Genomic DNA, 261733 nt, shown 5'->3' on the forward strand with positions numbered 1-261733 from the left:
TCAGTCGTAGGGTTGCATGGTTTTTACAGATAAGTGCAATATTACAAAAAATTGTTTTATTATGCTTGTGTGTGACAGTAAATTTCTGAAAAGAAAAGCCAAACCAATTATATGATCGTCACCTCAGATTTAAAGTCGAAATCAAAACATTTAAGGAAACTAACAGGTAAATAAACTGTTATTTTCACTTTGATACACAAATTAAATATTTTGGATTGTAAGGTTACAAACCTTCAAAAAATATTTTAGTATGAGATTCATCTGCATCTTAGTGTGGTACCTCGTCTGCAATATGGCAAACAAAAGTGTCCTGCAGAGGATGGAGAGTGGCGCTTAAAAGATTCTGCATTTTATGTTTATATTTAAATTTATGTGAAAAAGATAAGGAAATTTATACTTGATTGATAATTTATTTGTTGTAACAATTCTTTGCAATACATCATACCGTTTGAAAGCCTTTCCCCTTAAATGGTGCCACATTTTTAAGAAAAATGCATTGTTGGATGAGCAGTAGAGTTGATGAAGTGGGTTACACCCTTGACCAATTTGCCAAATCCTGTGTCCTCCTGCATGTCATACAGCTTGACTATTGTTTGGCGCCATTTATTGCATTGTATAAGTGAAGTTTGAAGAAATAAGACATTTGGCCAATTTATCAAACAATGGCCAAAAGTTGTGCAAAGCCACAACAGCATTACACAACGTCCTCATGCTGGTTGCCAGCTTTGTCACACACTGCCGGGGGATGGCATCCCATTCCTCAACCAACATTTGCGGCAAGTCAGTCATTGTGTTGGTCAGCCTGCCCAACCTGGTCCCACAAGGGTTCAGTGGGGTTGAGGTCAGAAAAGCAGACAGGCCATTTCATCCACATCACTCCCAAAGCGTGGAGTAATCTTTCCACATTTACATTGCTTCCAGTGATGACAAGCCTTGTTTTCCAGATGAAGGAGATTCAACCCCGAACCAGCGCCACCAAAAGCTGTTTGGCATTGGCAGAAAAGATTTGGCAAATATTTCCTGGGCCCAACCCACATACTCAACTCCGCTGCTCAACTCACAAATGCATTTTCCTTACAAATGTGGTAAACTTTAAGTGGAAATAAACAGCATTTTCTACAATAAAGATTTATTGTGAAGAAGCATTGTTATAACAAAGAAATACTTTTTGTTGTGTAATCTTTGGATTGTTTCTTACACTAATCTGTTAAAAATCCAAAAGCAGTGCTTATATCTAATTTTGTTATCATTTGGCACTGTATGATGTTTTTTTGTATTACACAGCATTGTGTTGTAGTTTCTGATGTACCAAAGATAAATCCCAGTAGTGAGTCATCACCCTGAAATAAAAAACGGTGAAATTATGTGGCAGTGGCATAAAGCTCTGCATGCTGCATGTAGTTTCGTCTTCAGAAAAGATGTTGCCAATAGGAGGTTTATGTGGGTGGTCTCCAGGCTTACATTACTGCTGATCCAATCCCTTTTTGGGTAAATATCATCACCATGAAACAAAAAAATACTTCACTTCTACATAGATGATTGGATCTACCTATCTAGAATGATTTGGATCAAGCGGAAGTTTTTGTCATTGGTTCTGGGCATTTATAGGTGATCAGCTGACAAGTTCTGTAAGAGACTGGGTTTACATTTATTGTCTATGAAATGGGTCTCAATTATTACTGGTGTCCTTTTCAAGCCTACTGCACAATAAAATAAAAAAATAGGGCAAATAAGACATATTTAAGGCAAATATTTTGCCTACAATATGTATAAACTGTAAACATGTTAAGCTTTGGGTTTTGCCAAGGTTCTGCTGTTTGAATTTAAAGAGATGCATGGAATAAGAAAAACTAATAAACAGGTAATAGCAACGGCAACAATGCAATTACTTGATATGATCACAATGAAGGGTTTGGAGATATAACGACAAATAAACAAATAATTAATAAATATCACTCAGATGGACATAAGACTGTTTTTTTGTTTGTTTTTTGAGTGTTTGATATAGCACTGTAGCTTTTTGTAAGTTTTTTGTCATCTGTACTCTATGCATATATTGAAATCTTGTCTTCGGTGCTGTGTTCATGTTCATTCTACATGACTTCATGAATTTTGACTTTTGTGTAGGACTGGTAATGGCAAAAAAATTGTGCGTTGTGTAATATTTATTTAAAAAGAATAGATTTCATGTTGTCTTTTTTGGTATAAATGGTTAAACGGGCAGTTAGTATAGCGACACCCAAAGGCTGTGTGGCTGTGCTGCAGATATACTGCACACTTACTAAAGTTACAGGTGTTACTCTGGTTAGGCCATTTCAACCACAGCCTATTATGAGTGTTTTTATTTTTTTCTTAGAGCCAGCTTTATAACAAATAGAGGTCATACATTGGTGATTTATTTCTATTTTTGGAGAAATTGTACGGCGTCTGGGAACTTACATGGGGGGAAAAATACATAGCATGCACACAAAATACTAATTCGTTCCCACGAAATACTAATTTGTGCCCACGAAGTACTGATTCGTTCCCACGAAGTAGGCATCAAGTGACCTGTGTTGTAGGAGATGTGTAACTCATAAGTGATGGAACTCAGTGTATGGTGGCTGTGTAAACGTGTATGTGTGCATACGTGGGGTGGCGATGTGTGGTTGTGTGTTTTGGTAGTATGCACGACGGTGGCCTGAGAGGAAGTTCAGCTGGCCACGGCACATTTAACATGTAATCAGTGTGCAGTACAGTTATTAAAAACTTCAGCAATCCGGTCCCTTCATTAGTATAGAAGTTTCACACCCTCGTGACACACAAGTACAGGGAGTTAACCCCTAAGTAAACAACCATTTTGGCCCTTGAGGAAGCATCTTCCCTCTGTATCCCGACCACGGTCAGGAAACGGAAGCAGGAAGAGTTAACACCTGGCGCTCAATATTCTATTTAAATGCCTCTCACTAATGAGAATTTCTTGCGATGCCAGGCTTTTTACAATCTCTTTGTAGCTCCTCCCCAGCCTAAAATAAAACTTGACCAGACTATCCCTGTCCATCAAGTTGTTGTTTTGTTCCTCCGTATGTTTGAGAAAGTGCGCTGTTTTAGTATTTCGAGGGCATGTTATACCTACAGGGGTTGGACAATTAAACTGAAACATCTGTCATTTTAGTGTGGGAGGTTTCATGGCTAAATTGGACCAGCCTGGTAGCCAGTCTTCATTGATTGCACATTGCACCAGTAAGAGCAGAGTGTGAAGGTTCAATTAGCAGGGTAAGAGCACAGTTTTGCTCAAAATATTGAAATGCACACATCATTATGGGTGACATACCAGAGTTCAAAAGAGGACAAATTGTTGGTGCAAGGAATGCAAATCTTGGGCTGTGGACAATGTGAAACATGTATTGTTCTCTGATGAGTCCACCTTTACTGTTTTCCCCACATCCGGGAGAGTTACGGTGTGAAGAAGCCCCAACGAAGCGTACCACCCAGACTGTTGCATGCCCAGAGTGAAGCAAGGGGGTGGACCAGTGATGGTTAGGGCTGCTATATCATGGCATTCCCTTGGCCCAATACTTGTGTTATATGGGCACGTCACTGCCAAGGACTACCGAACCATTCTTGAAGACCATTTGCATCCAATGGTTCAAACATTGTATCCTGAAGGCGGTGCCGTGTATCATGATGACAATGCACCAATACACACAGCAAGACTGGTGAAAGATTGGTTTGATGAACATGAAAGTGAAGTTGAACATCTCCCATGGCCTGCACAGTCACCAGATCTAAATATTATTGAGCCACTTTGGGGTGTTTTGGAGGAGCGAGTCAGGAAACGTTTTCCTTCACCAGTATCACGTAATGACCTGGCCGCTATCCTGCAAGTCCTGCCACTGTGCAGGACTTGTATATGTCATTCCCAAGACAAATTGACGCTGTATTGGCCGCAAAAGGAGGCCCTACACCATACTAATAAATTATTGTGGTCTAAAACCAGGTGTTTCAGTTTCATTGTCCAACCCCTGTATGTTGTGGGCATAAATTTGTATTTAGTGGGGATTAATTATTATTTTGTGCGCACTCTATTAATATTTTTTCCCTATGTCAGTTCCCAGGCGCTGTAAAATTGTGTTATTGTCCATTTTAATATTAGTTTCTGTCTTGTGTCAACGTTTTTCCTCACAAATTCCTTGTTTGAGATTGGTTGCAGAAGTTGAATCTTGGATCTGGGAATTACATCACATTCAAGTTGAATTAATTCTGAGAATTGTTTTTTGCTACTAACTTCTAGTAGGATTTTGAACTAATAACAAGTTTTTACATTTAGTGGATTCAAACACTAAAGCAGGGGTATCAACATTTTTTTGTCACATGGGCCAAAATCAGGTAGGGCTACAAAAAAAAATTCTTAAAAACAAAAATGTTCTTATTATTTTTAGTAACTTTTGCTTTCTCAAGGTTATTATTTTTGTGTAAAATGGATCTGTAAAGCGTAGCTCCTAAACATGAAGAAGGTTTGTATTAAAAGGAAGGCATACACATTTTTGGGGGTTGATATGAATCATATCTATGTTTAAATTTGAGTTTACTTAGCAACAAGAAAGGGATATGGGTCACTATTATCTTTTTTTTTTTTTTGCTTTATTTAGCCAAGTTTAATAAATGTTTTTTTTTTATTAGTCATTGGATGTCACTGCAAAAGCTAAAAACACAGTAAATAAAATACAAATACTTTACGCTATACAGAAGATTTTACATATTGTGAAAATTTTAATTTGTCTGCACCTCAATTCAAGAGATTTGCATCAATATGAATTTCACCCTAGTGTATCTACCGTGGGTGGACCAAATTTTTGCAGATGTTGCACTGTGGTTTTGGGCCAGGCAAAATCATTCTGTGGGCTGCAAATGGCCCCCAGGCCACACTCTTGAACCAACTACCATGTAGAGGTTGTACAGCTCTATTTGCGCCACAGTTTTAGTGAAATTCAAACTGATAAGCTTAGAAATACTTTATACCTACAATGTCTTGGATATCTCTAACTTTCCTAATTTGAATGTACGACTACAGGTGTTCTTGTTCCATTTGAAACTGGAAACCAGTCAAATTGGACTTCCAAATACAAATACAAGGCACCAATAATCTCTAATATCAACTGATCTAGTAATAATAACTAATTAGAAATCTACTGTAATTTTGAATTCTATTGAAAAGGTTAGCTACTGTGCATCATAATCCTGGTGCAAATATGTCACTTTATAGGGGATTTAAAAAAAGAGTGGGAAAGATTCATGTGAATCCTGGGAAAAATATGCATGTAGTGTTCATATGCAACTGTGAATAACAGTTCCTTATCACGCTTTATCTGCAGGATTTCTTTTGATAATACTCAATATTAGTCAGACAAAATAACCAAGCTGGCTTTTTCTTGTCTCATTTATATAGGTCACCGCTACAGCATCCACATTTAGCAATGCTTTAGAATTAAATTAAGCAATCAAACCCCACAACTGAAGTTTAAGGAAATAAATTACTTGACTAATTTCTCTAAAAGAAACTTGAGATACGTGAAGTGCCTTGAGAAAGTATTTATACCCCTTGAACTTCTTCACAATTTTTCATGGTTCAACCACAAAAAACAAACAAACAAAAAAAACTTATTGAGATTTTATGTGATAGACCAACACAAAGTGGCATGTAAACATAAAGTGGAAGAAAATGACACCAATAAAAATATTTTTACACTGATACCCCTAAATAAAGTCCAGTGCAACCACTTGGGGTAGGAATACTTTTTCAAGGCGCAGAGTATCATTGGGATTTGTGTGTTTTAGAGAAATGCACTAAAGTTAAACTGCCTCTTATGCTTTCGAGGGGCAGCAAAAAAGAGATGGAGCCACACGTTCCAAACATACAGTGTCAATACAGTTAAAAAAAGTAAAGAGTAAAAAGATGAGGGAAAACAGCAACTTTCTCATTTTTCCTCAGCCTTTCTGTGTTCAGCTAAGGGATAGGGATGCTACTGTGCTTTCCTACATGTGTGCATGATTCATAGGAGAAAAGGATGGGGACTTATACAAAGGAGGAGAAAATACAGAAACATCACTTTTTTTCTTTAAAATTGTCCATCTAACTTAAAAACATCCACAATAAGAAGATTTTTTTTAATATATTATCATCTTTGTTATTAGTTCACTCCTGTCCAGCATCCCTTTCATCTATTTTTCCCTTGAGAAGGATGAAGAAAAAGTTTGAACAAGGTGGAGAAGAAAATCTTTTCTGTAAGTGCGAGGAGGATTAGTTGCTCATATTTTTGCTTTTAATTTCCAAAGGTCCAGACATAAATATCTAAAATTGACCTTGAGCCCTTTTTTGTCATTTAAGAGGAGCAGCTCTTTATATAAAATCTTATTAAGGGCAGTGTTCTCTTTGAAAGACGGGCTGTTAAAACCTCCTCCGAGTTGAACCAAAACAACAAAGATCTCTAAGGAGGACTGGTTTTACAGTCTTCTGACAGTCCTTGGAGGTTTGTTCCTCTTGCCTGGCTTCCTCACATGTCGTAGTCAGTCATGGAGGAGTTCTTGGAGACAATTGGGAGATTTGAAGACCTCTGGAACGTCGCTGTCTAGTTTGCAGATCACTTTATAGATGGCCTTCTTCCACGATGGGTCTGCGTCCTTTCCGGCCACAATGGCATTGAAGAATTCGCGAAGCGTCACCTGGGCCACCTCCAGAAATCGATCGGGAACCTGACAGAAGATGGAGGAATGTGTGAATACACAAGTAAGCAGCAAACCCAGAACAAGTTACAACTGTTTAATGCAAATCTTTTCTTATTAGAATTCTTGACAACGTTTAAGCTAAAGCAATAGCAAGGTTTTAAGATAGAAGTCTTTCTTCTAAAAAAAATATAAAGATCTGGTTGAAATATCCCAAAACCTTGGAGAATGTATAAGAGTCTGATAAAACTAAACTTGACATTCTGGGCAACCACTCCTAAAGGTATGTTTGGCACAAAAACAAACGTCAAGCATCACCAAAAAGAACATGGGGTGGCGGCATCACGCTAAGGGGTTGCTTTGCTTCAGAGGGAGCTGGGGTTTGTTTGATGGTGAATTAAATTTCCGAACAATTCCACATTCATAATCATCAGCCACAGTCCAGAACAAAATCAGACAAAAATGTCTGTTGTTCCAGAACTGATTTGTTTGCGTTTGAGTTGAACTGTAAGGGATAAATATCACACAATATCTCAAAATGTTTTAAAGTGATTAATCTTAGATTCTTCTTGGTGCGGGGCTGCACGGTGGTGCTGGGTTCAACTCCCAGCCAGAGGTCTTTCTGAATGGAGTTTGCATGTTCTCCCCGTGCATGCATGGGTTCTCACCGGGTACTCTGGCTTCCTCCCACAGTCCAAAGACATGCCTGTTAGGTTAATTTGTCTCTCTAAATTGCCCTTAGGTGTGTGCATGGTTGTTTATGTGTTGCCCTGCGATGGACTGGCGACCTGTCCAGGGTGTACCCTGGCTCTCACCTGTAGACTGCTGGAGATAGGCACCAGCTTCCCCGCGGCCCACTATGGAATAAGCGGTAGAAAATGACTGACTGACTCTTCTTGGTGTCATGTATTTAAACCCGGCATTTTATGTGTGTATAGAATTTTAAGAGCCAATGATATTTAAGACCATTGCACGAAATAATCAAATCGCACATTGGCATTCTTTCTACTAAAACCAACCTTCTGACTAACATCCATGTTGGAAACAAAGGTTGTTAGCATCCCCTTAATGGACACATTTGTCACATCTTTGGGCCACTGTGCCCCCAAACTCCAGGCAGTTCAACTTCATGCAAATCCACAATGTGACTCCTTAATGCTGTCCATGAGGCCTCGTCTGTATCTGTTGACGTTTACTCACTGCCCGATCCCTAAAAACTAATTGTAAGATTATGGCTTTACTTGTGATACCATTTCTGGTTTATGGTTCCCATTGAATTGCTTAGATGCTGTCACCCACATTTCTTTCAGGGTGTTTCTTTGGAAGATTTATTTGTCTATATGCATTTATTGGCTTGACGAGTTATGAAATGACTGAAAATCTTAATGTATTTCTTCCGAGCCAACATAGACTTTCACACTTCCTTTGTATCCACAATACATTTTCATGTATCTGGATTATAATTTTTTGTTGGGCTATGTGAAATGAACATTAAGATTTCTTAAAAAAGGGAGAAAGTCACATTTTAGATATCTGCAATGACAAAATAGATGTTTAAATTTAATGTTCAAATAATTTTATTATTGCTGGTCACTCTCTTATTTATTGATGCCAAAAATCGCTTTAAAACTAGTCCTATAAAGACTGCTTAATATTGTGGGGTTCTCTTATTTTTTTTAAATGATCTAATATCTAGTATACTTCTGAATATCTAAAATGACGTGTTTAACTTGAAACAATTGGACAATACTAAATGTCTAAAATGTGACTCAACCCTTTGCAAAACGTATGTCAGTCAGTCAATCAGTCATTTCCTATCGCTTCTTCCATAGTGGGTCGTGGGGAAGCTGGTGCCTATCTCCAGCAGTTTATGGGCGAGAGGCGGGGAGGCAAAACGTATGTGTCAAAGCTAACTAGAATGTTTATTCTGGATAGGAAAAGTATATTTTGAAATCTGAAAAAGTAAGATCACAAGGCTGGATGTGAGGTGTCCAACATAAAATCTGGAAGATTCCAAAGCAAACGGAAATAATTTCTTTATAGAATTTGTATTGGGACAATCAAATAGGAGCCAGAGGGGGGACCTGTCCAGACTGCGACCACAGCTTTGGACACGCAGGCATAACTAGAACCCATAAGCATCAAAGTAAATATCTGGTCTGTTGCTGAATACTTAAGCGTAAAAGGAAATGTTCTGGTACAAATGGTTTCTTTCATTTCTTGGGAGTTTGTGAATGGCTTGAATAGTAAATGAAGGTCAAATTAAAAGCCCTAAAAAGATGAATGTTTGGCAAAATCTTTTCAAGAAAAGCTGACTGACAGACTGCAAATTCTATTTCTTTATTTATTTGTCTGCTTGGTTGGTAAATTCAATGAAAGACATCTTCCCTAGCATTGTTGATTAGATGGGTTTATTAAAAGGTAACCTATGAATAAACAAATCCATGCAAATGCATACTAAAAGGAATATATAAGTGTTAAGAAAAGAGATAGTATGCTCTTAGAGAACTGTGTGACTGAAAACGCTCCAGGGTTAAAGGTGTGTTTTGTTTCAGGTGTCTTTATATTACTATTCCTGTAACCAAGTTCTACTTCAGAACTTCCCTTAAATGAACTTCTTCTTTCTGTCCAGCTTCAGGCTGTATGTGTTGGTGCTGTCAGAGGTCCTTATGCACACACAAACTCCCTCATAACGACGAGCGACAGCAGATGAAGCGCACAGTTAGCGACCACGGCAGGTGAACATCTGTCTGGGATCTGTCACCGTCTCTGTTTGTGTGTTTTAACACTGTGTTTGGCAGAACAATAGAACACACCCACCACCCTTTCTCCCAGGGGCAAGATTGTCCAAAGGCACTAAACAACCTGACTATGATTTCCTATCTTTTTTCTTCTGCTGCTCTTTTTTTTGCATGTAGATGCAGACACACACACATACACTGCTGACTCTTCCAGACTAAATACAACGACCTATACACCTTGACAAACTCATACACACACATGTAGAGGACAGTGGAGAGTAACCCCGTCACGCGTGGCAGGACATGCCAAGGTTAGCCGCCACCAGAACGGATGAATCACTCCACGCACACGCACACACCGGTTAAATGATTCCCCGGACTCTCATATACTCCCTCTACCCCAACCTACCCTTCCTCTCTTTTTAGCTGTCCCCCCGAGACCACTGTTATTTCAATGAGGCTCTCTGTCATTGTCTTACTGCGGACGCTTCTGTATAAACACACAACACACATGCTCTGGAAGCAACTTTCAGGTGATATCTACAATGCTGGCTTGAAGTTTGCATACAGCATCTCCTTGAAGTTTTTTTTACAGCAACATTTTGCATTATTTGAGTTCTGTGGAAGTGTTTGCAGTGATAACCTTATAATCTTCATATGGTTATCACTGCAAACACTTTTTCAGCTTGTTGATGGCAGTTTTCAGTTGTTCTCTAATCTAGAGGTTTTAGATTATTTTCCCATGGTCCCTCCGCTGTTTGCATTGGTGTGTAATATCACAGAGCTATGTTGGTTATCATGTTTCTTAAACCTTTACAACCTGATATAAGAAATAGTTGTCAGAACAGGTATCATAACCCAGAAAAATACAATATATTCATGCATTTTCCATTTTCTAAAGAATATTTACAACATATTTACAAACATATTCACTCACTAGATGAGGTTTTTAGAATTTTTGTAAAAGAAGTAGGTCTCATAAATACCAGTAACCAGAAATTATAGTTTTTTGGAGTTAAAGAATCAAATCTGAATTATTTGTAACTAGCAATCTCTCCCCACATTAGTGCATGATAACAGCATAACGATGGTGTAACACAGCCAAACACCTCCTGTTATGAATCTTCAACTGAAAGTGCATTTTCCAAGAATCATTTTGCTGACGATATGCTGATTTATACAATCTCCTTCAATACTGAGGTTTAACAAATAAGTCACTTTGATATGCACTAATTACCCATATGAATTATATATTACCCATACATGGAGCCCAGAGAATGGTTCATTTCTTTCTCTATTCAATAAAATTCCCAAATGGTGCCCCATTTGTAAGGAAAATTAATTTGTGGGTTGGGCAATGGAGGTGAGAAAAAAAAAAAACTCACCAAATCCTCTCTGCCAATGTCAAACAGGTTTAGGGGGAGGCAGTGTGATGATGTGGGGCCTAACTGGTGGCCCAGGTAGCATTTATATATGGGGCCCATATATGGTTAAGAAAATGGACCCCATAGGAAATTGTCCTTGGGTTATAAAAGGGCATCATACTAATTACCTATGTAAGCCTGATGCAGGACATCCCTGAGTAGAAAGGGACCCATGTGGGTCTTAGATGAATTGCTGAATTTGAACCCATTTGAGACCCAGCTAAGGCACGTTTAGTTTGCCCAACTAGTCTTGCTGACATGGGATGTATTCAGCCAACCCGACTAGATTCCATATACGAAGCCCATTGAGTGTCCAGGCCCAATAAGTTCTCAATCAGCTAAAGCAAGAATCTTATGGGACCCATATAGGTACACATGTGGGAGCTGTAGCAGCTTCTCACTTTGTACCATTTGTATGTTTCCAGGTCCTTTAAATGCACTGTCCTCACTTATAAGATCTTACAACACGGCAACATTAGTACCCTGAATAAAGATTAAAATAATTAAATAATCTTTTGACCGTCAACCCAAAGCTGGTGCGTCAAAAACATTCTTGTAATCTTTTAAAGGCAGCAGCGTACTAAAAAAGCTCCAAAGTCAAGATGCTATTTAATGGTTGCTGTGAAACTGCCCATTGGGACAAATAAAAGTTGAAACCTGAGCTTGATCTTAAAAATAAATATGCCTATGAGACAACCTTTTCCTCCTAGCACACACACCCTTCATCCTTTAACTTCTCAGATTTCAGAACAACACAAATCAAGTCTTTAATTTTTTTTATCCCCTCACAGGCCTTTTTGTACAATTCTTTTTGTTTTTTAGAAGATGAAAGATGATGCCCTTGCATCATCACCATCAGTGTGTTTGAATTGCAGCTTCATCTGCTCATGTTTTCCAAACCTTTCATGGTGACGTGTTTCAAATTGCTGAAGCAAGAAGACCAAAAGGACAACGCTGACTCGAACAGAGAGGTAGGGAAACACAAGCTGGAAAGATGAGGTTAAGCAGGCAGGATATTGAGTGTCCAGGTTGGGTGTCGGCTCAACCAGACGAGTGCACACAGACTCTCATAAACGCACACTTGGATTCCAGATGCCCAGATTTGTCCAACCGTTGTAAATCAGTCCAATAAAGAGATCTAAATTAGGCCATCATCAATACAGATGGGCCTGTTCTCCCTGTGTGTGTGTGTGTGTGTGTGTGTGTGTGTGTGCGTGTGTGTGTGTGTGTGTGTGTGTGTGTGTGTGCGATTAACTCCTGGCCAGGATCTTGATAAAGTGTCTAGTTGCCAGGAGAGAGACACAAGGAGGGAGGAATTGGGAAAGTGGGGAAGAAAAAGGAAGATAAAGATGAAGAAAGACACTTTGTTTCCAGTAAACATATTTTGCATGATTGCTCCAGTTTGCTGGGTAAATATTGGATGAGGGAAGGCTCAATTACTCTGTCTTCACACAAACAAACACATACACACACACAAGAAGGACAAGAGCCTGTAAATCTTTAAATCGCTGTTTAACAAAGAAGCCTACCAAGACTTTTCTGCATTCTTTTTTTGCGCTTATGTTCCATATGTTGGGACATTTAGCCATCCAATCAGTTTTTTAAAAATTTTATTTTAAAGAGATTTTCAGAAATAACTGTTGTTACTTGAACAGTAACAATGGCACTGAGAGAAAAAGCACCACCTGAAGAGATAAAGAGATACAAAGGAAACGTGGAAAAAACAGAACCTGAACAATGCTGCACTTGGCAACAGTGACGTCTTCTTCACTGATTTAGTATATATTTTATTCTCCGACAAAGCAGGTCAGAAGCACGAAAAGGCCAGGGTTGGACTAAAAATATTTTACAATAAAGAAGGGTCCTTCATAAGTAGGTTACTTCGTTACCAAAGCTCATGTTTAAAGAGTACTGGAAATTTTTGTCACAGAGGCACTGATGATCAGAAACTTAACTTAGGGTGTTTTCACACCGAGGTGTTTGGTCTGTTTTAAAACCAACCCTGATTTGTTTCCTCCCTTCGTTGTCATATGAGGAGATGTGAACAGATCAATCGCACTAGGGTAAGGACCAAAACATCTGTACCGAGAACGTTTGGAGTAGGTAGTCTTAGTATTGTTTCGACCAATTTTTAGAGTGGATCCTTTATGGTGTGAACGTGATCGGACCTTGATCCGACACAACTACAAAGAGTTCACCGCAAACTTAAACCAAGCCAGAACAAACTACTAAAGAAGGGCCACAAGTCTTTTTCATAAAGCATAGACCCCTACGCAACTTTCAAGACATCAAAATAATTCAGTATACTTCTCAAATGGTTTTGCCTGGAATTCCATCATTTATTTCCATCCATCCATCCATCCATCCATGCATCAATCCATCCATCCATCCTTATTAGTCTTAAGGACTAATAAGTCCTTAAGACTAATTGATTTTGAAATTTGGAATTCTGACATGAAAAACTGGGAACCTTGTATAACATAATCCTAATGTTCACTCTTCGCTCCATCTTTCTTTTCCACCTTAAATCTCCTCCTTTCTCCACCTTAATTCATAACCTCTTTATGCCCATCATTTCTCAGCTTCCTTATTACATAAAACACGAAAGAGACAGAAATCTCTGTGCAAACACTATGTTTGAATTTGTATATTGGAGACCTGTTTTACTCTGCTTCAATTTCCTGATTATAGGCTTCACCTTGCTTGTCCATTTCAAACATCTTTTCTCGTCTTTGCTGCTCTTTTTATTTTTTGAGAAAGGGCACTTGAGAGAATTCTTTTCTTCTCGCTACCCATTCAATGGCTCTGCGGCCTTGAGGTCTGCTCTGCTGTTGGTCAGCTGAGTATTTCTCCATCATGGAGACAATACTGGAACTCTTTCATGTGCTGCTCCATCGTGGACTGTCAAATGCTGGATCTCTAGATCCGTGTGTGTTTGTGTGTGCGTTTGGGACAAAGTGAACGTGTCATTTCTGTGCCAGCACACAAGCATCTGTTTCCTTTTTCCTTTCTCTATCTTTCTTCTGCTCTTGCTGCTATCAGACCTGGCTTTAGTCACACTCAACCTGGCAGGAAAATACACAAAAACAACCAGAGGAAACTAGAGTGCACTGTTCCTAGTTGGACTCTGTAGTGTTAAAGCAACAAATAAATCCAAACCAAATTTGTTTTGCCATTTTGTTTTGCTTACACACATCATGTACATGTGGTTGGATATGTCTACTCCGATAAGACCTTGTCAACTTCCCTTTAAAATTCCTGAAAATCTATTTTATAGGATATTCTTTGCTAATTAATGGCTTCTAAATATGTTTCTATCTGGCCATCATTAAGAACATAGAACTAGTTTAGATAATTCAATGTCCAAACACAATATACACAGTGCCTATGCAGGGTGGAAAATTCTGGAATGTGTGAAATATAACCAAAAATGAATAATTGGAAAAAGACAACAAAGTAAAGAAATTGTTTTGCCAAACTGTATTTCCTATTGCATTGTCAGCCTTTTCTTCCTTCCTGCCTTCCCTACGTCCATCCTACCTTCTTTTATGTTCAACAACTTTGCCATCCATCCATCCATCAATCCATCCATCCATTCATCCATCCATCCATCCAATTCTTGTTAGTTCCATATTTAAAGCCTGAAACCTCCAACATATTCCTGTCTGAATGTTTAGAAAGTTAAATATAAAGCAATGAGGGCCGGCATAAGATCTATAACTTTTCATATGTTTGTAATCTATGTCACCTTTCCCCCTGCAAAGCAGGCAACTCAGATGTGTCCCTGTATTTTCCTGCTCTACAATATGCACATAAATAACAGAGGCTACAACAATCTGATAATTGACACAGTCACCCATATCTGCAGCCATCAGACAACAGCCATTACAAAGTACAGGAGGAAGAAATGCTGTATGACAACCAGCTGTGGCTGCACAGATACAGTGGGATAAAGTATCAGCTGTTTAAGTAGATTTTCAAAACATGTTATCTATAGGAAGAAGACTAGAAGCTCCTCCAGGACATGAGCAATATGTTTCCTTTCTCAGCTGATCTGTTGTCAGTCAGTCACTGATCTCACTGTCACCAGGACAGTTACACTAAAGTTTCTTTGTTCAGACTGCATGTGACTGAAGGAAGGGTCTGCGTCCTCAGATTGCGTCCCTGTCTGTCCTCGCTATCTCATCAGTGAGCGTTTCTTAACTTTCTGCATCTCCGTGTCTCTCTGCGGGACTCCACTGAAACGTGTGCTGCGTTTCCTTGGATTTGCCCTCTTTGCTTCCTTCTGTGTGCGTTTATGTGTGTCACCCACAGAGCACAATGGCCCGGGTCATCTGACCAAGAGGCTGCAGACCACTAGTATCACATGATGGAGGCTGAAGGCCGTTTCTTTGTTAGCAGCCCTATTGTTAAAGCTAAGGAGACAGCTGGGACAGGGAAAAGGGAATCACTGCGTGCCCAAGACGAGCACACGCCTTCGTATGCCGCCACCCCCTCCTCGTGACTCCAATCAGGCTCGGTGACAAAGATGATGCCTCGGTCTTCTCAGCTGGAATACTAACACACGCATTCACACCCACACACATACTGCAAGCAGATAGCTATAATTATAGTGACAGAAATTGGCAGGTGGTATTGTCTGCAGCATACCATAAGGGGAAGGATACTTGCTCATTTTGCATTCGATCTTCATTTTATTGACTGACAGCAGAGTCAAAAGGGTGTTAATGTAAATTATAGGCTGGTGATTACTGGAAAACAGGTCACAATACAGGCAGATTCCTCGAAACAAGAACATCTACACTTACTTCTGTCAGGCTGTTTTAGTAATTCTATTGTTTATTTAGTGGCCTAGGTCTCCTCTCTGGCTTTAACTTGCACTGGATAGGCATCAGTTTTACCGAAAGTAGTGACTGCTAAAATAGGACTTATGAAAAGTGTTGCTTTTTCTGTGCTTAGAAGCATATGTTAGTGTATCCAAAGTTACCACCAGCTCAAAGATTGAGGAAAAAACATAACTAACTTTAATTACTTTCTTTTTTTAATGCAATTCAGATTTTAATTTAAAATGTAACTTTTTTAATGCAGAGGGAAATCCATCGTTCAAACTTTATCTTTAAATTTGCTTGACTCAAGTTTTGTTTTAACTAATGCTTTCTGCTAAGTCACACATATACAGTACAAGTGTTAATCATTTATTTCTATCAATCAACAAAATGCAGTGAATGAACAAAAGAGAAATCTAAATCAAATCAATATTTGGTGTGACCACCCTTTGCCTTTAAAACAGCATCAATGCTTCTAGGTAGACTTGCACACAAGTTTTTGAAGAAACCCGGCTGGTAGGTTGTTCCAAACATCTTGGAGAACTAACCAGAGATGTTCTGTAGATGTAGCCTTTCAATCATCCTTCTGTCTCTTCATGTAATCCCAGACACACTTGATGATGTTAAGATCAGGGCTCTGTGGGGGCCATACCATCACTTCCAATAAGTCTTGTTCTTCTTTACGCTGAAGACAGTTCATGACCTTGGCTGTATGTTTGGGTTCGCTCACTTAGCATTTTGTAAACTGATAAAAATAAACAATCATTTATATTTCTGAAAGCATTCTTTTTTTACAGCATTTTTTCCACACCTGCCTAAAACCTTTGCACAGTAACATAAATTGTTTCTTTTCAACTTCTTTATGCACCACTGTCAATTAGAGAATTAAATTTTTTAATTTTAAGGGGAACTTTAAAAGAAGAAACTAAATAATTAACTAAATTATTGACTTACTAAATGCCAACTAACAACTATTAAACAGCAACCAACCAACAAACAACCAACTGCTAATGATAGTTAATGGCCAACAAACATCTAATAACACTTAATGACGAGCTGGCAAAAAACCAACAACTAATAGATAAGACCAAACATTTAACAACCAACTAAAAACTGCTAATAAGGAAACATATTTGTAAAGTGCAGTGTTGGTGTTTCAGTGTCAGGATTGTCCGCTAAAATGACCTAATCTGAGATTCTATAAAATCCTTTTAGTAGTTGCACTTTTCAATCCTATGTATTTTGCACACAAACAGCAATAGAGTTGTTACTGATTGCTGTGATTGTTGTTTGAGCCTTATGAATAATGCTTACACACAAAAAAACTTGACTTGTGTTAAAAAGGGATGACTACCTGAGAATCACTGCTGTAGTGGAAACCGCATACTGATGACGACATTAAGACATTCGTGCACACCTGCCTGTTTTAACTGTTTCTTGTGAATCTAGATTTTAAATCCTAAACTTACTGCTTCAATTTATAAAACTGAAATCATAAAAGCTGCTTCATTTCACATAATTCAGTTCTCAAAAGGGAAACTTGCTTGCTTGAAATGATAAAAGTTTGCAGACAAATAAAAAAGTTAATTATTTGTGGAAAGTATAAATTAAACTGTGTAAGGAGATCAGAGATCGAGACAAAGGGTACAGGCTGAAACAAAGCAGGATGGGGCTTTATAGACTTTGAGGTTCACCTTCTTTCAAAAGGCTGATCTATTGCTTCAAGTGTGGACACACTTGTGCCGGTGTGCCTTCTGGGTAGGTTATGACTAAAAGAGGTGAGGACAGCAGACGCAGAGGGAACAAGCAGACAAGCTTGAGAGCAAATGCATGAAATAGACCAAACAGTGTAGTCTCAAAGTTCAGCACTGAGTATATCTTCTGTTTCTTTGAGAGGAACCCCACTTTCACAATCGATTCCTGGGGGTTGAGTTTAACCTGCTTCTCAGGGAGCTTAAATAAAATGAAGTGGAAAAAAGATGAGTGAATGGATGAATAACGAGCGAAAAAGGATGACAAAGACTCTAAAACGGCGAAGAAAGACATGAGGAGTTCAGCCTTTCATGAAGAGTAAAGCTTATGAAAGCAGATAGCTCTGAAATGCGAGTGTGTGACCACTCTATGGCCTCCAGGTGTGTGTATGTTTGCGTGTGTAGCTCCAAGTCAAAGGGCAGATTTTGGTTGTAACCACACCCGCCCTTCGAGGGAGAGAATATCTGTGCTTTCAGATGAACACAACTGGGTATCTGTGTGTGTCGACGAAAGTGTGTATGTGTAAGTGTGTGAGGCGCAGCTGTGCCGTCATTTGGTGCTGACAGAGCCAGCGAGGATCCTTGAACTGGAAAGATGAGAACGTCCTCTAGAAGGCTTCATAAAAATGTTTCATTGTCCCTGCTGACCCGGCACACACAACGGAATATGACGGCCTGGATTGTTACACTGCACGTTTACAGCATGTGGGAATGTGGCATTCCTAACCGTCGGAATGGTGTGTTTAACTCTAGGCAATCTGTTTGAAGCAAATTTAAAAAAAGGAAAAACTCAAAAGAGTAAACATTTCTCTTCCTCTTGGCAGAACAAGGGGCTGACACCTTTCCCTGATTGTCTTGGCAAGATGAGACTATTCCCAATATTTCTCATTAGTTAGTGGGAAGAGCAGCAATTAGCACAGAAAAGTAAAGAGGAGGAGCAGCAAGACAGAGGTAAACAAAAAAGAAGAGTAGAAAGAATGTGGCTGAAGTGGCGGTAATTAATGAAGCTGCTATAATTACTCAGGCCTGTTTACGCCAACTTTAGAAAATACACACACACACTTACACACATTCAACTCTGTTTGAATTAACACACCTTTCCAACTCTCTAAGAATTTAAACACTGTCCGTGTGTACTTACTAAAGAGTTCTTTGTCTTAAACAAGAACACTTTATTACATTTTGCTCGTTTGTCGTTGCAAAATAGTTTAAATTCAGTCAGCTTTGATGGGGGGCACATGTGAACATCAACTTTCAAGTCTTACCTCAGATTTTCAACCAGATTTTCTAACACATAAATATGCTTTGGTCTAAACCATCCTAGTGTTTAAAACCACAGGTCTTTAAGAAAAGCTTCTTAGAGTTCAATGATCTTGGTGTCCTGTTCATGATGAGGCTGGCGGTGGACAAATGGAATGACATTTCATCTGCAGGAATCCAGGTGCTACTCTGGTCATGGTGAGGAAAGATCACAATCAAAAATGGAAGCTTTCGATTTACCCATCAGTCGACATTTAGACCCTCAGGTGTGGTCATAAGTTTTGGCCACAAGCATATGTTTGCAGATACAAGCGGCTGTAATAAGAGTCCTTCACAGGGTGACTGGGTTCAACCTTGGATAGGATGCGGAATTTGGAGTAAAACAGTTGAAATCGTAAGGTCTATATGTGGCTACTGGCCTGGGGAACCCAAGAAAGAGTTGGACACTGTTGCTGGGAGGAAAGACTTGGAAAAACTCTTGAAGAAGAATGAATAAAAGAAAAGTCAAGGACGAGGAACTAGAAGCTTGAAGAGAGAAACAAATCTAAAAGCGAACCAAGGGAGGTGATTGTGCTTATTATTAGAGGGCAAATTCAGCTGGAAGATGGAAAAGATGGAGAAAAGAGAAAAGAAGGGGGAGAGGGAGTTATGATGGGGGACAAACCAAGGTGGAAGTTAGACGATGCTAAATTTGGCAAAAGGAGAAGACTTATGTGTGTGTGTGTGTGTGTGTGTGTGTGTGTGTACATCAGGAGACTTGCTGAATCGGCTGCGGTTCCAGTTTCACGCCTCCGAGTTTGACGGAGAGAGATGGAGAGAGATGGAGTGGTAAAGGAGGGGAAGGAAAAGTGGAAGATGGTCCCTAGCCAGTAATGTTCCCTAAAGGTGAACGGATAAAAGGAAGACCAGAGGTGAAGGCGACAAAGACGAGGAAGACGAAGTACATGTACTTTCAGTTTATGGAACTCACACAACCTTTTTCTGATGTCCTTATCAGCATCCAGTGATTACAATTGCATGTTGTAGCTCTGCAAATTAGGCTGTTAGCTGCATGTATTTGTATTGATTTTCTGTCTTTCAGTCAGCCTTTATTTAGCATTCATTATAAGCCTTCGTGACTCAAACCTTAGCACCTTTTTGGAGAACATTCCACTCATAGATGAGGCTTTAAAGCTTACTTGAGTGCATCTCCTAGCAGGACTTTTAACAGATCTCTTAAAAGGACATGAAGGATCACTCCTGTCTAAATGTTTACCCCTTAAACCCTCAAAATAACCCTCATGTCGACCAGTCAAAACAAACAGAAAGCAATTTGCATGTGTGTGCCTGTTTCCTGGTCGTGCCTTTCCATCCACACCTGTGAAAAGCTACCTGACTCTTGGTATGCAAAGCGTTTCCTATTTATTTTACCCTACATAGGATGCTCTGACCCCTTCATTCCACGTAGGCGCATGTGTGTGTGTAGTTTGTCTGCACATCTTCATCTTTGTTGCATTTAAGCTTCAACACCCATCTTGCTGAGCAAAAAAGACAAGTGTACGTGTCAGCGGTAAGGTGTGCACTAATGGACGTCTAAATGCTGCTGATGTTACGTTGTGTAGTTTAAGGGCCCTCAGGTCTCCTTAGACCAATATTGGCTGGTAAGAAGTGTGTGTGTGTGGGGGGGGGTGACTTCTGCAAATCGCTTTGACAAGGACAACCGCGCCTCAAGCGGCGTCCTCTTTCGCCTCATCAAACACACACACACACACACACACACACACACACACACACACACACACACACACACATTATTATAACATCTACACCTCAGCAGAATTGTGAGGGGAACAGCTGACTTGGTGGAGGGCATTTTTGAGCAAGATGTGCTGAAATCAGAGTCAATTACGTTTAATAAATTACTTGAGAAACTGGGACTAAGTTGGATCTAAAGTCCTAAAATAAATTTTTTACTATTTAAAACATTGGTTCAAGCATGTTGGTATAAATAGACATGGATGTCATTCATTTTGGGTCTTTTATGGTTTTTTTGGACCATTCTTTTCCAGGGTGGGACGATAGTACCACAAACAACTGAACACTGTTTGTGGTCATTGATTATCTCAAAGACCCAATTGAGTCTAAGCATTTAACATCTGACCCAAACTGCCACCCTCTGAATAAAATGGGTCAGGGTGTTCACGAAGAACCCAAGAAGGCTCAAGCATCCAATGAACTGAAAACTGCTTGAACACCAGTGTCCCTGTCCACTGTCAAGCCAGTTTCATATATCTGTGCACTAACACTGGGCCAGCCAACAAAGGAGCATCTAGTCGTGATTAAGATTGAGGTATTTGACTACATGAACAAGACGAATGATTGGAAGAGTAAAGTTGAGGATTTCAAATCCAAGTGTTGAGCATGGTGGTGGAAGCGTTATGCTGGGGGCTGTTGTGCTACCAATGGTCCTGGTGAATTACAGAGTTGCAACTTTGCCTTAAATTAACAGCGATGTTTGTTGTAACTTGGAAAATTGGGTGTTACAACAGGACAATGATCTCAAGCACACATCAGAACTGACTTGGAAGGGATAACTAATATAAAGCCTCTGGAATGGCCCAGATCTCAACCTTGTTAAAAACCTTTGGACTTTCCCTAAAAGCTGGGTCTGTCTCAGGAAATCTGAACTCAAACATTCTGCTAAGAAGAGTGTTCAAGAATCCAGGATTATGCCGAGAGCTAATTGATGTCTCCATTAAACATGTGGTTGAGGTGCAACCTACCCAAAATTTAGGGGGAGGAGTGTGTAATATATTTCAGCTTGTATGTATAATTTTAATAAACTTGTGCAACCAACTCTTTGATTTCCAAAATAATTGCAGTTGATGCTAATGACAAGTGTGTGCAAACTTCTCACTAGGACTGTCAGTAGAAATAAACACTGTCAGCTTCGTTTTGGGTTGTTTAGCAGTTCTAATGACCGACCGCCTGACAACCAGTCTTACCTCAAAGTCGTTGGCCTTGTTGTAGTGCATGTTGAGTGCTCTGAAGAGTTCTGCATCTCGGCTCACTGTCAGGTCCTCAGCCACAGTCACACCCTCGTTGATAGCCTGCCGGGCGAACTTCTCCATCTGGATGTAGTAGAACTCTCTAAAGTTGCTGAACCACTTGATCAGTTGGGAGGTGATGCACCGATTAAACTGGGGAAGAAAGAAATCATGCATAAAATCAAATACAGCAAGAAAATTATTGTTTTCATCTGCACATTTCTAAATGTTTACTTCACAAATAAAAATGTTAAATGTGTAAATTGCTCTGAATGTGGATTGTTATGCCAGCCATGCTTAAAGACGAGTACTAACCTAAAAGGCTGGTTAAGCGAGAGTATGTTTATGGAACAATTCAAATATTAGAGGAAAACTAGCCAATGCTTTCTGCTGTATCATGTATCATGTCATAACCTAATGTTTGCTTTTGTCCTCGTTTGCATGACAGCATGTCATCACATTTGCCTTCATCTGAGCCACTGAATGACTGCTTGCATTGATTATGGCGTTGCATGAACACGAGAATTTGCTTTTACTTCGGCAATGAATATTTTCAATGCAAATAATACTCGTTTCCCAGAATGAAAAAATAGCAAGTCAGAGCTGTAACTAAATATTTTCTTTCTTTTTTTTTTTCTAAATCTAAATATGGGAAAGATGTAACAAGAGCCAAATACCAGCACTGTAGCTCTAACACAGCAGCTGCTCTAACCCTACCTAAAGCATGAGGGTTGTGGAGTTGAAATAAAAATTGCTCCATTTTGCAAGTTGTAGGCTTCACTTTACATAACAGGACACAATAAACATGAATTATGAAGGAATTACGACTCTTTATTTATCCAGCATTAGTTCAGTTCATTGTTCTTTGTAGACATTTGTTTCTGAATAGCTTTTTTAAGGTCATACCACATCACTTCAATCAAGCTGAGGTTTGGACTGTGACAGGAAATTTAATACATCTTGATTTACTTTTCAGTTTTATTGCTGCTGCTGCTGTTTTTGGGATGAATCTTCTGTTTATGACCCATTTTGGGTCAAGCTTCAGCTATTGAACAGATGGCCTCATGTTTGACTCTAGAATGATTTGGTATTGTATGGTCTACTCATTAAGTGCCCAGGTCCTGGAGCTGCTAAACAATCCCAAATCATCACCCCTCCATCACCATGCTTGACAGCTGGAATTACATGTTTTTTTCTAAATGCTGCTTGGTGGTCTCCAAATATGGATTTGTGCCATATGTTCAAAAATCTGTACATTGGTCTCATCAGTCCAAGGGACATTGTTCTTGAATGCATTCAGTCTTTTCCTTATAATGAGGCCTACAAAAGTCTTAGATGGAACTTTGTTTTTGTTTTGTTTTTTCAATTTCTCGAGTATAGTATCCCACGTAACCTGCCAAGAGAGGGCTGCCCACCAAAAGTCACAGACCGGGCAAGGAGTGCATTAATCAGAGAGGTAGCACAGAGACCGACGCTAACCCTGGAGGAGTTGCAGAGTTCCACAGCAGAGACTGGAGTATCTGTCTATAGCACCACTATTAAGATTAAGAATCTGTAGTTAGACTTGAAGATTGCTGTTCACAAGCAAAAACCATCAAACATGAAGGAGCCGGAGCAGTTTTGCCTTCAGGAATGAGCAAAAATCTCAGTGGGAAGATGTGGTTCATAGAGACATATCCATAGGTGGTTCTACAAAGTACTGACTTTGGAGGGGTGAACAGTTATTCACTCTGAAGTTTTCTGTTATTTTGTCCTATCTGTTGTTTGTTTCACAATAAAACAAATAAAACATCTTAAAAGTTGTAGGAACATTCTGTAAATGACATGGTGCAAACTCTCAAACAGTTTGTTTTAATTCCAAGTTGTGAGGCAACAAAAAATAAAAAATATCAGGGCGTTTAAAAATTTTGCAAGGTGCTTTATATCTTGTAAAGCTTATAAAGCATTGGCAGAGGTTTAGTTATTCTAATAAAGAATCAAAACTTCTTTCGACTAAACTAACAAGCTTAGATGGCTTTTTATCAGTCCTGATCAAAGTGAGGAGGGATGGTGCATCATGAAGGGAGACATGAGAACCCAAATCAGCTAACTGCTGACCAGCTGAAATCATGTTTCCAGAAAGAAGAGGCACTGAGGAACATGGATTCCTGCTGCAATTACTGAAAATATTAATGCTGCAAAGGCGCAACAACCCCTCAGCGATCAGGTAAAAAAAGGAAAGTTCTATTTACCAAACATTTTAACAATGTGAAATTTAGTTCAGTGTTTTTAAATGAACTAAATCTAAACTTTTAATTACCGTATTTTCCGAACTATAAGGCGCACCGGATTATAAGGCGCACCTTCAATGAATGGCCTATTTTAGAACTTTTTTCATATATAGGGCGCACCGGATTGTAAGGCGCATAGAATAGAAGCTACTGCAGTCAAACGTTTGACTGGGGTTGCGTTATGCATCCACTAGATGGAGCTGTGCTAAAGAGAATGTCAACAAAACAGTCAGATAAGTCAGTCAGTCAAACTTTATTAATACACTACAAACCAGCGTTCTGATAACTCCATTCACTCCCATGGTAAGGTCTCCTCTACATAGAATTCTATTGAATAGAGCCAACCGCACGTTAGGAATGCATTGGAGTCTATGAAGTTGAAGTTGAAATCAAACGTTAGTTAAAACGTGAAAGGGAACTTTTCCCTGATTCAGTAAACACGTAAAAGAAACAGTTTGATGCACTAAATCAAACGTTAGTACATTCACAATATAGTAGCGTTAACTGTTGAATTCTCTCGCTGCTGCTCTATTCCCATGTTCGACTGCGTAGCTGACAGCCTTGAGTTTGAACTCAGCATCGTAAGCGTGTCTTTTGAAAGGTGCAATTTTGGGGTCGTTATACACACACAAGTGGTGTTGGACTAGGAGTAAGCACAGTACAGGTGTTTACCGCTATTACTTCGGCGACACCCATGACTACGGTAGCCGTAATGCTGCAAGCGGTGCGGCTTTGTAGTTTACCAGTCGTACTGAAACATTTTGACAGAGCGCCGTGTACAACCAGTATGGATCAACCAATTAACCAATTGATCCATATATGAGGTGCTCCGGATTACAAGGCGCACTGTCATTTTTTGAGAAAATTAATGGTTTTTAAATGCGCCTTATAGTGCGGAAAATACGGTAAACAAAACTTTTGTTTTCTGGAAGGAGGGTTAGCATCACAGGGTTTAAGCAGCAATGGGTGTTTTTAGAGACAATTTCAGCACTAAGAAACACAGCTTAAAACTTCAACACTTTAGAAACACAGCTTAAAAGTGGTATATATATATATATATAAAAAGATACATTTTAAGGCAAATTGCCATTAATACCTCACTTTGTTACTGGATTACTATTACAACAACACATTATCCATAGGGTAAGACTAACCGGTCTCACGGCGGTCTAAAGTAGGTAGATTACAGCTGTAATAATTATATGTGGAACAGTTTTTATGACTATTTGCGAGAACTTTTACCTAGCTTACTTTGTAATTTACATAAACTGTAGATAACCAGAGGACTAGAGTGGAAAAAAAAAACTGTTTGGTAATCTCAGTAACATTTTTCTAACCTTTTTGCTTTTTACCTCTCCTTCATTAGATGTAAAACATATAGAAAGCAAACACTGACATTACAGTGAAAGTGCATCTGTGTGTTTGTTGGTGTGAGTGTTCACTGAAGGGGTAAAACAGCTTTGACGCGGAGATTAAGCTCTGTATTGTTACAAGACATTGTCTCACAGGAGCGAGGGATGAGGAGGGGAAACATGGGAGGCTGGGACGAATAACAGACAAAAAAGGAATGCGCAGAGGGCAGAGTGAGCTGAGGGAAAGAGATATTTTGTTCCTGGTAGTCACAGAGGGTGACATAATGGATAATGCATAACTGAAGACAGAGGTGTGGGTTTGTCGTGTGGGTTGGATGTGAAGTTGGGAGGTGTTCTGACCTACAAGATGACAACAACTGTATGAAAGTACCGGCCTACCTCAGAAACTAGCCACTAACTCAGTTAGGAGTTCTCGACACTTGTTGGTTGAATAGTGAAGATGGGTAATCTGCCTTAAAATAAATGTATATTTCACTAAAGTAGCATCTTCTTACAATGACAAATCCCACCTTTAATTTGAGCACATTTATTTTGCGAGGAGAAATATGAAATTTCATATTTAACAAACAAAAAAAAAACAAAAAAAAAACAGTCATTTGGTTAAAAGTCACTGGTACAATAAAAATATTCACTCCTAACAAATTCTTTGCAACAAATTATCTGAAGAGATTGGGCAAGGAAGAATGCTTAAACATTCCTTATCCTGGATGATCCAGATGTGAAATATTATTGGATAAGAAATGACAAAGTGCTGGCCAGGAGGTTTAAATTAGCTAAAATTTCTTAAAATTCCTGGTATGTGAGATAAAAAAAATCACTGACCAACTTTTTCCACCATGAATGTGAAATTGATCTTGCGCAATTCCCTTTATACACCAATCTGTTAGAGCAATGCTGCCCATTTTGCCACAAAAGACATCTAGAGATCATCTAGAAACATGGGGAAATTGGTAATTCTTACCACCTAGACTTTGCTATATTTTACCACTCTACTTTGCAACTGTTCTCCAAATCTATCAGATTATGAGGACATACATTGGACACTGACATCTTCAGGAGACCCACAGATTTTCTGTCAAATTCTGTTCTGGAAACTGGTTAGGCTATTGAAAATGCTTGCTTGGACTCTTAGTGATGCTGAAAAATAAAATTCCTCATCTTCCTAGTGGACACATGAAGGTATTGATACAAAGCCAACTGGTATTTAGAACTAGTCCAGCAATTAATGCAGCCCCTAACATGCTTCGCATTAAATTTGGTGTTCTTTTGGTGATTTGCTGTTTTGTTTTATATTTAAAAACCTTCTCCCGACTGATACCTTTGTATAAGGAGACCACCTTGATCCTTAGTAACCTGTCTGCTAACGTTGGCTTTAGCTAAAGGATGCAAATGGGCAAAGTCAGGAAAACCTATTAGAAAAGCTGAACTTTATTAGAAGTTGATCAAATTATCTATAACTTGAGGCAGCTGTGAAATCAAGAAGATTGAATCGATTGAATTGGATCAAAATATGAATCAGCAAAGTATTAGGATAAGAGTGCTTTTCAGGTAAATTAAAAAGTGCCTATGTCATATTAAGAGGTGGGAAATCTTTGGTAATCAATTATCTTTGTCTCACACAAAGATGGCATTTCAACACGGTTATGTATGATTTTCATTTCTATTACGTGTGGCATGGGTAAATGTAAAAACAGTTATAATCTTAATGTTTGAAAATGAATCAGCTGTACTGAGACTTAACATGTACAGTCAGACAGTATATCTCTGAGCTGGAAGCTGATAAATACAGACAACCATTAGATGCAAGACTGTATTCATTTAGAAGGCAGATTTTTTTAGGTTAATGTTCTTTGAAGCTACTAATTTTATGTCTAAGTTCTGCATAAACATGCACCCATGAACTGACCAACTGCTTCCATCAACACACACAGTCCCATCCAGCTCATCCCAATCAGCACAAAACAAAAACAGACAAAAGAAAGAAAGATAATGGAAGTGGTGAGGAGGCAAATCGCTGAGTTTGAGGAATGCCATTTTCTGTTTACAATGAAATGGTGGTAGAGGGAAACTGTCAGAGATGGTGTCAGGGAGGCCTGACTCCCCATTTTCTTCATTTGACAGCGGGTGTTGTCAGTGCCCCAGGCCACAACTGAAGGGCAGACACTCAAATCCTTTAAGAATATGACTACTTCAACTAAAACCATCATAGGTCAGCGTTTTTTGTTTTTGTTTGTTTTGTTTGTTTGTTTTCTAACAGACAGTGAATTGGTTCAGTCAGCAGAAGTCTTAGACAAAAAAGTGCCAAGGTGTTCTAATTCCAGGAGGGATGTATAGTCTCTCCGGCAAGTTCTGGCTCTGCCCCGGGATCTCATTCCAGTGGGACATGCCGAGAACAGAAGAAGAAGGCAAGATGCCGAAGAAGGATCCTGATCAAAGGCCTGATACAGCTGATACTTTGAGCTCTCCCTGGATGACGCAGCTCCTTACCCTTTCTCTAAGTGTGAGACTAGTCACCTGAGGAGGAAACCAATTTCAGCCTCTTGTATCTTGTTTTTTCAGCCATGATCCATTTCTTATGACCATGGGTGAGAGCAGAAATGTAAACAGAACAGTAATTCAGAGCTTTGGTTATTGATTCTCCTCTTTCTTCACCCCCATGAACACATTACTGCACATGCACTAAACTTACCGCAGGTGAAGCACTGATTCATCTACCCATCTACAGCTGTATCCTAATATTGCTTGGGAACAACATATAAAGATAAACTCTTCTGCTTAGGAAAAGTCAGATTCCCAACCTGGAGACAGTCCAACCTTTTCCTGCTAAGACAGCCCCTTAGCATGATCCTGCCACCACCATGCCTGACAGTTTTCTTACATTGTAAAGATTAGGTCCTGTAAACATACTTAAATCCATTGTGTGTGTTTTTTAAGAAAATGATTGATTATAAGGTAGAAATGATAAAATGTTCTTCCTGCTCTTTCACACATAGTGCACACACACAGTGCATTAAACATACAGAATGCTGGGGTACAGATAAATCGGTATGGACAAGCTGCTTTGTGTTCTCATCCTGAAGTGGCCAAATTGGCTGTGTAACTTATTGTGTAACTAATTGACAGAACGGCTAAACGGCGGTGCGGACCCTAATTGATTCCCGCTGAGGCGGATGCGATGAGATATCATTTCAGCCTCTTGAGGCAAGAGTGATGAACGCGTCACAGCTTTATGCCCACTACATGCATATACGTAAGTGAGAGTAGTCAGACTCAGCTGTGTGTGACTTCGAAGGAGCTCCCTGAGCCAAAAAGCATCTAATTAATCCTCCTCCAGTCTTAACGAGGTCTTAATTACTCTCACTGAGTCTCTCAAGGCGAGACATCAGCAACCCCGGCATCTCATGCTAACAAGTATGATTGTCTGGTCAGAAGGCAAGAGGTCTAGCCATGCAATTAGGATTCCTTGTGTACTTGTGTATCAGTGTGTGTGTGTGCTTGTCTGCCTAAAACATTCGACAAATCAACCCACTTCCCACACTCAGTGAGGTGGCCATTGTACATAAGAGGCTCATCTTTAAGAACCAGTTTCCCATAGACGAAGTCCATTCAAGTCCAATTAGCGGAAGCCATTCAGGGCCCCAATTCCCTTACAGTGAATCTCCCTCGATTCATCTAACACATGCTACTTATTGTTCCCTCAGAAGGAGGGGGTGTTGGTTGGAGGAAGATTGAGGGTGAAAAAGGGGAACGGGAAAGAGACACTGACCCGGATTTTAGAGTTATGATAATGAATTCAGTGGGACAATGAAACGGGACACACATGTACAGACAGACAGCAACAGGGCGCTCGCCATGTCCAGTCGCCTACACTCACTTTAATAAAGCCTCAAAAAGAACAGCTTCACTCGTCAAAAATAGGATTATCCACGATTTTGTTTTTCTTTTGTTAAGCATAGTAATATTTGTGAAGTATCTCATAAATCTGATGGATTAAGTGGGATTATCACTCAATTAAAACTAAAGTTTAGTATTACACTTATTTGCATAAGATACAAACTGAAAAGAATGACAAGAATGTAGATATTCTAAATGAATTGTTCCCATCAGAAAAAGTCAGTTTTATGTCTGTCTCCATGTGTGTCTGTCTGTGGTTCATACGTTGAGTCTAAGAATATTTTAAAACCTGTTACTGTTTTCTTTTACTTTAACAAAAAATAAAATAAAATTGAAAGTTGCTGAATTCAGAGCTTTTTGTTCACATACTTATTAATACAACATTGCAGGTCAGTGTTAAGTGCCTGAACAAAAGAAAACAAAAAACCTTAACAATAAAAAAAGAAAATAAATCTAAACCCAACAGTCCTCCTATGTGGAAGTTGCCAGACTTTTAAATGTCTTTCCATCCAATGAATTCCAACAAAAATATGCCATCGTTTCATTAAATATTACTGTTGACAGTTTTTACATTTATAGAGAAGCTTAACAGTGTCCATCTAATGAGCAAAGTTGCCAGCAGAAGCACTGCAAACATTTCCCTAATCTAAATCCATGTTTGCTGAGATTGAAGAGCTTAACAGAATATCCATTTTGGGATAAAGACACAGACTTGGGACTAGATTAATTATTAGACCTAATTTCAATCTAAAAGCTAAAACCGAGTCAATGCATAGACTTTTTAGTTCTAATTAAGTCATTAGATAAAGTAAAATTCTAAACCTAACAAAAGGCGACTGTGGGAATGCTCAGTGGGAAGACTAGTTGTCTTGCAATCCGAAAGTTATGGGTTCGATTCCAGTTTCCTTCTGCTACATATCGATGTGCCGTTGGGCAACACACTTAACCTCAAGTTGCCAACCACTCTGCTCATCAGGGTGTAGATGTGTGCTATTGGGTGGATGTGGCTCTAGTGTAAAGCACTTTGAGTGGCCGGCTATATAAGTTTACTCTATTTAACATTCATATGAAATGCAATAATCTGATTAAATAGCATCGGTGTTGGTACGAGAGTTTTAAGTTGTTTTCTACAGTTTGTCTTTACATCTGTAGACAATAGCTTATGCAAATATAAAATCAAAATGTGGGTTGATATTGTAAAAATATAAAATCTACCCCCTTTACAGTATATTTCAACCAACATGCATGTCATGACCATATCGTTGCAACTCAGACAACCTATGGGTAGATTTTATTTATTAAGCCCATGAGTTGAGCGTATGAAAAGTCTTCAATGTAGTTACGAACTGATATATTGTTGGAACGTAATGTCCTGTGGTGGATGGCTTTTCAGTACCCAAGGTTGCAAAGAGAACAAAAGTGCAAAATGGCAAAGTAATGAAATGCTAATGCTAGCTTGTTAGCTTCCAGCACTCAAAGGAATTATTTACTTTTTCAACAAACTTAAGGTGATATGACACCTTTCTATGATGTATTAGGGAACTTTACCATAATAACAGCACAGAACCTCAATTAAAAAAATCTGAAACAATTTAAATGTATTGAAAAGTATAGAATCTAATTTTTTGTAGGATTTAGTCCTTTAGCCATCAACATCTTCCTTTCTGTTGTATTTACTGAGGACTCTCAAACATTTTAATGTTCATGCAGTTTTATACGTGTGCTGTGGGATTCATAAGGTGCTGACACGGTATCACAAAACCATCAACCCCCCAAGTTAACTACATCATTGAATTTGTAACCTCTCATGCCTAAAAATATCAACAACAAAGAAAAAGGATTTGATTAAGCAGGAAAAAGTGTGAATTCATGAGAAAAACGTCTAATATATTTTATTCAAACCAACGCAAAAACTGTCATCATTGGGAAAGCATTGCATTGTGATTTCCATAGGGTTTATTTTGTATTTCTTATGATTTGGGGTTGTTTGGTTTTTGGTTTTGGATTTTTTCTTATGTTTTTCACAGTTAAGGTTTTGACTCGTTCTTTTGTTTATTATTATTTATTATTATTCTTCTTAGATTTTGAATCATGCTTCTCTTTATTATTTTTCTGGTCATGTTTTAGTTTTGTTCATGTTTTGTCAAGTTGGTTTTGTTTGTATATTAGAGTCTCTGTTTTTGTCGCACCCACCTTTTGTTCTGTCTGTCAATTAAGTTTATTTGGTTCACCTGCTCAAAGTTAATCTGTCTCCTTGCTCCACCTGGTTTTCACTCCATATATACACACCTGTTCAGTTAGTCATTGGGGAAACATTTCTCAGATCATGTCTTGTTCTCATATCATGTCTTGTTTTTTGATCATGCAATGCCTGTCTCGCCTGCCCGTTTGTTGTTTTGTTCTTGCCTCCTGCTGTGAGTGAGTTTTTGTTATTAAACCTTTTTCACTTACTATCACGCTGCCCACTTGTCTGCATTCTGGGGTCCTGTATCTCGCAAGCCATAACAGTATTTTAGTGTGTTGTTATTTGTAGTAGCTAAAGCATCACACATAGTGTACATGATACCAATTTTCACAAGTTTTATATCTTAACAAATGTATGTGGCTTACATCATTTTAATTTAACTTTTAGTATTTTTGGTAATACTGGTGTTGCTGTCTGAATTTTTGGGTGATTTAATGCTTTTGCAGGACTGGCAGTATTTAAAAAAAAAATATATATATATAGCAGTTTTTTAATCACTTAATGGACTCCTGTTTAATGACAAGTCAGGTAGGTTAACTTAGCAACCTTGAGTTTGCTTGGCAACCTGGTTCCCTATGGCAGCCAAGGAGGATGTGGCACTGCCACAAGGAAGTGGTCACCATAGACATGAGCCAAAGGGCAGCTGGTGAGTGTGAGTGTGTATGTGTGTGTGTGTGAAAGAGAGAGAGTGATGGCTCATTTGAATAGAGCGTCCTGAATCTGTCGAAGAGCCGTATGCTCCTTTGCAAAACACGTAGCAGCCTGTAAACACAAAACAATCAGCGCTTTTGTTTTAAAGCTGTTGTTCTGTTGTCATCCCTTTTATTTGCTAGCCCACCCCCCACCCCCCTCCTCTCCTCCCCCGCAATCCCGCTGTCATTTTCTCCAAACATGCAATCACCCGCACAAACTTTATCATTTTTTTTTCTAGAAGCTTCTTTGAGGTCCATTTACCTTTTTATCTAACATGTGTAATCTATCTCTTACTCTGTCACAACTGGCCCTTCCAGGTAAGCTTTAACAGCTCAGCTTGTGGTAACAAACATAAAGGTATTAACACACATGCATGTGTTTTGAGTGAAAACAACAAAAAGGTTTATGTCACGGTGTGTGAGTTGGGGGAAGGGATTGTACTGTATGTGTGGGAGTGTGTGAGAGGGAAAGTGGGCGTACCCCCCATACCCACCCTGCTGACTAACCCCAGGCCGATTAAGGCCAGAAACTCTAATTATGCTACAAAAAACGTGCCAGACTAGAGCACCCATCTGTGCTGTAAGTTTTCACAACAGACACACACACTCAGATAAATTCAGAGTTGACATGCTCAGCTGAATCTAAATCTGGCAGTTAGAAACAATGTACCCTGCAAACGTTTTCATACCATTTGTACTTTTCCATATTTTCTCATGTTACAACCACAGATTTGTGTTTGTAAAAAGTGTGTTTTAATTAGACCAAAACAACACTTAGGTGGGAGAAAACAACTTTTTTATCTGATTCTGGCATGCATATTTTTTAGTTCTGGTTTACTCTTTCACCTCTCTTTCACCTTTTCCATCAGCTCTACTTTGGCCGGCTCCACTCCACTTAGCCCGTTTTGCAACTCAACTTAGTCCGTTTCCATAAGTGGCTTTGACTGGCCGGTACTACCTTTCTTGGCACCTGCTCGTCAGGTACCAGTTAAAAAACTCAAAAGAGACTGGAAATGCATTAAGGACCACAATGGCTGGAGTGGGTCAAACCGAAAGCGGTGGCGGTGGGGGGTTTGAAATCAGTGTTTGAGGACATAACCTGGACAGTGAGTGTTTATTTTACTTTGCATGTTTGTACTTGAAACTCATCTCACGTTTTGTATGCTCATTCCAACCAAAAGACAGTAACGGTTAATAGCGGCATGATGCTGACGACTGGAGGCAGGGCTTCAAGCCGTACCTCCAGCTGTCAGTGAGCCAATGGAAACACAACAGCTTTCATGTAAAGCAAGACAGAGCAGAGTGCAGCAATGTGGTGCTGGGACCTTGAAGGAAAAAGAGCCATCTAAAAATCTTAAATAAAATCCAGGACAACCCGTTGGAGATAAATCTTCCCATTTTAGAGATGATTGGAAGATGAGAGGCTGTGAACGACTTACCACTAGAACGTCCATCAGAACAACAACACTAAACCTACAACCAGAGCTATAATGGAATCGTTTAGATCTAAGTGTATGTATGTTTTAGAATGGCCCAGTCAAAGTCCATACCTGGCACAGACATACGCTAAAAGACTTGCAGCTGGAATTGCATCAGAAAGTGGTTCTACAAAGTACGGACTTAGGTAGACTGATTACAGATGTGCATGACAGGTTTTAGCTTTTAAAGCTGATCCATCACATAAGTTTCCTATAAAATATGATGAAGTTTAAAGTTGTAATGACAAAATGAGAAAAAAATTAAAAGGTATGAATATTTCTGCAAAAGCTATTTTTAATCATGTTTTAAGTCATTATCAATCAAGAGACTTAAGGACAGACAAAACAAAATTTAAAAAAAATGACTAGAACAATAGCAACTTCTTAAAAAGGGAACACAGATAAAAATAAAGAAATGGGTCTTACCTTGACGTCAGAAAAGAACATTTTGAGCATGTTGGAGGAAGGGTAACGAGTGTAGAAGAACATCAACTTGGCTTTCTTTAGATGATTTGGAGACAAGCCCTCCTGAATCTGAATCATAGCATGTTAAGGAGCCATAAGGTCATCGAGTTACCAAGACCTTCTAAAAGAACACAAGCTTTTTTGTAATGATAAAATTTACATTGCATGTTCTTTGCAGTCAAGCATGATTCACCTCCTCACTTCAACACAGAAAAACTGAGCTCAGGCCAGCGCATGACCAACTGGTACCAAGGCAGGAACTCTCAAACTATTACATTCTGTCTTCTATTCAGACCAACATCCTTATGAGTGCTTTATAATTGTTTAATGACCTATGAGCACATATGTTGTCATCTTTCCATCACTTATTGGGTTTTTCTGGTCAATTTGGGGTTTTCTTTCCATTTTTAGAATTTAACATTGGTACATTTTAAACAATAACCATTTTGGTCTTTTATGCTGACTTCTATTCTTGGATAAAAAGTGAAACTCCTCAGAATCTTTGTCATATTATTATTACCTCACTATTTTTTAAAATTTAAATGCAATGTAAATTCACTGATAAAATGAAGACAAAAAAAAAAAAACAACTTAGTTTTACAGCTAAAAAAATTGTAAACAATATCAAACCTATACAGTGAATGCCTGCAATTTGGGGTTTTCCATTACTTTCTAGCTGACCTCATAGCTACTGAAATAAAGCTGTATGAAAAAAATTTAATTGTTAACGGCAAACTTCTCATAATGTCAGCACACTGCAATTATTTATTATTTATTGATTTTATTTATTATTATTTATTCAGGTACGCTCAGCAGAAGGAAACAAGCGCAGCCCAACTAAGCCTGCGGCCTAGCAGTTACACACTGTCATTCTATTGGCTGGTATAGTTGCTAGGAGATGATCCAACTTTAATCTGAGAGAGAGCAAAAAGAATTTGCGAACAGGGAAGAAACTCGAGAGCGCAGGCTTGATCCGAGCAGAGAGCAAGTTTGCGCGCTTGGAGGATGAAGCAAGCAGGAGGAGAAATTATCAATGCAAGACGCATTAGATCAGAGCGTAGAAACAACGATTTGAGAGAGAACAGAGTATATTTGAAAGAAAGCAGAAGTTTTGAGTGCAAGCATTACTACGTTTGAGTACAAGCAGAATGAAATCCTGCTCTCAAATTGAAAATATGTCCTCTTGATTTTTGGCAGTAAATTTCCCCAATATATTTTAAGCAACAGTAGCTAGCAGCCATTGATATTTTAGTGCTAGCTAGCAACTCCCCAGCTAGCTAGAAAGCTTTCATAACCCTTTTTATTTGAACCTTGACATGTTAATGTAGAAGTTATCACACACACAAGGTCTTTGGAGGATGTGTCTTTAGTTGTCTGGATGGACATATTTATCAAAAATGTACCTACCTACTTCTTTTTTATATGTGTTTTCAGTTTGTTGTTCTGCATGGTTGAGTATTTTGATGTATTTTAAATTATGAAGATAAATAGCCATAAAAATATTCCAATCTGACATATAATTTAATGTAGGCTTTAATATTTTTAGATGATTTTATATTATTCCCAACTAATCACATCGATCCTTTGAACTTGGTTCTAATCCCTTTTTGCTCCAAATGGCTTTTGCGAGAGATTATGAGCCCTGGAAATACATGTAAGACCTCTGGCTTGTAATTTATAATATATATTGGAGACCTTTCTATACAGTAGTCTATGAGGAAATCATAGAAAGTTACTTTAAATCCTGTGTGGATGTGAGATATCACCAACATGGGTATGAATTGATGCAGGGCTGGTACAAATTATCCCTTGACAGACAGTTTTCTTTAGTATACCCATAAAAAGTCGAATACTAAACAACGAAAACTACAACAGCAGTAAACAGCAAAGGAGTAAAATATTGGGCACTCTGAAAAGCTAAAGTAGTCTAGATAAATAGATTCTTTAGTTTTGGATAAACTTGTATGGCCTAATACAAACTTACAGGGATCATTCTGGAATTTTTTGACTCAATAGTGAATGCAGACATCCACATATACACGTCCAAGTACGGGAGATTTACCTTTTTGTCTCATTTAAGGCTAAACTAGACATATGAAGAGGATGGGTCTGGTCTTGCGATGAATATGGCAGTTTACACCCAAAGCAAACACAAGCACCTGCTGGCTTTTGCTCAAATCCCACAATCATCCCTGCATCCCACAGTCTCGGCGACAAAAATAATAATTGTAAGGGCCTTGGATTCAGGGGCGCCAAGAGCATGTGTGTCCAATAGTAAGTGTGTGTTTGTGTGTGTATGGTGGCAACAGCTGTGCCCCACCAAGCTGCCACTTCCCCACCACATTAAAAGGCCTATAATCTATCAGAGAAGATGAGGCAATCAATGGAGCCCCCTGGAAGGTCAATTAGCACACACAAACAAACACACACACACACACACACATTTACACACGCACACAAAACATAAAGAAAACCTTAGGGGCCATGTACAGCTGGAAAAAGAGGAAGGGGTGGCATCAGCTTTTAGGTATGAGGAAAAAAGAAAAAAATAGCAATCTGAGAACAAAGTCAAATTTGAAAACAAAATGGTGCGGTACATTTTTAGTTTCAAGGGCTTTGCTGTTCACTGCTCCAAATCATAATTAAGCAACATCTGGGAAGTGCCATGATGCAGCAGCCATGTTAAACTAGAAGGGAGTCTCAATGTGATTCATCATTCATTTAGCAGTGAATTCATCAGGTCACGGGACAAAAAAACACAATCTCATTGTTAACATTCATACCAACCTGTCACTATTGGCTCATTCAGTACATTTTGTCCAGGATTTTGCTGTCTGTGTCCTTCTTTTTGGACACAAACAAACTAAACGGGACTCAGAGTAAACAAGTGTGAGGTAATATAATGAATAAAGAGTAAATGAGATGTTTTTTGGTGTAATAGTAGCTAAAGGGAGTCACTGAATAAAAAACACACATGTTCTTTTTCCTTCCATTCCTCATCCTCCCAATTTGCTCCTGCCCTCCTATTGGTTTGTTTTTAGCCTAATGCATATCTGTCAAAGAACCTGTGAGTGTTGTGCAGAGCTCACTATACCAGCGGTAACTTGACCTTGTTACCAGGTGTGTGTGTTTGTGTGTCTGTGTGTAAATGGGAGCGCAGGATTGCGAGGCAAAGAGGGAGGGTGGAGGGATAAATTCATATATGAATGGAGGACATCTGCTCAGCTCAATACAAAGGATTAAAGATACACAAACCTGAGTGTGTTCACTGGTAGAGACAGCCTTTCAGGTGAATGATGATCATTGCAAAATACCTTGAAGAAGCTGTAAAGAACAGTAACATCTCACGTAATTCATATAATTAATTAGTTGATTAATAATTTATGGAGGGGTAATTTTGACCCTTTGCCATTTTGTACTTTAGCAGTTTTAGATATTTTTTTAGATACTTTCTCAGGTACAAGATTATTTAATATTATTTTCCACAGTTTTTAATTCTGGTCTGGTAATTTAATAGACACATATACTGCTTTCATAGCTGTTGCTTTGGAAACAAGGTTTATCTCAAACTACATGAAATTGTTCAAATCTAAAGGAGCAATAGGTGCATTCTTTTGATGAATAGTGCTCACTGTAACTGCTTTACAAATAACTCCTTTGCCTTAATAGTTGAAGCTTAACAAACAAGTTTAGTTTAAGTGGGACAAATATCGTAGAGACAAATTTTACTCCTTTCTGCTTCAGTTGCAGTAACGATTACAGCAACTTTCAGCTGTAAATAGAAAACATAAATCAGCTTCTCTTGGATGCTACACATACACACACACGGCATGTAAGTTTACTAGCCAAATAATACATATATATTTTGGATTACTTGACAATGATTGCGTTTTAACTATTTATTTTAAATTTTTATTTTTGATGAATACGTCCATAAATTCAAGGCAGGGGAACTTTAACAAAAATGTGCTAAAATGGGTGTTCTAAGCTTTATATTAACAATTTACAATTCAAAAGAAAATACTAGCTAGCTAGTGTTTCATTCAAAAGAGTAATTGCCTATGTTTTTTTATGACATAGTTTTCTCTCAACAGTTAGTTTTTTAGCATATGACTTTATTTATTGTTCTCGACGTCAGGATAAATTTCATAAAATGTAGAAAGAATGGGAAAAAACAGCAATTGTATGAGGGCTATTGTAGAACATGCAGTTTTTAGGTTTTGATGGCATTGTTTAAGATTTTTTATGTGTTTCTTTGTTTATTTTCAATTTTGATACAGATTTAATATCCATTCAAAATCTGTTTCCATCAACAAAATTGCTGTGTTTTGTACATGTACTTAATGTTATTTGTTTTAACTTGGAACCCCGATAAAATGTAGCAAAATCAACAAATCCAAACTCGTATTGTTTATTATAAAGTTACATCATTCAAGATGTATATAGTCATCAAATTTGTTTAAAATGTCAATATATTCAATATAATACACAACAAAATTAGTTTTTATGATAAACATGGACAAACCACAAGAAGAGTAGTTTCCTCCAGTGACTATACTCCTTTAAAGCATAGTCACTGTCTTTGAAGTAATTATCCATTTCAAAGATTTGTTTTTCTTTAACAAATGAATAGGGGAGCATTCTGGTATGAAACAGCTCAACAGGATCAAGAGCTATGTCAAATATTTCTTGTTTTCCAATGAAAGCGACATCTAAATTAGCTTTGAAGGCGACACTGTGATCGAATCCTCATCACAGCTGCAAGGAGTCCCTGTTTGTCGGGTTCAAAGTCTTATTTTTCTTTTTACTTTGTTGTTCAAACATGTGCATTTGTGCCCATGTGTCTGTTTGCTCTCTTGTGTGAGTCAAAGTGAGGTGGCTGGGAGATGCCCTCTCCATATGAAAGGTTAGGAACGAAAAGATAAACAGCTACCTGCAAACACCTGTCCACATGCACGCCCCATGAAAGGCGGAGCGTGTGTTCCTACGTGCATGCATGTGTGCGCTAAACACACACAGCTGCCAGGCAACTAAGAACGAAGGGCCGACAAATAAAAGTGAGTGGGTGGGTTCCAAAACAGTAGCGGGGAAGAGATGGAGCTAAAAATGATAAAGAGGAAACTGTGCACATTTTAGATATTACACTTCTCCTTATTGTTGCCCACAACACTGATACACACAAATTTAGAAAGCTGCCGTCAATAAAGCCAAACGTTTGCCTGCTTCTCTAACATGCTCTTTGAAATATGATTAGCTTTGAGCTCCTGTGAACAAGGTCTTACCTCACACACATGCACTCAGACAAAGTGAAATATGATTTGCTTTGAGCGTTTATGTACAAAGTCTTTGTGATGAAAGAGAACCTAACATCACCAGAGTGTCTCAGACAGTACAAACAGTGTGTGTGTGTGTGTGTGTGCATGTGTGTGTGCGAGTGTAGGTGTTTGCGTGTTCAAGGGGGAGCTCACTAGCCTCTCCCCACACCTTTAAACAACACAACCTGCTGCACACACTTAAAAGAGCTTGAGAGAGCAGTGTGCGACCTGTTTAATCTTCCCCCTCTTGCAAGACACAGCGCGCCCTTTTCATCTTCCCCACTCACCGAGGAAACAAGAGGCTCAGAGCAGGAACCAATTAATGCAGATTAATTGATATTAAAGACTTTTTGTCACTTTGCCTCCTGCTGCTGCTGCCTTTATTATGAAAAATGTGACTCTTGTGGACAAGAGAACTAAAATATTAATATGCACAATTACAGCAAGAATTTTGTGGTATATATTCCAAATCAGCAGTTGTTTATTTTAGACCATCCTTTGAAGTTCTAATTTTATGTTTTATTCACCTAAAATTAAACGCATTTTTTACAATTGTATTAAGGTAGGACTATAGTGTAAACTCACAAGTTAGCATATTTTAAAGAAATTGGACCAAATCTTTCCAACACTTAGCTTCGAAGTTTACTACAAATTATTTTAATGGATTGATCGAAACCCAATCCAGGTGTTAAATATTTGGTTTAAGGCATTACCTTCAACGAAGTAAAACATGGTAAGGATACAGTGCTGCCCGAGTAGGGAGATATGTCAGCCATATCCTGCAGATCTCCACACTCTGACTTGATGAGTGACAGCGACAAGCCCTCGGGTCCATGCTGGCTCGGAGAGCTCTGCCTGTGGTGATGGTGACCCATGTGGCCCCCTCCGAGGGACGCCATTTTGGTTCTGAGGCTGACAGTTTCCCGGGTTATGTCCATAGAGTCGGGGGATACCCTACTGTGGTCTTTTGGTCCTGGAGGGTAGCCACCTCCACCTCCATGTGACGCCAGGGGATTCTGAAAGGGGTAACCCATGAGGGGGAGAGGAAACGGGTGGCGAAATGATGGATGGCTGAAGCTGAGAGAAGTTGTGAGTGGGGACGGGTGAAGGGAGGGATGATGAGGAGGTGGAGGGGGAGGAAGAGATGGGTTTGTGGTCTCTACTCCACTCCCACCACTTTTGCGCACTACCAGCGGCAGTGCTTCTGTTTGATCGTTGGGTGTTGGCACACCGCTTAGCCTGCTGCTCAGACCGCCAAATGAATCCAGTGGGCTGGGGATGATTACATCCCCAAAGCAGTGCAGCCTCTGGTTGGAGGAATGATAGTTAGGGGTGGGACTGCCTTCACTGTTCAGACTGAGTGCCAAATTACCACCACCAAAGCGTGAGTCTGGGGTAAGTGGGGGTAGTGGCCCGAAAGGTGGTGGACAGGATGAGGATGAGTTGGAGGAAGAAGAAGGCGCAGCTGGTGTACTGCTGTGGCAGCCATGATGGTGACTGGCGGTCTGCTTGGGCGAGGAGAACCCTTTGACGACGGTGTCAACAACCTGTGACACAGCACAGTTCAGCTCCTGCTTTAGCGTCTCGGCCAACTGCCTACCTCCTCCTCCCCCACCTCCTGCTACTGCTCTCCTCTTTATCACCATTTCCCCATTTCTTTCCCCTTCTCGGCTGTCAGCATCCTCCTCCATTTCTCCATCGATCAAGGCTTGCTCACGGAGGAGGGCTCGGTCCAGGAACAGTCCTGGGTCCAGTTCGGAATGGTCGTCATGCTTATGCCGCCCTCTGTCTCTGTGACTCTCCTCCAGCCCATCAGAGCGTATACTGTCCTCTGAAAGGTTGCCATCCTCCTCTCTGTCCCTCCCTCGGTTGGCCTCTCCATTCACTATATTTTCTTCCTCTTCCTCTGTCTCAGAGTCATAGATCTGATAGAACTTCTCTTGAAGTTGCCGCAGTTGTTTCTAAACAAGAAAATAGATAGAATGTACAGGTTAATCATGTTTTGCCCTGATTGAATTTTTGGGAGCTCAGATGAGCTCCCACATTGTCCCCCAGTCTCATTTAAGCTTTAAGAATTAAACTGAAGAGAAAGATTTGGCAAATGGTGTTTTGGATTTTCTAAAATGTCTGGTTACCTGCATGTCTTCAAGCTGTAGTTTGAGCTGCCTTCTCTCTTCCTGTCTCTGCTCCTGTCTGGAACAAACCAGCTGGGTGAAACTGTGCTGCTGCTGGGGGAGACGCTGCTTCCTCTTATTCTCTCTGTAGACTTCACCAATGCCAACCACTCCTCCTCGTGAACCAGGAGAGCTCAGGAGGGAAGGGCAATCACCACGGCGGCTGCTGTTGTGACCGCCGTCCTCTACTCTGTGGTCGTTACTGTTGCTGCTGCCATTTTCATTCTCACGATTGCCTTCTTGGTTGTGGTCGCTGCCATTGGGACGGACCAGCGGGGAGTGACTCATGCCACGGATAATATTTTCCACGCGGGCTCTCTTGGCGCGGAGGTGTTCATCCGACAGACGTTCCAGGTCGAAAGTAGATAAGGATTGAGAAGAGCTGTGTGACATGTGATTTGGGGGCGGTGGTGGCCGTCCAAAGTTGGAGGAGGAGGATGGAGGAGGTAGAGGAGGAGCAGGGGAAAGGCAGTCGGATGGACTGTCCCTTGAAGAGTTACTACAGGCGTCTTCAGCCTGAATCTCGGAACCTCCACTGGACAAAGCTCCACTACCCTGCAATAAAGAACAACATCACAATATTTATGAAGTTTTGATCATATTGGTAGTTTAATTTGGGCTTTAAAATTAAATTAATGTTTTTTTTTCTGCAGATTCACTTGTACCTGAAAGCCAGAGTCACTCCCTCCATTCTTTCCCATGTTGTTCTTTAATAACTGGGAGATTATTGTAGCCCCAGGAAAAGGCATCATGGCATCTTCATAAGAGTTGGCCCTCTTCAGCAGCTTTCTGAGGACGTTTGACTTTTCTCCGTCACCATTGGTGGCCCCGTGGCCATGACTCACCAATGAGCAGTTTCCATCCTGATCGGGGCCGTGTGACTGGTTCATGGCGTCGAGCAGAGTCTCCTGGGCACGGGGGAATATCACACTACCCACAGTCCTTTTCACCCCAATGTCGACACGTCTGCGTTTGTTTTGTCTGGTTAGGAGGGTGGTACTGTCATGATCAGGCATCACGCAGGGCAGCTAACAGACATGTCCAGGGGGCCTCACAGTCAAACGCACACTGAGACGATTAGCCTGGTCATTAAGAAACAAATTCAAGACAAATTAGCATGCTGGGTTATAATTTTTCTCATTTTCAAATTATACCTATTATTTCACTGCTGCAACATCTTTTTTTTTTTGTCTGGCTTATGTTTTAAGGCATCAAAAACACAAAAGGGCAGATACAAACTCAGAAGCACAAGGGTAAGTCAGTTTTATCAGTGATGCACAGAACAAAACACAAAGAAGGAAGAACTTGTTGCTTTTCTTGAAAATAAGCCAAGGGAACCACTGAGAAAAACAGCACGCTTTTTAAAATAGCTCAAGGAATATTCCCACAGACACGCAACACCTGCCTGTAATAACTAAAATCATTTCCTCTGTGTCCCCTTGAGGGGAAACCTTGATTTCTGCATCTTGACAGAGTCAAGAGGTTGTTATTGTCAGAGGTGTTTTTCTCCACTCTGAAGACAAGATAAAATGTTTTTGTCAATTGGTAAATTGTCTCTTTTTTATAAAACCAAAACAAAACGGAGAATTGTTAGTTTTCTTATTATTCTATTTGACAAAGAGGAGTCACATTTGTAAATGTCACTGACACTAGACTTCTTTTCTCCACCTTTTTTCCAGGAGAACATGTTCCAGTATTGATCAGCCTGGCTCCGGTAAAACTTTTCAGAAACATAAACCAAATGTATGGCTTTGTGGAATAAATGGATGTAATACTAAAAGCTTTTTCCAACAAATTCTCAGCAACGCAATTCATTTCCAATTGCATGTGAATAGACACATATATCGGGTCTAAATCTGCTCTTTATTATTAAAGTAAAACTTGTCAGAATGCCTTTTAGTCTAACAGAATTTTCTCTGGAGATAAAGCGGTGAGCCCAGCTTTCTGTTTGTTTCTCAAAAGATGGACGTTGAACCTTTTTTAAGTAAACGAGTGAGGTCAAAGTGGCGTTACCTAACTAGATTTCACAATACAACCCATTAATCATTTTTCATTCAAATGAAAGCAGATAATACCTAGTCTACTATAAATTGCACTTTAACGACAGTACGTAGTGGTAAAAGGGAATGGGGAATGAAATCGATTCAAACAGCGATGTATAAATAAATTAAATACAAAAATATTATTCAATGTCAAACTAATTGCTGGATTTGACTTATTTGACATTCAGGTTTCAGGTTCATAATTGAAACCTGAGCAAAAAGTACAGTATGATCTGTGAGAGAGTAGGACAGCTGTTCCTTCTTTATTTAAGCTGTTTAGATGTGTTCATAACATGTGTAATGCTATGTTTTTGTATTGATTTATTTGTTTTCCCCGTTGGGCAGTTAGGGTAACCATATTTTGTTCATCGCCTTCACATGGAGCTCAGACATGTACCTCAGTGGATCTTAAAGCCTGATTATACCTGTGGTCATTAATTAAATTATCCAGTTACAGCATTTTTAAGCTATCATCTATTTCTATATAAAAAAAAACTGATACCGTGGATGTTTGGATAGACCCTCCAACTCATTGTTAGTTTCATAATTTTTCAGCTCTGAACCGCCTGTAGGCTGCACCTACTGAAATCATTTAAATGCATAAATCTTACTAGTTCATGAGTTAAAACTTAGTATCATCAGATGACGAAGTGGTGCTTTCCCCATTTCTTTTCAAAATAGGGACAAAAGTTTTAAAAACAGTACCAGAAGCAAGTTATTACCTGCTCAAACACACACAACGTTGTCCGTGTCAGCGTTTGCATTTGTTTTGCAAGAGATTTCAGGGCCATGATTGTAAGAAAATGCCCAACAAATGCCTAAAACACGTCTTTTTTCCTATGCAGCTCTGCAGAAGTGGAAGCATCCGAAGCAGGTGTGAAAGTTTATTTTGAATAACCTGCAGTAAAATGTTTAGAAATTCATGCATACATACATTGCTCCCTTAGTTTTTCCCAGAATTTATCAGAAAAAAGTGTCATTTTGCAATGGGTCAGAAACCCTAAATCACAACAGCAGCAAGTATTCCTTACAAACTCTTTCGAAAAGCCAGGTAAAATTTTACACAATTTCTCCCCTCCACACAGAAAAAGTCCAGGTTAAACTTTGGAGCTATTGTTTGGAAGCAAGACTTACTGAAAAGGAGATGTGAGAGGGTATGTGTGTGGGTTTGGTGTCAAAACTGAAACCTGAGCTTTATTCTGATTTTAAAGAGCAGGAAATCCATCTCTGCAATTGAGAAGTGAAATTGGAAGTATGCAGGTAATGACTGCAAACGCTTTTTTAGTATCTAAAGAGTGGATAAACAAGATAGTGGATTATAATTACGCAATATAACTAAAATTGAATGCTTTCAATTTTTTATGCTTTTCGTTACATTTAAACTTCAAAGTGTAGTAAATAAAACATTGGAACTCTTGCAAAGTTAAATAAAATCTCTCAATAAAGAATATTATTTCTGTCAGTGTGCGTTCAGAGTCCGGAGTCTGTTACTTTTACGCACAGGAGATATGAGCATGTTTGTCATGTTCCAATCAACAATTAGTGCAGGATAATGACAGACAGACAGAAGGATGAATCCACGCTCACACACTGCGCACACTTCCGTCTAAAAACTAAAAAAGGCAAATCTGTCTTTGCCTTTATGCGGCGTTTTTTTTTTCAGGGAGCTTGGATCTTTATAGTTTTCGCTCTCTTGGTGATGTTAGCGTTGATTGCAAAACTAAATGACTTGAGGTTATTAGCTGGTTGAAAAGGTGCGCACAGCCAAACCCAATGAGAAAAGCACATCAGAGCAAATCGGTGAACTTTAATCTTTCTTGTTTCACTCAAAAAGAAGCCGAAAACAGTTAGAGACAATCAGAAAACGCTGAACCATCTGGAAGATTAAAGTTGAGCTGCAGTGGCTAAACCAGACTCAAGGTTTACTTGTGGGTTTTTCTACTCACTTTTTTCCTCAGCGTCTCTCCGAGTCCCTCCGTCGAGCAAGGAGCGAACAGAAGAGACAGATCCACACTTGCCTTTGAGATCAATGCTGTAATTTACTACGGCCAAGTGGAGACGTATGCGTGTGCGCGCGGAGCGTGCGTGTATGCACTGGAGGGAGAGGGGAAAAGCACGCAGAGAGAAAGAGAGGGAGTAAAAGGAGAAGGAGAGATGGAGAGAGCGTGTGTTCCTGCGCGCCGCTCTCTTCCCGGGATGGGAAGTGTGTAGTTATCGAGCGCACCCCTCCGCCGGCTCCGCGTCCAGGCGCTCTCTTTATCCCGTCTGAGCGGACTGGAAGACCCTCAGCGTAAAGAAACAAGAAGGACGGGAGGAAAAAAAAGAAGGATACGCGAAGACGCTGCGTCACCGGCCCCAAAGTGAGGTAACGGCTCCACCTGACCAATAAGGACGAGGAACCGGTTGGGGGGGGGGAGACGCTGGATTTTATTTATAAGGAGGCGCGCTGTCAGAGCGGAGAAAGAGGAAAAGACAAATGACAAGATGAGTGAGGTGAACCCTTATTTGCCCAAAAGCTTGGCAATAATTGGCTGCTTTAGAACATGTTTTAAGTTAAATTGACAGAATTAGGAGTAAATGAGCTTTAATATAAAACAATTTACAAGAGCAGAAATAAGTAACACATATCTGCTCTTTTCAACATGTTTCATTGTAAAATGTTTAAAACACCAGCTTTGAATTACAGCTTAATTATTTTACTTAAAAAAATTTTTATTTAATAAAATAATTCCTCTTAATTGCTGGTCTTCATCTTATTCATCCTCAGTGATAAACTTCGGGTTTTAAATTAAAATACGTTTGTGCGCTTTCATTAGGGCAAGCATAAAGCTGCTGAGAGCTCTCCAAATCAATGGAAAAAATAAGAAAAAGCTTTCTTTTTTTAATATGGGAACATTTTAATTTCACACTGGAAAAAAACAGCGCCAATTTTTCCGACATTTTACTCAAAAAGCGCTTTTTTTTCTATTTATTTCAACCAGAACTCAAATAAACCGTTGGAAATAAGCGCGTTCGGTCCTACATCACGTTTTTTCGCTGTCGAATCCCACGGATAAATTGGTGAGGTAATTTAAAGCGGAGTGGACGTGAAAAGACCATCCTTTTAGGACGCGTGTGTGTCAAACAAATGCGTAAAAATTAAGCCAAACAGAGACCTTGAAAAGGCAGCAGCTGTAAAACTCTGGCTTATTTTTATTTACGTTTACTCTGTGTCAAAAAATGGAGCACAACAAAATAACTTCTATGAAGTTTTTAAAGTAATAAGAGAATAAAAAAGTTAACTCGGCTTCAGCTTTTTTTTCATCTGCGGTCACATTCCAGCATGCATCTAATGCTCATCAAAGTCATTTAAACTCCAATATTTCCACAAAATAAGATTTAAAGCAAAATGTTATATATATATATATATATATATATATATATATATATATATATATATATATATTCTAACATTAAACGTATCATTAAAACTGTCCTGAGCGCTCTGCGTCGCCACGCCACTTAACGAGGATCCGTTTAAACGGCGGCAGCACCGTTTAGAGCCTTTAAATAAACGTAGAAATGGAATTGCGTTGAAGTTGTTCTTTTTCTATTTTAATAAAAACAAACAAATCGTGGCCTTTCCAAGCACAGTTAGTTTCTGGTTATTTTTGCACTGATCTGCACACATCTTCAGCGCTACTCATGTTCTGACCTACCTATGATAAGTGATGGCATCCTGGATAGTGCAGCTTTAAACATGCGCACATTTTACACTCTGCACATATATTTCCAGCTTTTAAGGGTTGGTTGATTTCATGTAAGGCCGAAAACAAGAGGGCGTTAGGAAGGAGTTATGTTCAAAAAGAGGAGGGGGCGGTGTCAATTTGATGGAGATGAAAGCAAAACATGGCTTTTACAATTCAGAGCAGGAAAATAAATGCATCAGCGCTACAGTTACATTTAAATCATTTCAGAAAGTGTTTTAATTGGAGAATATGCATAACAAGGCGAGTAAGAGAAATAAATCACGTTTCTGTAAAACTTTAATCTTAAAAATATTTGCAACTAAAATGTATTTAATTACCCGTTGTTTCAATGAGCAGCTCTGATCAGTGGTGTGTGTGAGTGTGTGTGTTTGCCGAGTTAGTATGTGGGTTTTAATTTGTAAAAGACAGAGAACACAAGCTGGGAACTGGCAAAGTGGATGTTTCTGTTCCAGTCAGTCACCCTTAACAGTCCAGTTTACACACTGACCTCCCAGTGTGACATGACAACGACTTATACAAGAGCATCTTAGTAAATTAGTATTATTATAACATTGAAAAGAAAATTTTGCAGTAATGTAGCTCAAACATTATTTTTCCAAGTCTTTATTTCTGTTCATTGTGATGCTTATGGCTTACACCTAATGAAAAAAACATAATTAGGCTATCACACAAAACCAATTAAACAATTTTCTAAACACAGAAATGTTACAGCCTAAACATATCAAGTGGAAGACTGGGGCAGGGGGCAGTAAAAGCAACTACTTAAGAAGCTGGTTATTTAGAGTGCTGTTTCCAAGTGTATTAATGGAAAGTTTAGTGGAAAGAAAAGGTCTGGTAGAAAAAGTGGCACTTTCTTGAGAGGGTTGTGAATCAGGAGATCTTTCTGCTGTTTCCCATCTTCACAGACAAAATGAACGCTGGTTGTTTGCCTCCATGCCATGCTGCATTGACGCAGTAATTTATGCAAAAGAAGCCCAAGTGAATTATTTAGGTCATATGGTCTACTGTACATAGAAATTTGTTTAAGTAGGCCAACATCTTTGTAATAAAATCCCTTTTTATTAGTCCAAGTAAGTATTCAGTTTTTGGAGGCAAACTGAAATAGAAGGTTTCATTTGCTACAAGCAACCACTTAGCCACTTAAAATATGTCTGAGTCTAATCAATCTTTAAAATATATGAATTTCGCTTTCTGAAATGAATTCCTGAATTAAATTATAGTTTCAATGATACTGAAAAGTGAATTCATCCCAAGACTGCAGTTACCCCTGTTGTTTCCGTACCACAGTTTTTCCTTCCACTAAATTTTCCATTAAAATGCTTAAATGCAGCACTCTGTAAACAGCCAGCTACTTTACCAATGACCTTTTGTGCCTAACCCTCCATGGATAAGATGTCACTGAAAATTCAGCAGTCTTCCCCATGATTTTGTTGGCCATACCATTTAAGGATTCAAATTTCTTTTTGGATTAGTTAATCGTTTCAGACTCCATATTGTGATATAAATAGCCATAAGCCATATTCCTTATGGTTACCAGAAAAAAAGATTGAAATATAGATCACTGGATCTATTTGTTGAACATTTGTAATCTGTAGAATATGAATTGCTTACATAAATTAACTTTTTGATGTTCTAATTCAGTGAGATGCGTTGTTTTCAGGTTTTAACCAAAATATCAAAAGTCAAAAACAGAGGTGGAAGTCAAGTTTTCCCTATTTTCTCAGAAAGAAAAGAAGGAAGAAAATTGTTGAAAATAGCACCTGAGTGGAGCTTTGAAGTCCACCTTTCCCCTTTTAGAAAAACGACATCTCAAAAAGAATAGCTGTCAATATTTGATGTATAAATGTGACGCAAACGTGCCGGAATGTTACAGTGCAGCTGTCGTAAAGATTAGCAGTGCCTAAAGCCAGACTTGAAACAAATGAGAGCCAACGAGTTGGACTCAAGGAGCCTCAGAAAGTGCTTAAAGAGAGACTCTATGACATGCAGGACAACAAAACACAAGAAAAAAGCATGAGAAGAGCCTCTGGTAAGAGCAGGTGTGTGTATTTCTTTGTTGCATAAAAACGGGAAGCAGCATTATCTTGTAAGTCTTGAGCAGTTTTATTCCAGTTCCACTTTTTCTGTTTCAGCCACACACTCAAGGGGACATGCACATGTTGTATTATATCTACTTCCTTTTTTTTTTTTTTTTACATTCAGATCCATAGTTGGAAACTTGAACTTTTTACACAAAGATGAAACTTTTTGGTGCTAACATGAAAGCTGGATATTTAATTTTCTTTCAAACAATGCTTCATTGTTATCAAAAGTTCCAACCGCTAAAAGGCTGGCATGTCACGGAAGGACTCCTTACATCAGGACAGACAGAGTAAGAGGTGGGTTTTTGCAAGAGTAAGTAAAATGTCAGGATGATCATCCTGCTCAGAAAAACACAAAGAGGGAATAATGAAAATAGAAGGGCTGAGAAAGGGAATAATGGTAGTCCTGCTCCTGATGGCGCACCGCATGTAAAGACACACGGTCGCAGGTTTCTCATTCTGTCTTTCTCTCTGTCTCTGTCACCCTTCTACCTCTTTTCCCTCCGCTCCGTCTCCATCAAGATGCCATTATTCAGGACATTAGCGAGGAAGAGCTAAAAGCTCTCTCTGTCGAGGAGGGTCCCAGGGTCCTCTCTGAGAGCTCTGATGCAAACAAACACACACACACAAACTCATGCACACACACACTTGGACTAGAGAAGTACAGTCTGGTATAGGTGAAGAGGTAAGAGGTGGTAAAAAGGTCTTATTGCAGGCATTACCAGGTGTACGAGCTCCTCTGTGACCAGAAACATGGACATTAGCAGACACAAAGAGAAATGAATATGGGTTTATTTATACTCGTGAACTTTCATACACATCATCTACTCTCTTCTGTCATCTTTTGTCCCAAAACTCACACAATGCACTGTTGAAAAATAACAAAAACTGCAGAAAATTATGAAAAAAAAAAATTGGTTGTTTTCATTTTGTCATCAGCTCTAATGTAGCTTAACTTAATAAAGTTTAACAGCTTAAATCCTCAGGTTTGATACTGGATTTTTGCAGATAAACCAACAGGTTTCTATTTAAAATTGCTTCAAAGTGCATGGGCTTCACTAAAAGGCTACAAAAAGCATTTTGTTTTTCCTGAAAAAGTTTTAAAAGAAGAAAATAAGGGGATAAACAGTGTCACTAAACTGCAGAATGAAACAAATAAGTCCAGCTTTTCCTACTTGTTCTGGTTTGCAGCATGCTACCCGATCACTGTAATATACACCAACAAGAACCTTAATAAAATGTTACTGTTTTATAATTTTTCTGGGACATTTAGTGTGACATTACAAAGTTTTATTGTGAAATACTATAGTTTGATTAGCTGGAATAAAAACAGTTATAGCCATGCTTGAAGATAGGAGGTAAGTACATTTCTACAGCTGCAGTGAACTTTTCCACAAACATAATTGTATTATTTTAGGATTTTATGTGACAGACCAAAAAAAAGTATGCTTAACAGTATAAGTAAAGGTAAAAGTATAAGAAAAAGTATAAGAAAAGGAAACGGGGTTTCCAAAGTTTTGATAAAAATCTCATAAGTGTGGAATGTATTTGAAATCAGGTCCTTTTACTTTGATACACCTAAAAAAATTTTATTGGAGACCTGAGTGTAATTTAATTTCATTATAAATACAGCTTTTGTGGAGAGGTTTAATGCAGGTTTAGGGTATAAAACCCACGGCTTGTAAACTTCCATACATTATCTCACTTTATATTAGGTGGACTGAGGAGTTAATCTGGAAAAAAAAAGATGACAAATAAAACAAAATTGACCAAAAGTATTTGAAAAATACTCAAAATGCAGTTTTGGCAGAAAACACAGCAGTTTTTCCTGTACCATCTTTGTCCAGGTGTCAACAATGCAAAACACATTAATAATTTTTGACAATATAATTAAACGGCTATTTAAATACAATAATTTATAAATATTAATATATGCTACTCTCTTCATAATGAGTATCTAAACATGCATGAACATTTCTGTAAATTTTGCAGTGTAGGAGGGAACCAAAAATGGGTTTGACCTAGGCCTCCAAAATTGTAGCCCAAATCTGACAAAATTTAGCAAATCAGTTTCAAACTTCCTCCGTATACCCTTTGCAGTAAGGATCAAAACTTAACTTTGGAAACAGTGACTATTCACTGGAGGATGTATTCACAGTGTATGCAAGCATGTGGATGTGGCAGTGAATCAAATTCTCACATCTTCCCATTAAACACAAAATTACTAAATCTCTCAGATTCAAGATCTGGGTACCAATACCCAGCACAAGGCTTAGAACTGTCATCTTAGTCCACTCAACACATCAAAAAGGTTATCACTTTACGTTTACCCTCTGAAAACAAGAATTTACATATTTTACTGGTGGGTGTCTCTTTTTGACACTCTTAATCCTTTCAACTCCAAAATGTGTATGATCACAAAGTAGAAATAGAGGTCTGATCCAACCCTTACAGGAAGTCTTCCATCTTGGATTGTAGTCCTTGCCAAACCTTGGCCAGTAACAAGAAGTTTGTGTAACTCCTAAACGTTTCATCCAATTTAACGCCATGTTTTGCTGCGTCATAACAGACCTTAAATGAATGTCATTTTTTCCAATGCTTGCTAACAGTGCTACCTACTTTAATATGTTAGCATACAAAGACATTTTTGCTAGTTTCATGCTCCCAACTTTGTGGGAATAGTTGGGGGTTTTCCACACCAGTGCTCAAAGCAAGGTCTATTCGACATGGGCGAGAAGAAGAAGTTGACTGGGCTGCACAAAGTTCTGACCTCAACCTTATAAAACACCTTTGGGATGAATTAAAGTGGAGACTAAGAGTCAGACCTTCTCGATCAACATCAGTATCTGACCTCACAAATGGACTAAAACCTGTTGGAAAGCCTTCCCAGAAGAGCTGAACCTGGTATAGCTGTAAATATTGGACCAAGCTTAATAAAGGCATGCTACTCATGTTCATATGTATGAAGGTAAACGAAGGGATACTTTTGGCAATCTACTGTAAACACTATTTACTATTTTCTTTCTTTTGCATCAACTTCTTTTTTGGCATTATTATTCAGACTTGTCTCCTTTATACATTTTCCTAACTGCAGATCTCTCTGAGTTTAGGGCAAAAGAGGATTTTCATAAATCCTCCTCCTGTCCATTGTTTTTGATCTTTTACTACAATTACTAAAATTCCTTTTTTATCATTTTTATGAAGCTCCACCATGCTTACGTATTTATTCATGCCTTTCTGCCTCTGATGGATGAAGTTGAATAGAGGCGGTGTGTATATGTGCTGCAGTATTTGCCCATTGTGGTGATTCCCAGAGAAAAGGTCTTAATCTAGCCACTGCCATTGCCACTGCTGAGATCTCCAGCCTCCACCTCCCCTCTTGCCCTGATGCCATGTCCAGTCATGAAGGCCCTGTCGTGGGCAAGTTGGCGAGCCAGATCAGAGTCTAGGGTCTAGAGCTTGGCTCGGATCCTTTATCCTTAGCCTCAAACACTGACACCCCTACAGCCCCACGGCGAAGCCCCCATCCTGGCCCTGACTTGGCCCCGAAGCCGCCTTCCTGGCTCAGGGCCTGGGCGGATGGAGGGATGGAGGGGAGAAGAAAGCCTGCACTGCGGATGTGCAGTGGAGTGAGGAGAGGTGGAGAGGCTAACAATGCTATCAGAGAGCTGGCGTCCTTCTCTCGAAAGAACACACAAACAAAATCCGCCCTGTTTGTCTTTATTTATCGCAGCTCTTCACACACAGACGACAACAAAGAGTGACAGCGGAGAGTAAGAGGAAAGAGGACAGCAGAGAAATGGAGCTGCTTAAATGGATGAATGAGGAAAAACAAATGAACTGGCAAAGTTGAATGTAAAGAAATGAGAAAAGTGAAGTGTTTAAAAGATGAGTTGAGATTCAGCTGGACACAATGTGAAAGAAAGAAGGTGAACAGCAGCAGACTGTTGGCCAAAGCGTCTGTGACATTGTCAGACCTCCTGGATCCCCACGGAAACAAAGAAATCAGCATGTTTGCTCAAAATACTTTCATTAACGCCCCAAACCCGAGCCAATTAAAGCATGAAGGACGAAATAATGCCAAATTAAATCAACACAAATAACACAAACAAAGGGCAGGAAGATTAAATAAAAGCAAAAACAAATTTAGTAAAAGTTGTTTCTGTTTTATCCAATTTGAATATCTACTCACTGACCTATACCATTTTGTACACAATGATATTCCGGGGTTCAGCATGGTTTTCAGGGGCCGTCACTTTAGGGATCAAACTGTAGGCAGAGTAATGGCGTTGCCATGTTTGCAGAAGGTATTACATTGATAGCCTTTGGTTTGTTAGAATAAGCTCTGGACAGTAAACAAACAGTGTCAGTTTATTGACTTTTTTTTGTAAATAAAACTCCCACAAGATGAATGCATTCATGAGTAAAAGAATTTGAGTTTGTTTCATCTTACATGCATCACCTTCACACTGATTACATGATGCCCCACGCAGAATTAGATTCCAGTTTATCCCATCACCCAGCAGCCAACAGAGCACCAGTCATATCTATTTTATGCCGAGCAAACTTACAAAATTTAATGGTTAACTAGTAAGCCAACAGTTATTAATTTATTAATTTGCAGTCAAACAGCAGAAACAATAAAAAACTATTCACCTAGCATCATATTATACTGACAGTTAAAATTACTATGAAACCATGAATATTAATTTCTGCATGAACCAGTACTTTTACCAGTTGAAAAAGTATTTACCCTCTTACAAATTTCATGTCTGAAATGTTCATATCAGACAAAGATTAACTGAGTAAATACAACCAATGAAGGCATATTTATTAGCGGCAAAAAAGTTGTCAGAACCAACCTAGCTTTTGTGCAACAATAGGTTTGGTTTGGCTATGAATATTATTATTATTATTAATACTATTAACAAAGTTTGTAATTTTGATCAAAATTACCAATTACCAAGACAGGGCTCCATCTGATTATCAGGAAGTTATTGTTTTATAAATACCTGCCTGGTGAGGTTTGGCATTATAGAACAATAGATGAAGGAGTGAATTCACGCACTGGCATTCTCAAACAGCCAGAACTACATATACATATACATATACACACATATATAGAACAAACACAAAAAACTTCTCTCCACAATATATAAATTTCTTAACAAATTGCTTCAACTTCCAGTTAAATACTTTAGTCAATACATTATTTTAACTAGGCTAGTAATATTTAACTAAACTACTAAGGATAATTGAAAAGCCTACAAATAACTAATAAAATATGGAAAACAAATTGTAAAAAGGGCCAAATAATAAAGGGCTGAAACCAATAACCAATAAAGTGATGATGTGATACCAAAGTTTAATATCAATATGCATATTTAAGAAAAAATGGTTGCCTGCATGTGCCAGGGCAGTTTTTCTCTACAAAAAGGATATCTCAAGACAGTATCCTAATTGCGTGATCAACTTTATTAATTCCAGATTCCATCCAGCATCAGAGTAGGCAGGCCACATTGCTGTTATTGTAACCTGTGTTTGTATGACCTTCAACCATTTGAGTAATTTTGTGTTGCATTAGTGCATTGTGTGTTTGTGTGTGTGTGGGTGGGTGAGCATATTTGTAGAAATAGGTGCGTTTGTGGTGTTAAGTGGCTGTGTGAGCGTGAGTTTGTCATCTGAAAGTGTGTATACTACAAAAAAATTGTTCAGCACCTATGAGCAACAAAGAGAAGGTAGACCAAACTCCGCAAGGCAGCAGCAGTCCCAGGCAGCTATATATAAAGCATCACCCCAGGGCAGCCATACACCCAGCACAGAAGTAGGGCACCAGCAAGGCACAGGAGTAGTAGCCCCCAAGTCACAGAGGCACAGAATGAGAGGCAGGGCACCGAGTCCCCCAACCCAGCCACACCGCCACCTCCAACCGCGCAAGCTAAGCCCGTGAATAGGTTGCTCCAGTGGCCCAGGGGCTGCACCAACCCCCAGCAGCAAGACCTCCCAGCACCAAGCAGGGGATACACCCATGAACCCCCAACACGTCAGGCACCAGCTCACAGTCGGAACCCTGAGAGACCAAAGTAAGAAGGGAACATTGTATTTCACTCTGGGAAGCCAATCCTAGAAAGGGGGGATACCAATCAAAGCCCAGCACAACCCATGCGGCCCTCAACCAGCTCAACACATCTCCGGAGGCCCTAGACCATCAGACATGGGCCCACCACTCCTGGACGTGGCCTGAGCACCCACACGAACAACACCCCACCAAGGCAGGCAGCCCCCTGCTGGACATTCCCATGGTGCTTTCAGATATCCCCAGCCCATCCCCACACTCCCAGTGCTGCCGAGCTGGCACAGGCCCTGTGGCAGGAGCCAGGAGACCACATTATGCCCCCCCAATCACAGCACACCCTCCACGGTGTTTGTGTGTGTGTCTTTGTAAAGTGAAGTGTTGTAATGAATGCAGATGTGTATGTCTCAAGTGGATTAAAACTGGTGCTGTTGTTGCATTGTACGAGTCCCCAATGCTTGTTAAAGGCAGAGGCTGCTGCAACCCAAAAGCCCTAAGTGTCTCTAGTGCAATAAAATTGAGGTGCAAGCAGGGGCCAAATATAACAGAGGGGGAGCACTGCTAGGTTTTCCCCATGCCAACAAGGCCCACTGTCAAACACCCCAAAAACGGCTGCTGTGTGGTGTTACATATGTGAAGGAGGATTGGGTGGGCACCAAGGCACCAGTATGAACCCCCTCTTGAGCAACTTGCCCCCTCTTGTCCCCTCAGCGTCCACACCAGCCCAGTGTAGACCGAGGCCAGGGAGTCCCCCTAGAGATTCTCAAAGATGAGGGAGCCCTCACAGAGCAGCCTGGTAATGAATAGCTCATTACCAGGCCTTTCCTAAACTTGAAGGCATGCTGAAGAGGTAATTCAATTATTTTGATTCAGCTGTGTTGGAGCAGGGATGTATCTAAAAGTTACCGGGCAGTAGCTCTTGAGGACTGGAGTTGGAGACCCCTGGATTAGAGACATTATGGTATGCCTGCCACTTTTGGGAAGGTTCCACTGGTCCATACCTTCTCCGTTTGTAAATAATGGGTTCTGATTGTGGCTTACTGGAGTTTAACACTACAACATTTATCACTTTTAATCATTCCTGTCCCCTTTATCACTCACAAAACCTCAAGACAATTAACCATTTTTTTCTTTTTTTGATACTGACTTTCATGGGATTTCTGTGACTGGCAGTACTGTAACATTAAAAACTGTAAAAACTAAACCCTTGCTACTTCCAAGAAGAAAAGGCCAGGCAGCCAGGTTGCCAATTAAATGCACTTTGACTTTACTATTAAGCTTTTTACTAATAGAAATGGCTGCAAGACAAGAAAAGTTTCATTTGAAGGAATTCCAGTTTTCCAGGAACATTGTCCAGTGTAAAGATGAGATGGAGGCAGGAGGCTGAGATGAGTCCACAAAGCACAATGCAATGTTTGGAGAAAAACAATCAGCACCACACCTCATATCAATTGTAAAGTATTGTGGGGAGGCTGATAATTTGGGCTCATTTTGCAGCGACAGGACTTTGCAGTCATAGAGTTGACAATTAATTCAAACTGACCCTGGGTCATTAACAGGATGATGGCCCCAAACACAGCAGCAAATCCAGAATGGCTACAAGAGAAAAGACTCAAGGTCAAAGTCAAGACCTCAACCTGATTGAAATGCTTTGATGTAGCGTTAGAGAGAAATCTCAATAAACTGAAGCAATTTTGGAGAGGCCCAAATTCAAGTTACATTTCAAGTTAAAAACAGTTAAGGTGAATTTGAATTAAATCCAGAAAAGATAAAGAACAGAAGAGTGAAAAACATTGATAATCAGACCAAAAGCTAAAAAAACCCCTGAAAGTTAGAAAGATAAAGAGCAAACAAATGAAAGGCAGAGACCTGTGCCAAGCTGTGATTTCACAGTAAGAGATAGCTCTTCATCCACCGCCTAACCCAGTCCGTCAGTAGAACAAAGCCACCTCACACTGCAATCGTTTATCATCCATTTTTTATCTCTCCTTTTTTGTCTACATGCAAAATAGCCTCCCTTTTTCCCCCACCTAACACAGTAGGATAACCCTCTCCAGCTTACACACATGGACAGATGATGCACACACTCTGATTTGGCCAGAAAAAACAGGAGTTTCACCTAAATACACCACTATCCGTCAGTATTTCTACTTGTTAGCAATGTTTAGATGGAAGTTTTACAGACGCCGCCCCTCTCCTGCACCTTGAGCCATCGCTCTCCCTGGTGTGGGTCAGGAGGTGGTGTGCTGACTCTGCCACCTGCTGTCTGATGGCATATAAACAAACTAAACACATATTTCCTCCAGAGCTGTACCCAGTAATCACTGCACTAGTAAAACCTCACACTCCATTTCCCTTCAGTGCAGGTGACTGCCTGGGCACCGGGTGGTTTAGAAAAGTGTATGTTTATGAGAGCATTAAAGAAGTTTCGAGAGAGTAAAGGAAGTGGAACTGCTGGCACACAGGAAGAAATTATTTGAGTGTAATTTATGAGCAAATGAGATGCTTTAAGAATCGGAAAAAGAGAAAATTGCATCATAATTAAAAAGTACTTTTTAAAAAAAACAAATAAAGTTTAAACCCAGGATGGTTTTAAACAAAAGAGAACAAATTAAGTGTTAGGTTGATGTGCATTTCCAGTCATAAATTACGACTGTCCATCATCCATCCATCCATCCATCCTGGTACTGATCCCTACATCCATTGTTTTTACATCAGTCTTAACAATCTCTGGTTTTCACAGGCACAATTAAAGCCTGACTACTCAAAAAAACCTCAAACTCAAGTTTACTTTTTATATTTATACATAAACAATGGCTCAGAAAATGTCTCTGGCAAACTTTTTTTGGAAAAGTATGAAATTCTGATTTGGAAGATGTGAAGAAACCCGGCGGAGCAGGTCTTGTGACTGCACCGGGGCGGCTGACGGGTTGCGCTTGGCCTGGAGCGGTTGGCCTGCATGGCCCAGGTCCCCGGCCGATGCATGTATCCCTCTCCTGGACTGGTGGGCTGGGGCTGCTGGCACTGTCTGGGGGGGTTGGGCGGGCTTGGAGGTGTGCTGCTCTGCTGGCTGTCTTGTCCGAGGGGGGATCGGGGTGGTGGGCTGGGGGGTGGCATGGAGGGGCTGCGGCCTGTGGGGTGGAGGGGTTGTGTCCACTTCTAGGGAGTGGGGTGACTGGCGTTTGGATCAGCTGGGCGTCGATGGTGGAGATGAGCTGGATAGTGTTTCTCCCTGGGCGGTCGTTGCAGTGGCAGTGATGTATTGTTTTTTGTTGCTGAGGGGGGCGTGGTGGGGTCACTGGCCCTGGGTGCCTGCCGCTCGCTGGGGACCTCTTGGTGGATGAGTTTGTCCCGTCATGGTGCGGGGTCGGGGGTCCGGTTGTGAGTGCGGTGCTGGGTGGGGTCTGCCCTGTTGCGCCAGTGGGCGGGGGTGGCGTTGCGCGGGGCCCTTGTCTTGCCTTGCCGTTGCGGTGCGCTGTGTGGTGGGGGAGCGGGGTGCGGCGGGGGTTCTTAGAGCGGGGCTGTGTGTGGAGCTTGCGCTGTGTGGGTGTGGCTTCATCGGCTTCTCGGCCACGGAGTTCACCTGTGGGGGTGTGCCCCTGTGGGGTGGGGATTCGTGGCATTTGGGTTCGGGGGGATGTGTTCGATATCGGTGTCCTTGTTGGGGGTGGCCCTGTGGGGAGGTTCTTGTTGGGGTTCACTGGTGGTGGGAGACTCATGGGGTTGGGGTCGGAGCTCGTTGGGGGGTCGGGACTGCTCCCTCCTGGGGCAGCTCCGGTTGGCGGGTTGCTTTGGGCCATGTGGACCCCTCTTTTGTACATAGCCCCCTCTCCGGAGGTGGATGGGGGTTGTTGGGGACTGGGTTCGGGGCGGGGAGGGCGGGAGCCGGGCCGGGGTTACCCGGGTCTGGGCAGTACCGGTGTTGTCTGCCAGCCTCTGCCCCAGGAGGGAAGGGGACCACCTTCTGGGTCCGGGGGCTGGTTGCCCCTAGGGGGTACCGACGCCTGGACCTGGGAGTATAGAGTATGCATGGGGAGTGTGAGTGAGTGTATGACGTCCATTGTTGTTTATCCTTACGTTGGGTGTGAGTGATTTTATGTGTATGCATGAGGGTGCAAGTGGGAGATTGTGACTGTGTGTGCCTGTTTTTCTTTTTTTTTCTTTTTATGCGACAGGTTGGGTCTTGGACTGCTCCCTCTCCTGAATCAGCTTCCTCCCCACCACACCGTCTGCCAGTGGTTGGAGTCTCTGCCCGCTGGTGTACTTGTGGTTCTCGGTGTCCGGGGCCGGGTGCTTTGGTGTGTGCTGGCTCACTCCCGGTGGCTGCTTGCCGGGGCCTGGCCCCCTGGGCTCTGTCGGGCCTCTGCTTGGGGGCTGGTGTGTCCCGGGGTCTTCGGCCTCTGGGTCCATGGCTGGATCTGCTCGGGCGTGGACGGCTGCTGGCAGGGCCTGTGGGCTCGTTGCTGCGGCTCCCTGGGTCTTCTGCACTGTCGCTGCTTGGTGGTTCCACTGGGACTCTCCACTGCTCTTCTCTGGGGGGGGTTGCGGTAGTCCCGGCGGTGGTTCTCCTGGGGTTCCTGTGCTTTGGGGGGCCTTTAGATGTCTGGGGCTCGGATCTCCTCAGTGTCCGTCCAGGGACCATGGGGCAGGCCTGTGGGTCCTCACACTCGCTATTGCATATTTTTGTGGAGAAACCTTGTATACAAAAGCGCGTCCATACCCATACTCACAGGTGTTAAGCTTCAGGAGTTGACAGATACACAGATGTTCTATATTGGGCTGCACCTCTCACTAAGTACGTTATATTTAGAATTACCGTGTACTATTTTGTTAAAAAAATAAAAAAACAGCTGCAGGTGTATAAGCAATCAGGGTGTAATCTTGTATTCTCTTCATCCTTCTTTCTCTCCTCCACTCTTTCCTCCCCATTTTCCCCCATCTCTCTCTTTTTTGAGCTTCTTTTTTCCTTTTCATTTCAGTCTCTGTGTCCGTAACAATTGAAATATTCCCAAAGAAGTTTATAATAAAGTTTATTTTATAAATATCAAGCAGAACTTTAAAGCATTAGCTGTGATGCTCTGCTTGTGAAAGTAAATCTGTTGGGCAATTTCTTGGCAGTCAGACAACAATTCTGAGCAATACTCTGCCAGACAGGACACAGTAAAAAAAAAAAAAAGGAGAAGAGAAGAGAAAAAATAGTTATATGCGCACTCGCGGCACCGCTAATGCGCAACTACGCGCACAGCAAGAGACGGACTCCATTCTGGAGAAGTCCAGAACAGCAGTTTACTCCAGGTCGACCTGCCTCCTTCATTACCTGGAAGGTTACACTGATCGCCTCGAACAGGGCTCATTTCAGAGCAACCACAGAGCCAACCAGAGAGAGGGCGCTTGGTGGGTGTGTGTGTTCAGGAACAGGTGGAAGCAGAGCGGTATAACCCAGACGAAGATAGCGGTAAATCCTGAATGCTTGGAATGGGCTGATTGTAAGTTACAGCTAATCACTGATTCACTCAGCAAGACATGAGGTGGAGGTTCACTCTAATGGGCATCATCAGGGTCATGATGAGGGACTTTCACCTCAGCTACAGGTGAAGTTAAATGATCTGTCATATAAAACAGTAGCAACCTTCTCTGTGAGCTTCTAGCTGGATTTGCATCATAATGTGAAAATATCTGGTCCTTTACTTCAGTCAAAATAAGAGCATTTAATCCTAACGTAGCTGAACACATATCAACACATAACATCTCATGGCAGCAGCCAGTCTTATAGTCTAGTTCTACATGTAGACAGAACCAGGTGTTGCTCAATAAACCAGGAAAATATCTCCTGGTTCCAGTAAGACGTAGTAGAAAGTGTAAAGGTAAGCCTCCCTCTTCTCTTTCATATCTTCTGTGCTGATTCTAAACATGCAGCTCTGGCTTTAAAGATGCAGGATAATTAAGAAATAAATCATAGCAATTATTCACAGGTGGACAACTGATTAGTTAACTATTTTATTTTTCTGAATTACACATGTAATATTATATAAACTAAACTAATTAAACAAGGATACAGTTTTATGTACACAGTTATTAATACCTGTAATATTCTGTAAAACATTCTAGAATTGCGCCGCTCAAGGTGGCAGCAGGTTGGAGTAGCTCTGTTACTTTTGATTCTGATTTATTCTTTTTTGGGAACTATTCCTCTTATGGTGGATACAGTTGATTTTTGTTTGGACTACTGTCCACTCCGGTGTCGGATGCTGTGCAGCTTGGAGGATTTTTCTTGATACTTTCTATTTTTGGACATTTGTTATGATGCATTGCCATGGCAACGGGGTCGTTTCTTACAACCGGGAGCAGCTGATTAATATCTCAAAAGCTCAAATAATACTTCAACTACAACCCCAAATCCCTGATGAGTTGAAAAGGAGACGCCGTGGATGCAGAGCAGGAGCTAAGAGAAGAGAGAGAAGGAGGATGTTCAAACCATCTCTTCCGTCGATTATGATGGGCAATGTGAGATCGTTGGGAAACAAGTTGGATGAACTCCAAGCCCTACAAAGAACCCAGCCAGAGTACCGGGCATGCAGTATCATGTGTTTTACTGAGACATGGCTGCAGGATCATATCCCCGACTCCAGCGTCTCTCTGCCGGGCTTTTTAACCATATGAGCAGACAGAGACTTAAAGAGGAGCGGCAAATGTAAAGGAGGTGGACTGGCAGTATTTGTGAACAACAGATGGTGTCATCCAGGACATGTTACTGTGAAGTGTCAACTCTGCAGTCCAGATATTGAACTGTTGGCAGTAAGTTTTCGTCCATATTATTTACCCAGAGAGTTCACCAGTGTTATTTTGGCAACAGTTTACATTCCACCTTCCGCTGTTGCCGACACTGGATGTGATGCCATCAGTTCAGTTGTTGCTAAGCTACAGACACAAAACCCCAATGCTTTTGTGGCAATTTCTGGTGATTTTAACCATGCTTCACTCTCTGCTACACTTCCAACGTTTCAACAGTTTGTCAGCTGCTCTACCAGAGAAAACAAAACATTGGATTTGTTTTATGCAAATGTCAAGGACTCATACATCTCTACAGCAAGACCTCCGCTAGGCAAATCAGATCACAATCTTGTTTTTCTCTGCTCGAAATATAAGCCCCTTGTTCAGAGGCAACCTGTAATAAAGAGGACTGTGAGAAAATGGTCACAGGAAGCTGAAGAAGCTCTGCAAGGTTGCTTTGAGGCTACAGACTGGGACGCACTGTGCCAGCCAGATGGAGAGGACATCAATGCCATGACTGAGTGGGTAACCGACTATATAAACTTCTGTGTGGATAACATCATCCCCACCAGAACCGTGAGATGCTTCCCCAATAACAAACCTTGGATCACCAGTGACCTGAAGGACCTGCTTAACAAGAAAAAAGAGCCTTCAGAGAGGAAGACAGAGAATTATTGAGGAGTTTACAGAAGCAACTTAAAGTCAAGATAAGAGACAGCAAGGAGGTGTACAAGAAGAAGCTGGAGAGCAAGCTCCAGCAAAACAATATCAGAGATGTGTGGACAGGGATGAAGAAGATCACAGGCTTCAAGCAGAAGGATGATCAGACCGATGGACGTCTGGACAGAGCCAATGAACTGAATACATTCTTCAATAGGTTCAGTTCAGAAACAAGCTCAGCATCCTCCTCTCCTGCTCACAGCCAAACAGACATCCCACCCTCCTTTGACCCACAGGACCCACAGCTGTCCAGTAACACCTCACATTTTGTATCTTCCACCTCAGCCCTAGACCCTTCTACATGTTTGCCATCAACCATATCAGAAGATGCTGATGCTTCCTTTTCTTCCCCCTTCCACCTGTGTATCTCAAGAAGTCAGGTAAAGAGACAACTGGAGAGACTGAATAGGAATAAGGCTGCAGGTCCAGATCATGTCAGCCTCATGGCCTGTGCAGAGCAGCTCTGTGGGATTCTGCAGCACCTCTTCAACCTTAGCCTGGCCCAGAAGAAGGTTCCGGTGTTGTGGAAGACCTCCTGTCTTGTTCCGGTACCAAAGAAAACTCACCCATCAGTCCTCAATTACTATAGACCTGTTGCCCTGACATCTCGCATCATGAAGGTCCTAGAGAGACTCCTGTTGGCCCACCTGAGTAAGCAAACAGTAAACCATCAGGACCCCCTTCAGTTTGCTTATCGCTGTGGAGTTGGAGTTGAAGATGCCATCATACACCTGCTTCAACAAACCCACTGTCATCTTGACGAAGCCAGCAGCACTGTGAGGATCATGTTCTTTGATTTCTCCAGTGCATTTAATACAATCCAACCTGATTTGCTTTGTCAGAAACTCCAGAAGACTCAGGTGGAGGCCTCAACAATCTCCTGGATTAAAGACTACCTGACAAACAGACCACAGTTTGTGAGACTGAAGGGTTGTGAGTCTAACCAGGTAGTCAGCAGCACAGGAGCACCACAGGGGACTGTACTCTCACCATTCCTTTTCACTCTGTACACCTCAGACTTCCAGTACAAGACAGACTCCTGTCATCTGCAGAAATACTCGGATGATTCTGCAGTCGTGGGGTGGATCAGAGATGGACAAGAAGCTGAGTACAGGATGGTGGTGGACCGCTTTGTGGCATGGTGTGGAAACAATCATCTCATGTTGAACGTGACTAAAACAAAGGAGATGATTGTAGATTTTAAGAGAAACAGGAATAAGTCAAACACTATTTCTATCATGGGAGAAGAAGTGGAGGTGGTGGAGAAGTATAAATAGGAAAATCAACTTTATTCCACTTTCCTTTTTTGAAATATCAGAATAAAGACAACGGAGCCTCAGGAGTGGAACACTGATGAGAATGTATCTTTTAATAAGGTCATTTATGTAGATGACAAAAGAAGCACATTTATCTGGCCCATAGTAAACATCTCTGAGTTTAAGAAAAATGTTTATCAGCAAACATTTAGATTAAGTTCTTTTCTAAATACATCAAGTTAAGTCAAGTCAAGTTTATTTATATAGCGCTTTTCAGCAACAAGGCACTCAAGGCGCTGTACATAAGGAAAAACATTACAGTGATTCAGAAAATCAAACAACAGAGGTAATTAAATAAAATAAAAATAAAAATAAAATAAAGAGAATATAATGATGTATAAGAAAATGAAAGGAAAATTGGACTGAAAATGTAACTAATAATGTTTAGATGGCACAGTCAAAGGCCACTCTAAACAAATAAGTTTTTAATCTTGATTTATAGCAACTTAGGGTTTTGGCGCTTTTACAGTTTTCTGGGAGTTTATTCCAGATTAGTGGAGCATAAGAACTAAAAGCTGCTTCTCCATGTTTGGTTCTGGTTCTGGGTATGCAGAGTAGATTTGAGCCAGAAGACCTGAGAGGTCCGGGTGGTTCATACACTGACAACAAGTCTATAATGTATTTTGGTGCTAAGCCATTCATCGATATATAGACTAACAGAAGTATTTTAAAGTCTATTCTCTGAGCAACAGGGAGCCAGTGTGGGGACTTTAGAACCGGGGTGATGTGCTCCACTTTCTTAGTTCTAGTGAGGACGCGGGCAGCAGCCTTCTGGATCAACTGCAGCTGTCTGATCAACTTTTTAGGCAGACCTGTGAAGACACCGCTGCAGAAATCAATTCTACTAAAGATGAACGCATGAATTAGTTTTTCAAGGTCCTACTGAGACATTAGTCCTTCAATCCTGGAGATGTTCTTTAGGTGATAGAAGGCCGAACTTGTTATGTCTTTATGTGCCTCTAAAGGTTCAGGTCTGAGTCCATCACAACACCCAGGTTTCGAGCCTGACTGGTGGTTTCTACCTGTATTAACTGAAGCGGTGTGCTAACTTTTAAACGCTCTTCCTCTGGTCCAAAGATTACTACTTCAGTTTTAGTTTGATACAGCTGAAGAACATTTTGGCACATCCATGCATTGATTTCTTCTAAGCATTTACCCAGCGGTTGAATGGGTTCATAGTCACCTGGTGACATCGTAACGTATAGCTGCGTGTCGTCTGCATAGTTATGATAACTTACGTTGTTGTTTATTAAAATCTGAGTTAGGGGAAGCATGTAGATATTGAAAAGAAGGCACCCTAAGATGGAGCCTTGGGGAACGCCACATGGGATTTTTGATGTAAAGTTACCTACTGACACAAAAAAGTCCCTAACCATCAAGTAGGATTTAAACCAATTGAGTGCTGTACCAGAAAGGCCGACCCAGTTTTCCAGGCGCTCTAATAAAATGGAGTGATCAACAGTGTCGAATGCTGCACTAAGGTCCTGACTGGAAGACATCGAAGCGGTTGGTCATTGTTAGGAAGTTGATTAACTGCTGAAACACAGCTTTTTCAATAATCTTACTGATGAAGGGGAGGTTTGATATAGGCCTGTAGTTCTGTAGTAGCAGCTTGTCCAAGTTGCTCTTTTTAAATAGAGGTTTGATAATTACTGTTTTTAGGGCCTGGGGGAAAACACCTGACAAAAGGGACGTGCTTATTATTTGTGTTAAATCAGATGTTATTACAGGCAAAGCTTTCTTAAGGAAAGCTGTGGGTAAAACATCGAGACAGCAGGATGTTGCTGTACAATTTTTTCTAACTTTTTGTAGTTTATTTGGTGAAATTGGGAAATTTTGTCGAAATCAGTTCTAGTTGGAGACAACAGTGGTACTGGAGTTGATGTGGATGTGCTGAAATGCCCCTCTGATCTTTTGGGTTTTTTCAGTAAAGAATTTAGCAAATTCATTGCAGGCCCTGGTAGAGTGGAGTTCAGATGCTACAGTTACAGGAGGGTTTGTTAACCTGTCGACCGTGGCAAATAATGCACAAGCATTGTTTATGTTTTTGCTGATGATCTCAGAATAGAAAGATTGCCTTGCATTTTTCAGTTTATGTTATATCTGTATAGTCTCTTTTTATAGATAATATAGTGAACCTGGGGTCCAGTCTTTCGCCACCTGCGTTCAGCTTTTTGACACTCCTGGTTTTCACTTCTGACTGGTGGAGCACTTCTCCATGGAAACATTTTCTTCCCAGAAACGACTTTCACTTTAATTGGAGCAATTGAATCAATGATGTCTGAGATTTTAGAATGAAAGTTATCTACCAACTCATCTACAGTGTTACAGGGCAAAGTGGAGGTAGAAGAGTAAATCTGGTTAAAGGTTTCAGCAGTACCGTCCTTAAAGATGTGTTTTCTTATCATGTCTCTTTGGCAAACTGAGTCATTGCAGATGATGCTTTCAAAAATAACAGAAAAGTGGTCAGATAGAGCAACATCAGTTACAGACACCTTGAAAATGTTTAGACCCTTAGTGATGATCAAGTCTGAAATATGTCCCTGTTTGTGCGTTTGCTGTTTAACATGTTGAGTCAAACCAAAATTTCTAAGAGTGTCACATAGATCTATTGCACTTCTGTCTTCAGGATTGTCCATGTGAGTGTTGAAGTCTCCCACAGTAATTAAACAGTCATAATCAACACATATCACAGATAAAAGCTCATCAAAATCACTGAAAAAGTTTGTTTTGGACTTAGGAGGCCTGTAAATATTAAAGAACATGGTTCGGACCGGGCTCTTTACCCGGAGAGCCAAATATTCAAAAGAGTCAAATTTGCACAGAAATACTTTTTTACACTCTAATAAATCTTTAAACAAAGTGGCCCCCCCTCCACCTTTTCTTTGGTGTCTGCTCTCACAAAGAAAATTGTAGTTTGGAGGAGTCGACTCTATCAGAATGAGAGCTTAATTAAATTCATGTAACCATGTTTCTGTTAAAAACATAACATCAAGATCGTGGTCAGTAATTAAGTCATTGATTAAAAATGATTTTCCTGACAGAGATCTAATGTTTAATAATGCCAGTTTATATGACTTAGTTGCTGATATTAACTCTGTGTCCGGTTGTACCTGACAGTTTATGCCTTTTTTTGATTGTTTATTACTGTCTCTTATCCTTTTGGCTTTGTTCTTTCTGTCACAGAGATTTTACAACTATTTCCTAATAGGGGCCCAAGTTTTTCCTGGACATGATCATTTCTGATAGTTACCAATGGGGCCTACTCTATCACAGAGAAGTGATTTGAAGGTCCTGATCAAAATGTGTCATTATTTGCTTCAGCAAAATGGTTTTTCATCAGGCCTAAACTCTGTTTCAGTTTCATTCAGCTTCTAACTTAAATAAAAAGTAAATTTATTTCAAACCTTTTTTGTTTGATTCACAATAATTTACATTCAATCTAAAACCAGCCGAGACAGAGAACTGGTACAATGTGTTCTGTCATGATGTAGGGTTGTTTGGTTTTTGGTTTCTGGGTTTTTCTTTGTTTTTCACTGTTCAAGTTTTGAATCATGTTTCTGTTTATTTTCCTGGTCATGCTTTTGTTTTGTCGTCTTGTTCATGTTTTGTCAAGTTTGGTTTTCGGATCTGGTTAGGCTTTTGCTTCATGTTTTTTTAGTTTGTGTTCAAGAGTCTCTGTTTTGCTCCAGTCACGTTTTGTTCTGTTAATTAAGTTTATTCAGTTCACCTGCTTCAAGTTAATCTGTCTCCTTACTCCACCTGGTTTTCACGCCATATATTCACAACTGTTCTGTTAGTCTTCGCGGAAACATCTTTCACTCTCATGCTCATGTCTAGCTCTCATGTCTAGTTCTCTAACCAAGTGTTGTCTTTTTGATCATGCCATGCCTGTCTTGCCTGCCCGTTTGTTTTGTTCCTGCCTCCTGCTGAGTGTGAGTTTTTGTTATCAAACCTTTTTTTTCACTTAGCATCACTCTGCCTGCTCGTCTGCATTCTGGGGTCCAATTCCAAGTAAACCGTGACAGAATGTTTCCGCCAAACATGGACCTCGCGGACAGTAGGCAGGAGAGCGCCAGGGATCGCTGGGTTAAGCAGCAGATCAAGGAGGCGATGAGACTTCTGCCGACTGATTTGGAGGTTCTGCCGTCTCCTCTGCTGCTGGAACAGATGGAGCGTGAAGCGGCCCAGCGCCAGAGAGTTCGGGAGGGCTGTTCTGTCCCTCCGCCTCAGCTCCGACGTTCCCCACCTGCTTCCGTACCTACAACAAAGCCGTCATCTTCCTCCCGCCACAAGAATCTCCGTCATTCAGGGATTCCCAGCCAGTCGCGTGGCAAGGAGGTGGTTTACCTGCCAGCTGACGTGAGGGCTGCAGCAAGTGAGCCCGCATCTTCGTCTGCCATAGCACTGTCTCCCAGGCTCGCTGCAACTCCGCCCATGCGTCTGCGCTCGCTCCAGCCCGGTGTTCTGGGGCAACACCTGCCGAGCTGGAACAGCGCTTGAGGTTCACTGCAAGCCAAATAAAGATCCTCAGGATGACTGGTTTCCTGTATTCCTCTCCTGAGCTGATGGAGAGGATAAGGCAGATCGAGATGGAGTATGAAGCGGCTGTAAGGCTGTTTTACTGCCATCCTCCATCGCCCACGTCAAGTCTCCAGGGCGCTGCTACTGCTGCAGAGCAGCCCATGTCAGGTCCACAGCCTGACTCCAGGCCAGACACACCACAGCCACAGCCTGACCCTAAGTCAGCCTCAGCCCCCTCCACACGGCGCAGAAGACTGCTTCAAGTTAATCTGTCTCCTTACTCCACCTGGTTTTCACGCCATATATTCACACCTGTTCTGTTAGTCTTCACGGAAACATCTTTCACTCTCATGTTCATGTCTAGCTCTCATGTCTAGTTCTCTAACCAAGTGTTGTCTTTTTGATCATGCCATGCCTGTCTTGCCTGCCTGTTTGTTTTGTTCCTGCGTCCTGCTGAGTGTGAGTTTTTGTTATCAAACCTTTTTTTTTCACTTACCATCACGCTGCCTGCTCGTCTGCATTCTGGGGTCCAATTCCAAGTAAACCATGACAGAACCGTGACAGTGTTCTATATTATTTTAACTTCGAATTACCTATACATTGTCTTATTGAAATCTAAATATTTTGGATTTGGACTAAAGACCCCAATGTTTTGAGACCCTTAAAATGCCCCTGAAAGGCACAAAGTACTTTTTTACAGTACTGTAAGGAAAAGGTGGTTTTAGAGAAGTGTGGCTTCAAGGGCTATCTTTACCATTCCCTATTTACTTTTAAAAATCCTGGAAAGGTATATTTCAATAATTAAATTAATTGGTTCTAAAATTAGTGAGGTCAACTTAGGTGTTTCCTCCAATGCTTTTGGGCATGCTTGAAAACACATGAACCAAGCACCTTTGAAGAGAACCTGCAGATGGTTCATACACAGTCTGGAAAAGTATAGAATTTGATTCCAGTACTACTACAGTACTTTCCAGGTCTGCAGATGAGTTAGGAAAATTATTTGTATTTAAAGACTTTATTTCCTTTCCCTCTGTCCTTCCTTCCTTCCTATTTCTGTTTTTTTTTTCCAGGTTAAAAACCTTCCCACTGTAGAAATATCAGCCACAGATTTTTGATTAACTTTAGTTTTAAGTAACTGAAACTGATTTTAAAAGAGTTGGAACCCTGCAAAGTTGACTCTAAAAATCTAGAATTTCTTACATGAAAAACCTTTCGGAACCCTTACAATAGTCATGCTGCAGGTGATCACATAAGCAAACGTTTGTAAAAATGAATGCACACAGATATAAGATCCCTTGACCTCTCACTCACCCCTCCATCATGTTTGTTTACTGGTTTATTTGTTGGAAACAACAACAGGAACCAGCCTGTGTAATTATTCCTCAGTGCTGCTTCACTCACTCTAATTATACACCCAGAACAGTGTGTGTGTGCTTCATGCATGTGCCCATTTGTGTTGTTGATGTTCAATACTCGTTTGTAGATTTTTGTGTGTCTCGGCTACTACACACCCATACTGGCTGGAAAGAGGGGAAGAAGAAGAGGCTGATAAAGAGGGATGATGAAGGGGCAACAAGCTGAAGTCTTTGTTGGCAAATGGCAGAAAATCAACATTTAAACCACCCATTTGGTTTAAGCAAGCTGCTCATTTGCCTGTGTGTGAGCGGGTGTAGATACAGAATGACGGAGTGGGTGTGTAAAATAACGACGGGAAGATGTTACAGAGCAAGAGAGAAAATGAGTTAATTCAGAAGTTAATGTGTGTTTCAGTCCGTCTCTCTGTAAAATCAGAAGCTGGCAGTCCACCCAGACTCTGTGTTAATTTGTCTGAATCACTCTGAGCATAAACATGTTTTGGGGAACATTTCTAACTGCAACCCTGGCCAGAAAGGTTGGGGATGATCATAAAACAAAAACACTGATCTTATTCTCAACAGTTTGTTTACAGTTATTCAGTGGGATTATAATTGTGTTAACATATTTTGATAATATTCTGACATTAAAGAAATGTATTGATTATTGAATAGTTCATAAAAGACATTTAAAAAAGTTGATCTTTCTGTGGGTTTGCAAATCGGAGTTAGGGTTAAGAAGCTAATGTTGTTTGGGGGGCCGTGAAAAGTTTGGGAACCTCTGTTCTATGTTACATCAAGACCTGCATAGACATTGTTACTATGGAACAACACAGCTTGATCTACCCCAAAGAAGCCCTGGATGACCAGGAAGGGCCAGCAGAAGCGGAAGGAGATCCCAAGACAGACACCAAGTGAATGCGCTGACAGCTGGCAGGAGTTCTCACCAGGATTTTTAACCTTTCCCTGTCCCAGTCCACTGTCTCACCCTGTCTGAAATCCTCCATCATTGTCTCCCGGCCCAAGAAACCCCATATTTCCAGTTTTGATGACACCAGTGGTCATGAAATGCTTTGAACATCTGGGAATGGCTCACATCACATCACTCTTCCCCAAACATTTTGACACCCACCAGTTTGTCTGCAGGGCTAATGTATCCACTGAGAATGCAGTAGTCACAGCCCTTCATCCTGCACTGTCCCATCTAGAACAGCTGGGAAGCAAAGTGGTGCTGTTTTTTGTAGACTATACAGGTCCTTCTCAAAATATTAGCATATTGTGTAAAGTTCATTATTTTCCATAATGTAATGATGAAAATTTAACATTCATATATTTTAGATTCATTGCACACTAACTGAAATATTTCAGGTCTTTTATTGTCTTAATACAGATGATTTTGGCATACAGCTCATGAAAACCCAAAATTCCTATCTCACAAAATTAGCATATCATTAAAAGGGTCTCTAAACGAGCTCTGAACCTAATCATCTGAATCAACGAGTTAACTCTAAACACCTGCAAAAGATTCCTGAGGCCTTTAAAACTCACAGCCTGGTTCATCACTCAAAACCCCATTCATGGACCCTGAGGAAGATTGTGGAGAAGGGCCGATTCCAGACCTTGGGGGACCTGCGGAAGCAGTGGACTGAGTCTGGAGTAGAAACATCCAGAGCCACCGTGCACAGGCGTGTGCAGGAAATGGGCTACAGGTGCCGCATTCCCCAGGTCAAGCCACTTTTGAACCAGAAACAGCGGCAGAAGCGTCTGACCTGGGCTACAGAGAAGCAGCACTAGACTGTTGCTCAGTGGTCCAAAGTACTTTTTTTCGGATGAAAGCAAATTCTGCATGTCATTCGGAAATCAAGGTGCCAGAGTCTGGAGGAAGACTGGGGAGAAGGAAATGCCAAAATGCCAGAAGTCCAGTGTCAAGTACCCACAGTCAGTGATGGTCTGGGGTGCCGTGTCAGCTGCTGGTGTTGGTCCACTGTGTTTTATCAAGGGCAGGGTCAATGCAGCTAGCTATCAGGAGATTTTGGAGCACTTCATGCTTCCATCTGCTGAAAAGCTTTATGGAGATGAAGATTTCATTTTTCAGCACGACCTGGCACCTGCTCACAGTGCCAAAACCACTGGTAAATGGTTTACTGACCATGGTATCACTGTGCTCAATTGGCCTGCCAACTCTCCTGACCTGAACCCCATAGAGAATCTGTGGGATATTGTGAAGAGAACGTTGAGAGACTCAAGACCCAACACTCTGGATGAGCTAAAGGCCGCTATCGAAGCATCCTGGGCCTCCATAAGACCTGAGCAGTGCCACAGGCTGATTGCCTCCATGCCACGCCGTATTGAAGCAGTCATTTCAGCCAAAGGATTCCCGACCAAGTATTGAGGGCATAACTGTACATGATTATTTGAAGGTTGACGTTTTTTGTATTAAAAACACTTTTCTTTCATTGGTCGGATGAAATATGCTAATTTTGTGAGATAGGAATTTTGGGTTTTCATGAGCTGTATGCCAAAATCATCCATATTAAGACAATAAAAGACCTGAAATATTTCAGTTAGTGTGCATTGAATCTAAAATATATGAATGTTAAATTTTCATCATGACATTATGGAAAATAATGAACTTTATCACAATATGCTAATATTTTGAGAAGGTCCTGTAGGTCAGCATTCAACCACCATCAGACTGCTGGATAAACTGAGGGACATTGAACTACCACACTCCACCTGTATGTGGATCTACAGCTTCCTGTTGGGTCGCAGCCAGAGGTCCAGACAGGGTCAACATACATCGTCGGCCCACAGCCTCAGCAACGGTTCTTCATAGGGTTGTGTGTTGAATCCCCTGCTCTACACACTCTACACCTACAATTATTCCGCTGCTCACCACAACCATTGTCAAGTTTGCAGATGACACCACAGGGGTGGGGCTAATCTCTGGGGAGGATGAGTCTGCCTATTGGGACGAGATTGGAGCAGCTGACAGAGAACAACTGCTTGCAACTTAGGGGAAAGAGATTGGACATTTCACCACTGACCATCAGCTTTGTGGTGAGGGTGGCTGACCTCCGCTTCCTGAGAGTCCACACCGTGGAAAACCTGACCTGGAGCGTGAACAGCTCTGAGCTGCTGAAAAGCCCCAGCAGAGCTTGCACTTCCTGAGGGTTTATAGGAAAAATAACATCACTGCTGGTGTCCTTTTATCGATGCTCTGTTGAGAGCGTAATGACTTATTGTCTCTGTGTGCGGTACACCAGCTGTACAGTGGCTCAGAGGAAAGCTCTCAAGAGGGTCATAAAGGCAGCCCAAGGGATCATTGGCTGACCTCTCCCCACACTTAAAAGATGAGCTGAGATTTTTGGAGACAGCAGGAACTGTCTCCAAAAAGCCCAGAATATCATAAAGGACACTTCTCATCCAGGATTTTATCTTTTTAACAACCTGCTTCTATTTTACATAAAGTATTTATTGCTCATTTACAGACCAGACCAGTTTTGTTTTTCTTAATGCTGTACTTGTGACCACGACAAAAAAGGATGTTCTGATTCTGTATGTGTCAGGTTTGGGCATTTTTTTTTCCATTATTCTTTGCAAAATAGCATAAGCTCAGTCTGCTTTGTTGACAAACGTCTGTGAACATCAATATTTAAGTACTTTCACAGATTCTCTAATGAGATCAGATCTAGACTTTGACTAGACTACTCTAATTCATGAATATGCTTTGATCTAAATTCCATTCCACTGTAGCTTTGGCTGTATGTAAAGCGTAGATGTCCTGCTGAAAGGCAAACCTCTGCTCTAGTCCCAAGTCTCAAATTAGTTGCCACTAACAAATTTTCTTCCAGGTTTGCCCTATATTTCGCAGCATCCATCTTCAAAAATCTTTCAACAGATTCTCTGTTATCATTGAAGAAGAGCATTTCACCACACAGGATGTTTATGTATTTATGCTGAGATGATTTTACACACAGGTGAAATCTTTTTACTATTTTTAGGACTTTTAAGGCAGTTTGGTGCACTGGACTTTAATTTAATGTATCAGACAAAAAGGTCTCCTTCCATTTCACATTTATTTTGTTGGTCTATCACATAAACTCCCTATAAAATACATTGAGGTTTGGGGTTGTTTCATGATATGAATACTTTTACAAGGTTCTGTACCAGCGAAAACGTTATTTAATTCACCCTAAAGCATCACATACAGTTTTCTGTTGTTTCTCCTCTCAAGTTGTGCCGAGATGTTGGTTTGGCCCCTCCAGCTGAGTGTTATTCATTATTAATGTCTGAACACAGTCTCTAAGGACCCGCCATTCATTATTAATGCTCGACAATCTCTTTCTTTCTCTCCAAGGATCTCCCGTCTTCCCCCTTTTTACGTCCAGCCATTCCTTCTCGAGTTTGACTGTCTCAGCTTCCATCTGATCCGCCTTCTGGAGAAAAGCTAATAACAGGTGTGTCTTCATCCTTGTCTCCTCCTTGTTCTCTTCTGCCATCTTCATCTTCTGAGATTCCTTCTGGGTCACCAGGGCTCCTTACAAGGCACTAAATGTGATAAATGTGTGCATGTGGGTGTGGGGAAAAGGACAGGTGGATCTACTGGGTTGCGTGGCAACCTGCAAAATATGAGCTTGAAGCCTTATTCTGATGATTAACTTGGATATGCACACAGACCATCAGCTCACACATTATCTATAATGTTTGTTTAGTAACACCTGCACTGTGCTGTTACTGCACACATCTGTCCAACATGAACAGCAGCAATAAAAGTGGTCACAACTGTGTTTGGTTGGACTGAGCGTCAGGTGTTTGAAGCTGTCAAAGATAATTATCTTCATTCATGAGAAACTATGGTGCCGATGTTCTTCTTGCCCCATGATCTGTACTGGCTCTTGTATTAATGGTTCAGATAGGTGCAATACAATTAGAAACTGCAGTTAATTTCCATAATTGCAGAAACAAGGCTTGTCATCATTGAAGGCAATCTTAATGCAGAGAGAGATATAGAAATGATATTTTGCAACCAGTGACAATTCCTTTTTGTCATTTGTAGTCTCCAGACTCTATCCTTGAGTCTGGTAAGGGATTTAAAGAGGTATGCAAAAAATTCAATCAGCCACTGTATGGAAAATAGTCTACAAGAGGGGGAAAGTTAAAGAAACTGTCAACATGTCAGGATCTGGCCTTCCAAGCAAGTTTACCTTAAAGCAGACTGCAAAATGTTAAAACAAGCCTTCAAAAGCACCAAAATGTCATCACGGGACCTACAGCAGCATGTTGCTACAGTTGATATGAAAGTGCATTCCTGTACAATCATAAAGTTTAACTTTAATGGGAGGTGTGGATAAAGGAAACCTTGGCTCTCTAAGTACAGGTCCTTCTCAAAATATTAGCATATTGTGATAAAGTTCATTATTTTCCATAATGTCATGATGAAAATTTTACATTCATATATTTTAGATTCATTGCACACTAACTGAAATATTTCAGGTCTTTTATTGTCTTAATACGGATGATTTTGGCATACAGCTCAAAATTCCTATCTCACAAAATTAGCATATTTCATCCGACCAATGAAAGAAAAGTGTTTTTAATACAAAAAACGTCAACCTTTAAATAATCATGTACAGTTATCCACTCAATACTTGGTCGGGAATCCTTTGGCAGAAATGACTGCTTCAATACGGCGTGGCATGGAGGCAATCAGCCTGTGGCACTGCTGAGGTCTTATGGAGGCCCAGGATGCTTCGATAGCGGCCTTTAGCTCATCCAGAGTGTTGGGTCTTGAGTCTCTCAACGTTCTCTTCACAATATCCCACAGATTCTCTATGGGGTTCAGGTCAGGAGAGTTGGCTGGCCAATTGAGCACAGTGATACCATGGTCAGTAAACCATTTACCAGTGGTTTTGGCACTGTGAGCAGGTGCCAGGTCGTGCTGAAAAATGAAATCTTCATCTCCATAAAGCTTTTCAGCAGATGGAAGCATGAAGTGCTCCAAAATCTCCTGATAGCTAGCTGCATTGACCCTGCCCTTGATAAAACACAGTGGACCAACACCAGCAGCTGACACGGCACCCCAGACCATCACTGACTGTGGGTACTTGACACTGGACTTCTGGCATTTTGGCATTTCCTTCTCCCCAGTCTTCCTCCAGACTCTGGCACCTTGATTTCCGAATGACATGCAGAATTTGCTTTCATCCGAAAAAAAGTACTTTGGACCACTGAGCAACAGTCTAGTGCTGCTTCTCTGTAGCCCAGGTCAGACGCTTCTGCCGCTGTTTCTGGTTCAAAAGTGGCTTGACCTGGGGAATGCGGCACCTGTAGCCCATTTCCTGCACACGCCTGTGCACGGTGGCTCTGGATGTTTCTACTCCAGACTCAGTCCACTGCTTCCGCAGGTCCCCCAAGGTCTGGAATCGGCCCTTCTCCACAATCTTCCTCAGGGTCCGGTCACCTCTTCTCGTTGTGCAGCGTTTTCTGCCACACTTTTTCCTTCCCACAGACTTCCCACTGAGGTGCCTTAATACAGCACTCTGGGAACAGCCTATTCGTTCAGAAATGTCTTTCTGTGTCTTACCTTCTTGCTTGAGGGTGTCAATAGTGGCCTTCTGGACAGCAGTCAGGTTGGCAGTCTTACCCATGATTGGGGTTTTGAGGGATGAACCAGGCTGTGAGTTTTAAAGGCCTCAGGAATCTTTTGCCGGTGTTTAGAGTTAACTCGTTGATTCAGATGATTAGGTTCATAGCTCGTTTAGAGATCCTTTTAATGATATGCTAATTTTGTGAGATAGGAATTTTGGGTTTTCATGAGCTGTATGCCAAAATCATCCGTATTAAGACAATAAAAGACCTGAAATATTTCAGTTAGTGTGCAATGAATCTAAAATATATGAATGTTAAATTTTCATCATTACATTATGGAGACCTCAACGGCCCGATCCCCGGATGCTTAGGCTGGCTCTAGGGACGTGGAATGTCACCTCGCTGGGGGGGAAGGAGCCTGAGCTTGTGCGGGAGGTCGAGAGATATCGACTAGAAATAGTCGGGCTCGCCTCCACGCACAGCGTGGGCTCTGGAACCCATCTCCTTGAGAGGGGTTGGACTCTCTTCTACTCTGGAGTGGCCCACGGGGAGAGGCGGCGGGCTGGTGTGGGTTTGTTTGTTGCCCCCCAGCTCAGCCGTCTCGTGTTGGGGTTTACCCCAGTGGATGAGAGGGTTGTATCCCTGCGCCTTCGGGTTGGGGAGAGGTCTCTGACTATCATTTCAGCCTACGGGCCGAGTGGTAGTGCAGAGTACCCTGCCTTCTTGGCGTCCCTGTCGGGGGTGCTGGATAGTGCCCCTCCCGGGGACTCCATTATTCTGCTGGGGGACTTCAACGCCCACGTGGGGAACGACAGTGACACCTGGAGAGGCGTGATCGGGAGGAATGGCCTCCCCGATCTGAATCCGAGTGGTGTTTTGTTATTGGACTTCTGTGCTAGTCACGGATTGTCCATAACGAACACCATGTTCAAACATAAGGGTGTCCATCAGTGCACTTGATGATTGACTTTGTTGTCGTATCATCAGACCTTCGGCCGCATGTTTTGGATACTCGGGTGAAGAGAGGGGCTGAGCTGTCCACTGATCATCACCTGGTGGTGAGTTGGATCCGCTGGAGGAGGAGAAAGCCGGACAGACTCGGCAGGCCCAAGCGCATAGTGAGGGTCAGCTGGGAACGCCTGGCGGAGCCCTCGGCCAGGGATGTATTCAACTCCCACCTCCGGGAGAGCTTCGACCAGATCCCGGGGGATGTTGGAGACATAGAGTCCGAGTGGACCATGTTCTCTGCATCTATTGTCGATGCTGCTGCCCATTAGCTGCAGCCGTAAGGTCTGCGGTGCCTGTCGTAGCGGCAATCCCAGAACCCGGTGGTGGACACCGGCAGTAAGGGATGTAGTTAAGCTGAAGAAGGAGTCCTATCGGGTGTGGTTGGCTTGTGGGACTCCTGAGGCGGCTGACGGGTACCGTGAGGCCAAGCGTGCTGCGGCCCGGACTGTGGCAGAGGCAAAAACTCGGGCCTGGGAAGAGTTCGGTGAGGCCATGGAGAAGGACCACCGGTTGGCCTCGAAGCGATTCTGGCAAACCGTCCGGCGCCTCAGGAGGGGAAGCAGTGTTTTGCCAACACTGTTTATAGTGGGGGCGGGAGACTGCTGACCTCGACTGAGGACATTATCGGGCGGTGGAAGGAGTACTTCGAGGATCTCCTCAATCCTGCCATCACGCATTCCGTGGTGGAAACAGAGGCTGGGGACTCGGGGTTGGACTCTTTCATCACCCAGGCTGAAGTCACCGAGGTGATTAAAAAGCTCCGCGGTGGCAAGGCTTCGGGGCTGGATGAGATCCGCCCTGAGTACCTCAAGTGTCTGGATGTTGTTGGGCTGTCATGGTTGACACGCCTCTTCAACATTGCGTGGCGGTCGGGGACAGTGCCTCTGGACTGGCAGACTGGGGTGGTGGTCCCCCTTTATAAGAAGGGGGACCGGAGGGTGTGTTCCAACTACAGGGGGATCACATTCCTCAGCCTCCCTGGTAAGGCCTACGCCAGGGTATTGGAGAGGAGAGTCCGACCGATAGTCGAACCTCGGCTTCAGGAGGAACAGTGTGGTTTTCATCCCAGCCGTGGAACACTGGACCAGCTCTATACCCTCTACAGGGTGCTCGAGGGTTCATGGGAGTTTGCCCAACCGGTTCACATGTGTTTTGTGGACCTGGAGAAGGCATTCGACTGTGTCCCTCGTGATGCCCTGTGGGGGGTGCTCCAGGAGTATGGAATCGGGGGCCCTTTATTAGGGGCCATCCGGTCCCTGTATGAGCGGAGCAGGAGTTTGGTCCGCATTGCCGGCACTAAGTCGGACCTGTTCCCAGTGCATGTTGGACTCCGGCATGGCTGCCCTTTGTCGCCGGTCCTGTTCATAACTTTTATGGACAGGATTTCTAGACGCAGCCAAGGGCCGGAGGGGGTCTGGTTTGGGGACCAGTGGATTTCGTCTCTTCTTTTTGCGGATGACGTGGTCCTGCTGGCCCCCTCTAGCCAAGACCTACAGCATGCGCTGTGGCGGTTCGCAGCCGAGTGTGAAGCGGCTGGGATGAGGATCAGCTCCTCCAAGTCCGAGGCCATGGTACTCGACCGGAAAATGGTGGCTTGTCCTCTTCAGGTTGGAGGGGAGTTCCTGCCTCAAGTGGAGGAGTTTAAGTATCTCGGGGTCTTGTTCACGAGTGAGGGAAGAATGGAGCGGGAGATCGACAGACGGATCGGTGCAGCTGCCACAGTAATGGGGGCGCTGTGCCGGTCCATTGTGGTGAAGAGAGAGCTGAGCCGAAAAGCAAAGCTCTCAATTTACTGGTCGGTCTACGTTCCTACCCTCACCTATGGCCATGAACTTTGGGTCATGACCGAAAGAACGAGATCACGGATACAAGCGGCTGAAATGAGCTTCCTCCGTAGGGTGGCCGGGCACTCCCTTAGAGATAGGGTGAGGAGCTCGGCCATCCGGGAGGAGCTCGGAGTAGAGCCGCTGCTCCTCCACATTGAGAGGAACCAGTTGAGGTGGCTCGGGCATCTATACCGGATGCCTCCTGGACACCTTCCTCGGGAGGTGTTTCAGGCACGTCCCACCGGGAGGAGGACCAGGGGACGGCCCAGGACACGCTGGAGGGACTATGTCTCTCGGCTGGCCTGGGAACGCCTTGGGCTCCCCCTGGAGGAGCTGGAGGAGGTGTCTGGAGAGAGGGACGTCTGGGCGTCTCTGCTGAGTCTGCTGCCCCCGCGACCCGGTCCTGGATAAGCGGAAGACGACGAACGAACGAACGAACATTACGGAAAATAATGAACTTTATCACAATATGCTAATATTTTGAGAAGGACCTGTAAAACATCAAGTCCAAACTGAAGTTTTCCAGAGAGAATGTAGGCATAGTCCAGGATTCTGGAACAATGTTCAATTATTTAGATGCCAGAACAAATAATATATTGTGCATAAACAAAATACAGCATTGTATGAAAATAACCTCAATTCAGCTGTGAAATGTGGAGTTGGAAGTGTCTTGGTTTGGGTATGTTTTGCTATGCCAGGACCTGGCCAGCTGAATTCTACCATGTATTACAGGGTGCTTAAGTAATACAAGAAAAAAACAAAGAAAACTAATGCAGAGCTAAGTTATAACGTCCAGCTTACAAATCTCATCTGTTGTAAGTTATTTTATTCATCATCAAGTTTAACCTGCAGATGAGACAAAATGATCTGTGTTTACGTTTCTTTCCTTTAAAAAAAATCTATATGTATGCAGCACATCAGAAAACATATATAATAATGAATAATAATGAAACAGCACGGCAGTTTGCTGTGAGAATGAGTCTGTGTGTGTGGCAGGAACAGACAGTGCTGTGGCCTTTTGCTGGCACCTGAGTATACTCAGGTGTGTGTGTGTGTGTGTGTGTGTGTGTGTGCGTGTGTGTGTGTGTGCGTGTGTGTGTGTGTGTGTGTGTGGAGACAGTTATTTTATCCTCAAGGCAGACCTGGGTGTTTTCTTTTGGCAGTAGCTCTTTTGTGTGTGTATGTGTGTGCTCTAGCATTTATTATGATATAAGACCAATTTTTCCAGCATATTCTACATTGTGAGGACTCACTGCTCCTTTTGGGGCCCAATGCGTGGATCCCATAGGGCGAAGTGCTGTTTTAGGGTTAGGGTTTAGCACTAAGTTTTGAATTGAGTTTAGGTTAGGGTTAGGCATGTACTGGTACTGGTTAGATTTAGGGTTAGGGTTAGGTTATAGCAATGAATGGTGGTCAATGCAAGGTCCCTGTAAGGATAGCAAGACATTACATGTGGGTGTATGTGTTTAGGGGTTGTTGTACATGCATGCGTGTGTGTGTGTTTGTGCATGGAGATGATAGTTTAACTACCATTCTTACAATACTTTTGCCAGCCAAAATAAGAGCTTCAGAGAACATGTTCTGCAAATTTAAAATTCTGAATTCAAAACTAGTCCTGTTTATTCATCATAATTGGAATTGTTACATAATTACAGTTTTTAACTCTTTACAGTACACTAAGTTTTATATAATGTAAGGTGGAAACAAAAGTACAAAAGTTGCAGTAAAACTATGACTAATGTCAACTGCTTGGTCTGCAATGTCAGACAACTATAAGTGAAACAATGGAAAGCACATGAAGTTATGGTCTGTGTAAAAAACTCATTATACCAACTGAAGTTCAAGAGATAAATTAAATGCATTTCACCTAAGGTGTCTGTCAGTTTTTAAAGTGTACTTACAAATATATTCAATGAGAGATTCCTCTAGTAATACACCAGGGACCAAAATGTTTACTTTTTGTACTAGCAGCTGGCGCCCCCTAATGAAGTGCTCTCACATGTTGTCAGCTTGAATATATTACTGAGAATAAAAGCAAGGTTTTATTACGCAACTATAATACAAACATTTTCAGTAGTCATTTTGGTTTTAAAGAAAAAGGCTGGTTGAAAAGTATTTAAAGTAAAATTAGTTTCAGAGAGGAAAAACTAATGGTTCTTGCATATTAATCTTATTATCTCATTTTAGCGTGGATTAGATAAAATATATAACAATGTCAAACTTGTGCATTGTACGTTGTAAAATCCTTTCCCCCCTAAAAAAGAACAGTCGAAATGTGTCTTTAAAAGCTTGACATTAGTACCCATGGTAAGAGTACTGTATATGACTTTTTTTTACCAGCACTGTAACTCTGCAACAGGCCATAAAAACATAGGGCTCATATAATTTCCGTGTTAATTTGACCTTTTATTCATGTTAAAGTTGAGTGATATAGTCCTAAATTAGTCAGATTAAAAGTGAAATTAGCATGGGAGTTCTAAAACCCACGCTGCTCTGGGTTTTTCGGATCATTATCTAATCCACCTCATCCTAACCTACAGACAGAAACTAAGAGCTTCCAAACCCAAGGTTCACACTGTTAAGAAGTGGACTGAGGAATCAAAGCAGATGCTACAGGCCTGCTTTGAATGCACAGACTGGACTGTTTTTGAAACTTCATCCACTGACCTAAACCAACTAACTGATGTGGTGACATCATACATCAGTTTCTGTGAGGACATGTGTGTGCAGACCAAGACCTTCTACACCTTTGGGAATAACAAGCCATGGTTTACTCCACACCTCAGGAATCTGCGCAGGGAAAAGGAAGAAGCTCACAGCTGTGGAGATTGGGCGTGGTACAGGCAGGCCAGGAACAAATTAACAAAGGAGATCAAAGCAGCCAAGAGAAGCTACAGTGAGAAGCTTAAGAACAGCCTTTCTACTGGTGACACTTCGGCTGTATGGACAGGTCTGACAAACCTGACTGCCTACAGGAGCCCCTCCACCCATCCTGAACAGAGTCGTCTCCTGGCCAACCTCTGAATGGCTTCTACTGCAGACATGACAAGAAGCCATTCACACCTCGAATCATCCCCTCCACATCCCATTCAGGAACAAGTTCTTCCCACAAAGCTACCAACCCCCTACCTTCAGATCCTCTGCCTGCACTAAAGATCTCAGAGGAAGATGTAAACAGGCTCTTTCAGCGCATGAAAACAAAGAAAGCTGGAGGACCTGATAACGTCTCCCCATCATGCCTGAAAGCCTGTGCAAATCAACTCGCTCCGATCTTCACAAGGATCTTCAACAAGTCACTGGAGAAATGTGATGTCCCCTCCTGCCTCAAACGATCCACCATCATCCCGGTTCCCAAGAAACCCACCATCGTAGGATTAAATGACTACAGGCCTGTAGCCCTGACGTCTGTGGTCATGAAATCCTTTGAGCGGCTGGTGTTGAAGCACCTGAAAGACATCACAGGCCCCCTGCTGGACCCTCTGCAGTTTGCTTACCGAGCAAACAGGTCGGCAGATGATGCTGTTAACTTAGGTCTACACTTCATCCTGCAACACCTCAACCACCCAGGGACGTATGCCAGGATCCTGTTTGTAGACTTCAGCTCGGCCTTCAGCACCATCATACCAGACATCCTCCACCAGAAGCTCACCCAGCTCAACGTCCCAGCCTCCACCTGTCAGTGGATCAACAGCTTCCTGACGGACCGACATCAGCAGGTGAGACTGGGAGCATCTTCTCCCGATCAAGATCAATAAGTACTGGTGCCCCCCAGGGGTGTGTTCTATCCCCAATCCTCTTCTCCCTGTACACAAATGACTGCTCCTCATCGGACTCGTCCGTGAAACTCCTTAAGTTTGCAGATGACACCACTGTCAGTGGACTGATCCAGGACGGTGATGAGTCTGCATAGAGACAGCAGGTGGGTTGGCTGGTACACTGGTGCGGTCAGAACTACCTTGAACTGAACCCACTCAAGACTGTGGAAATGGTGGTGGACTTTCGGAGAACACCACCCCCATACACCCCCCTCACCATCCTCAACAACACTGTATCGGCCGTGCACCACTTCAGGTTATTGGGAACCACCATCTCTGAGGACCTGAGATGGTCTTCAAACATAGACACTGTTCGAACGAAGGCACAGCAGAGACTGTACTTCCTGAGGCAACTCAAGAAGTTCAACCTTCCACAGGTGCTGCTGGTCATCTTCTACACTGCCATCATTCAATCTGTCCTGTCTTCATCCATCTCAGTGTGGTTTGGCTCATGCACCAAACAGGACAGGTCCAGACTGCAACGAATAATCAGGAATGCAGAGAGAATAATCACGGCTGACCTTCCCTCCATCCAGGACTTATACAGGTCTAGGGTCAGGAAAAGAGCTACTAAAATCTTTGCAGACCCCACACACCCTGCACATAAACTGTTCAGAGCTTTACCTTCAGGCCGCTGCTACAGAGCACTGTTCACTAAAACCAGCCGCCACAGAGACAGTTTCTTCCCCCAGGCTGTTTCTCTGTTGAACATTCAATAAAGTACAAAACAACAGCATACAGATGTTGCAAATGAACCTTTTTATTATATATGTGTATATTGTACATTGTAAATTTGTATATTCTGTAATGCAAAAACACATAACAAAAGAGCAAAGTGTACCGGAGTCAAATTCCTTGTTTTTATGTACGAACTTGGCAATAAAGCTGATTCTGATTCTGATTCTGAACACAATGACATAAGGCTTCTTCTTAAAGCTGATAATTAAGAGATGCTTGTACAGAAAAGGCATGTATTTTCATTTTCCCATAAAGCGAGTCCTTGTGCAGTGTTTTCCCATGAAGGCATTCATGTATAATGATCATCTGCTTCTCGTCCGTTTCTTGCTTTAAACAGTTCCTGATACTTTAATTAGGATTCAATCATCTGCTTGGATATCCTTGCAAACTTTATAAATGCCACATATTCAACAAATAACAATTAGGCTTAATTAAATTAATTAAAAACTCCCGTCTAATCTGTCAACATGCTGCTTTTGCAGCTCACGCCCTACAAGTGTGTATGTGCACTTCTCCTCTTCATGGTTCACAAATCAAGAAGATAACCGCATAATGACTGTATAATGAACAGGTTCTTAAGATACACAGACAACCATCCACCCACATATATCTATAACAAACAAACATGTCCTTAAGACAACCAAAGCTTATCAATAGTTGTTAATTAAACCCTTGCCTGTTAATAAAAGACATACTGAATATATTATACTCAGTGTGTTTTTCATCTTGTTTGTCTTTTTTAATGAAAAGATTTCACCTTGGAGGAAAGTGTGTGTATGTGCAGGTAAGTGTGTACAGTGTTTTGTGTTTAAGTACTTCAAAGTAAATGTAGATTTGACAAGAGGATAGTTGTTAGGATGGTTGCCTTGCAGGAGGAAGGTTCACATCCCAGCTTGGTGTTTTTCTGCATGGAGTTTGTATGTTCTCCTCGTGCATGCATGAGTTCTCTCCTTCCACAATCAGAAAAAATGCATGCTAGGTTCATTGGTTCCACTAAATTACCTTTGGGTATTACTGTATGCGCCTGGCTGTTTGTCTTGTTTGTCTCTGTGCTGTGCTGTACTTGCCATTACCTTGCACAGGTTTACTGGGACTTGGAATTGTGCTGCTCCTTTGCTTTCAAATAATCTTTGAGTTCCTAGAAACATAAAAAGACATGCAAAGTATCCGTTAAAAACACTTTATTTAGGATGAGGTACCAAAGTTTACAACACCCAATTTTTATCCTGATTGTCCTTGTTTTTCATCTTCTGATTCATCCATTCATAGCTTTCTGCTTATCTGAGATTAGTTCTTTCAGCTAACTGGTTCAGGGAGACCTTTCTTCTCCCCTGCTACACTCTCCAGGTTCTTCTGGGCCATCTCAAGGCATTCCAATGTCAGGAGGGATATTATCCAATTACCCACTGGAAAGTTCTGGGTCTGCCCTATGGACCCCTTTCAAGTGGGAATTGCCCAGAAAATCTCAATGCAGATAAATGGAAGTATTCTGATCAAATGCCCAAAACCACCATAAACTTTTTTTTTTCACATTCTTTGCATCTAGTTGAGTTCATTCCCAGTGCAATTTTGACTCCATCAGGACAGCCCCTTCTCCATGAAAACCATGGGATGGCTCTAAAGGCCTTTTTGGAAGCTCAGGGTTTCATCATTCTTTTTATGTGAAAAGATGCAGCTAAATGTGGAGTGGCCAAGTTGAGACTCATCTTCTGTTAGACTAAGGCCATAGTTCTCAAGTGGAAAAAAGCTGGACTGCTCTCCCTGAGTTGGGGTTCATTCCTCTGCTGGAGGAGGCATTGTACATGAGTGGACCCACTGCTGTCATGGTGAAGAAAGAGCTGATATAAAAGTGAAGATCTCCATTTTGTGGTCCATTTACAGTCCCGTGAAAAAGTATTTTCCCCTTACAGATTTCTTCTGTTTTGCTTTTTTGGTCAAACTTTAATGTTTTAGATAATTAAACAATTTTTTATTCCAGGTAATGATAACCTATGTAATTACAAAATGCAGTTCTTAAGTAGTTTCAATTTGAAGTAATTTTTTTAAAGAAACAAAGTTATCCAAACCAACCTGTCTGAAAAAGTAATTGTTCCCCCTACTAAATCACAGATTAAGTGTAATGAATACATTTCTTGTACAAAACTCAGGTGAATTGTACTAGCCACACTGAGGCTAGATTACTGCCAGACCAGTAGACTTGACAAATTCCCAAAAACAAGCTGTCTCACAACATGAAGTAGGCTAAAAGATCTCAAACAAAAACACGTCATGCGCGGATCAAAAGAAACTCAAGTAAATAAAATAAACAGTAATTTCTCAGGTTTTGAGAATTCACCCAAACTCTGTGGATTAGTACTGAAATTTGAATCTGAATGTGTGCTCCTGAAAGTTTACGTAAGAGTGAACACCATAGTGGGATCCAAAGCCTGATTGGGGATTTAAGGAGGTCTCAAACGAATCTGAACTCTGCCATTCCACTGCCAGAAAATAATCTTTAAGTGTAAAACGACTGCAAATATGTTCAGGTCTGGCCGTCTTAGCAAGTTCACCCTCAAACCAGACACGCTAAAAGCAGATACTGAAAAACTCTTGAAAAACGCAGGACCTATAGCAGGCAATAAATAACTTGGCAATAAAGCTGATTCTGATTCTGATTCTGATTCTGATCTGGGTAACGAATGTTTGTCCGACTTTTAATAGTCAATCAAAATGAAATTCCCTTTTCACTCATTTATGTATCAGATTTTTAACCTTAGTTTGTTGTGTTACAGACAAAACGTGTCGATAGCTTGAAGTTTTATATCATTGTTAAAGGTACACATTATTATTATTATTATTATTATTAATAGTCCGTAACTTTGCATTCCCACATGCCATATTACACTGCCATTTTCTACTTCTTTACATCTGCTAATCAACATTTTGCTGTAATGACAATAAAGTTGTATATAATCAAATAAGCATATCAGCAATAAATACGTTGTATATTACTCATAGTAGAAAACATGTATCTATTAGGTTTTTAATTTTTTTTAGGAATCATAATTTTTATAAAATAGCTGTAACAGTCATCTTCTACAGTTTTTCTACATAGTTATTTAGGTTTTTATAAAGTTATTGTATAGTGCAAAAGTAGCTTATGCATAGTGTTACTGTGTGCATATTTATGTATACTTATTTAAATTTTATGTTTGATGTTGAGTGTTGTATTTCATAATAGATTACTATTATTATCATTATTTATTCACCTATTTGTTTTTCAGACTTATTTTGAATTTATTTGTAATTTGTTAAGTGAAATAATTGGGTTATCTTATAAATTAAAGACTGATGAAAATAATGCAATTTGATTTTTGTTTAAGCATATGTAAATGATGAAGGGAGGGGGACGCCATGTAGAATTTTCCCTAGGGTGCCAGATTGAGCAGGACCGGCTCTGGACCACAGGAATCTCTGATAGCTTTTCATACCAAATACAGCAATCGGCAGCATCTAGTAACCTGGTCCATTTATTTTGTTTGGGCGGCTAAAGCTAAAGAACATATGCAATGCAACGAGGATGCAAGTGTGGGTACACCCTTGTTATCCCATCCTATCTCCTACCTTATGGTTCAGCACCATCTGTTAATCTTTAGCAGAAAAGAAGCTCACTTTCCATTCTGGCTCCTTTCAGCACTCGCTTTTAAACTCATCCTCTGACAATGACTGGGACTCACTCCTTTGGCTCCGATTTATGAGAAAACAAGAGAGGCTTTTTCTGAACAGTCATTCTTACTGCCTTGACAAAGATGATTTTTCAAATTACCTTTTTCGGATCATTCATTTCTAGTATTTGTCCACATTAGATTATATCCATCACTCCCTCCCTTCTTTAAAACCTTCCAGTGTTTCCTGTCCTTCCCTCTAGTTCCAGCCATTCTGCTCAGTTTTGGGGACATATGTCAAGAGAAAGCAAGCATCTGTTCCTTCAGAGGGATTTTGTATCCTGCACAGTGACGTCCTGTGCCGTCAGTCAAACGGTGGCAGTATGGCCTATCCATAGTGCCTGGTGAAAATTTGGGACATAAACCTAAGCGGGGGAGGGGAGTCGGGTGATTTCATTTGGTTGTGGGCATCTTGGTACAAGCCTCAGTAGATATGAAAAAAATGGCATATAGTAAATTTTCGATGGGTTCACTTTTTGCCACATAAAGAACAGAAGAAGACTAAAAATCAAATGTGTGGAATAAATCGATCATTATTTAATTTCACCTTTTTTATTGAAAGCCCTGGTGAAGATGTTTAAAAATAGTCTTAAGTGTGCGGTGGTGGTGTAGGCGTTTAAGCGTGTGGTCCATATGCAAGAGGCTTTAATCCTCCACGCTGCAGTCCCGGGTTTAAGCCACGGCAAAATTTGTCGTATGTCTTTCCTCTCTCTTTGCCCTTTGACCATAGAGGACATAACAATGTCTCTTTTTCAGTTTTGTGTCATACATTTGCATAATTGGGATTTCAATCAATCAGAGGCAAGAGGCGGGGTACAACCTTCTGCCCTTTTAAGTAAGATTTTAAATGCAGACAGAAGCCAGTATCTGAGGCTTATTCCTAATTTCTAGCCTGCAGACGGGATGGCTGCCACTGGCTCTAGCGACATGAATGGGGTCCCAGAGCTGCCACAAATGTTCAGACATTGATCCAGCGTATAATGCTCCAAGATAGAGAGCAACCGTCATGTCTTCCCTGGAATCGTAATGAAAATAATTTTCCTTAAAAAAACCAAAAAAACAAACAAAACAGAGACAAAAAAAAACAAAGCAAAACATATATGTTTCAATGTCCTTGCGTTCTTACCCGTTATTATTTAGTATTAATTAAGATGTCACATATGCAATACCTCCAAAGCTTCAGCTTTATAGTTAGTTTTAATTACACTATTATGCTAAAAATTGTGTTATTTATTTTTCCACAGGCAAAATTGTATGATGCAAAGTGCTTGTTTAAATGTCATAAATTCTTATTCAGAAGATATGCTCTATTTTACTAAATGTCATGTATACATTTCTTGAATCCAATGAAGTGAGATTTATCTCTGAGGGACAGACCGGCATTAAAGGCATGCGCCGTTGCACCAGTCTGTGGGTGTGCCCCATCACTGTATGCTGGCGCACCCATCAACGAAGTTTGCAGGGCTGGCAAGGTTATCTGTGAGTTCTCCATGAACCCACTTTGTCGGCTTCCCAGGCTCCTGCATTGCTGCCGCCGGCCTCCATAACTTTTTTGCCTCTGCAGGACAAACTCCAGATCACCAACCTGAGCTTTGGGTTTTTACTTTGTTTCTGGTCGTAGACCAGGCAAAAGTTAATGCCAGTGTTCGTATCTCCTTTTTCATCTATTGTTCTATAATACATATGATCTATATATATATGCCAAACTGGGCTGGGATGAACTGGACAATACCTGACAGACAGAAAGTTGTTTGGCTAATGATTCCTGAGAATCATGTAGAGAAATGTAGTGCCTGGCTAAAAAACAAAATCGCCACCAAAGAAAAAGGTCACACACTCTACTATTTAATTGGACCACTCTTAGCTTTGATTACGGCACGCATTCGCTGTGGCATTGTTTCGATAAGCTTCAGCAGTGTCTCAAGATTTATTTCCACCCAGTGCTGCATTAAGTTTTCACCAAGATCTTGCATTGATGATGGTTGAGTCTGACCACTGCGCACTTCTTCAGATCATCCCAAAGATTCTCAGTCAGGTTGAGGTGGCCAATCCATGTGTGAGAATGATGTCTCATGCTCCTTGAACCACTCTTTCACAATTCTAGCCCGATGAATCCTGGCATTATCATCTTGGAATATGCCCGTGGCATCAGGGAAGAAAAAATCCATTGATGGAATAACCTGGTCATTCAGTATAATCAGTATATTCAGCTGACCTCATTCTTTGAACACATACTGTTGCTGAACCCAGACCTGACCAACTGCAGCAACCCCAGATCATAGAACTGCCTCCACAGGCTTGTACAGTAGGCACTAGGCATGATGGTGCATCACTTCACCTGCGTCTCTTCTTACCCTGATGCACTCATCACTCTGGAACAGGGTAAATCTGGACTCATCAGATCATATGACCTTCTTCCATTGCTCCAGAGTGCAATCTTTACACTCCCTAGCAAATTGAAGCCTTTTTTTTCCCGGTTAGCCTCACTGATTAGTGGTTTTCTGAAGGCTACACAGATGTTTAGTCCCAATCCCTTGAGTTCCCTTTGCATTGTGCATGTGGAACAACTCTTGCTTTCACTATTAAACAGAGCCCGGAGTTCTACTGTTGTTTTTCTTCCATTTGATTTCACCAAACATTTAAGTGATCACTGATCACAATCATTCAGGATTTTTTTCCGGCCACATTTCTTCCTCGAAGACGATGGGTCCCCACTATCCTTCCAGTTTTTAATAATGCGTTGGACAGTTCTTACCCCAATTTTGGTAGTTTCTGCAATCTCCTTAGATGTTTTCTCTGCTTGATGCATGCCAATGATTTGACCCTTCTGAAACAGACTGACATCTTTTCCACGACCACGGGATGAAGCTTTCTACGTGGTTGTTTAAGAAATGAGATGCAACTCATTGCACCAGTTAAATAACTTGTTGCAAGCTGAAACAGAATCGCCCATGCAGTAATTATCCAATGGGAGGCCCATACATATTTGCTTTGTTAAATACAGGTGGCAACTTTTTTTGTTGGCCAGGCAGTGTTAGGAATCCCTATATACACAGCATAATTATACCCCAGGAAATAAGAGCTCTTGGATGAAAATTAAAAGATCCTAGACAATCTCATCAAATTAAAAAAGTGAAGCATAAATCATAAAATGCTTCTTGTATGTTTATTTTATAGGATGTCTAAGGTTCTAATTATTACAGCACTGCTGATTGTAAAGATAAAAGAAAACCATGGCATTGTCTTGATTTAGGAATTTTGTTACCAAATAATAAATCTACACACTTTAAAGGTTGTATTTGTCTAAATGTTTCAGTGTAGAATTATGTTGTGAAACAAAATATACATTTACTAGAGGGGATTTGTACCAGAATTGCACATTAATGTAGAAAGGTGCATGTCCGAAATGGCTGAGGAGCCAAACATTTCCTGTAATTTCCTATATTATGGAGTATTATTGTGAATAACAAATTTGTAAATCCCTTTAGGGTCACAACATGAAAATAAGAACTTCACTAAGCACTACAGCCTGTCAAAGTTGTTTAAACTAATAAATGTGTTGTGTTTGCATTTCAGAAACCAGTTTTTCCCCTTGATTCTGTTATTAGCCTTTTGAATGATTTTTTTACATGAACACTTAGAAAAGCTAAAATAGTAAAACGTCTATGCAAAATATGGCCGAACACACACACACACACACACACACACCCACACACCCACACACACACACACACACACACTGCACTTTAAGACCTCTTCTGTCCTCAATTTAGACCAAGAATAAACAACAGCGAGGCAAAAGAAAAGAGTAAATGTGTTATTAATAAAAAGAAAGAAGAGCTAATTGTGTTGCATGCCCCGGAAAAATCAAAAATCCATTAGAGGGAGGGAAAAGGACGCTGAACATGGCTTTTTGAAAAATAGATGATGTCTCACAAAAGAAGAAAAACCAAGAGCGCTTTTACCTCTAATTTGCTCCTATATCCTTGATTTAAGATGGTCTTCTTGTGTAGCTCTGTTTGTCTGTGTGTGTGCTTAAATGAGTGTTGTTCTCTGCTTAATGCATGCCAATGAGTCAGGCAACTTTAACTAATCTCCATAAATGGCCATACAGTTCAGGAAGGTCAGCCTCACACATGTGCTCACACACACAAACACATCCCAATGAGAGAGAGAGCAGAAGGAGACAATAATTGAGAGAAATTAGAAGAAATGATGGAAGAGACCGGTCGGCAGAAAGAGGAATGAGAGAGACAGAATGGACTCTGAGGTGAAACAATTAGCTCTGTCATTTAGTATTTGTATGGCTTTTGCAGCTTAGAAAGGTCAGTGCGCTCCTACGAATGAGAAATCATTCTCCCACACAGTGAAGAAAGACCTGTTTCTTAAATATTTTCTGGCAAAACAGAGCAGAATGAAGGAAACTCTAGCTAAAGTTCTACAGCACTGGTGGATCAATACAAGGAATGAGAAACTAGAAAAAAAGCATTAGAATGTTGAAACTAAATCATGGTAAATAAAGTTTCAGTCACAAACATATTTAGAACTTACATGAGTTCTTTACAAACAAAAGAGACAAAATATCTAAAACTGCTCTGGATTGAGCCCAGTCAGCCTGTAATTCACCTGAACATTAAACATTTAATTCAAAAAGCTTAGCTCCTTGCAGTATCCATCTAGATGGAATTTTTGCCCCAGTTCTGACCAGCATCGTTACTGTGATGAGTGGAAGTTCATTTTCTCTGAAAAGTTATTTCACCAGAATATTTGTAAATCTATAGTAATGGTATAAATAAGGGGCATCCAAACTGTGTGCCCAGAGGGCCATTGGAGATATTTTAGATTAAACAATGGGACATATGTGGCCCGCCATCAAAGGCGATTGATCTGGATGGCCACTTTTTAAAAAGTTATGGGGAAGGTCTGTGCAGATAACAATAAAGAAAAAATCACAGTAAAATAATTTTTGCATTCTTAATAAAAAAAAACTAAATGTTTGTGGCCCACAGGTATTTTCAGCGTGATGATTTTGACCCACTCTGCAAAAAGTTTGAACACCAATGATATAAAAGCAAAGCAGCTGTGCATGGAACCAGTTAAATGTCTAATATTTCTTAACATAATCAGCTCTAATTTATATCAATATTTACTGTGGCTTTAGCAGCATTACAGTAATATAGTTTTTACGAGAAGCATCTACATTTTTTTTCTTCTAGTTAAATTATTGATATATGTTTTGTACTGACAGATGGTATTTAAAAGCAAAAGTCACATTATACATAACAATGCATGTAATTACCTGAGAAACATGCCTTTACACAACTGATATCCATGGTCATGTTGATAGTATGGCCACTGACATAATACCGTATATACCTCCCATCATGGCCAACTGGGAGAGCTATCTGTCTGTATGTCTAAATAAACTACTTTCTGAAATTGCAGAAGTAACTTGTGTTGGTTTTTGATATGGGTCAAATAGGCAATTGCCCAGGGCTGCAATAGAAGTGGGGTACACTAACACCATATTTAAAAAAAATCAATTCAGTTATGAAAACTGAACAGGTTGTCCAACCTTTAATGCGTGAGCCGTCAATACGCTGTTAATGTGGCTCATTTATTGAATAGATGCCCCTTACTCAATTAAGAGATTAGGTTGTGTTTGTTGTCAATCCAATTGTTCCCACCTTGGCTCAAGTTATCCTGGGCTTCGTTTAGTTTGAGTGTTTACCATTAGCTACGGACAAGTGGGAAATTGTACGATCCAGCAGGGGTGGCCCGGAGCTGTGGTACAGGTAGGGTATAGGTGGCAGCAGAAGGGGACTAGACCAGGGCGCCGTTCATGTTTGAACTGTCGCTATGTATAAATATGTACAGGGATTGGACAATGAAACTGAAACACCTGTCATTTTAGTGTGGGAGGTTTCATGGCTAAATTGGACCAGCCTGGTAGCCAGTCTTCATTGATTGCACATTCCACCAGTAAGAACAGAGTGTGAAGGTTCAATTGGCAGGGTAAGAGCACAGTTTTGCTCAAAATATTGAAATGCACACAACATTATGGGTGACATACCAGAGTTCAAAAGAGGACACATTATTGGTGCACGTCTTGCTGGCGCATCTGTGACCAAGACAACAAGTCTTTGTGATGTATCAAGAGCCACGGTATCCAGGGTAATGTCAGCATACCACCAAGAAGGATGAACCACATCCAACAGGATTAACTGTGGACGCAAGAGGAAGCTGTTTGAAAGGGATGTTCGGGTGTTAACCTGGATTGTATCCAAGAAACATGAAACCACGGCTGCCAAAATCACGGCAGAATTAAATGTGCACCTCAACTCTCCTGTTTCCACCAGAACTGTCTGTCGGGAGCTCCACAGGGTCAATATACACGGCCGGGCTGCTATAAAGGTCACTCGTTCCAATGCCAAACGTCGGTTTCAATGGTGCAAGGAGCGCAAATCTTGGGGTGTGGACAATGTGAAACATGTACTGTTCTCTGATGACTCCACCTTTACTGTTTTCCCCACATCCGGGAGAGTTATGGTGTGGAGAAGCCCCAAAGAAGCGTACCACCCAGACTGTTGCATGCCCAGAGTGAAGCATGGGGGTGGATCAGTGATGGTTTGGGCTGCCATATCATGGCATTCCCCAGGCCCAATACTTGTGCTAGATGGGCGCATCACTGCCAAGGACTACCGAACCATTCTTGAGGACCATGTGCATCCAATGGTTCAAACATTGTATCCTGAAGGCGGTGCCGTGTATCAGGATGACAATGCACCAATACACACAACAAGACTGGTGAAAGATTGGTTTGTTGAACATGAAAGTGAAGTTGAACATCTCCCATGGCCTGCACAGTCACCAGATCTAAATATTATTGAGCCACTTTGGGGTGTTTTGGAGGAGCGAGTCAGGAAACGTTTTTCTCCACCAGTGTCACGTATCCTGGCCACTATCCTGCAAGAAGAATGGCTTAAAGTCCCTCTGACCACTGTGCAGGACTTGTATATGTCATTCCCAAGACGAATTGACGCTGTATTGGCCGCAAAAGGAGGCCCTACACCATACTAATAAATTATTGTGGTCTAAAACCAGGTGTTTCAGTTTCATTGTCCAACCCCTGTATATATTTTCTGTTTGTTGAAATCTAGGCTTTGTTTTGAGAATTCTTTGCATTTTAGGAACAAAAGAGAAATACACCATATTACAGTGAAGTTTTAGGTGTGGTTCCCTTATGCCTGGTTCACATGACAAGATTTTCAAATTGTTGGCTGATTTTCAAAACCTGAGAGACCCCACATGTAACGATAAAAAATCGTACATGTAACAGGTTTGGTTCTACTGTGTATGGTGTACAGCAACATGGCAAGCACAACACACTACACACAGATTTTACTCACAAACATTCAGACGTCAGATGGGAAATCTTGCAAACCCTCTCAAGATAAACGTGAGTTCAGAGTAATTTCCTTCCATGTTTCTTTCACCTTGCGTTCTGATTGGCTATTCGTCACATTCAACAGGCTGTGTGCTCATTTGTTCTTGAGGAACACCTCACATGGTAGGCCAAGACAATCCAAAATGTTGAATTTCCCTGATTTGACGTTGAAACGGTCCCGACGTCCTTCCGAGCAGACTAGAACACTCTTAACGCATCACACACAGCAGGAATATCTCATAAGATTTTCTTAAGAACCTTCTCAATAACCGAGACATGTCAGAAGGGGAAGATCGGGGCAAAAATAGGCATAAAAATCCTGCCGTGTGAACCAGGCATTACATGTAAACAAACTCACATCCTACCTAACACAGCTGTGTCAGGTAGGATGTGACATTAAACGGGACAAAGTTTACATTTTGTCTCAATGTGTGAGCCTGCAGACACCAATTGATCTTCCTTTCTTTCATTTTAAGGAAGGTAACTCTTTCTCTGCTTTTTGCACTTCATGGTTCTGATTTTGCTGTCATCTTTTTGCTTTGAGTGTGATCCTTGTGTCACACTTAGTTAAAAAGGTCCTCAGGAGTGGGTTAGCACTTTGTACATACAGTATGTGCACACCTTACATGAGTGTTTGCCGTGTTCCAAGTTAGGCCATCTGGAGGTGGCACATGGGGGAGAAAATTGAATCATTGTCTGTACTTGGCTCAGCCTCAATGTCAGATTTAATTGAACATCTTTTTCATTACCGTGTATTGCGATTGCTGATTTTTTCATATTTTTCTAAGGCCTTGTCCACACGTAGGCGGATATCTGGAAAAATGAATAACTTTTTATGTGTTTTGGCCTTTCATAGCTAAAAACGAATAATTCTGAAAACTCCAGCCAAAGTGGAGATTCATAAAAACTCAGTTTTTGAGCTTGCGTGTGTACATGACCAAACTGACTTTTACGGTTCAGCGCATCACCTTCTGTGACAAATATTGTGCCGCTGACGTCAAATGTGCGATCATTGTTTATAGACTCTCCACTATCTTGTGTTTTATCAGCTTTATATTCTAAAACTGTGCTTAAAAGAAGTTCAACTTCTTTTTCTGTCCACTCAAACCAACCTCCAGGCTTCCAAAGTATTTGTTTTACTCTTCTGCGACATTATAATGTTCGAAGTTCATGGAAGAAACACTAAAACAACGAGCAAGCTGTGTGCGTGGCAGTGCGTAAAACAAGCTGTCCATACAGCAAAAGTTACTACCGCTTTTGTAACCTTGGATTCGCATGGGAATTACGTGACCGGAAAACATCATACGAAGAGGTGCGATATGTCCCCGCAAAAGTGGGATTCTCTAGTTTCCATTGGTACCAAATAAGAGGGGTTGGGGAAAAAGCATATGTGTTTCCTGTAGCATTTTATGTGTAGACTCAAGTTTACCTGAAGGACCCCTAAGCATCATCTTGTGTGTTTAATTTGTTGTAAAACTAAAAGTATTTGTGAAAAACAAATTTAGGTTATGGCTTTGTAAATATAAAAGCCTCCTCTTGCGAGGGACTTAGGAAAAAAAAATCTGGTGGTGTTTTTCCGACTTTTAGAGCTGGCAAAAAAATGGGCATCACTCCATTCAACCAGCCAGCGTATTTGTCTGGCTTACAAGGCTAATAAACAAAGTTGACAACATGGTACTGTTAAAGTCACTTAGCCTAGCCCAGAAAGCTAATAACTGGTTGGGCAGCAATAACTGCAATCAAGGGTTTAGAATAACTGGCAATCAGTCTTTTACAGTGCAATAGAGAAATTTTAGCCCATTAATCTTTGGAGGGTCTTTGAGTACAAACCTAATTTTTTATGGTCATGCCACGGCATCTCCATCATGGAGGAACATTCTCTTTCAGGACATTTTGCAAAATACATGGTTCCATTTTCCTCAGCACTTCTTCTAGGTACTGAGATAAATAAAAGAGCCCCAGTCAAACTACCACCACCATATAGGTGGTTGGGATGATATTGCTTTTCTGTGTTATGTGGTTTTACTTTTATGCAACATATATTGCGACATACAACTTTCAAAAGGTCATGAACATTAACCTGACTGAGACAAGTTAGGCCTGCAGTTTTTTGTAGGGCTTTCTGCCCATGATCTTGCGGTAGAAAAAAACTATTCATTCGGAGTTGGTTGATGTGATTGGCCACAACTAATAGCGCAAAGAGCCCACAGAAGTGATAGGAATGTTTGCCACGTGGGTTCAGGACCCATTATCATACCATGGTCCAACAGAGCTAATGTTCTTTTAAACTTTTGTTCATTTGAATTTTTGAGTTTTCTCATTTTCTTTTCGGATGAAGTTGTGTTCAGCTCAAAATCTGACAGAGAGAAAGAGACTAGAAAGAGACACAGATTAGATGCTTGACCATTACATTTAAAGGCCATTCACCTTGATGGCGTATATTTACAGGCATCTCTAAGAGCATTTTATCATAACAGCTTTACACTCATAAATATTGCATTTGGACATTCTCAGGAGCACAGTGTGTGGAACAGAGGACTATTGGTTTATTCTACAGTCAGCTGAAGGCCTTTTCATCATTCTAGGTCAGAATACTTTGGTATGTTCATGGTCAGTTTTACAACTAGTTGCTGGTTAAAGAAACTAGCTAAAACAAGCTGCTTGCTGTATACTGTAAGGGAGTTAAAGTAATGTCTTTGTTTCCTTTTTTTTTTGTAACCTTTTGGCACTTTCATCTGACTCAACAATTCCTTGTTACTTAGTTAGATATTTTCCTGGTTGCCTTTTTGGTAAATTGTATGATGCTAAGTAATCCCAGAGTCATTACTGCAATGTCATCATCATCACCTTATGCTAATTTATCCTTATGCTATAAAATCTCTATATTTACCTTCTAGTAATACCTTGGGATCAATATAATCAATCAGGTATCAAGTAGATCAAGCAGATTTTACAAACCTAAACATGTTATCACTGAAGTTTCAAGCTACCCTGCCTTTTTGAGAAAAGTTTGGATAGATGGTGACAAAGAGAAGTTAATTTATTTAAGCGTGCAGCTGGATAAAAGGTGAGCGTTGCGAACGGGTGGAGGGGCAGCATGGCTCAAGGTTTATTTCCATGGAAAGCTGGCAGCCAAATTGAGTGAATAATAGATGTGAGGGAACAGTTGATAAAACAGGGGAGGGATGAACAGAAGGATAGCGGTAGAGAGATGAAATGTCTCTTGTTGTCGTTATTCTTCAGCTCCGAGGGCACATTGTTAGAAACCTTTTTTATTTATTTTTATTTTAAACCTGCTGCAGCTATTTACTTCTTTTAAATCTCCTCAAAAAGGTGATGGTATCTACAATATCTCAAAGCTACTGTAGAGGTAAAATACGAGCAAATATCCACACAAACAGCTAAATGCATCACACACAACCTCACTGGGTGTGATCAAGACAAACACTGTTCGCCTCTGTACAAAGATCCCTTCCTGTCTTTCACCTTCTCTATCTCCATCTTTTAACTTCTTCTTTCATCCCTCACTCAGTCCCTTTGGGTCCAGGACCTGAGCAGCTGAGCTCCTGCTCTACCAACTACAGCTGGACACACACACACACACAAGCAACGGCTACATTCATCCACAACACACACATGCAACCTAACACGTCTTTATCTTATTTGTTTGAATCAAGACCCTCAAGAGCACGCACAAATGCTGACCTTGAGACACCAAGAGATGAGATACTTGAACTCGGAGTGAAGAGAGATGAATCCTGTCAGTGGGGAGGAACCTTGTGGAGACTTTTCCAGGAAATGGGAGGCAGCTACTTGAGGGAAAATTAAAGCTTTCCACTGATGCAACGGGGGGCATTGAGAAAAATATTGATTCTTTGTGTCCAAGTAGACATAGATTGAACTAGCTCTTTTCAATCATCTTTAAAGTTTTTATGTTTCTTTTTTTTTTTTGTTTAAGGTGAATTAATTCATCCTTTAAATGAAATCTCATCTGGGAAAGCTTAGAATAAGAATGTTGTTGCTTCCTGATGGTGTAAAAGTTTTAACCTTTACACTTTTAAGTTTTAATCAATGCATAAAAAGGTAAAGGTCTTTATCTTGAACTTAGAAATTGAAGAAGGGAAAAAAAATTGCTTTAGTCCAAAGTAAGAAAGAAATCCCTATCAGTGGCAGTGCTCACAATTCTTCCTGCTTGCCCCGCCCCTCCACCAGGATTTTTCTAATTGTAGCTGTCTAGGTCATTACCTTGTCTTTTATGCGTTTCTGACATAATGTTTTTTATGTGGACTCTTTTTATCTAGCCATGAATTGTGCGCAGGCTCATTTTCTAAATGAGTCTGTAAAGGAGATGTAAGACTGCTTTAAACCAAGTTCGAATTAGTTAATTTGTGTCAAATAGACAATGCAAAAGTCCCTCATTCATTTTTATTTTGCTTCCAGGGAGCCACGCTTTTATTTTTAACGCAGTTTTGTAAGAAAAAAAAATCTCCAAGGAAGTTTTTTTTTTTTTTGGATTTGACCACATTTTAAGTTCTTGTACCTCAGTATTTTTACATGAAAAAGAGGCCTATAAGTCAGTGGAACACAAAAAAATCTTAAAGAAAAAAAAAAACCAAACAATGTTATTTCATGCAAAGGGCAACCTATAATTGAAGTGTTTTTTTTTTTCTGGGGGTTCTAATTTCATTAGACTAATTTCATAAATGTATTGCCTATACAAAAAAATCCAAGGTTTAGGTCCAGTGGACTAACAAACAAAGAAACAACATAAACATGTTGCTTTTGAAAACCTCTGTTTAAGAACCTCTGTTTTTGGTGCATTTGCACCACAAGTATGGAAGCACTGCCAGGATTTCCACTAGCGGTCTCTGAAAAATAATGAAGTTGTAATCATTGTGCATGCTCTGTATGAGGGATTGCTGCAAAGTCAATGACACAATGAAAGTGACTGTCCACTGTTGCTACATACTCCACAGTTGGAATCTGTCGGTATGATTTGATTCAACTGACGTCTTCTTGTAAAGTGCGACAATATTTGTTGGGAATGGGTGATGAATAAACAAATGGGTCAGCGGGCCTGAACTCTAAGGTATATGACCAGTTTACTAGCTACTTTTCATAGCAAGCTATCTACCGTATTAAGTAGCTAGTGAGAGATTTGGGCAGATTTAGGGGGTATCATGAATTCCAGACAGCTCAAAAGTTGTAATAACTGACTAACAATAAAACATTAATCAGTTATGAATTCAGGAAATTTGATCCTAAGACTAAGAATCCTGAAATTTAGCAATTCTTGACAATTCGTATTATTCGTAGGCTGTGTGGAATGTGGGCATTATCTAGACTAATCACTGTGCTGTGTATCACAGGTTGTTCCATGACAGCGCCTGTTCTTAAGTTGGAACTAACTTTGACCTGTAAATCTTGTTCCAGCATCTTGGTTGTTAATGTCTTCAGTTCCACTCATGGTTCACATATTGTGGAACTGGCGACTGCCTCTTGCGGTACTCAAGGTATAAAAGACATTTTGGCACAATTATTAACGAGTTAAATGTGAATAAGCGAGTTTTTTTAATTTTTTATATATAAACCTCAACAACAGCGAAGGAGTTTTTATTGGTTACTTTACATCTTTATGCTTTGTATTTTTATTTTTTTTAAATGAAATGTAAAATGAAAAAGTTAAAAACTGAGAGGAAATTATAAATAGTGTTAGGTAAAACCTAAGCTACAACTTGGGAGAAACACCAGCACTGATTAAGCCATGCTCTGGATCTTCTTTTGAAATTTGATGCAGATAATGTTTTTGCCACTTGATCGTGCAGTCCAGGTATTACAGCACGTCTGACATATATCACAAACTATGTGCGTTAGATTGTATTAAAAAAAAAACAGGAGGAAAATAGGCAAGGCAACAACATAAAATATTGTCATCTGTGCTTTTCTGTTTGGAAATTAGACTTTAGGAAGTCATTCTCTATTTTGGTTTTAATTTTAAACTTGTACATTTAAACTTTTCAGTACAAATGGGAGTGAATTACATTTTATCTTGTAACAGTGGGTCTTAACCCCGAATGTTGGTTATGTGACCATTTCTAAGCATTTCTACTAAATAAATGTTCTATTGTGAAGTTAAAAGTACTGCTTGGGCATAAACAGTTGGAACGTCCCCCAAATTACTTTGTTGTGTTTATCTAAATAATTTTACAGGTTCAACAATAAATTATATGCTCACTATTTACTGAAAGGAACAAAGTTGTCTGATTTGTGTAGAAAAGAGATCCCTTAACATACAAGTTCTTGAACATGTCTGGATCTGTGCTTTGTCTGTTTGTTTGATGCTTTTACTGTGCTTAGCCCCTAGATGGCGTGGAACCTGGAGGAGAGGTGACAGGTGTTCATCATTCCCTTGATTACATGCTGAGTAGTATATTAGGAGGAGGCTGCCAGCTACTCACTGCCAGATTGTTGTCCCTTAGTGGTACAGCTCAAGCCACATTACCTTGTCTTGTTCTTGCCTTGAACTTTAAGTAATTTGAATTTGTTACCTTGCAGGATTACCTGAACCTGACTTTGCCTTTTTGTGTTGAACTCTGCCTGGATTAACCACTTCTGGAAAGAAGCTATCCAGCTCCATGATCAAAGACTCTAGCCTTTCTTTACTACATTGGACCACACCGGTTGGCAGCCTCCTGAATTCTTTGCTCCTTGGATCACCCTTCAAGAACCCTGTCCACCCTCCTCCTTCCACTGCACCAACTTCTGAAAACCCTGGACCATCTTATCATCCTGGCACATCATTATTCCACCATCATCTGTCTCACGGGTAAACAACTATTTGGTCTCTCCGCTTCACCCTCTGGCGGATCATTCCATTAACCCAGTAAGGCTGAATTATTCTTGAGTTTTGACCCTGAGTATTCCCTGCTTACCATCCTGTGTATTTTACAGTTGGTTTCCCGGTTCCAGTTCCCCTGCCCATTTCACTACACTGTAAATAAACATTTTACCGTAAAACTCTGTCTCCTGAATTGCTTTCTGCATGTGGGTCAAATCCGTTAAAAAACAACATGACAGAACATTTGCCTTATTAAATGAAAGGTATGCACTGAAAATAAAATTAAACCAAAAGAAATGTTAATTAAATAGGAATACCGTGCCGCACTATGTTGTGCATTCCCATTTTAAGAAAATTTTTAATTTGTCTGCATGTTGTTTAAAATGCCGTGCATTAGTGAAAATCTCACCTTGAATGTATTTTTAATGTATCCATCTGTATAGACCAGCCTCTGCTGGCAGGCCGAATGCGGACAAGACACACAAAACATTCCAAAAGCTGCAAACATTCTGATTATCTCTTTCCTTTGTTATCAACTTGAAACTTTTGCGCCTATAAAGGTTTTTGGCTCTGTTGGATAGCTTGTTTCTAAATTTGAATGCATTGGTCATCCCTCAGTTGTGTCTTTAATTTAGACTTTTATTCATGACTTCCAGTGGTCGTTGGACTTTGGTTTCGACAGTTTTGAAAAATGTCTGTAGACTGATCCAGAGACAGAGGAGGTGATACAAGCAAACACACACAAATATATGTAAAAAGATGAAAGAACGAATCATTGAAAACTTTCTCAAAAACCACAGGTTGTGTCACAGAGGGAGTGAAGGGATGAAAGGAAAGCAAAAGCGCAAATGAAAGAGAAAGGTAGAGCAGCGGGGTGACTGAGTGGCAGTGCAGATCGCTTGCCAAGCCACTGTCACTGGCACTTAAAGAGCGTTCACACAGAAACTCTGCAGTGTGTCACATCTACATGCATGTTTGTAGGTTAAAATCCAAGAACATTTGGAAAATTAGCCCAAAACAATCAAATTGTTTCATAAAAAAAGTTTCAAAAGGGAGACAATTGCACCTTTTCTTTCTAGTTACCATAAAGTCCATGGCCTGCAACTCAAACTGAGGCATACACATTGAAACATGGTTTCATTTGGGACACACGGTAACTCGTGGTGGGCAACGGTGTTCAAGTGACTGCGGGTGCCCACATCAAAATGCAGGTTGGAGGTTTGACATTCCTGGAGGCTGTGTCCGTCTAGCCAGTTAGGCAGAGGACAGCCAATAACACACACACACACACACACCTTCTGCTTGGCTATCTGATGAGACTAATGCTGATTCAAGTCAATAGCGAGAAGGAAATTAAGATCTTAAATGTTCCACCTATTACCTGTGTACATGTGTGCTGATGTTATTTGTGTTTTAAGGTGTGGTGTTTAAATATATGTGCTTTTTTTATGCTTGTCTCTGCAGTATGTGTGTGTGTGTGTTTTTGTGTCCTGTAACAGTAATGAAGGGAGATTATCACAGCTGGGCGCTTATAGACCTCAAGGTTAAAAGAGCACAAAGGCACAGCTGCAACATTATGTTGGCAGGGGATGTTATTGTGTGCATGCATCTGTATGTTTTCATTTAAACGACAAGACAGAGTTAGATAAAATAAGAGATAATTGTGGTTGTAAAACCAAATGCATTGAAAAATTTCAGCAATCTTATTGAAGCTTTAGAGTTCTTTGGACTTAAAATGTTCAGAAAGCAATGCGATCATCTCAGTAATGGCCCCTCACTAGCTCCATGAATTACAGTGATTCTTAACATCACCCTTCATTCCTATTGTAATAATTTGAAATAAACCAAAGTTTACAGTCATAATAGTATTTGTTTATTTGGCTTTTACTCCATGTTGGTGGTGTAATCTTCCACAACCTAAACTGTAGGCCTATGCTTGTGGTTGTATAAAGAAAATAAATCAAACAAATGGATAGACTAAAATGGAGTGAAGTTTAGAGGGGCGGATTACACTTTTGATCAAATTTTGAGAATTTTATTTAAAACCATACAGAAATATACATATATATTTCAGTTGCCGTGGGAACTGAAATGTGACTTCATAAAAAGCAAAATTACGAAAAGCTTTTATCTTGACATGTTCTTTTGTTTTTGCATTCCAAAAGAAAGTAACCCTGGCTCATTGCTTCTGTGATGGCAGTGTCTCTTTCTTGGATGGATCCATTGGCAGAGCATTTTGGGGCAACACCAATGATGGATCAATTACTGCCTTTAACGGTTTATCCTCGCTTTTTCCCATTCATTTATACAAAGTACCCTGGAAAGGCCCGGTGCTTCTGTGTTAAGCTGTTTCTTCCATAGTCAAATCTGTTGATAGAAATATTGCGGTACCCTTTGTTTTACATTACCACAGAAAGTACCCCGTGCTTCAGTGTTTAGCCTCGTTTCTTTGTGAGATAAAGCTATTGACGGTACTATTACTGCCCCTTTTAGCCTTACTTTTTCTCTTTACTTTCATTCCTATGGAATGTTCTTCTAGCTCAGTGTTTAGCTCTGTCTATTTCTTAAATGGAGCCATTAACAGAGTTATTAGTTATGTGTACTCCTTGCCTTTCAATGCCAATGCCTAGACCAGTGGTTCTGCTATGTAGCTAGTATTCTGTTCGAGACAGCCATTGCTGGAGATGCAGCTGCCTAAAAGTATGTGTACTCTCCTAACTTTACTTTCTCTCTTTTTCCTATGGAAACTGCTTCTGGCTCAGTGCCTCTGGGTTTAGCTGTGTTTCTTTCATATATAAAGTCATTGAAGTTAATGCTGACATTAGATTTGTATACTACATTTGCTTATTATTCCCATATACAATACTCTCTTCCCATTGCCTCTGAGTTTGGCTATGCTTGTTTAAAGCTCAAAGTCACTGATGGAGCTTTTGCTGCCTATAAACTAGGTGAACTAATTTTTTATTCTCATCCAGAGCACCCATGGTCCAGTATTTATTTGTTTAGTTGTGCACTAAATTGTTCAAATTCAGCAAAAGAGTCACAACTTTTTATGATCAAGAATGAAGACAAAGAAAAACTTTTCAGAGCTTCAAAAAACTTGAAGTAACTGAAGATGAAGTTCTACAAGTTTCTTTTAGTGCCGGTAAAACAATAAAACTTTCAGTGAACCCTGAAGCAACCAAAATCCTGGTCCTCAGTATTTAACTTTATGAAAAATTATGTCAGAAGGTTTTGGGTCCTCTGAAATGGAACCACCAAGAGTAGAATAGCTTTGGATTGAGAAGTTATTCTATATGTTTATCTACAAGTGGCTGCTGAACAATGGGACAGAACATGGTTAAGACAGGTTCTACCTTGCAGCAAACACACGGATATGACTTCTGGTTTAGGTATAAAGATATAGTTCCCCTCTTCTACATTTCAGAAACACATCGTCAAGGTATAGAGAAAGTCCACCCCCTGTCAATTCTAGTGTTTTCATGTGCGGATGATCTGGTCAATACATGGTTAATAAAATCCAGATGTAAATTTACAAACATACCACAGAATTCCCCAACAAGGTTTTCCATAGCCAGTGCTTGCACCATTTTATAATTGAACACTTGTCTAAGAAAAAACTTATAGATTATGTAATTTTTTATGAAATCTTTAAGAAAACATTAGGATTGTCCTGAGTTCTGTAACCTGAGTTCTAACCCTTCAATGAGGCTTTTCCTGTATTAACTTTCATTAACTTTTGTTTCATGAATTAAAGGAACGAGCCTTTTTTTTGTGCTTCAAGTGTATCCTTTGATGTTTATGACTGTTTAGTCAACCTTGCCAAATGGCCTCTGAAGTTTTTAATGTCGCTCATTCAATTAAAGTTCGACACAGCGCTGAACCTGGGGGGGCAATAAGTCACTAACTGGTATTATCCTGCCCTGCTAATTACTGAAGCAATGAACTTTAATTAATATTTCAGCTTGGTGTGTGTGTGTGTGTTAAAGCATTTGTGAGGGAGTCTCTTTACACACTTAAGGCTGCCTCTCTTTTATATCAAGCAATCTCTCTTCAACACAGTCGCGCGAGGCGGACGCTGACATTTTGCGGAGTGTCTCGGTTCGCGTGAGAGACGGTGACACGGTGAACTGACGAAGGCTACCTGTGCTGTTCGTATTAGCATAATTATCTGCCTCATCAGGAACAGTGCACAGCAGATCCAACAACAGAAACGACAACAATGGCCGCTTCTGCTTCCACGGACCAGCTTGTCTTAAACTGAATACTGATAAATGTAGCTTCTCAATGTTAAAACAAATTTTCTTTTGGCTTCCCATGAAATATCCTAAAAAGTAGGCAGTAGCTGTGATCTGTAAAACAGGTCTGCATTATTACCTATTAATAGTGTTTGCATAAAATATCTTAAGGAAGCTTAAGTAGATTGTATGATCAAAGTGGTGTAATTGCTCCTAAATATGGTTTTTCTCCTGTATTAACCAAAATTTTATCTGTTGCTTTTCCAGCTTTGTGTTTGTTCTTTTCAGGGGAAATGGTTGATTTTCCAATCACTTGGCTGTCTTCAAGAGAACCTGCATCTTAATTTCTATTGATTTTCTTTTCCAGGTAATGCTGACCTCATTACAGCCTGCCTGATGTAATATGGACCTATTATCACCAAGTTTGTATTTAATTATGCCTGGTTCTCGAAGGCAGCAGTGTTTACTGATGAGAGCAGAAGCTAATGATTCAATCTGGTTTTAGTCCAGTTAAGCTTTTATTTTAAAAGATGCCCAAGCCATCTTGTCCAAAATGTCCATCTTTATGTCCCCCGTTATGTTGACACCTTTCCACGGTCCTTTCATATGGCTCATTGCCTTTTTGCAGTTTCACCTCCACATCATAAGAAAAAGCTGGTATCGAAAATAGGGAAGGTCACTTGGATCCATTTAGCAATTAGGACCTGATAAATGCTGATGGACTCTGGGATGACTTTCTCATGGATGCACTATGTTCAGGGAAGATTCCAGATCAAACGATGCTGTCTCTTGCTGAGCATGCTCAGGAGACTCTTCCCAAAGAAAATGTAAGATTACGTGGCAGCTTCTGAATATCCATCAAAAAGTCTGAGTCTTCAAACAGTAGTTTGAGGCTGCCTTGAAGTTGCAGATTTTCATGAAGGCTGTTTTCCAAGTGTTCAGCTGATTCACAAAGAGCCACTTTGTGAGTCATTGTCAGGGGATTTTCACTAACAGCAAAAATAAAATAAGAAAATAAGAAAAACAAAACTTGAAAGGGCAAAGTTTAAAATATAGCATATAAATACAGCATATAAATCTCCACTAAGAAGCAGGAATTAATTCTTGCTTGCAAAAAAAAAATACACTGAAAACAATTGCATGTTTACTCATCATTTTGTGTGACATCAGTGGAGATGGCACACTTTTGGAGTCACAAGATCCTTCCCTCCCACTTCATATGCAACCAACAGAAGAAGGTAGTTAGGTTCTGTGTAGATGCTCTCCACAGCTCAAAAGAACTTAAATGTTCCAGGTACATGGCACATGTAACACTGGTTTAAACAGGCTTTGGTTATCAAACTGACAAGCCATTATCTACTAAACAATGAAACATCTTCTTAAAACAGCAGTTCTATGACTCAAATCTCATTTCCTATAATTGTGCCAGTGGGCCAAAGCATCGTATGAGATAAGAACAATGTTCAGCAAAGTTTTTATGAACACTCTTCTGTAGTCAGACAACTCCAAGTAGTGCAGTTTGTCCTCTGTAGAAACATGGGACATAGCAATCTCAAACATTTCTTTGAGGTCCATTTATCTCCCCAAGAAGGTTCCAGCTCTGGTATGCTCGTTTCAATAAAGAGAAGAAGGAACCGTAACAGAGTCCAGTTTTCATGTCCATTGCTGCCTATACTGATCTTTTCCAAACCTTTGAAATTGTCTTTGGTTTATTCACCCTGTCCAAGGATTTATAAAGAAATGTGGTTATCAGCCTGTTCTGTCTATCCAAAGTAACAAGGTCTACGGGAATCAACTGACTTAGACACAATAACAATCCTATAGGAATCACACCTCCAAAACTGTCATGCAGTATGTCTAGAAGAAAACCTGTATTGTGCTGCTCTCTAGACAAAAATCGGAAATTGCAGCGGATGCTATTTTTTTCCGACTTGTCAAGCAAAACCTAAAAAAAAAATACCTTCACAAAACTCTCTTGAAAACCAGCAAGTGAATGAGCAGCTGAAGTGTCTGCACAGGCACAAAATTCTGAAACTTTTACATAATGATCACATCTTTCCAAGGAGAGCCAAGTGAATTTAATTTAAAGTAGAAGGCATATATAACTGTTAAGCCCTAATTAAATAAGCTGCTATTTTCCCCCCATTTGATTTATTTTCAAATAATTACCATCTTAAAAAATACTTGTAATATCCTGGTCCAAATTTTCTAACGATAACAATATTTACAGCAACTCTGCTACATTGAGTAAAAGGTCAAAAACCGGATGTGCAAAAACATAAACAAAGGCTTTTCTGGAACTCTTATACAACAGCTCAGCTCTATCAATGATAGATAAATGTTTTCTGAAATATGTGTTTCTCCTGTATTGGAGATATAATATACCCTTTTCTGATGTTGTAAGAAGTACTGGATTTTTTAAATCAGTGTAACTTATCTCCTGAACAATATCTTAAATATGTAGACACAGGGGCGTTTTTAGGGTGTCAAAACATTGGGGGCTTTGGGCCAAATCCAAAATACTTAGATTTTAATGAAACAACTTATAGGTAATTTAAAATTAAAATAATATAGGACATATTGGACCAGTTCTCTGTCTCGGCTGGTTTTAGACTGAATGTAAATTATTGTGAATCAAACAAAAAAGGTTTGCGATAATTTTACTTTTTATTTTTGTTAGAAGCTCAATGAAGGACAAGGAGAAACAGAGTTGCCGAATTTAAGCTGTTACTGACCCCTAGTCTTCGCCAGCGTGGACTACGAACACCGTTACCTGGAATATTTCTCTCTAACGTGCGCTCACTTCCCAACAAAATTGAAGAACTACAACTGTTGTTGGGGAAAAACAGGGACTTTTATTCATCGGCAGTTTTGTGCTTCACGGAGACGTGGCTGTGTGGATTAATACCGGACTCTGCGCTGCAGCTGGCAGGATTTCAGCTCTACAGAGCGGACAGAGACACGGAACTCTCCGGCAAAGCGAAAGGTGGAGGAATCTGTTTTTACCTCAACAGTGGTTGGTGCAACGACGTGACAGTGATTCAGCAGCACTGTTCTCCAGACCTGGAATCCTTCATCATAAACTGTAAGCCTTTCTATTCCCCCCGTGAGTTCGCTTCGTTCATCCTGGTCGGTGTTTACATCCCGCCGCAAGCTAACGTGCAGGTCACACAGCGCATGCTCGCCGACCAGATACTGAGTGTGGAGCGGAACAACCCGGACTCCTTAGTAATTGTCGTTGGCGACTTTAATAAAGGTAATCCCACCCACGAACTCCCCAAATATAGACAGTTTATAAAATGTCCGACCAGAGAGGACAACATTCTGGATCACTGTTACACCACCATCAGAGACGCTTATCACACCCTCCCACGTGCTGCACTGGGCCAATCCGATCACATCATGGTCCACCTGATTCCTGCATACAGGCAGAAACTAAAGCTCTGCAAACCTGTTGTGAGGACGACAAGGAAATGGAGCAGTGAGGCTATGGAGAATCTCCAGGCGTGTTTAGGCTGTACAGACTGGGATGTGTTCAGGACTACTACCAACAGTCTGGACGAGTTCACAGAGGCTGTGACTTCCTACATCAGCTTCTGTGAGGACAGCTGTGTACCATCATGCACCAGGGTGAGTTACAACAATGACAAACCCTGGTTCACAACTAAACTCAGAAGGTTAAGACTGGATAAGGAAGAGGCCTTCAGGAGTGGGGACAAAGACATATACAGAGAGGCTAAGTACAAGTTTGGCAAGGCAGTGAAAGAGGCCAAACGACTGTACTCTGAGAAGCTCCAAAACCAGTTCTCAGCCAACGACTCTGAGTCTGTCTGGAAAGGGCTCAAGCAAATCACCAACTACAAGCCGAAAGCCCCCCACTCCATCAACGACCGACGCCTCGCCAACGACCTGAACGAGTTCTACTGCCGCTTTGAAAGACAAAGGGACAGTCCTGCAACCATCCCCCACGACGCCCCCCAACAGCTGCAGCCACAATCCACCACCCCCACCTCCCCAACCTCAAGAGGGGCCTTGGCACCTCCAACCCCCACCCTGAAGTTCCCCCCCACCAGCCCCCTACCCACGCCGAGGACGGCTCTTTCCATCCAGGAGAGGGACGTCAACAAACTCTTCAGGAGACAGAACCCCCGGAAAGCTGCTGGTCCGGATTCTGTCTCACCAGCCAGCCTGAAGCACTGCGCTGATCAGCTGTCTCCAATCTTCACAGACATTTTTAATACCTCACTGGAGACATGTCATGTCCCAGCCTGCTTCAAGTCCTCCACCATCGTCCCTGTTCCCAAGAAGCCAAGGACCACAGGGCTTAATGACTTCAGACCCGTCGCCCTGACCTCTGTGGTGATGAAGTCCTTTGAGCGCCTTGTGCTCTCACACCTAAAAGACATCACCGACCCCCTCCTGGACCCCCTGCAGTTTGCCTACAGAGCCAACAGGTCTGTAGATGATGCAGTCAACCTAGCCCTTCACTTCATCCTCCGGCACCTGGACTCCACAGGAACCTACGCCAGGATCCTGTTTGTGGATTTCAGCTCTGCCTTCAACACCATTGTCCCAGTTCTGCTACAGGAGAAGCTCTCCCAGCTGAGTGTGCCCGACTCCACCTGCAGGTGGATCACTGACTTCCTGTCTGACAGGAAGCAGCGCGTGAGGCTGGGGAAGCACATCCCTGACCATCAGCACCGGTTCCCCCCAAGGCTGTGTTCTCTCTCCTCTGCTCTTCTCCCTGTACACCAACAGCTGCACCTCCAGTCACCAGTCTGTCAAGCTTCTGAAGTTTGCGGACGACACCACCCTGATCGGACTCATCTCTGATGGTGACGAGTCTGCGTACAGATGGGAGGTGGACCATCTGTTGGACTGGTGCAGCCAGAACAACCTTGAGCTCAACGCTCTAAAGACAGTAGAGATGGTTGTGGACTTCAGGCAGAACCCAGCCCCACCTGCCCCCATCACCCTCTGTGACTCCAGAATTGACACTGTGGAATCTTTCCGCTTCCTGGGAACCATCATCTCCCAGGATCTCAAGTGGGAGCCAAACATCAGCTCCCTCATCAAGAAAGCCCAGCAGAGGATGTTCTTCCTGCGGCAGCTGAAGAAATTCAACCTGCCAAAGACTATGATGGTGCACTTCTACACAGCCATCATTGAGTCCATCCTCACCTCCTCCATCACCATCTGGTACGCCGCTGCTACAGCCAAGGATAAGGGCAGGCTGCAGCGTGTCATTCGGTCTGCTGAGAAGGTGATTGGCTGCAGTCTACTGTCGCTCCAGGAACTGTACACCTCCAGGACCCTGAAGCGGGCAGGGAAGATTCTGGCTGATCCCTCCCACCCCGGTCACAGACTCTTTGAGACTCTCCCCTCTGGCAGGAGGCTGCGGTCCATCCGGACCAAAACCTCACGCCACAAGAACAGTTTTTTCCCATCTGCCACCAGCCTGGTTAACAAAGCCCGGAAACCACCCTGACACTCTCCCTTTCCCCCACACCCCCCCCTGACACCTGTAACCTGTAACTCTATGCGTTACATTAACGCTCAGCATGGACTCCTGCTTTACTTGCACTGCCATACTTGCACAATGATCACCTGCACTGTTGTATTGCTCTTGCATCTTATACTGCTCTATATTTACTCTCACTCACTTAAAACTGTGCACATATATATATATTATATTGTAGATATGTTTATACTGTTTAATTTGTACTGTATTGCACCGCCTACACCAAAACAAATTCCTTGTATGTCCAAAAACGTACTTGGCAATAAAGCTTTTCTGATTCTGATTCTGATTAAATCGTGGACATTCAATTATTTGAGTCACCATATTTTTGGTTTTCATTGGTGGTAAAAAGTCTTGTTGCCTGGTTCTAAGATGTTTTAGGAGGTTTTTATAGGTTGCCTTAGCCAAGTTTGTTAGAACAGCGCCCTTGGGGCTCGTGCCGAGCCACTAAAATTAACCTAGCCCATATACCAAGAGCCAGTTGTAAAATTAGGGAATGAGTAGCTGTTAACAGAAGTGACCGTTGAAAGTGTGGATGACTGCAATTGGCTACTCAGTCGTCCAGACCTCCAGTTGAAGAAGGGCGAGACCTTTGTATGAAGGCTATCAGAGGCTAGGCGAGTCATTTCCCAACACCAGCTTAAACAGAGCTTTCAGTAAACCTGCTTAGTAAGATCTTTCAGGTTTAGGAAAGTCCAGACCCGTTGGATGAAGAGCTGGATTGAGCAATCCCTTTAGACATAGGGAAGTAGGAGGGAGAGGTTAGCTCATCGGACAACAAAAGGTGGAAAGATGAAAAACCATTTTGCTGAAGCAAATAATGACACATTTTGAGGTATTTAGAAAATAACTTAATCAGAATCTTTGCTGACAAAAGTTTTTCTTAAACTCAGAGATGTTTACTATGGGCCAGATAAATGTGCTTCTTTTGTCATCTACATAAATGACCTTTTTAAACGTTACATTCTCATCAAAGTGTTCCAATCCTGAGGCTCCATTGTCTTTATTCTTATATTTCAAAACCAGGAGATATTTTCCTGGTTTATTGAGCAACACTTATTTCTGTCTACATGTTATACCGCTCGGCGTCCACCTGTTCCTGAACACACACACCCACCAGGCTCCCTCTCTCTGGTTGACTCTGTGGTTGCTCTGAAATCAGCCCTGTTTGAGGCGCTCAGTGTAACCTTCCGGGTAATGAAGGAGGCAGGTCGAACTGGAGTGAACTGCTGTTCTGGACTTCTCCAGAATGGAGTCCGCCTCTAGCTGTGCGCGTAGTTGCGCATTAGCGGTGCCGCAAGTGCGCATATAACTATTTTTTCTCTTCTCCTTTTAACTCATTGTCAGGTTAGGTGGAGCGGGACCTGATTATATGGAACACAAAAACATCCGGGGCTTCCAGCCTGTGTAGACGTATTACTTTTGGATAAGGTCAGAATTTAACGGTAATTCTTCTATAACTGTCTATTCTGGATTTTTAAACACATGTAACAGGAATTGTATATTAAGAAAGCGGAATTCTGGACATTGCTCTAGTGTTTATTAAGCGTCTTTGTATGTACAACTACGCCTGTTTTCCATTTGTGGTTCCGCTCTGCTCGATTTCACTCAAAAGCTGTTGTGTTTCCATTGAAGCACTGACAGATGGAGTTATGGCTTGAAGCCCCAACCCCAGCAGTCAGCGTTGTGCACTGTACAACAAAACTATGCCTACAAAACATGAGATGAGTTTCACCTACAAACATGCGAAGTAAAATAAACACTCACTCCTCCAAAAGTGATTACGAACCATTGTCACAGCTTTCGGTTTGACCTGCTCTGGCCATTGTGGTCCTTAATATTGATATAGTCAGGCTTGCGTTTTTCGAGCTTTTCCCAGCACTGCGGAGTGCGGAAAAATCTGTGGTTTTTCATTCTCTGTACTACTTCGCCGAACACTTTCTCATGCTGCTGACATACAGCTGACCAGTGGCCAATCAGTGAAAAGCAGTCTGTTTATGTCACGTTTCGGCCCTGATCACCCCCAATGGGACCTGTTGATAAGCGGGTTCCAAGAAACTCAGTACAGTGTTGAAAAAGCCAGTAATGGAAACGGTTGCAAAATGGGCTGAGTGGAGAGGAGCCAGCCAAAGTAGAGCCCATTGAAAAGGGGCATTAGTTTCACCTTCCCTGTAGAACTCCATGTAGGGTCAATGAAATTCCATCTTCTTGAGGCTGATCTGTGTCACCTGGCAGAAGATCATTAACTATCCCAACTGATCTTCAAAAATATTTTATTTGCTTTCTTGATATGTGACCTGTGAAGCTGTTAGAGGGGTTGTTTTAAAGCTGCATGCCAAGAATGCAACTTTTTTTAGTACCTAAGAACTTTAGAACCAGAGATACTGCACAGTATCTGTGGTTCTAAGGTTCTTAGGTACTTATATTATTATTATTATTTTTTTTACAACCAATGACTTTGAAATTGCCCTGTGATGGACTGGCGACCTGTCCAAGGTGCACCCTGCTGGAGATAGGTCACCTGCATCCCGGCGAATCACTATGGAATAAGCGGTAGAAAATGACTGACTGACTGACTTTGAAATCATATAACCATCAATAAAAAGTGAAGTTTTCTTGTCTCAGAGCTGTTCTCTGATCTTGAAAACTGAGGTGTCAAAGCACTAGTTGTATCAAAGCGCAAAAGCAGTCTGTGTGAATGCACGGCCAGTTGGTGCCTGTGTGAACAGGACAAGAGTGTTTCAGCAGTAACGTTTCAGTGGCATGGGGGAATTTACAGAATCTACACTGCATTCATTTCATTTTAAAAGACATAAGGGATAGTTTAGTGGAAATTTGCCAAACACGGAATAAAGATTTCAAACATTTAAGTCTCTTTAAAGATTATGCTGCACACTGTAGTTAAAATGTTTAGGTCACATTTAATGCAATATTCAAAGCCCTCGTACTCGTCGTCTTCCGGGACCGGGTTGTGGGGGCAGCAGACTCAGCAGAGACGCACAGATGTCTCTCTCCCCAGACACCTCCTCCAGCTCCTCCGGGGGGAGCCCAAGGCGTTCCCAGGCTAGCCGAGAGACATAGTCCCTCCAGCGTGTCCTGGGTCGTCCCCTGGGCCTCCTCACGGTGGGACGTGCCTGGAACACCTTCCGAGGAAGGCGTCCAGGAGGCATCCGGTATAGATGCCCACCTCAACTGGCTCCTCTCGATGTGGAGGAGCAGCGGCTCTACTCCGAGCCCCTCCCGGATGGCCGAGCTCCTCACCCTATCTCTAAGGGAGTGCCCGGCCACCCTACGGAGGAAGCTCATTTCAGCCGCTTGTATCCGGGATCTCGTTCTTTCGGTCATGACCCAAAGTTCATGGCCATAGGTGAGGGTAGGAATGTAGACCGACCGGTAAATTGAGAGCTTCGCTTTTCGGCTCAGCTCTCTCTTCACCACAACGGACCGGCACAGCGCCCCCATTACTGTTGCAGCTGCACCGATCCGTCTGTCAATCTCCCGCTCCATTCTTCCCTCACTCGTGAACAAGACCCCAAGATACTTAAACTCCTCCACTTGAGGCAGGAACTCCCCTACAACCTGAAGAGGACAAAGCCACTTATTTAAAGGTTTATTATTTTAAACATATTTTAGATGGCACTGAGAGTCAATGGCTGCGAGGCTATGAATTGAGTATATTTTTAAAACAATGACTGACCAGGTTATATGAGACACAAACGGAGACAAAGCAGAGAAAAAAACTGCTTACCTTTACACTAACCCCGGTTCCATTTGTAGTTGTTTTTCAGACTTCTTCAACAAACTAGCAGTCTTTAGAAAGCCTCGTCTGCTTTGAATAAATCTTGCTTTTGGACCAGGTGTTCACTAGTTTCTGAGCTGCTGAGTCACTGACCTACAACTTATAGATATAAGTACTGACAACTCACTAAATAATGTTACAGCTTACAACTACCTTGGTTTTCGGGACTGACTTAATTAGTTTATCAAGTTCAAGTGTTTCAACATCAAGCAACAGTAACCTTTGGTCCTACTGTTGTATAAAATGCAAGTTAAAGATTTGTTTTTACCTCATGTAAAAATGACAGACTGAGAACGTGGCTGCTGAACACGTGTATTACATTCTTACAATAGTATAGCAAACACAAAGGGATCGGTTGCAAAGTAAGAGTAACACCACGCATATAGAGCACATCACTAGTAGTAGTTCTGCCACAGATATGAAAAAACACAAAACAACTTCTGAAGCACAAGTTTTAGAACCAAAGAAATATATAAAGTTCACTTACCGGACAAATCATGTCCCGAGATAGTGCTTAAGGAAGACAGATGCAAATGAACTGATGCTTTAAACTTTTCTGCACCAAAGGCTTTCTTCCTTTTTGTCCACTATGAGACTGATGGCACATTGCAAAATGCCACATAACAAAATAATACGTATCGACAACCCAAAGCTAAAGTGAAAACGCCCCAAATAATTCAGAGCAGCAGTCTATATTTGAAGATGGAGTACTAGCCGGTTTATTCCGATTGGCTCCGATTTAAATGACAATAGCTTAAACGTTTCCTAGAATACACTGCAAATCTACAGTAACACGATGAAGCGATTATACAGTTAGGAACTGCTCAGAATACTGCAGTTTTACTGTGTAAACCACTTACTCTACAGTAACATACTGGTCACTTCTTCAACAGTAAAGAAACTCCATAATGTAACTTTGAAAAAGCATTTACACTTTATCCATTAACTCTGACCAGCTTTCATCTACCTAAAAAACAAACAAACAAACAAAAAAAAGACACAATGATGCTAAGACATCGCTAAGTCAGGCTCTGTCAACATAGGCTCCCACATGAGCTGTGGGTCTCTGCAGCTCCTCCGTAGTTACCATGGGGCTCTTGGCTGCTTCTGATTTCAGATGATGGATTTAACAGCTCTCTGTGAGGTGTTGAAAGCATATCACACTGTGTATAGTGGCAGCTGAAATTTAAAGTATTTAAACAAGTGTTTCATTTGAAGCTTTTACTTGAGCAGTTCTTCAATCCATCTGATCAAGATTCTAAAGCAGCCAGTGCACCAATAGAAATAAAAAAAAAAACAATAAAAGGTGGAGTTGGTCTAAAAGTTATTTGCAGTTCATGTGTATTAACGCTGTGTGAGCAATGCTACCTACTGGGCTTTGCCTTGAGCTAGCAGCGCCCTTCACTTCTCTTTGCCCACAGCCTTGCTGAGTCCAACAATGCTGTGAGGCAGACAGAGAAACTTGCATCAGTCAGAGAGCTGGCCTGACGTGAACAGTAGCTTTTTGGTTCATGCACAAATACTTTGATTATCTCCTGTTTTGTTTTTTATCTTTTTACCAGGGTTTTAATGTTGTAGCATGCATGCTTGATGATTTTTTTGGCTTGTTCAAACTCACCTTTTAGTAGTGTAAAAATGGAAGAATAATTTCATTTTTCTCGTCGACTTCTGTTACAGCTGAGAAAGAGAAACAGCATTTGATTTTTTTCTTTTTGATTTAACATGGACTGTATGGCAAATTTAAATGTAGTTTTATATTTGTGTTTAAAAAAAATCTCCTTTTGCTTAGAAACAACACACATCACAATGTACTATTAAAGAACTTAAAGTGCCTAAAGTTTTTTATTTATGTAACACCTAGGAAACCAAAAAATGAACACATCATACACAGATTATAAAAAAACACTGAGGAAAAATAAAAGATTTGACTGGCATAAATAATAGAATAATAAAAAAAACCTTTTCTGAGCAAGCATTTACAGTTGTGAAAAATGAAGGAGAACCTGTCAAAAAAATGTTCATTTAATTTAGAACTGTAAAATGAAGTGATTTAATTCTACCTAAACAAACAAATACATCTTTATTTCACTTATTAAACAAAAAATCTGTTTTTTAGTTGAGGGAAAAGTTAGGACACCCTACCCCCTAAATAGCTTGTGTTACTTCCTTTGGCTGAAATAACTTTATTGAGATGCTTCTGTAGCCACCTACCAGTTCCTGACATCAATCAGAGCAATCAGCTGTCAGATATTTGAGGTTTTTGTTTTTTTTTATTTTTGCATGTACAGCCTGTGTCACCCCACAGTATCTCAGTAATGTCTGGATCTAGGCGTTGACTCTGTCCACTTTCCATTTCTTCATTCTCAGACAGTCCTTGGTGGATTCACTTTTATGTTTTGGGTCATTGTTATGTTGCATGGTCCAGTTCTGCTTCAGCTTTAATTTTTTTTACAGATGGTCTCATGTATTCTTCAAGTACCCGCTGATACGTTGCTGGGTTGTATGATTATGAGCCGGCCAGGCCCTGCTGCACCTACACGTCCCCAAACCATGACGCTTCCAGCTCCGTGCTTACCAGTTGGAATGAGATTTCTTTTCCTGGAATTTTGTATTTGCTTTATATAAAACACATCCTCTGTTCTGGTTTCCAAAAAGTCAAGTCTTAGACTAATCTTTTTAAAGAATATTGTTCCAGACGTCACAGTCTTTGTTCACTTTCTCTCTGTCGGACTTTAGTCTGACCTTCATGTTTTTCCTAGAGAGCAAAGGTTTCCTCCAACACATTCCAATACTTGACATTTTATTTTGTGAGTTTCCTTTTAACATCTTGGGGTGTGCTTTCAGGGTTAACCTGCTTGGAAAGCTAGGGTATGTTGGCTGTTGTTTTGGATGGCTTCTGCTTGTAGGCTATTTCCCATCCAGTCAAATGGTTGATATCAAATTCTGAGACATCTCTTTGAATCTCTTGATTGACTCATAAACTGCTACAATCATGTCAGACAGTTTTTTGGTTCTCAACAAGGTGCTCACTCTCACTTCAACAGTCAGGGGCACCAAACTAAATAGCTGAGCTTTAAACAAACCTCCTTTAAAAAGTTGAGCATTGATTTTCTCATCATCTGTACCTGATTTAATAGATGTGAGATTTTAGCCATTGTATGTGGGAATAAATGTAAGTGTTTCCTTATTAATTCCTCATAATTATTGTAATTTTTTATTATGGCTTACAGAAGATTGAAAAATGTATTTTCTTCTTCTCTTAATGTCATGAACACTGTTAAAATTGGTAGTAAATACCAGTGTGTCCAGATATGTTAGAAAAACACACAGGCTGTCTTAGTTTTTTTTTTCTCATGACTGAACATAGCAAGATGAAGAAACAAAAGCGAGGTATAAAACCTGCCTCTCAGTCTTTAATGCCTGTCTTCTGCAGATGTCACCAACTGTTCTTGCCAGCATACCCACTCCCACCCCCTCACACACACACTCACACACACCCTCACTGAGTGCTCACCTTGCCACAGGCTCTGTCCTCCTACTTCAAGCCGGCACTGTTTGCGAGTGTATAAAATTGCTCCGATCAATGATTAATTGTCTCTTTGTGTGGGTGTGAGTGTGAGTGTGTGTGTGTGTGTGTGTGTGTGTGTGTGTGTTTGGTATGCATAAAACAAACATGCATTCCTCTGCACTCCCCTAGTAACTCCTAAGGTAAATTAATTCAGTAAAGAACAACACAAAAAGAAGCTTAGAAATAAAAGCCTCAGCAGCATCAAAATGAACGTCGGTTCTGTCGGAATTTATTTTGTAAAATGTTCCGGATTTTGGAAAACTTTCAGACCCACCCTCACTCTTGTACATTTCCGCATGTCTTCACGGATGCAGCTGTGGTCTGATCCCACACCTGCCCCCGACCTTTAACTCGTGAAGTAAAAGTTGCTTCGACTAGTGTCTGACCTGAACAGGAAGCATTGTAGGCAACTTTTGCACAAATAACTACACTTTTCTGTACTTTGAATCCAGTTTTATACATTCACATTTGCTCTTTAAGAAATATTGTGAAATATGCTTTCGCAGTCCGAAGGAATCTGTTGCCCAAAAATGCAACAACTATGTAAATACTCTCACTTAGTCCAATTAGCAGTGAACAGAAGGATGGCACAGTTACATTCATTTTACTCTGAACTTTCTCTGAACCGTCCAAATAGTTGAACAATACCTTCCAAAGTTCTTTCCTGCAGTCCCCTGGGGTGCAGGTTTTAAGACAACACTTGTGCATCCTGTTCTGAAATCACAAGGTTTAACTTATAGCAAGACGTGTAGATTTGCACACACACACACATAAAATTGGGTGTAGCGTGCATCCTTTGACTTTGTTAAACAGCAGGAAGAGTATATCTGTCAACCCCTATTATACAGGTCTTTGGTGAGGAAATCACCAGGGCAGTGTGTTCAACAAAGCCAGCAGTCATCTACTATCTTTTCTATCTTTTACAGGAAGGGAATGGAGTATTGTTCACTGACAATCTTTTCAATACCAATAAACAATCGTGAAGCTTTAAAATGACACAAGGTATGTTGTTAGCGAAGGTTTTTTTTTTTTTTAATAGGCTAAAGAGAGTCTCTTTTACTTTTTAACACACACCCTGGCAACTCACCAGGAGTTTCCTGTGTGATTCATTACTGATGTACCAGATGAGCGTATTAAAAATGTAAAACGACACACCTCATCAAATGTGCTACATTCTGCAGCATACAGCCTTAAAACAATAGGTTGACCCATTGAGCTACAAAAACCAGAATTTTTCTGCTGCTCATCTGCCCAAATAGAGAAATACACTTATTACTGTTCGCAATGTTTTATTAGTTTTAGGCCTATCAGGATACATGTGAACCCTTCCCTTGTCAGGGTGAATGATGATGCAACAAACAGCTCCAATACATTTTAAAGCAGAAGACTGGACTTATTACGAATTTCCCACTGTCCATACAAGGATGAAAGAATAGAATAGAATCTTTATTGCCATACAAATACTGCCAACTTGTTGGGAGTCTCTTTCAGTTAAATAATATTATTCAAATAAGAAACGTATTCTACACCTATATTTAAACATCCGTCCATCCATTTTCTATACCCACGTCTTATGTTCAGAGTCACTGGGGAGCTGGTGCCTATCTCCAGCGGTCTACGGGTGAAAGGTGGGGTACACCTAGTGGTAGTATATGGCTGATATGGTCAGCAGCGTGGTGAAGTCAGCCATTAGGGGTAGTTCTAACCCATTATGTATTGAGCTGAGTAAGGAGCTAGATAATAAAAAGAAATGCTGTCATTGTCCGTGCATCATTGGACACAACAACGTCTCAGCATACATATAAGCATATCACATCAGCTGCGCATCATAACAACATCATAATTCAGCTTTTTGTAAGAGCTTTTTCCTGTTATACCATAGACATTTAGTTTTGTGTGCCCCTAACTATTAAAACAAGATTGAACATCATAGTGAGATCCAAAGAGGTGTCTGAGGCTTTCAGAATTTAAAGATTAGTCTGTGCAGAAAATAGTCTACAAGTGGAGTACATATGAAACTGCTGCCAAAATGCCCGGGTTTGGCAGATCAAGCAAGGTCACACAGAAGGCAGACTGCAGGTACATCAGGGTCTTGCTATTGGTGATAACAAAGTTTATGCCAGTGTAATGAGACTATAGTTTGCCAGTGGAGACATAAGCAAATACTGTAACTTCTGGAATACTGCGATTTGGATAGATGCATCTAAAAGTTTAATACATTGACACCAGAAAATAGGACATGTTTGGCATAAACCAAATAGTCATACTACTATGAAGCCTTGTGTCATGGTTTGAGTGGCTTTGCTGCAGCAGTCAACTCACCATCACAGAATCCACCATGAATTCCAATGTGTATCAGAGGAGTGTTTAGAAACAGCTAAGAAACGACAGAGACTCATACCTGCCATTAACTGAAAACTGCTGGAACACACACTGAGGGGAGTAGTCATCTTACAATCAGAAGGTTGTGGGTTCGATTCCAGCTACCTCTTGTCACATTTCGATGTACCCCGGGCAAGGTACTTAATCCCAAGTTGCCTACCCAGGGACGTATCTGTGTATGAATTACTGAGTGCAATTAGGTTAATGTGGCAATAGTGTAATTAGCTTTGAGTGGAATATGACTAGAGAAGTGCTATAATGTATAAGTTTAGTCAATTTATGTTAGGATTTGCGAGATAGAGGACCCCAGAATGCAGACTAGAAGGCAGCATGTCGGTAAGTGCAAAAAAGACTTAATTAACAAAAATTCACTCTCAGTAAGAGGCAGGAACAAAATAACAAACGGGCAGGCAAGACAGGCAAGGCATGATCCGAACAAACAAGGCATGATTAGGAAATGACTCTGCAATGACTAACTGAACAGGTGTGTATATATGGAGAGAAAACCAGGTGGAGCAAGGAGACAGATTAGCTTAGAGCAGGTGAACCGAATAACAATAATTGACAGACAGAACAGAACGTGGCTGGAGCAAGAACAGAGACTTGTGAATACAAACAAAAACTAAAGCATGACCAGAACCAAAAACCAAACTTGACAAAACATGAACAAGACTAAAACATGACCAGAAAAATAATAAACAGAAGCATGATTTAAAAACTGTGGGAGAAATATAAGAAAAACCCAGAAACCAGAAACCAAAAACCAAACAACCCCAAATCATAACAATTTACCCTTTAATAGGAAATAAAATGCACCACTATGGACACACCAAATGTCCTATAACTAATCGTTTTATGGTCAGAGGAGGAAAATGTTGAGATAGTTAATCGCAATGAAAGGAATCATTTCAAGAAGAGACTTTTAAACATAAGAGCTCTGAAGGATGGTAGAGGCAGCATCATCCTGTTGGGACTGTTTTGTTTATTTGTACTGGTAAATTGCATAAGGTGGATGGAATGAAAAAGGATTCGTTAACATCTCCTCAACTCATCAGCAGGATGGTTAGAGCTTAGACAGAGTTGGGAGTTAAAACAGGAAAACAATCCCAACCACACATCAGAACTAATTTTTTTCAAATTGCCCCAACCACAACCCTGTTGAAGTGTCTGTGTTTAATTTAATTCAGTCAGTCATTTTCTAACGCTTATTCCATAGTGGGTCACAGGGGAGCTGGTGCCTATCTCCAGCAGTCAATGGGCAAGAGGCAGGGTACACCCTGGACATGTCACCAGTCAACACACAAACAACCATGCACACACTCATACACCTAAGGGCAATTTAGAGTGACTAATTAACCTAACAGGCATGTCTTTGGACTGTGGGAGGAAGCCGGAGTACCCGGTGAGAACCCACGCATGCACGGGGAGAACATGCAAACTCCATGCAGAAAGACCCCGGTCGAGAATCGAACCCAGGACCTTCTTGCTGCAAGGCAACAGTGCTACCAACTGCGCCACCATCAATTCAATTCACAAATACTTTATTAATCCCAAAGGCAAATTAAATGTTGTTGTAGCTCATTATGAAGGCTTCTTCGAAGAGCTGTTGTAGATGCTGATGGCTGTGGGCCTGAAGGATCTCCTGTAGTGGTTTGTCTTACAGCAGATCTGAAGAAGCCTCTGACTGAAGACACTCTGTTGTTGTAGGACAGTCTCGTGAAGAGGATGCTCAGGGATCTCCATATTGTTCTTCATTTTATGAAGTATCCGTCTTTGCACAATGATCTCCAGAGGTTCCAGAGGAGTCCCCAGAACAGAGCCAACCTTCTTTATTAGCTTGTTGAGCTTTTTAAATGATGGCAGAAGAGGTCACACTGTCCACAACAGACTTATAGAAGATATGCAGCATCTTCCTGCAAACTGTGAAGGACCTAACCTTCCTCAAGAAGTCTGTTCTGTCCCTTCTTGTAGATGGCTTCACAGTTGCATCTCTGCTCCAGTCTGTTGTCCAGATGAACACCGAGGTATTTATACTCCCCCACCACCTCCACTTACTCCTCCAAATACAGGGGTTGGACAATGAAACTGAAACACTTGTCATTTTAGTGTGGGAGGTTTCATGGCTAAATTGGACCAGCTTGGTAGCCAGTCTTCATTGATTGCATATTCCACCAGTAAGAGCAGTGTGAAGGTTCAATTAGCAGGGTAAGAGCACAGTTTTGCTCAAAATATTGAAATGCACACAACATTATGGGTGACATACCAGAGTTCAAAAGAGGACACATTGTTGGTGTATGTCTTGCTGGCGCATCTGTGACCAAGACAGCAAGTCTTTGTGATGTATCAAGAGCCACGGTATCCAGGGTAATGTCAGCATACCACCAAGAAGGACGAACCACATCCAACAGGATTAACTGTGGACGCAAGAGGAAGCTGTCTGAAAGGGATGTTCAGGTGCTAATCCGGATTGTATCCAAAAAACATAAAACCACGGCTGCCCAAATCACGGCAGAATTAAATGTGCACCTCAACTCTCCTGTTTCCACCAGAACTGTCCATCGGGAGTTCCACAGGGTCAATATACACGGCCGGGCTGCTATAGCCAAACCTTTAGTCACTCATGCCAATGCCAAACGTCGGTTTCAATGGTGCAAGGAGCGCAAATCTTGGGCTGTGGACAATGTGAAACATGTATTGTTCTCTGGTGAGTCCACCTTTACTGTTTTCCCCACATCCGGGAGAGTTATGGTGTGGAGAAGCCCCAAAGAAGCATACCACCCAGACTGTTGCATGCCCAGAGTGAAGCATGGGGGTGGATCAGTGATGGGCTGCCATATCATAGCATTCCCTTGGCCCAATACTTGTGCTAGATGGGCGCGTCACTGCCAAGGACTACTGAACCATTATTGAGGACCATGTGCATCCAATGGTTCAAACATTGTATCCTGAAGGTGGTGCCGTGTATCAGGATGACAATGCACCAATACACACAGCAAGACTGGTGAAAGACTGGTTTGATGAACATGAAAGTGAAGTTGAACATCTCCAATGGCCTGCACAAAACTAAAACCAGGTGTTTCAGTTTCATTGTCCAACACTTGTAGTTTTTGACTTATTTCTGTTTCTCTTAAAATCTTCAATCATCTCCTTTGTTGTAGTCACGTTCAAGATGAGATACTTGTTTTCACACCATGCCACAAAGCGGTCCACCACCTTCCTGTACTCAGCTTCTTGTTCATCTCTTATCCACCCCACAACTGCAGATTCATTCGAGTATTTCTGCAGGTGACAGGAGTATGTCTTGTACTGGAAGTCTGAGGTGTACAGAGTGAAAAGGAATGGTGAGAGTACAGTCCCATGTGGTGCTCCTGTGCTGCTGACTACCTGGTTAGACACACAACCCTTCAGTCTCACAAACTGTGGTCTGTTTGTCTGGTAGTATTTGATCCAGGAGATTGTTGAGGCCTCCATCTGAGTCTTCTGGAGTTTCTGACAAAGCAAATCAGGTTGAATTGTGTTAAATGCATTGGAGAAATCAAAGAACATGATCCTCACAGTGCTGCTGGTTGTGTCCAGATGACAGTGGGTTGGTTGAAGGAGGTGTTTGATGGCATCTTCAACTCCAACTCCACAGCAATAAGAAAACTGAAGGGGGTCCTGATGGTTTACTGTTTGCTTACTCAGGTGGGCCAACAGGAGTCTCCCTAGGACCTTCATGATGTGAGATGTCAGGGAAACAGGTCTATAGTCATTGAGGACTGATGGGTGAGGTTTCTTTGATACCGGAACAAGACAGGAGGTCTTCCACAACACCGGAACCTTCTTCTGGGCCAGAGGTGCTGCAGAATCCCGAGCTGCTGTGCACAGCCCTTCAGGACTCCATGGCTGACACGATCTGGACCTGCAGCCTTATTCCGATTCAGTCTCTCCAGTTGCATCTTCACCTGACTTCTTGAGACACACAGGTGGAAGAGGGAGGCAAAGGGAGCATCAGCATCTTCTGATTTGGTTGAAGGCAAACATGTAGAAGCAGAAGGTCCCATGGCTGACGTGGAAGAAAAGACATTTGAGGTGTTAGTGGACAGCTGTGGGTCCTGTGGGTCAAAGGAGGGTGGGATGTCTGTTTGGCTGTGAGCAGGAGAGGAGGATGCTGAGCTTGTTTCTGAACTGAACCTATTGAAGAATGTGTTTAGTTCATTGGCTCTGTCGATAACTCCATCGGTCTGATCATCCTTCTGCTTGAAGCCTGTGATCTTCTTCATCCCTGACCACACATCACTGATATTATTTTGCTGGGGCTTGCTCTCAAGCTTCTTCTTGTACACCTCCTTGCTGTTTCTTATCTTGACTTTAAGTTGCTTCTGTATACTCCTCAATAATTCCCTGTCTCCCTCTCTGAAGGCTCTTATTTTCTTGTTAAGCAGGTCCTTCAGGTCACTGGTGGTCCAGTGTTTGTTATTGGGGAAAAATCTCACGGTTCTGGTGGGGATGATGTCATCCACACAGAAGTTTATGTAGTCGGTAACACACTCAGTCATGGCATTAATGTCCTCTCCATGTGGCTGGCACAGTGCATCCCAGTCGGTAGCCTCAAAGCAACCTTGCAGAGCTTCTTCAGCTTCCTGTGACAATTTTCTCACAGTCCTCTTTATTACAAGTTGCCTCTGAACAAGGGGCTTATATTTCGAGCAATGAAAAACAAGATTGTGATCTGATTTGCCTGGAGGAGTTCTTGCTTTAGAGATATATGAGTCCTTGACATTTGCATAAAACAAATCCAACATTTTGTTTTTTCTGGTAGAGCAGCTGACAAATTGCTGAAACGTTGGAAGTGTAGCAGAGAGTGAGGCATGGTTAATATCACCAGATATTGCCACAAACGCATCAGAATGTTGTGTATGTAGCTTAGCAACAACTGAGCTGATGGCATCACATGCAGTGTCGGCAACAGCGGAAGGTGGAATGTATACTGTTGCCAAAGTAACACTGGTGAACTCTCTGGGTAAATAATATGGACAAAAACTTACTGCTAACAGTTCAATATCTGGACTGCAGAGAAGAGACTTCACAGTAACATGTCCTGGATGACACCATCTGTTGTTCACAAGTACTGCAAGTCCACATCCTTTGTGTCTGCTGTTCCTCTTTAAATCTCTGTCTGCTCGTATGGTTAAAAAGCCCGGCAGGTAGACGCTGGAGTCTGGGATATGATCCTGCAGCCATGTCTCAGTAAAACACATAATACTGCATTCCCGGTACTCTGGCTGGGTCCTTTGTAGGGCTTGGAGTTCCCCAACAATCTCACATTGCCCATCATAATTGACGGAAGAGATGGTTTGAACTTCCTCCTTCTCTTTCTTCTCTTTGCTCCTGCTCTGAATCCACGGTGTCTCCTTTTCAACTCATTGGGGATTTGGGCTTGGAGTTGAAGTATTATTTGAACTTTTGAGATATTAATCAGCTGCTCCCGGTTTTAAGAAACAACCCCGTTGCCATGCCAATGCATCATAACAAATGTCCAAAAGTAGAAAAGTATTAGGAAAAATCCTTCCAGCTGCACAGCATCCAACACCGGAGAGGACAGTCGTCCAAAAAAAAAAAAAAACAACTGTATCCACCACAAGAGGAAGAGTTCCCAAAAAATAATCAATCAGAATCAAAAGTAACAGAGCTACTCCAACCTGCTGCCACCTTGAACTTTTAAGGTATACTTATTTTTAATTTAGAAAAATAATATAATTATATGCATATTTAAAGTCCCAAAATTGATGAGATATTCAATCCCATAATTAGTAGAGTATTTACACCTTTCACTGGCTTTGTACTGTGTGTGTAATGACTGAACCAGGTCCAGTACAAGGCGTAAGTTATTTTTAAGTCAGTTTCTATCTTTATTGGGTCTGGACCAGTCTATTCTAAGCTCGATTCATAAACATTACATCTGAAAGTCCTTTTTTGACTATGCAGAAGCGACAGCCACAATTTCCTCAACCAAGCTCTGAGACATAATTTGGACATAATCGAATGTCTTTTTCAGACCATCTGTATCTGGCCTCAGGTGTTTGAAGGAACTAGACAGAGGGATTTCTTTATCGAGTGTGCAGTTCAAAGAACACATGATTTATTTTCAAGTGCCTTTACTTCCTGAAAATATTTGTGTTTTTAATTATTTTTATTCTTCCACTCAGCCTTGCTCAATGTGGAGGAGACGAGTCATGTAGCTCACTTTGCTTTTGTATCTTAGAAAGGGAGGTTTTTATGTTTCTGGTGAAGCCAAGCAAGTTTGAACGTATGACCCTTCAAGCTCAACACTCACATTGTATCTTTGTTCAGCTTGACTCTATGAGAGACGCCTTTCCTAATTTTGTTGTGTTTGATTTAAACAATTTTTTGTTTCAATTCAATTCAATTCAAAAATACTTTATTAATCTCAAAGGGAAATTAAATAACAGTACACATAAAGTTCACGCCTTTTGTTCCATTTCCTGTAAAAAATTATCTCTCCAATGTCTCCAATCTCACATTGTCTTACAGTTATAGTTATGTTTTCATACCCTGGCAGAATTTTAAATTTGCTTGGCCATTTATCAGAGAATATGAATGACAATATAACTTTTTTTTCACCTTGGTTGGGTAAAGTCATTTATAATCAGCCAATTGTGTTTGCATTTATTATCAGCCATTAGAAATGATCCAATAAACCAAACGTTAACCCAGTGGCTCCATCCAGGGAAGAAAGCAGTTGATTATAAAATCATTGGGCCAGGAGTTCTTTGAATGGAAAAAATAGAAAGTATACATTGTAAATCATAATAGCAGAATTAATGACTTCAACATGGAAAGAGACGCTGCTCAACCCAAAATATCTGGGTCAAGAATATTTGTCAGAAAACAAAGACAGTACATTAACTTTGTAGCAGCACCAGCTCTGTAAAATTATATATATCAGGAAAGAGGCACAGCTTAGTACAGAACCACTGGAAAAAGTATACTTTCTAGAGGAAAAAAACAAAGAGAGTACATTAAGTTGTGGGTCTAACAGCCTCGTCTATAGTGATGTGGGAAAATGACAGCTAAACAAGAAAGCAGTGGGCCAAGAGAACTTTCTGTTTGAAAAAAGAGAAAGCATATTAAAAGTGGCAGAAGTACATCTGTCAGTGGCTTGATTCAGGAAAGAGACACGTCTAAACCCCACTGTCACTGTGGCAAGAATATATTTTAAGTAAAATTTAAGGAACATTATTTAAGTTAGTGGCAGCAGTAGCTCAGTGAAAGGCTCCATTCAGGAAATAGACATGACAAAACACAAAAACACTGTGATAGAGGTAATTAATAATCATACAGAGTATCATGATTCACACCTGTTTGTGTTTCTGTCAATTACACTCATTTGTTTTTCATGTAGACATCACATATTAGTTGTATTTAAATTTTTTGTTGGGTCCTCTTTGCTGTCTCCCTGGTCCCTGGTACTGTCACATCAGATGTTGCTGAAATGTGTGAACTGAAACAATTACAAAAGCAGCCAAGAGGTGCATAGTCATGCTAGAGGAGCTACAGAGATCCACCGCTCAGGTTACAAAATTTGCCACTATTAATTGTTCACTCCAAAAATCTCGTCACTACGGAAGAGTGGCCAGAGACCATTGTTAGAAAAACCCATTAAAAGTTTCATTTGCACTTCGGCTTAGGTCACGTAGGGGATGCAGAACATACATGGAAGAAGGTGCTTTGCTCTGATGAGCAGAATACGTTTCGGCGTATTTGTAAAATGCATATTGAAAACCCATGTGCCCCGTCCACACAAAGGCGGGTTTGGGAGTATCCGCAAAACCTCTTGGTTGGATAGGGGTCCATATCTAACCCCTGCGCTTCCACGGCGACTAAAGCGCAGTTGGAAAAAGTAGGTTTGCCACAGGTACTTAGTTCCTTGGCAGGGAACAACGAACAGCTCCACCAGAAGAAGCAACTGGTACTGCTCTGCTATAGAGCTAAAAACAGGGCAACCCTGGAGGAGAACGTATTAGACACCTCAAACCAATATGACTGTAATCGAGCTTGTAAGGGGACAAAATGTGGAAAAGATCAAGGGGTCTGTACACTTTTGCAATGCACCATATAATAGCTGAAAAAGAGAGTCTCACAAACAGGGATTCTGCATTTTCTTTAACTCATTTGCTACTGTTTCAGGTGGCAGGGAGTAAAATCATAGGAAAGCAAGCCGGGAGAGGAAACACGGATGTAGAAATGAACAGCTGAAATTTATTCTGGATTCCAGGCTTAGCAAGAACTATTTTAATCCTCTTGTACAGGCACTGAGATATAAGAGCATAGTCTAGACATGTTGCAATCAGGAATCACAATGTATGCATTATACATTTATAAATTAGAGTAGGCAGATCTGTTCAAAACAGGACAGGCAGACAGCTTTTTCAATTATCATTAGCAAGACTGAAGAAAATAAATTCAATGAAATTAAGAAAAAAGACAGAAGACAAAGACCAAAACAAATCTGCAAAAACACTGTGAGATTATACATGCACCACTTTGAAAGTAGGCAGAAGATTATAAAAGAGGAGATTCAGAAGATTTAAGGGGAAGTTGGGAGGAGACGGGGGAAATGAGTGATAGAAAGAGAGAGCGGATAATAAGGAAAGACATCTGTAGCAGTTGTAAGAACATGGATTTGCTGTCTTAATACAGTTACAACACTCCCCAAGGGGAATGGAGGATTAGATATGGTCATTTCATCAGACAGAGGGAGCGGATTAAGAAAAGACTAAAAGACTAGAGGGAAAAATTGATGATAAGAAACCGAGATGGACAAGCGGATTGAGGGGCAGATCGGAGGAGGACATGGAAAATCACTTGGCTTTTATGGAATTGGAACTAAATCTTCACAATCAGAGACCATTTGAGTTGATTTGTGTTTTCTATGACAGGAATATGCATGTGCTGTTTCGTCAGAGGTCCTGGGTTTTAAATCTGCGAAAGGTGAAATGGCCTCCGGAGCTGGAGACATTTCTTCGAGAGCCAGGGTCACTGGCCACACCAGCTGTCCCCACACAGGGGATGGGGACACACACAGACTCACAGAGACACAGACAAATCCAGCTATCAGCAATAGATGGTGTTGATAAAAATATTTAAATATTAACACACAAGTTCAGAACTGTAAGAATTAACTAAAAGATCAGACACAACTCAAACCTTCCAGTCTTCAGCTTTTCTTCCAGATTTCATTTCAATCTGTGAGGACACTTAATGTTATGTAAGGTGGGGTCAATCAGATCGAGAATAAAGAACCTAAGAAGGAATGAGGTGTGCAGGAAAGATGCAGAACAGAAGAGGAGAAAGTGAAACTGGAGAAACTGGAAGGCTGTGAAAGAGTGGGGGCAACGCTTAGCACCCTCAGACATATGGCTGTCTCCTTCTTGATTACACTTCAGCTGGCTGGAAGATTACCAACTCTGTGTGTGCGTTCTCCTGCATATGCTCCAGCATGCCTGTGTCCAAGAACTCACACTGAATCCTGCGAGCGATTACTCAATCCCACTTGACTTCTGCGTGTCCACCACGCTTAGTGTGCCTTAAGAAGTCAGCCGGTTTACACCAGATTAGGAGATGGAGTGTATGTTTGCCCACGTGTATGATAAAACATGTGTTTGTGTATGCTACTTTGGCTGTCTTCTGGATTACTGGCATACTGAATGCAGGATATGTGTTTCTTGACATCAAGATTAGTCCAAGTGATCCCCTGGGTCACAGAGAAGATGAGAAGTGGGATCAGATAGCTTCTGGTTTTCTTTAATCCCACAAACTCACACCAACACTCTGAGCGTGTGGATTTTAACAATTTTCCTGGAATGTTTGAATATTTTTCAGTGTTTGTGTGCTTGTGGTTGCGCTTGTGTGTGGTCTCATCTGGCTGGGGTTTTCTTGGAAGGAAGCACGTCCATATGCTACAAGAAGACCGCCGGTGACCTCGCACCACGACCTCTCTGTGGTCTGCCTCTAACCGCGAAGAGGGCGAGAGACATAGTTTGGCTGAAAGGGAGAGAGAGAGAGGAATGAAATGGGGCGGTGGGCAGAAAGATGGAGGAACATGGAGGGTGCAGGCGAGAGATGCCAAGACAGAGGGAGATAACAGCAGAGAGGCTGCACACTGGGAAAAGGCAGTGCGTTACTTGTCAAGTGCCACAGCATGTTAATGTTTACAAGCAAGTCAAAAGAAACTTAACCAAACGATCCAAATCAGTGGCTGAGATCACAGAATGGAACCATAAATGAAAATGGATGATAAAATAATTGAATATGTATTGAATGTGTAATGTGTACAAGTAATCAGCCAAAATTCAACTTTTTCAAATTTTATTACAAGCTTTCATTTGATTTTATTTGATAAAAACAGAAATGAGAACCTAATTTTAAAGTGGAAGAACAATGATCGTTTTTAGTCAGCAAACAGCACCATGTAGACCACGGATCACAGCAGACGGGTCAGGGAGGAGTTGTGGAGAAGTAAGATTAGGTTATAAAACAATATCCCAAGATTTGAACATCTCACAGAGCTTTCTTCAATCTATCGTCTCAATAAAAAGTATTGCTAAAATGCAAACCCACTTTAACCCCACGGTGGTCTACCTAAACTGGCAGGGAAGGAGACCTTTAACCAGAGAAACTGCCAAAAGACTCTGAAGGTAACTTTGAAGGACATTTGCTAACTTCAGGAGTTTCACAGACTGGTCCGCCAAGGCGTAGTTATTTGTTCGGGAAGAAGAGGAGTGGGGAGAAAACACACTCCTACAAATGCTTCAACACCAGTTGCTCAAAGGATTTCATGACCACAGACAACAGGTCTGTAGTCATTTAACCCCATAATGGTGCATTTCGTGGAGACCGAATGATGGTGGAGTGTTTGAAGCAGAAGGGAACCTCGCACAGCCGCAGAAACTAGTTCAAGATCTGAGTGAAAATTGGGTCAGTTCGTCAGTGCAGACTTTCAGGCAGAAGGAAATACCCTCAGGTCCTGAAAGTTTTTTCTGATTTACATCTTCCTCAGTGATCTTTAGTGCAGGCAGAGGGCATGGGGGTTGTGGAGTTGTTGACCGGGAGTGCAGGTAGCCCTTTTGTGTGGGACTGAGGTGTGAATGGCTGGTTTCCGAACCTATAAAAAAAGCTGTCAGTTAGTCAAGAGGTCATCACAACATGGAGAGGACGGGCTTTTCTCTAATCTCATTCGTTAATTTGAGGATTACATGTAAAAAATTATTTTTCTAAGTATTTTTGTGTAAAATAACTGGTGAATATGTTTCAAGAGATATCCATGTGTATTTAAAGTATGCCAGTCAGTTTTGAGAGTGTGAGGAAGCTGAGGCTTGAAGAGAAACTGAGCTCACAAAGCAGGACACAGAAATATTAATTTAGCAAAAAAAAAAAAGCCATAGGTCATGTTTTAGTTATTTGTATTTCAGCAATGAATAGACATCACCTGAGGGTGGTGAAAAGAATAAGAATAAGCAAAAACGTGTGCACACAGATGTGTGAAAAAACTGGGACACCCTCTGACAGCCTGTGTGTTTTTTGACATAATTAAACATATGGATCTTTAATATCAATTTAACAATACTGAAATAATCAAGTAATTTAAATAAACAAGAAAAGCTGAATAAAAAGTGTTTAAAACTTTTGTAAAATTTTGTAAAAAAAAAAAACGTTAAAAAATGTATCTAAAAAAGATACAATAATTACATTGATGCTGCTAAAATAATAAATTAGGTTTTAAGAAATACACACATTGTGAGAGGTAGAAACACAGGTAGTTGTTTGTCTGAATTAAATGACAATCATTGACAACTGTTTTGTCATTTCAATTTATTCTTTTTAAATGTGGCGTAAATGCTACTTCAAGCAAAAGCAGTGCAATGAATTTAAAGTTAGTGTCAGCTAAAGCAGTAGATCCTATTAAAGTACTTTTAGCAGATGTGCAAAGTGGTGGAAGACTAAAGCAAACCATGCCTTGTAAATGTTTTCAAGTAAACATGCTCATTGAGGAAAATTATCTTGTTTTTTCCAATAGAAGTTCAGAATAGTTAGCTGCACTGCTTTCAGAGGAAGCACCAGATGCTGTTCACCATTTCAATCCCATTATTACTTATGTTTTGCTCGAAGGAAGAGTGATAAAGTGCCAGAGTGGAGCTGAGTGACATGTATGAGATTCCAAGGTGTACAACTTTCCAGGCAACCAAAACCAGTAAGGGATGAGACGTCTGTTCAGAAAGTTGGAGGAAACACTACCTAAAGCTCATCCCGTTCATAAATATTATACTCCTTCGCGCTGATCTGTCCGTCTCGGTCCTGGTCGCTCTTCCAGAAGATGTCGGTGAGCTATTTAGTTTGTTAATGGAAAGGTAACCTTAATTTACTTCTGTTGTGATCTGGTTTTATGTAGAAAATAAAACTAACTTGACGTCAAAGAGGGTATGGTGGGGGATGTTGGGGGGGCAACATAATGGTAGAGGAAATACTTCATATTGTCGGGGTTTTGGATTCTGTGTGTGTGTTTTGTTTTTGTTTGCACTTTGTTTTCAGTTTCCAGATGGTGCTGGAGTTTCTCAGGTGGGTGACAGGTGCGACTGATCTGCTGATTGTATTGGAGGAGTATTTAAGCAGGAGGCTGCCAGCACTTCGATGCCAGAGTGTTTGCCTTCAGTGGTAACAAGCTCAGCCACCTCTAAGCTATGCTTCGTTTCTGGTCTCTAAGCTAATGTTGTTTATATTTCTTTGCAGGCAGAAACCTGAACCTTTTGATCATTCTTTGTTGAACATTGACTTTGGTCCCAGAAGTTTCTGGACGATCAAGATTACCTACGTTTGGTGGATTTCGTTCCCAAGGATCAAGCTGGCAGCTTCCTGTTATTCTCCATCACCTGAACCAAGGCAGAACCGTACCCTGTCCACCCTCCAATGCAAGTACCTGAACATTTAACTAAATCCTGAACTCACCAGAACTCACTCTTCAGCTCCAGCAAAACCATCTGGATTACTCCGCTTCGCACACCTGGGTCCCGACTCCCTCTACCCCTGGCGACCTGACGGCATTTGTTTAGTAAGCCATTTTCCTGATTACAGAAATTACCTCACGTTATGTTTTGCAACATATCAGTTCCCTGTTTCACCAGTTCTCTTCCCCTCTCTTCATACAGTTGGTGAATTTACCCGTTCATGTCCCAGACTCACTGGCTGTAAATAAACACCTTTCACTTACTCAGTTGTTTCCTTGAGTGTTCTTCCGCATGTGGGTCGGATCTATAGTGCCGGTTCTTAACAGATTTGTGAAAAAGAAAAACAGATCTGTCTGAACTAGTGGTGGGATGTGATTAAAAAAGTTAATTTATTAGCGGACGTATAATTTATTAGTTAGCACATAGCAATATTTCACACAGTAACAATTAATTATGCGTGACAACTAAATCCACAGTCCATCAGACTATATCATATTTTTGTTTTACACAGCGTCCGTCCATCTCTTCTCTGCCACGGCAGGAACACCGTAATTACACACCCTTTCTAGTCAATGAGAGCGTTTACACTGCCTCCGCAGTGGTGTGTGCACGGCCATCGGCCCAATTATGACTTGAATTTTGCTTGAGGGGTCTGAAACATTGTTAAGTTGGCAACAGTGTGTGTGCTTTTGAGTTTGTGCATCTTCTTCACAGTTGGCAAAGGAACCTTAGGTGCCTTACTGTCACCTACTTGGTTAGAGTGTGTGAATCACTGGTCCCAGACGACCAGTAATGACGAAACTGAGAAAAATCCGTTTTGTTTTTTTAATGCTTATTTGTTCTTTAATTATTTGAAACTATTGGATTAAAATCCAAGAAATAGTCAAAATGCATTTGATTCAGGCTAAATCCTAAAGACGGGTGGAAAAACTCCCTACAAAAACCTACAAAAAAAACATGACTGCAACTAAGCCAAATTATTTCTGAAATAAAATCTTCCACAAGAATGTAATATTATATAGTTTTAAGAAAATGTTGACATTTTTTGACTGCAATAAAAGTGCTTTCCTAATGATCATCTTTGAATCATAATGCTGGCCCTTTATCAGGGATAACAGCTGCCGTCGTCCCCTACCAGAAAACTTTGTCCCACCTTCGATGACATCAGTTCCGACCTCCACTCACAGCAACTGATAATTCCAGGACACAGCCAGAAGCTGGCTTGTCCAGCTCTGTTAAACATTTAGCCCCCCATTGCTGCATTGGAAGGGCAGTGTCTGCAAACACTGCTGCACCCACACCTTCCACCCTTCAAGCTAAAACCATTTCCACTAATGGGAGTTGTGACATCAGCTGGGATAGTCTGGCAGTGCTAGTTCTTATTCAGGGAGACCAACAGAACATAAAACTGAAGCATGATAGTGATTTCTGTGCATTGCAATTAAATCTTTGGTGAAATATTTGCACAGAGGTCACTGTGGATGAGGGAGATAAACTCTGAGCTTGAAATTAAGCTGCCTGCACTTCAAAAAAGCTGATTTCTCATCTGCCCACCATTCAGATATCCCTTGCTCTTTTTCTCAAATACATTACATTCCTAATGGATTTATTCTGAGAGAGACTATCGATGAAGACAAAACACTGAAGGGTAAACAGGAGTTAAGGGGGAAGTTGAAGAGTTAGGTGTCACCAGAGGAGTGGATATGGGGATTAGGTGGAGTGAGGCGACTCTTGGCAGAGCTCAGTGATAATCCTGTGCCTGTGTGAATGATTAGCATATATACTAAACACTTCAATTCTATCAGCTAACACTGAGAAGCTGAGATAACTAACACATGACATGCACCTTGCTCCAAATCTACCCCTGCCTCTGTATGTCTTCTGTCTCCTGCTGTTGCCCTTCCTGTTGTTCTATTTCATTTAATACACCCTTTCCCTCCCAACGCTTTAAAAGTTTCCTTGCTCTCTTATTTACCCTGCTTTTACTTCTAATTTTCCCTTTAGTAGTTTTATCTGGATTCAACCAAAAAAGACAATAAATTGTATCTTGGAGGCAAGCTGCTGGTAACAAAGTGTCTGACAATCCAGTTCAAAACTGGAAAGGTAGGAAAGATAGGAAAGGTTTGATTTTGTTAATATCAATAAAGATTGTTTTCCACTGATCATTCAAAAGTGGTAACTAGTGGAAGGTATAATTAATTTTAAACATGCCATTATTTCTAATGAACATATAAATTGATACTTCTTTTACAAGAAAAACTAACTTTTGGTTGAATAAAATAATGATATCAAAAATCTGCCAGATGTATGATTAATTTTGGACCTGTCTGTCTGCCTCTGTCCTCATTTTACACTTGACTATATCTTTCACTTTGTTGTAAATATTACAATATAAACTCAAACCTCATGCACAACAAAACTAAACTGACTGATAAATTGTCAAAGTCGACACCTAGGGAGCGACAATCAGGAAGCCGCAGCCTAATTAATTTAGTCAATTCTAACGTTGCCCTCCAACTATCGTATAGCAGAATTAACAGCAAATACTTTGTTACTGCTGTGTTCATTATGTCACCAGCAGGTGGCATGAGTGCAGAGATATGATTGCACAGATATGTAAGAGAGAAGAAGACAAAATAAAGAAGAGTAAAAAGCAGAACATGGCACTGTGAGCGGTGCATGGAGTCCACGTGCACTGTCCTCGGATGTTTGAGGTTTCATAGTCAAGCGTACCAATTTTCTACATTTCTGGTGACAAATTCTTACGTTTTCCACACTTTCTGCCATGGCGTCTTTGGACGGGGAGGCAGAGCTAATTTGCTGTGTAGCTTTGGAAAAACAGAAAAAAAGAAGTTGGTAATAAAGGCCATTCCAGTGCGGTGCACAATGGCTGTAGACGCTACACATACTCACGACTGGTTGCTCGGAGCAGTGTGTTACATATAGCAGTTATAAATTGGGTGAGGATTTTGTGAGCAGACGTGTTTAGACTATTGGTGGAAATAATAAATTATTTAAAAGCTTCCTAATTATTAATTTCTATTAATTATATTTTTGGCAAATAGCAATGTTTTACACGATAAGCAAAGTTTTTAAATTCAAGTAATGTTAGTTAACAACTGAATCAATGAGTAGACATACACGTGAACTTAAACAGTCACGTCAAGCGTAGACTTACTTAAATTAGCTCCGAACCCCATCAGGCTACACTGTTTGAGTTAAACAGGATAGTTGTAGCTGACCTTTGCATTTAACTATACTTCAGATTCAGATTAGTTTTCATATCAAATACGGTGTTTTGGTAATAAAAAACTAACTTGACATTTCATTACACATGGCATCTTTTTCTATAAAAATCTGACTCAAAATAAAATTTTGTTAAACTATAGCACCTGTTTTCATTTCCCAAAGTAGATGCAGTCAATCAAAGTGCAAAACATTATAAGTGCAAAACTGCATTTATAATGTCTCCCATTTCTATAATTTGGCTTTTATAGAGTACATTTATCATTCCGGAGTTGAATGTTAGCATTCAGGCCATGCATTTTCTTCCCTTTATGTGTAGAATAGGATATACAGGTCCTTCTCAAAATATTAGCATATTGTGATGAAGTTCATTATTTTCCATAATGTCATGATGAAAATTTTACATTCATATATGTTAGATTCATTGCACACTAACTGAAATATTTCAGGTATTTTATTGTCTTAATACAGATGATTTTTGCATACAGCTCATGAAAACCCAAAATTCCTATCTCACAAAATTAGCATATTTCATCCGACCAATAAAAGAAAAGTGTTTTTAATACAAAAAACGTCAACCTTCAAATAATCATGTACAGTTATGCACTCAATACTTGGTCGGGAATCCTTTTGCAGAAATGACTGCTTCAATGTGGCGTGGCATGGAGGCAATCAGCCTATGGTACTGCTGAGGTCTTATGGAGGCCCAGGATGCTTCGATAGCGGCCTTTAGCTCATCCAGAGTGTTGGGTCTTGAGTCTCTCAACATTCTCTTCACAATATCCCACAGATTCTCTATGGGGTTCAGGTCAGGAGAGTTGGCAGGCCAATTGAGCACAGTGATACCATGGTCAGTAAACCATTTACCAGTGGTTTTGGCACTGTGAGAAGGTGCCAGGTCGTGCTGAAAAATGAAATCTTCATCTCCATAAAGCTTTTCAGCAGATGGAAGCATGAAGTGCTCCAAAATCTCCTGATAGCTAGCTGCATTGACCCTGCCCTTGATAAAACACAGTGGACCAACAAGATTCTGTGACACGGCACCCCAGACCATCACTGACTTGTGGGTACTTGACACTGGACTTCTGGCATTTTGGCATTTCCTTCTCCCCAGTCTTCCTCCAGATTCTGGCACCTTGATTTCCGAATGACATGCAGAATTTGCTTTCATCCGAAAAAAGTACTTTGGACCACTGAGCAACAGTCTGCTTCTCTGTAGCCCAGGTCAGGCGCTTCTGCCGCTGTTTCTGGTTCAAAAGTGGCTTGACCTGGGGAATGCGGCACCTGTAGCCCATTTCCTGCACACACCTGTGCACAGTGGCTCTGGATGTTTCTACTCCAGACTCAGTCCACTGCTTCCGCAGGTCCCCCAAGGTCTGGAATCAGCCCTTCTCCACAATCTTCCTCAGGCTCCGGTCACCTCTTCTCGTTGTGCAGCGTTTTCTGCTACACTTTTTCCTTCCCACAGACTTCCCACTGAGGTGCCTTGATACAGCACTCTGGGAACAGCCTATTCGTTCAGAAATTTCTTTCTGTGTCTTACCCTCTTGCTTGAGGGTGTCAATAGTGGCCTTCTGGACAGCAGTCAGGTCGGCAGTCTTACCCATGATTGAGGTTTTGAGTGATGAACCAGGCTGGGAGTTTTAAAGGCCTCAGGAATCTTTTGCAGGTGTTTAGAGTTAACTCGTTGATTAAGATGATTAGGTTCATAGCTCGTTTAGAGACCCTTTTATCGATATGCTAATTTTGTGAGATATGAATTTTGGGTTTTCATGAGCTGTATGCCAAAATCATCCGTATTAAAACAATAAAAGACCTGAAATATTTCAGTTAGTGTGCAATGAATCTAAAATATATGAATGTTAAATTTTCATCATGACATTATGGAAAATAATGAACTTTATCACAATATGCTAATATTTTGAGAAGGACCTGTACATTAAACAAAAAACAAAAAATGTCAGAATGGCAGATAGGGAACAGAATATCCATCAAATGACCAAGCAAAAAAAAGTTACATAAGGTCAGGCAACATATTTTCATCGACATCACATCTGATTTCATCTATTGAAACACACTTGGGATAGAATGGTTTGGCATGTTGGATCCTTCTTTGGTGCCACACCTAGTGCCCATAGCATCACAATGGGACATGTGATCATATGGTGGGTGACAAATTCTTACGTTTTCCACACTTTCTGCCATGGCGTCTTTGGACGGGGAGGCAGAGCTAATTTGCTGTGTAGCTTTGGAAAAACAGAAAAAAAGAAGTTGGTGATAAAGGCCATTCCAGTGCGGTGCACAATGGCTGTAGACGCTACACATACTCACGACTGGTTGCTCGGAGCAGTGTGTTACATATAGCAGTTATAAATTGGGTGAGGATTTTGTGAGCAGACGTGTTTAGACTATTGGTGGAAATAATAAATTATTTAAAAGCTTCCTAATTATTAATTTCTATTAATTATATTTTTGGCAAATAGCAACGTTTTACACGATAAGCAAAGTTTTTAAATTCAAGTAATGTTAGTTAACAACTGAATCAATGAGTAGACATACACGTGAACTTAAACAGTCATGTCAGGTGTAGACTTACTTAAATTGGCTCCGAACCCCATCAGGCTACACTGTTTGAGTTAAACAGGACTGTTGTAGCTAACCTTTGGTCGGGTGTATACTGGCAGCGACATGTTTGATACAAGAGGTGACCCTGTGTTGGAGTCATCCATTTTGGTCACACATTTTGACATGCACAGCTCAACAGACGTCGCAGCTCTGACGTCACCAAGAGTATAAAACCCACAGGAGATGAAGTTTCGTTGGCATTTCCTGCGTGTCTCACAGGACAGCACAACGGAGGCGCAAATCTGGAGAGACAAAAGCTCGCAGGCAAACTTTTGCTCCACAAGGCCATTCCCGGAAGAGCTTGAAAGCTGGTAATGTTTGATACAAGAAGGTCAGAAGATTCATAACCGAACGAAGACCACGACGACAGCCAGGTTTTATTTCCAAGGAGATGAGTTTCCTCCTTGTTGATTCAGTCGACTAAATGGTTCTTCATATTTTCCCCTCCTGGACGGATGAGAAGTTACCGTTTTTTTTTTCTTGATTTGATCACGGACGCGGTCTTCTCCTGTGTTGTGTTTTTGCACTGAATGAAATCAGTTCCAAAACAGCAGCTTTTATATGTGTGAGTGTAATTGTATGAACTTGAGTTGTAACCTTTTTGTTGAATTTAAGCAGGTATCAGCTGTGGTTTTCCCAGTTTACCCAACATAAATCAACTATATTTCAATTAGCTCTTTTTATTTTAACATATTAAGGACTCCTGGAGGAGTGCTTCTGTGTTTGTATGTGTCCGCTCTGTCCTCTAAAAAAATCACAATTGGTTGCTCAAACTGAGCCTGGTTCTGCAGGAGATTTTTCCAGTTTAAGGGGAGTGGTTCCTTTCCACCACTGCAACATGTTTGCTCAGAATGAGATATTGCTGCCCCTCCTTGAACCGCCACCTTAACGTGGTGGAGGGGTTTGAGTGCTCAAATGATCCTAGAGGCTATGTTGTCTGGGGCCTAAATGTCCCTGGTAGGGTCTCCCATGGCAAACAGGCTCTAGGTGATGGGTCAGACAAAGAGCGGTTCAGGAATCCCTCATGAGGACAAAAATATCGAGGCACGTGACGTCGCCCGGTACGGCGGAGTCGGGGTCCCACCCTAGAGCCAGGCCTGGGGTCGGGACTCGCCGGAGAGCGCCTGGTGGCCGGACTTCTCCTCGCGAGACCCGGCCTGGCCAAGCCCGAACGAGAGACGCGCGGCCATCCCCCAGTGGACCCACCACCTGCAGGGGGAACCGTGAGGGACCGGCGCAAAGAGGATTGGGTGGCGGACAAAGGTGGAGACCTCAGCGGCCCGATCCCCGGATGCTTAGGGTGGCTCTAGGGATGTGGAATGTCACCTCGCTGGGGGAGAAGGAGCCTGAGCTTGTGCGGGAGGTTGAGAGATATCGACTAGAAATAGTCGGGCTCGCCTCCACGCACAGTGTGGGCTCTGGAACCCATTTCCTTGAGAGGGCTTGGACTCTCTTCTACTCTGGAGTGGCACACGGGTAGAGGCGGCGGGCTGGTGTAGGTTGGCTTGTTGCCCCCAGCTCAGCCGTCTCGTGTTGGGGTTTACCCCAATGGATGAGAGGGTCGTATCCCTGCGCCTTCGGGTTGGGGATAGGTCTCTCACTGTCGTCTCGGCCTATGGGCCGAGCGGTAGTGCGGAGTACGCGGCCTTCTTGGTGTCCCTGTCGGGGTTGATGGATAGTGCCCCTCCCGGGGACTCCATTATTCTGCTGGGGGACTTTAACGCCCACGTGGGAAATGACAGTGACACCTGGAGAGGTGTGATCGGGAGGAATGGCCACCCCGATCTGAATCCGAGTGGTGTTTTGTTATTGGACTTCTGTGCTAGTCACGGATTGTCCATAATGAACACCATGTTCAAACATAAGGGTGTCCATCAGTGCACTTGGCACCTGTACAACCTAGGCAGGAGGTCGATGATCGACTTTGTTGTCGTATCATCAGATACGTCATGATACGCGCCGACGATGGCAGCCTCGGAGCTTCGCTCTCTCTTTGTTTTTGTATTTTGTGTGTTTTTATGTTTTTCGAGCCACAGTTCTGTGGTGTCGGGCCACAATCCTGTGGTCTCATTCAGTAGAGAGGAACTTCTCAACATCAGAGAGTCCTCTCTTGAGATTTTTTCACCATCTTTTATCGATCCAAGGTTCACTGAGCTCCTGGCAAGCGGAGCTGCGGCACTATACGGGATTCTGCGCAGGAAACGTCGAAGGGGAAAGCGTGCTGGTGTGCTGGTAAAGCTCCGCAAAAGAGGACTTCGCACACCACTGCCTTCAATCCACCTGGCAAATGTCCGCTCTCTAAACAACAAGATGGACGAGCTGCTTCTCCTCACCGGTAAAAACACGGATCTCCGTGGATCAGCGGTTCTCTGCTTCACCGAGACATGGCTGAGTGAAAACATCCCGGACCGCACACTGCTGATGCCGGACTTCCAGCTGCTCAGAGCGGATCGCAGCGCGGACCTATCGGGGAAGAGGCGAGGAGGCGGAATCTGCTTTTATATAAACGAAGGTTGGTGCAGAGATGTAAAAGTGCTGGGAAAAACATGTAGCCCGGATCTGGAGTCATTTTCCATAATCTATAAACCGTTTTATTCACCGAGAGACTTTTCCTCGTTTATAATAATTGACTCATATTTTCCACCGCATGGCTGCACATCTGCCGCGGAAATACATCTTGCTAAGCTAATTACAGACGTGGAGAAAAAATACACGGACTCTTTCATCATAATACTGGGAGATTTTAACAGTGCAAACCTCTCCAAAGAACTCCCCAAATACAGACAGCATATTAAGTGTCCCACCAGAGACAAAAACACACTGGACCATTGTTACACAGCTTTAAAGGACTCATATCATGCTGTTACCAGGGCTGCTCTGGGTTTTCGGATCATTATCTAATCCACCTCATCCCAACCTACAGACAGAGACTAAGAGCTTCCAAACCCAAGGTTCACACTGTTAAGAAGTGGACTGAGGAATCAAAGCAGATGCTACAGGCCTGCTTTGAATGCACAGACTGGACTGTTTTTGAAAAACTTCAGCCACTGACCTAAACCAACTAACTGATGTGGTGACATCATACATCAGTTTCTGTGAGGACATGTGTGTGCAGACCAACACCTTCTGCACCTTTGGGAATAACAAGCCATGGTTTACTCAACACCTCAGGAACCTGCGCAGGGAAAAGGAAGAAGCTCACAGCAGTGGAGATTGGGCGCGGTACAGGCAGGCCAGGAACAAACTAACAAAAGAGATCAAAGCAGCCAAGAGAAGCTACAGTGAGAAGCTTAAGAACAGCCTTTCTACTGGTGATACTTCGGCTGTATGGACCGGTCTGAGAAACCTGACTGCCTACAAGAGCCCTTCCACCCATCCTGAACAGAGTCGTCTCCTGGCCAACCGTCTGAATGGCTTCTACTGCAGACATGACAAGAAGCCATTCACACCTCAAATCATCCCCTCTACATCCCATTCAGGAACAAATTCCTCCCATAAAGCAACCAACCCCCCACCTTCAGATCTTCTGCCTGCACTAAAGATCTCCGAGGAAGATGTAAATAGGCTCTTTCAGCGCATGAAAACAAAGAAAGCTGGAGGACCTGATATCGTCTCCCCAGATTGCCTGAAAGCCTGTGCAAATCAACTCGCTCCGATCTTCACAAGGATCTTCAACAAGTCACTGGAGAAATGTGATGTCCCCTCCTGCCTCAAACGATCCACCATCATCCCGGTTCCCAAGAAACCCACCATCGTAGGATTAAATGACTACAGGCCTGTAGCCCTGACGTCTGTGGTCATGAAATCCTTTGAGCGGCTGGTGTTGAAGCACCTGAAAGACATCACAGGCCCCCTGCTGGACCCCCTGCAGTTTGCTTACCGAGCAAACAGGTCGGCAGATGATGCTGTTAACTTAGGTCTACACTTCATCCTGCAACACCTCGACCGTCCAGGGACGTATGCCAGGATCCTGTTTGTAGACTTCAGCTCGGCCTTCAACACCATCATAACAGACATCCTCCACCAGAAGCTCACCCAGCTCAACGTCCCAGCCTCCACCTGTCAGTGGATCAACAGCTTCCTGACGGACCAACAGCAGCAGGTGAGACTGGGGAACATCTTCTCCCGATCCAGATCAATAAGTACTGGTGCCCCCCAGGGGTGTGTTCTATCCCCTCTCCTCTTCTCTCTGTACACAAATGACTGCACCTCATCGAACTCGTCCGTGAAACTCTTTAAGTTTGCAGACGACACCACTGTTATTGGACTGATCCAGGACGGTGATGAGTCTGCATACAGACAGCAGGTGGATCGGCTGGTACACTGGTGCGGTCAGAACTACCTTGAACTTAACCCACTCAAGACTGTGGAAATGGTGGTGGACCTTCGGAGAACACCACCCCCATACACCCCCCTCACCATCCTCAACAACACTGTATCGGCCGTGGACCACTTCATGGTCTTAGGAACCACCATCTCTGAGGACCTGAGATGGTCTTCACACATAGACACTGTTCGAAAGAAGGCCCAGCAGAGACTGAACTTCCTGAGGCAACTCAAGAAGTTCAACCTTCCACAGGAGCTGTTGGTCATTTTCTACACTGCCATCATTCAGTCTGTCCTGTCTTCATCCATCTCAGTGTGGTTTGGCTCATCCACAAAACAGGACAGGTCCAGACTGCAACGAATAATCAGGGCTGACCTTCCCTCCATCCAGGACTTATACAGGTCTAGGGTCAGAAAAAGAGCTGCTAAAATCGCTGCCGACCCCACACACCCTGCACATAAACTGTTTAGAGTTTTACCTTCAGGCCGCCGCTACAGAGCACTGTTCACTAAAACCAGCCGCCACAGAGACAGTTTCTTCCCCCAGGCTGTTTCTCTGATGAACATTCAATAGAGTACAAAACAACAGCATACAGATGTTGCAAATGCACCTTTTTTGTTAGATATGTGTATATTGTACATTGTAAATTGTAAATTTGTATATTCTGTAATGCAGAATATTGAATTGTACATTGTATATTGTACATTGTAAATTGTAAATTTGTATATTCTGTAATGCAAAAACAGAACAAAAGAGCAAAGTGTACCAGAGTCAAATTCCTTGTTTGTATGCATGAACTTGGCAATAAAGCTGATTCTGATTCTGATTCTGATCAGACCTTCGGCCGCATGTTTTGGACACTTGGGTGAAGAGAGGGGCTGAGCTGTCCACTGATCACCACCTGGTGGTGAATTGGATTTGCTGGAGGAGGAAAAAGCCGGACAGACTTGGCAGGCCCAAGCACATAGTGAGGGTCTGCTGGGAACGCCTGGCGGAGCCCTCGGCCAGGAGCCCTCGGCCTTGAGCCCTCGGCCAGGAGCCGTCGGCCAGGGATGTATTCAACTCCCACCTCCGGGAGAGCTTCGACCAGATCCCGGGGGATGTTGGAGACATAGAGTCAGAGTGGACCATGTTCTCCGCATCTATTGTCGAAGCTGCTGCCCGTAGCTGCGGCCGTAAGGTCTGCGGTGCCTGTCGCGGCAGCAATCCCAGAACCCGGTGCAGTAAGGGATGCTGTCAAGCTGAAGAAGGAGTCCTATCGGCTGTGGTTGGCTTGTGTGACTCCTGAGGCGGCTGACGGGTAACGTGAGGCCAAGCGTGCTGCGGCCCGGGCTGCGGCAGAGGCAAAAACCCAGGCCTGAGAGGAGTTCTGTGAGGCCATGGAGATGGAATACCGGTTGGCCTCGAAGCGATTCTGGCAAACCGTCCGGCGCCTCAGGACTGGGAAGCAGTGCTTCGCCAACACTGTTTATAGTGGGGGTGGGAGGCTGCTAACCTCGACTGAGGACATTATCGGGCGGTGGAAGGAGTACTTCGAGGATCTCCTCAATCCTGCCATCACGCATTCCATGGTGGAAACAGGGGCTGGGGACTCGGGGTTGGACTCTTTCATCACCCAGGCTGAAGTCACCGAGGTGGTTAAAAAGCTCCGCGGTGGCAAGGCTTCGGGGGTGGATGAGATCTGCCCTGAGTACCTCAAATCTCTGGATGTTGTTGGGCTGTCATGGTTGACACGCCTCTTCAACATTGCGTGGCAGTCGGGGACAGTGCCTCTGGACTGGCAGACCGGGGTGGTGGTCCCCATTCATAAGAAGGGGGACCAGAGGGTGTGTTCCAACTACAGGGGGATCACACACTTCAGCCTCCCTGGTAAGGCCTACGCCAGGGTATTGGAGAGGAGAGTCCGGCCGATAGTCGAGCCTCGGCTTCAGGAGGAGCAGTGTGGTTTTCGTCCCAGCCGTGGAACATTGGACCTGCTCTATACCCTCTACAGGGTGCTTGAGGTGTTCATGGGAGTTTGCCCAACCGGTTCACATATGTTTTGTGGACCTGGAGAAGGCATTCGACTGTGTCCCTCATGATGCCCTTTGGGGGGTGCTCCAGGAGTATGGAATCGGGGGCCCTTTATTAGGGGTCATCCGGTCCCTGTACGAGCAGAGCAGGAGTTTGGTCCGCATTGCCGGCACTTAGTCGGACCTGTTCCCGGTGCATGTTGGAGTCCGGCAGGGCTGCCCTTTGTCACCGGTCCTGTTCATAACTTTTATGGACAGGATTTCTACATGCAGCCAAGGGCCGGAGGGGGTCTGGTTTGGGGACCAGTAGATTTCGTCTCTTCTTTTTGCAGATTACGTGGTCCTGCTGGCCCCCTCTAGCCAAGACCTACAGCATGCGCTGTGGCGGTTCGCAGCCGAGTGTGAAGCGACTGGGATGAAGATCAGCTCCTCAGAGGCCGAGGCCATGGTACTCGACCGGAAAAGGGTGGCTTATCCTCTTCAGGTTGGAGGGGAGTTCCTGGCTCAAGTGGAGGAGTTTAAGTATCTCGGGGTCTTGTTCACGAGTGGGGGAAAAATGGAGCGAGAGATCGACAGACGGATCGGTGCGGCTGCCGCAGTAATGGGGGCACTGTGCCGGTCCGTTTTGGTGAAGAGACAGCTGAGCCGAAAAGCATAGCTCTCAATTTACCGGTCGGTCTACGTTCCTACCCTCACCTATGGCCATGAACTTTGGGTCATGACCGAAAGAACGAGATCCCGGATACAAGCGGCTGAAATGAGCTTCACCCCTTAGAGATAAGGGCATCTATACTGGATGCCTCCTGGATGCCTTCCTCGGGAGGTGTTCCAGGCACGTCCCACCGGGAGGAAGCCCAGGGGATGGCCCAGGACACGCTGGAGGGACTATGTCTCTCGGCTGGCCTGGGAACGCCTTGGGCTTCACCCGGAAGAGCTGGAGGAGGTGTCTGGGGAGAGGGACGTCTGGGCGTCTCTGCTGAGTCTGCTGCCCCCACGACCCGGTCCCGGGTTAAGCGGAAGACGACGACGACGAGATATTGCTGCAAAATCAATGACTTTACAGAATCAACGGTGCTTATTTACACTAAATTTGAATGCACTTATATTATTAAAACTAAAATCAAATTAGAATGTTTATAATAATGTCATATCATTTTTCGGTCATTTGTTTGCACGACAGGTTTGTTTTGGACTGATTTCATTACAAATTTCTGGAAATGAACATAAATACAGGTCCTTCTCAAAATATTAGCATATTGTGATAAAGTTCATTATTTTCCATAATGTAATCATGAAAATTTAACATTCATATATTTTAGATTCATTGCACGCTAACTGAAATATTTCAGGTCTTTTATTGTTTTAATACGGATAATTTTGGCATACAGCTCATGAAAACCCAAAATTCCTATCTCACAAACTTAGCATATCATTAAAAGGGTCTCTAAACGAGCTATGAACCTAATCATCTGAATCAACGAGTTAACTCTAAACACCTGCAAAAGATTCCTGAAGCCTTTAAAACTCCCAGCCTGGTTCATCACTCAAAACCCCAATCATGGGTAAGACTGCCGACCTGACTGCTGTTCAGAAGGCCACTATTGACACCCTCAAGCAAGAGGGTAAGACACAGAAAGAAATTTCTGAACGAATAGGCTGTTCCCAGAGTGCTGTATCAAGGCACCTCAGTGGGAAGTCTGTGGGAAGGAAAAAGTGTAGCAGAAAACGCTGCACAACGAGAAGAGGTGACCGGACCCTGAGGAAGATTGTGGAGAAGGGCTGATTCCGGACCTTGGGGGACCTGCGGAAGCAGTGGACTGAGTCTGGAGTAGAAACATCCAGAGCCACCGTGCACAGGTGTGTGCAGGAAATGGGCTACAGGTGCCGCATTCCCAGGTCAAGCCACTTTTGAACCAGAAACAGCGGCAGAAGCGCCTGACCTGGGCTACAGAGAAGCAGCACTGGACTGTTGCTCAGTGGTCCAAAGTACTTTTTTCGGATGAAAGCAAATTCTGCATGTCATTCAGTAATCAAGGTGCCAGAGTCTGGAGGAAGACTGGGGAGAAGGAAATGCCAAAATGCCAGAGGTCCAGTGTCAGGTACCCACAGTCAGTGATGGTCCGGGGTGCCGTGTCAGCTGCTGGTGTTGGTCCACTGTGTTTTATCAAGGGCAGGGTCAATGCAGCTAGCCATCAAGAGATTTTGGAGCACTTCATGCTTCCATCTGCTGAAAAGCTTTATGGAGATGAAGATTTCATTTTTCAGCACGACCTGGCACCTGCTCACAGTGCCAAAACCACTGGTAAATGGTTTAATGACCATGGTATCACTGTGCTCAATTGGCCTGCCAACTCTCGTCACCTGAACCCCATAGAGAATCTGTGGGATATTGTGAAGAGAACGTTGAGAGACTCAAGACCCAACACTCTGGATGAGCTAAAGGCCGCTATTGAAGCATCCTGGGCCTCCATAAGACCTCAGCATATTTCGGATGAAATATGCTAATTTTGTGAGATAGGAATTTTGGGTTTTCATGAGCTGTATGCCAAAATCATCCGTATTAAGACAATAAAAGACCTGAAATATTTCAGTTATTGTGCAATGAATCTAAAATATATTAATGTTAAATTTTCATCATTACATTATGGAAAATAATGAACTTCATCACAATATGCTAATATTTTGAGAAGGACCTGTATGTGTCAACACTGTGGTCACAGAATACTCACATTGTGCTAAGTGTATTTAGAGTTTTGAAAATATAAACACAGATTAGAAAAATGCATAATAACCACTAAAAAATTTTACACAGAGTAAGGAATTTATAAAAGAGGAAGTATACCTTTGTAACTTGGAGGCCACAATAAAAGGTATTAACCTCAAAGGGCAAATTTTGTATCAGAATTTTACAATCTTTTGTGTTTCTGAAATATGAATATATGTGAAAGACAGCAGTTTCATTGAAAGTTCAGCTACATTAAAATGTATGAGCAAACAGGAGAGAATTAAACAGCAATAAATAAGCTAGTTGATGGCATTTACCATATGCTAACTGATGCATAATTTCAGGATTTATATATAAGTAAAACCTTTACTATGTAAAACCTTCAACGAAGGAATGGAAACTGTGAACGTATTTCAAGATATGTAGGTGCTGAACTATAAATTAATTGTGTTTTAATGATGGTAGCTGAACTTAGATCTAGTTCTTGATTAGGGTGAACTGGCACAGCACTGTCATTTATCAGGAAGACCTACAAATCTAATCATATTTTTATAAAAATATTTTGTTTTTCATATTTCTTCTTTGTTTTCTGTCACAACTAATTTCTTTCAGATGAAATAAGTGAGGGGGTCTCCCTGCGCTCTTGGCCTTGTAGATTGGCACTTCCCTCCCATATTTTATTCACCTGCAGCCCAGCTAAGGGCTCTTCCAGACCTGCCGTGCCTTCAGGCGAGCCCCAGGCCTCATCGCACAACAAGGCCTCTGGAGTGAAGCTCTTTGCTTCGCCACTGCCCCTGGACGCACAGATTTCAACACACTTACTAAAAAGATGCAGCAAACACATGTTCACTCCCATCATGCCACCTTTAGATTTTATTTATACATCTAATTATTTATTTATCGTAGCTTTTTTATTTATTTGCACGCAGATGTTAAGGACAAGGACAGTCAGTCCTTTGAGTTGAGAAGGAGATGTTTCATTAATGTTGTCTTTGCAGACAAATGTGCTTCAGAAGGATATAACCTAATGGATTTTTAAAAGTAATCAGGAGGTCATAAGAGGGTTAACTTTGTCCATATTTTGGAATAAGGATGGTGTTTGACATGTTTTCCTTTTCCTCTCTCTCTCCAGGGGTTTGCAGACAAAAGGAACATTCATAGCCTTTTTGTGTATGTACATGCACCTCTGCATTCGATAGAGGAAGGTTGCTTAGCCCTGCAAGAGACTCCAAACAGGAAAACGCTTAGGGCCTGGTTGGTGAGAAATACTTCCAGGTTACCACTAGGTCAGCAGTAAGACTACAGGAAGTGTTGGGCTGACAGCTGTGTCTGTATATACTGCCTAAAGAGAATCACTAAAATGCACTGGTTGTGTTCTGGAAGAATTTTAATGCTTAGAGACAATTAGACAAGTAAATGGAGGAAAAACAAGAACAAAATCTGCAACAGATAAGAGTTCTGGTAAAATTAATTTTTTTTCTTGCTGAAAGCATTTAGTTTTACATTTGAAATGTGATTAGAAGTATATGTCTGCACCTCTGTCGTCTTGAGGATATTAACAGACAGTTATTGTGTTCTAGCTAGCATATGTTTTCTGACACATCTCTTTCTAGTGCCATACTGTCTGTCTATACGGCACAATAGCAGCCAAGACACCCTCTCTTTTTGCTGTTTGAAGGAAAACATGGAAGAGCATGAGTGGAAGTTTATTCCCCGGCTCATGGTTTTGGAATCCATGGACGAAGACGGTTTTAAAAGGTGGATTGTGTTAAAAGAAAAAACAAAGTTTGCATCTCCAACTTACTTCTTTATGGTTTCTATTTATACTTGCGGAAACATTATTATTCTCAATGGAATAATATGTTCCAGGTGACTCTGAGATTCAAATAGAAAAAGGAGCGGAGATTACTTTCTTATTATTTCGTGGGGTATTGGCCAGAAAACCTGGAAATTATACTGTTTTAATTTCACTCAGCAGTGATTCAAAAGAGACCGAAAATCCTGTTAAGAAAAGAAACCTCAAAGTGCAATCTTCTCTGCTTTCTATTGCTCATAATTTCAAACAAACAACATTCATTGGCACCCTTGGCAAAAATGTGTAAAAAGACTTTAGATAAATGCAGCTATTTCTGGAGTATATACATCTCACACATCTCATACATTACAAACTTATTTCTTTTTAAGTATGTTTATAAAATCCTGCTTTAAGAAATAATTGTTTTTACCAAAAATCAAGTGCCACAATTACTGGTAATCCCTTCATTTATTCAATTTCTTTAATTCACTTTTTAAAATGGGAAAGAAAATACTTAGCAAGACAGGTTTGTACTGATCTTCATGAACTGGAAAATGTTTTTTTATATATCTTTACTAGTTTGCATTTTATTTGGAAGAGTTTTGTAACTTGTTACCAACTGTCTGTACAAAAGGATTTAAGATCCCTCTGTCGTGAACCCTGTCTGCCTAATTAGTCCGTTTTTTAATGGTAAGGGTATTCAATCCTGTAAAGACTCAGAGTAAAAACACAAAGATGCCGATTAGAAAAGTTAAATAGCAGATGTTTATTTCTTTGGCGCTAGGACCCCGGAGGAAGACATGAATGCTATGAATGACATGATTTTGAATGAATGAGTTAGGATTAGGATTAGAGATGTCTTCCCCCCCTGGGATCCGATACTGGTGATGGAGTGGAAGCCCGATAATAAGGGAGTTGGAAGGAGCTAGGAAGCCAGATGGTGGCAATGGGGTGGAGAAGGGTCGAAGCTCTGCAGGAGAGCATTGAGATCCATGGTTGGAGGTCCTTAAAAGCGAATCATTGAAGGGTGATTGGCTGAAGAGGAATGCAGACTTGATGCTGATGCTTGGTTGGAGCGGAGATGCATGATGGAGTCATAGTACGGAGCCGGTGGTGGAGGTGAGTCTTCCAGATTGAATTTTCTTCAAAACTCCATAACTACACTACAGTAATGTAGTTGTCAAAACATTATTCTCAGGATGTCTGTCGCATCACTCAAAATTTATCATATTTTTTCTTACAGCATCTTGTCATTGGTCCTTAAAAAGTCATTTCAATCTAATGCTAGATGGAGGGTAAGTTAAGATACTCAAACAGCAACTGAAATCAAACAATCTATCCTTTTTTGGCTCAAACACAGAAAAGAAAATTATGATGCTGTAGTTAGTTGTCAGTAAGACAATGCATTTTCTTTCCTGATAAACTTTATGCTCACAAATAACACTCACAGTCACCTCAAGGTCCCTTTGTTGATTTCGATTGTGGCATTAATGCTATTCTTTCAGAATGTATCTCCATTTAAAGGATTTTTTTGTTTTTTTTTAAAGGCCTCCCTTTATTTCAACGGACAGTGGCAGATTGGGCTATGTTCTTTATACAGTACCTATAACATAATTATCTAAGTTTACTCAATTTGTTTTAATCTTGGAATCTGCTCCAAGAGATATTCCTGACTGCTTTGAATCCACAATCCTCTGTCTCAGATCTGCAGTGACCTTATTACACTTGGCCAATAATAAGGCTCTCTCTAAAACCAGTAAATTCAATCCAGCAAACACATTTTATATCATTGCCAAGATATATATTATTGTTGTGCTTAGGATTGATATGTATAGCAATCCTGAGCACAACAGGACACTCAAAGGTATTTTTAAAATCATTAAGTCATCCAAGTGCATGTAAGATCAAAATCCTTACTTGTTCCATTTAGGATTTATTTTGTATTAATAAAAAGCATAACTCAAAGAAAGAAGGTAAAGACTAAAAGTGAAGTTTTCTTCCACAATCACTCAGGCAAACACTGTCAGAGAACTGATAAGAGCTGTGTTAACAATGATTTGGAAAAACATCACCAGCAGCTGGAAAGACAAGAGAAAGGAAAGACATGAAAGAGGAGATAAAAGGTGAGGGAACAAGCACATGTCCCAGTGGATGGGATAAACAAACAAATGGGCTAATCCAGTGGAAATAGGAGAGGAGAGATGGAGACAATGAGGTTGAAGTAAGGGAAAAACATTGTTTGATTGCTGTTCATCTTAAATGGTAATGCTACAAAGAATGACCCCATGGACAAATTCCATCAAAAACTCCAGGGATGCCACTAAGCATGTGATAATGACATACAAACCGAGAAACTAGAGATCACAGTTGTGTAAACTTGAGACAGGAGGGCAGGTTGAAGGGTGAACCAAATACAAGTGACAGGAAGACAGAATGAGGGAAGGAGCTCTTGGTATGTAGAGTGTCTTGGAGATGCTCAGGGTTGAGGACTGTTTAGAGATGTCCACAAGGGAAAAGCAGTAGAGGACTGGAAGAGAGTGAATGAAGAGATGAGTTTTCTTTTCTCAAGACATTTGCCAAATTGAGTCTTTAGGTCAGCCATGCTGCCTCAACTATCTGATCCTGATTGAATCTTTTTTCTGATCTACTGTAACATACAGGTGAAAGTAATTCAGTTCAATTAATTTTATTTATATAGTGCCAATTCACAACACCTGTCTTCTCAAGGCACTTCACAAAGTAAATTCAACTGAATCATACAGATTACAAGTAAAGTACATATATTCCAATTGAAACTGGTTATCAAAGAGTGCAGTCATATCCAGTTTTTTTATTCAGATTAGTTAAAATGTTTTCTATCTAAGGAAACCCAGCAGATTGCATTGAGTCAGTGACTTGCAGCAATCACTCCTGCTGGATGAGCATGTAGAGACAGTGGACTGTCACTTGCATTGGCTTTGCAGCAATCCTTCATACTGAGCGTGCATGTAGTGACAGTGGAAAGAAAAACTCCCTTTTAACAGGAAGAAACCTCCAGGTGAACCAGGGTCAGTGTGAGCGGCCATCTGCCGCGACCGATTGGGGGTTTGAAAGAACAGAGCAGAGACAGAAAAAGAACAGAAGCACTGATCCAGGAGTACTGGCTTAGTGCCTTTATCTAGTAGAGAAACACGGCTAAGTAGATAAGATCAAGCCTAGAGTATGAAAGAGAGCACATACAGTTAGTCATAGCCAAAGTTAAGCCAATAGCATATCTATGAGAGAAACAGTGTTAAACACTGTAAGACTGGGCCAAGTCTATCATCGGTAGAGGAGGAACATTATGGTGTTGGCAGCAGCAGCTCTGCTAACGCCCCCCTCCAGAAACATGTCAGAGCATAACCAAGCTGGGTGTAGCTTCTAGGAAGAAAAAAAAAGAGAGAGGGGAAACATAAAGTTAAACGGTGAAGTAAGAGCAAATAATGCAAATTCGGAGAGTAGTAGGAAATGTAGCAGAGTGAGGGAAAGTAATTGTTGTCCTCTAGCAGCCTAAACCTATTGCAGCATAACTACAGAGGTAGCTCAGGATAACCTAAGCCACTTTAACTATAAACTTTATCAAAAACGAAAGTTTTAAGCCTAGTCTTAAAAGTAGACAGGGTGTCTGCCTCACAGACTAAAACTGGGAGTTGGTTCCACAGGAGAGGAGCCTGATAACTAAAAGATCTGCCTCCCATTCTACTTTTCAAAACTCTTGCAATCACTAGACAATCAGTGCTCTGTTAAGAACATATGAAACAATCAGATCTTTGATGTATGATGGAGCCTTATTATCAAGGCCTTTATTTGTGAGAAGGATAATTTTAAATTAGGGATCCAATGAACGGAAGCTCAAATAAGAGAAATATGATATTTATTTTAAAGTTTCATCAAAACTATTGCTGCAGCGATTTGTACAAGCAGACGGTTTTTAATTTGATTTTGTGGACATCCTGATTGTAAAGAGTTACAATAGTCTAGCCTTGAAGTAAGAAATGCACGTACTGGATTTTCAGCTTTTGACTAGTTTTTCAGTTTTTGGATTCATCAGGATTTATGGATAAATAAAGCTGACTATCATCAGCATAACAGTTAAAATCCCATGCTGCCTGATAATTTTACCTAATGAAGGCATATATATATATATATATATATATATATATATGAGCACTGAACCCTGTGGTACACTGCAAGTAACCCTGGAGTTTGAAGAAGATTTATCATTAACACGAACAGACTGGAATCTGTCAGACAAATGAAAGGCTCACCTTCACCGTCTCCACCTTCCAATGACTCTTCTGTGCGTTTTCCAATCATCATCCTGTCCATCTGATTCTCCATCCACTCACCTTACGACGCCTTGCTTTTAAAGGACCTTCAGCTGTGTTCATCCTCGCTTGTCAGCTGAGCTCATCCCTCCTCCACCCCTCCACCCCACCTCCATCATCTTCCTTCACATCTACTTGTGGCTTCCTCGCTCCCTGGCCGCCAATCCACCATCAGTGTCAGATCAGGGGGAAGACATCTCCAAATCTAAGCCTTACAAATGATCATCTTAGCTCATGTCATTCTCAGCATGTATGTCTTCCTCCCAGGTCCGAGCGCCAAAGAAATAACCATGTAATTTCACATCATTAAACCTTTTCTAATTGCCATCCCTTTCTTTGTAAGTCTTTTCAGATTGAAATAAGATTTAAACCAGCCTAGTACTGTTTCCTTGATTCCTACAGCACATTTTAGGTAAGAATGGAAGACTGGATATGGGTCCATAATTTATTAAGCCATCTTGTTCAAGGGAAAGTTTCTTAAGTAAATTTTTAATTATAGGAATCTTAAAAGCCTGTGGTACATATCCGTTTGCTAAGGATGGATTAATCATATCTAGAATGAGGCTGGTAATCAAAGGGAACAGCTCCCTAAATAATTTGGTTGGGATTGGGTCTAACATACAAGTTGAAGGTTTAGATTAAACTAATATTTTTCATAACTCAGGAAGCTACACTACATCAGAACAGTCCAAACACAGATCAGGTTCTACAGTCACCACCAATACTGTCTCACTCACTGATGATGAAGTAATCATGTTTGAGATGTTGCCAATGATTTTATTTTTAATAGAATCAATTTTATTTATAAAGAATGCTGCTGAGAGCTGGGGGAATGCATGGCCCCACAGAGCTATGACTCTGTGTAAGTTTGGCAGCAGTACTGAGAAGAAACCACTGATTATTCTTATTCTGTTCTATTAATGATGAGAAATAAGCTGTTCTAGCTTGGTGAAGTGTCATTTTATACAACAGTAGACTATTTTTCCTGATAAAGTAGGAGTCCTCTAGTTGTGTAGAGCGCCATTTTCTCTCCAATTTTCTAACATTGTGTCTTAAAGTACACAACTGCAATGATGAAGTAACACTATGTACAAGAACATCAATTTGTGAAGGGAAGAAATTAAATTACCGTATTTCCCCAACTATAGAGCACACCTCAATATAAGCCGCACCCACAACACAAAGTTTTTTAAGAAAAAAAGGAAATGTACATAGATGAGCTGCACTGGGCTAAAAGCTGCTGATATCGACTGAACTGATTACATAGTTTAACTGAACATAACTGAACTGATAAGTTTCTGAATGGTGCCTGTAGCATAAAAGTGAAAGTGCTGATCAAACAAATCAGAAAAGTTATTGATTGGTTTATTCATCGTCCTCCTGTGCCATGAAACCACTGAAGTCATCTTCTTCAGTGTCGGAGTTGAACAGCCTCAGAAGAGCTTCATCATATACCTTTTCTGTGTCGATGTCAGTGTTGCTCTCCGTATCGCTGTCATCTCGGGGTGAAGCTGGCTCCGAAGTTGAATTTTGACTTCCCACCTGTCTCGTTTTTTTCACTTTCTGCTAAAGCGCCCCCTGGCGGGTGAAGAAAAATCCACAGAAAAGCCGCACTTCATTATAAGCCGCATGGTTCAAAGCATGGGAAAAAAGTAGCGGCTTACAGGTCCTTCTCAAAATATTAGCATATTGTGATAAAGTTCATTATTTTCCATAATGTAATGATGAAAATTTAACATTCATATATTTTAGATTCATTGCACAATAACTGAAATATTTCAGGTCTTTTATTGTCTTAATACGGATGATTTTGGTATACAGCTCATGAAAACCCAAAATTCCTATCTCACAAAATTGGCATATTTCATCCGACCAATAAAAAAAAAGTGTTTTTAATACAAAAAACGTCAACCTTCAAATAATCATGTACAGTTATGCACTCAATACTTGGTCGGGAATCCTTTTGCAGAAATGACTGCTTCAATGTGGCGTGGCATAGAGGCAATCAGCCTGTGGCACTGCTGAGGTCTTATGGAGGCCCAGGATGCTTCAATAGCGGCCTTTAGCTCATCCAGAGTGTTGGGTCTTGAGTCTCTCAACGTTCTCTTCACAATATCCCACAGATTCTCTATGGGGTTCAGGTCAGGAGAGTTGGCAGGCCAATTGAGCACAGTGATACCATGGTCAGTAAACCATTTACCTGTGGTTTTGGCACTGTGAGCATGTGCCAGGTCGTGCTGAAAAATGAAATCTTCATCTCCATAAAGCTTTTCAGCAGATGGAAGCATGAAGTGCTCCAAAATCTCTTGATAGCTAGCTGCATTGACCCTGCCCTTGATAAAACACAGTGGACCAACACCAGCAGCTGACACGGCACCCCAGACCATCACTGACTGTGGGTACTTGACACTGGACTTCTGGCATTTTGGCATTTCCTTCTCCCCAGTCTTCCTCCAGACTCTGGCACCTTGATTACTGAATGACATGCAGAATTTGCTTTCATCCGAAAAAAGTACTTTGGACCACTGAGCAACAGTCCAGTGCTGCTTCTCTGTAGCCCAGGTCAGGCGCTTCTGCCGCTGTTTCTGGTTCAAAAGTGGCTTGACCTGGGGAATGCGGCACCTGTAGCCCATTTCCTGCACACACCTGTGCACGGTGGCTCTGGATGTTTCTACTCCAGACTCAGTCCACTGCTTCCGCAGGTCCCCCAAGGTCTGGAATCGGCCCTTCTCGACAATCTTTCTCAGGGTCCGGTCACCTCTTCTCATTGTGCAGCGTTTTCTGCCACATTTTTTCCTTCCCACAGACTTCCCACTGAGGTGCCTTGATACAGCACTCTGGGAACAGCCTATTCATTCAGAAATTTCTTTTTGTGTCTTACCCTCTTGCTTGAGGGTGTCAATAGTGGCCTTCTGAACAACAGTCAGGTCGGCAGTCTTACCCATGATTGGGGTTTTGAGTGATGAACCAGGCTGGGAGTTTTAAAGGCCTCATGAATCTTTTGCAGGTGTTTAGAGTTAACTCATTGATTCAGATGATTAGGTTCATAGCTTGTTTAGAGACCCTTTTAATGATATGCTAATTTTGTGAGATAGGAATTTTGGGTTTTCATGAGCTGTATGCCAAAATCATCCGTATTAAAACAATAAAAGACCTGAAATATTTCAGTTAGTGTGCAATGAATCTAAAATATATGAATGTTAAATTTTCATTATTACATTATGGAAAATAATGAACTTTATCACAATATGCTAATATTTTGAGAAGGACCTGTATAGTCGGGAAAATACGGTACTGCCCTGCACTGTGTTATTCTGTTATAATGGGGAAATAAAAAATTTGACAGATTCTTAAAAGGTTGTTACAGCATTGTCTGATAATGATCTACTATAACAAAATTTTATTTCCAGTGTGGACTACTTGTTTCAATTAAACTCAAAGGTTATTAAAAAATGGGTTATAAGGAAATACTGTTATTTTTTCACACTCAATGCCATATATCAGCACAAGGTTCAGAGAATGAAGACAAAGGTGGGTAGGTCTGCAGATATTTTGAGCAAAGCCATTTGAGTCCAAGATAGCATTAAACGCTAAATGTAGGTCACATTTAGTGTCAGTATGAATGTTGAAATCCCCACTATAACAACCTTATCAGTATTTAAAACTAACTCATATAATTGGTCTGATAAATCTAAAAATTGAGAATAAGCGCCTGGTGGATGGTACAAAACAACAAACAGAAGTGGTTTTATTGCTTTGCAATTTGGATGAGGAAAACTAAGGATTACATATTCAAAAGAGTTGTAGCTACTAGCCTGGGACTAATCAATAAATTGGACTGAAAGATGGTTGTTACTCCTTCTTGCCCAATATTTGATGAAGAATGTAAAAATTTTAATAATTAGAAGGAGTTGACTCATTTATAGTAACATAATCCTCTTGTTGCAGCCAGGTTTATGTGAGACAAAATAAATCAATCTGGTTGTCACAAAACAAGTCATTAACTAACAAAGTCTTTGAAGCGAGAGATCTTATGTTTAATAAGCCACATTTAATAGTTTAATTTTTCTATTCAGTCGAAGTTGTGTTTAATTTTATGAGATGGTCATGGTTTGCTCCTTTTAGATTAGATTTTAATCTATTTAATGTGATCGTGGGCGTGACACTGTCTTAATAGGGTAATGTGTGGATAACAGTACAGCGAGGAGTGTTAAACTATGATTCTGCTTCCAGGTCTTGCCCATGGGTTGTCAGGGTTTTGGGGAGCTACTAAATTTGTCCAGCTTCCTAGAAAGAAGAGCTGCTCTCTCCAAAGTGGGATGATGCTGTCTCTACAAATCAGACCAGGTTTTCCACAAAATGTTATTATCAATCATTTCCAATTATCAGAATCAGAATCAGCTTTATTGCCAAGTTCGTACATACAAACAAGGAATTTGACTCCGGTACACTTTGCTCTCTGGTTTTTGTTTTTGCATTACAGAATATACATATATACAATATACAAATATACACATATATAAATAAAAAGGTGCATTTGCAACATCTGTATGCTGTTGTTTGGTACTCTATTGAATGTTCAACAGAGAAACAGTGTGGGGGAAGAAACTGTCTCTGTGGCGGCTGGTTTTAGTGAACAGTGCTCTGTAGCGACGGCCTGAAGGTAAAACTCTAAACAGTTTATGTGCAGGGTGTGTGGGGTCTGCAGAGATTTTTGCAGCTCTTTTTCTGACCCTAAACAGTATAAGTCCTGGATGGAGGGAAGGTCAGCCCTGATTATTCTCTCTGCAGTCCTGATTATTCGTTGCAGTCTGGACCTGTCCTGTTTTGTGGATGAGCCAAACCACGCTGAGATGGATGAAGACAGGACAGACTGAATGATGGGAGTGTAGAAGATGACCAACAGCTTTGCTGCAATTACAGCTTGGGGTATGTCTCTATCAGTTTTGCACAAAGAGAGACTGACATTCTTGCCTATTCTTCCTTGCAAAACAGCTCGAGCTCAGTGAGGTTGTATGGAGAGCGTTCGTGAATAGCAGTCTTCAGCTCTTTCCACAGATTCTCGATTGGATTCAGGTCTGGACTTTGACTTGGCCATTCCAACACGTGGATATGTTTATTTGTGAACCATTCCATTGTAGATTTGGCTTTATGTTTTGGATCATTGTCTTGTTGGAAGATAAATCTCTGTCCCAGTCTCAGGTCTCTTGCAGACTCCAACAGGTTTTCATCCAGAATGGTCCTGTATTTGGCCCCATCCATCTTCCCATCAATTTTGACCATCTTCCCTGTCCCTGCTGACAAAAAGCAGGCCCAAACCATGATGCTGCCACCACCATGTTTGACAGTGGGAATGGTGTGTTCAGGGTGATGAGCTGTGTTGCTTTTACGCCAAACATATCGTTTTGCATTGTGGCCAAACAGTTCGATTTTGGTTTCATCTGACCAGAGCACCTTCTTCCACATGTTTGGTGTGTCTCCCAGGTGGCTTGTGGCAAACTTTAAACAATACTTTTTATGGATATCTTTAAGAAATGGCTTTCTTTTTACCACTCTACCATAAAGGCCAGATTTGTGCAGTGTACGACTGATTGTTGTCCTATGGACAGACTCTCCCACCTCAGCTGTAGATCTCTGCGGTTCATCCAGAGTCATCATGGGCCTCTTGGCTTCATCTCTGATCTCCTTGTTCGAGATGAGAGTTTAGAGGGACGGCCGTGTCTTGGTAGATTTGTGGTCTGATACTCCTTTCATTTCAATATGATTGCTTGCACAGTGCTCCTTGGGATGTTTACAGCTTGGGAAATCTTTTTATATCCAAATCTGGCTTTAAACTTCTCCACAACAGTATCTCGGACCTGCCTGGTGTGTTCCTTGGTCTTCATGATGCTCTCTGTGCTTTGAACAGATCCCTGACACTTTCACAGTGCAGGTGCATTTATACGGAGACTTGATTACACACAGGTGGATTCTATTTATCATCATCAGTCATTTGGGACAACATTGGATCATTCAGAGATCCTCACTGAACTTCTGGAATGAGTTTGCTGCACTGAAAGTAAAGTGGCTGAATAATATTGCTTGCCCCACTTTTCAGTTTTTATTTGTTAAAAACATTTGACACATCCAATAAATTTCATTCCACTTCACAATTGTGTCCCACTTGTTGTTGATTCTTCACAAAAAATTTGAATTTTATATATTTTTGTTTGAAGCCTGAAATGTGGCAAGAGGTTGACCAATTCAAGGGGGCCGAGTACTTACGCAAGGCACTGTACATCTTCCTCGGAGATCTTTAGTGCAGGCCGAGGATCTGAAGGTAGGGGGATGGTAGCATTGTGGGAAGAACTTGTTCCTAAATGGGATGTGGAGGAGATGATTTGAGGCGTGAACGGCTTCCTGTCATGTCTGCAGGAGAAGCCATTCAGACGGTTCGCCAGGCGAGGATTCTGTTCAGGAAGGGTGGGGGGGCTCTTGTAGGCAGGCAGCTTTCTCAGACCAGTCCATACAGCCGAAGTGTCACCAGTAGAAAGGCTGTTCTTCAGCTTCTCACTGTAGCTTATCTTGACTGCTTTGATCTCTTTTGTTAGTCTGTTCCTGGTCTGCCTGTACCGCGCCCAATCTCCACTGCTGTGAGCTTCTCCCTTGTCCTTGCGCAGATTCCTGAGGTGTGGAGTAAACCATGGCTTGTTGTTCCCAAAGGTGCAGAAGGTCTTGGTCTGCACACACATGTCCTCACAGAAACTGATGTATGATGTCACCACGTCAGTTAGTTGGTTTAAGTTGGTGGCCATGTTTTCGAAAACAGTCCAGTCTGTGCATTCAAAGCAGGCCTGTAGCATCTGCTTTGATTCCTCAGTCCACTTCTTAAAAGTGTGAACCGTGGGTTTGGAAGCTCTTAGTCTCTGTCTGTAGGTTGGGATGAGGTGGATTAGATAATGATCCAAAAGACTCAGAGTAGCCCTGTTAACAGCATGATATGAGTCCTTTATAGTTGTGTAACAATGGTCCAGTGTGTTTTTGTCTCTGGTGGGACACTTAATATGCTGTCTGTATTTGGGGAGTTCATTGGAGAGGTTTGTGCTGTTAAAATCTCCCAGTATTATGATGAAAGAGTCCGTGTATTTTTTCTCCACGTCTGTAATCAGCTCATCAAGATGTTTTTTAGCAGCAGAAGTGCAGCTGGTGGACAATATGAGTCAATTATTATAAACGAGGAAAACTCTCTCGGTGAATAAAATGGTTTACAGATTATGGACACCAGATCAGGACTACATGTAGCCCAAATTGTTTTCAGGACACCACCTAGACAACCAGCGGTTGAATGGCAGCATGCAGTGAAACATGTCATCTCTGGTCAGATCAGGGAGGGCCCAGAAAAAATTACGGAGTCTGACATTATTTTAGAAAATTTGCACACCACAGCAACACTAATTTTAGTGACCTCAGATTGTCTTAAGTGGGTGTCATTACCGGCGGCGTGAATAACAATCTTACTGTATTTACGCTTATCCTTAGCCAGCAGTTTCATGAAGGATTTGATGTCACCCGTTTGGGCCCCTGGCAAACATTTGACAATGGTCGTTTGTGTCTCTAATGTCACAATTCCAACTATGATACACAGAGGGTTCCCAGAAGTAAAGTGCAGCAACAGAAAATATCTGTTATAACGTGGTTATGTGTTAGAATAAGTCCGAGATGTCACAGTAAAGAGAATTCAGATCAAATCGAGAGAGCCTGACACACCAAACTATCTTTCGAGTGCAACAGTGAAACAGGAGGTGACACAAAACGCCTAACTCAATCAGGATCAGCCAAATCTCCGTATTACCTGAGTATACGCAACAGCAAATACATTTTCTTAGTCTGACTTATGAGTTTATCTGAACTTTTTGAAATCTGATATTCATGTGCATTCTCCTTGTCCTTCAACCTCCTTCCCTCCAACAGAAAGGAAAAAAGATCTCTCAGCAAGCTGGCCCACCCCTGCCTTTGTGCAAGATGCTCCTCCAGTTTGAGACTGTCTCCTCTAGACTCCATTTTTTAGGCCTTTGTCAAAGAACAGGCTCCTGCAGCGTAAAGAAAATGAAGGATCAGTGAGGGAAAGGTGAATAGCACAGAGGGTGAAGAAACAGATAAAAGGAGTTTTTGTTGCTCCTGCTGTGAATCAGAGCAGATTCTATCATCTGCAAATAGACATGTCAAATTCAGCACCTTCTTCACTCACTGAAACATACCCACACAGCTCCTTGACTTTGACACACTTCCATGTATTACAACACATTTCTGTCTCCACACCAGCAAGTTGCCACACACTTCACACATGATCCTCTGGCATTGTCTTTGCCCCATCACCTGCTGTTTACTTCTGATCTCCCTCCCTTTCAATCAGTCACTGTCTTTTGCTTACAACCCCGCCATCATCCATCACTTCTTTGTCTCTTCTCCATGCTATTTGTCTCAGATCTTCATCTCTATCTCAATCAATCAGGGTCATTGGCGGTCTTTTGACAAGGGCATGGTCCTTGGTTAGCCTGTACTTGATTGCTGTCAGCTGAAGATCTGAGTTTTGAGGATAAATCTAAAATCTTTCACAATATTTGGTCTAAAATGTACTAAAGTAATGTATAATAAAGTTATATTGTTTTGTCTATGTATGTGAATTCCAACTGTTACTGTGGGGAGTTCTTGTCTGCTTTGGCCAGGATAGAATTTGAAAGATAACTATTTTCTGATTAAATAAAGGTTTGAGATTGGATTCAGGTGGAGCAGAGCCCTTTTATAGCGAGAGTGGAACAGTGGGCGTTTACTTTCATGTAGTTTCTGAGTGGGTCATGGCAGATTGCTTATTCAGTAAATATGGGTTTTGTGGATCTAGATAAGTCCTACAACTATTTCCTGAAAGACAGTTAAGGGATTAGTGCTCATTTTTATATTCTCTCTGGTTCTTCTACAACCAAAGCAAGAGATGTGTTTGCATTTCTGGCACAAACTCGAACTCATTTCCAGTGCCAGTAAATGAACCTCAGGTTCTATGGGCAACTTCAAGCCATGACATTTAGAATGGACTGGCACAGTGAGCATCCGAGTGTGAAAAAAAAACTGTGTTCGCAAGCAGAATTGGTTCCTCTGGACTGGGGCGAGCAGAAGACTTCAAACAGGTTGGTGTATTCTTTATAAGTAATGGTAGGATAGAGCAGGGCACAAAAAGACAATCTGGATTTGTATCTGCAGTAATGATGGTATTGCTTTGGTTTATCATGTTGAAAGAGCAAACATTTGAATATAAAGACTCTCTCAAAAAACAGGCCTACCCCTATCATTACATACGGTCTTGATTAACAGCAACATCAAACTCTGTAGTGATTAGCTAAAAGGGAGTAGTAGATCTAACTGAATTATTGGATAACGTTTGACTCATTTGCTGTGAATAATCCCTTAAAACAATAATGTTGCAAAATCCATTCCAAGATAAACTTTTTATCAACCACAAAACTCATTCAAAGTTGACGACACAGACAGAGAAGGCGCTTAAGTAATTACCCCCCTCCTTCTCTTGAGAGCTCTTTCTCCATTCCTCCTTCATGCCACTTCTTCAGCAGGGTCTCCCCCTCATTGCTTCTCTTCTAAAACCACTCCTTCCCTCCCATCATCTATCTCACCCATCACCTTCTTAATCTCCCTGTGTCTGTCTCCTCTCATTTCCTCCATCAACCTTTGGCACTGGTAGTTTTCTAAAGATGCTCCACTAAAACACGCATCGGCAGCTACATCATTCATATGCAAATGTGTACTATTTATGTGGATACAAATGCAAGTAGAAAAAAGTACGTTTTTAAAAGAAACGCAAACACATATAGAAGAAAACTCACAAACCTCTACATGCATAGGCATAGTGTGCAAATAAGCTAATGAAGGATGATTAGGGGCAAGAAGTGGGTGGCAGCTAAGACATGACCTCCTGGCTCAAGTAACCACTCAGAGTGCACTGTTCATATGAGCCATTCAAACCTCTCTACAAGGACTTGATTGCTTCCTAGAGGATAGGCATGTATATGTATGTGTTTGTGTGTGTGGGTCGGTGTGAGCAAAGGTGAGGAAGAAAAGGGAAAGAGATAAGGAGAGACAAGAGGCAGAGAGTGAAGCTGTCTTCTGCCACCCTCCGCCTCTCACCAGAGTGCTGTACTTAGTAGAAATCCTTGATGGAAGCGATTGCCCAATTCAGATTTACCCAAAGAGACCACTTGAGGAAGAATGTTGAAACTGATTGGAATCTGAGTTCTATTTGCAAGTGTAACAGCGTGCGCCATCTTTTGGCACTTATTAAAGCACATCAGGGAAAAGGTGGAGAGAGATTGGTTGTGTGTCATAACTATTGTAAACTTCAAGCAGACACTATTAAATCAAGTTCAGTTAGTTCCTTAACTCAAATGCTCAGAGAAAGTGTCCCCCTTTGACTGTGTTGTCTCAAATTTCTGGCTCTTCCTTTACTTAGAGGTTCATTACCAAGTGAAAAAGGGAATGTAGAACAGAAACAGAAGCTCTGCAGCAACAGCTTAAGATTTTGGTGAAAGACTAAATTATAAAGAGAGGTGATCAGGTAAGTGTTAGGTGTCATGATTCATCTGTGTGAGGTGTTTGAGTTTTGCTCTTGTCTGTTTCTTTGCACTTCATTGTTTATGTTCTTTAGTTGCTGTTATTCTAGCTCATTCATTGTAAATTAAGTTTGTGGTACATTCTTGTGTCTTGTTACATTTAGATATTTCTGTTACTTCCCGGGACTTCTCAGTGTTCCTGCTCATCTGTGTTAAATAGCCTCTGTCTTTCAGTTGACCTGCACTCTCCCTGCCACAGCTGCTCCAAATTTCATCTGATTTCTCCTTCCTGCCCCTATTTAAAGGTTGTTTAGTAATAATATAATTCACAGGGCAGGTAAAAGTTTGATGTGTAGCATACCGATACGCTCTCTTACAGTCACAGACGTATAGTAGTGGCTGTTAACATATAAACATATAAACATACCCATCTCCTATTTCCATCATGCTTACTTGTTTCCAATCACCATACACCTTCTCTAGTTTATTGACTGCTTTACTCATGTCATGTTACCTTGTCATGTCTTGTTTTCTGTCTGACATGTTCTTAATTTTAATGTTTTACCTGAGAAAATATATGCCCTTTTTATCCAATTTGAATAAATAACTGAATCTGACTGCACTGTTCAGTGGTTAGGATTAATGTTGGAATGTATGTACCTGACTTTTGTGAAGTGCCTTGAGATGACATGTGTTGTGAATTGGCGCTATATAAATAAACTGAATGGAAAATAAACTGAATTGAATGTTGTCTCAAGGCACTTTACAAAGTCAATTCAATTAAATCATACAGATTTCAAGTCAGGTTCATACATTCCAATTAATCCTAACTATCAAACAGAGTCAGATTTAGTTTATTATTCAATTTGGTTAAAACCAACATATCTAAGAAAACCGAGCAGATTGCATCAAGTCAATGACTTGTAGCATTCACTCCTCCTGGATGAGCATGTAGAGACAGCGAACAGTTGCCTGCTTGACTTTGCAGTAATCCCTCATTCTGAGTATCCATGTTTCAACAGTGGAGAGGAAAAACTCTTTTAACAGAAAGAAACCTCCAGCAGAACCAGAACCAGGCTCAGTGTGAGTGACCATCACGATCGACTGGAGGTTTGAGAGACCAGAGTAGAGATAGAAAAAGAACACAGAAGCACTGATCCAGGAGTATTTTCTATGGGAAAGAAAAGTAAAACAATAATGTTTGTAGCTCCTTTAGTGGCTTCATCTAGGAGAGAAAGACAGCTGAAGTAGATGAACTCTGAGCCAGTTTTCAAGTCAAGAGTATGAAAGAGAGCACATACAGTTAGTCACAGTAGAAGCTCAGCCCGTAGCTATGTCTAGGAGAGAGGCCGGGTTAAACACTGAAAGATCGGGCCAAGTGTATCTTCGGTAGAAGATGAGCATTAAGTTGTTAGCAGCACCAGCTCAGCTAATGAAATTGTCATATCTTAGTTGTAGCAAGCAATTACCTGAACTACTTTTGACATTCTATCATCTTAAACCAGTCTGCCCATTCTCAGCTAAAATCAACAAGGCTTTTTTGTCCACACAACTGCTGCTCACTGGATATTACCTATTTTTCAGGCCATTCTCTGAAACATCAGGAGATACTTGAATAATAATTACAGTGGATAAGCTGTTTCTGAAATATTCAGACCTGCTCGCCTGGCACCAACAGCCATGCCACGTACAAAGTCACTTTCTGTCACAATCCACTAGTGTCTATGTTTTGATTTTAAACTGTGTTTTTGTTTTGGTCACTTTCTTGTTAGGTTTACGTATACTGATTGCTCTGCTTTCTCTCTGCGTCCATTCGTTTTGCTCTCCACTGGATCTTTCTGTTGCTATGCATGTTGTTGCCTCACAATTCAGTTCTCTGTCCATGCTCTCTTCTCCTTGTGCCAGCTCGTAAGTTTTAGTATTTTTACTTTTTCATTAAACCATTCTCACATTGCAGCTCCCGAGTACCTGTCTGCAAGTTGGTCCAGCTCTTGCCTCACAATACGTGACACTTTCTTCTTCATTCTCATGGGCAGTTTAAACTTGAGCAAGTTGTCTTCACCACATCTAGAAGGCTAAGTTCATTGAGTTGCTAAGTGATTCTCTAAATATGTGTTTGCATTAATAAGCAACCAAACAGTTACCAAATAAAGTGGTTGGTGTGGGTATAGGCTGGTCAAACCCGGACTGGAATAACATTTTTGATGTGTGAAACCTCCATTTAGGTAGCAAAACAAAAAAATCTATTCTTAGCTTTCTTTAAAATTCTGCAAAATCTTCTGCGGTTCTTCTGAGCTGAATGTAACGTTACACCATGATCAGTATTGAAAAATGGAGATAACAGCAAAAAAAGTACGTAGGGTGCAGAAAATGATAAAGAATAAAGGAAGGGGGAGCAAGAAGTTAGAATTCGAAGGAGAAGCAAGGTGAGAAACCAGGAGACAAGGGGGAAGGATGGTAAGAGCGATAGAGAAGAGATGAGAGGAGTGATAGCACAATGGACGCCTGAAGGACGCGTGTACTTCGATAACAGATGCCATCAGAGAAGATGCTATCGCTTCTGCTATCGCTCAGCACCACACACTGTTAATGGACAGCAAATGGAGTAAAAGCCATGTGTGTACAGTGTTTTCTATAAGCCAGCATATACATGGCTCTTTAAATAATAGTGCCACACACAGCTTGAAAGTCTCGACTCCGGAGCCTCTTCTGCCTCACCATTTCACTTTTTACTCACACTACATCTGTCTTTCCCTGCCGAACCCGCTTTCAAGCCATTATGTGGCTATTATATCACAAATGACTCATTACAGAGAACAAGGGAGCGACCGAGAGAGAAAGAGGGGGTAGAATTATCTAATTGAATGAAATCATTTCTCCAAGTTGGCAAACTGGTTCAAGTGTTATTAAGTTGTTCACGGGTGCACATTAGCTCTCTGCGTCTCTCGGAAAATGTCGGCGGTAGCGGGTAACAAAAGAAAATTGTCACTGGCTAGATGTGTTTGGGGGCTCGTCAGAACCTTTTCACGTAAACACATGCACATACACACATCCATCAGCCAATCACGCAGACAGATGGGTCATCAGTGCTCTAATTGTCTGATTGGCTGAAATAAGTAGCCGAGTTTGCACCAGGCAGTTAGATGACACATTGGGGTTCTTTGGATGTAAACAGGGAATAGCTTAAAGTAAAATATAGAGTAGGAAAACCCTTTATTACAAATTAAGAGGAAGTCATACACAGCAGCACTACTTGTGTGTGTGTGTGTGCGTGTGTGTGTGTGCATGCGTGTGTGTGTCTGTCTGTCTGCTTATGTTGTCCATACAGAGAACAGGGCCAAAACACATTAGGGCACATCTGTCCACTCCATACCCACTCCTCACACCCCTCATTCCTATTCTGAAGAGCTCCCTCTCTTTGTCTCTCCATCCATCCAAATTTTGTCTTCAGTGAATTAATCTGTGTCAAGTGTCTTTGTATTCTATGGAGGACATTGGCCACTTAAATTTCTGATGTTGGTTAAGGCACTTACAACTGAGCATTTGGTTGGAATATATAATCATTTATGTAAAGTTTACATTTTTATTTCTCTTACTGTCATAGTTTTTTCAATTCTTTTGACCCACATGCAGAAACTTGAGACAGCTGAATCATTTTACAGGTTTTATTTTTTGTGCAGTAATGATATTTTGTATGGCAGGAACTCTCAGGGACCGGTTCAGCCTCTCCTTCTAGTGAGAGAAGTAGCAGTGAGATAGTTGACCAGAAGCAGAGAGGAATTATGAGAGTGAATAGCTGCTTACGGTGAGAATGGAGTTTTGGTCCAGGAGGGTGTCAGGTCGAGGAGGCGGCTTGTTTTGCCTGTTGGTGGAGGTTTGGTTCGTTGGAGGGCGGACAGGGTTTTCGGCTTGGGTTCGGAAGCTCGGTGTGTGACTCAGATCCGGAGACATGGAATCCGGGGAGGTTTTAACCTGAGCTTGACGGTGAAAGAAGATGGTCCAGGAACAGCATTCAGGTAGCCGAGGCACCTTAGAAGAACAGAATATGAGTTAAAGATCTCTTCACAAGAAGTCAGGAAACAACAAGACACGGAGAACTGGAGGTACCACTAACGTTGACACTCAGCCGTCGACTGATCTGCAGCCTCCGCCTTTTAAGCTTCCAGATGAGCCTGATTGCACACAAGGTGGGAGAGAGCGCAGCTGCACAGTCCACCCTCCAAATGAACTTGCTAGGAAACAGAGCAGCAAAACAAGACTGCACAGCCTGCAACCTGACATAGCCCCCCCCTCCCTCAACGACGATCGCCACCAGGCGGTCCAGCCAAAGAACCTGCACAGGAGGCCTCAAAATCTTGGATGAGGGACTGGTCGATGATGAAGGACCGGGGAATCCAGGAGCGGTCCTCAGGCTAATACCCCTCCCAGTCGACCAAGTACTGCCATCCCCGACCCCGCCGACGAGAGTCAAAGATCCGCCGGAGCGTGTAGGTGGATGCCCATCGATGTCCCGGGTGGGTGGAGCAGGTCCGGAAGGAGGGCACAGAGTTCTGGAATTTACAAGCTTGGGTTGGGAGACATGGAATGTGGGGTGGATGCGGAGATGTTGGGGCAGTCGGAGGTGGACAGCAGCTGGACTGATGATGGACTCGATGATGTAAGGGCTGATGTATCTGGGAGAGAGCTTATTGGACATGGATTTTAGAGGAATATTGCAGGAGGAGAGCCATACCTCTTGTCCAGGGGTGTAAGAAGGGGCTGGGAACCTTCTACGATCCGCAATCCGGCGGTTGTTTTCCACCGAGCGCTGGAGGGCAGAGGTGGTGAGTTGCCACAGGCGCTTACACCGCTGGATGTAATGTTGCACGGACTTCACTGAAATGTCTCTCTCGTCGGCAGGTAACAAAGGAGGCTGGTAACCCAGAGAGGCTTCAAATGATGAACACCCGGTGGCAGCGGAAACATGGGAGTTATGGGCGTACTCCACCCACGGAAGGTATGTGTCAGATCGTGGTCATTTTTGCCTGCTACTAACCCTCTTCCACCAGTAGGGGCGTTCAGAGCTGAGGAGCTGGTCGTCAGGTGTTTCGCATGATTGTCATCAGCTGGAGGACTATAAGAAGGAGGCGAGCCAGTACTTCGATGCCTGAGTGTTTTGCCTCTTCGTGGTATTTTACCTGGCCAAATCATGGTTTTGATTATTGCTTGTCTGAGAAGATTCTAATTCTTGTTCCTTGACTAATGTTTTGTTTTTGTCTCAGGTTGACCAAGCCTCGCTCATGTGAGATATCTGAAGGAACTTTCCAATAGCTTTTTGGACTCTGGATTCTTGTTTTTGTTCCACTGGCAACCAGATTAGAGACTGTTCTCACAGCTTCATGCGAACCCTGTCCACCCTCCTCCAAGCCTCTCAGGACTCATCTGCTACGGCAGTGCTGCATAGCCACCTCTTACCAGGATCACAACCTCTCTCCCTGGCGGACTTAACTCTACCCAATGTAAGCTTTCTCAATAGAACATATTTGAGAATTTCAGTTGTGGGTTGTTCACCAGCGTTCATTCTCTTTTTCAGTCTCCCTGCTACTGCGGTTTCCTGCACCAGATTTCCTAATAAAAGTTTTAACAAACGTTTCTCTATTTCTTCGTATTTTTCTGCATGTGGGTCAAGTCGGCCATCAACATTATGACAGTACGCACTCCAATCTATTGGAGCTGAGGAAGTTACACATCTCAAGGCAGCCTCAAGTTCCTGATTCATCCTGTCTGATTGTCCGTTAGATTGTGGATGGAGCCCTGAGGAAAGACTAACAGTTGCATTGAGGCAAGAGCAGAATTGTTTCCCTACCTGAGTGGTAAATTGAGGCCCGTGGTCCGAGACAATATCCTGTGGAATGCCATGGAGGCGGAAAACGTGCTTCACCAGAAGCTGGGCAGTCTGGAAAGCCGTAGGCAGTTTCCTGAGGGCGATGAGATGGTATGTGTTGAGAATTAAAATCACTTAGTTTCATACTATGTGTTAAGTTTGCATGTGTGAGCATAAATCTGAGATATAACATGTATTGTGAGCCTGAGAGGGAGAGGTCACAGAGGTCACAGCAGGCTTCAGGTTGGAGAAAGGGTTAATCCCTGGTCAGGATGTTCCCAGCAGCTGTGAGCAGTAAACGCCGGCTGTTAGTCATGATATAGGCAATAAGTACTCCTGTAGGAGTAACTAATTTATAGTGGGGACACGGGAACGTAGAAAACTCCATTAAGTGACCTGTAGCTTTGTAAACAAACCGTCAGCTTTGAAGTAAGGGTATAAAATGCTTTAACACTGATTGTAAGACAGACCACTCGGTGGAAACAACTTAGCTTTGCTGATCTCTGCGTCTCTCCCAAAGGCCTTTGGTAAATCTTTCTTTCCTTGTATCATTTTTGTTGTATTCAATACAGATTGGAAATCATTGGACTTATTATTTACGAAATTAAACTTGTGTTAATCTTAATTTCCTGCTCTTCTGTTCTTTCTCGCGACATCTGGACTGGGGTGAGGTTGAGGCCGCAAGGATATCAGTGATAGAATTATTGTACCTCAACACATGCTTTAGAAAACCTGTCAACAATCGTAAGGATGGTGGTCATACCTTTTGACTTGGGGAAGCCCGTCACAAAGTCTAGAGATATGTGGGACTAGGGCCTCTTAGGGATGGAGAGAGGCTGAAGTAGGCCGGCTGTAGGTTGGTTGCAGGATTTGTTTCTGCAACAAGTGGGACAAGAAAGGACATAACATTGGACGTCCCGATGCACCAGATGGCCACCAGAACCTTCGGGTGATGAGGGCAATGGTGCGGCTTATTCCAGGATGACAGGTGAATTTCGCTGTGTGAAACCAATGAATGAGCTTGGAATGGACTGCTGAAGGGACGTAGGTGGGATTGGTAGGACCGGTACCTGGGTCAGGTTCGGACAGGAGGGCCCGGTCGACCAATCTTTCAATCTCCCAGACAAGGGCTCCAATGGTGCAGTGAGGAGACGGGATGGGTTCAGGGGGCTCCTTGTCCTGGGGGGAAAATTGCAGAGACAAGGAGTCTGTTTTGAGGTTTTTAGACCCAGGGCGATAAGTGATGTTGAAGTGGAAGCGAGAAAAGAATAGGGATCATCTAGACTGACGAGGGTTAAGGCGTTTGGCGGACTGTAGGTATGAAAGATTTTTGTGGTCAGTGAATACTTGCACAGGAAAGACTGTCCCCTCCAGTAGGTGACGCCGCTCTTCAAAAGCCAGTTTTATGGCTAATAACTCTCGATTCCCACATCATAGTTTTGTTCGGTGGGTGTCACACGATGGGAGAAAAAAGCACAAGGATGAAGCTTATGATCCGAATCAGAGCATTGAGAGAGGACAGCTCCAACGCCAGATTCCGAGGCGTCAACCTCTAGAATGAATTGTTTGTCAGGTTGCGTGTCTTTATTGTTATGTTGTTTAGTCCTCGATAATCGATGCAGGGATGGAGTGAACCGTCCTTCTTGGAAACAAAGAAGAATCCTGCGGCCACTGGTGATGAGGAGGGACGAATGATGCCTGCAGCTAGGGATTCATTTATGTATTTGGTCATGGTCTCTCTTTCTGGTTTGGACAGATTGTAAAGACGACTGGAAGGTAGGGGGTCCCCAGGGAGCAAATCTATGGCACAGTCGTACAGACGATGGGGAGGCAGAGTGAGAGCCTGATTCTCACTAAACACCTCCTTGAGGTCATGGTACTCTGGAGGAATTTGGGTGAGATCAATGGGGTCATCCTCTACACTGTTAACTGGCACAGGACAAGGAGGAACAGCAGACTGGAGGCAGGAGGAGAGGCAGGGTATGGACCAGGAGTCAATAGGACGTTTGTTCCAATTAATGTGGGGAGTATGTTTTTGAAGCCAATTGAACCCTAGGACTACAGGGGTGGATTGAGTTGAGAAGACATAAAATTCTGTAACCTCTCAATGATTTCCGTGGATGATGACTTCCAATGGGATGGTTTGGTGTGTAATCCGGGGTAATGTTTGTCCTCCCAGGTCAGAAACCTTAATGGGGATAGGAAGAGGGACAGTCTCAATGTTCTGCAGTGCAACAAATGCAGTGTCCATGATGTTCTGTTCGCACCCTGAATGCAGTGAAGGAAACAGCCTGGTGCCAGACAGAGTGGGTCGGGATTTCTCACTTGATATTTCGTTTTGGTCCACCAGTGCTCCCGGAACTACTGGTAGACCCTGTCTTTTGGCTGCAGCGGACAGGCTGCAGCGGACAGGCAGCCTTAAAATGTCCCTTCATCAGACATTCGCCTTTGCAAGCCTTTGTTGACGTTCCACGGGTTATAATCGGGTGTATCCCACCTGCATGAGTTCAGGTTCAGGTGGCTCAGGAGATGGCCTGTTGTAGGAACTGTGGGGAGACAGGTTAGTTTTTCCTGGGGGCACCATAGCAGAGTTAACTTTCCTTGTCCTTTCTTTGTCCCTTTCCCTCAGACGGTTATCCAATTTAATGGCCAACTTAATCAGTTCATCCAAAGAACTGGATTCATCTCTGAGAACAAGTTCATCCTTTAAAGAGTCATCTAGGGAGTGAAGAAAGGCTCATTTTAGAGTGCTGGGATTCCAGCCTGAAGCTGCAGCGAGGTTGCGGAACTCAATGGAAAATTCACGAGTACGAGTACGAGTACGAGATTGATTACCCTGTCTGAGTCTCCACATCTTTCTGGAAACTTCTTTGTCACTGGGTTTGTGATCAAAAGTGAGCTTTAATTCATTAATGAATTCTTGGAAAGAGCATTCAAAACGAGGATACTGTTGAAAGCGGGCTTCGGCCCACCTTAAAGCCTTTCCCCGAAAAAACCCTATCATGTGGGTGATCTTAGTCTCATCATTGGGGAAGGATTGGGGCGAGCGGTTAAAGACCAGGGTACATTGTAAAAGGAACCCACCGCATTGTCCGATTATACCACAGAAAAGTTCACGAGTAGGTATAGTGACGTCATGAGGGGTAGAGTGAGGTTGCACTGCTGGGGCCAGAACGCTAGGGGTCTCTGTAGGAGAAGAACAATTGGAGGGTTAGTTTGCATACTGTTTAGTAATGCTGTGATTTGTTCCATGTTTTGAGTCGTTTGGTTTTGTTTTTCTACCAAACTCCATAGGACACCTTCGTGGGTAAGTAGTAATGTTTTCTTTTCATTAAGTGCTGATCTTAAGGCTTCTGCTGGGTCAGACTGAGCTGAGTGTTCGGTCATAGTTTTTTTCATTTCTTTTGACCCACACGCAGAAACTTGAGACACCTGATCATTTTACAGGTTTTATTTTTTGTGCAGATATTCGGTATGGCAGGAACTTTCAGGGACTGGTTCAGCCTCGCCTTCTAGGGAGAGAAGTAGCAGTGAGATAGGTGACCAGAAGCAGAGAGGATTTGTGAGAGTGAATAGCTGCTTACGGTGAGAATGACATTTTGGTCCGGGAGGGTGTCGGGTTGAGGAGGCGGCTTGTTTTGCTTGGTGATGGAGGTTTGGTTCTTTGGAGGGCGGACCGGGTTTTCGGCTTGGGTTCAGAAGCTCGGAGTGTGACTCAGATCTGGAGACATGGAATCCGGGGAGGTTTTAACCTGAGCTTGACCGTGAAAGAAGACAGTCCAGGAACAGCATTCAGGTAGCCGAGGCACCTTAAAAGAACATAATACGAGTTAGAGATCTCTTCACAAGAAGTCAGGAAACAGCAAGACACGGAGGACTGCAGGTACCACTAACGTTGACACTCAGCCATCGACTGATCTGCAGCCTCCTTCTTTTAAGCTTCCAGCCTGATTGCACACCAGGTGTGAGAGAGCGCAGCTGCATAGTCCACCCTCCAAATGAACCTGCTAGGAAACAGAGCAGTAAAACAAGACTGCACAGCCTGCAACCTAACACTTACACTGTTTTCCATGCACAAGAGGTGGTGAATGCAATGGCAGGTTGGACTTGGGCAGGTAGAAGGTATTTTTTTCATGATGAAAAACCCAAAAATATGGTAAAGACACTAACAAAAATTTGGTTTCTAGCTAAAGAAATAGTTAGCACACCCTACCTATCCTCTAATAGGATGGGATAAGGTTGTCCTGTCATGGAGTGACATTTTGGACTTTGTGGGTTCTTGATGGTTTATTTTGTAATTTAGATTCTCCTTATGGCTCTTTGTTTATTTCTTAGGTTGTTGTTTCTATGTTTCCCCTCTAGTTTATCTGTTTACTTTAGTTTATAGTTATTCTAGTTCTTTATTTCCTCCTCTGATTTATTCTCTTGCTTAGTTTGTGTTTTCTGTTGTTTATTTAGTCCTTTCACTCTTCCTCAGCCTTTGTATTTGTTTCACCTGTTCCTGCTGCTTCCCTGCCTCCTTGTCGCACCTGTTCTCTGTTCCTTTGATTACCTGCCTTTGTCTTTCCCCAGTATATTAGTTGGTTTGGTGTCTCTGTTCGTTGCTGGTTCCTTCTGTTATTCTGTTACTACCCCGTTCCCTACCACGTCTATGCTTTGTTTATGCTTCGCTTATGCTACGTTTTTGCCATAGTTCCTGCAGTGTTTTGTAAGTTTTTGATTTTGACTCTGATTCATACCTGCAGTGTTTTTGTTACGTTTTTGACCCCTTTGAGAATAAACTATGATGCGGCTACCGAGCTCTTGTCTGCACTTCTTCGACATGTCCAATTGTTCCTTCTCACCCTTGGTGGATTTTTTTTATGTGCTTTGCTTCATTGACATGCTGCAGGGACCAGTTCTGCTTCAGCTTTTTTGCAGATGAACAAAAATCTTCTGCAGAAATTATGATGTGTTCTAAGATGTTGAGCTGGCCAGGTCATGCTGTAACAATGCATCCTGAACCATGACACTCCCATCTCCACGCTTCACAGTTGCTATGGGGTTATCTTTGGGAAAGCTGGATTTTGTTTATTCTAAACATGCCCTCTGCTCTGGTGTCCAGAACGTTCAGTTTTAGACTTATCCATCAAAACAACAGTCCTGGTTGATGTGTGCAGTCTCATTTCCATCTAAAGGTAGCAAGAGCATGCGGTAGGTTAGGCCTTTTTTTACGTCTCACTTTAACAATCAGAAGCAAACCTCCTTTAGATTGCTGAGTAACTATATACCCTTTAATAAATCTGAATATTGTTAACAAGCTTAATTATTTCCATTACTTAGTTCACTAAGTACCAGAGAATGAAACACGACATTTAGGGTGAGGATATCACATCAGACCAATGAAAACATTAAATACACAAATGTGGGCTTAATTAAAGATATGTTTAATACCTGCTTCAAAGTTGTTCTTTTCAAAACGTACTTGCTCCTGATGTGATGTAAATGGACATTTTCTGCAGCTTTTATAGTTGCTAAAGTTGACATTAAATATCCATATTTCCAAGTATGTTCAAAAAGAGACAGACTTTGATTTGTTGTTGCTTTTTGTTTTTTCAACTTGACTATATGTCTAGAACTTATTTAATGGTAGTATTTTAGAGGTGTCAACTGTGCTAACAAGGTGGGAGAAAGCTGGCATAACTCATTCAACGCAATCTATAAGTGAGGTGAGTGAAACGGTTTTGATTCAGCTTTTTTTATTCTTTTCTACAAGTTTCACAAACACTTCTGTGCAGACACCCCCACATACTTAAAACGCTCTGCCTTGAATTTATCGATTTCTCTTTGACTCAAGATTTTAATTTCTTACAAGAGCCATTTACTGAGGAATTACTTTGTTACACAGTAAATGATAATCGCAAAGATACACACTTGAAAGTTTGTATTTGCACGCAAGCATGTGTCGATGTTTGCAAATAATTTGCAGCTGCATTGTCGTTCTTCCTCTTATTTTCCCCACTAATTCCTCTCCAAGCCCACTCCGAGGCTCCGTCTGCCTCATTTTGTCTTTATTTCAAATGTTTAATTTGTATGCTTTTACGTCTAATTCGCTGTTTCTGTCCGTCGTTTTTGTTTTTCTCTTTCTGGCTCTCTGTGTAATGAAAGAGCAGCGATATATAATTACTGTGCATATTTATCTCAAGTCCTGTCCCAGTGAATGGGAAGCCGCTCCCTCCTTTTATGGCTCAAATGTTATTATTTGCAACCTGTTTGGTTTCTCAGCTGTCCACTCATTAAGTCCTCAGCTTTGAGAAAATTAACAACCCCATATGCAAATTAGAAAACGGAGAATTCATGTTAAGAATATGTATGTGATCAGTCTTATTCTTGCCACATATAAAGGTCTTGTCAGCAAACCGTGTCTCCCCACCAATGTAAGTATTCAAGGAAACTTCAAGTTCACTTCAAACTTACATTAGTTGGTGGTGAATAGCCCTTAAAAATGCAGTTCTAGAAAAAAGAAAGGTGCTGACCTTGGTTCAGTCTTAAACAGACAAAGCTGTGCCTTTATGCAAATTGTTGCTGTCTTGTAAAGGGTCACCAATAGCAGAAAAGAAACTAATTAACCTTTATTCATCATCCCTTCTCATCCAATTAAAGGAAGATATCCAACTTTCAATAGTGTGTTCCATATTTTTTTGAAATGTCTTTACAAATTCCTTAATTGCCCTTCAATCATGGAGGTCTTCTTTTATAAAACTCGTCTCTGAAGTTATAAGAGTAAGGGAAAATTAAAGAGACCAAAGTCTTTTTTTTCAAATTGTTATTTATTCACGTTCGATTCTTTTCAAGTTTTGTACTGTATTTTATTCTTAAGAGAAAACATTCCCTCAGATGCGTCTTTCAAGCATTGTAACCTTCCTGATTTAATTATTTTACACTAATCATATTTTCTCTCTTGGTATTTCATAACTCCTTGCTCTTTGAAATGGCAAAATGCCCAAAAAATGTCATTATAGTTCAAATTCCTGCCTAAAAATGTGGCAATTTATTTATTTGCGCCTCAATAGGTTGCTTTTACATTTTCATGGGTTTCAATATGTGATGAGGTGTCCTTTTGTAATGCCGGCTATGTAGTTTGGAAATTTGTTTCATTTTATATTTTAGGATCAGTTTCAGTAGAATGAACTTCTCTGTGCTTTACAAATGGTTCCAACAATTTTTAGCTTCTGACCCCCAAAATGTCACTGGAAAAGATTTGGTTGAATCTGTAAATGTTACTGGGAAACCAGTTAACTCAGATAAAATGACAGCAATCAATCTGTAAGTACTGTTTATCTCTTGTGAGCTTTAAAGCATGCAGTGCCTTTGCAAATGTTTTATCCCCAGTGAACTGCAAATTATAGTTTACTGAGCTTTTGAATGACAGACGGACACAAAGTAATTTAAAATTGTGAAGAAGCACATTGATACACATGAAAATCTAAAAAGTGGGGATGATTCGTTTTCAGATCCCTGAGTGTAATACTTAGTAGAACCACCTTTCGTTGCAGTTACATCTGCTAGTGGTTTGAGGTATGTTTCTACCAGCTTTGCAACTCTGGAGGATAAAAGTCTGGTGATCTTTGTAAAATTGCAGTCTCAGTAGGATTGGATGGAACATCATTGATCAAGTCTTTAGGCCTGGACTTTGACTGAGCCATTCAGACACATGCATATGCTTTAATCTAAACCTTTCCATTGTAGCATATTTAGCTCCATCCATCTTCTCATAAACTGTGAGTAGCTTCCCTGTCTCTGCAAAGGAAAGGCTTCACAGCACACAGCATGTTGCTGCAACCATGGCTTAATGTGCAAATGGAGCTTTCAGGGTCAGGTGCTTGCTGGGGTTCTTTCTACCACACATAGAGTTTTGTAGGCCAACAAGTCCAGTTTTGATTTGAACTGACTAGAGCACATTATTCTGATTACAACAGTGGTATCCGACAGTGTTGTCCTACGGAACGACTGGCTCAACAACAAAACATTTCAGATGGCGGATTGTGGTAGGGTGACTGGAGATTGGGGTTTGACAATACAACATGCTTGGTCATATTCTTCTCTCCCTTCTCTATGTCAGCTTACTTGCTGTCATTCCCCTGTGATAGGTATTTGTGTTTTGAGTTCTGTGTCTGTTTCTCTGCACTTCGCTGTTCAGTTGCTGTTATTCTTATAATTCTTATTTTATTGGGTTCATAGTTCATTCTGGTGTTTTTATGTTTCTGTTACTCGTCTGTATTTTCCCTCATCTGTGTCAATAGCCTCTCACCTTCAGTTGCTCCACATTTCTCCTGATTAGCCCTTCTAGTTCATTGGTCATTTCTCCATCTTGCCACTGTATTTAAACTTTCTGTTTTTCATTGCTCATCGGTGGGTCCCATATCGCCCATCCCCACTAATGGTGTACTGTAGACCACTGCTTCTGATGCCTTGCATTAAACTTGGTGATGTAAGGCTTGGAAGCAGCTGCTCAGGCATAGAAATCTATCTTTTGTAGTTCTCTACAGACTGTTCTTAATCTAATCTGAAGGCCACATTAAATTTGTAGCTATTGACTTTGCAGTGATTTGGCAACCTCTATGTAGTATGTGCCCCAATTTTCAATTTCTGGTGATAAATTCCAACATTTCTCACACTTTCTGCCATGGAATCATCAGACAGTGCTAATTTGCCATGTAGCTTTGGAAAAACAAAAGGAAAGAAGGTGGTATTAAAGGTCATTAAAACAAACTAGGGACGAAGAAGGGAAATTTACCTGTCGGCGTGGCACAGAGAATGACAGTACATACTCGCGACACACTTGCTTGGAGCAGTGTCATAAAAACAGTTTGATGTGGAGACTTTTTCCCGCTGAGCAGTTTACTGTGTGACACCGCATACGCGGTCATAAAATGTGGCTTTGCACCGACGTGTCCGGCGGACGTCCACTTTGAGTCCATGTGGACTCCGTGCATACGTCCGCAGAGTCAAGTAGACTCAGCTATGTTATGCTCTTTAGCCCATCATGGCTATGTTGCTGTTATTCCCAGTCACTTACATTTTGTCATAACAACACTTTCATAGTTTGGGTTTTTGATGGACCAAAATGCAGGGAAGAACTCCTGAAGCTCGAGGTTCTCAGGTAAGATGAGTCTTTATTATCCATGGCAGGACACAGACAGTGTAGGCAACACATGAGATCGCACATACACATAACATAAGGAACCAGCGGGTATCAACGGAAACAAACGGGCTTAAATACAAAACTGAACAACAGGGGAAACCAATAAAAAATGTGACCAGACAATCAGGGGAAAACACAGAACAGGTGTGGGCTTGGGGTGCAGGGAGAGAGAAAAACAAAGGACCAGACCAGGTAATATTACAAAAACACAAGCAGGTATGACACACTAAGAGATGACTGTGAAACCTTTCTAAGGTTTCACAGCTGGACTTACTGCCTAGGCGGCATCCTAAGCCTAATTTTATACACCTGTGGCCACTGAAATGATTAGAACAGCAGAATTTAATGATTTGGTTGGTTGAGTGAGCGGTTTTTTAGTGTGCCTAGAATTAATAGTTGAAAAGCTGACTTCGGGTCTTACATTCAACTCAAATGTTATCATGGTGTAGCAAAAATACGTTGCAGTTTTTGCAGTTTTGGAAGCAACTGTGCGAATGACTGGAATCATTCAGCAATAAATAAATATATTAAAGAGAGTGGAGATACAACAGGAAATGAAAGGAAAATATTCAATAATTTTGTGGACCATTATAGACACACAAAACATAAATAAACTATTTTGATCTACTCAAGCTCTGTTCAAGGAAATCTATGGGCCTTGAGTCAATAAAAAGGCATTCCTAATATTAAACGTACCCTGACCTCATCATCTTTTATTTTCTATCCACTTCACCGTCTGCCCTGCCCCTGAACATGAACCATTATGTAGATTGATTGCATATTAAGAAGATGTAGCTTTTGGTTTTGAATAATTTGCCTAATGTTCAGTCATATATAAACTTTCAGTCCAACAAATTGCAGTTTCAGAATATGCATAAAAAGTAGCTGTAGAGGTGAACCATTAAACATGAAGTAGCTTAAGTGTATATACTACTCTGAGACTTGTAGACATACTGCCCTCGACCCTGCACCACAGCAGACTCAATAAATATGCAAGAAACGCTTGCGCAACCTCTTTACCTTGTGGTAAATCTACATAATTCACCATCCATATACATATAGATACTTTTCAAACCTGCTGAATGCTGAAGAAAACTACTGGTTTGTCTGTTTCTTTTGTGTGTGTCAGTCACTTTCTAAGTGAATTAAAAAGATAAGGGTGTTATAATGAAATCTGGAAACCAAAGAACAAAATCAGGGCAGAAAATGATAGAAAAAGAGAAACAGTGTAGGGTGGTGGGTAACAAAAATGCAATGCGGCAGAAGACCTAAAGAAAATGAAAAGCCCCTCAGTTGAATACATGCTCCAAGGAAACAGAAATACAGTGAGTGTTTAGAGAAGCAGGAGGACAGCATACATCTCCATACTGATTATGCAGCGTCTATTGTCCGGTGGCTTGCTAATTATTGCAATGCATGGCTCTCTTCTTTTCAAAACCATTATGAAGCTCAAATAAGAAGTCTGACCTCCTTCTGTCTGACAGACTTGTTGGTTCTTACAATGAAAGGGGGGCAGAGCGTGAAAAAAAGAGAGAGGGGAGAAATGGAATAGAGGGTGGGCTATCTTATGTAGCCTCGAAGAAATAGAGGAAGGAAGGTTAAAGCATAAAGGAGGGAGATGAAGCGAGGTTGAACACTTTAGTAAAATAGAGCTTCATCAAGAAGAAAAAAAGATGATGGAGCAAATGAAACCAAGGAAAAAAATATGTTCTTTATAAAGTAAAAATTGATCATAAGAAATCCTGATTGACACTAATGGGGGAGGATTAGGGTTAGGTTTGTATTGTATCTTAACCTTAAGAATGGGATGTTATTCATGTTTATATGTGTGTGAAGGCCCAATAACCAATAATTTGGCAATATATTGTGTACTGCAAAACAGAACGTTATTATTGATAAGGCACTAATCAATCAATCCTGAGCAGTGATCTGCGCATCAAATACTAAAAATCAGATTTTTTCAGAACCAGAATGCTGTTATTGTCATCAAGTTCATGATGAAATTGTGGCAGCTACCACTTTCTGGTCCAAGTAGAAAACTACAAAAGTATAATGAAAAAATTTTAAAGCTAGAAAAACTAAACATAATACAAAATGAAAGAATAAATTGCACATCCATTTAAACCAAGTTCAGGGTTCCGACAGCCCACACATAAAAACTGTTCTTGAGTGATCTGGTCCTATATTTGAGTGACCTGAACCGCTCTTCAAGGGGAGCAGGCTGAATAGTCGTGTCCAAGGTAGATTTATTCAGCAACTTTTCTGTGCTCTGAGCTGGCAATGTCTTCCAGCAGCAGCAGATGGCTGCTGATGGTCTTTTCTGCAGTCCTTGTTAACGTCTGCAGAGCCCTGTCTGCAGCAGAGCTGGCAGCAAACTACACAATAACACAGCTCATCAGCACTGGTTTTGTGGTGGCCCAGTAGAATGACAGAAGCGGTTTCTTCTCAACATGGTTCCAAATCACTCTCAGGAAGTGGAGTCTCTGCTGGGCCTTTTTGACTAGTGCTGATGCTTTGACTGACCAGGTGAGGTCCTCGGATATGCAGGAACTTGAAGGAGGTTTCCCTCTCTACATGAGCTCCATTGATTGACAGTGGAGCATGTTCTCATCTCTGCATTCTGAAAATAATGGCCATCTTTTTGGTCTTTGTGGTGTTCAGCTCCAGACTGTTGATGGAAGACCACTCTGCCAGCTCCTGTACTTCATCTCTGTAGGCCAACTCGTCTCCCCACCCGACCAGATTGGTGTCATATGCAAACTTGATAATAGTGTTCAAGTGGTGGATGGGAGTACTGTCGTGTGTGTAGAGGGCATACAGGAGGGGAGTCAGTGCTGAGCACTGCTATCCTGGTAATAAAATGTCCCTGTATAATAAAGAAGTATATCATGAAAATCACTTTTTCTCAGTTTGTAAATGCATTAACAAAAGCCTGTTTCTTTATTTTTCTTATGAAATTTAAAAATAAACAAAGGTTTGGGACATATGCTTTGATGCATAAATAGCATAAATGTCTTCATCGTCTACCTCTATAAAAGGATGTAATTTTCTAATTTTCTGGAAATTTTCTAAATTGTTAAATTAAATAAACCAATAAACACAGTATGAGAAAAGTCCTGAAAAGTATAGCATTTAAATGGTAAATGGACTGAATTTATATAGTGCTTTCCTAATCTTACTGACCACTCAAAGTGCTTTACATTATCCCACCTTCACCCTTTTACAATCACAAATGTAACTGGATGAATGTGGAACGTTCATACACCAATTCATAGATCGGTAGGCAACTGGGGATAAAGTGCGTTGCCCAGTTACACATGATATTAAACCTACAGTTTTTAAGACAGGAAGAGAACTACTCTACCCTCTGAGCCACGGCTGCCCTAACTATTTTCCAGGTCTGGATAAGTATGAAGAAAATAATTTATGAAAAAATATAATTGTTTAATGACTTTTTTCACTCACGGTGTCTAAAGTTTCCATCAATCTAATCTATTTTTTGAAAACATTTTCTGTATCTGGTACGCAGGTTTTCACACGTCTCAGAAGGGAGTCTGAACCACCCCTCTTCACAGGAACTCTCTAAATCCTTAAAGTTTTGTAGCTCCAGTCTGGCCAAGTAAGAGCTTCAGATCCCTCTATAGATTTTCTGTAGTACTAGGCTCTGGAGACTGACCTCAATGTGCATCTTCTTTGTTGTTGTCTTAGCAATGCATCTTGAGTTGTGGTCATGCTGTAGGACTCAACATAGATTCCACAGTAAATTATCCTGTTCATTAGCCCCTCAATGCAGTGACGTTGCTTTGTACACCTAGGGGAAAACAGCCCCAAAGTATAATGCTTCCACTATAATGGAGTTCTTCAAGTCATAATTACCATTTTATTTCATTACATCAGCATAAATCAATGCAAAAAAGTTACATTTTGGTCTCATCAGACCACAGAACTTTCTCCGAAGCATTCACTGAATCATTTAGATGTTCACAGGAAAACCCAAGCTGGTGGCTGCAAAATTTAAATCAATTACAACTTAGTGCAAAAACAACTCAACTTTCTCATGATCATTCTCATCCTACAGGCCAAGTGCTTGTGTGGAGTGCCAGACCATGTCCCAATATTTGCTCCAATAACTATCACCTTCTTACCAATCTTCCAGCTGATATTCTTGGAGCCCTTTCCAGCTGTGCGAAGATCTATTCATGTCCTTGATGTCTTTTGAAAGCTCTTTAATCTGTCAATGTACAGCTTGGAATAGCAGACAATGATTGTGTGATCTGGTGTGCTTTATACCTTTAAGTTAAGGTTATGAGTAAATAATGATTTATTGGTTTGTGTGCAACATGAGCACATAACTAATCTGTGGACGCCAGAACTGATTATTTTATAGGAGATCAAATTCCTGTTTCATTCAATGACATGCAAACCAACTTTTAAATCTGATGTTATGTTTTTCTTTTGGTTTTATTTTTATATTTGTTCTCTGCTTATAAAATTCTCTGTCATAAAATTGAGACTCTTGTTATTTTTTATTTTTTGTTAATGATAAAACGTAGAAAATCAGCTGGGAATCATTTCTTACATCTCCTATAGATGTTGAAAGATTTTAAAGGAAAATAAACAAAATGTGGTAAAGCTTTTCTCACTAATAATAGCAAAGTAATGTTCAAAAAGTAGGTTTTACACAAATCAACAAATATGTATTTCTAGCAAGTCTTTATTTACCTGTGTAAGGCAATATGTGAATGTCACTCGTTGGATGAATGCAGTGTTGATCCTTCTTACAAATAACATAATTTCTTCATCACAGCATCATTCACAGCCATGCACACATATGAAGAAGTGGCTTCACAATGCAGGTAATTTAGATTACTCCACTAACAGATGCAGTTGATATACCAGTTTTACCCTTTCTGTGTTTTGAAGGAACGACGGGGGTTCCAGTGTGGTGGGGTGGGGATTGCTCAAACAAGCTCTCCATCCAACGGGTCCGGACTTCCCCAAACCAGAAAGGTCTTACTAAGCAGGTTTAATGAAAGTTCTGTTTAAGCTGGTGTCGGGAAATGACTCGCCTAGCCTCTGACAGCCTTCATACAAAAGTCTCGCCCTTGTCACGGAGTGACGTTTTGGACTTTGTTTTATGGTTTCTTGTGATGGTTTATTTTTAGGCCCGAGCAGGAAAACTGCAAGGGCCTATTGTAATCGCTCGAATTCTTATTCTTTTTTCCGGGGACTTTTGGCGGGGCAATATGGGGACTTTGCCATGCCCCAAAACTCACCAAGTTTTATCCAAAATTGTCCCCCGCGTGAAATTTTCGTTATTTAATGTCGTCGTCAGTGGGCGTGGCCAAACCACTTAGCCACGCCCCCAAACGTGAGATAGGCCGAACCGTAAGTCGTAGAGATCTGAAATTTGGCACAATGCTAGAACTCCTCAAACCAAGAACAAAAGTCTCTTGGGGGTATGCCCTAAAATGCACAGGAAGTCGGCCATTTTGGGTCAAAGGCCGATTTTTGCCCGTTTTTCACTTTTACTCACCTCGAACTTTAACTAACTCCTCCTAGGCATTTTGAGCTATCGCCTTCATATTTGGTCTATATGCTGATAAGGCATGGGGGATTAAAAATTATCAAAATAGTGAGTTTTTGGCCATGTTTAGGGGGCGTGGCCGGGCCACGAACTTGGCGTTCGCGCCGAAAGTGAAAAATTGCAATAACGTTCCCAAAAAAAATACAAATTACACCAAAGTTGGCATGAAGGAGGGCCTTCGGCTTCCCGACGATCCTATGGGGTCATATGCTGACATCATCAAAGCCACGCCCCCTCAGAACCGGAAGTCACTTTTTTCACTTGGAAAGTTGCCTCTCTGACCCTCTTCACCCAATCAACTTGAATCTGTGTCAGAACACAGATAACTAGTGGGTCTAACTTCGTTTGAAGAACAGTAACTTTTCATAAAAGAGCGTGGCCGTAGCGGCGCCGCGAAGTCAGACGTCACGCCATGGCCATACGTTTGGCTCTAATTTCCACATAGATCATCTGATCTGCACCAAATTCAAGTTGATTGATCCTTGTCCAGTCCCCAACAGAGATCTGATGACATATTCGGTGGGCGTGGCCTAATTCGTCCACAGCGCCCCCTACAAAATTAGAAAAAATCAGCCCCAAGCCATGCTTTGACCGAGGAATCTGAAATTTGGTAAACATATGTAACTTCTCAGGACCTACAAAGAACTCTATTGGAGCATTGGTCCAAACCCAACAGGAAGTCGGCCATGTTGTATTGAAGTTGCCATTTTGACCCTCTTTTGGGCGTTTTTAGCCCGCATATCCGAGCGAACTCCTCCTACAGCTTTTGACTTAGAGACTTGAAAATCACTCAGTATACTCTTAAGGGATTGGGGATTAAAAGTCATCAAAACGTTTTTGATACATGACAGCGTGTGGGCGTGGCCATGCCTCAAAATATGACTTCTCGCCATAAAACACTACATTGATATAGCTCCTACAAGGAAAGTCACAGACAAATGAAACCTTCTGGGATTGATCTGCCTCTAGGCCTGAACAATATTCACTTGTCAGATGCTGACATCATCGAAGCCCCGCCCCTGACAACAGAAAGTGTCCCATTTTCCTTTACAGAATTAGTGTTTGATGTTCTTCACCTAATCAATGTGAAACTGTCCCAAGTAACAGATAACATGATGGTCTTACACAGTCGCCAGTACTGACTGCTTTAGCTTGAGGGTGTGGCTATGATGGCGTGGCAAATTCTGATGTCACGCCACAGCCATACGTTTGCCTCTAAATTACACATGCATGGTCCGATTTACTCCAAACTCAATATGGTTGATCCTTGTCAGCCCCTAAACAGCTCTATTAGATTACATATGAATTTACCTCAACGGCGCCCCCTATTACACTTCAAGTGCTCTAGCTCCCTCCTGCCTGATCAGATCCACTTCAAACTTCCTATACATCATCATGTATCAATGCTGGACATGTTGACACAGTCAATACATTACATCACTCTAGCCCCGCCCACTAATAAACAAATGACTGTAGCTTCCATATGGAAGGTCCGATTCACTCCAAACTGAATATTCTTGATCTTTGTCAGCCCCCAAACAGCTCTATTGGATTACATTTAAATTTGGATCAATAGCGCCCCCTAGGACACTTCAAGGGCTTTATCTCCCTCATACATCATCGGATCCACTTGAAATGTAGTATACATGATCATGAGTTAATGATGGACATTTTGACACAGTCAATTGATGATGTTGTTTTAGTCCCTCCCACAAACAAACAAGCGAATGCAGCGTCCTTCTGGAAGGTCCGATTTATTCGAATGTTTGAATGCTTTTTGCCAGACCGAAACTCTGCATGACCGAAGATCATATGACATGTTGCTCACAGTACCACTTAGTGACGACGTATTGAAGTGAAGCGGTGTCATCGTCGGTGGCGTGTATGAGGCGATGCCAGGCTCCTGCGGTCGCTCAACAGCCCAAGTTGCGCTGAGGGGTGCGAGGGCCTTCAAAGCTGCTTGCAGGTTTCTAGTTTCTAGTTGTTTCTATTAAGTTTATTAGTTTGTTTTGCTCCCTCTACTACCTCCTGGTGTTTTGTTGTTCTCCTCCCTCATTACGTTCTTTTGTGATTGTTTTCTTATTACTTGTTATGGATTATTATTATTATTATTATTATTATTGTAATTATTATAGTTATATTATACTTCCCTGGATTCTCTAGTTTTATTTCTCTTTAGTATCTTTGTGTTTAATTGTGTTATATTATTGGTTCCTTTGCACTCTTCTTGTTTACTAGTTTATTTTCTGTTTCCTTTCCAGTTAATTGAGTCAGTGTGGTTAGGTTTGTTTACTTTTGTATTCAGGTTTTCTTTATGGGTTCTTTGTTTGTTCTTAGGTTGTTATTGTTGTTCCTATGTTCCCTCTAGTTTCTCTGTTTACTTTAGTCATGATTATTCTAGTTTTCTTATTCTATAGTATTCTTATTTGATTATTTATCTTTGTCTATAGGTTTGCTTGGTCTGTGTTTCTGTTTATTGTTGATTAGTTACTTTGCCCATCCTCAGCCTTTGTATTTGTTTCACCTATTCCTTCTGCTTCCCTGCCTCCTTGTCACACCTGTTCCCTGTTCCGTTGATTATCTGCCTTTGTTATCTCACAGTATATAAGTTGGTTTTGTGTCTTTGTTTAGTGCTGGTTCCTTGTGTTCGTCACACCTCGTTCTCGTCCATGATTATGCTTTGTTTTTTGCCACGCCTTGCCTTGGGAAACCTGCAGTGATTTTGCTACGTTTTTTGACCTTATAAATAAATCTTTGAATTACAAAGATGATCTTGCCGAGCTCTTGTCTGCACTTTGGTCCGATCCAAAACCACATCGTGACAGCCCTTCTTCAACTGGTGGTCTGGATGGCTGAGTAGCCTATCGCAGTCATCCACACTTTCAACAGTCACGTTTGTTCACGGCTGCTCATTCCCTAATTTTACAACTGGCTCTTGGTATGTGGGCTAGGTTGATTTTAGTGGCTCGGCACGAGCCCCAAGGGCGCTGTTTTAACAACTTGGCTAAGGCAACCTATAAAAACCTCCTAAAATATCTTGGAACTAGGCAACAAGACTTTTTACCACCAATGAAAAACCAAAAATTACGGTGACTTAAATAATTGAATGTCCACGATTTAACTAGAATTTTATATGCTTTCTTTAATTAGTAACGTTTTTGCAGGGGTCAGTATCAGCTTAAATTCGGCAACACAAAATAATTTCAATAATAGAAATGAATCAATCAACTCAACCTGTCTTTCCCTGATGCTGAAACTAGTGAGTTTGGAGAGGCTTTGAAGACGGAGGTTCATCCATGCACCTGATGGAGAAGATTCTTCTGGTAACAACGAGTGGTTTCTTGAAGGGAATACGACTTAATCTTCAGTTTTCTTTCTTTAAGTGGCAGGCACTGATACTCCAGGCTTCGATGGTTAAACAGGATCTATATTGTTATATGTCTCCGAAGACAGTAGTTTCCAGAGGCTGAAGAGTTGAAGGAAACCCGGAGACATAAATGAGGTTGATTCAGGACTTCCAGAAGCCTGAAACTTAGAGCAATCAGCTGTTCACCGATCAAATTCACTTCTGTTGTCTTGATAAAAAGGCTTTAGATGAAATCAGATTCTTAATCTTGAAGCACAGTCCTTTCTGGGCCCACGATCAGTGGGGCTGTGTCTCTGTTCCTTTTCCATCTAAGCTTCTTTTCTCCATCCGATCTTGTTCGCTGGTCTTCTGCGAGGAAACAACCCCGTTCCCTCCTTCAGCATTGCTTTTATGGTGCTTGATGCTTTCACCAGTCAGGCTCTTATTAGGCTTCTCAGTTATTGCGCAACCTATTCAGCTCAGCTTCTTGATTATTGCTCAATACTTTAGTCATGGTCACTGTGACCTACTGATTCTGCTTCTCAGCCTTGGAGATGCCGATAATAGCCACGCTGGTCTATAGTCGCATCATCCCTTCCTCCCGTCGCTGTCAGCATGCAGCTGGCTCTTGTCACTCCTAGTCATCCTACAGTCCTTTCCCTAATCTGCTCAGTTTTAAACTTTACACAGTATTACACATTCCATTCTTCAGCTTTCAGCATTTACTTTAAAACACAGTTGCAAAACCATCACTTCATTCTTTTTATTCATGCTTCACAAATGATTAACGTTATATCTCTTTCTTATATAGCTGATTGAGAATGTCAAACCTTAATGTTTTTTACTCCAATTCTCAGTTCTTAACCACATTTCAATCATACAACTTTTAACTTGTTAATCAAAGGTTACTAATTTCATTTAATACATGCGAAAGAATGTAAAATCATCATACATCATTTCTTTGGATACACTTGTTTATATTTGTGCAAAAGATAAGACAAATAACATGTGGCAGATAATATGTGGCTCCACATAGGCCTCTCCAGTCTCTCAACTCCAGAATATGAGAACATGCTTGTTTCACTCCTCACTGTTTCAACCGTGTATTTTAATAATTATTGCATGGATTACACATAAGGATATAAGGATATTTATTGTAACTTTTATGGAGTTAACTGTGAGCAGTTTCTAAATGTTGCATGAATTACATGGAAAGATCTCAACATATTTTGACAACACATTAACATTCAGTAGCAAGAAGAGGACAAAAATAAAACTAAAACGGTTAGTGTATTTTAACATACATGCATTAGCTTGTAGTATAGCTATCATTGACAGGAAATTAGGAAAGCAACTGTTAAAAACTCATGTTTGCCATTGACTCAAAATTCATAGGGCTGTATATGATCCATTTAGGCGGATAATGATTACAGCGAGTGTGCTCCATGGTTCTCAGTAGTGGAACTGCTCAGATAGTGGCAATTAAAAACAAAAACCCTCTTGCAGCAATAAACCTTATGCTGCCAGTGTAGTAGCTACTGTTGGATATCAAAGTTGTGAAAAACTAACCTAAAGCCCTCTGCTAAAGAAAAATATGTAGTTTTGTCTATACCCCTGCAGCAAGAGTTATGATGAAAATTAAAAAGATTGATCATATTTCTCCTATTTTCTCCTTCATTGGTTAAATCCAGAATAGAATTTAAAATTATCCTCCTCACATATAAAGCCCTTAATGATCTAGCTCCATCATACATCAGAGATCTGATTGTTGCATATGTTCTTAACAGAGAACTTTGTTCTCAGACTGCAGGTTTACTGGTTGTTCCTAGAGTCTCTAGAAATAGAATGGGAGGCAGATCCTTTAGTTATCAGGCACCTCTCCTGTAGAACCAGCTCCCAGTTTTACATCCCGTTCTCACTGCAGCCAAATGTGGCCTGGGGTTAATTTATTAGGTCAGGCTGTTTAAAAAAAGTGTGAACGCTCATATCTGACTTGTATCTGACTTTTTCAAGTCACATTTGAGCCACATTCATATGTGGTCCTGAATCCGACTCATATCTGATCTTTTGGAATGTGACTCCAGTATGAATGACTTTGACGTCACTTTCCGTCACATTCATCACAACTTTGAACCACCCAGCAGGAAACGGTAGCAGTTAGTTAAACAGATGGGGGGCTAGAATAGAACTGCAGGGTGGAGAGATAGTGAGACCTTAGAGCTCGTTAATAAACAGAGATAAAACTTTAAAACCACTGCCTGTGGAGTTGAGAGGAGAGGCACTGACATATATGATTAAAAGTTGCCCTTGACATGATAAAGTTCTGAATAAACTCGGTCTCTGTAAAGTTGGCAACATCCCTGCCACACCATTGCTGGCCGTGTCTCCGCATCCAGACAGTTTGTTTTGCTGAATTGGCAGTCAGATCTTCCTAAAACGGAATAATAAAGAGTTTCACTCTCCTTTTATTCACGTGTTTCCCACACAGCACCTGTTGACACAATAAATGGCTTCTGTTGTACACTTAAACCATAACACCTATTTCTCCGTGTTTACTGTTGTGCTGCGCTTCACAACGCACTTATTGTTCTTATGCGCATGCAGGTCAGTTTGAAGCTGTAACATTTTCAAAGTAATGGGAAAGACCACACAAACAAAATCATATTCCTGAAAAGAACGTAGCCTTTGTCCATGAGGCAGACACCCTGTCTACTTTTAAGGCTAGGCTTAAAACTTTCCTTTTTGATAAGGCTTAGTTAGAGTGGCTTAGGTTATCCTAAGCTATCGCTGTAGTTATGCTGCTATAAGCGTAGATTGCTGGAGGACATAATGACCACTTTCCCTCTCTCTGCTACATTCTCATACTACTCTCCCATTTTGTGTTATTTGCTGTTATTTTGGTTTTTAACTTTATGTTCTGTCTCTGTTTATTCTCTTCCTAGAAGCTACACCTGACCTGGCTCTGGGTTTAGCTGTGACACCTTCATGGAAGGGGACATCAGCTGAACTGCTGCTGCTGACAATTTAATGCTCTCCTTCTACAGATGATACACTTGGCCGTGTCTTTCAGTGTTTATCCCTGCCTCTCTCCTAGACATAGCTACTGTCTGAGTTTCTATGGTGACTAACTGTATGTGCTCTTTCTCATACTTTACACTTGAAAACTGGCTCAGAATTCATCTGCTCATCTGTCTTTCTCACCTAGATGAAGCCACTATAAAAATAGCTATAACTATTTTTTCTACTTTATTCCCATAGAAAGTCCTCCTTGATCAGTTCTTCTGTGTTCTTTTTTGTCTCTGCTCTGTTCTCTCAAACCCCCAGTCGATTGAAGTAGATGGCCGCTCACACTGAGCCTGGTTCTAGTTCTGCAGGTTTCTTCCTGTTGAAAGGTAGTTTTCCTCTCCACTGTCGCTACATGCATGCTCACTATGAGCAATTGCTGCAAAGTCAATGTAAGCGACTGCCCACGCTCATCCAGGAGGAGTGAATGCTGAAAGTCACTGACTCGATGTAATCAGCTGGGTTCCCTTAGATAGAAAAACTTGTAACCAATTTGAATAATAAACTGAATCTGACTGCACTGTTTGATAGTTAGGATTAATTGGAATGTATGTACCCGACTTGAAATCTGTATGATTCAAATGAATTGACTTTGTAAATTGCCTTGAGACTACATGTGTTGTGAATTGGTGCTATTTAAATACAACTGAATTGAATTGAATTGAATAGAGAGATAGTAATAAGTTAATGACTTCCTGCTTATTTTGTCACGGAGTGGTTTTGGGTTGGACCAAAGCGCAGACAAGAGCTTGGTAGCAGCATTGTGAAATCCAGAGCTTTATTCAAAGTATCAAAATGTAACAAAAAAACACATTGCAGGTACTGACTAGAGTGGAATCCAAAACTTACAAGGCTGAACACTGCTGGATCATGGCATGGACGAGGGTAGCGAGTGTGAGCGAGTTGTAACACAAGGAACCCCCAAAGTATAGTGAAACAAACCAACTAATATACAGAGAGAGAACAAAGGCAGATAATCAAAGGAACTAAGGATAGGTGAGGCAAGGAGGCAGGAAGGCAGAGGGAACAGGTGAACCTAATACAACTAATTAACAAGACAATGAGCAGACCTAAAACAAAACTATAAACCAAGATAAATAAAACATAAGAATCAAAAATAAACATGAACTAAAGGAAACTGAGAACCTTGAGGGAACACAGCAACCTAAGGCCTAAAGACTAAGCAAAAAGAAACCATAAAGAAACCATTCTAAGTAAATAGGGAAGCAACACTAAGGGAACAAGGGCAAGAGGAGAACACACTGGGAGGGAGAAGGAAACCAGAACAGCCAGGAAAACAAAATACCCAAACATGTATACAAACCAAAAACTTCTAGCTAAAGTAAACAAAAACACAAAAACCCAAAACAAAGTCCAAAATGTTACATCCTGACATATGTGGAATTTGATTTTCCAAACTAAGGATGGATGACGCCATATTTGTAATGCTGTTGCATTTTAAAAAATGCAATAACAAAATTATGAAAACTATGAAATTATTGAAAATGTTGAGCCTCTAGCTAAAATTATTTACCTGAAAGGGCAGCTCTACTGTTAAGATCAAATTAATGTAGCCCCAACGGAAGAATATTGTTTCTGTTTCAGCTGACCACCAACTTCCACTGACAATGTGATTAACCATATGGTTAAAATTAAGCTTTTGATCCCAAAAACTGCCTATAAAAATACATTTTAGGAAGACATTTAAGATATTTCAAAGACAAAAGGCAAGAAATGCCAGTGGTGAGTTTCTCTGGGACATAAAAGGATAGAGGGAATTCACTGAAACAATGCTCAGATTTATTTTCTCTTTAAAATAAACTGATGAGACAGGATGGAATGGTAAAGAGGACTACAATATGTGGACAAGAAAGCAAAAGAGAGTTGCCAGAGGAGTGAAAAAAGTAAAAATTGGAACAAGCTAGAAAAATAAGTGAGCACACAGAGGAGAAAGTGACAGAGGTAGGAGGAGAATCAAAGTTTTGCTAAAAAGACTGGAATAAACTGTAAGGCGCACATACTAGTTCTAACACCTCTTCAGATCAGGACACGGTCACTCCTTTCGAATAAATGAATAGTAATTGATTGGAGCAAGAGCAGCAGATAATGGCCAGTGTGGCTCCTTCACCACCCACTAATCTACCGAGGAGGGGATACGTAGGTGTGTGGTTTTTTTGTGTCTTAAGTATCAGTCTCCAGTCTGTTAGAGGAGTGAATGGACGTTGTTTGACAGGCAGATATTAGGCCGTCATGGCCAACATGGATGAAAGGGACTCAGATAGCAAGAACCGTAAAACAGTCATTAATGTACGCACCTCGCTTTCCTCTGGAGGAGACAAAAACGAACACGTGTTCAAGCCAGCACACTTAGCGCCCGAAGCACAGACACCGCCACAGAGGCCAGAGGTGAGAGCAGCATCTTTTTCAGCTCTGAGAGGAATACAACAAATTATAGTACTGACGACGGAAATTCACAAAAACACATTTGATTACTTTACATTTGTGCCTTCATATTCAAAAGAAACACGGTGTTTATGGAAGGAGTTATATGAATGTAAAGCCAAGAATGGGCACATCAAGTTGTAATCATCAGCATCAAAGCAATATTTAGGGCTTTTAATGATTTATTTGAACATTTTATTCCAAAGTAGAATGATTATTATCAAAATGATATATCAAGGCCTTCAAATATATACATAAACCACATTTGAGGTTTGACTTACTGCCCCATTGTAATTTGCACCTTCACTGCATGATTTATAGCCATTAATAGGCCTCTGGCATAATGCTGGCTGGAAATTAGACCATTCTGTGGCAGAATCGGTAGAGTTCATTTAAACTGGTTGGTGTCCTGAGGTGGACTCAGCTGCTAAGCATAGTCCACACATTTTCAATAGAGCTGAGGCAGTTGCTTTGGAAAGGCCATTTAGTAAGCTTAATGTTTACTTCTTTATTCATTCCAAAACCTGTTCTCATAAGGGTTTATAGAAATTGATATTTTGGAATGTCTAATGGTGTTCAAATCTTGACCATTTAACTGTTCATTTGAGGTACAGGTAAACTTTTGCAATACATCAGTACCACTGACAGTGTAACTGGCCCACAGCATGAAATGCAATCACCATTCCTAAAAGTTGGTAGGGACTCATCTAAACATAATTTCAGTCAATGTGACCAAACAGCTTACTCTTTGCCTCGTCTAATGATAAAAACCTTTCTCACAATGGGCATCGGCTTGTCAGCTGGATGTTTCTGTTAAACTTGAAGGAGCAGAGGTTAGTCTCTTTGTTTGCACCCTCTTGGTACGCGGTGATTTAAAACTTGCTTCACTGACGACACTGACTCTGGTGTCCCAGTTTATGAAAGGCTTGGCTTTACTGGTGGTCGAGTTGTTACAGAACATCTTAATAAATCTGCTTTCATCTGAGAGAGAAAGCTTGGGTCTTCTCCCAGACCTTTGCAAAGTGGTACCTACCCCTATAACTTGTCTTGTTTGAACTAATGATTTAGGAATCCACAGTTATTTAGAAATGGCTACAAAAGTCTATTCCAACTTGTGTAAATATACAGTTCTCCTTATCTAAGATCTTTAGCTGAGTTCCTTGGACTTGACTTTGTTTTTTTTTAACACTAGCAGCAAAGTGTCCCCATAGCATAATCCTAGCACCACTATACTTGACAGTTGGTATAGTGTTCATAATGAGTTAGTTCAGGTGTTTTGAAGTGTGTTTCTATGAAGTCATTATCGGTAGACATCATTGTGTGTAGCAGAGAAATGTCATATAAGAAATTGGCTTGATAAACAATTAGGTACATCCTTGCAAGTGGTTTAAGCTAATAAGCTAGTCAAACATACATTGCAGCAATACATACCAATACTCATTGGCTGATTTTCCAATTACCTGAGTCTGCAGTATAATTTTTAAATTAGGAAACCTAATAAGCTTAGAAGCATACGATCTTTGATGCTGCTGCACAACAGACGCAAATCAAAAGGTTTACTCGGTTCTTGGCAGAGCTACAGCGAACGGAAAAGTTACAATTGATTCATAGATTGATACAGTTGGCAGTCTCAACCAAGGTAACTTCACGTAGAATCATGGATGTTCGGCTGGACAAAACAGAACAAAATATATTCCTTTCAGTTTGAGAGTTCCAATTTTAGTCTTCTCCCAGTCCATTTTTCAAAGTAGTGACACTTGCAAATAATGTGTACGTGTGTAAAAAATGTTTTAACTGATGATAATCTGCAGCTTAAAACTGTTTCTAGATTCTTAGATCTTCACTTAGTTCCTTGGACTTTCCTGTTTGTCCAAGTATTGATCAAACCATCAAATCTTCTGCCGTTTGCCGGTATTAAGTCTCGTTAGAGAAAATACACATCAGAGGGTTTGATTATGATTATGTCATGATGGGGTTTATTGAAGGACCCAAATGCAAAGATTGACTGAAGCAAAAAGAAAATAGTTCTTTAATAATAAAATAAGAACACCTTACAGAGGGAAATCACATGTAGAGCAGGTCAGGGAAGTCAGGTAGATGAAAGGTGAGAATAATGGGCATGGTAACAAACAATCAAATGGAAGAAACCAGCAATGAACTATAAAACCAGTGAACTTAAATACTGAGGGAGGTGTGGAGAATGACATAGGTGATAATGTGGAACAGCTGAGGCAGAAGGAAAACAGAGAGAATGAGGGAGGGAGACTGATTTACACACAGGGACCCAAGACTCAAAGAAAGCTATAAGCCAGGTGGGGAAATATATTAACACTATAAAGGAGACATAAATCCAAAAGCACAAAGAACAGAACACAAGAATAAACTAGGAAGCTAAACATAAAGGAATTAGCTAATATGGAAACACCTACTAACGACAATAAACACAAAGAATTTAACTGAATATTACAAAACCTAAAGCACATAACAACTAGGAACTGATCAAAATAAAAACACAAAAGAAAGCCAAAACCCAAAAAACACCTGTAGATTGTGACAGATGCAAGGTGACCAGTGCACACACTTGTTTGCCAAATACCGTTAGCAGCTTTCGCATTAGCTGACTATTAGAATTAATAAGGCCAAAGCACAATGTTATTTGTTGATGGTTATTTTCTGCCTGTAAATGTCCTTCCTCACATTTGTAGTCATTGATCCTATCATTGTATAATCATTGATTGAAGTAGCCTTCATAAGCCTTTTCAAAATAATAATCTAGCTCTTCTATTCCTGGCTGTATGTAGAAAACAGAATCTGCATTTCATAGACAATGTTGCTTATCTTGGTTGTTACTCTTTAATATGACTTGAGGCAGTCACCTGTCACTACTCACTGATGACAGCTTCCTGCTGAATGATGCATGTTGGGAAAAATGACCAGCAACGTGCAGGAGAGCAACAGTTTTGTATCTTTCCTTCAGAGGATTTAAGGTAATGAGAGATTCTGAATAAAACAGGGAGCTGATTCTTCATGTTAAGGACCTTATATGTTCACGTGTTTTTTTAATATCAGTGCATATTATATTTGTCTGACCTTCTCCTCATTTGCAAAATGAACCATGATTGTTAGCATATAAGCCAGTACTTTGACGACTGTATCGAGTTCCATGCTTTGCAATCGTACACCTATCCCCCTCTTTCTTTCTAACCTTCTTATCTAGTCAGTATAACCTATTTATGAACAAGGATGGTAGAATATATATGTCTTTTAGGAGTTTACTAATAAAGCAGCTGGGGCATCACTCACTGACACTGAAGGATAACTGACTGTACAGCAGCTCCCTACGTATTATTATGTAATGCTAAGGATGCTACCAGTACCTTGAAAACTGACACTCCTGATTTGGCAAAGATTGTTGTTCACTGTTCCTTATTCCCTTCTACCTGAGGTTTCATATATTTTCCAGTGTGTTTGATTTTGCTGTTTTTGATCTTTTCCAGCCTTGTTAATGGTTGACTTTGTTTTAAATCTGTAAACTTACTTCTAATTTATATGATCAGTTAAAATTTCAGTATCAAAGATAACCTGACTAAATACAAGGTTGATGCAGTTTTCAGATGCTGATTTCATCTAACCAACCCAACACTGTTTAAAAAAGTAATTGCCCCCTTGTAAAATTGTGAACTAACATCAATTAACCTCTTTTTTGATCCAGGTTCACCAGCAACACCCAGGCCTGATTACTGCCAGAACTGTACAATCAAGAAATCTCCTAAACAGAACCTGTCTAACAGCATGAAGCAGGCAAAATAAATCTCAAAAAGCATCACACCATATGCTGGCTGACAGTAAATCAAAACAAATAATAAGTCTAGAAAGGGACTCCAACAAGCCACAGTGAGAGATCGTATCCACGGCCTCACAAAATATCTCCAAGATAGCATCATTGACTCACCAAGAAGGTCACAGAAGAACATCTAAAGCACTTCAATTGCCTCAGTTAAGTGTTCATGATTCAACCATAACAAAGAAATTGAGCAACCATTAATGAGTGAAAAGAACAAAGATGGAACCTTTTGGAACATGTGTCCTGGTATATCCTGTGTAAAACTAACACAGAATTTTAGAGAAAGGACAACACACCACAGCACCACAGCAAACTTGGTAGTAATAATGTGAAGTTTTGGTGCTTTTTTGCTGCTTCGGAACCTAGACAACTTGTCGTAACTGATTGAACAACGAATTCTGCTTTCTGCAAGAAAATCATAAAGGAGAATAACTGGCCAGCAGTTCATGACCATAAACACAAGAACACTTGGGTCACGCAGCAAGACAGTGATCCAAAGCACACCAGCATGTGCCCTTCTGAATGACTAAAAATAAAAAAAAGGTTTTAAACTGAAATGAGATGCTGTGACATGACCACACAGATGTGGCTGAATTAGAACAGTTCTCGAAAGGATAGTGGGCTGATTTTCCTCCAAACGAGTGTGAAAGACTAATTTGCTGTTGCTGCAACAGCTTGTTACCAGTTGTTGCTGCCTATGGTGGCCAATCAGTTCTTAGTTTCTTCACTTAGGGCCACGTGTGTTTAGATAGCATTTTCATCTTGCAGGTGAGGAGGATCATCACAGGGGAAAAGATAAAATTGGTCCCAGCACACACAGACACACGCCTCTCACAATCATTGGCACCTCTGGAAAAGATAATTTCATCTTTTACTGCCGACATTAGAAACAGGACGAGCCATCCAGTGATGTGTCTCCATTGTATTTAGTTTACTTCAGTTCTGTTCAGTTAAAGGGAGCCTAGCAGGAAAATGCATTTTTCTAAAGTTCTCTACATACCAAAGGAACCACATTTTTCCCAGGAAACGCACAAAAAATTAACCCTTTAATTTGAATACTTTTCTTCAGTGGGGAAAGATTTTCAGGGAGCTTTGGAAAAGGAACAGGCCCACAGCATCACAGTTCTTCCATTGTGCCTAGTAGTGGGCATGAGGTGCCATTCCACACGTTAATCACTTATTTACACCAGCTCAATCGGAGTCTCTGTCAAGTCTACCAGTATTTTGTTACTTTTTACCCACCTTAATGCCCTCCAAGCAGTGCATGATGGCAAGATGAATTTGGGTCTTTGTATAGCTTCATATGGCATAGTTTAAATTTTTAATTATTTTACATGTTTACTGTAATTGTTGATCTGACTGTAGACATAAACACTCAGGTGAGTAGCCAATAGTAGTGGCAATCTTCGATTATGATTCAAAGGGCTATGATACAATTATAAATAGATTTATCAGAATCAGAATCAGAATCAGAAAAGCTTTATTGCCAAGTACGTTTTTGGACATACAAGGAATTTGTTTTGGCGTAGTCGGTGCAATACAGTACAAATTAAACAGTATAAACATATCTACAATATAATATAAATATATGTGCACAGTTTTAAGTGAGTGAGAGTAAATATAGAGCAGTATGATGTAACATGCCCCCCCATACACCACCACCACCAACCTCTCTCAGTGCACCACTAATAATGAGGAGCCCAAAATGCCTTAGTTCAAAAAGAAGAAGAAATACCTGAGGCAACAAAATTAAAATAAAACTGCTAAAAATTAATGTGTGCAACCAATCTGAAAGAAATGCCTGCAGACATCTGCACATTTTGAGCTAACATAAACAGCTGACCTGAGTTGCAAGCAAATAGTGGCCTCCCACCTTATTAGTCCCTAAAATACAATCCTTTTATTACAACTAATTCATATTTGTAGTTTTTAGACACCCACATGTGACTCTCAGTTATGGTGAAAAGATTCCATGGCAATGACTGTCTTCCCTATTTATTGTAATCTCTGTGACTTTACCTTAGTCTTGCAGGGTGACAATCACTGTGTACCTGAACGCTCCACAGCATGGAAGCCCTAGTTTTCAGCAGCTGTAGACGTAGCAAATCCTTTGTGGTAAAAGCTGCGCTGTCTTAGTTAAATTACATGTTCTCTTGTCGTTCCCATTTTTAAGAAACATTGGCTTGTGCATCATTTCAGAATTTAAACTCAGAGATACGAAGAGATCCCAGACAATGATCAATACTAAAAAATATTGTATAAAATATAAAATGTCTATTTATTTATATTTTTCAGTTAATTGTTACTTTAGTTTAGGCCAGTATGTGACATTTTTAATTTCCTACAAAGTCAACAAATCAGCTGGAGGTACACAGTAAATTCTGATAACAGAAATTATTTTTAAGCTTTAAAAGTGTTTCTTTATAGTGCTGTGACCACTCATTTGCCCTCTAAGTCATAAAACTGTTCATTAGGGCCTTTTGAGTGTCTCCCCTCCAAAGCACTGCTGACTGCATCCCACCCACCCACTTACTGTATATCTGTCCATCGCTGAATGAGGACCTATCTGCAGCGGACCGCAGGGTACTTAAGGCTATCTGCAGTTAATTCAAGATACGTGGAATTGAAGGGAGATATGACATGAGTGGAGAGAAGAAGGGAAGAAACATAAGTAAAGGGTAAAGGTCAAGAGAAAAACAGCAGGAAAGAGAAAAAAGAGGCAGACAGATGGAGATGGAAAGAGAGAGAAAGAGACATGTTGAAAAAGCTTTCAGATAAATGTTGAAATGATAAATAGAACCACAGAAGGACAGAAAATGTATATAGTGAGGGCAGGGATGTGTGTGACTGAAATGTATGTGCTTGTTTGTACCAATTTGTGTGTGTGTGTATGTGACTTTGAGGTGCAGTCCTTGGCACACAGATGCCCCTCCATTATCTGCCTGTCTTCGTCCGCTCAACCTACTCTGCCTCGGGCAACTCTTTACTTTAAAGAGCTGTCCAAAGAATACACACACACATACACAGATACGTGCACACTGAAGCTTTTCCTCTCTCCACGTTCCAGAGGGGCCGTGTGGTTTGGCATGGAAGTGGCTGGGTAACAGCTTGCAAGAGTAAGGTGACATTTCTCTGTATTCACAACCGTGTGTGAGTGGCTCAGTGTGTTTGTGTTTAATGTGTATGGAACCAGCAGGTGAATCTCTGGAAGTTTCCATGTTTGGGTTGTAGTGTCCAAGTTTGCAGGTTTGTCTTTGATTCTCCACGTGCTTGCAATAACAGGGGAACACAATTTTTCCAGGGTGGCAGCTATAGTGGCATAACCAAACCTATACATGTTTGTTATTTTTGCAATTGTTGTAGTTTTTAGCATGAATAATACAAACTACAAAAACAAACTCACTATACATCTCCACTAGTATTTTGACTTTTTATCTTTGGTGATGAGCTTCAAGTCTTTGAGGTTGGAAGCCATCCTTGCAGTCAACCTAATCTTTAGCTTCCTAGTCCCTATCAGATTAAAGTTGGGACTCTGGCTGGACCACTCTAAAATCAGAAGAAACATGCAGGTAAAATTAAAAGCATATTTTAAACCTGAATCTGCTCAGGTTTATTGGTAATTTTGGGGTCAACTTTATGTGTGAATTTTAATTTATTTATTTATTTAAGAAGAATTGGGGGACAATGCATATTAATGAGCATTTACACAAATGTAAATATGCCAGATTATAGCCCTAGGCTAATTTCCATCTGCAAGTCCCCCTGGAAGGTTGATGTTGCACAAGGAATAAGAAAGAAAATAAAAACAGATGCTACACAGAATATACATACTATATAAGTGAACAAAGACATGTACGTATACACATAAGCAATAAACGTGCATCAAAAAATAACAAAAAGTGAAGAGGATAACCTACTAGGCTCACTTCTATTGCATTCTTCCCACAATGTCGCCATAACTGCGTGAGCATGATAAAATATGGGGTGTAACACATGAACCTCTTGTAGTCACTGCTATAGGTCACAAATGCTCACGTTTGTGAGTCTCGCAGCCACGATTTTAAATGTTTCTTAAATGTAGGGAGACTTGTGTGGTCTCTCACTGGCAGGGGAATACTGTTCCAGATCTTTGCGCCCTGAACAGACAGGACGTTTTGAGCTAAAGTTGTGCGTCTAAGTAGAAGTTTACAGTCTCTTCTGATAGAGGTTCGAGTCACTTGTGTGGAACCACTGACAGATTTTTGTCAAATGAACTTACTCATAGATGGTGCGGCCAAGCTGTGTAATACTTTGTAGATCAAGCAGGAGGATTTAAATAATTAAAATTTTGAAAAATGTGATAGCAGGAAAAATGGTTTCTTATCTAGGATTTTCAATGCACTTTTATAGAAAGATTCAATTGGTTTAATAACAGAGAGACTAGCGTAAGACCAGCTGCTGATACAGACCTCAATATGAAACAGTATCATGGAATGTAAAACTATGAGTGCTGCTTTATCAGTCAAGGAGGCTCAAATATGTTTAAAATTACATATTTTAAAACTTACTACTTTTCAGCATGTTTTTGGAAAGACATTTGTGAATCTAGTAGCACCCAGAGATACTTAAACTGTTTGACATTTTTTACTAGTGCTTCTGCTCCCAGATAAACTTTTGCTGGGGCGTAGGTTGTCTACGTTCTTAACGGACCTTTTTTCATAATAAGGCAAAGACATGACTCAATTAAACCTTTTGCAAGTCATGTGGGGCTGTAGAAACTCGAAGGACTGCCTTTTCCGCACTTTTTACCTTTGTAAAAATTATTGTGTCATCGGCATACCTAATAGTGTCTACATTCTTACACACACTTAGTAAATCATTAATATAAAGCAAAAAGAGAAGGGGGCCCAAAATTGACCCCTGAGGGACACCCAGTGTATAATGAAGATAAGGCGACTGTCTCCTACTTGTACACACTGCTGTCGATTTTTTAAATAAGATTTCACCCTTTTAATGATATAATCACTAAAATTAAAAGTAGACAATGTGGACTGGAGTCTTACGTGGTTCACAGTAATAAAAATTAATAAAGACAGCAATGATACAACTGTATTGATCCAGGTATGACTTAACCTTTTCAACAAAAACACAAACAGCTCTTACAGTTGAATACAGGGACCTAAATTTAAATTGCAAGGGATGTAGGCCTGGGCCACTGTTGATATTTTCTGTAAGTGATTCAATCACAAATTTTTCAGCAATCTTTGAAATAATGGGCAGAATGCTGATGGGGCGAAAATTTGCAGGGTGTGTTTTATCACCAGACTTATAAATCATTTACTTTAGCTGCCTTCCATTTCAGCGGAACAACTGCCTGTGTAATTGATAGATTAATGAAATGTGTGATAGGATTTAGTAGACATAATTTATAATGCTTCATGAAATTGGTTTATATTCCAAATTCATCTTTGGCCTTAGAATTTCTTAATTTGGGAATTATATTTGAGAAATCAATTTCTAAAAGTCTTTGAATATTATACTCCAGGTCATGTATAGGTTAAGAGAAGGTGCTTACATCTAGATTATTAGTGACCTTATAAGAATTTCAATTACAATCACTGAGAGTTATCATGTGTTTTGAGAGTTATGATGTGTAATCTCATTATGTTTATGAAATATTAATTTAGTTTAGTTGCAAGGATAACAAGCTCAAAAACAAATTCATTATCAAATTTATGTTCAGGTCATTCCTACAGTTTTTCCTTGCTTGACCGGTCAATTATTATCAGAAATTATTTAACATATTCCTTTAGCATTATTTATCACAGGCTGCATGGTGGTGCAGTTGGTAGAATTGTTGCCTTGCGGCAAGAAATTCCTTGCTTGACTCCTGGACCGGGGTCTTTCTGCATGAAGTTTGCATGTTCTCCGCATGCACGCGTGGGTTTTCTCCGGGTACTCCGGCTTCCTCCCAAAGACATTCCTGTTAGGTTAACTGGTCTCCCTAAATTGCCAGGTGTGTGTGTGAATGAGTGTGTGCTTGGTTGTTTGTGTGTTGCCCTGCGATGGACTGTCGACCTGTCCAGGGTGTGCCCCTCCTCCCACCTATAGACTGCTGGAGATATGCACCAGCCTCCCGGCGACCCACTATGGAAGAAGTGGTATAGAAAATGACTGACTGATTATCTATCACAGTCATAAAGAAGTTGGCTTTTGCCATTCTTGAGATCTGTGTAACCCTATTTCTTACCCGAGGCAAAATTCAATCTACCAGAAGTTAGACATGACTATAAAGATTTTTTAAAAAGTTGATCTACAGGGGTTGGACAATGAAACTGAAACACCTGTCATTTTAGTGTGGAAGGTTTCATGACTAAATTGGACCAGCCTGGTAGCCAGTCTTCATTGATTGCACATTGCACCAGTAAGAACAGAGTGTGAAGGTTCAATTAGCAGGGTAAGAGCACAGTTTTGCTCAAAATATTGAAATGCACACAACATTATGGGTGACATACCAGAGTTCAAAAGAGGACAAATTGTTGGTGCACGTCTTGCTGGCGCATCTGTGATGTATCAAGAGCCACGGTATCCAGGGTAATGTCAGCATACCACCAAGAAGGACCAACCACATCCAACAGGATTAACTGTGGACGCAAGAGGAAGCTGTCTGAAAGGGATGTTCGGGTGCTAACCCGGATTGTACCCAAAAAACATAAAACCACAGCTGCCCAAATCACGGCAGAATTAAATGTGCACCTCAACTCTCCTGTTTCCACCAGAACTGTCCGTCGGGAGCTCCACAGGGTCAATATACATGGCCGGGCTGCTATAGCCAAACCTTTGGTCACTCATGCCAGTGCCAAACGTCGGTTTCAATGGTGCAACGAGCGCAAATCTTGGGCTGTGGACAATGTGAAACATGTATGGTTCTCTGATGAGTCCACCTTTACTGTTTTCCCCACATCCGGGAGAGTTACGGTGTGGAGAAGCCCCAAAGAAGCGTACCACCCAGACTGTTGCATGCCCAGAGTGAAGCATGGGGGTGGATCAGTGATGGTTTGGGCTGCCATATCATGGCATTCCCTTGGCCCAATACTTGTGCTAGATGGGCACGTCACTGCCAAGGACTACCGAACCATTCTTGAGGACCATGTGCATGCAATGGTTCAAACATTGTATCCTGAAGGAGGTGACGTGTATCAGGATGACAATGCACCACTACACACAGCAAGACTGGTGAAAGATTGGTTTGATGAACATGAAAGTGAAGTTGAACATCTCCCATGGCCTGCACAGTCACCAGATCTAAATATTATTGAGCCACTTTGGGGTGTTTTAGAGGAGCGAGTCAGGAAACATTTTCCTCCACCAGTATCACGTAGTGACCTGGCCACTATCCTGCAAGAAGAATGGCTTAAAATCCCTCTGACCACTGTGCAGGACTTGTATATGTCATTCCCAAGACGAATTGATGCTGTATTGGGTGCAAAAGGAGGCCCTACACCATACTAATAAATTATTGTGGTCTAAAACCAGGTGTTTCAGTTTCATTGTCCAACCCCTGTATATGTTTCATCAAGCATTTATATTCATAATTAATTTGAGGCAAAGAATATGCATTCTTAATAAGATCCCTTTCTCTGAAACTGTTTTAGAGCATCACTGATTTGGGAATGCAGGAGATCACAGCAATTATCAACATTAGAGCAGGAGATCATTTCTGACCAGTCATGTTGTTCAAGACTGTGGCAAAATTATGGGCTTCGCTCTTTGATATAAATATTTGTTTAAAATTATAACTTTTATGATTAAATAACGTTTTGGTAAGTTTTTTGAAAATAAAATTGCATTGTGGTCAGACAAGCCAGTATTTTATAATTCTATCCAGTTAATTCGATAACACCAGATCTATTTTTGTTCTAGTGATTTGTTATTCTAGTAGAGCCATTAATAATTTGTGTAAGTTAAAGTGGTCTGTGATCTCTTTTTCTCGCTTTTTCCTGTTGCAATTTACATTGAAGTCTCCCAGAAGAATAACTTTACTGAAGTCATAATTATTTAAAAGAGCTTTGAGTTGTTCATAAAAATCTAGTTTTGCAGAAGGTGGGTGATAGAGGCATATTTCTGCAGAAAGGGACACATTAATTCCAACACACTCAAGTAGAAAATCTGTAGGCCATTTAATTTGCATACATTTGATCACATCCTTAACATAACAAAACACCACCACCCCTTCCCTGAGACCTGTCACTTCTATAGACATTAGAAGAGTTAAGCCACGTTTCGGTAATATCTATGTTGGAATGTATAAGAAGATGTTCCAATTGTTCTTCTTTCGAAGTCATGCTGTGCTTGTTCAAATGCCCCTCTAGAAGTCCCTTGTTTTTATACAGCCCAGGTTAGGACATGTAACTGCAGTTCCAGCTAGTTGCACTGATGGTGGCCCATAGCGGCAGCCTGGGTTGCTGCAATGATGGTAACCCAGGTAGCAATGGAAATGGTAACCCGGGCAGCTGCAGTAATGGTAGCGCAGGTAGGTGCATTGGGGTTAGTCCAGGTAGTTGCAGTGGCTGTGGCCAAATTAACTGCAGTGGTATTAGCCCAGGTGTCAAAGGTGTTAGCCATGTTAGCTGTGGTCCATCCAAAATATTAGAGCTTAGAAAAGGCCCAGGATTCGCTCCAATATCACTGGACAAAAGTAGTATCAGCACAAGGTTAACAACCCCCAGGGATAGTCTAGGAATATCAGATTGTTCATTTGTACTTGTGGATACCTAGCATGGCCGTAATCCAGCACTGTTGTCAATAGAAGATGTTGACTCTGTCTGGCAGGATAGAAGAATAAGGACATGTAGACAAACAAGTTGATGGTATATCCAAGGTTTTTCATTGTTTTTGTAAACTTTTTGTGGCAAACACCCAGGACCTGCCGTGCCTTGTGTCAACAACTCAGTAGCCATTTTTTTTTTATGAAAAAGGTTCAATGATGATACTTCTCTAATTTCCTGGAGAAGCAATCATTCAGCAGGTTTAATGCTAGCAAGTGTCCACCTTTAAAACAGTGTTACTTCTAATGCACTTAAGCAAAAAATACAAATATCTTTCTTGCTACTTTTCTATTTTACTGCAAAGCTAGGTGTGCTGCACATTAACGCTAGCTTGTAACTTGAAATGAAGAACTTGCTTTGGCTGTTTTATTTTTTGTTCTACTTTAAAACAGCATTACTGTTTACAAGGTGTTCCTTTCTATGTAGGATACATTTGCGGCATCTGTTGTGACTTCCTCTAGCAGCTAATTTGCTCTAGTGCTAATAACTCTAGATGTTACGATAAACAAGTTAGAAATTATATGTAAAAAGAAGGTAATAAACTATAACCTGTATCTTTTTTGGTAGTATTGTGACGTTTATCATGTTTTCTGATTAGCTCGACGTGCCTGAGCTCTACCTAGGTATGTAAATGTTACTAACTGTATTTCTAAATAATTACAACTTCAGCAAAAATAAATGCATTATTGGCTGAAAGAATTGACAATAAACTCAGCTTTTTAACATAAATCTAAATATTTACCTTTGTTTTATTATTTGCCTCTACAATGCCGTGAAGCTTGCGATGGAGTTAAGTTGAAGGACAAAAAAGGAGAGAATTAAGATGATCAGAGAAAGGTAATTTCAGCGCAGTGAATGAATAGTGCACAGCTGTGTGTCTTTGTGTTCCTATCGACCAATGAAGAGTACACCTTGAAGACAGACCAGATAAGATGGTCTCACCTTGAGGTGCACCATATTTTTTAGAAACATCATGTGGCAAAAACACAATATTCTTACAGCTATTTTAAAGTTTGATCTGAGTCTTTTTTATCCTTTGTTTTTACTTTTTCCAACAATTTTAGCGTGACAAATAGGTTTTTATAGTGTTGCTGGTGCTGTGAATGGGTTAATTAGTAAACACAAAGCGTGTTCAGCCTCTGGCTGCCCTCCAGTCTCTTATCATTGACTAAGATAGAGTTTTGATGCACATAGAAATCAATAGAAATCATTAGTTCTTCATTTTACTAAACAACAAATAGAAGTGGTTCTTTGAAAGTAAATGAATCAATGAGTTATCAAAGCATTAGAACAGTGTGTTATAGTACAGTTTGAATACCTAGATGTCTATAAACAGAAAGTATTAAGGGGTGCACAAGCTGAAAGAGTTAAATTAGGTATGAAGATTTGGGTAAGGGTGAGACACAAAGTCTACATCCAAACAAAGTAAAACTATAAGCAAACAAAGCGAAATCTGCCCCTTTCTTCCACTAATGTAATATTTATATGTGTCTTGCTGAGAGTCTTTACTTCTCATTAGATGTGTTTCCTCCACATTGCACACATACAAACACACACGCTCTTGCAAATAAAATCTTGTAGTGCTGCTAAAACACATTTAGCCTACATTTACCTGATTAACTGTTTTTATTTGATATAATAATTACCATGTCTGTGTCTGCTGTACGCAGCGTAATGGTCTGTGTGTCTTTTCAGTGTGTGCGTGGGTGAGTGTGCAGTGATTATGTGAGCTATTAGCGGCTAAGTGGACCAGGGTCTGGCAGCGTGCCCAGTCTGTTCCCTCTGGAGGCAAAAAGAACGTCTTAAGATCGAGAGAAGGAGCAGCACTCTGTCAATGTTTGGTTTCAGCTCTGTGGATGTGTGCTGTGTTTAACATGTGGGCTGTTAAGATTTTTTTTTTTTTTGTCTCAACTCAATTTTTTGTACTCAAACTGGTGAAAGTTGTATTCAGATTCTGCAAGCCATTATACTATAAATACATTTAGGTTATTAATCCCAGTTTATGCTGGTAAGATTTCAGGTGGAGTTTTGGGGCTATCTGGATTTCCTAAAGAGATTTCCCAGGTGCCTACTTTGTCCTAATCCCATTTAGGAATGTTACCCTACCCTATCTAAATAGGTGTTGGTACACAGGGTGAGTTGGATCAAAACAACTCAGAGGTAATAGAGGGTGAGACTGAAATTTAGCAGTTATTTCTAACATACATTTTTTTCTTTGCAGATTTAAAAAACTAGAATGAGAATTTGTCTGACCTCAGGGAGTGATCAGGTTCCTTTGGGCCCATTTTTAAAATGGAAAAGCAGTTGTGTTACTTCCTCTATTGTTCTGGCACCTTTAATGCCTTTAATGCTTGTTTCTGAAGATCAATACCTACTTTAATTTGAGCGTCATGGCATCTGTTGCTTCAGCAAAAGAATATTTAGTAGCCTCAATGCGCTATGCAGATTCTTAACAGCTTTTGGTGGAGACAACAATGACCTTGCACTATGGAATATAATCAATGGATTGTTAGTTGAGGAAGCCAGGTGATGGAGCTAAGTAGGTGAGGATGAATGTAAAGCAGTAATTAGAGATGGAGGCTAGGCAGTAGAACCATTAGCAGAGCATGGGTTAGTTCTAACCAGTAAGAGACTGCTGTGTTTTTCCTTTTGACTGGCTACCCAGCATAATCTCAAGTGACCGCCTACTGCGCAGTAGTGGCTCTACTTAGAAACTTGTCCTGTTGCTGCTGTGAATATCTGAGTTAAAACGAACACTAGACCATGAAGTAGCAGGACTGCAGGCATTCAATGGCTGACAGCAGTTTGTCAACATGGAGAGAAGCAATCACCCACAATTCATGTATTGGCATCTTGAGGTAGTGTCCCATTTTGTTGGGGAATATTTTAAGCCCTGCCAGTCTTGATTTCAAATTAAGAGCCCAATATAAGGGTAGGGCTAACACAAGGAAACAGGGTTTTGTATAACTTTTGATACTGTTGTATATTTCAGAACTCCTTTAAAGGACCAACAAAGTATATTTACAGCAAGGCCAGTTGACAATCTGGTGGAAATATTTTGTCAAGTCTTTGACTTTCAATCATTTTAAATATCATTATTAAATATCTCTATAATGTCTGTCCCTCACCCTCATTATTTTCATGGACACTTTGATGCATGTTCATAAGCATGTGCACTCCCATCCGTACTACATAGGAGAGGACAGAAATGACCTTGGTCCAGCCTAGGGGGCCTTAGCAGATGGAGAGAGGGGGCAGAGGGCTCTGGCATGTTACTCTGGACTCACATTTACACTCATGTACAAATGCTCAGGCTACTGGAGTGACATTGTGCGCACCTCAGCAAGCTCTGCGTTTCGTTCAGACACAATGGCTCCATTTAGTGAGGAAATCCGGGCAGAGACGTCCTGTTTTTTGAATCCTAGTATCAATTCTTTGCTTCTTTTTTTCCTGTGATATCATTTTCATTAAAATTGACAATCTTAGTAACAGATGGAAGTTTGGACATCTGTTCTAGCCGTTTTCTTCCTATTGTTGGTTCCTTCTTTATTTCCTTTAACAGATGTACATCAAATTGAGACTAAAAGTTGCCAATGGAAATTGTTTAGGTGACAGAAGAATTCATAAAAGGCCATTTGGTCTCACTAATTTGCTACATTAATGTGGGACAATTTCTAAGGAGGCAATACGTGCGGGAGGGAAATGTGCAACTACATATGTCCCTCCAGATTGGCACAGTGCATGAAAAAAACAGCAGCTAACAAGTCGAGAAGGTAATTCAGCATGGTGGAGGAGGGAGACTGAAGAGGAGGAAGGAGGGGAACATTTGTGAGGCTACGACTTTCTGGAAGGGGAGTACTACCGGCCCACCTGTCTGCCGGGCTGCCAGCTGTACCACACAAATGTACACATACATATGGCTAATGACGCACACACAAAAACACTAACACAATAACATGTTACAGGGTATATGAAAACATTGATGTACAAAGTGAATTACTTAATTTTTGTACTTATAACTTAACAGTAAACAGCTTAGCCTTTACTTTATACCAGACAAATAAAACCTGAGCAAAACAAAAAACTGTTAAAATGATCTCATTCGTTAAGGGTGGGAAAGCTTTTTTAAACCGAACTTGCCATATCTGTGTGCCACCCTTGGTGGCAGCAATAGCCATCGAGCCGTTGCAACAACTGGCAATGAGCCTTTTACATTTCAGTGGGGGAATTTTGGCCCCCTCTTCTTGAGAGCTGATTAAATTCAGCCACACTGAAGGTTATTCCAGCACAAATGGGCTGTTTAAGGCCAGACTTTGACCAGGCCACTCCAAAACTTTGATTTGTGTGTGTGTGTGTGTGTGTGTGTGTTTTTTTTTACTTGCTGATGTGCTTCGGATCACTCTCCTGCCGGATAACCCAAGGGCGCCTGAACCTAAGGTCAGGAGTGGATTGCTGGAAATTCTCCTACTAGATTTTCTGCTAGAGACCACAATTCATGGTTCCAATAATTATGGCAAGTTGTCCAGGTCCTGAAGCAGCAAAGCAAACCTAGTCCACCACACTACCACCACATTTGACTGGACTGGATACCACTTTCAGACATTTCCAATTAATGACTTTAGTTTCCCTGTGGTCCAGGGTAGTGTAACCTATTTCAGTTTGATTTGTGGATTGTTTAGCTTCTTAGTTCAACATCCTCTGTGTTAATTAGTCTTCTTTTCTCTGCTCCCCCTGCACTCTCCCTTAGATGTTCAGCATTTCTCTGACTAAACTTACCTGGTTTCTATGTCATTCTCTACTCCTCAGTATTAGAGCCCTGGTTTTAATTGCTCCTTGCTGGATTCTTCTATTAGGCTCATTTTAGTTCCATGGCTTGTTCTCCTTCTGTCTGTTTTGTAAGTTCCTTCATTTCTTTCATTAAATCATCCTCAGCATGATGTACCTTTCACTTTTCTGTTTGTGGGTCCACCGCAGCCTGGAACCCTCACACAGGCTGGTTCTTCACTTTATCTATTAATTCTACAGGTTTACCAGCTATCACGCCCAGGTGTGCCTAGGGAAATTGAACTTTGAATCCTTTTGTTCTTGCTTTGGTCGAGAAAGATTAGATTTCTGTATTATTTCAATAACACTGAAACAAAATGGTTAAAATGGCTAAAGGTAGCTACAGGTAACTTTCATATACTAAGCACTGTATATCCATGCTAATGTCAGCTAAATGTAAATATCAGTTTGATATCTGATGCTAAACATTAAAACATAAAAAAAAACTAAGACCAGTTTCAGGTGTTTCAGGTATATTTTAGATTTTATAGAATTATCTCTCTGACCCGGAGCTAAATGCTCAGTAGGAAATAGCACATATAACTTAAACCTTGAATGATAGCACAGCACAATGTGATGTTGCAGGCCATAGATTCTTTATTAAGAGCATTCTTTTAAGTTTTCTTCAGCCTCAAAAACGTGCAATTGCATGTAGTTAACAAACAGATTTTGTAAAACTCATGTTAATAGGACTAGGCCTTGTTCTAACTGGTAGCTTTAAACTGAAAGATTGTGTGTTTTATAGATGTTTCCTGCTTTGCTAGATTGTTCAGGGTGTGTTATCCCAAGGTGGATGGGACAGGTTCCTTCCACTGCAACTCTTAAGAGTCTGTTTCTCTCTTACTGTTGTGGCAACTAAAGATATTTGGCATCCACATATTTCCTAAGTGCGAAGGCATTTTTTGAAATAACCTATTTTGGCTGTTTACATGTCATCCTGTAATTCACAAACTTTATAGAGTCCTGATCAAGTATGCAACAGTAGCTTCATAAAAAAAGAATACATCAAACAAATAATGGGTAAGTTGTTTTGGAGATCAAAGGTCATGGAGGACAGGGAATTTGAAACACTGGCTTCCATAGCAACAGACCAAAACATGAAGCAATGGCAGGAAGGCATTGAGGTAAGATTAATTTAATCCTTTGTGTTATTATTTTGAAGAGAAACTGCAATTCATGGTGAAAATTTTGACTATACAACTTTTTGAAATTTGGTTTTAGTGTAATTAATTATAAGCAACAATTGAAATATTTATTTGGCAAGATTTGTTGCCTTTTCTACTTTTCTCGTTAATCATGTTTTGAATTTCCCCGTTTGGAGGACAGAAGTCTCTGAAAGAGTTTACATCTGAAAAGACACGCACATGTTAGCGCTTCCGTGTGCCATTCAGGAGGGCACTCTGAATAGAAAATCATTTTGAGATCTACATGTAAGTGATTACTTCATATGCATGAGTTCTATACATAAATTCCAGTTTACCTTGTTCAGTTACAAAATAAATATGAAATAAATATGAAATATTTGTTTTGCCTTCTCAAATTGTTGTTTGTTTTTTGATGTTTGGCAGATTTAACTTTTTGTGACCAAAATTTGCTAACAACATTCTTTGGTAGTGAGGTTGAACATTGTAAATAAACGTCTGCTAAAAGTAATATTTAAAAAATGTCAATAAACAATTGCCCAAATGAGTTAGCCTGTTTAATCTCAAAGGAAATCAATTACTTGTATCAATTCATGATCAAAATTGAATTACTAGCACACTTAGCATGTTTTCTAAGCACTAAAAATCTTAAAAGCTTACATTTTTAAATGTTTGTATGTGATGCATTAGGAGCTTAATGAGTGGATCTGTTTAATCTCAGGGCAATATTTTCTCGAATTGTTGTTCATCAAATTGAAGGTGTTTTATATTTATACATTCTAGCACACCTAGCAACATACCAAAGTGCTAAGTTTAAGCAGCTGGAGATGCTAAACTTACACCTAGCTAGGTGACAAAAAAAAAACTAGCTAGGCCAGCTAACTTTCTCGATTTTTTTTTTTTTAAATGAGCATTTGAGCGAGTTAATGTATGTATTCCCAGTGACAAATAATTTTTTTATGAAAAAACATATCTAACTGGAGATGTTTTAATTTCACCAAAGGAAGAACAATATATGTATTTATACCAGTCATTTTCAGTTGGCTACGGCTGAATGAATACAGCTATCATTAACTGTTGGACTTGGAGTCCAACAGATTATTTAATCTTGTTTTAAATTTTATTCCCATTGTTTTTGGTGACTCTTCCCTCAGGGCTCAGGTTCCTGGTCATTAACAACTGTCCTCAGTTTGTTCATTCACTCACTTGTGCAGCATCCAATAATGAAAATACCCAGTATAAATGCTCCTTGGGTCACTTAATCGTTAACAGATCCAACGCTGTCCTCACCCCGCTATTTCGGGTCCTTTCCTGGCTACTAAATTCTGTCAATTAAAATAATAAAATAATAAATTTTGTTTTTTTTTCCACTATGCTCCTGTCATTCTTGTCTCTTCATTTGGGTCACCAACAACATCAAAACCTGAGAGAGCGATCTGACCACAGAGACCCAGCAGAGACATTCTCTGAGGTGGATTTTCAGAGACTTTGAGAGGTGGTGAGGATGCACATTAATGTGGTGGCTCAGGCTTGCACTTCATGTAGCTGCTGAATGCATGGATTTGCTGCGGAAGCAGGCTCCTCTGCTGCCTTCCTTCTGCCTAGTGGAGTTGCTGGAGAAGGCAGAGATGGACCACTGAGACGCTCTAGCCAAGATCTTCCACCTCAGCTGCACTTCACCATGCTCTGGAGTTCCATCCATAATCCTCTCAACCACTCAAACCCCTGCCTGCTTTCTGTGAACCCAAGCCTCTCTTCTCGCCACAGCAGTCGCCTCCTCAATGCCATCACCATCTTCAGACCCTGAAGGTCCATCTGATGCTACCTCTCCAGTCTCTGACGGACAAACCAGCAAAGTCTCACCATATCCAACCAGTACACTGGTGCATAGCGAGACTTTGTGAGGCCCATATCAAGGCACCGAGATGCCTATCAGTGAAACACAGCCTTGTCCTGAGCCCGCTTCTCGCCTCAACCCACTGCAGCGTCTGCCACCACCAGGAAACTCCACTCTTAGAGCTCCCGAATTCTCGGATGAGAGGGTCTGGGTCGGCTCGCCTCTGTTGAAGACTACCTGCCTCAAGTTCCTGATCCTGTGATCTCTGAGGGGGACCAGGTTAGCTCACCTGGCTCTTAAGCTCCAGCCTTCTGCGGCCTCATGTACAAACTGTACTTACGCACAAAAACCTTGCACGGCAAAGTTTTAGGCACAACTCGGCATGTACTAAAATGAACGTTGCGTAAAAGTGTGTGGAAGTCCACGCAAATCTGATGTTTCCTCATGTGTTTGAGCTTTTATGGTTTAAACCACAGCAGTGAAGCTGAATCACATTTGGCCTCATGCAATAACGTAACACACCTCAGAAAAGGATGGAAATAACCTTATTCGGATGTAAACTGTAAAACGTCCTCTGTTTTAGTTATCTGTAGATGGAAATGCTGGTCGGTCTGAGCGCTAAGGAGCATAAAACGCCTGTAAATATTCTAAGGAACACTTTCATTCTTGCTGAGAAAGAATACTGTGTTTGAACAGCAGATTAATTACAAACAAGTCAGGTTTGATGATTCCTGCGGTGGACAAGTTTTAGACAATCACAGGTCCAGAAATAGCTGCATAAAGTTGCGCGTTATTGTGGAATGATGGCAGTTTTGGCACAGCTGAAGGACATCACTGATGAAAGAAGTTGGAGGGATCCTCCATATCTGCTGGTACATTATGATGCAGGGCTTATCAGCATTATTGCCCAGGGAAATTATTTTGGAGCTCTGCAGGGAGCTGACCTCAGTGTTACAGAGGGAAACCAGGAGGAACCGTGCATCGCCAGTGCCAGTTCCAGTTATTTATTGTATAAGACGTTAAGTAGTCAAACCTAAGACATTATAGTTTATCGGCAGGTTTTACCGAACTTAAACATAAAAAAAATTACTTTCTTGTTAAGAATGGATCGTCTTTAAAGGTAAAATATATCAACTAACAGAAAGATTTGATAAGAAAATTCAAAAGGAATGTAAATATGGGTCAAGGTTGGGTTTTTTTGGTGGTAAAATAAATCAAAGGCAGGTCTACATTTATTTGTCTCATTACTGTATACACACTCAAACTAATTATGATCTCACACACCCAGGAACATTTAGGGCCAGTATGCGTGAGTTAGCCAGAAGTGGATCTGTGCAGAGATGTCTTCCAGATGAATTGGTGGTAATGAGCGTGTAGTGGAACTGATTCCTACCCACTTTCCTCCTCCTCCTTCTCCTCCTGCTCATCCTACCCACCCCATAACCTCAACTCTCCCTCCTTTTCTCAGGGCTCAGGTGTGCAGCACATGGCATCTCTCCCAGTTTTCCCTTCCTTGTTCTCTCTGACTCTTTTTCTACTTACTTTTTCTTGCATCTGCTGCTATTTCACCAAAAACTTCACCTCGATTGGCTGTATTTAAAGGCTATTATCAGTTTACTTTGTGGTGAGCATGCATCTCCAGAAACACGGATACACACTGGGGCCTGTACTTCCTGTGAAAATGACTCTGCTGAGCACACTGTCAGCAAATTCAGCCTCGACATTTATGCAAGGACCAGGAAATAATGACAAGCAAAAAATAATGACATCCTCAACAATACACACAGCTAAAACAGCAATTTGGTTGAGGAGAACATGTCAGAAGACTGGGACACAGAAAAGAAGCTAGGTGATCATGTGCATTTTGACATATTCTGAGGCAGATCACATGCTTACAGTTTTTAATAATCTACTTCTTCTTGTCACATATTCAAGGGGTTTGGAAATTTCTTAACACATGGGTCCATATGCTTCAGTGTTTTTTTTTACAAAGCGCACACACAGTTAGACTCATCCGGGGCAGGTCCTCTGGGATGGAGGCACTTGAAGGAGTGACTGCCTAATGAGGGAGAAAATCTGTTTTACTGTGGGACAGGAGGCATGGCAGCAATCAAAACAGATTGTATTTACATTACACATGCACCAATTAAAGATGTAATTGACATCAACAAGAAAACCTGGGTGCGACCCATTTAATCATTAAGGCTTCCTTTCCAAACTGCTAAAAATCATCTGTTTAGCAAAATGTGAAAATTAAGATGTCATAAGAATGTAAAAAAAAATAAAATACAGTGCTTAAATATATCTGTTATTGCTTGTGGTGACATTTAGATCTGCATGTTTAAATGAGCACACAGATACTGCCAAAAGTGTTCTGTATAACTTTTCACTATGTTCTGGAAAAAAGAAAGAAACCATGAAACAAAATGTTTGATATTTTTACAAATATTTGTCAGTTAGTCCTTTTTTTTCCCTAATATATCAATGTCCACGTCACAATCATTAGTGGGAGCTTTCACCATCTAGTAGTATTCATTATAATACTGTTAAACTGTAAAAAAAAAAAAAAGCACTCTGTAGACATCTTTAATGACTGCTCCCACTTCTGAATCAACAATAGTTCAAAAGTAATGTGAAACTTTTCTAGCCCACTTTTTTGCCTCTTTTTTTCATGTATGATGGAAATGTAGCTCATGCTCCCTTTCAAAGTAGGAACCCCAACATTATGAATTTGATTCATCCATTCTCTATACCCACTTAACCCTGTTCATGGTTGGGCAAGGAGGTGGTGGGAGAACATCTCCAGCCCTTACTCAGCAAGATATATGCTGAAACAATTACCATGCCACTGCAGGGCCAGCTGAAGGACAGAAAAGTTAAAAAAAACATTCACACAAAATCTCCAGGTTTTTGGATGATGGGAGGAAACTGTCAGAATATCACCAATGACTTCTGGAGAAGAGCTCTCCAGCTTGTTCTGTCGGTCGGCCAAACTGCACGTTACTGCTGTAGCCACTGTGATGCAATCCCATCGTCCTTCCTTCAGACCGGGAAAAACTGCTCCACTCGGCGTTGTAGAGACAGGGTCTCTGCTGGGAACTCTCTAGTACACAGTTTGCTTCTGTAGACCTCAGAGAGAAAAGTCAAGCAACGCTTGTACAATAATTACCCCAGATACTGAATGACTACCATATACACAAACAGCAATTAATTCCTACTTAACTTAGGGTATATGATCGCGTGATCGTATGACACTCTTGGATCCAGTTTGAAGATTTATGTCTGTTTGCCCGCAAAGAGACATTAGCGCACTGTGTCCCTCTGTCCAGTTCCACTGGGGACCTGCGTGGAAGAGGTCAGTTTGTTCCAAAAGTGGTGTTTTTATTTGGACAGTGACGTCACGGGAAGTCCACTGTTATTCCCTTTTTCTGGCTGTGCTGGAAGTAGGTTAATGCGATTTATTTTGAAAGTTCCAGAAACATTTGTATTGGCCTTTCATTTTGTAACCCATGGCTGTGGTCCCAACAGGTGGGCTAACAGGAGTCTCTCTACGATCTTTATGGTGTGGGATGTCAGGGCAACAGGTCTATAGTCATTGAGGACTGATGGGTGAGCTTTCTTTGGTACAGAACAGGAGGTCTTCCACAACACTGGAAACTTCATCTGGGCCAGGCTAAGGTTGAAGAGATGCCGCAGAATCCTGCTGCTCTGCACAGGGCTTAAGGACTTCAGGGCTGAAACAATCTGGACCTGCAGCCTTATTTCAGTTCGGTCTTTTCAGTTGTCTCTCCAATTGACTTCTTGAGACACACAGGTGGAACGTGGAGGCAAATGGAGCATCAGCATCTTCTAATTTGGTTGAAGGCAAACATGTAGAAGCAGAAGGGTCCATGGTTGAGTTGGAAGAGAAAACATTTCAGGTGTGACAGGAAAGCTGTGGGTCAAATGAGGGTGGGATGTCTGTTTGGATGTGAGCAGGAGAGGAGGATGCTGAGCTTGTTTCTGAACTAAACCTATTGAAGAATGTGTTTAGTTCATTGGCTCTGTCTTGACATCCATCGGTCCAATCTTCCTTCTGCTTGAAGGTTGTGATCTTCTACATCCCTGACCGCACGTCTCTGATATTGTGGACTTTAAGTTGCCTCTTGATACTCCTCAGTAATTCCTTCTCTGAAGGCTCTTTTTTCTTGTTAATCAGATCCTTCAGGTCACTGATGATTCAGGGTTTGTTATTGGGGAAGCATCTCACCGTTCTTGTGGGGATGGTGTTATCCACACAGAAGTTTATACAGTCGGTGACACACTCAGTCATGGCATTAATGTCCTCTCCATGTGGCTGGCACAGTACGTCCTAGTCTGTAGCCTCAAAGCAACCTTGCAGGGCTTCTTCAGCTTTCTGTGACCATTTTCTCACAGTTCTCTTTATTACAGGTTGCCTCTGAACAAGGGGCTTATATTTCAAGGAGAAAAATAAGATCATGATGTGATTTGCCTGGAAGAGGTCTTGCTTTAGAGACGTATGAGTCCTTAACATTTGCATAAAACAAATCCAACGTTTTGTTTTCTCTGGTAGAGCAGCTGACAAACATTTGAAACATTGGAAGGGTAGCAGAGAATAAAGCATGGTTAAAATCACCAGATATTGACACAAACGCTGGGGTGCTGTGTCTGGAGCTTAGCAACAACTAAGCTGAAGGCATCACATGCAGTGTCAGCAACTAATAAAGGTGGAACGTAAACTGATGCCAGAATAACACTGGTGAACTCTCTGGGTGAATATTATGGACGAAAACTGACTGCTAACAGTTCAATATCTGCACTGCAGAGACGACACTTCACAATAACATGTCCTGGATTACACCACCTGTTGTTCACACATACTGCCAGTCCACCTCCTTTGCGTTTGCTGCTCCTCTTTAAATCTCTGTCTGCTCGTATGGTCAGAAAGCCTGGCAGAGAGACGCTGGAGTCAGGGATATGATCCTGCAGCCATGTCTCAGTGAAACACATAATACTGCATTGCCGATACTCTGGCTGGGTTCCTTGTAGGGCTTGGAGTTCATCCAACTTGTTTCCTCACATTGCCCATTATGATCAATGGAAGAGATGGTTTGAACTTCCTCCTTCTCTCTCTCCTCTTTGCTTCTGCTCTGCATCCACAGTGCCTCCTTTTCAACTCATCGGGGATTTGAGGTTGTAGTCGACGCATTATTTCAGCTTTTGAGATATTAATCAGATGCTTTCGACTGTAAAAAAGCAACCCCGTTGTCATGGTGATGCATCATGACAAATGTCCAAAAGTAAAAAAGCAAAAATCTTTCAGGCCACCCAGCATCCAACACTGGAGAGGATAATCGTCCAAAAAATATAAATTGTATCCACCACAAGAGGAATTTGTGTTGTTTAAAAGAAGTAATAATAATAAAAAGTAACAGAGCCACTCCAACCTGTTGCCACCATGAGTGGCCCAGTTCCAGAAAAAAAAACTGTATAAATATATATATATATATATATATATATATATATATATATATGTGAGCATATACATATATATTTAAAAAGGAGTGGGAAGAAGGACAAACTCATCTAATCCCACCATTTCTTCAAAATGTAATAATAAGCAGTTATTCTGCATTCAACGTCATACACAATAATAAGCTCAAAAGTCCATCCATCCAGGGATGCTCCATGGCGGTTGAGGAGTAAGACGTGTTTGGCGTGGGCTCACGCTCCAATCATTTTTTTTACATGTGTCATTTTGTTCGAGATAGATCTGACCCACATACAGAAGAACACTCAGAAGCACAACTGAATTAGTGAAAGGTGTTTTATTTACAAAGTGATACTGGAAAGTGAACGGTAGAATCGCCAACTGCATGGAAAGAGGGGAAGGAGAATTGGTGAAAACATGAACTATTATGTTGCGGAATAAACAAGAAGTAATTATGTTAATAGTAGAACGGCTTACTAAGTGAGTGAAGTCAGGTCGCCAGGGGTAGAGGGAGTCGGGACCCAGGTGGGTGGAGTGGAGAAAATCCAGATGGTTTACTTGAGCTGAAGAGTGAGTACTGGTGAGTTCAGGAGTTAGTTCAATGTACAGGTACTTGCGTGGTGGACAGGGTACGCTTCTGCCTTGGTTCAGGAGACTGAGGATAACCAGAAGCTGCCAGGTCGGTACTTGGAAACGAAATCCAAACGAAATCCACCAAACATAGGTAACCTTGATCGTCCAGAAACTTCTGGAACCGAAGTCAAAGTTCAATGAAGAATGATCAGAAGGTTCAGGTTTCTGCCTGCGAAGGAACATAAACAACATCAGCTTAGTGACAAAGAACGAAGCATAGCTTAGAAGTGGCTGAGCTTGTTACCACTGAAGGCAAACACTCTGGCATCGAAGTGCTGGCAGCCTCCTGCTTCCCTCCTCCAATGCAATCAACAGATTAGTCGCATCTGTCACCCAGCACACCTGAGAAACTCTAGCACCATCTGGAAACTGAAAACAAAGTGCAGACAAAAACACAAACACACACACACAGAAACCAAAACCCCGACAACATGGTTTCCAATTATATATTCTTGCCACTTTGACTTTTTGAGGTATCTTAACTTGACTCTTGAGTGAATTTATTCTGGAAGGGCAGAGTAATGGCCACAAGCTTGAGAAAACATAAGCTTATGGGTTCTGCGGCTGCTAGGCCCAAAACCGCCTCGGGGCAGAGTACATCTAATGCCGGGAACTCAACACCTCCTTTGCCGACCCCCAGTGAGGCGGACGTATTATCGTGGAAGTCAGACATTCTTGCCTCTATAAAAAACGATATCTCAGCTGTGATTAAATCGGAAATGAAAGATGCTCTTGCTGAAGACTTCACCTTTGTTAAAACTGAGCTACAAACAGTGAAAGCGGAAGTGGCTAAATGCACAATGCTACTTCGGGCAGATCTGGACCAGGTTAAATTGAGTGTTAAAGAGGTGGAAGACGGTTTATCAACCTGGTCTGATGAGGTTGTTGCTCTGTGCAATACAGTGTTGGAGCTGAAAGACGAGGTGAATGGGCTTAGGAAGAAGTGTGAAGATATGGAGGCACGTATGAGGAGGTGCAACATGGGGATCATTGGAGTCCCCGAGACGCCAGAATCTAGCTCCACCACAGCGGTTGCTAAGCTGCTAGCCAAGGTGCTGCACTTGGTTAAGGTAACGCTGATTGACCGCTCCCATTGAATTCCGGGTGGGAGGAAGTCAGTCGATAAACCGCAAGTTATTGTTGCTAGGCTCCACTACTATCAAGAACGCGTGGAAATATTACGTCGGGCGCGCAGCCACGGCCCTCTTCGCTTTCAGGAGGCACCAATCATCGTTGCAGCGGAATATACAGCGAGTGTGGCCAGGGCTCAAGTGGCATTCACGGAGGTGAGGAGGATTCTTCGCAGCCAGAGAGACGTTCCTTATGGCCTGCTTTTTCCAGCGCGGCTTCGCATCTCTCACGGAGAGGAGGAGAAAGAGTTTATGGATGCCAATAAAGCCATGGACTATGTCTAAAAGAAAATCATATCGGTGGTGGTCGGTGAGGTCCGGAGATAACCGCGGGTCCAACTCCCATTCGACCAGTATGTCTCAGGTTGTATTGAGCATTCAAACTTCATATGCCCATTTTGATTTAACTTCAGTCATTACTTCCGGTGACAAATACAGGATTATGTGAGACTTACAAAGTTTCTGTTTAGACTGTGGTTACAGATGTATCTTATGTTTTATTTACATTGCAAGGTACATATAAGAATATAAGTGTTTTTAAATCAGAATCAGAATCAGAATCAGAAAAGCTTTATTGCCAAGTACGTTTTTGGACATACAAGGAATTTGTTTTGGCGTAGTCGGTGCAATACAGTACAGTAAATCGAGGAAACCTTTTTCTTTCGAAAACTTATTTGTCTTCTACTGTTGCCTGGGTGTGGTGGGAGCCCAGCCAGGGTGCTATGTTCCCCCATGCAAGCACGAATGTGTGGATTTCCTGTTTGTTGTGTTCTCCCTGTTTATCCAGGAGAGAGGGGCGGGACTACACCAGATCTTTCTGTTTTAAGAGTGTTATTTGCCAGGTATCTTCTTGTGATGGTTTGTGTGCATCATATTACAGTCTAATTGGCCATAGATGATCAGTTCTAATACTAATAGTCTTGTTAACAGTCACCCAGTTAACTGTGTGAGTTGGTATGTGGAATCACTCAATGGCCCAGTTAAATTTAACAATATTATGACACATTTGAGACGACTTGATGCTAATATTGCTTTTCTACAGGAGACCTATGTGCAGACAGCAGATTATATGTATTTGAGCAGGCGATGGTCTGGTCAGGTGTATCAATCTAATTTCCGATCTAAATCGAAAGGGGTCGCAATCTTAATTAGTAAGCAGGTACAATTTACAGTATCTAGTATACAGGCACACACTGCTGGACGTTATGTTATTGTTGTGGGAACGTTATTTGCCCTTCCGGTTATTTTGGCCTCAGTATATGCACCAAACTGGGATGATCACATGTTCTATAATACCTTTTTTTCAAAATTGCCTAACATTTCAACACATAATCTCATAATTGGGAGAGATTTGAACTGCGTGCTATCATCTTTTGATCCTTGTACAGTGGGTAAAATAAGTATTTCTAAATCTGCCCAGTCAATTAATTAATTTCTTAGAACTTATGGTGTGGTAGACCATAAATCCAATCTCAAGATCTTATTCATTCTTCTCCCCTGTTCATAAGACTTACTCACGGATTGAGTACTTTCTTCTTGATAAACGGATTTTGCCTTTAGTGAGGAAATGTGATTATGGAGCGATAGTCATTTCTGATCATGGCCCTCTTATAATGAATCTGAATGTCCTGGTCACACAATTGGTCTATCGGCCTTGGCGACTTAATCCCATACTATCCGATGAAGACTTTGTCAAAATGCTCTCGTCAGAAATAACATTTTTCATTGATCTTTATCGAACACCGGGGATGCCTTCTGGCACTGTATAGGAATCACTGAAGGCCTACTTGAGGGGTCAAGTCATCTCTTACTCACCAAATAAAAAAAAGGAAAGCCTGGAGCAGCTAAAACTGTTAACAGATGAGATTTTGTGGCTAGACAGGGAATACAGCCAATCAGCCTCACAAGATTTACTGAAGAAACATACATTAGTACAAACTGAATTTAACATTCTATGTACCTATGTATGAGTATTTATTTTCCAAATCTAGGTATGGATTTTACGAGCATGGTGAGAAGGCTGGGCGCCTACTTGCGCAGCAGCTACGGCAGCGCTCGGCTGGCCAGGATATCGCTGCAATAAATGATGTTCAAGGTGTTAAATGTTGCGACAATGCTGGAATTAATGATTGTTTCAGCAAATTTTACCAGTCTTTATATACCTCTTAGTCATAATTTAGCCCAGTCGAATTAGAGGATTTTTATAGGGATGTTAAATTCCCTTCAGTAAGACCCGACCTATCTAACGAACTGGTGAAAGATCTTTGTCAAGAAGAGATAATCTCTGCAATTAAAACCATGCAAAACGGAAGGTCTCCAGGGCCAGATGGCTTACCCACAGAATTTTTAAAGAAATGTTCAGACCTACTTTCTCCTTTATTATTATCAGTTATTGAGGAATTTTGGCCACACAATTATTACCATTGTATATGCGTCAAGCCGTAATCTCACTGTTATTAAAGAAAGAGAAAGATCCATTAAACTGAAGCTCATATCGCCCGATATCTCTTCTAAACACCGATGTTAAAATTCTTACAAAAATATTGGCTAAACGAATTGAACAGATTGTCCCCACAATCGTTCCACCTGACCAGACAGGTTTTATTAAAAATCGCCAGTCTTTCTTCAATATTAGGTGACTGTTGGATGTGTTGTACACTCCCGCCCCACCCGGTCATACTTGTGATGAGGTTTTACTTTCATTAGATGCAGAGAAAGCGTTTAACCGGGTGGAGTGGAACTACCTCTTAAGACCTTGGAGGTGTTCAATTTTGGCCCTAAATTTATTTAATGGGTGAAGTTGATATATACCTCGCCAATGGCGGTGTTTGCACTAATAGTAATTTATCCAGCTATTTTAAATTAAAACATGGCACGAGGCAGGGGTGTCCACTCTCGCCACTTTTATTCGCAATTGCAATTGAATCACTTGCGGTGGCTTTGTGGGGCAATCTGGGAATTAAAGGTATAAATCGGTTTGGTACTGAACATAAAGTCTTCTTATATGCTGATTATACACTTTTGTATTTTTCAGACCCTTCATCCAGTATTCCTGATTTGCTTATCTTACTTCAAAAATTTGGGAAGATATCTGGCTATAAGGTTAATTTTCAAAAAAGTGAGCTGTTGCATGTGACCTCTGTGGAGGGGAAGCACATAGGCCCTGTTCCTTTTAAAATTTGTTCTAATAAATTTAAATACCTGGGTATTTGGATAACTCGTATCCATAAGGACCTCTATAAGGCAAACTATCTCCCTCTACTGGTGGATCTTAGGAAGGACATTGCTAAGTGGGTATCCCTGCCTCTATCCCTTGGGGGTAGAATCAACTCGATTAAAATGACAATACTACCCAAATTTCTTTATCTATTCCAGAACGTGCCAGTGTTCCTTACTAAATATTTCTTTTCCAACTTGAACAGCGAGTTATCAACATTTATTTGGACTAAAAAACATCCACGAATTGGCAGTAAGATGCTGCAGCTGCTCCGTAATCTTGAAGGCATGTCATTCCCTAACTTCATGTATTATTACTGGGCGGCCAATATTAGAACCTTATTGTATTGGTTGGAGAAGGACACTCCTGTTGCAGGTTGGGTGATGTTGGAAAGCAATTCAATCACATCTAGTTCTCTCCCTGCTTTACTCTGTTCTGAATTACCTTTTAATCAATCAATGGCTTCCTAAACATCTAACCCAGTCATATCCCACACAGTAAAAATCTGGAACCAGTGTAGGAGTGCTTTCAAGATTACAGAGTTGTTACTGGCTGCTCCAGTATTAAATAATCACATGTTTGCCCCCTCCTTGATAGATTCAGCTTTCAATGCTTGGGGTCTAAAAGGCATAGTCATTATATGATCTCTATATAGATAAGTTCGCCTCTTTTGAGCAGCTGGTACAGAAGTTTGATATTCAAAAATCACATTTCTTTAGGTACTTGCAATTGAGACATGTTGTGATGTCAAACTCTGGGTGTTTTCCTCTATGTTTTTCCACTTCTCTTGTGGATAAGATTCTGGAATGGAAGCCTGACACAAAACGTGCTCATTTCATATAAGGAAACCAATTTGGTCTCTTGAAATACAGGTAGGAGATGGACCTGGAGGAATCCATAACAGACTGTTTGGCAAAAGGTTGTTCAAAATATTAATTCTTCCTCAATATGTCTAAGGCATGCAGTAGTCCAATTCAAGGTGGTACATCGTCTGCATTGGTCCAAGGACAAAGTGTGCAAGTTTGGACGGGACGTGAGTCCAACTTGTGATCGATGTAAACAATTTCCACCTACACTTCTACATACGTTCTGTACTTGTCCAAGGCTGCATGTACAGTATATTGTCAATATATTTTTCACACTTTTTCAGGAATATTTGGACAAACTGTGCATCCGTCACCATTCATCTCTCTTTTTGGAGTGGCCCCAGCAGATGTTTCCCTCAGCAAACATCAGACTATGTTAGCTTTCTGCTTTTTACTGACCAGGAGACTCATTCTTTGTAGATGGAAGGATCCACAGCCTCCGGTATATGGACACTGGTTAAGAGAGGTCATGTCTCACATTCATTTGGAGATGATTAGATATACAGGTCCTTCTCAAAATATTAGCATATTGTGATAAAATTCATTATTTTCCATAATGTCATGATGAAAATTTAACATTCATATATTTTAGATTCATTGCACACTAACTGAAAAATTTCAGGTCTTTTACTGTCTTAATACGGATGATTTTGGCATACAGCTCATGAAAACCCAAAATTCCTATCTCACAAAATTAGCATATAATTAAAAGGGTCTCTAAACGAGCTAAGAACCTAATCATCTGAATCAACGAGTTAACTCTAAACACCTGCAAAAGATTCCTGAGGCCTTTAAAACTCCCAGCCTGGTTCATCACTCAAAACCCCAATCATGGGTAAAACTGCAGACCTGACTGCTGTCCAGAAGGCCACTATTGACACCCTCAAGCAAGAGGGTAAGACACAGAAAGAAATTTCTGAACGAATAGGCTGTTCCCAGAGTGCTGTATCAAGGCACCTCAGTGGGAAGTCTGTGGGAAGGAAAAAGTGTGGCAGAAAACGCTGCACAACAAGAAGAGGTGACCGGACCCTGAGGAAGATTGTTGAGAAGGGCCGATTCCAGACCTTGGGGGACCTGCAGAAGCAGTGGACTGAGTCTGGAGTAGAAACATCCAGAGCCACCGTGCACAGGCGTATGCAGGACACGGGCTACAGGTGCCGCATTCCCCAGGTCAAGCCACTTTTGTACCAGAAACAGCGGCAGAAGCGCCTGACCTGGGCAACAGAGAAGCAGCACTGGATTGTTGCTCAGTGGTCCAAAGTACTTTTTTCGGATGAAAGCAAATTCTGCATGTCATTCGGAAATCAAGGTGCCAGAGTCTGGAGGAAGACTGGGGAGAAGGAAATGCCAAAATGCCAGAAGTCCAGTGTCAAGTACCCACAGTCAGTGATGGTCTGGGGTGCCGTGTCAGCTGCTGGTGTTGGTCCACTGTGTTTTATCAAGGGCAGGGTCAATGCAGCTAACTATCAGGAGATTTTGGAGCACTTCATGCTTCCATCTGCTGAAAAGCTTTATGGAGATGAAGATTTCATTTTTCAGCACGACCTGGCACCTGCTCACAGTGCCAAAACCACTGGTAAATGGTTTACTGACCATAGTATCATTGTGCTCAATTGGCCTGCCAACCCTCCTGACCTGAACCCCATAGAGAATCTGTGGGATATTGTGAAGAGAACATTGAGAGACTCAAGACCCAACACTCTGGATGAGCTAAAGGCCGCTATCGAAGCATCCTGGGCCTCCATAAGACCTCAGCAGTGCCACAGGCTGATTGCCTCCATGCCACGCCGCATTGAAGCAGTCATTTCTGCCAAAGGATTCCCGACTAAGTATTGAGTGCATAACTGTACATGATTATTTGAAGGTTGACGTTTTTTGTATTAAAAACACTTTTCTTTTATTGGTCGGATGAAATATACTAATTTTGTGAGATAGGAATTTTGGGTTTTCATGAGCTGTATGCCAAAATCATCCATATTAAGACAATAAAAGACCTGAAATATTTCAGTTAGTGTGCAATGAATCTAAAATATATGAATGTTAAATTTTCATCATGACATCATGGAAAATAATGAACTTTATCACAATATGCTAATATTTTGAGAAGGACCTGTACAGTCAGGGGATCTGTTACAAAATGCCATGATATTTGTCAACCATTTTTGTCTTATGTTGAAGGAATTTCAGCAGATAAATTTGTGTAATGGTCAAATGCTGGTGTATCATTTCTGCACAAACCTGAAACTGGCTTTGGCTGTCTTTTGAGTACAAGATGGATACATTTTGGAATCATTGATCAGGTGTAGGAGGGGTGGGTTGGGAGGGGGGTTTGTGTTGGGTGTGTTCTTGTTATTGTTTTTATGTTGTTTGTATTAAAATAATAAATAGATGTTGAACAAAAAAAAAGTCCATCCATCCACTTTCTATACCTGCCTCTTAAATTATAACCCCTTGCCCTTTCATTGAACAGTTTTTGTATATTACCTGGTAGAAGTTTCTTTTTTTGCTTGGTATGGTTCCTATATCCATCCCTATTAAAGATCCTTATTGCTTTCTTTTGTAGAATGAATAATGGCTTTATTACACAGCCATTTTGTTAACTGAACAAGACAGGCTGAAGGGCCGGACCCTAATGGCTGTTTTGGACTCCCGAATACACAGATTGCCAGTCCACCCTTAGTGTGAGATCACCATGATACTGGATCATATGGGTTCTAATGCTGACTGCTGCTAAGTACAAAAGATGAATTAGCATATTCATGGAAAGAGAGCTTGCTCACTAGAAACACCTCCAATTCAATTAATTCAGTTTATTTACTCAAGTTAGCAGACTCATTGACAGTGGGGTTGACTCATTGACTTAGTTGAATTGGTTTGTTGACTCATGTTAGCTGATTTACCAGAAACAAACCTGCTGCCATACTGTTTTCTATTTTGCCATGCATGTTGAAGAAAACAAAACATTTGGGTCTTAATGTGAGGAAAAGAGGCACATTTTGTAAAACATCAAGTTCTGTCAGATCTCTGAAATACGTGTTGCTTTCAATGTGCTCACAGCTTGAATATTTTGTGTGAATTGGGATCAAAGGTGTGAAATTCACAGTTTCTGGCTGTCAGGAGAGGGTATGTTATTTCAGCCATTATGTCACTGTTATGTTTTAATATTTTATTTTTTGTATTTAACAATCAACTGACTGACGGAAAACATTTCAATGCTCTTTAAAGGCCCCAAGCTAATTATTAGTCGAGTCAGAAAGCAGGGAAAACCAGCACGTTTGTTTTCAGTTTAAAGCATCGGACTTGCTAAGGTGAGTAATTCTTCATCTGTGCAGACAGTATAGTGTACCAAAAGACCAAACACCTCTAATTTCTGATCATTGTGGCAGAATTTTCCAATGACCAAAAATCCGCTGTAGCCTGGTTTACCTGGTGGCAAATTGTGTGTGCTACAGTTTAAATTGTGTCGTGTTCCTACGAAATCGTCTCTTCCTACGCCGTGGAAACAAATGGCAATATTCAAACATCCAAAGACAGAGCTCAGGTTATGAAAGACTTCTAAAAAGAGACAAGTGTGAAGAAACTGTGAAACAAGGTGTTCTAGGCAAGTTAACAAACTAAAACAAGCAAAAAAAAAACATGGATGATGATGTATGAAAACACAGGAAGATTTCTGGGGCACCATTAACCCCTCTTCATTTCCATCACATTTACCAGGAAAACAGTAAAAACCCAGAATAGAAATTAAAAGTAGAAGGCTCTGGTAGGGAGGTAGTACTTTGTCATTTACCAGGAGCATTTAAGTGGAGTTTTGTAGAAGAGTGGAAAGTATTTTGAAGTGTTTGATTTTTTTATCTGTGTTACAATTCAATCATATCAGTTTAAACTTGTCTACATTTCTAACATTTGTGAACTATAAATAGTAGAGTTTAAATGTTAGAAAATTGTATATTTTGTAATTTTAAGATCTTTATACTTTGTAGTTCTACACCATTAACATGGTGAACTGAGTATGAACCTATGTGCAGATGTGAGTTCTCACAGGAGTGCTGTGACCTTCAAAGACTGAAGCCAAAACTCTACTAAATAGTATCTGCTAGAAGTTATCTCACCAAGTCCCGTGAAAGAGTGGGAGCCCTCTGTGTGCAAACTGTGCCAAGATGATAGTGTGTGTAAAACTGAAGTATGTGGAGGCGGGGAGCTGTAGATAAATGGAGATGCATTCCCTGTGTTAGTTAGTCCGACTTGAGACAACTCACACTGCGCAGGATGTATTGTGTTGCACTACTTGAAAGTAAACCATTTGAAAAACGTTTAGGGTACGGTAAATGAAAGTCATCAGAAAATAAGTTTTGGCATCTGATAGTCGAAACACTCCTATATAGTCATGCTGAAACCTTTGTTTGTGGTAACAAGACAAACCTGGATCCTAGTGCAGCCTTATTGGTCACAGTTCCAGTTATCACTGGTCCTTGTCTTCTTGTTATCTTTGTTATAATCATATTTCAAATTCACGTCAAAAATACTTTATTAATCCCAAAGGGAAATTAAATGTAGCTCATTATGTAGGTTTCTTCAAAGAGCCGTTGTAGATGCTGATGGCTGTGGGCAGGAAGGATCTCCTGTAGCGCTCTGTCTTACAGCAGATCTGAAGAAGCCTCTGACTGAAGACATTCTGTTGTTGTAGGACAGTCTGGTGAATAGGATGCTCAGGGTTCTCCATAATGTTCTTCATTTTATGAAGAATCCTTCTTTGCACAATGATCTCCATATTTGGAGATTTTGTTCCCAACTGAGTACATTTCTCAAATCAAAAGGTTCAGTTTTCTATTATGCATTTGTGTAACATTATGATGTCTGCATAAAATTACAATTTTATCTGTACCTGTGGTACCAATAAATATGGAGGGCTATTTTAAGTGATTTTTGTTTTGGTAATTTAAAATCCCTCAGGCATGGTCATTTCTCAGTTTGATTTAATTTTGTAATCCTTTCAAAAAGGGGTATTGTATTTTAGTAAGAATATACAAAACAATAACTTAGACCATTTTGAATGCGAGCACACATTTATCTATGTAGTGCCCAGACTTCACGTCTATACAAGATTTTGAGCCCGTTTGCAGGGGCCGCTTTTTCCATGTTAAATGTGTATCTGCTAAAACAGAAACACCCAGCTACTCTACTGCTCCACATTGTTTACTAGCACAGGAGAGGGCACACAAACATGTGGACAGGTGCAGTTATGCAGGGATTATGCGGGAGTGTGTTTCCTGATAAAGAATTGGTATTTGAGTTTGGGATCTGAGTGGGATTTGGTGTGTGATCAGCATTACTGGCCTCTGGGAAGAGAAGACAGAGAGACAGAAACAGCTCTTTTTATGGCATCTAAAAAATAATAAAGTTTTTGATGAGATTTCAAAATTCACTCCAAAAAATTAAAGCGGTGCAAAATTTAATTTAAAAAGATTAAACTTGTATCTTTTTGTTGTTGTTGTTTTGGAGCCCCCACCCCCCACAACCACCAAAAAAAAAAAAAAAGGTTTCAGGGAAAAGGTGTGACTTATTAATCACAGGATGGAGGGATATTCCGCCTGTGCGATAGCATGCGGGGGCTGATAAAGGCGGGAGGAGGGCCGCTGTGTTTGGGTTTGGGATCAGAGTGGAGACCAATGTGTGAACAGCACTCCATAAAGCACACAGATTATCAGGTCAGCACACACACAGACACACACTTACTGAAGTGAACAAAAGAGGACCCACTGAGCGCTCACACACACACACACACACACACACACACATATGCACAAAGAGATGCCGTTGGATAAACGCTGTCAGGCAGCATGAAAACCCCCCAAGAGGACAGCAGGAGAAGAAGAGAATTTACTATACTTAGTATGTTGAGAAGTCATTTATGTCAAGGATGTGGCCATACGTTTTTGTACGAATAGCTCTCAGGATAATTTTTTTTATTTATTCATTTGAAAGCCTTCTTTTTAGACTTTTGTTTGTTAAATTTTCTGTACACAATAATATAAAATGTTCTGTAAAGCAGCGCCATACCGCCTGAACAGCATCCAGGCACAAGTGACCAAACATGTCCCCACCTACTGGCCAAATGCAGGAACTACACCCAATACTAAGTTCTTCAAAGGGCTGTAAGTGCAGAAGAAGAAGCACCAGGCAAACACATAAACATGAATATCTCATGATATTCTATGTAGTAAAATACTGGTTAGTCAAAACCACATTCACACCAGCAGAGCTTAACATTATAATTTATTTTAATATTTTTTAAGCCAAAACATTGTAGGTGTTCATCCAACAAAGAATGCAATTAAATTATATGAAATAAAAAATTAGCTGTTTGTAAAAAAAATATTTGTGATATTTAAATCTACATCTTTAACAGCCACCTAATAATGTGAGACAGAAATAAATCCACACTGTATTATTACTGATGCAGTTGCATAAACATATTTCTGTCCCACATAAGAGTAATTGTAACATCTTTTAAGCAGGTTTTATGCTTTCTTCATGAACCAAGACATGATTTCAACTAAAACAGTGAGGGAAAATTCTTGTGTACATTTTTATTTAACAGTACTTGACTTAAATGTTTTTCAAGCACTGTAGCCGCATATTTATTTACATAGTACTGTGAAGAAGAATTAGCCCAGTTATAATCTTATGTTATTTTACACACCTTTCAGATCATCAAGCAATTTTTTATACCAAAGATAAACTAGGTCACAACAAAAAAACAGTTTTCAGTTGGTGAGTTCATTTATTAAAGATAAAAGGGCTAATCAGAACCTCCTGGTCCTATGTAAAAATATATACTTTCTTCCTGATTAAATCATGAATTAACTATGATTAACCACATGTTTTTAACCAACCATACCCAGATGAGAAACAAAGTCACTGACATCCATCCGTTGAAAAAGATTACAAAGACATTTCCAAAGGTTTTGGAGTCCACTGAACCCCAATGAGAGCCATTATCCACATATGGGGAAAACATGGAACGGTGGTGAACCTATCGGGCAACCAAAATCACTCAATCAAGCGCATCCATGACACATCCAGGGTCCACAAATGAACCCACAACAACATTTAAAGCACTGCAGGCCTCAATTGCTTCAGTTAAGGCCAGAGGTTGAAGGCAAATGTTGTGAACAATTAGTTATTAGGTTTACCCCCCGATTCCACATCCTCCGCTCAAATATATGTCCGTTCCAGACCGCCTCCATGAGTCCGTGAAAAGCAACGCCTACTACATCCGAGGTAACTCCGTCGAGCTCCGCTCCAAGTTTCTTGGAGCCCGAAGAGAAGTACGAGCTATGAAATTTAAGCCTTTCAGAATAAAATATAAACAAACATGTTGATCTATCTATATAATTACCAAAATATAGACTATAAAAAAGCAAATGCAGTTAAATTTAGCTGTTGTTTATTCATCATCGTAATTGCAAGCAGGATGCAAATGTATTTGGAGAGGATTACCAAGTTACCATTCAAATTGAATGTTTAAATGACATATCTGCTTCCTTATTTGGTGCAAAAAGAGCGGTTTGCATCCAATATTTAAATAAAATGGTTAACCTTATTGAATATTAAAAAAAATGTATTTAATATGTGGTTATCGATCTCTATTTACTCTGTTTAAGTTTGACAATCCGGATGTTGTTGGCAATCTTTTTCCTGTTTGCTACGACTGAAATTATGGAACTTGACCCAGCCGGAGCCAGACAGACCAGTACGGAACAGAAAATACTTGTTCTGTAATTTGACGGAGTACGACGGAGAGTGGGTTCGTCGACCATGACATTTGGAGTAGTCACTGAGAATGTGGAACCGCTCTCATTAATTAATATAACAACCAAGTTCCTCAGTCGGTCAGACGTAAATTGAACGGAGCAAGCACAGAGGATGTGGAATATGGGGGTTAGGGGGCAATTGGATTTTTAAAGAACCCATGTTGGTTTAGATTGTTGTTTCCCTTAACAAATGAAATCATCTGCATTTACTCAGGTTATGAAAATCTGGTATAAAAAGTAGGTTTCTAAAACCTTTAAATGTGACAAAAAAAAATTAGATATGTAATATTTTGTTCTGAAGGCCTGTTTCAGTGCATCACTGTTAATATCTGCATAAGCATACACTTGTAAACATTGAGAATTTCAATTATTTAGAAGAATCAGAATCAGCTTTTTTCAGTGGGTTTGTGCACACCAACAAGGAATTTGACTTCTGTTTCCCTTTATGGCTCTACAGCTGCACATATGTGTAAAGTCCTGTGTGTTTTAGTTTTTCTGATGAAGGGGATTCTACATAAAAATACTAGCACAAAGAACAAATAAGAACTATTGCTCCTGTTTTGGTTTTCCAGTACAAACTGCCTTTGGTATACTTTTGCATATGTGTGTGTGTGTGTGTGTGTGTGTCACAGAGACAGATGGATGTAATGTTGGCACAGAATCACAGAGGATATCAACAAAGACATCTGAATACATGCCTCACTTTAAAACACACACAGCCATGCACATCAGTCCATTGCGCTTATGTGTGTCACAGCCTGGTTAGTTGTATTTTTGTTTCAGGTGTGTGTGTGTGTGTTTTTGTGGTCGCACATCCGGCCTTTTCAGCTCTGCGATGACGAACTGCCACAGAGAGGCTCCCCTCTGTGAAACAAACACATCGCTCTTAACAGCCAGTAAATGCTGCGTGCGTCTGTAATGTTTTTCCTTTTTTTTTATCGTGCGTGCACTTTACTCAACAATCCAAACAGGTTCTCCCGTTGCCTCTTTCAGCCTCGACGGAGAACAGAAGCAACAGCTGCAATTAGCCCTTTGTGGCTAGAAAACCTGTCTGATTAGACATCTCGTTAGGCATTGTTAAGGCTTTTACTAACGGGGCCCATAGATAATGAGCCTGCCCACTGAAACAACCAAGACACTAATCATAGGATAAAACGCCTACGCATTTAATTGAAGGCAGAGGAGCAGAACAGGAGAAAGAAGCTACTTTAGTGAGAAACACAGAACAAGCAAATGGAAACAGGGGACTGAATGAAGGAACACATAGGCTGAATCCCATTTCACGTTTTGCCCCTCACTCTTTGCCCTTCACGCTATATTTCCAAGTGGTATGGCTAAGGGAAATGGCTTTGTAGCCCTTAAAATGGAGACTTTTTACAGGCAACAACTTGAAACAAAGTTGTAGGAACTGTGCTTGCACATACCCTGACGAATGTTAATATTTAGTAAAATATATTTTTGATGACACAATGACCATTAAAATGTCTGTTAATCATTTGACAACCAAGCCAAGATCAAATATTTCTTATTTTTAAACATTTCCCAATTTTGATCACCTTTAGAACAGGATCCAAAAGTGGATCCTTGAGCCCATTTTAGCAGACAACACACCTTTGACTGGGTAAAAAAAGAAGAAAGTTAACTAATTAACAGACTTGTCACATGCCTTAACAGTAGGTGAGGACAATATCCTGTTGTGAGTTCATACCTGACATTCCACACTGCAGAGAAAGACCCATGTTTGTTTACATATGCTACATGAACATGGCAAAACGAAAGCATTAAACAGACTATATGAGAGATAAATTTTAATTGTATTTGCACTTTTTTTGTCACTTGTCCTGTCTTGGCATTTCAGGAATACCATATAGAGAATTCCTGATGACGTGAATCTTATTAAATCACGACTGGATCCGGCATCAAAGTTAGGCAGTCCACATTAGGCAGGCCTGTGTTTGTACAACCTTCAACCATTTGGATTATCTGTGTGTCAGTGCGTGGGTGTGTGTGGGTGTCTGTGTGTAGGTGAGTGTTTATGTAGAAATAAGTGTGTTTGTGTTGAGCGAATTGAACCTCCAAACCCCGACTGTCCACCCGGGCATAACCGAAATCCCATAAATCACCCTCCCGACCCCAGACCATTTTTTGCCCTACCCATGCCCCCACACCCCAGCCTGCCAAGCACCAGCCACTATGACCTCCTGCCCACCCACCAGTTCAGGGATGTTGGAGAGGCACCCCCCACCCAGTGCACGAGCAGCCGCCCCATGGGGAGCCAGAGCAGGCAAAAAGCCACCCAGGAATCCAGGCCCGTACCCACCCACACCAGCAATTTGCAGTAAAATACAAAGTAAAATACAGAGTATGCTACTGATTGTTGTCAGGCTTATGGTTTTTACATTTTCAAACATTTTATTACTAACTCCCAGTAGCTGGACTACTTTAATTCATGTAAAATGCAACTAAACGAGTGAGAAAGAAAATTTGTGCCACCTGCTGGTGGGTAAACTTGTCCAAGATTGCTCAGTATTAGCTTCATTCATCTTCCTGACAACTTTAACCATCCTCCTTGTCCCTACTGGAGAAAAGCCTCCACACAGCATGATGCAGCCACCACCATGATTCATTGTAGCTAGTTTGTTAAGCAAGATGTGCACTGTTAGTTTCTTTCGCACCTAACATTTTGCAGGTAAATGAAAAATGTAACTTCATGAGAGTAATGAGGGCTGAATGCAAATGCACGACAAACTTTCTACATATTTAATGGCAAATAGTTTTATTTCCACTTCACAATGATGCCTTAATTTGTTTTGGTCTACGTGAATGTGAAAAGCTAAAACAAATGTGTACTTCAGCAAGCCACTGTATTTAAATCTTTTATTTATCTTGCAAGGTTAGGAACATTAATTTGATTTTTGCTTATTTTGAGTAAACAAAACAACAAGTGTCAAAATTTTATTTTTTTCCTGGGCTAATACATTGTAGTCTCCGGTTAAGACTAACATTTTGAAACACTGGGAAAATCTCCTAGTTAATCACATCAACAGGTCAAGATTTGATGTCCATTTCCCTACAAAAACCTAATTTTTGTGCTAATCAAGAAGCAACACTTCAGCTTGCAGCAGCACCAGCATGTAGACAAAGGTAAATGGACCTAAAAGGTTCAGCGAGTACTAATTTCACACATTCTCTCACCTTTGTCACCCTCACCTTGTGCTATTATTACAACACACACACATTATATGGGACATGTGCAGCTCTCTCACAAAACGCATTAGCATATTTTTCTAGATTAAAACAATGTGAACTTATAAACACAGAACAGATGTATGCAAATGGCTGCAGCAATTTACCAAAACAAAGCTGGCACTACTATTGCAGGAAGTAGGGGGCGCGTTAACTGGACCTCGTATGCATGTGTGTCTGCAACTGGAATTTAAGGTGATAAACAATTCTGCAGTATATATACTTTTACTTTGTTTTCATTCTTTTAACAAAAATAAATAGTTCAAAAAGAAAAAAAATGCAGCATCGATGAAGGGACTGCAGTTGACTTACAAAAAGACTAAACAGGAAAAACAGAGCTAGAAGGTCAGCCAGCAGTTCAAATGGAAGACATTTACAGCTCCAATAAGACTATGTGACACACATGAACAGAAACATGCCAATATCTTTGCTGGAATAATCATACAAGTGAACACATCTGGTGCACTTTGATGCTGAACTCTGGCTTGATTCAGCGGCAGCAGTGTGGGTTTGTCTGCGGGCATCAGCGTGGTTCCTCCAAATGCCACTGCGGTGCTTCACATGGTTCAGCTTTTTATTATTGTCATCAGTAGTAGAATGGAACATGACCTTGTCCCTGAAAGCTCATTTTTGTTTGGCAGACAGATATGGATTAAGTGCTGTTACAGGAAAGTTGGTCAACAATCGATTTCGTTTGGCTATGAATAACAAAAAATATGTGCCTAAGGCAATTATCAACAAAGTTAACAAATTTGATCAAAATGGCCAAGTTGGGACACCACCTGATTATCATAAATTAATAGTCAAACATCTCACAGTCAATTATTGTTTTATGAATACTTGCCTGCCTAAGTGTGGTATTACAAAACAATGAATTAAAAAGTGAATCAGCACACTGTTGTTCTCGAACAGCAAGCGCTATACACATCCCTGGGGGGGATGCTGAATGGTGCCATTCTCGGGGACTGCTGGGGGAGGTCAACGCCACGAACTGTCCATAACAAACACCATGTTCAAGCATAAAGGTGTCCATCAGTGCACTTGTTGCCAGGACAACCGAGGCCATAGATCAATGATTGAGTTTGTGGTAGTGTCTTCTGACCTCTTGCCGTATGTCTTGGACACCCAGGTGAAGAGGGGGGCTGAGCTGTCCGCCGATTATCACCTGGAACTGAGTTGGATTCACTGGCAAGGGAACCAGCCAGACAGACTTGGCAGACACAAGCGTGTAGTGAGAGTTTTGCTAGGTACGAGTGTCGGAGCCCTCGGTCAGGGATGTATTCAACTTCCACCTCCGGGAGAGCTTTTATCTAGAATTCCAAGAGAGGCTGGGGGCATGGAGTCCGAGTGGGCCATGTTCTCTGCCTCTGTTGTCATTGCGGTCAATTCCAAAGAAGTTCAAGAACAGATGACAATAGCTGACATCTACCAGTCTGAAGAGGGATACAAAGCCATTGCTAAGACCTTGGGACTCCATTGAACCACAGGTAACTCAATTTAACACAGAGAGAACATGGACATTAAGCTTCCCAGGAGTTTTGCTAAAAACCTATTGGATATCATGTGACATCTGGTGGAAAACTCACTCAGCATTTATAGAAAGAACATCATACCACAGTTAAACAACGAGGTGGTAGTATTATGGTCTGGGGTTACTTTGCTGCTTCATAATCTGGAAAACATAGTTGATGGAAATCTGAATTCTGAAATCTGAATTCTGGTTTACACCAGACAACCCAGAAGGTGAATGTGAATTATTTCCTGACCTTAGGCTCAAACACACTCAATAGGACAATGATCCAAAGCACACAGCAAGTATATCTCTGAATTGCTGATTGAGCAGCTTTGGCATTGCCTTAAACAAGTTGCTGATGCTTGAAAACCTTCCTCTGTGTCAGGATTCAAACTGTTCTGCAATAAAGAGGGGGACAAAATTCCTCCAAAGCAATATAAAAAATTTATTTATCGTGAAATTGTGGGGTCTGCAGCTTACAAAATGATGTTTTAGACATGTTTTCATCCCCTGTATAAGTTCATCAGAAACTTAGCCCAATTAAGACATAGGGAGTTTGAGCCTGGACAAAATCCAGATGTCAGAATGGTCCTTGAAGACAGAATTCTTTGCCACAAACACAGTAAATTATGGAATCCCCCCTTCACATGATAATGAATGTCCAGCGAAGAGCAAGGAGCAAGGTCTGACTGTCTCAAGATAAAGTATATGCTGATGCCAGAGCTGTCTCCTGGGTGATTACAAGACCCAGGTGCAGTAGACGTATGTATTGTCTGAACTCCTTTAAAAAAGATACTATCCCCAGACTCTTTTAGAAATTCTACATCTGGCTTAGGATTTCTCCAGAGCAGATGCAGAGATATGTAATTTTTTATATGTGCGTGGTTGAAATAAAATCCTCCTATGTAACTAATGCCCATGTCATAACAAATCCTCCCTGTGGCATTCTCACATAGGTCAAAATCCCAATACACAACAATTGCTGGACGGCAGTTGTTAGGAGTGACATAACCACATCGTTTTTTTGCAAGATCCAGTACAAACAGACTATGATGAAAAGAAACAAATTTCTTATTCAAGCCAGAGATTTAGGCCAGACTGACAGTAGCTCTATGTTAGATGCTCTAAATAAAGCAAGACAGCCAACATAAATGATTATAACAGCTACAAAAAATTAAATAATAGTCAAAACCTGCCTTTGCTCTGAAGTGTTGTTGGAGTGTGAAGGCCTTAACATCTGAACATGCTTAATTATATGCGGACAGAGGCTGGAGTGGCCACTAAAAAATGTCCAGTTGTCATAGCTACAGAGGCAGTCCAAAGGCACGTCCCATTGAAGGGAAGGTCACTGTAAACACAGCGGAGTCAGATTGGCAGACGTCCCCCAGCTCTCTGTCTCTTTCCCTAACAGCTATGAGATATACAAGGTCTGAAACTTTACAAAAAGGTTAGAGAAAAAATATCAAGCCATAAAAGATGATCACACTGATGGTATATTGTATGAGAGAAGTGTAAACATATGGGTATAAATCTGTGTGCTTTTCATTGGTTCCATTGCTTTAAATACGTTTGTGTTTACAGAAACCTAATGGGTTAATCAGGTTCGATTTTTATTTTGTTTTTTAGCCTGTGCAGACAATTCCTTATCAGATCTGTGGTAGAAAGATTTTTCAGCTTGTGACTCCCAGAAACATGGCTCCCTATGGATATGGTCACTTTTTTTTCCCCGTAGCAACAGAAAGGATTGCTTGAATTCCAGGTCAGAAATCTCTCTTAGAAAAATACAGAATCAGAATTGATATTTAATTTATGTTTGGATAAGCATTTAAAAAGTGGACAGAAAAATATTTGTATTTCAAGACCTTTTCTGTTCCATTGTTTATATGATCAATCCAATCGCTAATGTTGGGTCTTGTAAAGATGTCCATCCATCCATCTATTCGTTCATCTCTTTCGTTCATTTGTTAACCACTGTCGTTCATCCATCCACTCATCTGTTTGTCCATCCAACCATCCACTTGTCCATCTGTCCATCTATCTGTACATTCCATCTCTGTTTTTTTTTCATATTTAAAGTCTGATCCCCATAGAAGTATCTGCCATCATTCCACGGTCACCTTTTAATCCAAGTAAAAAACAATCTTGAGAAATCTGGACATTTTAGTCTAGAACAGGTTGGAATCTTTAAATAAAAAATATGCTGGAACTCTGATCTATTTCTTTCTTTAGTTTTTTTTTTTTTTTTTCATTTTTCTCTGAGTCAAACAACTCTGGGCTTGATTGGATCATCAAGGTCCTAAAAGCATTTTTTCAGAAAACCAATACAGACCCCACATTTCCCAAAGTATAATATCCTAAACTGGTCCAGGGATACAACAAAAGCTTTATGCAACATGTTACAGGCTGCTGGTTTGACTGCAACCACTGGCCTGGAGCCAGTATGTGGAGCATTCCCTGTACAGGCCTGGGAGGCATCCTAAAGTGCAGTAATTAGGCAATCACTTGCGTAGGTGTTCTTGCAAGAAATCTTGTCAGGCAGATACCTGCTCTCCAATTATCCAGGCAGAACGCATAGTCGCTGAAGGGGAAGAACCGACGTGCGCAGTCGGTGGATGTGCTGTGTAGTGAGCCGGTCAACTGAAGGAGTGTGTGCTAATAATGACCTGAGGCTCAACCTGCTGTCGCCAACAGTAACTTGTGACTCGGTGCCTTTGTTCGCCCTGTAACATCTGGCTGTGACCGAGGGGCTGTGAGTGTGTTTGAAATGTGTTCAAGCCAAATGCTCAAAGAGTGTGTGTGCGTGTGGGTAGTGAGGCAAGCTCAGCAAGGACTAAGGCGCGAGGAGTTGATCATCGTCGTGGAAACCTCTGAGGGGGAAAAAAAAGAGCTGGAAGCCCCTTCTGTCAGCTGGGCTCTGCAATGCTTCCCCTCGACTGCTCTCACACACACACTTACAAGGTCCCAACGGAGGAGCAGATTAAGGTCTGAGTGCGAGCAGAACAATACCCCGATGTGTGTTTGTGGAGCCGTGGCTAATTGTGTTCATTTGCTGCTCAAGTTGAGACCGCCAGGACACTGGAGGTGTGTGTGTGTTTCTGCAAGGGAAAACAAGCGGGGGAAACAAGAAAGAGCAACAGAGGGAGGATAGCACAAGGACAGATGAGCAAATGTGTGTTTGGGTCTGTTTGCAAAGGGACAAGAGGAGCAGTGTGAGGCCATGCAGGTAATCCTCATTATCATATGGAAGTGTTCATTTATGATGGGAGTGTGTGCCGATACGTGTGAGGTGAGGTGACCGTTTAAGAGGGGGCTATTTTCTCTTCATACATCTGCCCGGCCTTGCACACATTACACAGTAAGATGCACTTGCAATGGTCCTTGGAAAAACACACAAATTCACGAGCACATGCTGCCTGGCATTTCGCATGAATTAGCTGCTCATGCTTACATAGCACTTAGAGAAATTACAGCCCTGTTTGCCTAAATCTTGGAACAACATGCAATCATGCTAATAAAAGTTATTTTTCCCTGGAACTAACTAAAAGACCAGAGTTTTTAATTCAGTTTATTCAATCATGTGTTAATTACTTGCCTTTGCCATCAGTTAATTTTAAAATAAGTCAAAATAGACATTATATTACAAAATAAAAATAAAAATAAAAAAACTAGATCCCCTGAAAAAAATGTCAGCTGGCTAGTTTTGACTTATTTGATATTTAGCATTAATTTTAATAATACTGACACAGTCAAGGTCATAAAACAATGCAATATCTGGTGAACAAACAAATTGTAACATTTCCACACTTAAAGGGCTTTAGTTATACATAGGGGTATCACATCAGGCGCACATGATCAGAACATCATTACTCAGTATTTTTAAGGAGGTTCATCCTGGTCAAACCTTAGTTTGGTGCATCTGACTGTTGCAGAGAGAGTGAGCACTTTGGTGAGATCCAAAGAGTCTGGTTTACGAGTATGGTGAGGAATTTTTAAAAAGGTCTGAAAAGAATTTGAAATCAGCCATTCCACGTTACAAAAAATAGTCTACAAGGGGTGGATGTTAAAAAGTACTAATAATATGCCAGGTCTGGCAGTCCAAGGACATCTACTCTGAAAGCAAACCACAAGATGCTCAAAGTAGTCTCCAAAAACTGTAAAATGTCATCACCGAACGTAAAGCATGTTCTTGCTAATGTTGATATGAAGTGGATGCCTATGCAATCAGAAAAAGACTGCACGGGTTTTACTGTCTTGGGAGGTTTGCAAGAAGAAAACATTTGCTCTTTAAGAAAAACATCTAAAAACTAAAATGTGCCAGAGAAAACATAGACAAACACAATTTCAAGCTTAAAATATAATTCTTTGGACACAGACTAAATACAGAAGTGTAGGAAGATAACTTAATAATAAGTGTAAAATTTGGAGGTGGTTTGAAGGTGCTTTGCTGCAGCAGGACCTGACCAGCTCACCACCATACAAAGCACCAGGTATTCTAACATGTATCAGAGGGTGCTTGAGGAAAATGTGAGATGGTGTTGGTTGGCTTTAAATGTGTTGTAAATGCAAGTGAAACCTCTAACATCTCCCAGCTGAAAGTGAGGAGTGGGGGTAACTTTCCTCTGACAGACGTCACAAACTAACCTTAAAGTTGTATATAGAATTTTCTTGTTTTATTTTTTTACAAAATTAGATTATTACATATATACTCTTATTTTTTTTAATAATTGTTTCACGGTGTAATAATGTGATATCATGATATATTTCTTCATGATTATAAAAACATGGGATCCTTATACTAGCTTGTATTTTGCCCAGATACGACACATGATTCAAATTTGAGGCATTACAGAATATTACGTCAATATTCTCAAGCTGAATAAACTAGGATTTAGATTATTAAACTGCTGAACATATTAACTAAATTAGTCTAGGGTTTTACCAAATCAGTGTATGGTCTATTCTGAGCTCCTCCATCTCCCTCCAAAAGTATAGTATGACTATGTGACCAAAGCATTTTGCCTCAAGAAACTTAATTTACTGCTAGATCATACAAAGCTTTTCTATTGTGCATAAATGAATGGATGTGACTTAAATTCAAAGTCACAGAAAATGTGAAAAGCAGCAGAGTTTATAATGCTGGAGTTATTTAACCAATCACAAATGCTTTTCACACTCACAACACAAAGCTCCACCTCAAAGGTTCAGGATAGATTTGAGAGTGGTACCAGAGCAGTTTCTTGGGTTAAGTTCTCCCCATGTAGTCATTTTTGTTTTTTCTTGTTTCTTACTTCTGGCGTATGGAGGGGGGAAAGTAATAGCCCCAGAACTACACTGCAAATATTCAATTACTGAGAAGGTCCAGGGTTATTTGAAAGTTATACAATCTTAGCAGAGTTGTTTTTGTGCTTAATGTCTACCGAGGGAACCTTTTTTACCTTCTTTCTAGTGGTGGACATTGTGGGGGTAAGATAACGGCTCCGGAAATCTACCTTAAAGATAATAAACCAGTCAGAAGGTTCAAGAGAGTTTCAAAAGTAACGCATGTTTACCAGAGCTATTTCTTGGATTAATTTCCACCCAGATTCACTTTTTTTTTTAACTTTGTTTCTTGATGTGGACATGGAGGATGTTTGATAAATAGTCCCACAATTATATCCTATCAATATTTCATAATTTAGAAGGTTTAAGGTAAGTTCCTACCGTGATAATCAGTGTTTAGCGTGGTTCCTGCAGAGGAAATGGAAGAAGGTAAAATAGTAGCCTTAGAGAACTACCCTAATTTCTTGGTAAAGTTGGTGTCAAAGTGTTCACCACCAGCTTTGGGTTATTGCCCCAGAAGAAGGAGTTTAAATATCTTGTGGCCTTATTCATGGGTAGGGGAATCATTGTATTTAATTTTTCTAACCTCCACTTGTTAATGACAAATTGCTTTACATTAAACTGGACTTCCACCCAACTGTAGTTTGGTTTGATACATACATTCCTTAGTATTCTTATTAATTAATTCTGAAAAATGTTACTTTGATCCTTGGTCAAGCTTAAACTTTCCGATCTGATTTGAAGCATTGACCAAACCCTGATTGTTTTACCTTTTTCTGAAGGGACTCTGTGTGGCTGTTTGTCTTTAAAAACAGAACAATAGGGGCTGATTGTTGGTGCTGTAGTCCTAGTGAGGCAAAAAATGAAACCAGAGACAAATCAATGGCAAATAATGTCATCTTGGAAGGTCATACCTGGACCTTTTGGCTTTGTCGATACAATCACACGACCATGCATACACACATCATAATTACAACAAAATAATAAAATGCTCGCTAGCCATCTGATGCTTTTATAACATTTCTAATGATAAAATGACAAGCCCATGCAAACTGCAATAATAAACTTGCACTTTGTCCCTCTGTGCCTCCCTCACATGTGAACTCTGCAGGTTACTAAGCGGTATTAAACCTCCCTGCCTGGCCACGCTGTGGTTTCCCTGACGCTAAGTGTCCCTTTCTCCTCCCTGCCCAGGGTGAGCGAAGGAGAAAATAAACAGCTAAACAGACAAACAGCAAGAGCCACTTAGAGCCACTTAAAGCCAAGGCTCCTTCCCACAGCGAAGCACTTCCCTAGGGCTACTGATGTCCTTCTGCCACGGTGGGAGAGGGAAGAAGCAAAACAAGCTGAGATAGATCGAACAGGGGACTGAATAGAAGAGTTTGAGACGAAGGTAAAAAGGTGAAAGGTAGTTGAGAAAAGTTTCAGGTGAAGAGGTGAGGAAATGATAGGGATGCAGACCTGAAAAGATAAGGCTCAATGAGCAAATGTGTCCTTTTTGTTATCTTCTCAATAAAATAGGATTCCTAAAAGGTGAGGAAGATTTGCCCTTATAAGCAGTGACAGTTATCTGTGGAGACGGGACTCCTGTCTGAGCAAAGTCCTGCTAATGAATGAAGACATACACTCATCCCTGTTGTGGGGCTTAAAAGATATAATTCCTCATAAAAGCATTTCTTAAATAGATGAACGTTTTCATGTTTTGTCACATTACAAATACAAACATCTGCATATTTTATTGGAATTCGATGTGATGGACCAACACGAAATAGGGCATAAGTTTGAAAAAGAACAAGAAAATATATTTTTTACAAAACCCTAAAAGTGTGTTGTGCATTTGCATTTAGCCCCCTTTGCTCAGATGGCCCTAAATAATCCAGTGCACACATTTCCAAAGTAAGTTGATTCTACCTGTACAGGATTCAATCTCAGGATACATAAATCTGCTCTATGAAGGCCTCAGAGAACATCAGGGGATGGAGGGGGGATTGCTGCAAAGTCAACAACTCATTAGAATTGGATGTGCTTCATTAGATTGATTTGTTTTTACTAATTGGAATTATAAACTGAATATGACTGCATATTATTGTTGTTACTATGATCAATGTGGAATATATGCTATTGTCACTGAATCTGTCAAATGATTGGATTTTTTATTTGCATTTGTTGACAAAACTGTTAGTTGTGCTCTTCATAAATATGGCCTGAAAAGTAACAAGATGAAAGTCATTACTGAAAGAAAGCCATAAATGTCCTTTTTAAATTTGCCTTTTAATCATTTATGCATGATATAAAGCAACAGTTGTAGAAGAAGAGGCTCTGGTGAGATGAGACAAAGGTTGAAGATTTTGACCAGAAAATTAACACTTAAACATCCCCTTGAAGTTTTGTTTAACCACGACAATGAAAATAATCAGAGTTGTTTGAAAGACCAACTTCGAAAAGGTGCCAATTCGGGGGGGCTGAGAACAAATGCAAGCCACCCTTTTTGGAATTTTATTCAGAAAAACTCATTCCACTTCATAATTTTTTGTTGCTCTACCTCATAAAATTCCAATAAGATACAATGAAGTTTACTGTGACAAAATGTGAAAAAGTCAAAGAGACATGAACACTAAACACACATTAAACTTAACTTTCTGCTTTTAATGAAGAATTAGATATCACTGATAAATACACCACTAATAAACTAATTTATCTCTAAAGTTTATTTAATCAAAAGCAAAATATTTCTGATTTATCAATATGCCAAATTTGACCTACAGCTTAAGGTTTCTGCTAAACATACCAACATTTGCATTTGTTTGTTAACATAACAAGTATAAAGGTCAGTCAAGCTAGGTTTAGGTTTTGTTAAAAAAAACACAATATTTTTTTAAATTTCAGTTTTAATCATTTGAAAAGTATACAAACCAAAATGATACACCAAGACAAGTTTTGAGAAACTTTTCTAAATGATCTAAAATGCCCCAAAAATTCAAATGTGTCATCTGCATACATTTTTAGTCTTCCCATTCCTTTTTCATGGTGTACCTGTGTTCCACCTTTTGTTCTTCTCTTCCTATTTACTCTTTGTACTCAACCTATTTTTTTTTCTTTTTGGCCTCTCCCACTCCTTCCCACTCCCTTCCCCTTTTGCCCACTGACTGTGATCTCAAATGTCACCTCTCCCCTGAGAGCCCTGTTGACCTGAACCGCTCCCCTCTTTCTGACATTCACCTACTTGGAGGGATGACGGAGGGAGAGGCAAAAATAGGGAAAGAACAAATGTCGTCTTGTCTTGGTATGCAGTTTTTATTCAAAAAAAGTCAATTTTCCAACAGGAGCATTAATCCAGAAGATCTGTTTGGATTTTAAAATCTATTTTTTTTTTCAAAGCAGAAATGCATCTAACTAAAATTTTCCAATGTAAATATGTCAAGCAGTTCATCCACTTTCTGTTAATTAAAAAGCAAGAGATCACTTCAAAATGGCCTTGGGAAACAATCTTTAATTATCAGTTATGTGAGATATGTGTACATTATTCATCTGTACCTGTATCTATCCCAGATTTATCAACAGAACAATACTTTAAAGACAAGAACGGTATTTTTCTTGGAGCTGCTAGAATTAAAGGAATGGAAAACAAATATTTTTCCAAGAAATGTTTTAAAAATGCACTAAAGTCTAAAGATGCTATATGCACCAACGGATGAGCAGATTGTCCCCTAATGATATAAGGAGCTTTCTTGCCTTCACTGCCACTCAACAAGGCTAACAGTGTGTGTTTATGTTGAGCGATATGCATGCTGATGGTGACCCAGACCCCTGCAGGGCTTTCTGCCCCTCAGGACATCCCCTCCCAGAGCTAGGGCAGCACGATGGGGTCAGACAGACAAATCCAGACCCCTGCTCCATGGAGGCCTGCCCACGGCCATCAGTATCCATTACCAGGAAGCACGGACACACAGCAGCTTCAAGAGCTTGGTCCTTTCTTTAAGCACACACACTTTGTATTCAGCAAGTGTTACAACGCTTAATTAATTGATAATATTTAACAGAAACATTTCATTTCCTTATTTACATACATTTACAATGAACCAGTTAAATTTGCATGACTAAATGTAGTACTACAGGCTCTCAATAATACATAAGTACATGTAGGTTCAAGTTCACACACAAACACACACACCTGACAATGAACCAGGCCACCAGCAGCTAGCTACAGAGGTCTTTACTTCAAACAGACATTCTCAGAGGGTTTGACCTTCTGGGAATCTGTGGGGTGTGTGTGTATTTTTGGACGTGTGTATTTTGTGTCGACAAAACTTGTCAGAAAATTGGGACAGTAAATTATAAGCTATAATTAAGGACAAATCAAGCAATTTAGTCTAGAAGAAGGACAGTCGGGAACAATATTTTTTGGACTGTTCACCATCTATCTTCAGCCATTGATCACAGTCTGTACTGTAACTGTTACATGTAGCTAGAAGCTGCTGCTTTTTTCTATGCTTCTATTCTGACATGTCCAATCTCTTTAAAGTATGCTAAAATGATGCAGTAGAGCAACTATTTATTTGAAGCCATTAAGATAGATGGTAGACTCACAATCATTCTTTAACATGTGAAGCATGCATAAAGATTCCTACCTTACTTTCTCAGCTTAGGTATGAAGGTATTCACAAATCTCTTGCTAGATTGTTTTGTTTATGTATATTTAGTCTCTTATATACATATATATATAAGAGACTAAATATACATCCTTCAATCAAACGAGGTGTGAAAATGTTGACAGGTGGGCGGGACTTCCAGTGGCGGAATGTCCTAGGACGGGTCTTCCGGTGGCGTAACCAGATATCATCATTAACCTGATGTTGTCATCACAAGGAAGCAAATCTTTCTAATTGTATGTTTTTAGATGTTTTTACATCGAAAAAAAAAAAAAAACATGTAGTTTCTCCACTTTAAAGGTTACTCAGGTTAATGCAGGCCCGTCACACAAAATTCTGATAAAATTAAAGGTCACTCAGGTTAATGCAGGCATGTCACACAAAATTCTGATAAAAAGAGAATCTGACAGAATTGTAAATTCATTTTGTTTTAAAGCAGGGGTTATTTAGATGGATGTTTTTACGTCTAAAAAACAAGGAAGACAGAAAGTAGATACAGAACCTTTCTTCCTCTGCTCAAATGTTTGAGTAATCTAATCTGCACCAGCAACTTGAAGAGATGATCTAAAAACAGAGAAACAAATTAACTTAAAAAATAGTTAAAAAGTAAGCCAAACATGGAATTATCTAACATATTGCTCAGTATGCTGTTTCCAAATTAGAAATGGATTCTACAGCTAAAAGACCTTGTTTGGAATCATGAGAGACCCCATTTGGTAAAATGGATGATAATTTTAGTTACCATAAGCTTTTCTTTTTTTATCTTAGAGCAATAGTTATTGAGGATTTAGAGAAAACAGTTTTCTCCTCATCCCACGTGGGAGCCAGAGGTTGTATCCTGTAGGTGTGGTCTATGTTAAATGTCACAAGAAACTGAAAAAATCAAAGTTATAAAGTCCTCAGACATGTCACTGTTTATTGAATTAAGGCAGATATCCACAGCTGTTTTTTGTGTGTTATCTCAGACAAAGTTTTCACACTGACTGTAGTCAAAGTAATTAAGACAACCGTGCTCCTTCCTGACCCAAAGTGTTGAGCATTGTCTCCGTCAATACACATCCACTGTTTATTGAATAGGTGATCGGACCTCAGACATGTTTATGTTTATGGTGGATTGTCTCAGACAAAGTCTTCACATCGACTTTAGTCAAAGTAATTAAGAGGACTGTGCTCCTTCCTGGCCCAAAGTCTCGAGCATTGTCTCTGACAATTCACATCCCCTGTTTATTGAATTAATGCGTCTGTGGCTTTGCTGAGGTGTCTTGGGGGAGGTGTGACCAAGGGGCGTAACTATGCACGTTGATCAGATTTTGTCAATGGAACCAGAGAAGGTGGCATAGTCAGTCATCCTGGTTCTATCGAGAGATACAACGCAATCTTTACTGGGAGATTGGCTTCAAATCTGGTGGCTAAAAGTTTATTTTTAACCAGTTACACTGAAATATTGTTAGAACACTTGTAAAAAGAAACAAAAAATGTCTGAACATATTTCAGGAAATGAAGAAGGTGGTGAACATTCAGTTTCTATCAAGAAATATAACGCAATCTTCAGTAGTAAGTATTCATCTGTACGAATTCCTTAAGTGAATGCTCGTTGGATAATAATAATGCTTACCTTATATTCTTTAGAACCCACAAGTGACGAGCTGGATGGTATCGTTTTAACACAGTCCGACCACGGTAATTATTAACTGCAACAACATCTGGTTTAGTCAACTGGTGAATGCTGTTTTGTGATTTAAAAAATAAATGAAATAAATTCTACTTAGAGATTTAACGAGAGGCGTATTCCTGAACGTTGGAGAGGTCAGCGTTTGTAACCATCTGCCTCCGCAAAAATCAAAGTTGAGACAGAAACTTGTCTTTAAAAAAGACAATCCGATCCCAGCTAAACATATTCATGAAGGAGAGGGTGAAGCCATTCATGCGCCACAGTCCACTGACCGTGCTCCGGAAAAATGAACAGCTCCGGAAGAGGAGAGTAAGTAAAAAAATATATATTTTTCTATGCATATGTTTTCACAGGTGTATGCAATATTGCAGTCTTGTTTTAACCCCTGAATAAATATTTTACAGATATATCGAATGATTTAATCCAGAACCCAAGCCTGGATAACATTCAGCAGAACTGTACCAGTTCAGTGCAGGAAGAGTTGGAACTGCCCGGAACCGTTCAAATACCCCGTGTACGGAGTAAGTTATAGTATTTCAAACTCTGTTCTTTCCAAATCTTCACAGAAACCAGACTTTTTTTTCAAAGCCCTGCATTGTAAGGTAACTTTATTTTGTTTCGCAGAATATCTTAAATTGAGGAAAAGACAACGACTCTGTGCTCTGTATACCAGGGCGAAGCTTGTTAGAGGTTTAATGAATGGTACGTTTTATTCTTCTTATACTCATTTACAAGCATCAAGCTTAACGCTTTTGGCTGCATGTCAGACACTGTTACTGAAACATTGCGCTGATATCAAGGTAATTTAAACCGATCCCTGGGTTTTATTCTTCTTATACTCATTTACCTACTGAATTAGTTTGTATATTTCATAATTTTATTTTTTTTTCTTTATCTTTCCAGAGGCAGCGTTGATGGTGGAGCAGATTTAATTGAGACCCGGACAGCAACAGCGCAGACAGAGAGTTTCTCTATCCTTAGTGGCCGTTGTAATAAAGCATCAAGCTTAACCCTTTTGGCTGCATGCCAGACTCTGTTACTGAAAAATGTTGCTGATATCAAAGTAATTTAATCTGATCCCTGGGTTTTATTCTTCTTATACTCATGTTAATATGGATAGCCACATCACACATGCGCTGAATGAGGTAAGGAATGTAGTCGCTCAGCTCAGTGAAATCCCCATTAATGCAGAAGTAGCAGATAACATCGGGTTAAATGCCTCTCCTGCTAACAACAGTGAAAATGTAATAAATCAAAATCTGCACGGTGACTTTTTACGCTCATTAGAACAGGCTGTTGAAGATTTAAATAGAGAACCGTCTCCACCCAGCATTCATCAAAATGAATCAGCTGACTTACAAATTCCTTCAACGTCACACGCGCTGATCATACTAGGCAGCATGGTGGTAATTTCAATCCGGAGGTTGCAGTCAACCCTGATCAGATTGAGGGAGATCCTCCTGCGACTGTTGAATGTGAACGTTTTAATAACATTGAAATAAGGAGACCTTTCACCATCCCACCTCCCTGCCCTGGTAATGTCCCTGATCTCGCTGCAATCTACATAAACATCATACGTATTCTCACTGAATTAGCCGATACTGCAAGATCTTTAGCCAGAGGTAACTATGTTGTACAACTAGAATTAGTCAGGGAAAATCTGAACCGTAACGTCACGTTTTCCCTTACAGATTATGGAAATATGATTCTGCCTGCTTTCGATGATTTTTTAGATGAGTTAGTACAGTCCAACGCTGAAATGCCTGCAGATAATAACCTGGAATTTGTTCTACAGGTATTTAATGACCCTGCAGGAGGGTCGAAACGTAAAGGTTAAAGGAACGTTAGACTGTGAACTGATTAATAAGAAAAAAACGTCACTTGTATATTGTAGATAATACCGGTAATCAGTTATGCTTTGCCATCGGTCTTGCACACATCTCTGACTCTAACCTTAGTGATAATCAGGCTTTAGAGCTGGGGAGGGAGTGGCAACACAGGGCTGGTTTAGATGATCAGACAGCAGTAACTTTCAGTGACATTGGTAAATTTGAAAACATTCTAAAGAGAAGAATTGTAGTGTTTCACAGAACCGTTACAGGCTCTGCAGCTCTGTGTAAATTTGAGACCAGTTTCCCTGATCGATCAAACCCTCTCTTTCTGTTGTTATTTCAAGGTCACTACTATGGGATAAAAAATCTCAAGGGTTTTATAGGATTTTTATACATATGTACATATTGTTACGGGAGCTATGAAAAGCCAGACACACACCATTGTGAAGGCTATTGTCCGGTGTGTCACATATACCAGTGTATGCGTGAAATTAATGAACCTGTCGCCTGTGCAGGTTGTCACAGAATCTGTTGTAATTCTTCATGTTTCAGCAGACATAGGGAACTCCGCAACAGACCTAGTGCTGACAGGCCTATGAGTAACTGTGAGTTGGTAAAACTGTGCAAGGTGTGCAAAAGGATATACGTTATTCCAATCAGCAAGCAGGATAAATCACACGTGTGTAATGTAAAATGCCGTAGTATTTGCGGTGAGAATATACCTCCTGATTTAGATGTGATGTGCAATGGTCATCTGTGTTACATTCAACCTGGCAAACCCTGTAATCAGTTAGATGATAAACTGATTTTTTATGATTTTGAATGCTTCATCGATGAGAATGGTGTGCACATCCCCTATCTGGTCTGTGTTAAAACGCTGAAAGGTAAGAAATGGCATGCTTATGGATTGAATTGCACCCAAAACTTTCTTCTCCATTTCAGAAGACCAATGTACAGAGGCTTTACCTTAATAGCGCAAAACGCACGTGTGTATGACAGCTACCTGATTTTCACAGTTATGCTGCAGTTAGGCATTAAACCTCATCTCATCATGCAGGGAAGTAAAGTTATCTGTTTAACCAACCCTGATTACAGATTAAAATACATTGATAGCCTGTCCTTCATGTGTATGAAGCTTAGTGCGATGCCGAAAACATTAGGTTTTAGTGATCAGACCAAAGGTTTTTTCCTCCACCTATTCTCTTCTGAATAACATCTCCAGTATGTGGGGTCTTTTCCTCCTCCATCCTCCTACGCTGTAGAACGCATGAGCCTTCAAGAACAACAGGTGTTTAACAGCTGGTACAGAGAAGTGAGCAAAAGGGTCGTTGACTTTGAGAAGGAAGCTCTTCATTATTGTAAAAATGATGTGGACATTCTATATCAAGGTTGTGTTAAATTCAGGGATGAGTTCTTTAAGGAGACAAGTGTGGATCCGCTTAAATGCATCACGATAGCCTCAGCCTGCATGAAGGTTTTTGTAACCAATTTCCTTCCTCCTAAAACCTTGACCATCCCCTCACCTCTGGACTACAGGCGTAGTAGTAAGACGTTTTCCAGCACGTCCATTCAATGGCTTGGCTGGATTTCAGACAGCAGAAAAATAGACATCGAACATGACATCGAACATGCATTAAACAAGGGGGAAAAGAAAATTGGTCCATATTCTGTGGATGGGTATGCAGAGATTAACGGTGTCAAAGTTGCGCTCAAATTTTACGGCTGTTTTTTCCACGGCTGTAAAAAGTGTTACATGCCTCATGACAAGTGTCCGTTGAGAGGGGTAGCATTTGAACAGTTTTACGCAGCCACTGTTGAGAGAAGTAAGTGGACTAAAATGAAAAAATGAGACCCGGGGGTGATCAGCTTTCTTGAGAAAGTTAACGCACCCAAACTGCTATCACCCCGAGATGCTCTGTATGGTGGTCGAACCTGCCCTATGAGGTTGAGGCACACAGCGGGGCCAGGTGAAACTGTACACTATGTGGATTACACATCTCTGTACCCTTAAGTAAATGTTAACTGCGTCTTTCCCCTCGGACACCCCACCATCATTTACAAAGATTTTGATGACCCCAGCAGCTACTTTGGCATCATCAAAGCTGTGGTCTACCGCCCACGAGGTCTCTTTTTTCCTGTTTTTCTTTACAGAACATCCCAAGGTAAACTTGTGTTTACTCTCTGCCGCACATGTGCTGAAATAAATAACCAGTCAGGTCCCTGCATGCATAGTGATGAGGACAGAGCTCTGACGGGTGTGTGGGTGAGTGTAGAGTTTTGTAAAGCGTTGCAGTGTGGTTATTGCCTTGCTAAAATCACTGAAGTTTGGCATTTTGAGAAGAGCAGTGACACAATCTTTAAAGGTGACATTCAATGCTTTTTAAAGGGTAAGCAGGAGGCTTCAGGATACCCTTCTGAAGCAGTAGATGAGGAGAGCAGGTCAAAGTATGTAAGCAGACTACAATCTCCACCAGGGTATCCAATTAGACGCAGGCAAAATCGAGGTGAACCCTGCCAAAAGGCAGGTAGCAAAACTGTGTTTAAACAGCTTTTGGGGAAAGTTTGTGCAGCGAACTGATCTGTCTCAGACCACAGTCGTCACTAACCCTGATGAGTTTTTCAGCTTCATGTTCTCGAGTAAATATAGGGTTAACTACTTCCATTTCTTCAACCCTAAAATGTGTGTAGTGCAGTGGAACTACAGCAAACGTGTCATTTCTCCCCCAAGCAAGGTAAACAATGTGTTTATGGCAGCATTCACCACCGCTTATGCATGTTTAAAACCTCTCAGCAGCATGGAGAAGTTGCAGGACAGATTGATTTATATTGACACAAACAGTTTGATTTATGTGACAAAAAGTGGTGAAACTCCTTTGGAGCTGGGCAATTATCTGGGTGATCTTACTGACGCACTCGCGGGAGACAGCATTTTGGAGTTTGCATCAACAAGACCCAAGAGTTATGCATATCAAACCAAAAACCAGAAAAAGCTAGTGATACGTGCTAAAGGCATCACTCAGATGCATGAATGCAGCAAGAGGGTCAATTTGGACAGCATCAAAGGGCTGGTTGAGGGTTACTTAGTGGGGTCCAGTGAGGGTGTCATTGAAATTTCTCAGCACACGATCAGGAGGGATAAAAAGAGATTCCGTTTAAGAATTGCTGCATTTGTTAAAATGTTTCGGTTGGTGTATGACGAGAGATGCCTTTTTTCTGACGGGACAACTCTGCCTTTTGGTTATTAGAGCTTAAGAAGAAGAAGAAGAAGAAGAAGAAGAAAGATAAAATAAAAACATAAAAAGATTTTGCATTCTGCCGATTTACAGGAGATTGATTTTGATCCTAGATTTAGAGTGCCTTTCTCATGTATGATTGTCGGACCCAGCGGCTGCGGGAAAAGGTTTTTTGTAAAAAGTGTTTTGCAAAAATGTAACCAAGTCATGGATGTTGTTCCAGAAAATATTGTGTGGATATAAACATATTTTCTGCCCATGTATGCTGAATTGCAGAAGATGAATAAAAATATTAAATTTGTGGAAGGATTGCCTCATTCTTTTGAAGATGAAAACATTTTTCCTCCTGATCAGAATCATCTGATTATTCTAAATTATATTATTGCTCAAGCCTCAGATGATGAAAACATGATGAAGTTCTTTACCCAGTTTCGTCACCATCGTAATATGAGCGTCATGCTGTTGACTCAGAATGTATTTCATTAGGGAAAGTTCTGTCGCACTATTAGTTTGAATTGTAATTATATGGTGTTGTTTAAGAACCCGAGAGATAAACTGCAGTTGAATATACTTCCCCACCAAATGTTTCCATCGCAAAAGGGTGTCTTCCTGGAGAGTTTGGAAGACGCAACGAGAGAGGCTCATGGTTATTTAATCATCGATTTCACGCCTACCTGCCCAGAACATTTCAGACTGAGAACAGGCATACTTCCTCACAGTGGCCTGCTGTGTACGTACCCAGAACAAAGTAAGTCATCATGTCTGCACGTATAAAAAGGAATGTCCCATTATTCAGAGCTCTGTACCAAGCCAGTCCACAGAAACGTAAAGATATTCTCGTACACTGCTCAACTGACTTTCTTCAGGCTCTGTGTGAGATTGCTCTGAATATTTTAAAAGGTAACATTAAACTATCACCCTCTCAACACCGGAAACTGAAGAAGCAAAGAAAAATCATCAGATTGTTGGCTGATAAAAGAACTGGTATCAAACGTAAACAGCTGGCTCTCAAAAACCAGGGAGGTGATTTTATTCTCACCATCTTAACGGCTCTTGCCCCCTTGATCGGTGATCTAGTGGGTGGAATCATCAGGAGATAATGTCTCTCAGAACATCGCAGAAGATGTTTCTCATTTCCCCTCATCAGTTCAGGTGTCTGACCCAGTCAGAAACATCCATCAGACAGACGGCAGAGGAGAATTTGGATGCTGAAATGAGAGCGATATTGAATGACCCCGGTTTGACGTTTTATGAACAAAATATATATAAATGATGCACTTTTGCAGAGGTATCTCACTCTACTCAAGCAAGATGTGAAAGGGTGAGTTTGACGCTTCAGCGTGACACATCGAGCGAGACTCCAGAGCGTCAGCAGCATGAAGAAAAACAGGTCCCGGGGAATGACCAGGTTGCTTCGGATCAGATTGTTATGGATGTATTGAAAAGCCTGCCAAAGCATAACCGGAAAAATTTATTTGAAAGGAAATGTTGTAAAGGGGTCCCACATGATTGACTTGTTGAAAAATCTCATGATTCTGTTTAAAAAATCTGGAGCACCGCTACCCCAAGGATGGTCAGACTTTCTGCATACTTTGTCAGAGGTAAACATCCCCATATCTTCAGTCAATCACCCTTATGCCCGTTATGAATATAGACGACTCAAAACAGACGGAGAGGCATCATTTATTGAAAGTGCTGAAGCATTCCCTCGCATTAAGCAGAGAAGAAAAAAAGCAGATAACTCTTTCTCCCCTTTGGTCGAGATCCGAGCAGGAAGGCCGTAAAAATACTACCATGAAGCCAAAAAAGTATCTTCGTAAAACAATACTACCTCCCCAATGGATTACATTTTCATCATAAACCGTTATAAGAAAATGAGACGTGTAACCTATTTCTTTCAATCAGTAAAATCTTTATTGATTATATTTTCATGTCTAGCATCATGCTCTACTTCGCACACACACACACACACACACACTAATATACATTTTAATTAGAATTTAAACAAAAATTTAAATCAGAAAAACAAAATAGACAATTTAAATTCCATAACAATCCTGAAACATCTCCAAGGAGCATGCACTGTGAGTGAATAATGCAGAACTCTGAATGACACATTTCTGGTATTTTGTTTTACAAAGTTAGATACCATTAAATCGTTCTTAAACACATCTCCACTGTATTTAGACAACACTTGCTGCAGTGATAGACCGTATGCTCTATGACAGAAATAATAAATACAATGGTGACTGCACACTGTGGACAGAGTGTTTTTAAGCTGGTTATTGTGATACAATATTTTTGATGATCTGTCTTTCAAAAATGTTACGATGCTTGACGAGTAGAAATAAAAATTCGGAGGGAACCCATAAGAGTCAAAAAAGCGGGCTTCGCCATTCTCTTCCAGAGTCAGAGCCAACCAGTGTTCTCCCGGCATGTGTGAAGGATGTGTGTTCACTATAAAATATGCGGGTCGTGTGAATATACCGTAAAACAAATCTCCCAGCAGATGATGCAGTAGATCCTCAATTTCATGATTATTCATGTCTGATTAGATTAATAATAATCCACCAGCACACGCCTCTTTGAATCAATCTCTAAAATAGAGTCATAACCAGCATAGATGATCAGCGTCGTTGTATGAGGCAATGGTTGCCTGAATCGCATTTCCAACCTTAAATTCCTGCTGGAAAGTGGAGATAGAGCATCTGTGTCCTCACCCGGGTTAAAATTAAATGCGAATATAGAGTATCCTTGATTAAGTTCTTGGGTAGTTGATGAGCCCTACAGGTGCATCATTCGGCAGGTTTGTTCCATCCTCGTTAGTAATTTTCACTCTGAGATGCAACAGTGTATCGTTAAGATATAGATACTTTTCTCCGTCTCCCGGAATGGAAAACTTGGTCGGGCCTCCATCGGTGATTGCTGATAAAGGCTGGATCTTGGTGTAAATGTTATCTTCAATCGATAGCTCTGTCATCGGGGCAGAAAATAAGTCCAACTCTGCCAGCATGCACTCTGATGATTTGTTATGTAAAAGAGCCATTATTTAAATATATCAAAACTTGCGGAAGACTTCCTTCCTCTTCGTTTGTCAGCTCTGACTGATCTCCTTTTTCGTGCTTGTCATTTTTTAACCGTTCTTAAACGATTACCAGGGGGACTTGTTCTGGGTCTTTTGGATAAAACCATAATTCCTGATCCTTCCTGACTGTCGGTGTGTGTAGAACCACTCATTTTACTCACGGCTCTACCTATGACGTCCGAACCGATATTTGATGCAACCGTTTTAAGATGGGGTTTTGCAATAACAAATCCTTTTTAACCAGAGGGGATATGAAGCAAAATAATTTTGAAAATAATGATCCAATTCCGCATCCGTACATTACCGGAGCCCCGTAAAACCCTGGCAGATTACCGCCTGATTGACTTACATAGTAATTTACAAAGCGATTTGGATCACGTCTCAGACTTAGCTGTGCCATGTTCTCTCTTGCCTGCTTGGTGCACAGTGTTGAAGGACCAGGGGAATATGAATGATAACCAATTGGTCTTAGATGTTATATACATCTCTATTTATACAAATAAAATGTATCTCAGGCTACGTTGTGATATCCCCGGTTTGAAGTGTAGTGCATTTTGATCCGATTTAATTTCTATATGGATATTTTCAATATGTCTTCTGGAAACTGGAAGGTAGTGGGGGGGGGTTAAACGTCAGAGTAACCATATCACTGAATTTGCCTTGTACTTTGATGGTCCTCAGTAAAGGTGCAAAAGCATTGCCTACTATTCTCCATGATGCTATATGAATCGTAAGGTTTTAGCACACACCTATTTTATACGTTTCGTAGTTCATCAAACCTGATCTAACTGATTCAATTTCTCAGGGCAATTTTTCCAGCGTACAAAAACCTGTTTGACACCCTTGACGGTGCGTCGATTTAATATTTTCTCCACTTGATACATCTTGTCCTTAAATATTTTTTTCTTTTTGAAGTTCCTCAGCGTAAAAAGAACCCTCGATAGGTTCTCCATCCAAATCTTTGAGTTTGTATACAGGAGGAGATCGGGGTATCCGCTCATACACTGTAAACACTTCATCCGTAAGACTCTGTTTGTATTTTTTGTCAACCACTCCACGTACCTTTGATATTCTGACAAGATCCCCCTGTTTAAACATTGTCACTGAGCCCCTGCAATATCTGTTGGAGGTAACACTGTACAGATTCTGAAACACTTGAAAGGCATTTTCTGAGGTCACTTCCATAGGGCTCATGTTAATGCTGGTGTGGTAGCTGTGGTTATAGCTTCTAGCTAAATTTTGCAGGACATCAATGTACCGCCAGGTGTTGTTAGCTGTAAAATATTTCCACATCCTTGTTTGTAACGTACAGTTAAACCTCTCAACCACGGAGGCTTTTGCTTCACTCGCTGTGGCAAAATGTTCAATACCGTGTTTCTCCATTAGAAGCTTAAATTTCTTGTTAAAAAATTATTTACCTGCATCAGTCTGAAGTTTTTTAGGGACCTGACTTTCTTTAAAAACTGATTCAAAAGCCTTTAGCACCTCTGCAGAAGTTTTCCTCTTCAAAATACGTACATACGCCCTCTTTGAAAAGATGTCAATGACTGTTAATAAATAATTGTAACCGTCATTTTCCTTGGCCAGAGCTTGCATGTCACAGAGATCGGCTTGGAACTGTCTCAATGGTCTGGTGACAAAAACTCTGTTTCTCGGGAACTTTATTCTTGCAGGTTTATG

At 40.9% G+C, this 261733-nt stretch overlaps 1 protein-coding gene and 2 long non-coding RNA genes across 4 annotated transcripts; 2 read left to right on the forward strand and 1 right to left on the reverse strand.

Annotated features, from left to right (window-relative positions):
* Positions 1-4606: 4606 nt before the first annotated feature.
* LOC124861823 (prospero homeobox protein 1-like) lies at positions 4607-46020 on the reverse strand. The gene is made up of 7 exons (XM_047355774.1): positions 45625-46020; positions 42302-42718; positions 41598-42191; positions 40206-41423; positions 34109-34216; positions 21689-21883; positions 4607-6732 (listed from the first exon to the last, which is right to left on the reverse strand). The coding sequence occupies exons 2-7, from the start codon at positions 42650-42652 to the stop codon at positions 6547-6549; spliced, it is 2652 nt and encodes an 883-aa protein (XP_047211730.1). The 5' UTR covers positions 42653-42718; positions 45625-46020; the 3' UTR covers positions 4607-6546.
* LOC124861827 lies at positions 45923-135002 on the forward strand. 2 transcript variants are annotated; one of them, XR_007036762.1, is made up of 4 exons: positions 45923-46043; positions 74625-74724; positions 134529-134847; positions 134945-135002. It is a non-coding gene; the product is annotated as an uncharacterized LOC124861827 (long non-coding RNA). The 2 variants fall into 2 exon arrangements; XR_007036763.1 differs by lacking the exons at positions 134529-134847; positions 134945-135002 and adding an exon at positions 84993-85027.
* A 36417-nt stretch (positions 135003-171419) lies between these two features.
* On the forward strand, positions 171420-172902 carry LOC124861824. Its single transcript, XR_007036761.1, has 2 exons — positions 171420-171912; positions 171987-172902. It is a non-coding gene; the product is annotated as an uncharacterized LOC124861824 (long non-coding RNA).
* The last annotated feature ends 88831 nt before the right edge of the window (positions 172903-261733 follow it).

Source organism: Girardinichthys multiradiatus, chromosome 24 (assembly GCF_021462225.1).
Source record: "Girardinichthys multiradiatus isolate DD_20200921_A chromosome 24, DD_fGirMul_XY1, whole genome shotgun sequence".
Classification (NCBI taxonomy): domain Eukaryota; kingdom Metazoa; phylum Chordata; class Actinopteri; order Cyprinodontiformes; family Goodeidae; genus Girardinichthys; species Girardinichthys multiradiatus.

Coding starts and splice junctions, on each gene's coding strand:
- LOC124861823 (XM_047355774.1), bottom strand. CDS start 42,652: ATGCCTGATCATGACAGTACCACCCTCCTAACCAGACAAAACAAACGC. Junction 34,217..40,205: donor CTCCCTACTCGGGCAGCACT/GTATCCTTACCA, acceptor GCTATGATTCAG/ATTCAGGAGGGCTTGTCTCC. Junction 6,733..21,688: donor ACAAGGCCAACGACTTTGAG/GTAAGACTGGTT, acceptor ATCTTCTGTCAG/GTTCCCGATCGATTTCTGGA.